The sequence below is a fragment of the Leptosomus discolor genome, chromosome 4 (assembly GCF_034619465.1).
Source record: "Leptosomus discolor isolate bLepDis1 chromosome 4, bLepDis1.hap2, whole genome shotgun sequence".
Lineage (NCBI taxonomy): Eukaryota > Metazoa > Chordata > Aves > Leptosomiformes > Leptosomidae > Leptosomus > Leptosomus discolor.
In genome coordinates, this window is record NC_141394.1 from 38890266 (window position 1) to 39118501 (window position 228236).

The 228236-nt window shown below is 39.5% G+C and overlaps 4 protein-coding genes across 6 annotated transcripts; 3 read left to right on the plus strand and 1 right to left on the minus strand.

Annotated features, from left to right (window-relative positions):
• Positions 1 to 13886: 13886 nt before the first annotated feature.
• MFAP3L (microfibril associated protein 3 like) lies at positions 13887 to 20108 on the plus strand. 2 transcript variants are annotated; one of them, XM_086464397.1, is made up of 2 exons: positions 13887 to 14169; positions 19243 to 20108. In XM_086464397.1, the coding sequence occupies exons 1-2, from the start codon at positions 13887 to 13889 to the stop codon at positions 20106 to 20108; spliced, it is 1149 nt and encodes a 382-aa protein (XP_086320523.1). The 2 variants fall into 2 exon arrangements, with proteins under 2 accessions (XP_086320523.1, XP_086320524.1); XM_086464398.1 differs by having other exon boundaries at positions 19246 to 20108.
• A 65597-nt stretch (positions 20109 to 85705) lies between these two features.
• On the plus strand, positions 85706 to 94059 carry HPF1 (histone PARylation factor 1). The gene is made up of 8 exons (XM_086464488.1): positions 85706 to 85762; positions 86920 to 87079; positions 88641 to 88827; positions 89330 to 89428; positions 90476 to 90626; positions 91333 to 91420; positions 92036 to 92208; positions 93928 to 94059. The coding sequence occupies exons 1-8, from the start codon at positions 85706 to 85708 to the stop codon at positions 94057 to 94059; spliced, it is 1047 nt and encodes a 348-aa protein (XP_086320614.1).
• Positions 94060 to 95681: 1622 nt separating this feature from the next.
• CLCN3 (Cl-/H+ antiporter 3) lies at positions 95682 to 163908 on the minus strand. Of its 2 annotated transcripts, XM_086464781.1 has the most exons (14): positions 163848 to 163908; positions 150472 to 150647; positions 122756 to 122913; positions 120316 to 120415; positions 117795 to 117982; positions 117003 to 117125; positions 115460 to 115666; positions 112480 to 112560; positions 110676 to 111221; positions 106428 to 106614; positions 104636 to 105034; positions 102751 to 102967; positions 100357 to 100432; positions 95682 to 98675 (listed from the first exon to the last, which is right to left on the minus strand). In XM_086464781.1, exons 2-14 carry the CDS (start codon positions 150629 to 150631, stop codon positions 98517 to 98519), a joined length of 2601 nt encoding a protein of 866 aa, XP_086320907.1. In that variant the 5' UTR covers positions 150632 to 150647; positions 163848 to 163908; the 3' UTR covers positions 95682 to 98516. The 2 variants fall into 2 exon arrangements, with proteins under 2 accessions (XP_086320907.1, XP_009960173.1); XM_009961871.2 differs by lacking the exons at positions 100357 to 100432; positions 150472 to 150647; positions 163848 to 163908 and adding an exon at positions 135500 to 135581 and having other exon boundaries at positions 98558 to 98675.
• Positions 163909 to 166397: 2489 nt separating this feature from the next.
• NEK1 (NIMA related kinase 1) lies at positions 166398 to 214691 on the plus strand. Its single transcript, XM_086464908.1, has 35 exons — positions 166398 to 166413; positions 167402 to 167550; positions 167627 to 167723; positions 169749 to 169846; positions 171350 to 171433; positions 171871 to 171938; positions 172060 to 172146; positions 173249 to 173303; positions 174552 to 174752; positions 177846 to 177906; positions 179037 to 179194; positions 181252 to 181311; positions 181565 to 181624; positions 181771 to 181818; positions 181911 to 181985; positions 185057 to 185235; positions 185318 to 185449; positions 188821 to 188923; positions 191998 to 192081; positions 192622 to 192705; positions 195715 to 195792; positions 196567 to 196662; positions 197189 to 197362; positions 198877 to 198942; positions 199033 to 199267; positions 200345 to 200497; positions 201144 to 201329; positions 201916 to 202039; positions 202251 to 202333; positions 203301 to 203518; positions 206689 to 206843; positions 207690 to 207901; positions 210623 to 210756; positions 211036 to 211168; positions 213198 to 214691. The coding sequence occupies exons 2-35, from the start codon at positions 167434 to 167436 to the stop codon at positions 213209 to 213211; spliced, it is 3912 nt and encodes a 1303-aa protein (XP_086321034.1). The 5' UTR covers positions 166398 to 166413; positions 167402 to 167433; the 3' UTR covers positions 213212 to 214691.
• The last annotated feature ends 13545 nt before the right edge of the window (positions 214692 to 228236 follow it).

Here is a 228236-nt window from a genome sequence, read left to right on the forward strand (position 1 = left end):
ACATGCACTCAGAAAGTAGAAGAGTGTTACCTGAATTAAAGGAGTTTGTGAGATTGGGGACTCAGTTACCTAACTGCTTCATCATTAACTTAAATCATTAAATTAAAGCCACTTGATGGTGTTCAAAACAGTACTTAAACATGGGAAGAAGGAAAACAGATGCACTGTAAGTGGGGCCAAGCTATCACAAATAACAAGTCAGTGGCAAACAAGGTCCTACGACCAATACAGCTTCTCCCATCAAGAAAATGCTTTCCTGGGTGACTGGATGAGCAAGAAGTACACTCCTTGACCTATTCCCTCAGTTGGCACATGCCTCCGGCCAAGCCTGAAAACATCGGATGCATCTTCCCCACTGCCTTCCAGTTTTTCCATACTGGAGACCCTGAACACGAGAAGCCCTGGCTGTTGGCAGCCCTGGTCTCACCAGTGCCTGCACCACTCCTGAGCACTGGTTGCATGCATGTTCGACCACTGCAGCCACCCCTGCTCTTCTTGCATGCAAGGTAGTGGGTACTGGTGCCTAGGACCTTGGTATAACTAGTCCAGCTCCCTGGAGTGGGTCTTCCTCTCTGTTTCTGAACCCCCTGTTGATGTTCCTCTTCAGTTTTCCCTATGCAGGCTGGAGACCTGTTTTGATGTATACCACAGCGTGCCTCTCCCTGCAATGAGATGCAGTCCCAACCCATGTTCTTCTGTCAGTTTCAACAAATGCTCTCTCATCTGATTACTCCTCCTAGGAGCAGAGGAGCTCCAGTTACTACTGCCCTGGAAGCAATCAGAAGAGGGTCCAAGCCTGGCTATAGGAGGATTACAAACATTTGGAAACATAGACCTCCATGGTTTGACCCACTGGCCTTGGTGCTCAGTTGAAGGTGGCCCTTCATCTTCCTTTTCTGACGGCACAAGATCAAGGAGGAGTTACAGGAGACTGGCGCAGGACAGCACCGGCACACAGCAAGTCCCTGCCAGACTCCTGCCTGCAGCTGCCCACATACATCCCAATCCATTTTTAGCGGCCGCACAGCATGCACAGGTAGCACCAACCACATTCAAGCAGTTTTGCTCAAGCTAAAAGGCAGCTTTACCCTCTTGTGGCAGAGCACTTGGGATATCTACGGAGTCAGTCAGCTTCCCGCAGGCTGGGACCTCCTCGGACTGGGCTTAAACCGCAGCTGGGTGCTCTAATCCCACGACGAACATGGCCCTGCGGGGAAACCACGCGTGCCATCTCTCTGAAGCACAGCATTTTGATGTTCAAGACTATCCGAACAGGTTGGCTTTGCCCCCTTTCCCGCAGCCCTTGCTCCCGCAGCCCTGTCCCCGAGAAGGGATGCGATGGCAGGCGTGCGCCGCCCGGCACGGGGGAGCGCTTCCGCCGCACCACGGGATCCGCAGGGGCAGAGGAGACTCGCAGGGGCGGCGGAGCGACACCGCCGTCAATCCCGACCCCCTCCCGCCCCTCAGCGGCCCCGCAGCCGCCCGCTCGTTTCGCACTCCGCCGGCTCGCCTCCAGCCGCCGCACGGCCCCCACCGGCCCTGCAGCGGCAACGGCGCCCCGGCTCCGGCCTCGCCCCGGCGGCCCCGGGCGCTGCCGTCCCCCGCGCCCCCCGGGGCCGCCCCCCGGCCCGGCCCCGAGCATGCTCAGTGCCGCCCTGACCTACTTTTCCCCTGCCGGAGCCGGTAGCGGCGGCCGTGGAGCGGCGGGCAGCGCTGCGGCACGGCGCGGCACGGCACGGCGCGGCACGGCACTGCGGCAGCGCCGCGCTCCGCCCGCCCCGGCCCCGGCAGTGCTGCACGGGGCGCGCTGAGGGGCACGGCGGCGGCGGGCGCTGCCGCGGGGCGGCGGCGGCAGCAGCGTGCGAGCGGGAGCAGCCGGCGGGCAGGTGAGCGGGCGCGGCGAGGGCCGCGGGCCGCGGTTCCCCCTGCGGACGGGCGGGCGGCGGTCCCGGGGAGGCGCTGCCCGCCGCCTCGGCCGGCCTCGCCGCGCCGACGGCACCTGCCGCGGCTGCCGGCGACCTGCGCGCCGGCCCCTGTGCCGCCGTGGCCGCGGAGCTCCGCGGTGAGACCGGGAGCGGGCGCGCTGCCCCGCCGCCGGCGGTCCCGGGGGAGCTTCGAGGGTCGGAGCAGGGGGAGGGTGGCCGTGACCGGGGGGGAGCACGGCGAGCCTGGCAAGCCCGGCGCTGTGCTTCTCCCGCGGCGGCGGCGCCCGTCGGCGCCCGGGCAGCCTGCCGTGGAGAGCTGTGTCTGCTTGCGGAACGGGAGCGAAGTAACGCTGTGTTCGGCGTGAAAGTTCAAGAGATTAATTCAAATCAGCGCCGGGGCTTGCAGGAAAATGTGCTTTTTAGGCGAAAAAGCTGCTGAGCCCCAAGGTTTTACTGGAGACCTTCAGCTCCTGCGCTGCCGCTGGAGCCTTGGTCGGATGCTCGCTGCTGTCCCGGGCTGGGCAGAAGGAAGGGAGGTGTTAATTCGGTGCAGAGACCTCTTCAATGGAGCTGACTTAATAGGAGACCTTAAGCTGTGCTGCTTTAAATTTAAAATAAAGGCTGCCTCCTGATATTTTGCTTTAATTACCCTTTTACTTCACAGGATGGTCTCATGAGATAAAACGCAATTTCAGAAGTGCCCTGAGGGAACAACAATCTAAAACTTCAGAGCGGTCTTGCACTAACTATCAAATACTGTTTCTTAACGGGGCGGATTCGAACAGCATAGGGCGAGGGAGCTGAAGAGAACAGAGAGCACTACTGAGCAGACACTTTTCTAGTGCATTTATCTTGAGAGTCTTGCAAGAGACGACACTTCCTAACAGCCCTCTTTCAGTTGTTAAGTTGAAGTATCTCAAATGGAGCTTCCCTGATGACCCTGCTCCGGAAATAAAAGTACCAACTGTGTAAGCGATGCTAAATACTAAATGCGACCTCATTTGGTACGTATTTGGCTGAAAGACTGTAAAGCTAGTTCAAAGGGAAAAGCACAAAGGAGTTAAAAGGGGGGAAATGTAGTATTTTAGTTGTTCAGAGCCATTACGAAGAGAGTCTTCCTTCGCTGCAGTAGGACAATACGGCAGAATCTCTTTTCAATGGAGGTGATGTTTGCATGGCAGGACTCTCTTGTCTGGCTCAGCTGTACAGTTAGCAACAGCACCATTGATATGCCAGCGGTTGGTGTAGTAGGAATCCTTTTTTATTCAAAAGCCTTCTCATTTAGACTGCAGTATATCAACGTCAGTTGATGTTGAGTGCAGCTTAAACAGCTGGAGTGCACGTTGTACACCCGTTTTTCTGAAGATTTTGAAGTTCTCAGAGGTCTAGATGAAGAGCAGAACATCTACTAAAAAAAAAGACTTTCTTCCTAAATAGTGATATGTGCTGTTTGTCCAAGACGTGTTTTCCATCCAGAAAGCTTAGAGATAAAATCAGTTGCTCTTGAAACATTAACCCATGGTGAGAGTGTGGCAGTGAATTTTGAAGTGAACTACATTGTACAACTCCAGTTGCCTCCCTGCCCTGTCCCCCTTGCCTCCCTGCAATTAGACGAGTCCTGCTCTAATATGGAGGAGGAGGATGGAGTCAAGAAAGGAACCCCTTTAAAGCGTACTCATCACTTTAACCAGGGGAATTAAAAAAAACAAAACAAAACAAAAACAACCAACCAACAGAAATATGCAAAACAACCCCCATACAGTTTAGGAAAGGGTCGTGTTTGTGACACAATGATGTAGGTGCTAGGGGATGAGTTAAATTGAACAAAATCAATCTCCGTTTCAGTTCTTGCCTAAAAGGTTTGGAATCTGGGGACTGGCATTTCGTTTATGGGTTAAACTTCTTGCCAGTGTAAAAGGCACCACTGAGATATGGATGCAGCTTGTAACAGGGAGAGTGAGCTTTGCCAGCAGGGTCTTCTTTCTCTGTCAGCAAGTTGCATCTTTACTAGAAGTTTTTGCAGGCACAAACGCCTGTTTGAGATATCCTGGACCATATTAATATGTCACCAGAAGACTGTGGTGTAAGACCAAGCTCCTGGATACTTCCTGGAATTTTTTCATTCGTGCAATTCTGAGCTGCTGTCCATCCATGCAGACTTGTGCCTTTGCAAACCTCTCTTTGTAGTCTGTATTTTGTTACTTAGTTCTGTTAATTAGAACAGTGACATTTTCTATCCACGTACAGACCCATCTTAGAAACATCATTTCCAAGACAATGGAGATGCTATTACTTTTCACCAATTCCTGTAACTAAAATAATTTGTAGCAGCATTTTAGAGCATCGTATCTTCTGTCTGCCAGGAAGGCTGTGAAGGACAGACAGAACTTGTACCTATTTGTGTCAGGACAGAGAAATTCAAACAGATCTAGTGATTTTGATTTAGCCATCTAAGAAGTTTTGGTAGTGGATTCTCTTACTTCAGAGTAAAAATAATTACCATGAGTAGTACCTGTTTACCAGAAATAAGAAACTGTGCACAGATGTGTGTGAATATCTTACTTTGGAAGAGGGGGCACCACATGTGGAGGAATTACATTAAGAATAACCTACCTAGCCCAAACTTTTAATTCACATGGTTCTGCCACTCTGAGAGTTTTATACCAAGAAAAGTTTTCTACTGATACTTTTAAGTCATGCAGGGCCAGGGCACATATATGGCACTGAAACTGCACTGCTCTGTGTGCGGTCCCTAGTCATATGTGCATGACTCTGTGGTACAGAGTCCTACTGACAGTACAGGATGCTGAGAAAGTTATGTTCCTTTAATGTTACAGTTTTCGATCCATCATAGAAATAACTGGCACAAAAATCTGAAATTATAGAGGTTCTTTAGTAAACTCTTGAGGGCTTCCAGCTAAATTATTGCATATACATGGCCTTATATGCTTGGAAAGGGCTGAACACGTTTGTGTACCAGCAAGACTTAAGTTGTTGTGTGCTGCAGGGCAAACTCCTTTGAATCCCATCCGCTGTCCCCTTTGTTACTTGTGGAGGAAATAGGCACAGGCACTTTTAACCTGAAATGATTCTTTTCTATTGCAATCAGTCATGAATGGTTAGATTCCTTTAAATTCCCCCTCTGACAAGGTTAATCCTGTCCTAATCACAGCATCCACGTGTAACCTCTTTGCCCTGTATCCTGGAAACCAATAAATGTGAGAGCCAGTCGTTAAAAATTGTATCCATCTTGCAGTTCTGTCGGGATAGAGAAGAATTAGTCATACTCAAATCTGTCTTCTCCTATTTTTTTTTCTTTTATGTGCCAATTAAAATGGGAGCCTTTTGTTAAAGTAGTATAATGAAAACTGTATCAGTGCATTGAAAACATTGACTTACACAAAGCACATACAAAATTACAAAATTTAGAATTTAAATAGTATAAGTCTTTAGCCCTGCAAAGCCCTTTGTATCTTTATTTGAACAAAACATACTTTTTAATTTTATGTCTTGTTTGAACGTCCTACATCTGCAATTTTTCATCTTCACTTGGAAAAAGAAAACAATTAGATGTGCTTAAGGATGGTGAGCTTTGGCAAACATAGCTCAGAAGAGGAAGTGGAGGAAAGTGAATCGGGCTGCATTCTGCACTGCTATGTTCTTAGCAGGGTCACATAAGCCATGCCAAGAGCATATGTGATCTGTTGTACTTGCTGACTTCAGTTATTTAAACAGTTGGCAGAACAATGCTTACAGAGTGATGGTATAAATAAAAGATAAGAGGTGAGTAAAGAAAATGAAAGATATGTAGAACTTGGTGGGGCCGGGCAGTGCGCAGATGTATGTGGAAGCGTGGGAGAGATTCTCTGTGCATCTCCTTTGTTCCTCCTTTTTCAACAAAGGGAACTTTTAAGCATTGATCCATCTGCAATTACTGCAACAGCAAAACAGCAGCTATGCTGAAAGCTCACAAGGAGTTAACCAAATGTCTCTTAAAGCCATACAGATGTTTCTGGAATAATATCTTTGTATACAAAACTGTATTGAGTGGTAGTTGTCCAGTCTCCAAATAAATACAAATGCTGACTAAATCTAGATAATCTACATAAACAAAGTATTCATTTGTAAGATTAAAAAATCTGTAAAGAATGTATACCAAGTCAGACATAAGCTGGGCCTTAAAAAGTCTCTATTACCAATCGTGTTGAATCTGCTTTATGATCTGGGTAGCCCGCAACTCAGTAGGACATTTCCACCACAGTACTTGTCTTGATTAAAACCAGCAAGTTTCTCCACTAAATATAAAACTTTGCTTTTACTGCAGTCATTAAAATACCTCCAAGAAAGAACTCTTAAATTGCTCAGTCCATATCAAAATGCATGTATGAACTCCAACTTATTTAGTGAAAAGGTAAGTATCCAAGTTGCCTGAGTGTTTTTGTTACTTCAGTGTATTTCACAAAAAGTTGATTTGATACAGCAGAGGTGCTGGGATTACAGGAGCTGTGACACCAAAAAGGAACTTTTCAGCGTTTGGCATTCTTGAGGTACTTCTAAATAATCTCTCCAATAATTACCTACCAACAGCCTTCATCTATTCATTTTTAGGTTAATGGACTAGGGTCTCTGAGTGTTCGTGAACATGAGGGGACTGCACATCAGACCGTTAAAGACATGGTTAAATCAATAGGTCTATTCAAATATTTGAAGTGAAGGGGGTCTTAAAGTCTCTAGGACACCATACACATGCTAGTTTTGCAATATTGAGACATGAAGTAGGATAAAGAGTAACAAAACTGAGGAGACATTTACAGTAAAAATATTCTAAAACATTTACACACTTATAAAGGCAACATGAAGAACTCCTCATTGTACCATTGCTGAATAGAAATGCTATGTGCTTCTTTCCCTACACCAAAAGTCCGGATATAGCATTAATTTTCAATCACACACCTAAAATGTGGAATCACCTTCCTTCTTGGTGCTTTCTTGGTGCAGTTTACTGATATACTATGGAATGCTGAAGCTAAGATTACTGCATCTTACAGTCATTAGCTTTACTCTGTTACCCCCTACAGTGTTGGATGTGTTCAGAACAAAATAACTTCAGAAGGTATTCATTACAAATTTTACTCCCATTTCTGCCATTAATGGTAGAATATGCTATGGCCCTTGATTTTTCCATTTTCTTTCTTTTGTTATTTATAATTTGTCATCTTACAAAACAAATTGAAAAATGTTTACCTGTAATAGCTTACCAGTGCCTGCAAAACATGTAATTAATTATAGGCTTCTTTATTATAATTTCTTTTAGACAGGAGTACTAGAAAAGGGCTCCAAGTTGCCATACTGACAGCCATTCTTGTTCACTGCCCAGGGCCATACACTCAGAGGACAATGAATACACAGAAGAGAGTTAAGTCTCCACATTCTGCATAAACCATCATAATCTGTGAACCTGTGCAGGTAAATTATGTGCAGTCTCTCTTGAATCTTCCTAAATTCCCAGCCCTTATTTTATCTTATGTCAAGAAAGTGTAGTCTAGTCATTGTTAATCAAAAAACTTCCTTCTCATTCCTCCCACTGCACCATCTTCCATCTCAGTTTCACTGAAATTTGTCTCAATTGTAGTGTTTTGAGAAGAGCTGTCTTCTTTACACCATTCAGTATTGTGCATATTGTCAATAACATCTCTTACTCATCTACCCTCTGAAGTCAGTAGTCTGAAAAGGTTATCTTTGTCTTTGAGTCCGACTTATTTCTGCTTTATTCTCTTTCAAGATTAGATTCACCACAACTGACAACTCTTTAGCATCAAGAAGCCAGATCTATCAGCAGATAATAACCCATGAATTTGAGAGTCTTGACTATCTACATGTGGACATGTGGGAAAACCCCCGACATTCACTATTGCAGACACCCCAAATAAGTGCTATTTCATGAGTTACCTAGGCTGGAAATAAATCCTCTCTATATGGTAAGGGGGACTTATGTTTGTACTTAGTTATCATGTAAGTACAATGGAGAAGGCCAAACATATTTTTTTCAGCCTATGGTCAACACTTACAGCCTGTCTTGTTGTTTTAAAATACTGCTGCTCAAAAGGATTATCAAGGGGATCATGAAGGCAATTCCCCAGCATCCCATGTAGAAATTTTTTTACGTTGACTTCTCCAATGCAACTCTTGCATTTGTGTTTCTTGAGTATTAGAGTTTCTTTAGGTCAGGAGGGGATCCAACACCCTGCTTAAAGCAGGCCCAGTGTAGACCAGTTTGCTCAGACGAAGATTCCAGAGCCCCTCTGGGCAGCTGTTGCAGGGCTTGACTGACTTCATGCTTTAAAATTTCTTCATAAATAATCATAATTTCTGTTGTTGCAGCTTGTGTGCCTTGTCCTTTCGCTGCACACCTCTGAGAGGAGCCTGGGTCTATCTTCTCTGTACCCTCCCATCAGGTGGCTGAAGGCAGCAAATGTGACACCAAAATGGCTGAGCACATGTGGCTGGGGCAGTAGCACGCAGCCCTGATGAGAAGTTTCTAAAAGATTCCCAGGCAGCTGAAAGCAGCTGAAGAGACTGAAACACGCACATAGTTGGGAGCTGCTGCCCAGTTGGGAAGCCCCAGTCTAGATGTGCAGAAGGAAGCTCTTCATCTTACAAATATCACCAGTGTGCCACCTATTCAACATAGCCAGGGAAACGGAAAACCGTGAAGTTATGAAGGACTGAAATCCACCCAAAGAGAATGGACAGAGCAGGTTTTTTCAGAATCAAACCTTAGTATTTTACTGACTAGAAAAATAAGTCAGAAAGTTTCTGGTAGTTGTAAATGAGTGACATTTCTTTTCATCTGCCTGACTGGAACCTAATAGCTTAAGCTTTTCAGTAGGCGGTTCTCGCTCCTAAGCCTATGAACTGGCAGTGAGCTTCTCACCTTCTGTGTGGCTTAAGTTCCTTCACTTGCATTCCTGTTCCAGTAAAATCTGTTAACTTTTACTTTTACCCACTCTGAAGAGACATTGCCCTTGGAAACTAGGAGAGGTAGTAAGTAGTTTTTAAATAGTAAAGAATTAGCTTTAATTTCGTTTTGTAGCATCATGCTTGACACTTATTTATAGACAAACAAGAACTAGAATGAAAATAATTTCATTTTCTTGAACACATACAAGCGAAGCAAGATACCATTGTGATGTTAAAGCTATAGGAACATAATCTATGCGTTATACAATACACTGGCTTCTTGTGCTTCACTTCTGAATTGAATAACCTCACAGTTAATAGGATTACACATTATTCCAAGAACAAGAACAGGCCAGTCTTACAGAAGTGAGCAAGCCAGGAAAAGGTACGCATCGCTGCCCTCCTTTTCTGTTCTTTTGTGCTCTGTCATCATGTTGTTCTGCTCAAATGCAGTACTTGCAAACGTGGCCCCTCACCCACAGTTGTTTTCTTTGGTGGCAGTAATACTGGGAAGCAAACTCATCTGTGACATGAGAAAATAAATGGTCAATCAGAACATGTCTCTGAGTGGTTAATATTCCCACCCAGTCTGAGCTGTGTCTTCTCTTTAGACTGATGCTTGATTTTGGACAGAGAAGTTTTAAGCTCAGTTTTGGTCCCTGTTTCACATAGTTAGGAGTAATACCACCACCGTAAGCTGTGCTTGTTCTGGAGCACATTCCAGGGAACTTCTCTGGGTAGAAATGCATAGTGAGCATGCTAGAGCTGGCTATCATGTCACTTAGAAGAAAAGCCTGTTGTAGTTCCCTCATGTGGCTCAAGTCTTGTGCAATTTTCCTTGGAAATTCTTCCCATGAGCAGTAAATCTGTTACTTTCAGATGTTCAGTTTATACCATTTAGGTTCAGGAAGAAAAATCCAAAACTATTTAATGTAAGGACCACTGGCCATCATCTTTCACTAGTAAATGTTGCTACAGATACAATACGGCAGGGTAAGTTATCTCTATAAATGTTCTAGGTTCTGGAGGAGAGTTTGGGGATTCTTCTGATTCCATCTGGCGAAGTAAGCCTGTCCCTGACTACAACTTTGGATGGAAAAGGTAGCTTAGAATAGCTGAGGGTGTTCTTTTTCCTTTTCATTCATCACAATCTTAAAATTTAAAAAAAAAAAAAAAAAAAAAAAAAGTGTATGTAACCATATTAAATATATTATGAACTTTTACTTTTTATAAGTTTTTTACAGGTAGCTCACGTGCTTTGGGGATGGGAGAAAGGAACGCTTACATTGTTTCCATGACCAGAAGTTTAACTTTTTGTTTATAGTGACCATTTTGTGGCAAAAATGCTCCCAGAGACTCAGTCTGTTCCTACAGAGCAATACTCCATGTTGCAGATGTCTTCCTTCATTAGTGTCCTGAGTTACTCTCAGTCTTGAGGAGTTATTACAGGAGTCTTTGTTTTAGTCTAGTCAGTCCAGCTTTCTCTGACTTTGGTCAGACTAAAAGGTTACAATTTTGGCTGCCTTCATCAGGTTTATCATGGGCCACAGATAATTACTGCTTCTCATGGCCAAGATCCAGAGTGACAGCACTGTACCAACTTCTGCAATGTTCTGGATTCTCTCTTCTTCGCCAGAAGTGGGCAGACATCGCTGGCAGTCCTGTTTTGGTCTCCTTAGCCTTCTCCCCATTTAGTTGTGTGATTGAATCATAACCCATTACATCACTTACATTTAACAAAGCAGCTGGCTCCCACATCTGTTTTCCCTGATATCCTCCAGCTGCTGTTGTGCCTACAGCAAAGCAGTGGGACAGAAACTCTCAGGAAATCTCCCTTTGCACCAGAGTCTGGTCTGAGCACATTTTCTCTGCTTCTTCCTGCTTTCCTAACTTGAATTCATCATTTTAGGTCCTGCCCAACACTGGGTCCTGGACATTCAGATCCCTGCATGGCCACCCTTTAACTTTCTTGTGCTAGGTAATGATAAGAAAACCTTTGGTTTCTTCCATTTTTCGGTCCCCACTAACAGTGCAGAGGATGCACACCAAAGAAAAGATTCCCTATCACTTCCCAGTTGCCCTGGGAATATTTGTCTAAACTTGCATCTTAAAACACTGTTCTTCAGAGGGATCTCTTCCTTACTCCTCGAATATACTCAACCATCCATCAAGAGCACTTCCCTGGATGGCACGTGAAAGCAGCAGCCACCAATTCCAAACATTCTGCTTTAAACCTGCTGCCTGGTTATCCCTCACACTACCCATCAAACTGTATTTATTTCAAACAGAAATACATCTGCAGAGGTATTTAGTGTTTTCTTAATATTCTTCATTCCAGGAACATATATGGGGGGAAAGTACATTCCCAGGAGTGGCATGAGTAGGTATGAATGTCTTAAATTATTTGGATCTATTTCTTAAAATTTACTGCAGCTGTTTATGATTCAATTCTGTGCCAGAGTGAGGGAGTCGCTGTTATTTTCAGACTAGTAATTGGCCGTTTGACCATGTTAAGAAGCAGTCACATTTGTCATCGCTACACAAAGGTATGCTTTTTTGCTTTCATATGCTCTGTGTTAAACACAGGTAAACATACAGAATAGGCCCGCCTTACATTGTTACTGCCATCACACACTTTCCAAACAACCATCCACAGCATCCCTGCTCTGTAGGGATTCAGTGGGCCACCACCTGCCTTGAGCTTCCAAATACACAGCGGGTTCTTCCTTACAGGTTTTCTATTCACCCATTGGGGTGATGCTATTTCATTTCCTTCTGGAATGCAAGTTTCTTTCCATGCTGAACACCTTTTTTTGATTGCTACTGATTTTTCTGCCATCAAAAAATACGGTAGGCTCAAATACAATAATAACAAGCCATAAGCAGTAATTAGCAACACAAAGCATAATCAATTTATGTTGTTCTTTTGCCCTTTCCATTGTCTTAATCCAGCCTGTCTTTGTTCCTGCTCCCTTGCCAGGAACTGTGACGTGTCTTTTGGCTTTTCATTATGGCGCAATGCAGATCTATAACACTGTACAGAAACATTTTATAGAGTGAATATATGTAACCATAAAGAATGGCTGTTTTCAAGGTTGATGGAGTAGTAGAAATGAGATGTAAATAGTTACTGAAGTGAATAGGCAGAATTGAAGGATTTTTTCCAAAGTGCAGATTCAGACAGCTGTACCTATACAGAACTTCAGAAGCACAGGCTCTACACGCTTTGCATAATTGGAAATGGATTTCTGAAGTAATTGTTTATATAGCTTTATATGACAAATGAGATTTGCGTATTAATTTAAAATTAAAAATTATTCTGGCTCTTCAAGACAAATATTTCCACATTCAATAATTAGAAAAACAGACTAAAAATGAGGGCAGGCTTGCGGTTGTGACAGGCATCCACACCATGCATGCAGCTTATTAGATAAACCATAAAAAACCTCATAAAACCAATAGTTTGTAATTTTTAGTAATGATTTGTCCTGCAAAATGGAGGAAACTATTTTGCTCTTTTAATAACAGTTGTATCTGTTTGTATAAAATCAAATTCACTGCTTTACAGAGAACAGGGTATGGAGAAGGAAAAAAACCTGGTTTCTTTCCTTTTTTAATAAAGAAAAGAGGGAAAAGGATTGTTTGTTTGTTTTTATTTTAGTGTTTCCTTTATATGTGGAACTGACCTAACCTTGTCAGCAGTCATTTTCTATGCTGAGGTAGAGGAGTTACCATGCTGTCAATTAGATCTTTAATAAAATGTAAATGGTTTTGCAAGTGAAATGTTCCTTTGGGAAAAGTTTGTTAGATTGTTACCTATATTTGCATTCCCGGTAGATTCTTCTAGTAAGTTTCACTAAGTTTCAGTTATTTACCTTAGAAACACATGAGTAAAACCAATGTAGTTAGATAGTCTGATGTGATTTTAACATCATTTGTGGCCCTTAGACTCTGAAATTTTCAGAGGTGCTCATTTTGAGGCCAGTGTTGTGCCCTCAGTCAGTACTGAATGCTAGTTGTGTTCACTGGGGGCATAATGAGGCCAATATAGAGCACATTTGTAAATTTGTAAACCCCCCTCCTCTGTCTACAAACTGAAATCACTGTTTAAGAAAGGGCTCATTGTAGATGATTAGTTGAGGGAAAATATTGTGGTGAGAGTGTGCAGAAAGTATATGGACAAAATGCTTCATGCTACATAAGGAATGGAAGAGTCCCAACTTCATTTGTATCTCAGAGAAACCTTACCCATAATTATGTCACTAGCGAGTATTTTTCTTCCTGAATCTGCTCTAAAAATGACACTGAAATGACTTTATCAAGTATTAAACATCCTCTTTTCAGAATATTCTTCCATACTATGTTTTATCTCAGAAAACTTAATTAATTACTAAGGATTCCATCATCAGCTCCGAAAAACTTTCCTGGAGCTGTTCTTTCTTACATAATGTTCCACGATTCACCTAAGACCATGCACGTGACGGAGTTGTGGCGTTGAACTGGTAGTGACAGCTTTAACGTGCTATACCTTTGTTTTTACTGTTGATTTTGCAAATGTTAAAAAAAAAAAAAAAAAAGAAAAATCTGTAGAACTTTTGGCATAAAACTGTAGCTGCTGCTGTAGCTAAATTGCTGCTAAGTGTTCAGGTGATGAAAGCCTTCTCCCACGCCTGCCACTCTGAACAACTCTATTGTCAGGAAAATGTATGCTTCTTTTTCCAGTAAGAATAAGGACTGTGATAACATTAGCATTTAGACAAGAGACTGAGCTGATGACTGTGAAATGCATTAATGGATGTGTCACTATTTTAAAAGAGCACATCTAATGGATTGTTTATCTATGCCATCTCATTGTACTTATTTATTTATTTTATAGGATATTTTAAACATAAAATTGCACAGATCAAAGTAGAACTCTCCTGTGACCTCCTCACCTCAAGGGCCTGCGTTCATCAGAACCAATCCCAGTTCCCAGCCAGTTGCCTATCCCACTGAAGGAAAATGAACATACTGAACGGCCACCGCTTTTTGTACTTTCTGCCTACCACACGCCTTGTCATCTTATTAGCAGCTTTGACCACTGCTGAGGATGTGACTAACAGCACTTTCAACCGCACTGACATGAACATGGGATCTGTGCCTGTGGTGATCTCCCGCATCAACCATATTATAGTCAAAGAGGGGAGTAGTGCCTTGATCGACTGCAATGTCCAAGGTAGTCCTAGTCCACATTACAGATGGTACAATTCCAACGGCCGTCTGCTCCAACAGGAGGAGAATAAAGGTAAGATCTTAGTATTCTCACTGATGCAGCCTGTCCAGAGGCACTGCTGATTTCAGCAGGTTGACTAATAACCTGAATTTAATGGCCTGACTGTGGTATTTTCCTGTGTGAAAATATGTGAAAGCCCAGTGGCAGCCATAAATTTGTTGTGCACACCTTGGAAGAAAACAATAACATTTTTTAATGTGTTATTATAGCAACACATAGCAAGAAGCTGAAACACTTAACAGAAGATGTAGACAGGCTTCTTTTCATTGGAAAACTTCGGGTTTGAGCCTGTTTCCCATTCTGTCCTCTTTTGTTCTTCTCTGGCACCAAAAAAAGACTAAAAGACTATTTTCCAGCTCAAGGGAGGTTTCTCTTGACATATGAGAATAGTTTGTTGGCATGAATTCAACACAGCCCACTCCCTGATACACCTGCCATCTCTACGCATAGTGCTATGGGAGTGTGAGAAACAGGGCATGTCCTGAATGACCAACAGAAAAACCTATATAGGGCAGCAGTCAGAAGGACAAGCCAAGTTTGAGCCTTCCTGGCTTTAGTTAAGACTCTTCAGTTGCATTTGCCAGAGACCTTAATTACACAAGCTTGTTTTCCTTAAATGGAAGGTTTGGGTGATAATCCTCATTATACTTCTAAGGAAAGTTTTGTGGGGGATGGAAGGTGTTTTGCTCGTGTAATCCTTCCATACTGACTGCTTTATTCACAGCATGATGAAATAAACTCTTAGTTATTCATACTAAATGCAAGGTAGCTTGCCTAACTAATAGCTGACCTGAGGGAGAACTCTGCCACGATGGGAGTAATGATTGACACAGCTGGATATGCAACAGCATAGTGTATCTGTAAAAGCTTGCCGCATAACTGGTTATGTTTTACATTACAGCATTTTATCATTTTCTGAGTAAAGATAGAGAAAGGAACTACTTGAGCTAGTAAGCAGACTTTCAGATATAATTTGTACAGTCACTGCAACTTTCTGTGTGATTAGTGTGCTAGACTGTTTTACTAAGGCTCACTAACAGGAATTTTCCCCTTTAGTTAGGCATCTAACTTTAGGTCTTTGTGTAGTCAACTGAGAGAGGTAGCTACTAACACAAATATTTAAGTAGGTGAGCAAATCAGTAAAAATTGCAGATGTAGTATTAAGACAACAGCACTTAAGACTTTCAACTGTGCATTTCCTCCTTTACGAAACTGTCTTCCTGTAAGACGTTTCCTAGCACAGGTCCTTTCTTTGCTATGTATATAGTTGAGTATGGCATTGAATTGTTATCAAAACCCAGCAATGATACCTTTTCTAATCATTGTTTTCTCATTAGGTTTATACTGTGCCAGGATCCACTGGCACAGACCCAGTCATTGAGTCACAGTTCAATGCCAATATGTCATTTATAACAGCTGGAGCCAGGTTACATCAGCAAGGCATCTTGTCATTTTGCAATCAGTAAAAATCTACTTAGCCAACATTGCAAGTCAGAGAAATACTGAGCAGCCAATACTCTGTATTTTTTCTTATTCTAGAAGTAGAGGAAGAAGTGTCATCTGTTACAGATGCTGTCATTTCCTCTGTAAGAGAGTTTTCCTCTCAATTTGCCCAAGTTTAGTAGATAGTGGTGATTTTTTTATGTGAAGGTCTGCTCTAGACTAAGCTTTTTATTTATTCTATATTTTTTAATTTCAGGTGAAGTGATTCAGCTGTTTTCAAGAATTAAGCTAGGGCGAAAAATAGTGTTTCATGTAAGTTAAAAATCCAAAGAGGATAAAAAGATGTAATTAAAAACTGTCCATCCAGGAACTGAGGCAGGGATCTTGAGGGAATATTTTCTACGTAGGCTTCTACTGGAGATAATGTGAAAACCAACTCGGATAAACCATGTTTTATTAGAGTAACTTTCAGAATGGTAAAAGCCTATAACTACTCTGAATTAAAGGCTTTTTTTGACTAATAAGTTTCAGAGTTGCCCACAGATTCTTCCTTGAAAGAAAGAAAAAAACAGAATAATCTTTTTCACAACAAAAGAACTTCCATGAAAAGGATAAAAAAAGTGTAGAAGAAAGGTGTCCACCAACCTGTGGCAGGACTGCAATCCTTGCCATGTGATTTCCATGCATTGCACACAGGTTTTGCACCGTTTTAGTCTTCTAGTTACAGATACTGTGTCTTTGCTCAGCTGCCTTAATAGACTGAAATTGCAGCTGGTTAGTTAGGTTTAAGGAAAAACAACTTTCTGATAGTAAAGATAGGTGAACACCTGAAATTGCTTGCTGTGGAAGGTTATTGAAACTCGATTACTGCCTTCAGCAGATGCCTGTCAGGAATGGCTTGCGATTGTGTTACAGAGATCGAAAACAGTTGAGTCTGCCTCTGAGCTGCAGTATGTATTAGATGATCTTGTTGGCTTACGTCAGCCTATGTCATTGTTTCAAAAGGAAATCTGTATGACATCTCCCTGTATGAAGTGTTCAGAAGGCACAGAGGCACTCCTACACTTTCTGGCTGTTCTGTCCACCACAGGAACCCTCTTCCAGGGGTGGGTTTACATGAAGGAAAGAATTGAGATCAGGCTTTCCTATTGGAATTGAATCATGGTTTTTATAGCAAAGTTACAATTTAATATGTTGTATCACACCGAATAAAGCAGAAAATGTACATTCTCAACTCTTAAATGGTAGTGGTATTTGATGAAATATGAAGCTTACGTGAGGAACTAAAAATCTAATTAATATCTGTCACGGTTTGAGGCTGGGCCGGCCACTAACGAATGACAGACGCTCTTTACTAACCCCTCTCCCCTCCCAAAAGGGAAAAGGAGAGAGAACAAGAGAGAGAGACTTTACGGTTTGGAAAAGAAAACTAAAACAGCTTTAATGGAACAATAACAATAAAAGATAATAATAAGAATAAGGAAAAAAAATGAAATATATACAGTATGTACAAATATATACAAAACCAATACCGAACCCAACTCCCCCCCACCCTGATGACAATACGTCACCACCACACCGCAGGGCTGGCACTGGGGCAGTCCCAGGCTGGACTCGGCAGCAGACAGGGATGGGATGCAGGAGCTGGACACAGGCACTGGATTCAGGGATGCACGGATCAGTCCTCCTCAGATGTCGGCCATCGAAGAAGAGCGAAGGGGAGCGAAAGGGCGAGACCCTCGTGATCTCTCAGCTTTATACTGAATATGACGTCTATGGGATGGAATACTCTGTTGGTCAGGTTTGGGTCACCTGTCCAGTTCACTCCTCCCTGTAGGTGCGACCCTTTTCACTCCTGGCACCCCAACACGGAGTACAAGATTTAGCAGTGACCTTGGTCGCCATAAGAACAAGTCTAAGCAAGGGCCTCTCTGCATACCATTCCTTGGTACGAACTATAAACATCAGGCCTTATCACTGCCAGGAGCAGTCACTGTCTGGAAAAACATGCTGCTGTTTCAGAAAGTGCTGGTAGTTAGAGGAGACTTAACTGAAAAGTTAAAGCACTAAAACAGAATTAGTTCTGATTTAGCCCAAACCAGGACAATTACCAATATATAATGGCAAACAAAGTAACTAGCTGAATCTTGAAATCACTTTAGCAGTGGTAGGAGGACTGGATTTTAACATGTTGTTTCAAACTCAGTTTAATAGCTAAATTGTTCTGCTGTGCCAGGTTGTGAAACATACATGTACAATTGTGGACAGCAAGTTAGCCATGAACCAGGCATGTGCCAAGAAGGCCAGTGGTATCTTGGGGTGCATTAAGAAGAGTGTGGCCAGTAGGTTGAGGGAGATTCTCCTCCCTGTCTACTCTGCCCTGAGTGCTGTGTCCAGTTCTGGGCCCCCCAGTTCGACAGGAACTACTGGAGAGAGTCCAGCAGAGAGCTAGGAAGATGATGAGGGGACTGGAGCATCTCTCTTGTGAAGAAAGGTTGAGAGACCTGGGGCTCTTTAGCCTGGAGAAGAGACGACTGAGAGGGGACCTTATCAACACTTTCAAATATCTAAAGGGCGGGTGTCAAGAGGATGGGGCCAGGCTCTTTTGAGTGGTGCCCAGTGACAGGACAAGGGGCAGTGGGCACACGCTGGAGCACAGGAGGTTCCACCTGAACATAAGGAAAAACTTCTTTACACTGAGGGTGACAGAGCACTGGAACAGGCTGCCCAGGGGGGTTGTGGAGTCTCCTTCGCTGGAGATATTCAAAACCCACGTGGATGCAGTCCTGTGCAACCTGCTGTAGGTGAACCTGCTTTAGCAGTGGGGTTGGACTAGATGATCTCTAGAGGTCCCTTCCAACCTCCACCATGCTGTGATTCTGTGGTTCTGTTATTACATGTAGCAACCAAAGATACCAATTGCATTACACTGATAGGAATGACTTTTAAAAGTAAAAGAAGTTCCATCATGGTGCATAGAAGTTCATACTGGCAAATAAGGCATTCTCTTAATTGGTCATGGTTCTCTTTCCCATCTATCTTACTCATCCTGTCCTATTTCCCTTTTTTTAAAATCATACTTCAGAATTAGATTCTGAACACCTCAGAGGGTAGATAGTGTAGTGTATGATGTCTGAAATTTTAGCGGTTTTTAAATTTTACATTAACAGAATTATATGAGATACCGTAACAAAGCACCAAATGTAACCCAATTGTAAGAAAATGCATTGTCAGGGAAGAAAACAAGGAGGGCTTAGTAGGTTTTTCCGCTTTACAATCCCATTGTTATTGTTCTTTGAGGAAGTGTGGCATGTGTTTGGGAGGCTCTCTGGGGTAAGTAGTCATATCTTTGTAACTTAACTGACCATAAGATTTTGATGGATGTCACGCATATTAGCATTTTTTTATGAGTCTGTTTTAGGGCATGATCCAATTATTCACAGTTGATGCCAGGGATTTGATAGTTACACAGCTAGGATCTCAGGGACAGACAGGCCTTTGTGATGGTAAATTCTGTGACTTCTTATGAACATTATTTCCTTGTTCCAAAATCTGAAGCCAGTTTGACAAAGCTGATGTTTAAGACTATGCTGATCGTGTGCACAAAATACTTCTAACTAAATTACTCTGTCTCCTTTCCAGCAGGAAAATGGTGGTTTCTTGACAATGGGCTACTAAACATTACCAGCGTGTCTTTTGAAGACAGAGGTAAATACACGTGTGTCGCATCTAATACATATGGCAGTGTTAACAATACTGTGACGCTGAGGGTTGTTTTTACCTCTGGAGATATGGGAATCTATTACATGATTGTCTGCCTTGTAGCTTTTACTATTGTTATGATACTGAACATTACTCGCTTATGTATGATGAGCAGTCATCTGAAGAAAACAGAGAAAGCAATCAATGAATTTTTCAGAACAGAAGGGGCAGAGAAACTCCAGAAAGCCTTTGAGATTGCAAAGCGTATCCCAATTATCACTTCAGCCAAAACGCTCGAGCTTGCCAAAGTAACACAGTTTAAGACCATGGAATTTGCTCGCTATATTGAAGAGCTTGCTAGGAGCGTACCTTTGCCACCCCTCATCATGAACTGCAGGACTATAATGGAAGAAATTATGGAGGTTGTTGGTCTGGAGGAGCAAGGACAGAATTTTGTACGGCAGACAGCAGAAGGCCAGGAAACCACTGAAACAGATGAGCTGTATATGATCCCGAATGCTTTGAAGCGCAGTGACTCTCCCACAGCTGACTCTGATGCATCGTCACTGCATGAGCCACCTCAACAGATTGCAATAAAAGTGTCGGTTCACCCATTGTCCAGAAAGGACTGCATGGATGGTCAGTCACAAGAAAGCATGCAGTTGGACACCAAGGAAGAAGACACTCCTCAAACACCAGCACTTCCTGCAGAGCCCCCTCCTGAGCCTTCTGCTGAACTCAGTTCTGATGACATAGCATTGGCAAATGACAAAAATACATGCATTATATATGAAAGCCATGTATGATAGTTACTCCTGAATCTATGCATCACAGGAAAATCAGGTGGAGCTCTTTTAAAAATACATATTGTACTTGCCGCTAAGCCTTACCTGGAGACTATCATAGCAAAAGCATGTATGTGGATTATTTGGCACTTTCTTCTCAGTTTGACTTTAGTTTACCATGATGTATGGCAGAGTAATTGCTATTACATTAATATTAATTGCTCTTCTTGATTAGGAGTATTTCCAAGAAACATTTACCTCAGCATTTTCTAGGTTGGAGTCACCTGTAGTGGCCTCCTGGAAGTCATTGGTAGTCTTTGATGTAGGACACTTGAACTTAGTAAACATAAAACTGTTTCATTTTCCTCCTTCACTCTCATTATTTCCATTTATTGCATTTTTGCAAATACTATCTTGTGAATTTGAAATATTGCCCAAAAGGCAGCACTCCAGTGGCCAAATAAAATCGTAACAGATCCCATTTACAAAGCCTGTTTGCTCAGCTGCATTGTGATTTAGAGGGCTATTAAAGAAAATTTAAATGTTTCCATTTCATTTGAGACCACACTGCTTAGCACTTGGGAAATAGTTTTCCCTTTTCCATGGAATGGAGATGCCAACAATTGTTTTTTTCACATTGAGAAAAAAGTTTGAGATATATTTTACAGATGGGAAAGCCCATAAACGTCTTACAGAAAGTTGCAGCCCAACAGCTCTGCAAGTTTATTTTGCATGTATTTGGCCATTTTTTTACTTTGCCAGAAATTTAGATGGAAAACAGCTGCAAACATGCCAGAGGTCTTGTTTTGTAGTAATTTGGTAGAAGTATGCACTACCTTACCAGAAGATATGCAGGTTCCTTAACAGTCCTGCAAATGGCAGTAATCAGCTGATGACAAGGCTGAAATGGCAGAAGACCCTTTTATTTGGATTCTCAATTTTGTGCAGATTCATATTCTGAACACCAAGCCTAAATTAATCTATAAGCATAAGTTTGAGAGTGTTTTATCCAAACTAAAAAAAATAAATTATAATCAAGTGTCCTGTGAAATTACGATGACGATCACACAAACTGTTTACTATGTTATCATTGCTTTGGTACTTTAAGAACATCCTACCTATGTAGGATGTTCACTACTTGAGTACGTGTAACTCTACCCCAGTAAAGCTTTAATGATCGCAGCGATGATGGCATTAAAAAAGACCAGGAAATGCCAGGAGTGGAAGGGAAGTGATAATTTCTATTGCAGATGGACAATAAAAAGGACCTTCTCTGGAATGAGTCTGGAAAGAAAGCATGCACAAGGAGGAGTTTGTGTAGGATTAATAGTATATTACTTAATTACCTGACACATTTAATTTGGAACAAATGAACAAATTATCACCGCATAGTTTTTAAGAAGGACTGTAGCATAAGTATAGATAGTCAATCTGGAATCAAGTATGTTGCAGAAAAAAAATCAGTTAGGTCCATGGGGAGATGATGCGTGGATGGCTCTTTGGACATTTTACTGAAGTAGGCATATCTACATAAGGTGTCCATTGGAGGCAATAAGGTGTATTAACTGCACGGGTAATCGAGACCAAACAAAGTCAGTGTTGCAGCTATCTAAAAACCCCCCTTGATAATGAACTGAGGTTTTAAGTGCAGAGCTTCACTAGCAGTGTGATACAGGAACACCTCATGACTTAGGCAGGTGATACAGAGAAGGCTCCATATTTACCTTTCTATGGTTATTAAAAAAAAAAACGTGTTTAATAACGGACATCAGATTTCGCAAACAACTTGTGAAAATTAGAGCATTTAGTTACCTAGCATTTGTTTGTGCTCACCAGTGGCAGGCATCTATACAAAATGCACTTGCACATACCCAAAGGAAACATGCAAAGGCAAAGTCCCTTTAGGAATGTGGCTGGAAATATTTTAGTTCCAGTGAAGCAATATAAATCTAGAACACAGGGTCAATTAAGAGAATACCATAAAGAAAGAACCTCACTTCTGACCAGTGTGATTGAAAATACTACTGATGCAAACTGTTAACTTCTTGTCTGAGTCCAAAGGACATTTCTGTTTAGTGTTCACATCATTTTTTTAAGTTACTTAATTTGCTTCTGGTATGAAAGAAGGACAAGGGCAGAAACAAAAGCAGGAACTTGCACTAAATTCTTTTAATTCACCTTAACCTCCTGAAAATAGGCATCATGATTTTTGTGCCTGTCCAGCATTTACAAGCAATGCTTATGCATTCTAAAGTTACCTGCCTGGTGCCCAACTAAGATTGCATAGATGAGCAAGGATGTTCTCTTTGAAAGCATAAAAATAACTTTTAAATTACATTTTAAAATTAAAAAAAAGTTTCAAAATTATTCATTAAACTACAGTATTTTAATTGCTTTTTAATTATGAACTTTTTACAGTAGAGACCAGACCCCTTCATGTATTCATATGGTGATTGGTACCAGGCAGTTCTGATCCTGACTGCTGCCCCCAGGCTGTCCTCCAGCCTGTTTATTATTTATTTATTGAGAAGCATTTGAGAGCAAACAATCCCCATGCTTTTCTTCAGTATCTCTGTGTAAACTTCACTGAAGATGCAGATTATCTTTTTCCCAAAGGTTGCCCACAAAGAGCACGTATTTGAAGTACACACAAACATACATTGCAAACCGCATACAAGCAACAGTTACCTGGATTAGGTGCACGTAACAGGTGTAGTGCTGAGTTCCTGCTGTTGCAAGGTCCAAGGGAACCTTGACTCTGCTGGAGCTGGACTCACTCAGAACTGAGTGTTCACAGCCAGGGCTGCTCCAGCCAGTCTGCTGTGAATTCTTTGGACATTTAGCTTTGTGGTATTACCAGAATAAAGGCAGAACAGCACTGTATGTGGAGAAAATACAGATTGTAATGGTTCCAATTCATGTATTTTTTTTGTTTTTCACGTATGCTGCTCAGTATTTTATGCATCCCTTATATAACGCCTGTAAGCCTAAAGCTTTTTACATGCTTTCAGGCACTTCCTTTGTAGGAGATAGCTGGGAAGGAAGATGCAGACCCATCGTTTCTGTTCAGACTTTCTGGCTGTGCTATTATGAAGTAGACTATTCTGCCTTGCAGTACTTCGTAGGGAATGGCTATTTTATGGTGCAAGAACACAATTAACAAATATGTTAAAAACAAAAAAAACATTGACATTTGCATTGTTACGTATTTTCATGCACCTTAAGCACTTCAGGGACATTAGAGTGATCTGTTCCCATCATTGGACTATGCACAGCTTTTGTTACATTGTTCTATTTATTATGTCATCAAACACTAGTGGTTCTTAAAACACACAGAATCTGGAAAATCCAGTCCAACTGAATCTGCATTCTAAAAGCATAAGGAACAAAGCCAAGCTTAGAAAGGAAAAGAGATTTGCAGAATATATGTACACCATTTTAAAATATTTTTGCCAAAACTTCATGAAAGGTGACTAGATTTCTGCAGCACAAGAAATCAGTGTTGGATTTGAATTTTACACTTGCTATTCTTTTTTCACTAAATGTAAGACCATATTAATCAGACCACTTCAACATAGTACTCACTATCTACTTAACATTTTCTTTTTGAGCAGAATATGTTTACTGATGATCTTTTTTTGTTCTCTTGGGTATGCTTGTGATGAAACCTACTCTTCAGTCATTTTTTTGAGATTGTAATTTAAAAAATTTAAAAGAACCCATAGATCAGCTTTTTTATGTGGGTTTATTGGTGTTAGGTAAGGCACAGCAGTTCACTCCTGTGCTTAAAAATTACTGTATAATATTAAGACTTGCAGAATGGCATATACGGGCAGATGTTGATTTTTTTTAAAATCAGTGCCTGTTCAATGTACATACTATGTCAGTTCCTCGATTTGCAGTTACCTTTTGACAAAAGTACTGTAACGTATAACCAGGGCTTTCTGATGTTCAGTTTGATTCAGACCATCTAATTCTGGAAAGTGTTAACAGAGTTGAATTTTAAAAGTTCTCATGGAATATTTTGGCAGCATGCTATTTTAAGAGTTGGCCTCTTAAGTATGCCATACTTAGTGGGACAACTGAAGGCTTCTTAGATGCGAAGGAAACGCTTGCACTAAAGTATCTTAAGTTGTATTTCATTTATTATTAAATCCTTTTTGATTTTATAAAAAATGTAAGACAAATATGAATGTGTTATTTTAAGAAGCAGTTACTGTATTTTGATTTAAATAATTGTTATGATTTTATAGTTCACAGCCGTAAACCACAAAGAGACCAGTTCATGCTGAAGTGGCAAAATGAAATGTGATCCAGCTTGTAAATTGATCATTGTTTCAATAAAGAATTTGCACAGAGTATGCTGAGTTTGTACACACTCAACAAGATGATCGTTTCCTAGTAAGAATATGCCATGGGTCCAGTTCAAGCAGAAGTGAACTATGTCTTTCATTGTACATCTGCTAATATCCCAGAACCTTTGATCAGGAGAAACAGTTATTTACCTAGAAAGGAAGTTCTAGTAAAGCTTTGAAAGGGAACTGTTGTGGTTGTTCAGAATATAGACCCAGTTGTTAATTGGTGGTGTTGTGGTGTTGTCAATAGCCTAGGTTGCTCAGGTACATAGCATCTTCTCTTGGAAGCATGGCAACACTTCCTTATGTAATCCAAAGGACTTCTTTGTCTGCTGTTTCCTCTCTGAGCCATGTCATAGGGCCTTGCAAAAAGTCTTGTTGCTGTTTCAGAGTTGGGGCCAATGAAGTGAATGTCTCTTCTCCCAGAAGCACCTTAGTACCAAGACAAAACAGAAGTGTGGGTTGCAATACATGCCCCCATTCCTTCATCCACCCTAAAAGGATGAGGTAAAACGGCTTTCCTGTGCCACAGCAGTTGGACTATATCACTCCCTAATAGCCTCGAGCAGAACTTGGTTGAAGCAGTCACTGTAATACCTTGTCCTGCCTCTGCTGGTGCTACACAGCTAGGAGCCAGTGGCAGTCACTGACAAAGATGGAGCTGGGGAGACTTGCCCTTTCACACATGAAAGATTTGCTCTTGCCAGCTACCTGTTCTAGGCTAAAAAGCAGCCAATAGCAGGAAAACAATAGCTATTTTATGTTTTAACTCTGCTGTTCGAAAGAGTGCTCCGATTTTGAAAAATATTTTCAGAAGCATTTTTATTCAACAGTTTCCGTTGAGTTAATGGGGCTGAGACATCCACAATTTATCTACAAATACCTATGAAAAATAGTGAAGGGGTCACAAACTGATCATAAAAGTGGAATGCATATGGCCAGAGCCATTGTCTCAGCATGGGAGCCTGTCTTGCAACTGGGCCATTTTGATATGTTTTGACTTTTTTTTTAATATAGAACAGCACCACTTCAGGATGCTCCCATTACCCTCCAGCATGCTGAACTCCTCCAACAGCTTTGTCGGAGCATTTTTCGGGAAGGCAGGGTACCACCAAGCATTTGGTCCCAGTGAGCTGTGCTCCTGAACGCTGTGAAACAGGCTGCCCCCAGCCCCAGTGCTTCTTATGATGAAAAGATGTTTATCATATGGAGGAGACTGCCTTACATCAGTACTATGGAGGCACTTCAAAACTAAAAGCTGCTGGTGGGTAGCATCTCCACAGAGACGAAGATGGGGACAGTGGAGGGCATCTGCTCTCTTACTAAGACTGGAGCCAGGGAAAGCTGTGCATAGCCCAGGGCTGGTACCCCAGATATTTGTAGTGTCGCACACCACTTTCCCACAGGACTGGATATTTTCTAGCCCACATCCTGCACTAGTGCCTGGAATAACCAGCTAAGAGACTTGAGAATCAGTTCCTTTTCAGTGTCCATTTCTTCCATCTCTTCTTCTACCCATTTTACCTTCCTGTGCTTTTCTCTGTCCCCACCAGCTCCACAATGCTACTTCTCAAATTAGAACAGAGTGAAGTTAGTGGCCGGGGCAAGTGTTTCTGCACTCCAGGCACCTCTGTTCCAAACTGACCTTTCATAAATCCCAAAATGGATTTTTTTTCCCCAGCTGTACCAGGCTCTAATGCTATGTACTATATTTAACTCTCTGGCTCCCAGGCCCAAAATGAGTCATTATACTCTTACAGTAAAGGCTGACTCGTGAATCTATGGTATCATGTATAAGTCCGTAAATTGGTCAAAGACAGTAATATAAACTGAAGCTACATTACCAATTTCCTATTAAAAATCAGAATGTATGGCAGCAAACAATAAATGCAGCAGACTTAGGACACTCAAGTTATGTAACAAGAAGCTATTTCATACCACAACAAGATGAGGCAAGAAAGAGAAAAATTAACAGCAAGGCCTTGTATAGCATGGAGAATACATGTAAAACCTTGCTTATGATCGTAAAAATTTAGCATCAGTATCAAATCAATTTGCCATTCTATAGCCACTTTCTATTTTGAGAACAGATTACTGTTATATCTATTCTAACACGACCTTTCCTATGTGGGCAAGCACCTCACACATGGAAATAGTACAAGAGTTATCAGAAGGAGCCTTGTCTCCTTCATCTACCATTTTTGAAATTATTTTCAGGATTATTTAGCTATGCATCAAAGACCAACCACAGACTGCCACCCTGCCCTGTTGTGGACCCACAGAGTTTGGGAGCTCCCGTTCGAGATGCACAAACTGGTCTTTCTGAAATATCTGTCTTCTCTTGCATAGGTTTTGATTACACTGCCCAATAAACCACTTAGTAAACAGCTCAGGCCGAGTCATTCTCAACTGATAATTACAGAGAAGCAAAATAAATGCCACCACCACTTCCCTCTTTCTGAAGCCTCTTATGGCTTCTGCCTGAAGATTAGCCCTGACAGACTGATAGCTCCTGAGTTGTTTGGCTATACTTTAACTCCTTCCTTCTGGTGGCCACTACCTTAGTCAGAAAGCAGGATTCAAACAAAATATCAGCCAGAACAAGAAGCTGCATTCTAAGGAGACAAGCATGGATCCTGCCTGTTTGAAATGCTCCGTTATCCTTCTCCCTAATACATGCAGAGTAAACAGCCTCAGGAAAAGGTGGTAAAAAATAGAAATTTAAGAAAATTAAAATGGAAAGTTTTTCTCCTCACTCAAACCCCCAGGGGTTATTTATCTTCAAAGTATATTAAATTATAACTCATTTAATCATGTGTTCATTTGTTTTTAAACATACTCGAGTGGAGAAAAAGGAGATTCCTTAAAACAATGACATTTTCACTACCAACCCCAAATTAAATTATCACAAAAATGTGAAACATACTGCTCAGCCCTTCTCTCAGGATACCTTTTATCAGGGAAGAGATTTCTAGTCCTTTTTATGGTTCTGCTTAGGTGAGTGCAGCTTCCTTAAGGGATTGGTGGAAGTGCATTTCTTTTCTGCTGTCGTCTTCTTGATTAAATATTCTCTACCCTATGTGTTCTATTCTTTGTGTATACAAATCAATATTCCACTGAAGATTTATCTTCTTGCTTCCCTTCCCCATTCTATTTTGATACCTTTTTTTTGTGTTTTGTTCTACTGCTTGGATTTTGTTTTGTTTGCCCTAGAATTCCTCACATTTTAAAATAATTAAGAGAATCCTAATGTATTTTCAGTTGCCTGTTTGGAGGCAGGATCACTCACACTCATCTGTATAATTCAATTTAATTATGCAGATGTACAGTTAACTACTCTCAGGTTGGTGCAGGATGAACTAATCAACAGGCTGCAGCAGGGTTTTTTTTGAAGAACAGCATCAACAGAACAGGTAAAGCCATAATTCCCAAGATACAAGTAAAATAAGTGTCCTCAGTCATATATGGGTCTATGGGTGCGTTATGTTCTTATGTTTGTTCATTTCAGAAAAGACATATATGATACATCTCTGCCTTAAATAATGTGTTTCTTTTTGCTTAGACTCCCATCATGGATGGAATAGCACATCTGCACCATCCCTACACTTGTACATCAGCTATCCATTATCTGGATTGGTTTATCTTATTCATTGGACAGCTTGCCAAGTGCAGGGGCCTCTCTACCTCTCTAAATTAGATATTTTTGAAGAGACTGCAGACAGCTTGGTGACACTATGTAAATGACATTAATTTCAAATGCATTGATAAATGCTTTTTCACATTTTTTTAAACTGAGATGCTGTATTTCTACGTAGGTTGATATTTACCTGTTAATGGAGTCTGCTCTTCTGTATTCTTTTAACCAGAAACTCGTTTTTCTAAGTGTGCAGTAAAATGACAGTAATCTGCTGCTGAATAAAACTGCTTTTTGCAACTACAGTTTCTACATTTCATAATCCCTGTGTAATCTCTGTTAAGCATAGAGCTCATTCTTTAATATATACACCACAAATGAGGTGAAAGTCTCCAAATCTTTGTTATTCATGTAGCCTGCTTCAGACTACTAGTTATTTTATTAGAACATATAATAGACCTACCCTGACACTCTAACACGTCTTGCGGTTTCCAGAAATAACCCCAGAGCATTAGCCAAATGTTATACAATACAGCACCACTGAGAACTGCATTCCTACTCTACATCAATTTCAGAAAAAAACCAAAAAAAACAAAAAAAAACCAAAACAAAACAAAAAACAACTCACAGGGAGAAAACATCCCTTCTCAGCAGGGAACCAGGGACTGAAAGCCTGTGAAGTAGTTAAAGTTTCACATGTTTTTCAGGAAAAAAAAAAAAACCAACACGTAGGTAATTATTTAGGATCTTGCTTGTAAAATTAAAGCAGGAGCTAAAATATCACCAAAGATGGAGCTTACTGCAGCATGGAAGCTCATCACTCCCAGTAGGTAGCTGTCAGTTGTCAGAGAGTAGCTAAAGACACTTCTTAGGATAACTCATGATATCATAAGGAAGCAATCATTATTTCATATCATGCAAACTGGTAATGTCCAGGAGACTATGGATGTTGGTGTAAAATGCAGTCCCCAAACTGTTCAGGTGATGGCACTGCATCTGCAACTCAAGCCTGTTGCCTGACTAGAGAAGGGCACTGGGAGCACCACCAAAGCCTCTGTGTTGGGATGGAGTCAGACCCTTTCACGAGAACCCAGTCCCTTCCTTTCGGCTTTATATTGTGACCAAAGTACCCCTCTTCTTTGTTTGCTCCAGCACTACCTCATAGTTCTTCAAGAAAGACTAAACTTGGACTCTTCAGTGAGGCAACTGCTGAAGACCATGCAAATGCACGGAGGAATGAGTAGCTCAGCTGTACTGGCAGATGTGAGCTTGCCTTTGCACCATACCAGATAAAGACTCTCCCAGAGGCCTGCCAGCATTCAAGTGGAAAAGGGCTATGATGCTGCGAATCCGGACAAGCCAGGAGCAGATGGGAACAGGCAGGCGGGAGTGAGCTGGAGGCAGACTGGGCCAGTCAAATAGACATGGAATTAAGATGACAGTCCCACACTTACTACTGAAAAACCCCTCCAGCAAAATCAGCTCCCTGCTCCTACCACCTTTCTCCAAATAACTATATCACCTGTCCTCAGCTCAGCAACTACTCCTTGTCCTTCTGCCTATTCAGGCTGGGATCAGCCAGTTTTTGCTTCTTATTGAGCAGCTACAAGGTTGCCTAATCCTAATAGAGATTTGTTCTGGCTCTTCTTGCTCTGTCTTCCCCCATTACTAACTCAAAAGAAGGCATGGGATTCACTTGCCAGCACAAGTAAAAAGCTGGTCCTCAGAGACCTACAGACCAACTATTCTGTTCTGAAGGAGGATATGCAGAAGCTAGGCACATCAAGATGAGTTGATAGATTTAAAGCCTCTGCCTGGTTAAGCTCTGAATATTTATTCAACTTCTCATTCTGTAATGGCAGGATGCTGGCCAGATTGAACCAAGTACAACTTGAACTATTGCTGGTTTTTAAAGGAGAGTTTCATTTGATTTTTTGTTTAACCTGTGAAAATTGAGCAGTGAAGGGTTAAGAGAACATGGATTCCAGACTTAATCACAACACTTTCTTCTCACAATGATATAAATTGTATTCTGCGTCTATTTGCAATTTGCAGAACAAACACAGGTTATCCTAGAAAAATCAATTGTTTTCTCAATGATGGTGGTTGTCCTCAGCTTCCCTCCAGGTAACAGAATAAAAGGTTTTAAAGCACTGTCAATTAGCAGAATTGATAGCAAATGCCTTTGGTCAGGTACCTCGTTTGGAAAGCAACTACTCTGGGTGTTCCCTGTTTGTAAATGAGGTCTGGTGCCTTTATATTGACTTATCATATGATGGATTGTAAAAGGCCAGTTTTACTGGGGCAGAACTACACAATCTTTCACAAGTCTGGCCTACTGCTGTACATTTTTTGTTTTCTCTTAAGAGTATGTATAGGATATAATATGTACTAGAAAACTTTAATCGTCTACCCATATGATTAAAGAGATTTTATTCAAATACAGAATCAGAAAAAAATAAGTCTCCCTTCGTATTTTTTCTTTCAAAAGTTATCATCGATAACTCTATCATTTGCGCCGTGTTGTAGCCACAAACACTGAGACAGATGCTGATAACTTTGCTCACTTCAGCCTAGACCACACCACTTCATTAGAGTGCTGAGAATTTGCTGGCTTCAGAGAGGCCAGAGCATGTATTCTCAAGGGACTGAAAGGAAAATGTTCCACAAATGCCAAGCTAGAACTTGGCACCATGGTCACTTGGCAAATGAATGGCACTGTACATAATAAACAAGCAGAGAGAGGGAGCTTAAATTATAAATACCCTCTTGAGAAAAGATAGAAAACAGTTCCTAGGAACAGTGAACAAAAGCTGTCAGAAAACTAAGATCATTGATTTTTGTCACAAATGACTTATGATTATGGCTATGTGGTTGGAACGGGAATGGAAGATTCTGCAGTACAAAGCACTGCATTCTGTAATCTTGTGTGAGATTTCATTTACACACATCATATAAAGCACAGTTTCACATCTGTTAGATCTGTTGGGCTCAAATATTGTATTTTACACTTTAATCCAATTATCTTCCTGTTTCACTACATTTTTAGATTACAATGCATCATCAATTAACTAATTCTTTTTCTATTTCTGTGTATGTCTGTGTAGAAGAAAATATGGTTTAGAATAGCCCATTAATTTGCCATTCAAATGAATGATCTGCTTCAAATCGAAACTGACCAAGCTGCAATTTTATTTCCACACCTCTCATATTTTAGTTATGCAACACATAAACATTAAAAATAAGAAAATACATGGGACGGAGCTTAGGCTGCCAACTGGCTACCTGACAAAAGAACACATTAAGCAAGGTAGCAGGATCTCTGATCCAGCAGATGAACAAGCTGTATTCTGCCTTCTGCATATTAACACTGTTCAGGTCTGAAGGGAATCTGCTGTGACCCACATGCACGTTAGTGCTACACTGCGCAGCACTCAGGATATTCACCAATCTGCTACCACACCCCATACCACTGGTATCTTTCACAGTCACCACCCATTACCAGTTCAGGGTTTCACAAAGCACTCTTATTAGAGCTTTCTAAACCTTACTCTGCACTGAAACAGGAGTCAGCCTCCTCAGAGACCAAAATACAGCCTTGTTCTTTACCTCAGAAGAGCTTTAGTCCACATCCAGTCTCATTCTCTTAAAATACAACCAAAGATTAACAGAAGGTGGAAAATGAACCTTCAAGCTCATGAAATAAGCACCTTCAGTTTTAAGTACTAACAGAAAACCACCAGTGTGCAAAGTCACATTCTACTCTCTTCTCTTTTCCAGGTCTTTTGCAGCTTTCCTTGATTTTCTGATTTGTGGGCCTGAACTACACCCTCCACCACAGGAATCTGAGTCTAAGTTTGTGTTCTGCTTTTTCTTGCACTTACTTGCCGCTTGAAAGAAATCCAGTTGTGCAGTTAGGCCCAGATCCAGAAAAACACATAAGCATGTGATTTATATGTATGAATAGTACCATTGTGAAGCATGCAAGCTCTTTCCCAATATTTGCCATCAGTCTTTTCTACGCTATTGCTTCTTTGTTCCTCATTACTGCATGGGGCTTTTCTGTTTATTCCAAGATTTTCCTATTAATTCAAAATGTGGTACAGGCTATGTATGTGATCATCCCCAGGACTGAGAGGAGAGGGCTCTCAGAAGAACTGAGACATAAAACACATATACAACTGTGTTTAAAATGAGGTAGCATAAAGTTCTCAGCACTGCTTTTCATCTCAATCAATTCACATGTATCAGAACAACTGTTGGCTAGCTTGCATTTTCAGCTTGAACTTTTAGGAAGATCATCCTGGTAGCTCATTTAGTTAGGGAAATATCACTGCAGAAGAAGTAGCAAAAGTTTATGAGTTACAGTATAGTTGGGATGTTAAGCGCTAAATACTCTAAACTACTTAAAAATAAATAGTGTGGATTCATGATACTGTGACCTATTAATATTCTCTCACCTATAAGCAGTGGTGTATATTTAGAGGAGAGATAATAACATGTTTCAAACAGTCCCATAAGCAAAATAAACATTTAGAGATCGGTATTAACAGAGACCGATCATTAACGTGAATCCTCCTGGAAACAAATTCATATAATCAAGTAATTTCAGTTATCCTACTTTGGGCTTAGGAATTTCTGTTGGGGATTCCCACATACTGAACCAGACATTTAGAACTGCTGATGGGATATTTACTCGAAAATGCCAGACATGAACTCTTTGCAGATGTGTCTGACACAGTGCAATTTCACACTGAATGATCTGAGTCCTATGGTCAGTATTGCAGAAATACCAATGCTGGTCAAACACTCTTCATCATTAACTTTCATAAACTCTAATGGGAGTCAACAGCGTGTCTCAGGGAGGTGTTCAAAATCTTGCAGAGTCAAAGTCCTGATAGAGCCATCATATAGCAGACACCTCAGCTTTCTGAGATTAAAATCAGGAAAGAAAGTTGAAAGTTGAGAGCAATTTAAAAAAAATCTGTATTGAATTAGTGACATGTAACACATGCAACATGCAAAACATCAGTCTGGTTCTCAGAGAAAGGGATAATGGTTTTGGTGAGAAATTTTTCCTCAGCAGTGCATACAGGGTCAAGGACAACACAGTTGATCTTACTATAAAAGTACATTCAAAGCTGTTGTCCTAGTAAAACTACTTTCTAGTTAATCCAAACCTGACAAAGCAAAAAGCCCTTTAATTCAATATTCTTGGGGTGTTTTAGAAAAAGAGACTATAAGCTTTCGTGTTAAATCTCATTCTAGTTGAATCTTAAATCAGCCGATGTGATAGTGCTGACAATTTACTAAATGTTTCCAGGCAACAGAAAGAAAATAGCAAAAAGTAAACAATTCAAATATGCTAAAGAAGAACAAACTGATATAAAAATAAAACCTACTCCTGTATGGAGCTCCTCACTTCTAAGCAACGTTAATTCCTTTTATGTTTCATGCATAATGAGGAAGTAGTGTCTCACAAAACAAGGGGCAGTGTTTTCCAGAGTTTTAAAGCCATGTTATTTTCACAAAGGATCCTTTTGTTTCTTTTCAACACTTCAGCAGACAATTGCTTCTAATTTCAGTCAGCCCATGAAAACCACCACAGAGTCTCCAAAGTCTTCATAAAGTCAGAGGCAGACTCTGACGGTCTTCCTGTGCTATATGTACCTCTGTCATGTGTGTTGGGGGTTAAGTGTTTCCCTATAGCCACTCCTGTGCAGCCTGCATACTAGGGCACGGAGTTTGTATTTTGTGCCTTGTGGTACTTACATTTTCTACTGCTCCAGCAAACTAGAGGTGCTGAAATTGCAGTTTGTGCCAGCCAAGAGCAGTTGCTGACTGTAATGAACTCCCCTTGGGCCAGACAGAGTCAAGAGTGCTCTCCAGTATTTTTCTGATTGTCAGTGAGCTCTGCCATCACCTCTAACCCATCACCTGAAAACCCTTCTTCCTCTCTAGACCCCACTAATCATAGAATCATAGAATGGTTTGGGTTGGAAGGGACCTCAAAGATCATCTAGTTGCATGCTCTCCACCTGGATGGGGCAACTGCTGCCTTTTTGATACACTGCAGAACACACAGGCACTTTCTCCAATGCCACTGATGCCCTGGTTTATAAGTGTGATAGCTTTAGAGGCATCGCAGTTCTGGGTGTGAAATGTCTTCTTTTTACCCAGCTACTTCAAAATCACTCTTACCACAAAACAAGTCAAACTCTCACGTAAGTGCATCTTTCTACCTACACCCTTCATTCATGGCGCAGTTGAATAGTTGCAGATTTTCCTGACAAAAGGTTCCCTCTTTCAGTGACACACGCATCTCAGGTGAGTAACAATCACTAAAGAGTGTCTTATCATGCTGCAGAATGATACCTCCTATAGTCCCTTCCCATTTAAAATCCTGCCAGGGGTCATAAAACACATTTTTTTTCCTCCTTATCCATTATGTCAGCTGACCCTTTCCATTTTGTTAAAATAAGCACCGTTTCACTCCCTTGGAGTTTAAAAATACCTCTTTGCTAGACGAGGTATCAGTTCGTGTGCTTGACTGGCTCATTAACAGCTTGTATTGGGTTGGCATGGCAAGGTTTTGGTAGTGGGGGGGCTACAGAGGTGGCTTCTGTGAGAAGCTACCAGAAGCTTCCCCTGTGTCCGATACAGCCAATGCCAGCCGACTCCAAGACAGACCCGCCACTGGCCAAGGCCGAGCCCATCAGCGATGGTGGATGTGCCTCTGTGATAATGTGTTTAAGAAATGGAAAAAAGTTGCTACGCAACAGCAGCCAGAGAGAGGAGTGAGAATATGTGAGAGCAACAACCCTGCAGACACCAAGGTCAGTGAAGAAGGAGGGGGAGGAGATGCTCCAGGTGCTGGAGTAGCAATTCCCCTGCAGCCTGTGGTAAAAACCATGGTGAGGCAGGCTGTCCCCCTGCAGCCCATGGAGGTCCATGGTGGAGCAGATATCTGCCTGCAACCCATGGAGGACCCCACACCAGAGCAGTCAAATGCACCTAAAGGAGGCTGTGACCCCGCGGGAAGCCAGTGCTGGAACAGGCTCCTGGCAGGACCTGTGGCCCCATGGAGAGAGGAGCCCACACTGGAGCAAGTTTGCTGACAGGACTTGTGACCCTGTTGGGGACACATGCTGGAGCAGTCTGTTCCTGAAGGACTGCACCCCATGGAAGAGACCCATGCAGGATCAGTTCATGAAGAACTGTAGCCCCTGGGAAGGACTCACATTGCAGAATGGAGGACTGTCTCCCATGGGAAGCACTCCATGCTGGAGCAGGGAAAAAAGTGTGAGGAGGAAGGAGCAGCAGAAACATGTGATGAACTGACTGAAACCCCCATTCTCCATCCCCCTGTGCCACTCGGGGGGAGGAGGTAGAAAAAAAACAGGAGTGAAGTTGAGCCCAGGAAGATGGAGGGGTGGGGGGAAGGTGTTTTAAGATTTATTTTTATTTCTCACTACCCTTCTGATTCGATTGGTAATAAATTAAATTAATTTTCCCAAGTCGAGTCTGTTTTGTCCGTGATGGTAATTGCTGAGTGACCTCCCTGTCCTTATCTCCACTTGTGAGCCTGTCGCTATATTTTCTCTCCCCTGTCAAGCTGAAAGGGGGAGTGATAGAGGAGCTTTGGTGGGCACCTGTCTTCCAGTCGGGGTCAACCTACCACACAGCTCTTTCTGTCAATAAAGGGTAAAATTCTTCCCTTGTCCCTTTTGATACTCACTGCACATGTTTCTCTTCAAAGCATTTCCCACCTGAACTTTATGGTCCATATTGTAAATTTGTATTGAAAAAAAAATGTGGCTCATTACTAGCCATTATAATAATATCACCCTTTGGGCTAACAGTTGGGTAATGATCTTGCTCATCTTCCTTCTTCAAAGTATCCTGTAAACTGACTACACTACTAAGACAGGAACACATTCTTCAGGAAGCTGCTTTTAAATTTCACTTCCTTTCCCAAACTGCTATGCTCTTACTCAACTTAATGCACTTTGAAAAGGAGTTAAGCTAAAAATGAGAGTCGTGCTAATTATGGAATAAGAATACCCACATACAGATTTACTGAGGAATAGCTGTTCTTGAATAACAGCATTAACCAAGTCTGGGACATATTTTTAAGGTTTTATTTACGATTATGACAAGTAGCGCGTAGGGATTTTAAAATATTTTTTTGCTTTGTTTTCCTTTCCAATTTTTTTTAAACTTAAAAATGCTGTGGGACAAAACTTGCTTCAGATAAATTGTTCAGAAAGTGCATGAGTATTTGTATCTCCAAGTTCAACACTAAATCTCAGGAAAAGATACCCATTACAATGCAACTAGGAACCCAGAATAATTTTCCACATTCCTAAGAGCAGAAAAAGTGATATAATTTTATTAATATCAGGAAGTATTAGTTCAGCACACAATGGGAACTACATGCTGGTCCCTCATGTTAGCTTGGTGACTCAGGCACCACGGCAGGATTTCCCTCCATCTAAAAATTCTTTAATTGGAGTGGATTATATGAGGCATCTGTTCCCTCTTCTTTGGACTCAGTACAGCCCTCCATGGAAAGACACAAATGTTTTGGGAAACAGACAATGGAAAATCTTTTTGACAAAGTACAAAAGTAAACTTTAAACAGTAGTGGGCCTTGCTCCCTCTTCCCCTGGCCCTTCAGAAAACCTGTGTGCTTGTCTACAGAACAGAATTACATCGTTACAGCACATTGTATAGCTATTGTTTCTGGAAAAACAGGAAAGATATTTAAAGACAGATAACTTAAATTGTGTATCCTTTGTACCCCTGTATATGTGCAGAGTAGGATAGCGTAGAGAGCAGGACAGGCATCTCAGAAAGCAGTAAGGAGCACTAAAACAATTTGAACATACATTTAGTGTCTGCTTATTAGAAATTTTTATTAAATGTCCAAAGTCTTAACTTCCACACATTCATACTCCAGTGATGAACTAACTAAACCTAAGGAGGAAAAGCTACACACGCAAGTGGACATGCACACACATACACCCAGCCCCCCATATATATAAGCACAGAAGAGGGGAATAGGTCTGAGGGAGGGTGATACAAACCTACTGTAAGAGCTGCCTTTCATTACCTACGACACGCTGCAGTGCTGACCTTGCTAGCAACTGATGCAGCAGCCAACTTACCAGCTCAGGAATCACTGAATCGTTATTTTGCCAACGAGTCTGAAGTGTTTTAAGGAGAGGTAAAATGCTGCTGTTCTCTTGGGCTCAGAAGAGTCAAGAATTCACATACACACACACATTACGAGGCCACCCAACAGAGACTACGAAATCATCTCCTTGAGATGATCAGAGGTGTATTAAAGATAGCTGGTAGCTTAGTGTACTAAAATATGGAAATGTATGCATTCCAGTTAAATCTTGCCTTAAAAGTTGACAATAAAAAGGGAGGTGAGTCTTGTAAGACATTTGTGGACTGATTTGCTCCACATTAGTTTTGTTCTGAAGCTAGCAATACTGTCTGGAAACAGTATTAAAATTATTTCAGAAAGAAATTATATAGTACTCTCCAAGATTTATTGGAAGCTGCTATAACCACAAAGTACAGAAGAAATATACATAATATTCAGAGTCCTGAAGTCATAATCCTAAGGATAAATCCTGCAAGTTCCTGAGAAAGCCTAATTTTAGCCAGCTTTCCAACAAAAAGAGAAAAACAGAGAGCAAAATAGAAGACATAATAACAGATCCATGGAGTTTTACATCACAACTATTACAAGTACATAGAGGGATTAGATTGCATGGGATTTTAAGCAGGAGAGGATCTCCACAATATTGTTCTCCTCAAGCCTCATTAGAAATTAATGATGCCTCAAGCAGAATTAACTCTTGCAAATTTCTTTCTACTGCTGCTGACATGACTATGGCAACATCATGGCTTCTGCCCAGCATGTGCTATTAGGGGAGAGGCACCAGTTCCCCAGGGACATCTTACTGATCTGCACGTCACTCATTTAACCACATATCTGGAATTCCCAGACTTTAACATTCCCACAGAGTGCTCCATCTTCCCTAAAGCTCTGAGAGGACAGCAAATGTCAGCTGAGCCTCCTGAAAAATCCTGCTTTGTTTCTCTTCCTGTGGGATGTTGTCTTTGTGTTCACCTTTAATTGAGCCTAGATTCATTCTGTCAACAAAATATTAGGTTTATCAGAATAAATGGGTGAGAAAACTTTGAAGAATTAATGAAAGCGCTCAACCTTTTCTAATTATACACTGCATCAAACTTTTATGAGAGAAACCGTACAAAAATGCTTTGCTTTGAGTGTATGCTCAGAGTAGCTAATTTAGTTTGATCAGTTGAACTGATCAAGCAAACAAAAGTTTAACCCACCAAAGTAAAAATATTCATGCAAGGGTGGAATCCCACATCAGTCTCTGTGCAGAACAAAAACAAACACAAAAGCTCATTGCTGGCTCCAAGAGGTAATAAAGAACATGCTGCTGAACTGTAAAAAGCCACCCTAATTCTAAAGCAAAAGGTTGTTCTACGGCACTACTTCCAAGCATACATGTTTGTCTTTTTCTCATTTTATTTATCTGCCTTTGATACATCAACTGATGCTAAATTTTATTTATATGACTATTTCTGCAGCTCCAACTCAAGTGCTGTACAGTACAAATATGTATATAAACATTAGCTCCATTTCAGAAAGCAAAGAACTTGAGGGCTAAACAGACAAGGCAAGAAAATTTGCAGGGAAAAAGAAGACTCAGACCACTCATTTCACATCGTGCCATTGAAGCACGAGACTATCATCTTACACTGGTAAATGGCAGCAATGTTTTGGCACTGAGATACATAGGGGTAAGGCTGTATTTTACATGGTGTACACAGAGGGACATAGAACATTCACAGCAGAAGGTGGGACCAAGCACCAGCCTGCTGCGCACCATTCAGAGATGCTAACACTCTTTGTTTACCAGCACAAAATACTTCTGTACAGCACAAACACACACCTTATATATACATAGTATGGAATATAACATACTATTTATAACATAGTGTATATAGCGTTTACAGTGTAAAATACATATCATACTTACATCAAAAAAAGCCCAACAGCCTCAGAGCCAGTGGCTTTGATGCCTGCTTGGTATTTAGTAGAAAAACAGTATGTGACTCTGCCCAGTAATTTGCAAGTGTCAACACCTGCTGGCTGACTTTTGAGAAAAGAGATAATTTGCTGTTGCTGACGTGTGACAGATGCTGATAGGTCGGTGGTTGGGCTGCCACCCCTCCAGATCTGTGATTTCGCCTTTTGAGAAACAGGAAGTGTGTGCACTAAAAGAGAATGTGGGCTAAGCTGACCTGACCTCCATCCTCAAATCCGGTACTTAGAGAAATGGCTTTGGAGTCAAGGGGTGTCCTGCTTCACCAGCAGCCATTGTCATGCTGGGCAGATTCTTTCACAAGTTTCCCTATTTGGTAGCTACTAGAGCAAGACAGCGCTTGCAAGTGTATAAGAGACTAGATCTGGATGGAAAACAGAACTTTGCCTAACAAAAGATGGTGATACTTCAAGTTGGGAAGAAGCCCTTCAACATTTTCAAAATTCTGCACAAGGACAATTTTTTTGTAAGGGAATAAAAACGAGACAAAATTAATTTCTGCTCCATCAGAATCTTTTGATTCATTTTAGTTTGTTTTTTTTTTATAAAAGCTAAAAAAGCAATTGCAATAGGTACATCATTCCAAATAAAACAACAAAAAAACCTAACAAAACTCATTATTCTAAATATGCCAAAACTTAGTCAAACGCTTTTTTCTGTTCGCCTTTTTTTTTTCAAAATTAACATGGGCAAAACTTATCTTTCAAAGCCCTTCAAAGACAGTATCATCCCTGACATCTTGCCAACCTGCTCTAATAAAAATATCTCGTTATGCAATTCTTTGAGAATCACAAATAGGAGGTGATATATACACTTAGTGAATAATAATAATTGCTATTACAAAGAATATATTTTATATTTTTATGAGCTAAGCTATATATTCATAGCTGTAAAACAAGAGCTCCAGCAAAACTAGGCTGACCTCTCTTGTGTAACGTGATTGACAGAATGAGCTGGTTACACTAAACGCTCCATTAAGTCCTGCCTGATTCAAGATCTTTCATGACATGTTATCTTGAGTTTTCTCTGTGATTCCTACTGAGTATTTCTGTGGAAAACATTCATTGGTTGTTAGCTCCAATGTATATATTGCAGCAATAATTTTAAGGGATATATACTGAAGCTTCAACTAGTATTTTGGAATAACTTACATTCCTAGAGATCCCAGATCAAAGGTGGATACATTTCTAAAAAGATATACAAATTCTCAAAGGGAAATGTGGTAGTCAGTGAAGAAATTATTTAAAGAGGACCTTTAGCTGTAGTATGCAGAAACTCAGCCTTGATGGTCATACTATGTTTTTCTTCATTAATATTCTATCTTTTACTCACCTATCACGATGGAAATGGCTTAAAATGAAACGAGATGCTTCCTTATTGCAAACTGGGTGGTATTAGGCACAGTCTGAATTTAGTTTTGTTGCAGCATGCGTAATTCTGCTGAGGGCAAACAAATGATGCCACTTTGCTGCAAACTTCAACTAGCTTTAGCAGCTTCTCTGTATGGTTTAAAGCTGCTGGCCATGCGATAGCTAAGAAAGCAAGCTGTTTTCTTGTTCTGTGCCCTGAAGAAAAGGGCTTTGCCTGATTTGCCTTTGTGGCATATACTGCTTCACGCTTCACAGTTATTGTCTCCTGCAGCAGCTGTGACTGCAGATAGATGCTAACCTGGCTCAGGAAGAAAGGCACTACTTTACCAGCTGATAAAGTATAAATGTCTACAACTTCATGACCATTTCAGACATTTCCAACGCTGCCTGAACACACAAGCACTCAGTTTGAATGTCATAAGCTCTATCAGACTGAGGTACAGAGCACTGAACTGGAATTCAGAAAACTTGAAATTTGTAACTAGTTCAGCGAATAGACTGAACTTCTCCGCATTTTGAGCCATCACCCATAAAACAGGAAAAAGATGATCTATCAATGACAAGTGTCATGTAAAAGCAGATACATTATTATTATCATAGCTACTACTGATATGCTTTTGCAGTTCTTCTACTAACCGGAGTTAGGTCCAAGCAGCAAAGTTTGGATACTAATACTCAATTTGCAGGTCAAATTTTGCTTGCCTAATGTCATGTCTTAAAACATCCTCAGCACAGGCGTAATGTGTGCAAGGTAACAAACACACCATTCCTTTTCTTTCAAGGCTGGTAACATTTTCTTTTACGATTAAAACATTAGTTATTTTTTTAGCATTTTTATTGGATTTGCTCTTTGGAAATCACCTGTGAATTCAGAGCAAGGGTAGGAAACTCCAGCCCAAAGGAAAAAATTCTGAGAAGTTATGAGTTCCTAAAATAGAAACACAGAAAGACAAGACTCAGGGGTTTTTTCTTTGCTAGTCAAATAGCCATGGCAAAACACAGGAGGTACATCACCCTGTGACCTCTATGACTGTATATAATTCAGTGCCTTTATCTACTAGATTTTCTCCTATAGCTGAAGCACATAGTATCCAGGGACAAACAAATGTCATCTTGACACACAGAAAGCACCTCAGATACTAATACAGGTTCTGTCTGCATAAAGACAGCAAAAGTTTATCCCAATTTCACATGCTAATATAATTAGAATGGGCAAATTTTGAAAAAAGATAAATCCATCAAATACAAGAGTTTTTATTAAATCCAGATGGTACAACAGCATTAGCAGTGGACACCCTTGATTCAATCACAGGGAAAAAAAAAAAAAGATGCAATTTTGCTCTATATCCAAGTTTTATAGTTTTAACAGAGTCAGTAAAACCTATTTTTATATACATAAAATAATTACATAAATAAGTGTTATTTAAGGACATTTGTACACTTTTAACATTTCTGTGACTGCAGTCCAGTCCTGAAGAACTTGCCAATACCAGGAATCAGGATTTAGAAGAGAACAAAATGTACTTCACAGATAAATTAGTCGCAAAAGCAGATTAACTTGTTCTGAGGAGGGTTTTAGTATGTGCCCTTTGAAAATTAAATGCCCCACCATTTACAGTTGCAGTGAGTCAACAATGAGAACTGGGCAAGGCAGACTCCTCAGAGAGAAAAATGACTCACCAGAATCTGCTTAGACTGAACTCCCTGGTCCTGACCTCCTTACAATAAGAAAAAACAGTATGGGAGACATGGGGGTGGTCAGATGAAGAAATATTTGCCCCAGTGGGGCCACTTTTTCCTAGCCCTTTATCATTTGCCTTAGTTGGTAACTTCTTCTTCCTATGTCGAATTGTAAGATGAGGAAATCTGATCTCACTAAAAGAGCAGGTACTTACAGGGGATGGAATGGGCCCAAGACCCTACAGGGGAGGATAGTAATGATTCAAATGCAAGGAAAGAAAATACAGATAAAATGAAGGGAAAAGTTCACTGACAAAATTAGCAATTACTTGATGGTCTTAGAGATGGCCTAACTTAGAGAGAACAGAGTTTCATATGTGGCCACTATTTGTAATTATCAATGTTTTATTCTGTACGTGATCCCTGTTTCCCCGAAAGGCCAGAACCCCCTTTGCCATGATGCAGTCACAGAAGGGCAAGGCTGGTCCTATGTTTCTGTCCCCAGCTCAGCAGAGATTACATGCAAAAGCTAATTCAGCTGTGATGTGTCTTTCCAGAGACACGCCTGGGGACAAGAGCCCTTCAAAGAGGTTATCAAAGCACTCAAACACAAGGAAGGAGTCCTTAGTGTGGACTTAGCAGAATCACAGAGTAGGACTGGTGATAGAATAATATGAAGGGGACCATTATCATACCCTAGTCTGTGGAGCAATGTAGTAATCTCTATAAAAGGTATACCCAAAAACATCTGCTCGAGAAGGAGCTCTGGCACTGTTGGGTGGGGAGCTTGCTGGAGGGACTGATGCCCAGGTGGGTCCTTGGCTAAGAGTTGTGTCAAACAGAGCCGAGAAGTCTTTGATGTGCCACAGCTGTCAGTGAGTCAGCACAGGGGCCACCTACAGCAGAAAGAAAAGGTTCACTCCTTCGCAGAATAATCTCACAGGGCAAACTTGACCATCCCCATCCCAAGTGGACTTAACGAGTCACCAGGAAAAGGGTGCACACTCTACACTATTTATGCCAAGAATTGTTTTTCACACTTTTTATAAGGCTTCTATCCTACTCTCTGTACATAAAGAACCAGCTGTTGGATTTAATTTGTTTTATTTGAAACAGCAGAGGGTAAATGAGTGTCTCACAATGGGACATGGAGCCTTCCTCATCATCTTGTTTTTTAAATAGTTTAGTCTTGGTCTAGTCTCATCCATTACAAATACTTCCCCCAAATATTTCTTTCCAGGGACTCTATCTGTGGGACTATGCTGCTTCTTGACAGGAATGATCTGACAGTAACCAGAAGTGGAATTAATTCTTCCATTGTATAAAAGGGAATCACAGCAATTTTATCATTCACTTCAGTGGCAGAATATTAGTGAGGGGTTTCCACAGGCTCCTGAAATCATGTTCTGCAATAAAATCCATTTTAATTTAATATGATCCCTGCCATCTTGAGAAATACTGCACATTTCAAGCTGCCACTCAGCCCTAGCTAAAAGCCACCACTGGCCTTTCAATGCACCTGTTTTTTATATACACCAAATTTTTTTTTTTCGGTGGTCTGGAATTTTTGTGTTTTTTTTTTCCCTGAAGCGGTCAAAAATTACTTATATGTTGCTTGCTAGGTCAATAGGCAGTTTTTTTCATTGTCAGCATTAACTATACTACTTGAATTTCTTGTTGTTTAACAGCATCCCAACTGATTAAAAAAGGAGAAAAGAGAACACTGAGTGTCTCTGCAAGAGACTGCCCGCCCTGTGTGAAATTAATGACAGATCTGCTGAATCTCAATAATTCTCTAAAAAGGTTCACACAGACAGTGCCTGAGGAGAGCAGAGGTCTGAAATGAAAAATATTTCTCAGCTTTTAGACTAGTTAATCCAGCATTTCTCCACTTGTTCAGAGATCACTTTGTTCAGAGGTCACTTGTGCCGCTTTTTTAAGTCACAGTTAAAAATTGTGTTATGTCTCAGCAAACATTTGAGTAGAAACTGAGCCAACTACAAAACTATAAACAAAATACTTTTTTTTAAATTTATTCCCCAGAAATATATGTGGCTTTACAATCCATGTGTATGTATCACCATTAAAATGTGCGTAAATATATCAAAGAATGCAGATATGACACCTGGATTAACCTACACATTATATTAACCCATTCTCACTCAGTGCAAGCTCGTAACAGTTTTATACACAACTACCAACAAGATTTGGCAGAAAGCAGTATTTTCAGGAGATGATTTGAAATGTTATGACTTTGGTGTTACATCTAGGAAGTTTTCAACAATGATCCAGACATTTCTAGTAGACATTGTTGTGATTAAAATTGATTTCTTATTTGTACCACCACAATAACTAGGAAGCCTAAAAAGGGTCAGCCCATCTCCTATGCAAAGAACTGTGCAAACTCTGCACAGGAAGTCCTCAAAGAATCAACAACCAAAACAATAATTAACAAGCTGGAACCTGAGCCAAAATCAGACCTGGCAGACAAACAAATTCACATGGGCAGTACACTTTAAACATAAGAATTAAGTTGTCAGAAAACCAGATGCACTTAGAAAAGTTCTGCAACATGAATTGATTTGGTATTGGGCAGGTACTCAAAGAAGGACTTCTGGTATCTTCTTCACGACTTTCGAATTTTCTCAGTCTTCTGAAACTAATGAGTAAACCACAGCCATTTTGCATTGCTGCCATACAAGAAATCACAGCAAGTTTCATGCTTTTATTGCTCTCCAATGTGTTGCCCTAATAACTTACATGAAATGTTTAACTTATTGCACACCTCTGGTGAACTTTTTCCCTTCTAACTGCCAACATTAAAAAATAATTATGAAGGGCATTAATTTAAAAGTACATGAATCCACATTACTCTTCCATTTGTATAGGTGGTTATTAAATATTTGAGTTATTATCACAGAATCATAGAATCATTTAGGTTGGAAAAGACCCTTAAGATCATCAAGTCCAACCGTTGTACAACTTTTTTACTTTACATCACAGGAAACAAGTCACAGGAAACAAAAAGGCATGGGGAATATGGGTATGGTGATAATGGTTAAAGGTTATGTTTGAATTTATTACTGTGGAAAAAAATTGCTATTCTATGAGCAGTTAAAAACAAGACAATGTCATTACTACAAAGAAAAGATTAATTTAGAAAAACTGGACAGAGATAATTTCAGCATTTTTTTTTCTAAGCTATTATGCAGCACATAAATTGTCTTGATTTTATTTGGTATCCATACATAACATCCAACTGATTCAAGACTGATTATGTTCTCATTTGCACTGATTTGCTCTATTTACAGCAATGAAATTATTTGTATTTTGCATCAGTGTAAGAGAAAAAAGAAACAGTCCTTTGTTTAACTGAGTATAAATTATTTGATTTGATTTAGTAAGATACTGTGCTTTTTTGAACAATTGATATCAACAATTTTCATCAATGAGATTATTGCAAAGAAAAAAACCTGAAAAAGTACTGAAATTTTGAAAGATGCCACATACTCTCATTTATGAATTTCATTTTGATAGTAGCATTTTTCTTTAAATACTGTAAAATGTGAATTAGAGATAAAGCCACTGCCAGTAATCACTTGCAACTAATATTAGAAGTTCTGGAAAGTAGCTCCAAGCTCTTTATCAGCCTTTTTTTTCCTCTCACCACTACAGAAGTACACTGTTTTCTAAAGCCAATCTTCTCTGCAGACACTGTCATTCTGACAATGTAACATAATTCCAGAAAATTAGCATTTAATTTTCAGTCCTACTTTTCCAGAAACTCTGTATTTGTCATTCTTTGAACAACCAGAAACTGGAACTTGTCACATTAGGATGAAACCTGTATTGAATCACAAAGCCCTTCTGAACACTTCAAAGGTCAAATTTTAACTTCAGTTAAAATGAGACATAGAATAACTAAAACCAAAGTAAAAACACAAATTGAAGTAAAGGACATATTTCCAGGCATCTGAGTACCACCTTTAAGTAGATCAGCATTCAAATAATATTTAACTGAACTGGCAATGAGCAAACAAACAAATTCATCAAGATGATCCCATGCAAATGAATGATAAAAAAGCCAAAACCCTCGCCTTTGATGAGGTAGATAAATATCGTTTGTAACTTTTGAAATCCAGGAGACTCTTGGTCTGCTTTGTCCCCATCTCTCCACATGCTAAATAATGGACATAGGGGATGCTTTTAGGCAAATTTGTGAAACTAACTGTACCAAATCAGCTACTGACTTGGAAGCTGAGAAGAAAAATAAAACACCTCAGCCCCAAGTACTTATCAATTTTTCTCTAGAGAAACAAACAAGGAAGCCTATAAACAGTGCTGACACCTTGGAAAGGCTATTCTTCCTTACTGCTACATGTAAATAAGCTTACATATAAATGGATGAAATGGAAATCTGAAGCATCTAATAAAAAAAAATCAACTCAAAATAATTTGACTTTTGATAAAAACATCTGAATTTCTGATAGAGTTTCTTGACCAAATTGTTGAATTCACACATGGTTTTGCTTAATCTAAATTGACATTATTTTCAAGTGAATAAAATATTCAACTGACATATTTTACCATCAGCCAACAATTTAAGCTGAACATGCTAAAAACCAGCTGGCCCATCACATTTCTTTCAGAGAATATGCTGTTTACCCAAATGCCAACTCTCCTTGTTTACACACCCTCATTCTCATTCTTCCTCCAGGAACAAGCTCTCTTGTACTTGTTAAGTCCAACCCAGAAGATGACTAGGGAGCAGAAAGGAGGGGTTCAGGCATTTCTTCTGGTGGCATAGATTTGGTCAATCTGTCTCTGTCTCCTCTCCTCCCTCCCAGGCTCACTATTCCTTTGCTGGCAGACAAAAATCAAGTTTTCCACCCCTTGTCCAGACTGGTCCATTGCTATACATACCTGCCAGAAGTTAATGCACCCTCATATCTACGTAGTAGTTGATCTGCTTGTCAACGCGTCTTTAAACTGGTGCTATTAAAGTGGAGGTGAAAAACAGGAGGGGAAATGGTTTATCTCTGATGGATATACCAGTTCAGAGTCAAGGGGTAGAGGTGAGAAGCCCAGGAGAGCATAGTATGTTGAAGTTGGGAGTTCTTTCATTTTAAAAGAAAATGTGTAAAAGATTCCTATGGGGAAAGGGAAAACTACTTTGTTCCCTTCATGAAAAACAAAGGTTCATAGAATAAAATTAACCCTTTTAATTATAAAACTATTTTATTTAAAACAGTCAAGTATTTTTTAACATTCAAGTCCACTCTGCTTTAAAAAAGGTGCTTGTTTCGAGTTGCGAGCTCAGCATCTTAACTAGCCTCAGAAAAGGACAAAGGGCAGACCCTAGACCTGTTGTTTCAAGCCGAGTGCTGTGGGACACATAATGTGGCACCAGTCTTCATCACTATGAGACTTAACACCAGTCATGCACACCATGAAACGTAGTGGGGAACACAGCTCTTCAAACAGACAAAGCTTAAAGGCCAAGTTACAGTCATCATTTCCATGTATGCAGCACAAGAGAGAGCTCCAACCAGAGAAAGCATTTATGCACCATTTGAGATTCTCCTGAAATAGCACTGGGAAAAGCTCCAGGGAAGCCAATGAAATTACACAAGGGATTCATCTGTTTGACAAGCACCATCTCTGCATGGTTTAACATAGCAAACAGAAAGACACCCTCAATAAAAGTAAAATCTATTTCCAAACAGAACTGTAAAAAGGAAAATATTACCAGTCCCTCAAAAAAAGATCATGAAATCTCAAACCTTGCAGATTTTTGATAGTTTTAATCATCTTGGGATGTCAGGGCACTTATGTTCACATTTTCAAGCTTTTCTTCACAGCTATTATAGCTAGGAGCTTTCTTTAATTGAAGACTAACACCCCCAGGCTGTATATAAACCAAGCAGATTTTACAGACTAGAACCTCAGCAGTGACCCCAGGATGCCTGCCTAATCCACACAGCTGGGTTTACTTCCACTGAAAACTGAAGCAGAGCGGAGAAAGCATGGGCAATAAGGTCTCATCCCAGCATGGAGCTAGGGCAGGCACAGGGTTCCTGCACAGGTCCCAGAATTAGTTCTTCTTAATAGAAGAATTGTTGCTTCTGATAACAAATCAATTATAATCTCAATCTCAAATCTGATAATTTAAGGAAAACACATCAAATGACATAAAACTATGGTTTAAGATACAAACTGGCAACATTCAAAAGTACTATTTTTGTACAACATGTTCACAAAGTACTGACTGTGCTATATATCTGTAATGTGGAGCACTGTCTGGGAAAGTTACAGCCTTCCACAAAATTTCAGCAGGTAATTCCGAATCTACCACCTATTATAAACAACAGAATTTGATCAGTTTACTAAACACCACTAACAAGGGTGAACAAAAAAGGAAGTGATAGATCATTAGGCTGTATCAATTTAAGTCCACATTCAGTTCTATACTTAGGCATAACTCCAGTCAGCTCCAGTGAAGAACATAAGAGATGGACTATGTTAGGAGATACAGTGAAGCAGTCTGAAGAACTAACAGTTCTTCTCTATTAAAACTTTTACTGAAATTATCTTTGTAACTGTCAGTTATTGTAGTATTGCAGTGAAAAACAAGATGTTATAAAAGAAAAAAAGCATCTCTCACTCTTTTTCCTTAGAGTATAGTTGTATGCTTTTATTCTTCATTTGGTAACCCATACCTGATATTGTTAAGTTCTATGCATCATTAAGAAAGCTGTTTATGAAAATGGTATTGTATAGCTTTCTGTTTTGGTAGAAAACAAGAGTTATTTGAAAGACATGGAAATTTTATTCAAACAATATTTCAGTTATTGGTAACTGAAGTGTTACATGAATGTGTCCAGCTTCTGCAACACCTCAATAAAATGGCCAGTTAAAATGTTACAGGTTACGCTCACTTCATCTTTGAAACAGACTTGACAATTATATTTGCAAATACTAACCAACCTCCTGAATCACCAACACTGTAAAATCCCACTTCCTAATACAGGCTCATATTCAGTGCTGATATTTCTTTTTGCTTTCAAGATAAATCAAAATCTAATGAAAATATGGAAACTATTTTGACAAAAAGGAAATCTATTACTGCTCCTCTTGAAATACTCTAAAACTCCAGCTTCTTGTCCTAAGGGTATGAATGAGGTAGCTGGTATCACTAAAAGGGCTGCCACAACTCACCATTACTGATCAGAATAATTTGCAAATGTCCAAAAAGAGCTGCATCAAATAATCCTTATCTGAATTCAACACAACTGCAATGATAAAAATACAAGATAAATAAAAAAGAAACACAAGAAAAGGAAATTAAAGGAAGAATATAAATGTTTTTCTTCATTTTGTTGTAAGCATTCTTCCTAAAATTACTGCTGATGTCCCACACTTCCTTTATGTGAAACTACATCACTGCAGCATGTGTTGTAGCTCTGATCTAGTCTGGATCAGCAACAGCACCACTGTGGCTCAACACCACCATATTTGCTTTTATCATACTGAGTAAAGGCAACTCAACTACCTGTCTCTTCCTTTGAACTTAGATTTCTGCTCTCACTCTACAGAAGAAAAATGTATTGACTGAATATTTTTCATAGAGATCTTTTTAACTATATATGATACCAAGCATTGAAGTTAAAGAAGTTAAGTATATGAAAGGCATGTTATGTTTTGAGTGAAGGGCAGGGAGATTTGTGTCAGTCTAATTTCTGTGGTCATTTAGTCCTATGTCTGTTATGCCTGAAAAACACCTGACATCTGAACATACAAGTTTTACCTATAGAGAGCTGCACTGTGTCAAGCAAAGAAAGTTACTGATAATGGCTTTTATTTGAGGGTTTTAGCTGGCTGTTTAGATACACCAGGGAAGATGTTGACTATCAGGGTCAAAGCAGTGGTATAATTCAAAATTCAGTAGGAATTTTAGCAGCGAAAGGGGAGCTTGAGCGTGGCAGACATTTCTCAGTAACATTTTGTACTGGATTGTGCCTAAGTATAGCAGACTTCATTTCCAGCTAGACAGCACTGTTGTAACGCAACTGAGAAATGATAAAGATGTGTGAATAATTGACGGCAGATTAAGACAAAGTCTTTTAGCTACCCACTGAAAATACTCACTTGCAGATGGGGACAAACTCCTAGTTTGTTGAAGGATCACAAAAACTATTGTACAAAAGCATAATATCATTATTTTCCTTTACTGAATATCCTAGACTGTGTGCAGTTTGTTAGTCTAATACCTTTGCCTCTATCCTTAGTCCTGCATTTATGTAAATCTACTTTCTTAAAATAAGTTATTCATAGCTCCCATTAATGTGAGAGCAGAATAAAGTTCCACTTTACATGTAAACACAGGTGAACATGCATCTGAATACAGTGCTATGCTGTGCATCACAATATCACTACAGTTGTTCAGAACCAAATTGTATTAGTCCTTTCCCCATCGCGCCAAAGGCAAAAAGACACATAAAGGAAATAATATTGCAATGCTCCTGCTAATAAGACAGCAACGGATGCATACTGAAGTAGGAACAACATGCTTCACCTTTGTGGTGGTGTGCCAGTAACACATCAGCTGTGCTATGGAACAAATTTTACAAAATGCAAACATTAGCACAGAAAAAAAAAAACAAACCCAAAAAAAGAAATGCCTGATATTCAGGAAAACAACAATGTGAATGAAATGTTCCATGTACCAAGCGTTAAATGCCCAGCCCAGCTCTCTCTGAAGTCAACAGGAAAATTCTCGTAACTAAATGTTATGAAACAGGGCACAACTGTGATAAAGCTACTTTTAAGGCACAGCCTTCTTTCTGACTTTGATCCTCACTGAAAGAGAATAAAACACTGTACAAAAATGAAAAATCCTGTACGAAATCAGTTCAGACAACATTAAACTGTATCCATAGACATCAAATAGCTGATACCAATTTCATCATACTTTGTCAACCTCCATGGTAGGCAGTTAGGACTGATACGTAAATACTTGCTTAAACATCTTTATTTCAGAACACTGCTTCTATAAAAATGCTTTGGTGGCCAAAAAAATATCTATTCTAAGCAGGTTACCTTTACTGCTTTTTTATTTTCTACTTTTCTTTTCTGCAAAACTGGCAGTTCTTCAGACTCCATGCTGTTGCCTCTCATATTCTCATCATTTATTGAAAATCTGCCTGAAGGCTGAATTCACAAGCATGGCAGTAGCACTATTTATTTACCAGCCTCTTTTATGCTGCTATTAGAATTGCAGCACTAGCACAATCTAAACTATTTATATAGTGAATCGAGAATCCTACCTCTTCCAAATAAAATGTGAGACTGAAAGCAGTTAGTACAAATGGCTCATGACCCACTGGGAGGATGTGACTAATGTGTGGCTGTACTACTGCCCGTTGCTGGATAGAATTAAAACAGACCCAGAAACTGCTAGTTATACTCATCATGCAATCTGATTTCTCAATGTAAATATTTCTGGGAATTTTATTTATTTATTTGTTTTAGGGATATTTTTTCCCCCAGGTTATTCTATTTCTGCATACAATAATACACAGTACATTATTTGTGCTTGCCCTGGAAAGAAGTCCCAAAAGGCTCTAAAGTCCATCAGTGAACAGCTGATCAGGAGTGCTGACATTACTGCGTTAAAGGCACTAAGCACTACCCTCCTGCAGAAAATTTCAGTTAGCTGGGACTATAATGAATTATTTACATCCTGCTTTCTATTTTACAATTCAGCTAACCCCAGGGTGAAATAAAACTCCACCCACACAAGCAAAATCCTCCAACCCTCTTTTTTTCCCCTTTTATCTTTCCTGTTATTTGGACTGCTCATAACCTAGGAAAGTTTTCATACAACATCTATAATTTCCCCTATTATCCCTATTCTCCTGTATTCTACTCTAAACTAATATGCAATTTGAAATTTCCAGGCAATTTGAAATTTCCAGGCAACTTGGATGATTTTCTTTCCTTTCATATCCTACTGACCTTCCCTGCATTTTTTTATTCAGCTAAGTCCATGGTGTCATTTCACAGCTTCAAGCTGGGTCCAAGTAGCCTCCCAATTCCTAGTTAATAGGGTTTTTTTCTTCCCATTAAAAGAAATGTGACACTGTCTGAATATTTCTTTTAGCTATGTTTCTGTAACAGCTTTATTATACCTTGGCTATTGCACTTCCCTTTCCTCTTTCACTGCTTTTCATCAATGAGCCCAAGTTACAATTTCTGATGCAATCCACATAAGCTTTGGTAGATATGGCAAACACCTGCCAGACATTCGAGCAATTAGACCTTTGCTTGTTGTTAAAATCATGGGTAGAAACAGGCTGCCTGGATAGCAACTGTAACTAATCTAAACTGGATAAATATCTCTGCACTGAAACGCCATTTTTCATTCTGTCAGAGACATGCAAAACATGGCTTCACTTATGAGTCTTATATTGTGTTCAAAATCTGCTTAGTTCAATTCTTTTGAATACCTGATTTCAGCACTGACACCTAAGAAACAAAAAGAAAGCTCAAAATCTGCCATCTTTACAAAGCCTAAATAAGTATTTCAAATTTGTCTTAATGCCTTTCAGATGGTCTGTCTTCAAGGCAGTGCAGATGGCTGCCAGCAGGGCAATTTTTTAATCCTGATTCAGATCAAGGGTAAAACTTCTTCACAGTTTGCAAGGTTGAACATTGTGGGCTTTTAGTTTATATTCAGCCTTTCCCTGAAGAGTATCTGCATACACTATTGTCTAGCAAATTGCTGCAAGCAGATTATTACATATGTCACATTGCAAAACTTTTAAAATAACAACCTTCTCCAAACAGCCTTTGGGCTTTTTAGGTAGTAAGAGACAATGGAAGGCATTTATAGAATTCTAACAGCAATAGATCAAATGTTAAAGATGAATTGATTTATTAAGCAACACCTCTTCTGTTTTCATGATATCACATCATCATCTTCTCATCACTTTTTCCTTATGCACTTCTTCTTTTCATTGCTGACCAGTATTTGCATTTCAAACACAAATTAATGTATGCACAGCAATGGCAAAATGGTGTAAATAGAAGGAAAGGTTATTCCTGGGAAAAGCCTGGGTACAGAATAAAATTGCTCTGAAAAATACATTTTGTCTTACTGCAATGGTTTGATTTTCTTGTCAAGAGTTTTCTAGGTTATGAGCTTAAGAAAAGTGTAACTTAAATGCACAAAAATAAATCACCCAGACCAGGTTATATGCATCTCTCTGGCACATACACAGTACAGATACATATTACAATGTTTAATGGCAGAGTTTGAAAAAGAATATTAATTATGTGCTAGAGTTATTCACATAGTTTAAAAAGCTACACAGTTTGTGTTTTTTACAAGTAAAAGCTCTGGTTGTCTTTGGAAGGCGAAACAAATATATAATATTTTAAATGCAGCAAATTGCTTTGGGAAAAAAAAAAGTATTTCTCATCTTGGATCTGTGTTCAGTAAACAAATATTCTATCTATAGCTGAAATAAATACATCATAAAATATTCTAGTAGGACAGCTGAAGCAGCAAGCCACTACTCTGCTCTGTTGTTCAGTTTAGATACTCCTTAGATTACATGTTCAAAAGTCATTGTTCAGGAGCTGCACTTAGAAAAATCCATTCATACTAAGAGTATTTAAGGCAAATACTGTCCATGTGCCATTTACACCATTATTTCTGTTTATAAGTGCATAGACAATTGTTTTTTCTCTTTTATGAAGTGTGAAAGAATCAGTCACTTGTGTTATATTCACCATAAGTGTTAAAAGAACCAGAAAGTGACAGCTTATAGTAATGTACTCCATATCCTGCTACTCAAAAGAGCAAGTTTTACAGTCAGGTTCCATTTGTTCTCCCAATAACCAAAGACAAACCCAAATCCAAAACAAAATACAACTAGGTTATGATTCATTCCATATGCTTGTATAAAACCATCACTGTTGCTCATTTTTTTTGTTTGTTTTTTATATACTGCCCAAGCTACAAATTGTAGCTATTTTTTTCCCTTTAGGCTCACTAGTCTACTGCAAAATAGAGGACATTAAAAAAGAGAGTGGCTCTAGCCCTACTAAAGAGATTTGTGATTATCATAAAATTTTACTTCCAGTTTCATTGACCAAATTGAATTATTCCCGAAGTCAAACCGTATTTTCCCTTCAGTGCATACTGTCCATCCTTCAAGATAATCCTGGTGAGAGTTTTAGGCACTGAAGCTTACCCTGAGTGGGTACATTTTAAGGCAATGTATTGATAACCATCTTTGTTTTTTGTGATGACTGGCTGTAGAAACATTTGGCACACTAACAAAGAATATTTATTAGCATTTTTGAACTATGTTACCTACCTCCTCATTATTTCCTTCAGAGGATTAATTTCTATCCAGATCAGCTAAGTTAAGTTTTAAGAGTTTTTCTCATTTAAAATCTGCAGTCAGAAACCTGTCTGACAGCTTTCATGAGCCTACTTTTACAAATTCAAAACCAAGGAAACACACTTCTGTAAGCAGAGGCTAGGACATTGCTAGAAACTAACAATTTGGACTCAAGTATGAGTCTGGCAGTCATCAAATTATTCAAATATTAAGAAACATCCAGGTGCCAGGCACTAGAAAACCACTGAACTGAGACAGAAGGAACAAAGAGAGGTAGACTCAGAAAAAGGGGTATGGAAGAAAAAGCAAATTCGTAGTTCAAAAACAATAAGTCATCAAACCTAAACAGTGTATCTGAGAGTGCAGATGCCATTTATATATATAAAATGACTGAATTACTAAAGGGAATATGCAACATTGCACTAAAAAAACAAATCTGCAAGGTGACAAAATGTCATATCATGCCAAGTTACTTAAGTTTGTAATGTCCAGAGAAGACTGTAGGAAAGTACAGAAAGACCTAAACAAGAGCATTATGATAGCATAATTGAGTATCTAATATGTACACTGAAGAGCATATACATTTAAGAGAAAAATATAAACCACCTGTAGGGTTTAACTATATCCAAAGAGATCTGCATGTTATTTCAGAAAGCCAGATAAACTGCATTAAAACATAGAAAAAAACCCCACCAAATCCTACCAGTACTACAGACAATACCTTTCTATGAATAAACAGTACAGTCTTGCCTGGTGTATTCTGTGCAGCATTGGACACCTACTCTGTAAAAATATGTATCAGAATCAGAAACATTTGGTTATCGACACAGAAAGATGAAGGGATGCTGTAAGGATTTGTACTTTACATCTGGAAGAGGAATACTAAGTGATATCAAGTATATAATGTATATTGTGAGAGGAACACTGAGCAACTATTGTCTCTGCATTGTGACAGGAGAATAAGGACATATAAAATCAAACAAAAAGAAAGTAAATTCTCAACTGATGAACTGTATTTTCACACAGACAGAAATAAAAGCAAGGAACTCGGAGGCTGTCAGGTATCGACCAACATGCAAAAGTTAGACTGAAAATTTGCACTCCACTGAAGGTATCAAGTGGTAGCATAAGACTGATAAAGATCATGGAAAGGACATTAGACTGGCTACATTACAGACTTGACCAATCTCTAAATAGAGATCAGAAGTCTCAATACAGGAGAATTCTGCCAAGCTTTTACACCTTTCTTTGAAGGACTAGGTACTGTGAATTTGTTTGATAAAGAGCTAACTGACATTGGGCCTAAATCTGAACAACTCTTGTATTCATTAGTGCAAAACTCAACTTGAGTAACTCTCTGAAGTCCATAGAGTACATCCATGGACTTGCAGTTTGATCCATGCACAGGCAGATTAAAAAAAAGTGGCAGATCAAGATATAGTCCCCAAGCAAAGTATATTGGAATTTAGAAGTTTCAGTCTGAAGAAAGATCTGTTTTAGGTGTACCACCAAACCTAAAGTCTACAGGGTGAACTTAATCAGCATTAGATATTCTTTACTACAAACAAAGACAGTTGTCTGGTGACAAGGCTAATCATACCTTTTGTCTCAATACTCTTGCTGAAACCAATACAGTTTTATTCCTGCAAAGACTGAAGGATCAAGTCTTCAATAATTAAGTATAAATATGACTGTGAGAGCACCTACATTAACAGAAGGGGCTGTGAAGTGTAGGGGATTCTTTTACATTGCAGCTGGCACCAGGCTCTTGGAGGATTATAAGGGTCAAACTGAAAAGACTGTGTCTTTCCCTCCTGGAACTAGTCCATTCCTCCAGCAGCATTGTTTGAAGAATTATCACCCTCTGTTCTTCAGATGATTTGTGTTTTGGTTTGGGATTACCTAAAGGATTAGAAAGAAGACTCATCGAAAAGACTTCAGAAGCACTGAAACTTAGCACGTTACTTTCATTCCCTGATGAAATTGATTGTAGCCATCAATTTACAGTCACATCTATCGTGATATGCTTGTGCACCTCCTTCCAGCTGGCTCCTTGTTTAGCTTGTTTCCTCAGTGGTTTTAGTGTTAATTAACAGAGCACTGTGAAGTTCTACGGCCTGTGAATTAATTTGGTTTCTTCCCAGGTCCTCCATCAGCCAGAGCCACCTCTCTTTCAAAAGGAAGTAGAGATAGTAAACCAAAGACCTTCAGTGCTCAAATGAAAAAATCTGAAAGAATAAAATATCATCTTCCTGCCAGCAGGCCAGAACTGGCAGCTGTAAACAGTAAGTCAGCACACATGTGAGCCTACGCTCACACAATAGAAGGGCAGTCTGTATTAGTGAGGAAACCTACCTCAGCTTCAAACTCTCCAAGGATTGCTCCAAAGTAAAACCTTATTTTAAATATTAAAAACTAACTTCTTGACGCTATCTTTCAAAACAACACTGCCTTTACCCAGTACAGCCTGGAAAGAGCATGAAATAGCTTCTACAGCAGCCTCAGAAGGGAAAAAAAAATTAAAAACAACTTCAGCAGAAAAAAGAAAGCAGCAGAGAAAGTAGACAGGGAGAAAAGGAGCTGAACCACCTACAGATACTGGGCTCTCATACCACTATTAAACAAAGACAATTAGTGCAAGTCACTGAACCACCAAGTCTTGCAGCTTTTTTATGGTGGTGCTACTAGTCTATGTTGGAGTCAATCTTGAATTTCAGTGATGAAAGCAAGAGGCAGATCCACCATGAGTAGGCCTTCAAGTATCTCCATTACTCTGGACTTGGAAAACCAACCACACCTCTACTTAATCACCTAATGGTATTTCATTCTTTACTTCATGCATCACATTTCACTCTTTCCTTTTAATCACCTTTTCAAAGGGCTAAGATTCTTGAGTGTCATCACATAGCCTGCTAGAGTCATTGCTCTAGGTGTGTACAGGTTATTAGGTATGTGCAGTCCAGCTGCCTATTGCAGAGTGTGAGGCCCAAAAGGTGTCCTAAATGCCAAAAGTCTTGAGCTTTGATAAAAGAAGCCTTCACTGTAAGACGCCTCACGTGTCTTTTCCATTGTGGTTCTGATATTTTCTTCTGCATAAAATACAATCACCTGTTCTAATCACCAGGGCAGTGAGAGGCATTACTATTTACTTTTGGTTTGCAGTCTTCTTAGAACTGCTAAGGGTCAATTCATTTCGATATAAATAGAGCTGTCTTTTACCAATTATTATTTCATTGTTGTGTTTTAAATATCAAGTATACAGAAGCCATTTCTAGCTCCAGTGTAAATAAATTAAACCAACAGAAGAGGGAAGACCCATATTCAAGGGTCTAACCCGGTTCCTGTCCTAATTTAAGTGGGAGAGAAGGGCAGAGAAGCTGCTGATTAAAGGAAGATGCTATCAGGCAACTTATATTCTCCACTCAAATAATCGTGATTCAAGTTAATGGAGGCATGTGGATGAGAGCTTGAAAGCGCAGCCACAAAGCTGAGCTGCAATCACTAATCAGTAAGGGGAAAGACCAGAAGAAAAGGGAAAAGCAGAGGGCAAAGTGCTTAGTGTTGGCTCTGTTCAAAAGGAAACCTCCTGACCCAAGTTGGTGTCTGTATTAGTTTTAGAACTGCTCAATGAAGGATAAAGCAGCCACAACAGAAGGCCAGGCATAGATTTACAAGACACAGTAAGTTCTCCTCATTAGAGGTAGTGTCTTTCCTTTCAATGTTACATCTAGAATTTTCTTATTGTTACCTGGGAGAGAAGGTACACTTTTTCTTGGGGAGCTTTTAACACATGAATTATATACTCCAACATACAAACAGAGCCAGAATAATTCAGTGATGCGTAATTAACAAAGCATTCATGAAGCCACATTGACAAAGACATTTTGTCTGTAATCAAAACCTAAAGTTTAACAACAGTCTATTTTCTCCTTTGTCATCAAAAGTTGAAGGGTGATGTTCCCATTTTGGTATGAAGTCCAGTTTTAAAAAATTCTTTTTAAATGTATTTTGATTTTGTGAAATATGTTCTCAGTACAACAGATACTAAATGCATAGACGTTATTATGGTTTTTATTAAGCACATGTTTCAGGAGTGAAAGGAAAAGGGAACCTGACTGCAGAGCAGTAAGATGCACTCATGTAGAAATTGCTTTGTTCATGTGTTTTATCTTCCCACCTCAGGGAAGGAAATATTTGTCAAAATGGCTGCCATCATACCTCCCATCTGCATCCTGCTTTGATCCTCTAGAGACATGACTGCCAGCTATTCACAGCCTTTCTAGCAGAGAAAATAGCGTTGGGATATGATCCCACAGTTCCACATAAGTTAGATTTGTATCATTCAACTGATGTGCCAGTACCAGGCTAAGCAACCAGCTATCTGGATGAGTTGATCTTATTCACAGTACTGTGAAGATCAAACTAAAAGCTTTGCGAGAAGTAATGAACAGATGCATTACATGAAACTACTTTTATTACTTTTGCAAAAATAGCTATAAAGTCATTTAAAATCAGACTCCATTAGAACTGAGAAATATACAAGAACTCATTCAAAAAACAGTGAAATGTTATTTTTAAAATTATTGATTTTCACATGTACTATAGCTTCCCTTATTTGAATATTTTGTTAATGTGGATAACAAATTATTCATCTTATTTGGGATTGCTGATGTTGAAAAACTACCTAATGAAACTCAAATAAAATCTTTCTAGAAAACTGAAATAGAATTAGATTAATTATGAATATTCAGCTATCAGATGTCAGATTTATTTTGTATTATTCTTAACACCCACTTTCTGTCATTGCTGCTTTTGCTACTTTTTTCTACATCTACCCATGACTCATTGTTGCTTGCAAATCTGAAGCACTGAATTTTAGACAATGTTTGTCTTCTGGGAATCAGTCACAAATGACTATAAAACTTGACAATCTTTTAAGCCAAAAATGTCACCTCCCTTCAGAGATGTTGAGCCTTATTCTTCACCCTCTTGTCTTCCTGTTATTCCATTTATTTCTGCAGAGGCAGCCTCAATTCACATCAGCCTCAATGAAGAATCGATTCTATAATTTCAAGACTTAGCAAAGAACACACATAGCTAGGAGCAATGGATTCAAACTACTTATTTGTGCTGTAGTAATGATATATTGTCAGTAAGTGCTATTTTAAGGGAGTTTGCTCCTCCTGCTGTAGAAATTAGTAAATCTCAGACTAAAGGGATAACATAAAGAACAGTATTACTCAGTTCTACTATTTTAAAAGTAAAAGCAAACTTTTAAGAACGGGTTAAATACGTGTGGTGACTGCTCCAACTATTGTGTATTTGTCTTGTAAATAATTTTAAGACGGTTTTCCATGTTGTTTTCTTTCCCCTGCTTTGAAATTGAGCCAGTGTTTTCCTGTTTTGCTGTGGTAACCAGCAAAAAACCTGCTGGGATATCACAGCTATTGTGGAGCTCTGCCAAACAAATGAGCCCACACAGAATGGCACAGATCAGTGCTGTCATATGAAATGATCCTGATGGTTTTAAAGAAGGTAGATTTTTACCACATTGCACAAAACAAATTGTACATGTGGTTTCTTTGACTGTATATATGGTGGTCAGGCTGGGTGCATAACTATGTCAAGAAGAAAGAGAACTCCAGGAAAACCAAGCCCAGAACATAACTTTATCTTAGTTCTTGTTCATACTAGCACATCACAGATTATCCTGGCTGGTATAATACATCCTGATTTTTCTCAAGAATCATAGAATCATTAGGTTGGAATAGACCTCCTGAGATCATCAAGAAAGCACCAGTGTCTTCACAATTTTACTTAGCAACTTAAATAATAACAATGCTCTGAGACTATAAGAAAACAGACAGGTTTTGTTTCAAAAGGATTAGCTTATAAAAAAGTAAACCTTGAGGGCTGTGGAAGACAATAGAGGAAAAAGTACAACTTTGGAGGGACTGAGGGAATGGCATCAAAGCACATCTGTTGAGGTGTGGGTCTTCCACTGCCCCAGATAACTACTGATGTGAAGATAACAATGTCAAAGTGGTAATAGAGGAAGAGAGAACAGAGGGAGATAGACAGGTAGACACATAAGAACAGGGACAAGGGAATATGGGGAAAAGTAACAGTGGGTGTAGGAAGGAACATGTAAACAGGCAAAAGAGCTCAATGCAGGCAAAATTACAGACAACAGCAATGAAATGTAATTAATAAGGGTTAAAGCAAAATTCAGAAAGAAAGGAGGCTCTTTAGGAAGGAGAGACTGGGAAGGCAATGAGAGGGATTTGCCCTTTATGTGAGAGAGTAGTGGGAATGCATGGAGCTCAGCCTAGGGATGGACAGGAGCCAGCTCACAATTCAGGTTAGGATCAGTGGGCAGACCATCATGGGCAACATTGCAGTGGGTGTCTACTATAGACTTCCTCTTCAAGAAGAAGTAATGAGAGGTTCTTAATGCCACTGGTTGTTAGCCCATGTGAAAATGTATGAGCTCTTCAGAGGCACTGTGTGTGTAGTCTTGCAACCAGAATACGTTGAAACTTCCATTTTAGTCACCAGTAATCACTACATTAAAGTTATAAAAGAGATGGCTACCCAATCTACAAATATGCCTTTTTTTGGCTCAGTAGCCAGGCACACTGAAGGCAAACTCAGACCTGCTCCAACTATCTTTGCAGCCTAATGGGAATCTTTCCACTGACTCCAGCAAGAGCTGAATAATAAATATTGCACCAAAGACGTGCAAGACAGGCTCATTGTGCAATATATTCATAGCAGTGACATTTTACTGAGCTGCAATGAGCCATGAGTCATGTACTGCTAGATGTAATAGTCTGAAGACAAAAAATGTTATACACATAATAAGGAGGGGGAGGAGGGATATGAATGTCGTGCAGAGTAACTAAAAGTTAGATTTCTCCAAAAGCCACAGAAACAAAATTATCCAGCCACAAGTGTATTCAAGGGTCTGACAGCAGTGAAATTTTAAAGACTCAGTAAATCAGGAACGCAGGAATTGCGCACCCAGCCATCTGGGGTAGTTAGTTCACGCGATATCTAACTATTCTGAAGTGAAGAAATGATGGCCTGATAAAGGTCTCTTGTTTTGCAATAGCTTGGAATATTACCCATAAATTTGCTAAAAGCAGTCCCAAACAGGTTCAATATTCTAATGCACATGATCAAGTACAGCTCTGTAACAACTCCTTAACTGCAGACTCATGCATATAACCATTCAATATAATCATTTTAGTGACCAGAATCCAACTAAGGCTGACTCTGCCTCACATTTCTTTTTAATATTTCAGGGACTGACTGAACCATAAGCACCCCTTTGTCAACTGGAACAGGAACATAATCTAAGTTTTCCTAACTCTTTCAGTAAACAGTTATAGCAGTGTATAGTGAGGGCTGGCTGCTCCCTAAGGGATGGGAAGGTGGGAGACGAGCATGGGGCCCAGCCAGCATGGCAGGCATCTTGCCAGCCAGGGCCCAGCCCCACGGTACCCAGGCAACGTGAACAGGGTAGGACAGACTCAGAGATGGCAGCCAAGATCAACCAAGAGTCCAGATCACCAAAAAAATTCACAGTGATGAGGCAGGGCTGAGGTCAAGCCAGGAAATCAGCCTTCAGGTTAGGGTTTCGATCACCACAGCCCATGGCCAGGCAGGACAGGGCTGTGGCTGAGCTGGAGACCAGCAGTCCCCTGACGTGGCTCAGGTGGGGGCCGAAGGCCCTGGGCTGAGCTGAAATCAGGCTCCTGGGCCCATGGGTGTAGGCAGAGGCCCAGTGTGAGGCTGGTCAGGACCATTAAGGTCTAGCAGTGCCCTGATAAGTCTATGTTTCTTCATCACCAGCAACCGATTCAAAGATTCAAGACACAGTTAAAATTTGCATGTAATGAGCATAGATTAACATCTGCTGGACACTTCTAGTCAAAGGGTGAAGAATAGTAATGATCACACTAGGGAACAATAAACAGAATCACTAGTATCAATTCAGTGTTCATTTAGCAATGACAGATTTGGGACCAGCTTTGTGACTATCATTAACTAGGAAGGAAGCTGACATGCAATTCACGTTTTATAAAGGCTGGGTTTTTGTGTTGTTTTTTTTTTGCCTATGTATTATAAAACATCACGACCCACTACATATGATAGAATTGCAGGTTTTACAATAACTGCCTCTGTTACATCCATAAAGGTAATCTTAAATCTGCACGTTTATATTTCACTGCTTCTGTTGCTGAACATATAAATGCTCCCTGTTGAAATCAATGATGATCCCTGTAATTCCCCTTTGTTAGAGTTAGGTTTTCAGTTTTTCATTCCTCAATATTTTACTGAAAATCAACAGATAAAATAGGCAACTCTTACTACATTGACATCTGGCTCGAGGTTTCATTATAATATTGTTAAAATATTAGACAGATGGATTAACCGAGACCAAACATTACCCCATATAAATTAACCTTACAAATATAATGAAAGCCCTCTTTCACACATGCTACTATAAAGCCTTTGTTAATAAGAATTCCTCTTCTTGGATATTCAAAATGAAGTATTGTTCATTGCCATATGGCTTATATTAAATACAAGGAAACAAACAAAAACACAGTAAGTCTTTGACATTTTAATGACTGTGGATCAGCTACTCCTACCAGAAGCTGCTCTAGTGGCTAATTTCACTCCCTGGTAAAAGCATTAACTTTGTTTCTATCCTTTTTTTTTTTTTTTTCTAACTTTGTGGCTAATTTTGTGTTCAAAACTTGGAAAAAAGTTATACAGATTAACAGAGACCTTAAAGATCTCATCTGAGATGAGGGTCCCTTTGGCATTGCATAATTAGAATGTAAAAGAAAGCTCTTGAATAAGATTGATTACACAAGACAGAAAGAGAGAAATGCTGAAAGTGAAATCATAGTCCCTCTATTTTAAGACAGAGGCTTTTCTCCTATGGGGGAAAAGGATCTTACAGGATCCATGCTGGTGGTCTGGCTGGCTCTGAGAGCTGGTCAATAAAATTTCTCACAAGCACCAACTTCCCATCAATCTCAGCTTTTAGAATCCAAGTTACTGAACAGTGCCAGCTCCTACTGCTACCAGGAGCATTTGTAGGTTTGCAGTAGTTCATAGGATCCTCTCTCAATCTCCACTTGAAAAGCAGAGATTTACTACTGAATACAGGTGAGACAGAAAAGATCTTTCCAGTACAGTGTTGTGTTAGATGTAAATGATACATCTTTTGAAGGAGAGACATGGTGATCAGACTTAGGAAGCATCATCTGATTAAACCACACAGAATGGGAACAGAGTAATTCATGTAAGTCATACGAAAGTAAGTCAAGTGAAAGACTGATGCATACGATAAGAACAGAGACACCACTGCATTGCTGCCTGCCATGTCAGAGTACTACCTTTTTCTCAAAGAGATGTCCTGTCAAATGAGGACAAAACCACAAAACAGTGTTATTATCTAATTACGAACATTCTCCTGACATCAGGCCAACACAGCTGAACCTTCACTTGTAGGCAGTCCCATATTATGTGAAGGGAAGATAATAAACCCTCATGCACGGATGGACTGAGCTTGAGTATCATAAGGCTTATGGCAGCATATCACAGACAGGTGAAATAGAGTAACTTTAAAACATTTCTTACACTACAGCCTGTGGTGGGTTGACCCTGGCCAAAATGCCAGGTGCCCACAAAAGCCACTCTATCACTCCCCCTCCTTAACTGGACAGGAGAGAGGAGAGGAAAAAAAATAACAACAGGCTTGTGGGGTTGAGATAAGGACAGGGAGATCACTCAGCATTTACCGTCACGGGCAAAACAGACTCAACTGAAAGGAAATGTGATTTATTACCAATTAACTCAGAGAGGAGTAATGAGAAATAAAACCAAATCTTAAAACACCTTCCCCCCACCCCTCCCTCCTTTCCCGGGCGTAACCTTGATCCCGATTTTCCTCCTTCCTCCCCCCCAGCGGCACAGGGGGAAAACAGGGAATGGGGGTGGGGTCAGTTCATCACACTGTTGTTTTCTGCCGCTTCTTCCTCCTCAGGGGGAGGACTCCTCACACGTTTCCCCTGCTCCAATGTGGGGTCCCCCTCACGGGAGAAAGTCCTCCATGACTTCTCCAGCGTGAGTCTTCCCACGGGTTCAGTCCTTCACAAACTGCTCCAACGTGAGTCTCCTCCATGGTGTACAGTCCTTCAGGAACCAACTACTCCAGCATGAGCCCCCCTCACGGGGTCTCTAGCAGCAAACCTGCTCCAGCGTGGGCTTCTGTCTCTCCACAGGCCACAGGTCCTGCCAGGAGCCTGCTCCGGTGCGGGCTTCCCACGGGGTCACAGCTTCCTTCAGGTATCCACCTACTCCAGCGTGGGGGCCCTCCACGGGGTGTAGGCAGTCATCTGCTCCACCGCCCGTGGGCTGCAGGGGGACAGCCTGCCTCACCATGGTCTTCACCACAGGCCGCAGGGGAATCGCTGCTCCGGCGCCTGGAGCACCTCCTCCCCCTCCTTCTGCACTGACCTTGGTGTCTGCAGGATGTTTCTCTCCCATACTCTCACTCCTCTCACTCGCTGCAATTCCTGCTGCGCAACAACTTTTTCACTCTCTTAAATACGTTATCACAGAGGTGAAAAACTCTGTCGCTGATTGGCTCGGCCTTGGCCAGCGGCGGGTCCGTCTTAAAGCCGGCTGGCATTGGCTGCACCTGACATAGGGGAAACTTCTGGCAGCTTCGTACAGAAGCCACCCCTGTAACCCCCCTGCTACCAAAACCTTGCCATGCAGACCCGTTACACAGCCCTATTAAAAGAAGACATTTTTAAGGCTCTAGTGATCCCACATAAATATTTGGAAAGAGGACAGATTCCAAGAGAGAAAATACCCTACCTTCAATAATTCAAAGCCATACAAGCAGAATGATTTTCCTAAACAACGGTGTTAAGAAAACAAGGTGTAGATGCTATGTGAATTTGATGGTGATGAAGGCAGCTGCACAGACATATGACTGGGGATGCTAAAAGCAGCCAACATACCAACAATTCTAACAGGGAAGTCTCCACTCATTGTCCGCAGTACCCATACATTCACTCTGATAAATACACATAGAGAGAAAAGGATCTATTAGCTGCCTCCCTACTCTCTACTGAAAGATGATTTTGACAGTTTTTTTTCCATTAAAACCTTACATTATTTTAAATAAAACCAAGGGAAATTGAAAAAATTACATCTGGACTTTAGAAAGATATTGAAAAGAGAAGCATACATCTCCAAAGGAACACAATTACTTTCAGGTGCTGACTTGCTCTGCAAGGAATATTAGTTAGACGTGATGGAGGAAATGAGCACAAGAAATGTGAGCTAGGTAACAAACAGGCTACATGGAACACAGTGATTTGTACTGAAAGTGGAACTACTCAGATGGGGGGCAATTCTTAAAGTAGGCCTTCAGGGATCCATTTTAGGATGAGTGTTGTCTTAATATGTTCATTGATGACCTGGGCACAAAAAAAATAATGTATTAATTAATGTTTCCTGATGTTGCAAACTGGGAAGCAGCACCAGTCTGGGTGAAGACCAGAATATTATACGCAAAGCTGTATGTCCTTGAGGACCGAGAGAATAGAAACTGGATTAAATTTTAATACCACAAATTACAGTGTATGCACTTGAGGGCTGCTATGAAATATAGACAACTGGAAGCAATATAGGAAAAGGATGGACATCACAGGATACCAAATACCCCTTTGACTCAGCTGTGGAAAAAGGCAACTCAAATCCCATGAGGCGTGAGGAAAACTATTTCCAGCAATGAAAAGGAAGCATAAATGACATTGTATAAAGCACTTTTGATGTCGCAGCACCAATGCAGTCTACACTTCCAATCAGCTATGTTGTCCTAGGTTACAGTGTAAAATGTGCCAAAAGGAAAAAAAAAGTATTCTATTACCATCTTCAGGAGCTGTTGAGACCAGGTGGGGCGGTGCTCCCTGCCTCCCCCCTCTGGACTATCTCCTGTTAATGGGAACAACAATGCCTTATCGCCTGACCCATCGATAACTCGCTCCTGGGCTATCTCTTGTTAATGGCCCATCAAGGAACTGCCTCACGACTCCCCATCCCATTGTGAGATGCTCCGCCCGGGGGGAAGGAGCCAAGCAGTCCATGCCAAATAAAAACTGAGATTTCAAACACCCTAGCAGCCTTCTTCCACTGGATTCCCAGAGGAGTTTTTCCCCCCACTGGAGTTCCAGAGGACAAGAGCTACCTACCTACCACTGGACCTTCGGAGGAAGACCAGACTCTTTTACCTGATTTCTGCTTCCACAGAACTGCATCCATCGCTTCAGGAGGACTGCAGCCAGCATCTTATCGGACTGCTACTGCCACCCTAACAGGGTGTCAGGTTGTATTCCTGACTCTGTCAGTGTAAACCAGTGGGTTGTTTGTTTTTCCCCTGCCTTGTGTTATTTATATATATATATATATTAGTAAAGAACTGTTATTCCTATTCCCCATATCTTTGCCTAAAGGCCCGTTAATTTCAAAATTCTAATAATTTGGAGGGAAGGGGGTTGCACTTTCCATTTCAAGGGAGGCTCCTGCCTTCCTCCACAGACACCTGTCTTTCAAACCAAGACATATGTTCAGAAAAGATACATTCAAACTGGATCAGATACAGAGAAGTCTTCCAGGATAATCAAAGGAACAGAAAGTTTCCCGTCTTCTGAGGGAAGACTTAAAGAGACTGGCCCACTTACCCTGGGAAAAAGAAAATTAAGTCAATTATGACAGCACATCAGAAAGCAGAATACCAGCAAGAAGATCAGTCTAGGCTAAACAATACTGGCACAAGAACAAATGGATTCATACCGGCCACAAATAAATTTAGGCCAGATTTAGGAAGAGGCTTCTAGTTTAATCAGTAAAATGAGTTTTTGGAAGAGCCTTCCAACAAGAGTTGTAGGTGCTAGAAATACAACTCACTTCAAAATGCATGTTAAACTGTTCGTGAAAGGGACTCTAATATGTTCTATGATATGATTTCTGAAAACAAAACATCTGGAGGTTGCACTTAGTGACCAAGAGATCATTTCAGTCCTTTTCTATATTCACCTATTACTATCCAACATTTAACACCACATATGCATACTCTTACACTTTACAGAAGAAATTATGGACTATGCTTGGCATCATAGCAGGTGTAGCCACGAAGTGGAGATGTGCTGCTCCTATAATTTCACTTGACAGTGAAGAGAATGAGGAGAAGGAGTAAAAATACCTTTGCTCAGCTTCTCACTGACATTTGACACTTGGGTTTTCCCCCACCCAGAAATCCAAGCCTATTTCAAATCACCTTATTGAATAAACACACTTACATTTAGTCAATTACTATTTTCTGTAGTTAGGTCATACAAAACAAAAATACAGGAACAGTTCTCATTTGTGGCAGGAGTGGAAGATATAGGCATTGCTTAGGTATCTATACTTGTTTGGAAAAAGCAAATAGCATCTGCTATCACCTAAATTACTTTGTATATTTTCTTCTTTATAACATAGTTTGTGACTAACTATGTCAAATGTTTCAAAATACCTGATATAAAACAAAATAATAGAGCGCAATCCTGCAGCACTTCTTTCAGACTCTACCAGTCTCCTTCTAATCTTCATGCAAATAAGTGATTTACCCTAATAGTAACTGTGGAAGATCAGCTCTTTGAAGCTTTAAAAGTTTTGCAACATTTCAGTAATTTAGAAAATAGTACCTATGCAGCTGTAACGTAAATGTCACAAAGCATAAACACAGAAAGATACCCATGAAGAATATACCTACAAAAAACATCTATGCAAAATGTTGTTCTATTAGTGTATTACCTTGTGTATTATAAACAAGACAAAAGAAATTTCATTAATCTGCTTTCAAATTAAGCATGTTATTGGAGGAGAGAAAGTGGTTATTTTAGATCAATCATAGAATCACAGAATGGTTCGGGTTGGAAGGGACTTTAAAGATCATCTAGTTCCAGCCCCCCTGCCATGGGTGGGTAGACCAGGTTGCTCAAAGCCCCATCTAACCTGGCCTTGAACACTTAGAGGGAGGGGGCAGCCACAGCTTCTCTGGGCAACCTGTGCCAGTGTCTCACCACCCTCACAGTAAGGAATTTCTTCCTAATATCTAATCTAAATCTCCCCTCTTTCAGTTTGAAACCATTACCCCTCATCATACCACTACACTCCCTGATCAAGAGTCCCTCCCCACCTTTCCTGTAGGCCCCCTTGAAGTACTGGAAGGCTGCTAGAAGGTCTCCCTGGAGCCTTCTCTTCTCCAGGCTGAACAACCCCAACTCTCTCAGCCTGTCCTCATAGGGGAGGTGCTCCAGCCCCCTGATCATCTTCACGGCATCAAGCGTATTTGTGTCCAGATTCTCTGGAATCAGATACCTTGAGAGTCTATGTTAGTATTGCCCATCTCAGCACTGGTCTCATTTAAAGCAAAATTAAATCAGAAATACTATCCTGACTATTATAACAATCTGGCAGGTGGAATTAGGTAGTGTTAGAATGATGTCTGTGTAAATTCAACATCAGCAAAATAATTTATTTCTTTGAAAATTGTCATCTTGCCAATGGATGAGAAAGAGATACTAAAGTGTTATTAACAAAGAGAAAAATATGAGTCTATGATAGCAGGGGAAGTCAGAAGGTGTGGCTTCCTAAGGGACCCTAGCAAAAAAAGAGTTGGAAAATTGGTGGCAGAGTTTTGAAGAAAAGAAATTTTAAGAAAAAATAAAAGAAAAACTTGATACAAAACAGTTCACCTAACATTGCAGTACTGAAGGAAGACTTTTGCAGCTGCTTAAGCAGATCAGTCTTTTACACAATGGTTTAAAATGCTTTTCATAGCATTGTTATTAAAAAGGCTCTTTCCTTAAAAAATAAGTTTATTTGAAAAGTTAATTGAATAATACAGATTTTCCATTCAAGCAAAATTGAAAGACAACTTCAGCTCTTCTTTGATGGAAAGTAATAATTTGCCCCTTGTTCCTCCTGGACAGGATGCAGTGCACATGTAGGCCTGAGTATTTCATGCAGTGAAGTAACTATCCAAGGAGACTGGTGATCAAGGCCTACGGATTCATAGGAGCAGAGGCTTTTGAAGACATGAGAGTCATGCACTGAAGCTGCTTGAATAACATCCTTCTACAGAGTGGAGAAGTGGTATTGCAATTATAGCAAAAAGACCACTCAGATAACAAAGCAGCCTTTAAACACAATTATCCATTCTAACACCCAACCTTTTCATATTCAGGACTAAATACTGTATTGAACTGCTATTTTTAGGGCTCTGATGAGAGTAATAAGGCATCCCCTCACTCACAAAACTCTGTTTTGTCCTCCAAGGGACATGTATTTGAACAAGGATAGCACAAACCAGACTCTAAATTGATACTGAGTTATGGGCCAAATAGCAGGAGTCGAATCCATCTGTAGGTGAAGTAAAGTCTTACATTTCCATTTGGTTCTGTAAATACATAGGTGTCTTACAGATACTTTACATACCCGGTTAGACTACCTGTGCTCTTCAGAGAGACAAATACACCCATACATGGGCCCCTCTTCTCAAAAGACAGACAACTTGGCCGAGTTTGTGGTTATAGAGTTACCTTACACCCAACCTTCACACAGGTTGTTTCATGGATCAGTTTTCTTCTGCAGAAAAATTATTTAGGGAAGTAAACACAGACCCTCACCTCACTCTTCCCCAGAAAAACTGTGCAAAACTGATCCTCCACTCTAGCATTTTCTGTTTGCACATCATTTTTTCACTAGGTTAATATCTGCTTAAAGAAATGATATTTAGGGAGTCTCACAGAGTACTGGCCACTTGACTGGATCCACTGATGTGCCTCATGCATGCACATATTTGACCAAAATTGCATAATAAGCATTAGTTTTGCAGACCAAAAAGGGGAGTCCATCCTTTTAAAAGCCTCTATATACCTATATTTTTAGTATTCTTGCTTCCAGAAGGAAGGACAGATTTACCACGGGTCACATAAAGGAGCTACGGTTCCTCCTCACCCCCATTTGCTCTGCACAGACTGATGTGCTCTCCATGACATATGACAGGGGCTGCGTTGTGCTGTTCAACAGCACCCTTATTCACATCCTGCCTGCATCCAGCCATGATGTATAGCAGTACTGTGTGAACAGATTGCTTTCATGACAGTTTTGAAACTCAGAATGAGCCAGTTTGAATTGCAATTTTATTTTTAACCATCCTACAAGTGACATCTACAATCTAAGACACAACTGTCTCCAACATGGTGACAATGGAAATAAGCGGACAGTTCTGAATGGTTACCTTATATACCTTTAAAGGGCAAGCCATTACCCTGGAGAGAGACAGAGTCACAGTATCGAGTTAACAGACAACTGGCCATTTCTTTTTTAGTCCCCATCTTCTTTCTGTTGTGGCAACTACATAAAAATGTGATGAATTTAGGAAACCACTCCAAAAACTACATCAAGGACACATGTGCAGCTTGAATTCTGGATTCCTGGATAACCAGAACAGTACGACTTGGAGGACTCCATAAGTTTTCCAATCACCTATTTCACAAAAGTACTTGAAGTACTTTTTAAACATTTCCAACCACAATCACATGATTATTTTAGCCCTTTGCACTTACACTGTGAAATACTGAAATTAAACAAGACTAATTACGCATATTCTTTTTATACAGGATGATATTTATCTCAAGTGTAATTGGCACTTTGGTTATGTGTACATTGTGTAATGCAGTGTAGTACAGAGTTACCCAAGCTAACAGGAAAGAACATGTTTGTGATAATTATAGCAAGAGTGTAGAGAATGTGGAAGGGAGGAGAACTTGGAGCAAAACTAGCTTCTGGAAACAAAAGCTTCTTTAGCTTCCGCACTTGGGCTCCTCCAAATGGCTTTAGAATATTTTTACCAGTGAATAAATCAAAGTGTCATGCAGCAACTGTCTCTGATAAATAAGCAAAAATGTTTATATCTCATTATTGGATCCTACTAGAGCAGCTTTCCTTTAATCAACCAATTCCATACTCCTTTGCTAGACAGAAGCCCAAGTCTTCCAGAATAAATGGCCACCTGATTACACATTCTCTAGGGCCTTATTGCTCTGCCCGGATAGTAATTATCCCATCAAGGTTTCCATGACAACTTTCTTTGCTGATGATGGACCCTCAAGTAAAGCCATTCATCTAAAGTGACAGGACAGATTTTGGTTTGAAGCTAGATGCAATGAACTTTCACTTTCTATCTTACTCTATCTACTCTGACAGGATACTCACGAGAGACTCCCAGCTTCTTCAGCCACATGTTATATTCTCCACTGGATTTAGGCTCTCGCAAAGCATGATCCACTTTTCACTTGCGGAACAGTTTAGTGAAATCCAAAGCTACTGTTGGGCCTGAATAGGAGAGAGGAAATAAATGAATCAGATGGAAATAAGATTACATGCACTGACTGACTACATGCGTGTAAGAAGTGCCAGATATCATGTCATTTACCCACTTTTTCAAAAACACTCATTCAACAGCTGTGCCGCATCCCATTAGAGGCAATATCATAGAGGCAGAAAGAAAAAAAACATCCTGGGGAAGGATTTCTGAGAAACCCAAGGAGTTAGCAATTAGCTACAAATTGCTTATTTAATTAATGAAGAATAAAGTGATGACACTAATTAAACTTGTGGTAATAGACTGATTTAAGAATTGCTGATAAGTACTATTATTAGTCAGAAATGCTGCCATATCATACAGTATTTCATTTGCTTTAGAAAAGATGCAAGTGTAAGAAGTTAATACTCTTTCTGATTTATAGAAATTTCACTGTTTGCCTCCTATTACTGTTAGCAGCCATGTGGTTAAATCATCATGCTTTATTTTAAAGAAAAAAACAGTGATTTTTTTTTAATTATTTCAATTCTTAATGTCTCTCACAGCAAAACTCCATTTTGTGGACACTTTGGGTTTTGTCTCCTACTACAAATCCCACTTGATTATCAATATCATTGTAACGGGTCTGCGTGGCAGGGTTTTGGTAGCAGGGGGGCTACAGGGGTGGCTTCTGTACGAAGCTGCTAGAAGTTTCCCCTATGTCAGATGCAGCCAATGCCAGCCGGCTTTAAGATGGACCTGCCGCTGGCCAAGGCCAAGCCCATCAGCGACAGCGTTTTTCACCTCTGTGATAACGTATTTAAGAGAAAAAGTTGTTGCGCAGCAGGAATTGCAGCGAGTGAGAGGAGTGAGAGTATGGGAGAGAAACATCCTGCAGACACCAAGGTCAGTGCAGAAGGAGGGGGAGGAGGTGCTCCAGGCGCCGGAGCAGCGATTCCCCTGCGGCCTGTGGTGAAGACCATGGTGAGGCAGGCTGTCCCCCTGCAGCCCACGGGCGGTGGAGCAGATGACTGCCTACACCCCGTGGAGGGCCCCCACGCCGGAGTAGGTGGATACCTGAAGGAAGCTGTGACCCCGTGGGAAGCCTGCACCGGAGCAGGCTCCTGGCAGGAGCTGTGGCCCGTGGAGAGACAGAAGCCCACGCTGGAGCAGGTTTGCTGCTAGAGACCCCGTGAGGGGGGCTCATGCTGGAGTAGTTGGTTCCTGAAGGACTGTACACCATGGAGGAGACTCACGTTGGAGCAGTTTGTGAAGGACTGAACCCGTGGGAAGACTCACGCTGGAGAAGTCATGGAGGACTTTCTCCCGTGAGGGGGACCCCACATTGGAGCAGGGGAAACGTGTGAGGAGTCCTCCCCCTGAGGAGGAAGAAGCGGCAGAAAACAACAGTGTGATGAACTGACCCCACCCCCATTCCCTGTTTTCCCCCTGTGCCGCTGGGGGGGAGGAGGGAGGAAAATCGGGATCAAGGTTACGCCCGGGAAAGGAGGGAGGGGTGGGGGGGAAGGTGTTTTAAGATTTGGTTTTATTTCTCATTACTCCTCTCTGAGTTAATTGGTAATAAATCACATTTCCTTTCAGTTGAGTCTGTTTTGCCCGTGACGGTAAATGCTGAGTGATCTCCCTGTCCTTATCTCAACCCCACAAGCCTGTTGTTATTTTTTTTCCTCTCCTCTCTCCTGTCCAGTTAAGGAGGGGCAGTGATAGAGTGGCTTTTGTGGGCACCTGGCATTTTGGCCAGGGTCAACCCACCACAATCATACTATACATATAGTTGCTAATATGATGAGTGTGCAGTCAACTGTAGGGTGAAGATAGCAACTGTCCATTGTTGTGCTTTATAGCTGTTTTCAAGTGTATGTACACACCATAATAACTGTGTAATAATCCTGCCTACTTCAAATTACATTTCTATTGTCTTGATTTACTCATTCTGGATTTTTAATTATTTTCACCCCACCAAATAAAGTAAATTTGAAAACTATTTTACATAGATTGTTCAACTTGCATCAGCTACCATAAAGTCCGTAGCAGCTGGGACACCCTCAGTGCAAGGGTGGGGACTAGAGAACGAGAATCTTCCAAAAACTTTATGAGGAAGATGAGTTTCAAGGGGGTACTTTGCTCTACCTCCAACTCCCATCTAAACTTCTATGTCCTCCTTGATTTTGACTTACTTAGGAAATAACACACTGCAGTCTTCTCAGCCCCATCACTCTCCTTTGGATTCTTGGTTATCAGCCCAATGGATATTTTCATCAGAATTTGACCAATAACAGTAAATACTGTTGTCCTAGTAAAAAAACTGTAGAGTATTAAGAGGACTAATCCACGAATTTTTCTTAGGAAACCAGCCTCATTGGACCAGTTCTCCTCTCTGAAAGAAAAAAACATTCTTGACCTTTTCTTTAACAAGGTATAGGCAGCAAATGCTTTTCTGTGGGGTTTCCGAGATGTTATTCCACCATTATATATAACCATAGTGTTTGACAAAAATCATAGCCTGTTTCATTCAATGGCTTAATGCTAGTTGGTCAGCTGAAAGTCACAGGGGTCTCTACACAACAGAACAATGGGTCTTGCTAGAACCTCCTACAAGTATCTACATTCTTTCTCAGACAATTAAAATAATTACTGATCATAACACGACACTAACATACAGTAAAGTATATAATACAACATCTTAAAATATGCTAGAATTAACTATCACTAGTCAATGCATCCTTCTGGGATGTCTTATGACATTGCATGGACCTGAATATTGGCTCTGGAATATCTACACAGCTGACTATTTCTGGATGTGTCAGTAACACCTTTGGAATAACTTCTTGTTTATGTGTACTTAAGTCCCTCTACTTAACTTCTCCTGTTGCTCAAAGCCCTTAATAACTTTCTATCCTATATGCACAATACATTTATGCATACTTTTTGCAGTTCACATTTTTCCATGGACTTTTGAAGTCATTGGTTTGAACCTATTTAAGGTATGAATTACACTATATAGTTTACCATTCCAGAGGACACTCCTTACTTGTCTGATCACAGCACTGTTTTTTTATTATGGTCAGGGAAGTAAGTTCATAGAAGTCTTTCAGTAAAATACTACGGGAAGCTAGCAGAAAACAATCTCAGCATTTTGAATTCTGTTAGGAGGCACCATGCTTCAGAACTAAGTTGTTCTGTTCAGATATCACAGTGATCAAAAAGTAACGAAAAATAACCATGTTTCAATGTTTTGAAAATTGTAAAAACTGTCCTCGTAAAATGCTGACCTCTGTGAGAACTACATTTGATGATGAAATAAAGAGAAGAGATGAAGTCAATGACTTTGCAAGGATTTTTTTATTAATTTTGCTATATACTGCAGTTCGGTTTTATTTTAAAATTCATGCATATTATATTGCTGGAACTATGAACTGTGCTGCAAAACCCATAATGAGATGAGTTTGCTCACAGAGGTCCGATTGTGAAAGGTGTATTGAACCTACAGTTCAGAGCTCTGAGAACCTTGCAGAAGGTATCAGAGATCCAAACTTTTCTAGCAAAAAATGAATTTGATTTTACGACGTTTGAGGTTTTAGCTTAAATTCCATGTTGTAGGCTACATCAGCACCATGAGGGCTTTATACATGACCAATGATAGAAACTGAGCACCTAATAAATACCAATTTGAAAAAATTAGTAACGCTTAAAAGGTGTATTTAGGGGCTTAAATGGATAGATGGACACTCTGAAGACACTGAGACTTTAAACAGTTTCCATTAAAAAGAAGTGGGTTTTAGAATGTATTTGTAATATACAAGATTAATTTCTTTACTATTAATGCACCATGGTCCAATTATAGTGAAAGCATGACTAGCAGTGGTTCAACAAAAGTTTCTGCAAGCCCTACTTGCAATATCCATCTGTTTGCCACTTTTCAATACTTTCTTTTCCCTTAATTAGTTCCCTCTAGCTACACAGAATTATTTGAATGATAGAATCAATATAAGTATTGCCATTCTTTTAAGCCAGCCTTGACACTGTAACAAAAACAGTCCTGCTAAACGATCCAAAGTCTTAAACCTCCTTTTTCCAGTTACATTTGCTGAAAACTGGAACCAGAAATGTAGGGGTTAAATGGCCAGTGAACAGGTACAGCTGAGACCCTGCAGCCCATCCACCAATGATGATACCTTGGGAAGAGCATATCTACATAAGGGAACAAGCCTGTTAGTAAGAAGTCATGTAGCTTTTCCCATAAAGTCACAGATTTTGGTAGTACTTTGGAATTTTTTTTGCCCTGCAATGGTAAGAATTTTCATTTAGAGTTGTTTGTTCTTTTAATCTGCTGGGATGTGTAATTTAATAAGAGGTCTTATTCCCTTCTGCTCTGAGAGCAGGAGAAGAATGGAGAGCTTGTCTAACAATACCTGGTGTACTTATCTTTCTGCTGAGAAAGCAAAAACTGCTGATCCAGTAGAGGTACTGGCAAGGTTGTGTTGAGATGAAGTGCTGCTCTAACTTCTCTATGAAGTATGGAGAAAAAAAAATACTTAAACTGTGAGAGAGCCGAGTGGTAAGAATGGGGTTACCTGGCTAAACTGTAGCAATTTGGCTCTATGTAGAACACAAAGGTGTCTTGTGCACTGAAGCTATTTTGTATATAGCGTTCTTAAGCTTAGAAAATATTTAAAAAAACAGAAAAGGCTAATTATTAAATAGTTTTCTTGGTGTAAAGAGAGAACAAGAAGCAAAAGGAGCGAAGAGAGCTGCTGCCCTGTAATTTTTCACCAATGCAACTTTGTGGTTGTTTTGCTGTTCATCGCAAGGGTGGAGCTGATAATAAGACAGTTGTTGGCCTCTAAGCTGGAAAACTGGTCTCTCTGGATGTGGAGACTTGTATGTACATAGTACCCAGATGAGGTTCTTCATGATCTTGGCTTGCTGTGTGTGTGATAGTGTTGGTCTGGGGTTTGGGATTTTTTGGTTCATCTGGGACTTTTTAAATGCTTTTTCTTCTTTTGGGATGTTGTACAGTTTTCTTGGGGGGGAGCGGGTGTATTTTCTTTAAAGCCATCTTGGCTAGCTGGTACTAGTAACTGTTAACTCCAGAGGCCCTAGGAAGGGTACCACATCAGCTCTCAAGGCAGAGGCAAAGCCTGTGTAAATTTTGTCAATATATTATGAAAAAAATGCTTAAAGCTTGTTTTATGTTGGCAATTAAGTTGGTGGCTTACAAAATTGGCGTACTACTATGGGCGGGTGATGAAACGCAGTTTCAGTATACTCGTGAATATCCCTAATCCCTACGAGCTGTGCATGTTTGTGGCTTATGAAAAGCAGTACATCCCAACATGGACAAGGCTTAACTTTACAATATCTCAACAGGAAACAGTGATGATGCTTAAGAAAAAATCCTGTTGTGAAAGAAGCAGTCGCTATCTTTTGGGGCTATTAACCTATTTCTGTGTTTCAGTGTTGATACTACAGCTGTCTAAATTACTTACATATATTTTATCTATTTGTACAAAAAGTTGTGGGCCCTAGAGATTTGAATTTACACAAGAAATATGTTGGCTTCTTGAAGCTGACGAAGCACATCAGTCTCTTCTTGTGGTGCGAAGGCCAGGTCTTTTAGACAAACTGTATTTGCAGCTTCCCAGTGGAGTTTGTAGTAACTGGGTTACCGCACCAAGGGCAGATTCAGCCCTGATGTGAAAGGGTCAGCAAGCCCAAGACTTCAGCAGGTCTGCATCAAGGGGGAATGCCAGGCTTCACCTTCTCCCACCACCATCCTTACGAGAAGAGGGTTGTTTCCTGATCCTGGGCGTAAGCCTGCCTTAGATGGTGCCATTGTCTTTGAATATGCTATAACCATAGGGGAGGGCTTTAGACATATTTCCCTGCTCTTGCACTTGTTTACAGCAGCTTGTAGTATCAAGACAGATGAACGGGAAATGGGATCACAGAAAACACAGTTGGATATATGGTCAGTGCTACTGATGCTGTGCAATGGCACAGCATAGCTGTCACAGGTGAGCATCATTCTCAACTGGTTCCAGAAACAGCAGAGCTGTGTCAGCACAGTGCTGCACCTGAATTAATTAGTCACGCTTATAGACAGAAAGCTAACTTATTTGGGAACAGGCTGTGCTAATGCAACACAGCTCTAGGCACTGAAGCTGTTAGCTGGGAATGGCACAGTGCGAATACACCAGGTTTTGTGTTACTAGCTAGGAGATGTCTACAGCAGAAGCCTACTGCACTGTTGCACTAGAAGCCATATGGAGTGAAAACATGAGCGGGTCTGAGGGAAGAGCCTTAAATATAAACACAAGTCCAAAGTCAATGTTATACTTTAGTGCTGTCTCTAAGATTTATGCCAAACCCAGCTTTTGTTCCTTTTGATGTTTTGTGGTTGCCAGGGTGCCCAGAATAATGCAAGAAGAAATGTTTCTTACAGAAGCTGCTAAATATAACTGGATTGTTCACCCTAAACTACACACCAAATCCACAGATTTAGGGACTCTCACAGCAGTAAAGACAACATAAGTTATTATTTGAGTGGTTCATCTGAAAATGTAAACTACTGCCTCTCAGGATGTCAAAATACAAAAATGCATATACCCTGTTCCTAAAGGACTCTTGCCAGTCAGTCGGTTGTAGCCAGCAATTCTGGGTCTCTAAAGACCAGATAATAGGAACATGATCAATTTGTCCAACTTTAGACCCTGAAGAAAAAGGAGAGAAGGAATTTTACTGAGTTGCTTGCCTCCTCCTGACTCACTCTAGCCTAAGCCAAAATGACTCAGTGCCACTATTTTCCACCCCCTCACCCCATTATCAGTTAGGGGAGGTAACCAAGGCATATGTACTAAATGAAATGTTAACATCATCAGTCAACACTTAGTGAATACATATTGTTTCATTATTTGTATTGATTATCATCCTAACACCTGGTGACAGCAGAATATGAATTGCTCTGTATGTTAGGAAACTGTCCCATGAAACCAGGGTTCTGACACTGAAGACTGGGAGGTAGTGCATATAAATATAAGTAAATATGAAAGACATGACAGCCTTAGAAGTTACTAATGGTAAAGCAACATATGCAGGGGTTGTCTTGGTGGTAAGCATGTTTATCAAGTGAGTCTTCTTTCATATTAAAAATGTAAAGCCTCACAATGGGGTTTCTACTAAGAAGCCATCAATTAAAATAACTTGCTGTTAGACTACTTTTATGTATCAGACCAAAATTTTTTTTTTTCATTTATTGCTTCCAGTGGCACCCATCTGACTTCATACGTTTCGTCTTCCTTACCTGTATGCTGTATTTTGTACATATGCAGGGAAGGGTTTAAAGTGAAAAGTTACAGATGAAGCACAATACCCATAAATGACAAAAGAATATAACTGGGAAAATGAATCTTGTACCTAGACTGCCTGGTTCAGAAAACTATCCTACTAGAAATAAAATTGGATTAGATTTACTAACTCAAAGGTTCTACTTTGTTGGAAGAAACACTTTTTTGCATAGCTCTTCACATTAGCAGCCCCTTACAGGAGTAGATTGCAACAAGACTCTTAACTTCTGAACTGCACCCCTCTGCTGCTTTGTACATAGCTGTTCAAGCTATGAAACAGCATATAGCTTCCAAGTAAACAAGGTAACTTAATTATGTCTATGGCTATCTGTAAACCTTAACTGTAGGTATGGCAATGGTCCTGCATGAATTGTATTTCTGTACAACCACAGGACTAACAAGTAATTTAAACACAGAACAGCAAAGATATAGGGGTCAGTGTTCCAAGCACTAATTTATGCAATCAGAATGGCTTCCCTAGATTCAAAATAGAGCATAAAGAAAGACTTCGGCTTGAAATAAAATACTATTGCCACCTTAAAATCATAGTCTGCTGCTAGCTGCCCAATCTAAATAAACAGTGGTTCAAAATACTGGATTACAGCAATACCAAGCTGTGAGTTTACATTCTTGTAAAGAGCAGTTACTGTAAGGCTCACTGAATTGATGCCAAAATAGTATTAATCACTATACTAAAATGTATATCTGACTTCAAGTCCTTCACAGCAGGACTACTGTGTATCTTCACCCACATTCTATTTTAAACAATCACAATACAAAGCAGCCTGAAGCCTCCAGGATTTCTCAGGAAATATATATCAGTATCTTGATGAGTTTTCTTCCAGTGACATGACTTTTTTTTCCTCCTCCTCACACTCTGTTTTCTTCCTTCACTCATCCTGATGTACACAGCCCACCTAGCAGAATTGCAAAGGGAGCTGGCAGGGATCCAGGACAACCTGTCAGCACAGGCAGCAGTAAGGTGGTGACTCAGCAGAGACACTGTGTGTCTTTGCAGTCTGCTGCAGCACTGCTCACTCGTAACCTTCCTGGGAGCACATCTTGTCTTTGACGCTGAATGTGCCCACAGTTCCTGCTCATCCTTATTTTGATGGAAGGGAGGACATGTCCTCCTCTGAACCTAAAAACATGAAGCTGCCCTACAGAAGCTAATAATCCAAGGAACAGAGGCTCTGTGTGATCTGAGGATTGTTTGAGGCTTAACCTGAGAAAGCAGCTGGCAATTTTGTAGAGCGATTCATTAAGAAACAGACCTTCACTTAAACTGCAGTGTTAAAACTATTCAAAATAGCATAATTTCACTGCATTCTGTACACCCCCAACATGACAGCTGACGCACAAAAATCCAACATACACTGGGATTATTTAGAATAAGATTAAATTATCTGGTGTTCAGAAACAAGCTGCCTATTTTTAAAGGAGTTCTATTGAATGGTACAAAAGGACATCAACGTGGCCAATCACACATTAAGATACTTATTTCTTTTGGTCTCCGTTCTTGCAACTGCTTTTTTAATGACACGAATTTAAATGGCTCCCTCTTGTGGCAAGAAAAATGCAGTATCATGTTCTCTGGCAAAAATTAGTCCTTGAACAGAAATGAGCGTTTGTATATATTTATACTGCATAGTCTAGTCATCAGTATGTTGTGGTGACTGACGAGGAGACTGCACACACCTATCCACTGTTGCTTAGGTACTCTTAAAATTACCTAAAAAAGTACCTAAGCATGAAGGGTGGGGAAAAATAGATTATGCATTGCATTCCATCTAACTTGCTAATGCAGACTAGACTATATTGTGTCTCACGGAGATCTCTCTCCTTAAATATAAATCTCTGGAACATCTCAGCACAGAATATCTAGGTAGCACAGCTTAATTTATTTCTGACATTTTTCACAGGTGAGGAAATCTGAACCTTGTAAGGGGTGGGAGGAAAGCAATCAACTCTGGAAGAAAGCTATGATCATAAATGAGTGAGTGAATGGCAATGAGGAAGCATAAACTGGATTTCAACTACCCTGCAAGTCTTCCTTCCTTCTTTCTAGTATCTACGACCTGACAAACCTTTTGCCTAGGCTTTTAACTCATGAAGGCTTTCTTCACAATAAGTAATAGCTATAAAACTCTGAAATTAAGAACTGAGATTTCGTCATAGGATGGGGCATACTTTGGTAACTTTGCATATTAAGCAATAATCTTGGAAATGGACACAGGAGAGGAAAAAATCCTCATAAGACACACTAAGGTCTTGGTGACCTTAAGGGGCAAATTAAATGTATACACAGGAAGTATCTACCACAGCTCTTGAGTAAGCAGGTCTGGAAAGCTTTGTTTCAAGACAACAGACTCCAGTTCTGTGGTTTCTCACAAAATCCGTTACTGCATAGTTACGAATTAAAAAAAAAAAAAGGCTCCTTGCAGAGTAGGAGTAATCATACAGATGGCTTTGAAGCTCGATAAAGCTACTTTGCAGATTAATCTCTTGGGATCATCTCCATTTATGCTGACTCAGAAGTCTGATAGTACAGACACAGAAGGCTATGCTCACTAGTTTGAAGGAGGGGGCTTTAAAATACTGCAACGTAAATTCTGCTTTAGTTGCTTATCCTTCTTTGTAAAAAGTCTTCCATGTTACAGCCTTACAGGTTGTCAACAGAATGAATGACAATATGACCACCAATATCAAATTATATATGCTTTTCAAATCTAGGGCTTGAGAAGTGAGAACAATTATTTGGAGGTACACACACACAGATGGAGTCACCACTTGTTCACAGAGATGAAAAAACTACTATGGTGCACTAAATAATCATTCAGTATCTTATAGTTTCTTTTTTAAGGGCTTGTACAGTGGCAGCCCACAATCTATTTCCACACTTAGAGAAGAACTGATAAGGACAGACTTAACTGAAGAGTAACTGAAAGGGTTTATCAAACCTAAAGCGTGTGCTTAAGCTCAAAACTGCTATTCTGAAAATATCGTATCGGCTGCCACCTGAGACTAGATACATCTAACTTCAAAATACCCCTTTTATCTACTCAGCCATGCAGTTAAGTCTTCTGAACATAACCACCGTCATGGTCTTAAGCTATCTGCCTCATACTTCAAGCCTGATGGGATGGGATGAGGCAACTGGGCATTTCATTACCTAACTCTCTTGAGGTTTTCATTCCAAATTGTTTAGAAGACAAGTATAAAAGGATTATGAGTTGTACTATACACATATATATATACATACATAAAAAATATTTTTAAAAGCCTATTTTCTCTTAAATACAGCCAAACACTGCTACATATAATCTAGTGACTGGGGTACCTGCCTGGAAATTATGACTCTGTTCCTCAGATGGAGAGGATTTAGTTTCTTCCCTCCTGGATTCTGTGTTTTTTCTCTCCTTGGGTATTGTCAAACTGCAGGCTATTTCAGAAGAGAGGTGCTCTCAGAGACTTGAATAGCTTGTTTGAAGAATAAAAAAAAAAAAAAAAAATCACTTCGTCAATAGAGCTCACAAGAGCTGTATCTTCAGTGAAATGGTAAAGGCCCTCCAAGTCAGGCTTTTGAGACCGAGCACTAATATTACCAATAAGCCAATGCAGGAGTGTTTTTCTAGTTAACTTGCATTTCTTCCAGCATAGCTTTGCTTTGTGAGATACTGGCATATCTAAAATGGGGCCACGGCAAGTTTATTTTGTGCTTCTACTACTTCTCTCTCAATGGTACAATGCAAAATATTGTAAGAAGCCAAAGTCAATCTCTTAAGTTTTCAAAGTTTTCCACCTGTAAAAAGGTTCTGTTTTCTTCTTGACCCAAAATAAAGGTAGAAGCTTTCATGCTGACTTCATTTACTTGTTTTGAGTAGAAGGAAATGTGGCAGGAATACACACGTGAGACTCTAGGCTAAGTCACGAGGCACTCCTGGGCTATCCTTCCCATGTCACTTTTGCATTCACCTTAGTAAAATTGTAATTGTGGAACTGAAAATGGTTAAGTGAAGAGTTTCTTTCATTAAACACCAAGAGGAGAACAGGAGAGCATGATAAACATCTGCAAAGCTACAGGTTTGGAGGTGAGGTTAATTCCTTAATTAACCTCACCTTGCAGCAGGGAAGAAGCTTATCCTGAAAGAGTAATGGGTGACAGAACTTAGCATTTGTTAGCTGAAATTGGAAATCCTGGTGCCTTTTGTGTCACTGAATCAACTTGCTGCATGAGGTTGGAATTTGGTAAGCTAAGCTAGGATAGATAACAGATACTTGTGATGGGGTGAGGGAGGTAGGCTTTTGTTCTAAAGTCACCTAGAATACTTTCCACCAAGCTACTGAGGAAAATGTCATTCCTTCAGTTGCCGTTTTGTCTAGCCTCTACTACGATTAAGGTTCGGTATACTAGAAATTACAGTGTGAGACTAATATTAGAAAGCATTTCTGAAAGAAACCTCAGGGCAGTACTCTTCATACTTTTCAGGAAGAAAATTAGGTTTGTGGTTTCTCAGTGAGCTTTTGTACCTCGTTTCTTCCTAACCTCAGGTGATGTAATATAATCCATCCCTCAAACAAGGTTTGGATTTGAAATTTAATATTCCTTCCTTATGTGTGCAGGATTTTAGCAAGGAAACAATTTAATATGTATGTTGATTTAAACAACAGTTTTTCCAGCTGAAGGAGGAGACTTTGTCACTGATTGACCTGCATCTACATGGTATTAGCCATGGTTTCTATGAAGTGCCCAGCTGTCTTTGCAGACAGGAAACATCATTAGTCAGGATCAAGTTTCCTGGGGTGTTGAGTGTAACTCTTAATAGTGAATGTTTTAAACAGACTTAAAATTATCAAACTGCTATACTAGTTGCATAACTGTCAACGTCATAGGTGGTTGAAAGGCACTGCAGCTTATTCCTAGATGTAAGCTAATAACCTATACCACAACAAATATTTACAACTTTAATGGACTGCAAGATAAAAGCCACCACTGGATTTCTGCCATATATGCATCTTTGCTGAACACACACTGCACACCAGAAAGAATTCCTGTAGCTAAACTACATTATGTTTCTTTAAATAAACCCACAGCAATCTGACTTGCTGAAACAAAACAGCGAAGGTTTATATATAACCAGCTTCCCACCACCTCCTTCTGTGCTACTGGTTTTCTAGAGCGCTTTCTACGCAAAGTATTTCAGCAATATACTTAAAGGACTGAATGTTGCATAATATAATAATGTACTTTTCTAAACTGAGGAATGTGTCCCACTTGCTGCATGTTACACACTGCTGACTTGATTCTTTCACTGGAAGAGAAATTATGCGATGACACTTACATTCCTGGCAGCTGTCAAATGCTAAAGCAGATGCTTAGGGGACTGGGCTCCTTTTCCTTTTTCTGTGTACTGAAAACTATCACTTCCTCTGTCTCTTAAGTGTTTAGTTCTGAAGGGAAAACTACATTTGATCCAGGTAACTTCCCACACACACTCTGTCTCATCCCAATACACTGCCCTAATGCATATTACAGGAATTTGGATGTACGTGTAACCGGGGTAAAAAAAAAAAGTCAGCTTCGAATGTGTATATAGGCAGTCCTGAGGTGAGCTAACCTACCATCGGGGAAACAGCCAGGGTTAACTGCGTTCGTCCTCTACCCCCTCTAGACGCCGGCGGGCCTGCTCCAACCTTCAGGCCGCGGCGGGGCCCCTCCTCCTGCCCCCCTCCACCGCTCCTTCCCTGGCCAGCCAGCTGCCACCAGGCTGGCTCCACAGCCCAGGCGTAGGTGTAAAACTGGGCACGACCCTCGCAAAAGCGCCCCTCCGCCTCGCAGCAAGGCGGCTACGGGGAATGAGCGGCGCCGGGCGCCCCCGCCGCCGGCCCCTCGGCCTGGGGTCCCGGCCCCTCGGCGGGCGGGGGCTGGTAGCGGGGCCCCTCCTTTCTCCCTGAGGCAGCCGCTAACCTGCTCCCTCCTGGCCTTCTCGGGGAGAGTGTCCCCCCGCCCCTCCTATCGGCGGCCATACCGCCACCCCGCCGCGGCCCTTAAAAGCCCGCCGCCGGCCGTTGCGCGACAGCGGGAGGGAGGGCGTGGCCAGTTGGGCGCGCGCCGCCGCCTGCGCACGCGTGGAGGCGCAGAGCACGACCTCGGAAGCGGCGGGGAGGGCGGGTGCGATGCAGCCGGCGGGAGCATGACAGGTGGCGGGAAGCGGAGGCCGCGCGGGGCGGCGGGCCCGGCCGGCGAGCAGGTGGCCGTCAGCGGGCGGGCGCGGGGCGAGGCGAGGCGGGGCGGGGTGGGTGTGGGGGGGGCCGCCGGTCTGCAGCGGGCCCCGGCCTGAAGGACCAGCAGCCGCGGCCTGAGGCACCCTCGCGCCGGGGGCCGAGCTCCGAGGGCCTGAATCGGCGCGAACGCCTTGTCGTAGCGCCAGGCCTCCGCCTCGCACCCCTCGCTGCGGTCTGAGGAAAGCCCCAGCGCCCCTCATTCTGCGGCCCGGGAGCCGCTGTCTAGCCTGGCTCCTCGCGGGTGCCCGCCGCCATTCAGGTGTGCTGCAACCAGCAGCCACCGCCGCAGCCACCTCCTCCGCCTGCCCGTCTGCGGCTGGGAACGGCCTTCGTGGTACGGTTGAGTCCCTGGGGGGGGCCCGCTTCAGAGGTGAATGTCTGCCTCCTTGTGCTGGCCTCACAAGAGAAAAGGAACCTTGCCTTTTGTATTTATTTATTTTTGTTATTATTCTTCAAAGCCGGGGGTTAATAATTCCTACCAGTTCTTGGAGCCTTAGGTGGGAATGAAGTAGCTGAGGTTACCGCTTTAGTGGCATGCGTGCTTGAATGGGCCACTTCCTAGCCTGTTTCGGTTCACGTTACATCGTTTTTTAAAACAGCTTAACTTTAAGCCGCTTTTAAAATGCTATGCTGTAAACTGCACCAGCTCAGATGTTGAATAGCGGAGCAGTTCAGACTTGGAGGATTTTTGTTGTGTCATTTAACCAGACAGGACAAAATGGGTATCTCTGCTTCCAGCTCTCTGTAAAGCACATGAGTTTCTTGGATGCAAGCTGCTGTGTGATTGGAAATGGTCATTTTAAAATAATGTAGAACTTAGATTAAACTTTGGGATTGCTTAGTGCTTTGCTTGATTAACTAATAAAAGTGCTTCTGTTGGTTATATTGACCCATTAATATCAAAGTAGCACTTTGCTATTTAATACATGTTCAGCACGTGTCTCAGATAATGCACCTTTAAGGGACTCTGTCCAAAATGGATGTTCTAATAAGTATATATGCTGGCTTAACGGTCTTAATCATTGTTCCTTCGTCAATACAGAAGCTTTTATAAAATCCTTCAGTAGAACTGACAGAAAGCGACTAAATGAACTCTGGTGTTTTGGTTCCTTTTTATATGTAGTGTGAAAGAAATGGAGATGTCAAGAAGAGAAGGTCAGGTCAGGCAGATATCCCTGATGGTCTTCGTCAAGAAGCAGAAACATGCTATCGGCTTAGACTGCCTGAAGACTTCTACCAGTTTTGGAAGTTTTGTGAGGAACTAGATCCTGAGAAACCAAGTGGTGGGTTTTTAAAATATTTTTTGCCTTTTCTAACTTTTGCTCTCAAAAACAGCCTTAAGGCAGACAAACTGGAGGTGGTCATATGCATTCTAATGCTGCTTCAGTTTTTGGTTAAGATTCAGGATATTTACGTAAGTGTAAACAAGAATACTGGAGATAATCACAAAGAGGTTGGTACACTTCAAGGTGTTTGAAATACAGTTACTTAAATCGTGTAATACGAAGGGACTAAACACTGTCTAAGTCTGCCTTTCTTGCAAGTACATTTAAAATGTTTAGTATGGAACTGAAGTTTCCTCATATCAATCCAGGTTTAACTTCCCCAGATTTATTATATAACAGTGCTCCAGAAATGACAGTTTCTTTTAGAATCATAGAATCCCAGAATAGTTTGGGCCGGAAGGGACCTTTAGAGGCCTTCTAGTCCAACCCCCCCACAGTGAGCAGGGACATCAAGTTGCTCAGAGCCCAGTCCAGCCTCACCTTGAATGTTTCCAGGGATGGGGCTTCTACCACTTCTCTGCGCAGCCTGTGCCAGTGTTGTCCTCTTCACCACCCTCATTTTAAAAAATTTCTTCGTATATCTAGTCTGAATCTACCTTCTTTTAGTTTACAAACATTACCCCTTGTCCTGTCACAGCAGGCCCTGCTGAAAAGAATGCCCCCACCTTTCCTGTGGGCCCCCTTTAAGTACTGGAAGGCCGCTCGAAAGTCCCCCCAGAGCCTTCTCTTCTCCAGGCTGAACAACCCCAACTCTCTCAGCCTGTCCTCATAGGGGAGGTGCTCCAGACCCTGATCATCTTCATGGCCCTCCCCTTGACTCACTCAAGCAGGTTCATGTCTTTCTTATGCTGGGGGTCCCAGAACTGGACACAGTATTCCCAGTGGGGTCTCACCAGAGTGGAGCAGAGGGGTAGAGTACCCACCTCGACCTGCTGGCCACACTTCCTTTGATGCAGCCCAGGATGCAATTGGCTTCCTGGGCTATGAGCGCACATTGCTGGCTCATACTCAGTTTTTCATCCACCAGCACCCCCAAGTCCTTTTCTGCAGGGCTGCTCTCAATCCACTCATCCCCCAGCCTGTGTTCATACTGGGGATTGCCCTGACCCAGTCGCAGGACCTTGCACTTGGCCATGTCGAACCTCATGATGTTCACGCAGGCCCACTTCTCGAGCTTGTTCCAGGTCCCTCTGGATAGCCTCCCTTCCCTCCAGCCAGCGTGTCAACCGCACACACAGCTTGGTGTCATTGGCAAACTTGCTGCGGGTGCATTTAGTCCCACTGTCTGCGTCACTGATGAAGATATTAAACAGCACTGGTCCCAGTACTGACCCCAAGGGACACCGAACATTGAACTGTTGACGGCTACTGCTTGCGAGGTACTAACCTAACTCTTGAATGAAAGCTGGCTGAATAAAAGAATGTCTTGGCTTTCCTTGTCTGGTAAACAGTGACTGTTTGGATTTATGGAAGCTTTTCATGCCCGAGTGACACAGGAACTTCTTCATTTAGGTCTGCTCCCACCAGGAGGTAAACCAGCTCATGCTTTGCTTTTCAGATGCACTTGCGTCAAGTGTTGGACTTACGCTGGTTGGACCATATGATATTCTTGCTGGAAAACACAAAAAAGCAAAATCAACAGATCTGGACTTCAATCTTCATTGGAGGTTCTTCTATGATCCCCCAGAATTCCAGACTATACTTGTCGGGGATACCAAAACACAGTATCACATGGGATACTTCAGGTATTTCATTTAATATATGCTCTTGCTGGACTACAATTATGTGTGACTTTTTCTCCTCTTTTTTTCCATGAGGCAGGGTTTGAAAGTTGTGTGCTATCACCAAACAAGAATCTTACTCTTCTGTAGTAGAATATTAATACACGGGTTGAGATCTTTTATTTAAAAAGATCACAGATATTTGAGTTGAAGATTAGATTTAAATATTTTTTAAACTACCTCCCCCAACCCTCCAGGGCACCTTCATTTACTAATCTTTAACTTTTGCTATGATACTTAGGAAAAAAAAAAAAGTCAAGCCTTATGAAACAAAGGAACGTGTATTCTCTGTATGTGTGTTGATACAAGCTCCTTTGAAAGCCCTGCTGTAACGTTTTAGAGCTTTGTATCTAAGGTCGTTTCCTGCTAAGTTTCTGAAGGAGGTGGCACCATGGTGAGAAGAAAAATTAATTTTGCTTTGAAATAGGAGAAACTTGACTATTTGTGTGTACTTTTTCATAAATAGGGATGTGCCAGATGAGCTTCCAGTGTGGGTTGGTGCCAATGAAGCTAAGAAGGGCTGTGTGATTTCACAAGTTGGTGATAATGTCTTTGCCGCAGTCAAGTAAGATTCATAATTACTTTTATTTATAAAGAGTGGAGTAGAAGATAAACTATTAATTGGGAGATGTGCTGTGGAATAATGCACCTAACTCACTACGTATCTTTCTCTGTCAAGAAGCCCTCACTTATTTTCTGCTCCTGCTAGGAAGTTTTAAGGTACTCTCAGAAGCCTTAATAGGCTTCTTGACAGTGTTTTCCTTTTACAGGTAAAGTAGGCAAGTGTTAATTATTTTGTTCTTTAAATATATTGGCAGGGATAGGCTCTATAAGAGAAAAAAGTGCCCACTGGGTGTGTTAAAATACTCTGTAGGTAAAGAATGGGTATCTCAAACAGCAGTGAAAGAAATCTGAGTATCGTACGAAATGAGTACATCTAGCTCTTGTTCTGGGCTATGTAAAAATACACTGGGTTTGTATGTAATGACTAACTACAAGACGTACCATTTGTCACCTGGGACAGGATAACATTGGTGTGGATATGTAATTCTGTATGATTCATGAGGCTTTACGTGGTCCTGCATCATGAATGCAAACAACAGATTTCATCCCCTGTTAGTTAGAAAGGCCTCCAAGGACAGACACGTGTCAGTAAGTGAAAGCGTCCTGAAGGAACGCTGCTGCAGAAGAACCCTTGTGCAGTGCCAAGTTAAACGAGGGCATTTGTTTTGAAAGCACCATGATGAAACTCATAAATATGTATTTATGTGCATGACTGGGATGACAAATAGTGTATAGAGCACTGAGGCAGCAAACTGAACTCCTAAGATAGAAAGATGAGCAGCTACTGAGTGCAGGAGAACCTTCAGCACCTGCAGGCTGCATGAACTATATTGTAATGCAAATAAAGATAGGAAAGGCTGAAATACTGTCCGTGCCAAACTTCTTTTCTTTCTTCTTGCTAAGAGGCTTGCATTCCTGAATCTGTGTGTATAAATAAACCCATGACGGCTGATCTTCATTACAAGATTGGGAGGTTTAGTGATTAGAAGGCTGTTCGTTGGTTTGTTCTCTGTTAAGCGCTTTTACAACATGTTTCTTCTGTTTGCAGATTATTTTTGTCAAAAAAACTTCAGGAAGTGACTGATAAAAAGAAAAATGCTATTTTGAAAGACATAGATGAAAAACTAACAAGAACAGCAAAAGAACTGGGTTATTCTCTGGAACAGAAAACCATGAAGATGAAACAGAGAGATAAGAAAGTATGACTTTCATGATCCACTGGAGAAAACTAAGTTCTGTTAAACTTTTTTTCATTTACTTTCCTGTTTCTTTTATTTTTTGTCTTTCCTCCTTCTAGTCGGTAAGGATGCTTCATTTAGGAATTTCCAGAGCTCATCAGCGCTCTCTATAAAACTTCAGGACAGGGGAGATTAATATAAGTGTGTTCCAAATAACAGGATTAAATCAAAACACTTGTGTAGATTAAATCAAAATACTCATGTAAACCATAGCTTGGCATTCCACTAAAGAAAAAACAAGGGAAATAGTCTAAAAACTAAAACAAATGGGGAGCGTGGAGAGAACTGCTTCAAAGTGAAGACCGATGTAATCAGTTGGGTTGGATCTACTGGAAACAGGACAAATGAAGGATGATACAAATTGGTAATAGAGGTTTTTCACATCCCTATCAGAAGTGATTATGGTAGGAGGTGACTAAACAAAAGTCGTGCAGTGCTGCACAAGTGACCGCAAGGATTCCTAGATTTCAGAACTTGACTGAAACCGAGTTTCCAGCTATTTTAAACTACTGTATAATTTGAAACTAAGCTGATGTCCTGGAGCCTGGATACTGTATTAGGTTTGACCACCAGCGTTGACGTGTTAATGTCATTGGTGAGGTGAGTGGGTTTATGTCACAGTGTTGATTTGCAGTCCTGTGAGTGACTTTCCGGTCTCTCTGTTCAGGTGGTGACCAAAGCCTTTCATGGAGCAGGCCTCGTTGTTCCTGTAGACAAAAATGATGTCGGATACAGGGAACTTCCCGAAACAAATGGTAAATATCTTGTTTACTGTATTCTTATGCTTTATTTAGGTAAACAACCTCCAGTCGCACAGCTACTCCACAAAAACCAAACTGCATTCATAATTCCTGCTTGGAGAATATGAGCGGTAGGAGTAAAAGGCAGAAGTCTTAACCGTAGCACTTGAGCTCAAAAGTATTTGCTTTAAATGAGCCAGATGAGAATCAATGAAACGTGTTAAATCTGAAATAATAATTCCTGAGGCAGTAGTTTAGATGACCTTCTCTTCTGTGTTGGCACAGCCATGCAGGAGATAGGCCCAGAAAACCGATCTACGTCCAGGGGTCTGTGGGTGCATTTCTTATTGCCGCTCTTCCACCAGTGCTGTTGTAACCAGGATCAGTTCCCTGATGCAAGTTCAGCACACACGTGCTTGCCTCTGGGTGGGGAACTGAGACAGACGGACGTGGGGTGAGAATGAGCAGCAAAGGAAAGAGGGAAGCTTTTTCACCAGCAGCTCAGGGTGTGCCCACTTAGTCTTCCTGTTAAGCATGACACACAGGTATGGTTTTGCCACAAACGACTTCTGTGCAATATGAAATGTCTTCATTCAAACATCTAAATATTTCTGCTTTTGTTTTTTGCAGCTAATCTTAAGAAAATATGTAAGGCCATTGTTGATGCTCCTACTGATGATGAGAGACTGAAGGCCTTTGCACCCATTCAAGAAATGCTGACCTTTGTTCAGTTTGCTAATGATGAATGCGACTACGGAATGGGGTATGAGCTGGGTATGGACCTGTTCTGCTATGGATCACACGTGAGTACTGCAACAATCATCCTTCACAAAATTATGCAGGGACCAGGAGTTGTTCTGAGTTGTAGATCCTTATTCCCAACTGTATTGCATAATTATCCCTAGAAATCCTGAAAGTCTACAAGAATATTCTGAATTCGTGAAGTCACGCTTATGACACCATTCCACGTTGAATTTGAAATTGCTTGTGTGAAAGCACAACCCTGTGATCCAGAAACATTTAAGCAGCATTTAGCTGTTGAGGTTTGATGTGCGTAAGACAATGAATTGTCATTAGACTCCTAAAAATGCCGAGCGTACAGTCCAGATACACTGAATAGCTACAGCCACCCAACGCCAGCTGCTTAGATGGGGTGCAAGCACCCAACTGGATCAAGAAACAGACTGATGTTCATAGTAACCCCAGCTGAAAAAGCTTGATCCTGGGTCAGCAGCCTGCCGACGCAGGGTGACAGACCCCACCAGGTGTCCCTGCTTCTGTGTTAACAAGGAGTATCATAAATACGGTGATGGACTTACTAGCGCCTAATCACATAAAACATTCTACTTCCCGCTTTTTGTTCTGTATTAGCCACTGCCCCACTGATGAAAAGGGTCACGGCTGGAGTAGATCTATGGCTAGGAAATGGCAGACAAAGTAGCTTCAGCATCAGTGTGGTATGAATGGGTGGTGATAGAAAACCCATGCCAAGTAGCTGCTTTTAGTAAATCCGGTGTTAGGTAAGGAGTGCTCCAGGTCATCATGTAGAAAGATAAAAATCTTGCAATACTAAATGTAGGCCCAGAAAAGTTGTGCTAAACATGAGTTAAAATATTTAGCCACTGAAATGAAGGAAAATTCCCCACTCTGTCCACGCACTGTTGAATTACTGATGTGTTTCTTAGCTGTCTGGCCATGCTCTTGTGACTTCCCAGCAGTGTCTGAGAAAGGGTTGTGTTTTGCTCTGGCACCCTGCTCATTTAGGACCCTTCCTCCAGTGACTGCTGCTGCAGCTGCTCAGTTCCTCCCTACATCTACCTGGAATGGCTGTGAAGGAAAAGTTACTTCCAGTTGGCCAAGTAGGTGGAGGCAAACCCCCATCTTTCTCTCTTTGTGCTTCTTGGCACATGAGATTAACCAGTGACAAACTCCTGCAATGACAAATCATGTCTGTACAATACTGAGACGTGTCCCAGTGTCTGTCTTGTGCAGCAGTCTGAAAAAGCTGTCATTTTGCAGCTGTTTTCTAAAAATAAAAACCTTGCTTTGTTTTCTAGTTTAGTAAACAGAAAGGAAAAACAGTGGCTTCACACCTACATACAGCGGGGGCTTTGGTCCTGGTGTTTGTGCCTGTCTGCGGGCCCTGGGAGCTGCTCTCTCCTGGCTGTCCCCGGGAGAGACACTGGTGTGGGGGCAAGGGCTTCAACCTCTTCCCCTTCATGGGAGAGGTACGGTGGGCTTACGCGTGCCGAGCCGTCACAGGTGCTACTTTTATACGTCCGAAGCACTGAAGCGGTTACTGCGAGTGCCACGGCGGACCCCCCAGCTGTGGGGTGCGAGGGGCGGACGCGTGCGGGCCCTAACGGCAGCTCGCCCTCTTGCACGGCGGTCAGCAGGCGCCGGTCTCTGGGGCGGCAGCGCAGGTGCCCCGCCCGGCCGGGCTGGGGCGGCGGGGGAGCCGTGAGCGGGGCGAAGCCGGGCGGCGCCAACACCGCCCTCCTTGTGTTCCCTCTCGCCCACAGTACTTCCACAAGACGGTGGGGCAGCTGCTGCCGCTGGCCTACACCCTGCTGCAGAGGAGCCGCTTCGCCGAGATCATCGAGTCGCACCTGGCCCGCCGGCGGCAGGAGGGGCTGGACCAGCTGGCGCCCTGAGCCGGGCGGGCCTCGGGGCGGCTGTCGTGCGCGCGCTCGCGCCTTCGCCGTTGCTCCGTGCCTGGCCGCGCCGCCCGCGAAGCCGTTCCCCGCCCGGCGGGGCTGCCGTCATGGCGGTGTCACCTGCCGCTGCTGCGGCGGGCGGGGCTAAGCTTGGCCGCCCGCGCCGGCGGGAGCGGGGCCGCGGTGCTTGGCCCGGCCCGAGGCGGGCCAGGCCGGGGGAATACAGCCGCCCCCAGCGGCTCGCTGACACCCGCCGCGCCCCGCTCCCTCCTCGCCCTTGGCCGTGTTACCGGCACTGGCCCTCCTCCTGCCTGTGCCAACGGGGAGCAAACGGGGTTAAAACCCAGCAAACCGACGGTACGGTCCACGGCCGGTGAGCCAGCCCCAGCCACCCCTTCTGTTCACTGATCTCCCCTTCTAAAAACAGCCTCGGTCTGATTTTGTACAAGATGCAAATTAATTGTTTTCAAGTTCACTGGCCCACTGTGCTCTTTTCTGACTGCTCCGCTGGGGTTTTGTTCTTGGGCAGCCGCTTGAAGGAACGGTGCAGAAAAGCCCCGGACAAGTCCCGTTCGCCCCTGCTCAACAGGCCTGCCGGCACACCTCGGTTTAGCTTCTCTCGCAGGGGTTCACGTCACCACTCCAACTTCTGTTAATGCCCTGTAACTCATACCAGTAAAAAAATACTCACCTTGTGCATTGTTACTTAAATAGGAAAAATCTGCAAAAATGTATTTTCCAGTCTTACCTATTAATTTCTAATTGAGAAGGAAAACTGTTACATCAACTGAAAAAATACTGAAGTGCTGTACCTCATTAAATTGGGAGAGGCTTTTTAGCAGGGCCTTTTGCAATAGGACAAGGGGTAATGCTTGTAAACTAAAAGAGGGCAGATTTAGACTAGAGGCAAGGAAGAAATTTTTTACAATGAGGGTGATGAGACGGTGGCACAGGCTGCCCAGAGAGATGGTAGAAGCCCCATCCCTGGAAACACTCAAGGTCAGGCTGGACGGGGCTCTGAGCAACCTGATGTAGCTACAGATGTCCCTGCTGACTGCAGGGGGGCTGAAGCAGGTGACCCTGAAAGGTCCCTTCCAGCCTAAACCATTCTGTGACGGTAGGAACATACATCAACAGATTGTCCAACTTCCCTTTTTTTCTTTTTAAAACCAGAGGTACTAAAAACATACTGTGTAGAAACTACATAATTTGAATTTTAGATAGTTAAAAATGAATGATGCTTTCACTATTTTAAAGCAGAAAGCCAACTTACTCTATAATTAAAACGTTTCAAAATGTCTGTTTTGGAAAAAATACCAACTTAATACTGATCTGTTTGAGTTCATTTGGCTACTGATCTAGCCAAACACAAGGCAATACAAGGACTGCATCTCCTCCTAAAATTCATTCTTTTCTTTGTTACCTGCTTACTAGTTTTGTATGCAAAACTCCTAGCTGTTCATTTTCTTTCAGGGAAAATACATACAAAAATCAACACAAATAGTGTTTGTGAAAACAAAGAGAAGACATGACAGAACAGTAAATGGTCATACAGAAGTTTTTAATGTTTGATTAAATCATCACAGTAATCAGAATTTTTACTGTAATGATATGCAGCTCTACCACACTATTATAAATAAAAACATTAAGATCAATATTAAATACAGCTCTAGGCAACATCACAGATTAACAAATAATGCATTCTTCATGAACCAGTAACTGAATGGTTTAAAAAATAAAAAAAAAAAAGCTGACACTTTCCCCCTCCCATCCACCACATTTTGTTTCAAATTAGTAACTTGAGTAAGGCGCTGGAAATTTCACGTTAGAAAACTTCTGTTGCACAGCACAGGCACACGTACTTCATTATCAGAACCTCTACGTAGGTTTACCAGAAGACATTTTAAATGTCCACAGAGAAAGCTTAGCAGGTGCGAGCAGCAAACAGATGCAAAATTTATGTGCAGCACTCGGGATCCATGCTGAAATTGTAAAACACAGCAGGGGTGTGAACTGTATTTTAATTCAGACATACAGTCTATGCCATTAGGAGCAAGTTAATACAGTACACACAGCAGTGTTTTATGAGAACAGCAGACATGGCAGAGGTTTCATACTGATTTAAAGCAATTTTTATGTGTGTAGTGTGTTTATATTCTTCCACCGTAGAAAAAAATTAAACAGAAATCGGCATCACAGACCGCTCCCAGAGCTGACTTCTATAAATGGGCCCAATCCTGCTCTTTGTGGAGTTTCTTCAGCCTCACACAACAGAGCAAATTCTGAACCACTAGCACTGACTGCTGTGGAAGAATACCGCTAGTTACTGCAGCGCGCTTGAGCCCACACAGCCTGGCTCCCTCTTTCAGTTCCAAACCCGTTTTTAACGCAGTGGCTGATGACCACGAGCCAAATGGCACATTCGCTTTCTATGGTTCCAGTTGCTGCAAGAGATGAGATGATGAGATGGAGATGGCAGTTTTAGACTCGGAAAAAAAATCGGTAAAAATTCAGCAGAGCACTTAAGCACAGGCATTAAATTTCGGTTCAGTATGTTACTGTACTCAAGATAAAAATCCTACCGAGTACTTTGCAAATAAAGACGTTTGAGGTAACTGTGATGAATGCCTCAGAGATACCATACCTATGATTATGACTTCAGACTTTTAGCATTTATGTATTTGCAGTCTCATGCGCATAACTGTTGAAAGAAGGAAATTTTATCTAACCCTGTATTATAAAGCATGATTTTTGTCAGCCAGATTCCTCCATTTTTTCCTCCCTACTTTAGACTTATAGCATATGGCCTTATTTCCTCTACTTGTGTTTGGGGTGGTGGTGGCTTGATAAAATGAATATGAAACAAATTAATCTAGTGACCAGAAAGAAAAAAAAGGCGTCAGGGATCTGTCAGTTCACCTGCTAGCCTGTGTGCTGCTGCTGAATTTTAAAGTCCTGCCAAAGTTTCAAGTACTGGATTCGATTCTGCCCTGCTGCTCATCTTCTGTGCCTCATACCATCTACACCTCTATAAACTTGGGGAGAAAAAAAAAAGGGCAAAAGCAATCTAATAATCATAGTTGCTTTCTTCCAGTTATTTTTAAAACCCTGCAGTTTTTTTAAATAAAATTTTAATATTACTGTTCCAGTTGTCTGCTAGTAAAGGAAATCTCAAGGTAATGGCAGTGAAAGTTACATTTGAAAATGATCTTATATGCACACTGGATCACAAAAGAAACAATTTTGTTTAAACTCTTCATCTAGTTGTAAACATTTGCTAATCCTCCCTTACTTGCAGAGGATTATGAATTATTCTATAAAATCACATTAAAAAGGTAATTAGTTATGTGAGATATTAACTGATTCATATTTAATAGATTTTTAATCCATATAAATATAAATAAAGAATGGTAAAACTTTAAGAAAAATAATATACATTTAGTGCAAGTTACGAGTTACATTTCTTCCTACCATGTCAGCAGTGGAACGTCTTTTGTGATGAAGAAAAAATAAAAATGACTGTTCTGAAATTTTACAGGGGGGGAAAAAAGATCTCCAGTGTTGTAGCATGCAATTTTTACCAGATACATGTATACAGAATTGTTCCAGCTCTTAACTAGTAGATTAGCAGTATTTTTCCTTATACTGCACAACATTGGTATATATCATAGTGTCTCCAATAATACAAAAATTGCATAAGACCAGGTCACATTATTGATATTTTCTGCAGCAAAACCAGTATTTTTCTTTGAAACGCTAGTTTCATCTGGTTTTAATCTTTCTCATATCACGACAGTACATGGGTTGAAAGAAGTCTCGCATGGTTCTTGCAAGGTATTACCTGTTCAATCTGTTTTTGTCACGGTGGATCTGTACTGCCCCAAGCATTTAATGATGTACGAACGCACGCGTTTAATGGCACAAGAAAAACCTCCCTTCTTGTGATCGAACCTCAGGAACTCACAGTACATCTCAATATGAGAAACAACTGCTTCAAAAGGGCACACCAATTTTAAAGAGGCTTTGTTACGGCTCAGGAGAGAGAGAAATAAAGCTCTTCTGGAATGTAGAAAGGTGACGTGTAATAATTAATACGTTTCATGAGTTAACACAACAGTTTTCAATGGTGAAAAGGGCAAGACCTTTCAGTCTCCAAAGATAGCTCAATTCAGAACGATCCCTCCAGAAACAGGGACTAGTAACACATCTCTTCAATGCTGAAGCACCAGGCTGGGGCTGGAGAATTGCGCCACCTCGTACGGTTCACCCACTGCACTATCATGGCAGACCTGACGTCTCGGGACGCATCCAGTGCAGGACAGCAGCTCTCCCTTCCCACGCTCCCATCAGCCTTCCTCCTCGCCACATACTCCCCCAGACCAACTCCTGATTTCCAGCAGCACTGTTATGCAAAAACCCAGCTCTCGTCTCTGGTTTTGGAAGTATCCCCCAGACTAAAGTGTTGTGCTATTCAACAAATGAACCTCCTCTTCCATTTCCTCTCTCTCCTCAGCTATGGGTTTCAGTTGAACATTATTGAGGCGGGGTCTTGGTTTGCCGTCTGGGCCATATGACGGAGGATATCTTTTTTTGTTATAATGCCAAGGAGGCGCCTGGAAAGGATAAATGGAAGATCAGTATTAATCCAAGCAGGAAAATAATAAAGCAGAACAAATCTGTAGCCAAGTCCTTTTTGTTGACAGGAGTAGAGCAAAAGTAAACAGCCTGATTTTCTTATTTAAACAAAAACATTTTATTCATCAAAATATTGAGGAACCACCGGTTTGTTAAAAGATAGCAATGCTGAGACACCATATCAGATGGTCTCTGACAGCTGTAGTCCATTTCAATGAAATACAAGTAATGCAAGTAAAGCCCATGACAATTTTTATTTAACTTTTTGTTTCTACAAAAAATGGAATTTTGATTAGCGTATGCCAACAAAAAAGTAACAAAGAGGGACAAAGAAAAAGGAGGTATGAAAAAGAAGTGATATTGATCCCATTTCATAAGGGAGGCATGTTCCAACCTAGCCATCAGGAGTGACGCACCGCTTGATGGCCCAAAAGCCTAAGAGCAAATCAGACTCCCCTCCATTTTTAAATCGCAAGGATCCTTCCAGTCTGACACACTGGCTCAGGCTGAATGTATTCATAGGAGCACACTGTATTGGCCATGAAACTTTTGTAAAATAAACAACAGTTAACCAGGTTTTGGAGTTCACAGCTTTACAAAATAAACTGTGAATAATAAAATTTTCTTTTTCCAATTTAGATACTGTGCTCTTATGACAGGGTCTTCATGGCTTTTAAAATTATAACTGCAAAATATCAAAAAGGGTGAGACTGTCCAAAAGGATAATATCACAGGAGAAGCAAAGAGCAGAATGAATGAGCTGCTGCCCTTGTTATTCTGGTTAGTACATTTTGTTTTCTCTTATTAAAGGACGCATGAAATACTTGTGAAATATTAGCATAAAATGAGAACATAATCAGCATGTTTTGCACATAAGCAGCTAAACTTGGTGGGTATGTTTAGTAGAGATGTAACTAGTGACCTATGTCCAAATTAAGACAAAGTCTACCATCTATCTAAGGTTAGTTCACAACATCATGGTTAAAACAGTATCTAGATTCTGAAGTTGATAGTCGACACAGCAGCGTGCCACTGAGTGGCTTAGGGTATCACTGAACATTTTATAAAGGAATACATTAATTGCTGTAGGTAACAGCAGCAGAATTACAGGACTTTACGTAAAACCACAGGACTTTTCTAAAAATAAGAGTACTTTTAAAAAATTATGTTGATAAAGGGGGATTACAGGGAAGATCTAATCCTGTGATACATTAAAAAACATGCTTGGCTTTGCTTCTCAAAAGACATGATACTTACTTTGCTATTTAACAGCTATTTAAAGCTGTCAAACTGAGAAAAAGAAACTGGCATATACAAAAATCTTGATTTGCATTAGACAGGGACAAAGTATTCCTAGCTGTGTGCTCTCCCACTTGGGGAAATCAGATCAACTAGATGGATCTCTGTGATCTCAAGAACAAAAAGATCAGAAACTCTGTTGTTTACTTTCCTTTAATGTTGTGACTAACAGTATGTCCATATTAACAGCTTAATTTCTACGAAAGGATTTTGCACATATTGTTTTATGGTTTAATACAATTTTTAGCATAAGATGATTTCATTGTTCAGCTGATGTCAGAAAAGCCCTGAACAGTTCACAAGTTTCATGCCTCCTGACTTCTAATGTGTCTAATTATGAGATCTGATATATCTAATCACCAAGGGTTCGACGTGCTGCTTTAGTTGCTCGAGATGCTCTAATATGTTCTTCTTTGTGATGATCCCCAAGACAATCCTGAAACAGATCATGTTATGCTAATAACTGCGTGTGAAATCAAATTAAAAGAAGTTCTAATCATAATGAAAAAGGATTAGAGCAAAACTAAAAACAAAACAAAAAAAAGAGAATGGTTGCATGAAAGCTAATGAGATAATTAAATGAAAAGTGATTTGAAAGTCAGTACCCTTCCCCAGACATTGCCTTTTTCCTTTTTCTCCCAAAACGCTGAACACAACTGCATCTTCAACCACTCCAGAGCAGTACGTACATGTCAGGGAAGCATACTTCATCCCTTCTCCCCAAATTCACATCTCTTCAGGTTTTAGAGGCACTGAAACTAAAATCTACTTTATTTCCTTTGTTTAATAGTTATTTCTCCTCACACATACAGATAATTATTCACATTTTAACAAGCCACAGCAGACAAACAAAGTAATAACTGTGTAAAGTCATAGCAATTGAGGTTTGAAGCTGCACTATAGAGCAGGGCTATCTGGTGACCCTAGAAACAGACAAATTCCTCATTCATGCCAGTATAAATCAACAGCAACTCCTAGAATGGATATTCTGGCACAAATTAGGAAGAGTGAGGCTCAGAGTTTACATATCTCTCTCTGTCATCACCACCAACTTCTGCACAGTTCCTGTTCCGATCTGGATTGGAACCAGTAAGTTGATGCGTGCCTTTATGTGGGAATATTCAATTTACAGGAAATTTGCCAAGATATAGGTAAGTCCTTGATGTCCACGTGGCTATATGCCATGGCTAAATGCCGCTAGTACTAGTATTTACTATCTGATCTTGTTGCAATGGACAGTGTGCTCATGGAATATCACAAGTTTGTAAACTGAAGTAGGACAAATATGACTGTCTGAAAACAGCAAATTATTAAAGCCATGCATACTTGCTGCTTCTTTATCATAAAATAATTTAAAAATTATAGTACAGTTTGACATAGCTTCTCACGATGGAGCTTTCTTTAAGAGTCCATTTCAACATCAATATCAATGTTTGAACACTCAGTCACAATAGAAACTAAGAAAAAAAAATCATCACAGTAAATACTCTTCATTGAAGTTTTATCAGTTCAAATTTCCACCCCCAAACAAGAATAATGGCATGCCTGCACTGACTTCTAAGTGCCAGATCATGCTGTCCTTTCCCCACCAGAGAAAGGTTTTTAAAGTAATTTATGCTTCTGAAAACATCTACTTGCCATTCAATACAGGGATGCATTGCAGAAGAAAAAGCAGGAGAATATTTAAAATAAATTTATTTTAAAATTCTGAAAAACTAAACTAGGAAACCAATGCCATATTTGCCACTTATAGCAGCAGTCCTATTGCCCACAGTAAAACCCGCAAAGTTCCACCCATATTTCAGGTTTCTTGGGTTTTGTCCCACGGACACTTATCCTACGTAACATGGATTAACAGACAATGTTTCGCTCCCCAGGTGCCTTAAAAGACATGCTAAAGAGAAAGCAAGATACTATGGTAGGAGCTGCAATGTTGTGTGTCAAGCGTTTAGCGCAAGAGATAGAGGAAAGCAGAATGTTAAAAGGAACAGCTGCACAGAAAAAGATCATGTAAAAAAAAAAAAAAAGAGTAGTTTAAATAAGAGGCAATTATAATGAACATTTATGTTTCTGTGCCTAGGGCTGATTTATTTAGTGGGTAATCACATGACAACTCCCTATAGTCTCATTTACAAACATCCCAAATCTTAAAATTACTTCTTGAATTATTTTCAAGTGTAGAAACAAAAGTTACAGACTGAAGTTCCAGACCCAGTAGCAGTCATTTAATTATTAATATTCCAAAAACAAAAGCTTGGAGGTAATCGCCATCATTAAACTCCAGGAGAAGAGACAGGGACTGGATCATTTTCTCCCTTACTTTTTATGAATGCAGATATTTGTAGATGTGCAAGAGCTGATACACTGCACAGAACATATATAAGAACATGAAAATACAGGCCTTCGACTGTGCACCACACAAGACTGAACTTCCATGAAGCAAGTTGTGTCTCCTCCACGTGCAAGCTGCACACACAAAACTTGCTGAACGAGAGCTAGTTTTTAACAGAAAATCTTAAAATGACTGAAGTCACCTGCCTGATTACTTGGAATGTAAGGGAGGAGTAAGAATTCAAGAGAGGTGCCACAGCACAGCACCTTCTTATGGAACAGTTAGGGTCCTCAGTTATAGTACCAAACTTAGGGGTTCAAATACCATGATCCTTGAATATATCCTGGTTCAAATACTCTGATCCTGGAAGTGAAAATTACCATATCTAACAAAATGAACAGCATTGCTGCTACTGTACTCACCCGTTGTGTGTTACAAGGCACTGCCTCAGACCCAGCTTCCGGAAAATATCCACCACTATTTCCATTGGTGTGTGGTCTGTCACGGTGAAAGGGCTCATATCAAGTATGCTTCTGAGCTTCAAAGGTCGAGGGCTTTCTGCTGGAAGTGATGGGGTATGCTGGGCAAAACAGACCCTGGAACTGCCAACAATCCCTTCCTGCTTCTTTCTGGCACTTTCTTTAAGAAAAAGAGGGGAGGGGGGGATACAGCAGAGGAAGAAGAATTTACGTTCTTTGAGTAAGATAATCTAGTGCAGATAAACAGATCAATCAACGCCATCAGACTCTGATGTTATTCTCTAGATGCTGATATTCTGCTATAAGCTATTTTGATGTATTTCCATAGCCACTGCTTTATCCCTAAGAAGCGGTTGTGCATAATCACAAAAGCCATCTACCATACAGCTTTAGCCATTCTTTGGCTACTACCTTTCTCACTTCAATAAATAACTTTTATTTACTATAAAGAGGTGGAAAGGCTTAAAAAATAACGTGCAGGAGGCACATAAGACAGCTGCTGAGGAAACCATCAAGGGGAAAGCCAATCTCAAGTGACAGCTCCCCTGTCGTGATTCTAACAGCTGTAATTGTTGTTGGCTTGAAACTCAAGAACTCATTTCTGACCACTCTGAAAATGCTGTCTTCTTGTTTATACCGAATTTATTTAGCTTTCCGTGAACTGCATTCTCTTCCTTTTCATGTCTTCACCACCATGGTGACACCAGCATGCCCCCCTATACTCTGAACTATTTCACACAATGACTCTCTTAAGCCAGCGAAAATCCAGGACTGAGCAACTTGCACCGTGCAATTGCAGCAGCTGAAATGAGCCTTACCTGTGAAAGTTATTATTAGAAGAATTTTCTGCTATTCCACCTTCCAAGTTTTGGACATTCCTATACATCCTACATAGTGTAATACCATGGCATACATAGCATTAAGACCACAGGTAAAAGTTTTACTGAAGTAAACAGTGTTGCGTTCACTAAACATTTTTTTTTTTTTAAAAGTTTCAGGAGACTTTTGTGTCTCTTTCTGAAGCATCTGTTAAAGAGATACTTGTCAATGTACAACCTTATTAATTAAGAAAAAAAAAAGTAGTTTAAGATGCAACTTCATCACTGATTTCATGCACAAATGTTATAGTTTTGTAACATTTTCTTATGTAACAATAGTTTTTTTCCTTTGGTTATGACAGCATCCTCAAAATCCACAGTTTTCTTGCCAGTGCACAAAGCATTGTCACAAGTATCACACAAGTTCTAATATTCACCCAAAGAAAGCAGGCCTAAAGAGGGCTTGTGTGCTCATATGTCCACGGCCAAATTTCCCATTACACAAACAAACTGAAAACCAGGAATCTAAAATAATTAATATTTTCCTTAACTCTCCATAATACAATCTTATTTGTTATAGCAACAGTAAATAACATACTGTCAGAGAGAAGTATGATATGCATTTAAGTTTAAAAATTACTTGGGCAGTAATTCTCACAGAACCCTGCTATTCTAAAATGAGAATTACTCCATTTTGAAGAAGAATGTCAGTCTAGCGTCACTTGATATACAAGCAAAAGCCTCAAAACAAAAATACTGGCCTAGATGATGTTTTGGCCTACTTCAGTATGACAACTTTTGTTTTTATGTCAGAGACAACGAGATTAACATTTGCTCCATTTTAGAGCCTGCTACTGAAGATAATCATGTACTTCAATAAATAGACAGACAGCCTGAGCGACGTAACTGAACTTGAAATAAGTCTAGAAACGCACAAAGTAAATTCTGTTTTAAGCTATAAAATCATCAAAATTGGCATATATAATCATGCAATACTGGAAGATAGTTACCTATTGCAATAGTTAAATCTCTTCTTAGAGCAAAGCCCACCAGTCTCTGCGATTCTTTTGACATAATAACAGGAAAACCATTATAGCTGGTTTCGTTGATCAAGTTTTCTATGTCTTCAACTGTCATATTATCCTGTGTCAAAACTGCTAAAGGTGGATCACTTCTTCGAGGTCTCATAACGTCAGCAGCGAGTGTTGTGTGAGTAAATTCTTCCTTTGCATCCAAGAAAGGATATCCATTCAGTCGGATGTGTGCCTCATAGATGCCTTCCCTACCAAAGGCATCTCCTACCCACTTACTGGTCATGACTGCAGCCATTAGGGGCACAATGTATTCCAGCCCTCCTGTTAGCTCAAAGACAATAACTACAAGGGACACAGTCATCCTTGTCACACCACCTGCAAGAAAAACAGTAGCCAGTAACACTCTAGTATCAGATAACAATGAATTTAGAATTTCCTGCCTTCCTGTAGAGAACTACAAACAGAGCTTTGCCATTAAAGGTCACCTGACAAACATCAGTCTGTGTAACACAAACAGAAGCAGACAGGAAGAAGAAAGACAAAACTTTTAGAAGTAAAAAAAAAAAAAAAAAGAAAAAAAGAAAAAAAAAGAGCTCTTTAGGGAAAACTAGAAAGCAAGAGAATAAAGGGTTTTGAAAAATATGTGCAGTTATTCCATGTAAACTAAAAATAAAACAATGTATTTCTTCATATCACACCTAGGTTAAAAATACTGTGAAATGCTAGGAAATCCAGTAAGGTAAGAATCTGGAAAAAGAGTGGAACTAATGCAGGAAAGTCACAGGCAGCAATTTAGCAGCTATGTTGTCCAAACGATTAGGAATTTAATGCTGTGGCTGAATCATAAAAGCTAATGAGAATTCTGAGCTGATGAAAAGAAATCTCTTTCTTGGACAACAGGAGAAGACAGGGATAGCATTTCTCTTCCGTTAGTATTCAAGATTTTTTTCTGCCAAGGTTTCTGATGCTGTATCTTCATTCCATAAAAGACTACGATCTTTCTTTCAATGCATTCAAAAGTGATTTGAGTTGAACTATTAAAAACCAAAACATCCTCTCAAAAAAACTGAATTTGTACCACTAGTTTATTTGATTGCTCAAATGCGCTCTTTCTTAAGGAAAAGGTCTACTTTTTGCAGTATCTGTACTAAAAGCTTTTAAGTTTCATTTCTAAGGCAGCAAAGTTACAAGCCAGGACAAGACAAAGCCTCCAAAAAAACCTCTCCTAGTTTAGGTGCCCAACTTAAGCCTCCTTCCATGAAGATGATTTTCAACAGTTTGTAAATCAGACTTGTTAAAAATTCCTCAAAGCTGGACTCCCCAAATCATCAGACACTTCTGAAAGTTTTGTTTGGATTATGAATTTCAAGAACATTTTTTGCAATTCATGTAGATGCAGCAGGTGATCACGTCACCGTCTTGTAATAATTTCAACAGTACTTGACTCTAACACCCTCTACTTCATACATTTCAAGAAACTGATTTTTGTGACTGATGTAATAATGACACCTCTTGATACCAAAAAGAGAAAGCAAACACTACTAAACTCTTCTATTTCTCACAAATTTAAATTTCATGTTATTCCTCAGATCACAAGGATCTGACGGTCTTATGTAGAGATGTGAATGTATTATTCTGAAGAAAGAGAAGTCCATATAAAAAGGTGTTTCAAAACTGCACACATTTATATCTCCTTTCATTTTTTAATAATTATTTTGACAACATACAAGAAATCAGATACTTATTTACTTTGTTATACTCTATTTACCTAAGCAGGCAGCAGCACCAACCATGGCATACAGACCAGGTGTAATACAGTCAGCTCCAACCTCACACCACTCCTTGAAAATGAACCAGTCATGATGGTAGTAAGCCAGCTGCTCCACTGCAATTCCTACAATCCTTCCTGCTATTGCTCCAATTGCCATACTAGGTATGAACAACCCAGATGGAACCTAAAAAAAAAAAAACACCAGAAGAAATGCTGTCACGCTGATGGGAACGTACCTGATGCATCATTTTACAAGTAGGTTTGGGGTTTTTTGTTGTTGTTGTTTGTTTTCCAAAAGAGATGCAAATGCTCAAATTGTCAGGTTAAAACCATATAAATTGACCTTGCATGGTTAGTGAAACTTAAGACAATGCTATTGGTATCTCTGATCAATCTGGTTAGCTGAATCCATTATATGAGAATGCTTGTTTATATTTTACTGTATTAAGAGCAAATCTCTCACCAATACAGGACCACAAACTAGATTCTGAGTGCCAACAGCACAATTCTTACCATATGTGTATCCAATCTGAGCTGTGCTACTAGTACTGAAAAGTCTTCCTTACTATTTCCCACCTTCCTTATTACTTCATGTTCTTCTGCATGAACACTCACTCACTAAACAAGCTTTGCACATAGGACTGCCTTCCAAAACTGCTTCCTAACACTGCTATAAATTATATGGCCCACAGATGATTTTTAAAAGAGGCTTTGCCTACTATATTGCAGTTTCCCTTACAAAGGATTGTATACAGAATGCTAAATACAGTAAGAGAAAAAAAGGCAGGACAACTCCCACTGCAAAAAGTAGGTAACACATTACTGTATAAAAAAGAAGTTCCTACTGTTATTTTATTTATTTAAACTGTTTCTGTTATTAACTAAAACCTGAAAAGGCCACACAGCCTTGTCATACCAACATAACTTAGTAAATATTATTGCAAGTCTTGCTTTTATCAGCAGCTTCATGTGGTGCAACAGTTCATCTGAGAAACTGCTGTTGTGTATCTTTTCTCCTCCTTAGGAAGCTAATCTTTTTTCCAAAAAACATACTGGTGTCTAAATGTCTCATTAAACTGGAAACGCCCACTGCTTCTCCTCACAGCAGTTAGTATCAAAATATTTTCTACTGTGACTGAGGTACAGATCTGATTACAAGTAAGCAGAATTTTTACTTTTTGTCTAAATGCACCTGAACCCATCCTGTCAAAACAACTCCCATTAAACTCTCCTGGTGTAACAGGACACATCATTTAATTTCTTTCCACTGTACACCTGGGAAATTTAAGTATTGTGCAATTACAAACTATGTATTTTGCCATGGAATCCAATAGCTGTTGCAGAAGTGTTTTTCGGAATCTATTTGCATTATTCTTCTTATTATTATACTGCCGATATTTATGATTGCCAAGATGATTTCTAACAGACAAACCATGGACAAACAAACATAGCAAACTTTCTGTTTGAAAGCCAGCAGCACAGATTTTGGGGAAAGAAGTTTAATAATCCTTCATTCCCATCCTGAATTACACAATATTTCAGTGTCGATAAAGGTAACTATTCAATGCTGTCATTTTAGTGTAATAGCCAAATCGTGCGTTTATACACATTTACGCATACACTATGCAGCAGTATATGTGCATATACCACCATTATTTCCCACAATTAACCATGCACCTAAACTCCTTTCTAACTGTTAAAATTCAGTATTTTTTTTTTCCTGAGTGAAATTCTTTCTTGGTGAATGGTTCAATAGCACCCTGAAAAAAAAAATCAGCTATAAAAATAATTGAATAAATCTTTGAAACTGCCTCAGAGTCTAGTCTGCTACAGGAGTATGCCACAGAAATTCCGTCTCCCCATGGAAATCACATCCAAATTGTTTCTGGTCCTTTGTTAACACAACTTTTTTATGCATCTAGCTCCTTCTCTTCTTTCCATCACACGTGGATAATGGTTACAAGTCTAATTACGATTTTACAGCTGCATTCATTTGCAAAAGCCTCTGAATCACAAGTCACAAAGTGAAGAAGAACCTTCACTGAGAAGGAGCAAGGAAGAAGTTAGGTTCTACCTTGTCTCAACTTTCTTCTCCAGTGCATGCCAGCCTAACTCAAGTTACACTACAGAGGAAAAGGTTTGTTCTGTTGCACATGTGTCATCTTTGAAACAAGCAAGGGATCAGGATATGGGTTTCCACTTCAGTCAGGTTCTGAGGCAAAACTCTAATCCCCCCGCACTCGATCACCAGCATTTAGACACAGTAACAAGTCTACTGCTAATAAGCAATATAGCGTACATACAAAAGCCTGAAAGAAAAATAAAAAGAAAGCAAATAAAAACCACAACCCACTGCCATATTAGCTTCCTGGCAATCCTTATTCAGGGCAGTGAAAGCACCAGCCATCACCACACCCCACATGCAGCAGCTCAGTTGGTTTGCTTACCTCACAGGAAAACAGTTCCTGTGGGGGAGACATGTTTGCACATGGCTACAGCTCCAGCAACAGATCTGGATCTTTAAGAATGATTTAAATGACAAAGTAGTGTTTGGTTTGGTTTTTTTTTTTTAAATTTTGAATTTTCTCCTCCTTTCACAGAAATAAAGCTTAAAATGCAAATAAATATAACATTAAGGTGACATCTGGATCTCCAGATCCTGGCTGACATTCTAACCAGGTATATGCTTTAGAGCTTCAGAGACATGTACGTAGCACAGTCCCATCAATGACAGCAGCACGATTCCTTGCTTATTGGCAAAGTAATAAATATATCCTTACAACTTCACAAAAATATTTCCACCAAACTGCAGATGCTGAAGTTCTGAGAAAACGAATCAAAACTCAAAGAAGTGTAACCACTACCATTCTGTCATCTAGTGAATTCTAACACACGAAGTGTAATCCTGTGGTGACAACCCCATGAGAAAGAGCCAGATACACACAAACACATGAATGGTAAAAAATGTTATAATGCTTAGAAGGACAAAGCCCTAGAAACAAGAGAACTACAGTACGTGAATGCAAAACAATACAACAGATTGGAGTGGTCACGTTATAGAACAATGTCTGAAATTTTGACCTATGGAAGACTAGCATTTAAAATACATGCAATGAAATTCTCTCACCCATCAAGCAACATATGGAAAATAACTTCAAATAACAGACTGCAACACCTTCTAAAATATCAACACATGAGAAACACAGCCTGATATTATTCTGTCAGCTAAGAACAACAGAATGGGTGAGGCTGGATGTGACCACTCCAGACTCTCTACTTATGCTCAAGTGGGGTCAACTATAGCAGGTTGCTCAGGACTGTATCCAGTCAGGTTTTGAGTTGTCTCCAACACTGGAGACTCCACAAGTTCTCTGGATAACCTATTCCAGCATTCAACCACCCTCACGGTAACCAAGTGTTTCCTTATGCATGCAGTTAGACAGAACGCCAACGTAGACTAAAAAGATAAAGCCAGTTCAAACTCAAATCCTGCTCAGTGAACATTCTGGGACACGTTTGTGTTAAGACACATTTGATAATTATGTAGTTGTAAAAAACTATGAAGGGAGCCTGACAAGATAGAAAATTATGAAGGTATGACAGTTATATGTCATTCAGAAAACAGCTTGGAGAGAATCTGAAGAGAGCTCCAAAACAGATTTATGAAATGACCAGGGAAAAACAAAAGTTATGCTGCTTTGTAATGGAGAAGAGATTCCCATTACAGTCACATGAACAAATCCTGCTTTCTAATCATGACATCCAACAGTGGAGATTTCGGGAAAGAAATCATCATTGGCTCCTTTTGATAGTCTGCAGTAAATACATTTCTGTGATAAATGAGGAGAGGGAATCAAAAACACCCCTAACAAGTTGTTCAAGAGGTACAGTCTTTTCTTCTTCCATGTAACAGGACTAGGGAATCTGAGTGGTCAGGTTTGAACTCAGCTCTGGGAAATTTTAGAATCATCGTTATTGCTGAATTGCCCATACAAACAGCCATCCATCCACACACTTGCTGTTCCCTGTTATATTTAGCACGTTTTATGCAGCTGAACAAAAGGCTAGTTTGAATTTAACTAAACTTAGTATTGTGTTCTGCAAGAACTTGCTTATTAATCAACAGTAAAAGAACTACACATGAAAAATAAATGAACAAAGCTGCTAGCTTTGAGAAATGGAAAATGAGAAAGGCAATAATTAAATAATCACAGCAGATGATATAGCCACTGCATTCACACTTACCTTGATACCAAAGGTGAAGACTGTCATGATTATTTTAAATATGAGTGCTAAACACAACTGCCATATAGCTGAATAGACTCCAGTGCCTGCTGGACGGTCAGGAATATCATCTACTATTTTGCTCGCATTCATATCATTTCTGTAGTCACAGAGGGAGGAGGATTCTAACGGCCCACAGTCTGTGAAGAGCTCTTTAATAAGCTCACTGGTGTTTAGCCTTGTATATGGATTAGGAAATGCAATGGCAGCTGTTATTGCTGCAACAATAATAACCTCCAGGACAGGATACTTCCCAAATTTCGTAGATTTGCGTCGACGACACCATGCGATGTTTGCTCGGATGAAAAAAGCTCCCCAGAGCCCACCAAATACTCCCAGAAGAATAAAAGGAAGCAGTTCAAAAAGGTACCAAGGAGTGTGATACTCCACATAAAAAAGAACTAGGCGGCTATTACCAAAAGGATTGATGGACCTCAAAACAAATGCAGCTACTAAAGCAGCAAAAAATGATCTCCATAAAGTTTTCAGTGGGAAATAGTAACTGACCTGCAAAAGGCAATACATGAGAATTATTAGTGATTCAATTAAAAAATACAGACGTGTTGCACGTGTTACGGTACTGCTGCTCACACGGTATATGCTAAAAAAAAAAAAAGTACTCTTACATTATCAGTATTATACCTATCACTTGGAGCACTAGAGCTCCAGCACATACTACTTTTTTTAAAAGCTCTACAACAATTCATACTTATATCAGTTTTAAAATCAATACTAAAGCAGTACTGAAACCACTGCTGTTTTAAGACTGTTAGGAAATAATGCACAGTAATTATGTTTAAAAGCTTCTCTGTTCCTAAGTACCTCTCTCTAGCATTCATAAGCAGCAGACTGTGTGCTAGGTGCTCTCTCAAATTTCCTGCTAATACTGTTTCATCTCCATTCAACCTACACTGAAAGGTTTCTGGCAGATGTGTTATTTTTGATGAAGTTTGATTAAAACATTTTTTTTAAAAAAAAAAAGAATCGTCAAAACAGAACATGCAATTTCATACTTAAGCCCCACATAGCCTGATTTGAATTTCAAGAGTTTTCTTCTGGGCTTTTTTTGAATTTTTTTGGCAACAAAGGAATTCCTCAAAATACCCTGACACAGCAAAGTTATACATGAGAGACTATTTTGCTTCCTTTTCTCAATTCAGAGATTTTTAGTTTTCTTTAAAAATGCTAACAATCTAAATAACTTTCTTATGTTTTGTGAAGACAACTAATGAAAACTAACTAAATAAGAAACATTTCTTGGAGAAGACAGTTTAGCTGCCTTGGAGGTCAGTTTTACAGCATATTTGCCTTTTTCATAATTAACATATTCAACTGTTTAGTTTCTGAAACTTTAAGAAAAGTAATGTTTAAAACTTGCTTCACAAAACAGGTTTCTAAAGCCTCTTTCAAAATGAAAAGAGCTCAATTTTTTTTTTTTTTTTTTTTTTTTTAGAATACATTCCTGGAGTGAGAAACTGCTGTATCCCTATCTGTATGTTAAAAAAAAAAAAAAAAAAAGTTATTAACTGACTCAGCCCTCCTCCAGAAAAATAGAACTGAGCATAAAGAAAAGCTGACATTCATGCAAATAAAAGAAAGAAATATCTTTAGGAGTTTGCTGGTAACAGGACTCTTGGCTTTGAAATGTGGGTCCAAAAACAGTTTCCTTCTTTGGAAAGACTGCAGCTTAACATAGTCTGAGATTATTCATGCTAAAAGCGAATTTTTTTAAATACCTATCCTTCAGTGCCATCTCCTGACATACCTCCTCCAGACTGAAAAGGACTCCACCAATTGGGGCACCAAAGGCTACAGATACTCCTGCTGCTGAGGCAGCTGACAACACCTGGAAAAGAAGAACGGTGAGGGGTTTTTTTTTTGCATACGCTTTAAACATGAAGGCAGAATCTCATTGCAGTTATCCGTTTCTTCTGTGTTTCTATCGAGGACACACAGACTTGCTCACAGAAAGGCATCAGGTAAGTGTATCAGAATGCTCAGAAGATGTGGCCACAGCAGCCACCAACCAGGTACTAGCCATGACGAAGGCAAGGATGCTGCTCAAAGCCTCCCCAGTGAAGCATCCAAAGGAGCCTGGGCTTCAGTATGAAACTGCTGATAATCTCATTTTCAAGAAATTGTAGTAAGCTTTCTCTTTGCTTAAGTAGGCAATTCCACCGTGCCATAAGTTGAGCAAGTGTGGCAGAAGACCAGCTTGGCTGAACAGGGAACTCCTCGTGGAGCTCAAGAGGAAAAAGAAATTGTACGATCTCTGAAAGCAAGGTCAGGCTTTGCAGGAACCACAGAGCTGTGGTTCGGATATGCAGGAAGACACAAAAGGCCAAAGCCCAATTAGAATCAAACCTAGCCAGTGTTGTGTCAGATAACAAGAAAGGCTTTTTGAAGTGCATGAATAGCAAGAGAAGGTCTAAAGAAAACATTGGACCAATACTTGTTGGACCGATACTTGTTGAAGGTGGTCATCTGACTAATAGGAACAAGGAAAAAGGGGAGGCATTCAATGCATTCTTTGCCTCAGTCTTTAAGAATACTGATAGATCTTGGGCCGCCCAGTCTCCTGAGTCAGAGGACCACAAGTGTAGGAACAGTGACTTTCCATTTGTGGACACTGAAATCGTAAGTGACCAGCTGTATTAGCTGAATGATACAAGTCCATGGGGTCTGATGGGATTCATCCCAGAGTACGGAAGAAGCTAGCAGATGTTATGGCATGACCCCTCTCATGATCTGCCAAAGGTCCTGGAAGTCTGGGGAGGTTCCTGCTGACTGGAAGCTAACCAATGTTAATCTACAAAATGCGCCTGAGGGAAGATCCAGGGAACTACAGACCTGTTAGCCTGATCTCAGCTCCTGGAGAAATGACAGAGAAGATTATACTGGGTGCTACTGAAAGACATTTAAAGAATAAGGCAGTCATCAGGCACACTCAACCTGGGGTCACAAACGGAAAGTCCTGTTTAGCTGATCTGATGTCCTTCTAAAATAAGCTCACCCACGTAGTGGATGAAGGGAAGGCAGCGGATGTAGTTTCTCTGGATTTTAGTAAGGCTTTTGATAGTGCTCCTCACAGCAGCCTTCTGGACAAGCTGTCCAACAACTCGTGGCATGAGCAGGTTCACAGTGCGCTGGGTGAAGAACTGGCTGAATGGCTCCAAGGGTTGTATGAATGGGGCTACATCTGGCTGGTGACTGGCCACCAGCACTGTTCCTCAGGGTTCAATTCTAGGGCCAGTCCCGTTCAATATAATTATTTATCAACAATCTGGACACACGAGTTGAATGCACCATTAGCAAGTTTGCTGTTGATACCAAACTGGGAGGTGCTGTTGACGCTCCTGAGGGACAAGAGGCCTTGCAGAGGGATCTAGATAGATTGGAGTATTGGGCTACAAGTAATGGGATGAAATTTAACAAGTCCAAATGCCGGATTCTGCACCTGGGACAGAGCAACGCCACGCACAAGTATGAGCTGGGAGTGGCTGTAGAGCAGCCCTGCAGAAAGGGATCTGGGGGTGCTGGTCGGCAGCAGGCTCAGTGTGAGTCAGCAGTGTGCCCTGGCAGCCCAGAGGGCAAACCCCATCCTGGGGTGCACCAAACACAGCAGAACCAGCTGGCCAAAGGAGCTGATTATCCCGCTGTATTCAGCGTTGGTGCGGCCTCACCTCGAGTGCTGTGTGCAGTTCTGGGCACCTCAATTTAAGAAGGATGCGAAGGTCCTCGAATGTGTCCAGAGGAGGCCTCCCAGCCAGAGCAGGTGGACAGGCCCTGAAGGAAGCTGCAGCCCATGGAGGGCCCTGGCCAGAACAGCCTCCTGGCAGGAGACATAGCCTGTGCAGAGCAGCTCACATAGGAGCAAGTTTTCTCGCAAGAACTGCAGCCTGTGGGGGATCTAGGCTGCGGCAGTCTGTTCCTGAAGGACCCTGTGGAAAGGACCCATGCTGAAGTAGTTTGTGAAGGACTGTCTCCCAGGGGTGGGACCCAAGACTGAAGCAGGGGAAGAGCATGAAGAGGAAGAAGCGGCAGAGACAGTGTTACAGACTGACTGCAGCCCCCGTTCCCCATCCTCTTGTGCTGCTTTGGGATAGAAGAGTCAGGAGTGATGCTGAACCTGAAAAGAAAACAGAGTGGGGGCAAGGTGTTCCTACTTTTGTTTCTATTTCTCACTATCCTACTTATTAACTGGCAATAAACTAATCTTTCTCAAGTCTAGTCTGTTTTGGCTGTGATGAGTGCTGTCCCTGTCCTTATCTTGACCTAGGAACTTTTAATTTTATTTTGTCCTGCTGTCTTGCTGAGGAGGAGGGGTGAGAGAGAAGCTTGGTGGCACCAAGGCTAACACTCTCACTAACAACAACAAACTGAAACAGAGCAGAAACACTGTTGTCACCAACCCTTTTCCAGGAATATTTTGTTCAAGGGTTCGAAAGCCCTCTGCTGTCCTCACAACTCAAGACACTCACCAATTACCAACATGTAAAGCCAAGAACAGAAAGAATTTAAGTAAAATCAAATGGTCTCTGAGGTGGAAGAAACACAAACTCACTCTGACATAGAAACAATCTACCTTGGAGAATGATAGGGATAATACATTTTTCTTAACACAATAAATAACTATTGATAACCCAGGTGTAAAGTCCAAGAGAACAAATAACCATCTTTTAAACAAAACAGAGTAAATGCATGGATATTCAATACATTCTAGAAATGTTTTTACAAGAACTTACCTCTCTTTTTTTAGCTTCATTTGTGCTGTACTTTGGAAAGAGGTAGGAAAAAATATTCCCACAGCAGCAGGCAACATGTACCAAGGGACCCTCTTTTCCTAAACTCAAACCTGATGCGACAGCCAAGACTAAAGTAATTGTTTTTATCATCAAAGTCCACTTCCCCAAGTAACCTCTGATGATGAAGCCACTCAAAATAGTTTTTATCTGGAAGAAAGAAAAAATACTATCTGTTAGTGCACTCTGCTATTCTGCTTTCTTCAGAAATAGTTAATTTTACCATTTTAGCTGCATAACTTCAAAAGCAGCCTTTTAAAATTACTAATTTTACTACACTTTAAAACATGTATTGTTCAGATTGATACACTGAGTCCATTTGGTTGCCAGAGGCTTTCTATTTGCAGCTTACTCTAAAACACTAGACAATAACATACAACAAGGTTATCAATTGCATTTAGTAGAAAATTAATCTGCACTAGCTTCTAACACTGCATTCACTGGTTTGTGATATAAATTATCAAGTGAAAGTCAGATAACTCCCAAAGGAAAAATAAACCTGCAAAAACTATACTCAAGGTCATCTATTGTAGCAGTATCACATTTGCACCAATTTTACCCCTCGCTGTTTTCCACTTATGTCTTACCATTTCTACATAAAAATTTTAACAGTAGATTCTTTGATGTAAGGATGGAAGAGATCAGCCCTTTTCCACTAGAAAAGATGTGCCACTTGCCTAAGATGCCAGATTATCAGCCTGAAAAATATGCCCATATATAGGAAATAATATAGTTATCACAGGGAAGGACAAAATGTCTATAAAGAGGATGTACACAAAACACTGGGCAGCTGTGTCTAGAAAGTAACGATTAGCTGAATTTGAAAACTAATTTGGGGTGAAATCTCTTCTGGAATAATGGCACAAAACTACTCCATCTTATTCAGAGGCAGGATTTGTCTTTCAGCTTCTACAATACACATACATAAAAAAAACCTGACAGAATGACTGGAGAAGTGAGACTGACCAGACTGTGATCTTTGTGTTTTTCCCTTCCATTCTGGGTACAGTAGCAGTCAGCAATGTAAGAACAAAGAGGTTTTGAAGATATTAAACATTTTACTTTGTGACTGTCTGATTTGTTTGTGCTAGTTAAGGTGATTAAAGCCAGTGCAACAAAAGATCAATCGCTGTATCAAAGTACCCGTATTCTATCAATGAACCACTGCCCTCTTATCACCGTAGGAAGGGCAGGGATTGTGGAGGGAGGTTTGGAAATCACTCTCTTCAACTAAGTGCTTCCTTAAAAAGTAGTCCAGCCAGACGCATGCAGCAAAATCTACAAATTCAGGACATTATCTGAAATGTGGGGTATTTCTCTCAGCAACAATTAGCACAATTACGTTATTTCAATTTGAATACTTGTATTAATGTATTTCATAAAAGTCACAGGGCGCACCCTCTTTGCTTCCCCCAACCCTGTAAGGCAGCAGGAATTTTCACATTAATATGAAACATCTATAATGTATATATTAGTTAGACCTTACCTCAGGTATCCCTGAGCCACAGGCATAAGGAGCAAATACCTTCACCAGAGAAACTGCTAAGAAGGCAAAACTCAACGCCCAGAAAATGTACATTATGTAGTTCATTATATATGAACCTGGACCCTAAAAACAAAAATAAAAGGCAGAACATAAATTTGATTAAGGAGCAAAATCATTACTTAAAATAACCCAGAAGTACTCTTGCTGCAAGTACAATTATGCACACATTTTGAGGAACAGTAATTCATACCAAGCGAAGAAAGAGAGAGTTTTTATTTGAAAAGCATAAAGCCATGACACCTGCACATCAGCAAAGACTGGGTTATACAAGGTAGAAAGTGCTCTAACACTTCATCTTAAAAAGAAAAAATAAACACAGTGCAGGTATTTTTTTAACAGCTATTAGCTGCTGAAATCTACTGAATACTAAGTAAATCTTTATTTAAAAAATGTTGTGGTAGAAAAAATAAAACCCATCTTTTTTAGTTATCAGAGAACACCACAAATTTCATTTTTATTTTTTATGTATAGCTATGATCAAGAATAGAAATTCTCATCAACAGTTCTACACCCTCATAACTTCCTTACACCTGCAACATGCCGAGCCCCCTCACAGTACATGAAACACGTATTTATTACACTACAGACTATTAATCAATTCAAATGCTGAAAAATGGAGCAGACAGTACAACCCAAACCTGTGTTTAGTACCCCAACCTTAAAACCGTTACTGTCTTTCCATGTTCAGTTGAGATGCTGAGCAAGACCATCAGAGAATGGGTATATACTTACTTCTGCTTGCCCAATTATTAGTTCTGCCCATGTTTTCCACTGTGGACATTTATCTCTCTCTTCAAACGTGGACTCGTTTGAATCCCAACAACACTGTTCATGGTTAAACCACAAAGCACTAAGGCAGATGCCTTCCTTTAAGTCAGTCATCCAGTCAGCAGCGATGTCAATCAATCCCGCCAATGCCCCTGTTGTAGAAACAGTTTTGAATTAATTTTCTGACAAATAGGAATTACGCACACAGTTAAAATGAAGAAATGTGCTGGTATTAATTGATGTAAATTGAAATTACAGAAAATCTAAAGAAACATACATTTAAAATACTGGTGATCCCCAGGAATATATTCTACTTGCAATATGGTAATGAAGAGACTAGTACCAAATTTCCCAAGTTGAATGCATCTTTTTTTTTTCCTATTAGTTACATAGTTTCCTGTTAGCCAGAGTTCCAGCATTCCACTGAAACAAAGGAATTAATAATCAAGAGGACTGATACATTCTCGTAATGAAAAAACCAGACCTCCTGCAAAAGTACCTTGCCATGCCTCAGAGAACTCATGAACTATTCTACGACGTATTACACAGAACAGCAGATTTGGAGAAATAATTCTTACCTTACCTTAAAACAACAGTTTTAGAACAACATAAAAAAAATACCAAATAAACCATAATATTCATGTGATCCACATAGAAAGTTACTTAAATTCTGTAACACGGTGAGAACACCATGTAAAATTAATATAAATATAAAATAACGTAAAATTCCTGCTGCAGGTAATGAACAGTATAGATACTACGCAGTTCACAAAGTCAAAGCTTAAGAGGGATTCTGTGTGGTAATTTCACGCAGAAAACTTGCTGAAGAGTCCTTAAAAATTAGACATTACTTAGGAAAGTGCTTCAAAGGATTTAAAAAATAAAAAAGTAATTTTAAACCCCCCCTTTATTTTACAAAAACAAAACAGTTTTTCATGGTAGCAGTATACTGAAAAACTACTTCTAAAGTCACTATTTTTGTGAATATGTACAACTTAATTAGTTATAATTTACTATTTTTAAGGTATTAATCACTACAAGAAGCAGCTATCCAGAGACAGCCACAATTCACTTGTGTAAATTTACTTGTAGTAGAGAATTACCTCCAATTTACTAATTTATATTTACTAATCTTGACAGACCCTCAGTTTGAGATCCTGGGCCAACCAAAGTCAAAGTCAGAAGTAGTATTTCAGTAGAACAAAATTTCAACCGAATTAAAGTACATAAACATAAGATCTCCCCATGACTGAAATCAAGGTTATACCATTTAAGGTTCACCAGGCACATACAACAAGGAATTGAAACTGAAAAACCCAGGAATGATCAAGGACAGAATTTGCTCGCTTTGTTGCTCAGAAACATAGTAAAGCAATTTTAATACATAGCAGCTTGGGGGTGGAAACACAACACTGCACATTCCCAACAATTTATCACAAGCAATTTCCAGTAACTACACATTCTCAGTTTGTACATTCAGAGGTATATAAACACTCTATGAATTTTGCATATATATTTATTTATATGCAATTTGTAAAAGTGATTACATAGATTCTAAGTAGTAATTATACAGTCACCCATGCCTTTTTAACAGGTATAGCTATACTCTGCAACTAATCCAATTTTCCTAGCATTTAATCTAAGATCTCTGGTTTAAATACTTTTTTTTGGAAAAATTGGGCACAAAGTTTATGACTTCTCACTCCTGCACATTTTGGTCACTCCAAACTAGGCTGACAGAAAGCAGCACTGCATGACAGTGGGGCCACAAACTATCAGGTGACTTTAGCTGTAAAACTCATCTTAAAAATGAAGCGAAGGCCAACAAACCCTACCTGTCAAAGCTAGTAATTTCTGTGTAACAACCTCTACAAAGGCACGACAAACATATAGCTAGACTTTGCTCATGTATAAACATGTGCTTTACAAGGAAGTATGTTTACCAAAACTACACATATACCACAGGTACTTTTTAGCCCATATGGAATAAGCTAATGGGTTCAGCAAAGTTCCTAGCAAAAAACCCAAAAACAACAACAAAAAAAAAACTACCAAAAAACACCCCCATACACCAACCAAAACCCCCCAAACAAATTCATAACAGAAAAATCATCTAGCACAATCAATTAATGCACTTTCACAAGAAAGTCAACTGGAAAAAAGCAATATTTAACAGAAAGAGAAAACACCAATCTCAATCACAGGAATCAAGAACATTGACAGTTTAGTAGGTGGAAGTTCAACAACTCTGAGAAACTCTCACTAAATTCAGTGAAGATTTTGTTTTCCATTTGATTAGTAAACCCTTCCCTCAAAACACTCAAGTCTGTAAATCAAGATAGTCAACCTTTTCCTTCCCTCATGGAATTATGGTAGTAACCTGAACCAGCTCTTATCCAGACCGGTGGATGACACACAAATGAAAAGCACAGTAACCATACTCGCTGACAAATGCAAGAAAGAAATCCTCTAGTTTTTAATTTACCTGATGCCAAACCAGTTAGCGTGACTACCAGCCATCCTGACCATGCATCGTACAAACTTTTTGTCATCTCCCATGCTGATTCTTTCTTCTTGCTGTTAATCTGCAAAGAGAAATCGTTATGTGTACTCGTGTATGTGTTTCTGTAATATGAATAGGAGAAAAAAAAACCTGCATGATGCAAGCTGCAGGCAAATATACCCCCTCTCTAAACTACAAGCGTCCTCCATGTATTTAGTGCTTTACGTAGATGTATCAGCTTCGTTATTCAGACATCAAAAAATTGACAGAGGAAAGTAAATTTGCTTAATTTAAAGAACTAAAGCCCAGGAAATGCATTATTAAGATAAATTATTACTCTCTATCATATGCACCTAAAATATGCAGTTGTAAAATTATTTCTCTCCTAAATCTTAAATTATTTTTATTGAACCTCAAACAGACTGTTAGTGTTCTATAAGCTATTTCATACAATTAAAATTCCTAAACGTGTTTCAAATATAAACATCTTTCTTTTATCTTTAAATTAAAAACCACACAAAAATAAAACAAACCCAAAAACTGGATAACTACCTTATAGTACTTCTAGACAACTATTACGATTACAAGTTACTGCACTGAAAAAAACAGTAATTCTTATTTTAGCCTTATTTACTTTACTTTTTTACACTTAGCTGAAATTTGTGCATTACTTTTTTTTTACGATTAAACCTTCATTATGTAATTGGATCGTATTCTTATGACTTTTTGATACTGTAAAAGGAGGGAGAAAGCAAGTGCAATGAACAGGAGAGGAAAAAAAAAACAACCAACAAACCAAGAAAGAACAATACTAGACAAGGAAATCTAGAAAACAATGCCACCCCTAAAGCAAATAAACATATTTTCTAGTTTCCTCTACATTTGTGAGATTCTCAAATTTTTTTTTAATTAAAAAAGTTGTCCCTACACTAGCATGACTTTCAAAACCACCATGAACTAGTACTCATTCCTTCTTTCTACACCTTGATTACATGTCCAGATAGCCTCCTATCATTCAGGGCTTATTTATAAATTTCACAGGAGTTCTGTGACTATAAACAGTGAACTGTCTTGTCTGACTTTTCTGGTCTCTGACATCAAAATAACAGCCGTGAGACTTCACCCTAGGTAACCTCCTTCCAGGTGTGATCTGGCTTGCCAGGCTTTGGTCAGGCCCAGCATTCTACCCAATGGCATATCCACTGGACACTAACATACACATCTGCAGTGTACAGATGGCGTTGTGTTAATTACTGCTTAGACATCAGATTATGGAAAATATTATACGGAGAACACCTTCTTACTTTTCATTAAAAGCATTCAAACAAAGCAATGTTCTCAGATCCATTGTGCAGGATCTCTTTTCCTTAAAAAAGCACTAGACAGTGCAATTGTGTGTGTTTTGTTTTTTAAACTACTGTAAGGGTTTTTTTCCCAAGCCATGTCAAAGTGAATCGGCATATACATCCTACATTTGCTTCCAGAAATTTAAAAATGGTGTTTCCAAAGAAAGCAGAATAACGCTACAGTGTTGTACGTGAAGAAACCTCTCCCCTGACCCCTCCATACAATTACAATTCATTTTTAACTATTCATTTTGATGAGTTAAAAATATTTAAGTAGAAATCACATCTCCCAGTCTGTTCCATTTTTAAAGTTAATGTAAGCATCCCAAAAGTTTGGCAGTAAGGCTCTAAACAGCATATTTCCTCCTAAAATGCTATTAAACAAGTCCATTACATGAACGACAGTATCTAGCATGTTACTGACTAATACAACTTGAGCCCATTTCATGAAAGAACTCGTTGCAGAGCACACTGGTAAGGATGAATGGCCTGAACTTTGAAAATCTTCTGAAGAAATCAATAGAGAAGAGAAAAGCAAGATCTGAGATGGCAGAGTGGAAAGGGCTTTTAACATACATATTGAGACTGCTTTTTTGTTAAGCACATATACACCAATACAAGCAGTTTAGATGTGAGAATTTTCACTTTCCATAATCCAACCAACTGCAGCACTACAGAGCAGTAGCACTGATACACTTGTGTCAGTGTAAACACAATATATATCAGTGCTCACTTTGCTGTACAAGTACCACCACAGGCAGTATTGCACTATTACAAATAACTCTACACTGGAAAATAGCCTTAAATATACTAGTGTGCAAAAAAGGCAGTACTGTAAAAATGTCATTTGGGTGATGGGAAACTATTCCCACTCTATTAATTACTGTTCCCTTTCCAAGTTATAATACTGTCGTAGGACTGCAGGTATGAATGAAACAGTGCTTTTTTAAATAGCATTCGAGTAGTTCTAGCTGATGTAACTACTTAACAAATTTAAAGTATACACATAACATCAGATCTTAATTCCAACATCCAACAAAAAATACTGTCCAAGTATTGTTATTTATCTCAAGTACCCGTCTATGCCTTTCTCTGTCTTTGCACTTCTCTCGAACCCAGTCAATGGTATGGAAGTCATCGTATGTTCCTACTCCAGGAATTGGTTCATCCAGAAGATCCAGTAAATGTGTTGAACTGTTGATGCTTCCTCCATTTGTCATTGTATAATGAGTTCCTGTGGCAGAGGAAAGACACGAATGAATTAATTCTGCAATAAAGTTATTCTAATGTACATAACACTACAGCATATAAAATGTCTGAGCAAGTAATTAAGACACTTCCCATAATACGCATATTTTACTTCATTTAGGTCTTTCAATGTTGCTTGTCATTACTGTTTTCTGTCACTCATCTGCAGGTTAAAAATGCACGTCAGTGACTTTGTATTTCCATTGGCTAAATATGAATGTACTAGTCAAACTGTTGCTCTGTTTTGTGTGCAGACTCCACAGAAACTTCAACAGAACAAAGTGGAAAAAATCAGCAGCTTTGACACACATTTATTCTGAAGTTTATTTCAGTTTATGAAGTAACAGAGGAAAATCTGAGTGTAAGAAAACAAAACCAGATGATTGAAGTCCACAGCACTTCCGTAAGTTGCCAGTTGTTTTTAAATAGACACACTGTTGATTACCAATCTGTCCTACATGTCTAAACCAAACCTAAAATACATTATCAACAGACTACTGGTGCAGCTAAAAGGTAACACAAAGCCAAGCAAATACTCTTCTTTTTTTTAAAAAAAAAAAAAAAAAAAAAAAATTATTTATTTCATGTAACTCACAGAACAGCCCTCGGTCATGAAAAGCTAGAAACACTGTATAAAGAAAATGTCTTCTAGTTTGTCATCACTAGCTAGCTCCTTCACAAATAGCTTGCACAGCAACATCCTCAACAGTATTTCCTTCAGTGACCAGAATAAGAGGATCAAGAGGAGTACTGAGAATGTTTCCTTCCTCACAAGTGATCAAGAAAGTTGAGGGGTTTTTGGTTGGTTGGTTGGTTGGTTTGGGGTTTTTTTAAGCTTTCAAATATAATCAATTCTCTAATATCTTGGCTTTTTTTGAGTTCCTGCAGTGTATTTACAGACCCCCAGCACAATTCTGCTGGTAGCTGTCTAAATACAGCATAGCCACCATTTGCCAACCCAGCACAAACTGCTTCTGCAACAGTGGGTGCTATAAAGGGAACACTTATAATGAGGTTAATATAGACAATGATTTAAAGAGTGATTACTCCCATTTGTTTGACCAAGAACAAAATTAATTGGCCTACAGCATATGGCACACCACAATAATCTCTGTTCTTAAAGATGCAGGCCCAAGTTGGCCAAGGCTTCTGTCAGTTCAGACAGACAGAACTAGGACTCATTTCACTAGGCTGACACTGGGATGGTCAGGCAGGTGGGATGTATCTTGAGTTGGGTTTTCTTAGTGTTTTGTTTTGGTTTTTAATTGCAGGCTCAGCTTCTTAGTGCTGTCAGTAGAAGTTTCCAGCTTATCAAAACCAAAAATAAAAGGTCTTCAACGGGCCTATCTGTAAACTTCCAAATGCTACGAATGTCGAGTTCACCAGCCCCAGTTCTCACCAACAACTGACAGTTAGATTTATAGATAGGTAAAATGTGCCTTTTCCCTTTAAATTTGTCAAGTCTGAGATTTAGCAGAAGCAGCGTGACACCTGGCTTCTACTCAGATCCAAAGGTGTGCCTCAGCCATCTATTTCTTGGGAGGTCTCATTTATGCCTGCTATATAATGCAGTGTTTATTTGGACATATTCTTAGTGGTGAAAGACAACACACAAGAAAATAATACAAAAATCCTATTAAGAAAAAATGCAATCTAAAATTTTCAAGACACACAAACTATTATTCATTACGTATACACACTACATATAGAAAAGCTTAAAATTTTGTAAAAAGATTAGGGTTTTTTTAAAACCTTAAGTCAAAGAAGAGAATGCAAATGCAGGAGATAACCCCTCAACGATGCCAATACCATTCACTCACACCAGCCTGGCTGCCATCTTTCCTCATACTGTTTTTTTCCCACCAGTCTGTGTCATATTAAATTCCCCCTCATCTATTCACCACAGCTAAGCCCTGTAAATCTCTTCCCAAAGCTGCTGCTAGTCTCTAAGGCAGATGTAAAGCAGCATTACCTATGCTTCCATTAATAAAAGGCTAACGACAACAAACTAAGTAAGATTCTCTAATAGAGGTGATTGTGAAAACCTTGCTTTAGGATAAAGGATTCAATTTTCTTGCCATTTCTAATTCTAGATAAACTAGAAAGGAAGTCTAAGATACAAGTCTGGCTAGCTGAAAGGGCAAGCCCATCTTGTGGAAGAGGTAGTAACAAAATTCACACTGTAATGACTAGTTTTGCTCTCAAAATTAGAAGAATAACAGACTACATTATGAAAATGTTATTTTTACATTAAATTAACCTCCTTCGCAAAGCAAGGAGACATAAATTAAATTCAGCTAAAGTTTAATTATTAATCTCCTACAAAGTTACATGACCGAGCAGTTTCCTGAACCTGAGTGATCACAGTAGGACAAAAGCTTGCTTTTAGCCTACAGGAGTTTTACGCCCTGCTATATCTGAAGCAGTATCAAGCTATAAGGAGCACACAATCCTATGCAATACAAGGCAAAGGAGAGTTGAGAGTTATAAATGTATCACAAACAGGTGATTTAATGCATATCACAAGGTGCTGACTTGGAATTCTCTCCAGGGAAATGATCGGGGATGTCACCATACTGACCCCAAACCAAACCTGAGTAGACTACAAAGAACGGTCACTGCCTGGATACAATAAAAATCCCACTGAAACTGCATCAGGTTCCTACTTCGCCAGCACTTGTTGGCACACCAAACAGTGGAATATAAATGATTACTGTATGATGGGGAGGAGACACAGAACAAGACGAGAAGCTGAGAGGCGGTATTGCTGAATACAGAGCTGCCGTGAATGCCTGACACAGCCGAATAGCCGTAATCTTGTACCAAGTGAGGAATAGGCAGCAGTGACACCCCGCCATAGTGTGTGGTAGAAAGGCTGCCCTATAGATGACTATGAAGCGGACAACTGTAAAAAATCTGACGCTCTGTAGCTAAGACACCTAAGCCTGACAGCAGTGGGAGAGGACATTCTCCAGCTAGTATTATGATCTATGTAGCATATAACTATTCTAAAGGACAATTTAGAGCAATATACCTTTACCAATACTCAGTACTTTTCCAAAGTTCCACTTCCCTTCCTTCTCTACCATTTCACAGCTATGACAATGATTCTCAGCAGCATAAACACATGCAAATTCTCATAATTTATTGCCAGTTTTATCGAAGTGTTATTAAATTTATTTTCAACTCAACAGATTTTGTTAAAATCCTTACCATAAGACAGATTTTTCATCACAACATTCTAACCTTCTAACCAGGAAATCATCATTACCCTGATAAATTGTAGCATTTAGCAAAGGTAGCCTTCTGGACATTCTCAACGCTCAGAAGGTATTTCTCCTTCCTTTCTCCCCCTTTTCCCCAGTCCTCGAGTTTCAACACTCCTTCTCAGGCTACAAGTCAATGCAAGCACTTTTCATCAAAATACAAGCAGCCTTAGAACCTTACAACCGCAACAAGCACTTAGCGCACACGGTATAGAGTCACAGCCTCTAGCTATGATGAGACAACACCTCCATTTTCTGTACATGCGCACCCGAGCCATTCTGCAGCTGTAAAGAAAGCCAAGCCTTCTTTTTGTTAGGTGTGAGTTTGCTTAAAGTTTTATTAGACTGGGAAGCAGATGGTAAAAGTGGCAGGCAGAACTTTTATTATTACTGTAACTCCAGACTAACCCATGTTACTGCAGGGAGGCAAACAGTAATATACTGATCCTCCCGAAGGCTCAGTACAACTCACAGGAATCCTTACAAAGCAAATTCAACACAATCCTTCCACACTTCACAAAACTAAGGTAGCTAGCATCCCTTTATTAGTGCACTCCAACAGTATCTTTAACAATCCTGTGTTTTCAACACATAACTAGCAAGCTGCTGCAATCACAGACTGCAAGCTTGAAGATAGTAAGCTTCTAAACAACAAAAACAACATGCTGCTTCAGAGAAAGGAGATTGTCCCTTTTAGCTGATTCAGTCACCGTAGGTCTTGCCTGAACTACCTTCTAGGAAGGCAGCTGACTTTTGTTATCCTTCCATGCATGTAATTCCAAGCCTTCAGCACAATCTTTTCTCAGCAATCAGCTCTGGTAGTGCTGAAGAACTGCTTCAAATGAAGTTGTTAACCCAAAAAAAAACCCAAGAAAAAACCTAATAAAGAATATTGCATCATGTTGAAAGAAAAACGCTGTAACAAGCATCAAGTTTAACAGTAAAACACCGTACTTTGGGACACCTGACCAGAATAAGGTACAGTAAAAACAATCAAAAAATGCTACATGGACAAAACTGGAGTAAGAGAAGTGGATTCTAACACCATAAAAAAAGCTCTCATCTCTGAAGAAGTGGAGGGTTCCTTTTTTTTTTTTAACTGAGAATTAAAAAAATAAAATCCAAAATAACTTGAGATGACACTATGCCTGACAGAAAAAGTAGCCTTTACCATACTGCTCTCCTTCATTTCCCTCTGAACACAAAGTTATACTGCATGTCTGTTAGCTCCCAAAACTGAGCCAGCCTCCTGCTCTGCTTAGCTAGTCCCTCCTGACGTAAAGCAGGAACAAAGAAATTACAGAACTAAAATTTTGCTATACTCACACAAGTTCTTTTACACATTACAGATTCCTCCTTGCCTTGTGTCCCCCCTGAAGGAAGGAATATCTCTTCTCTCGTATTCTATATCTGTGCCTCATATGAGCAGTCTTCAATCTTGATTGATGTTGGAACCATGACAAACGTGACAAAAAGCTGATTTATGTGGATTACACACAGCATTTTTCAGGTGCCATGCACAGCGTTTTCAGAGGCTGCCTATAGTAGTGATCCCTTGTCCTTTTGTAACTCAGTAGATTTCTTTCAAAATTGAAAGCAACCCTGGGCAACATGCAGCTGATGAAAGTAATGGTTTTTTAAAGAAAAATGCCTGGTTAGTTTTTAGCTAATTCATTTAAAAAGAAAAAGATCATGTCAGCAAGGACCAATACCTTTCAAATACAAGCAAACCATTACTGACTATTCACTATGGCACAGTTCAAAAATTTTCACAATAAATCATTTTAAAACATTAAAAAAAAAAAAAATCAAACCATGAGTGGCCGACATTCATATGCTGTTCCATTTTTCACTTCACAGGTCTCTCAGAACGAGTCTCCAGTGAAGGAACCCAGAAGATCACAAAGATCTTCAGGGTCCTGCTATCCTGTCCCTGGTATGAAGAAATGAAGAGCTAGTGGATCTGCATTCTCATTTCTTGGTGTTCTCTCTTCTGGGGAGGCAGTGGGTTCCAGTTTCCACACACACTGACTTAAAAATCCCACTGAAAGTATATTGAAAAGTCCTTGAATTAAAGAAATGAGGGAGCTAGTGCTTCACAGTTACCTAAAGACAGTTTCACACAAGAAAGGGGTTTTGCAACATACTTGATGCTCCCAATTCCTGCATAACTGTTCAATGACCCTTCCGACTCTTTCCTTGTGTGCAGTGTTCCTTCTTTTCTCATAAAAATAATGAGAGGAGAAACATCAAGATTTAAGACAAATAGTGCACCCTGGGTAATCAAATGGTGCACGATACATTTTTATGCGGGTCTCCACCATGTGACGATCTGAACAATTACCCAGTATCATCTAGAGAACAAATCCACACAACTACAGCCTCCATAGAGAATAAGGTACAGAGCTAAGACATGAACAGGCTCAAGAGGGTGGCTAGCAGTTAACAAAGGACCGTAATTTTAAGATAAAGTTTAAGAGCCCTTCCATATGCTATACAGCACATGATATACATCTTAGGAATGCACACTACAAAATACACCGCTCTGTCTCAAACTTAGCATTTATCAACTTACTCTATTTTATGAAATGAGACATATCTCTCGGGACATAATTACACAATAAGGTTGATCTAACACACTGCTGCCACCCAAATATGCGATCTTGCTCCCCCTATTTCTCCCTCCCATTCTTGGTCACACACTCCCACTCTCACCCTTGGATCAGCTCTGTCACCCTTGGATCCGACTGCACAGTAAACCAAGCAAACATGCTAATTCGTGTAAGCAGACAAAATAAAAATCTACCATTATACAGAACTGGAACCAAGCTTCTGCACTATCAAACAAGAAACTGAGCCAGTGCAATAGCAATAACTGGGAGATGAGCAAGTTCACCCCCTTCCACAGCAACAAACCATCAGACTAGTTATACTGAAATATATAAATGCACCCTTGGGGTCTTGTTAGATTTTAATCATATCTTTCTGCTGGAAACAATTCAAAACTTCTATATAAATATTAATATCCAGACAGTATACAGTAATATCTATTTCACAGAGCTCAAAACTCCCAAAGGTGGCTATGTTTAGAAATATTTCAGAGTCCTGAACACAACCATAAATAAACAATGTCAATATTGGAGTCAATGGCAGAGCAGTAATAGGACCCAATTTCTCAAAGCTATTTCTCCACGAGCTACATAATTGCTAACTCTTACAGCAAGAATACCCTAATTCGCTGCTGCTCACACCCCCTTTTTTTCTAGGCAGTGCACAACTACACAGTATTCCCCTCCTCAGCAGCCGTCCTTCTGGCTGACAGCAGCACGACAAGTTTCATTTGTGCTACTCTGAGCAGCGTGAAAGGAAGGGGAAAAAAAAAAAAATGCACCTCTGTGAGTGAAAATGAAGCTAATCAGTTTACACCAAAGGCTGGAATAAGCTCTCCCTGACATGACCATCCAAACCTGCTGAGTGTTACAATCAGCAGGGGCTGTAGCTTTCTGGATGCCAGATACTAATCCAAGGCTTTGATTCATCCGTGTGTCCTTGGGTATTAGGTGGCAAGGGGAATGGAGGTGGGGAACCACCCTGAACGCACCGCACATCATTAAGGATCATTTACATGTGTAACAGAGAAGATTTGTGTATGCAAGATACATGTTAGTGTCTCAGCTTCTTTCTGTCTCCATATTCAGACCTCAAAATATAAGGCTTTACATTAAAAAAAACAAAACACAAAAAACCAAACCACCAAGAAACAGTCAGTGTATTTAAATTTGTCTGCAACCACTCAAGAAGAGTCATTAAGCACTTTTGTCTTTTCCTGACTAGAAGCAATTTTTAGATTTCAGAATCAAAACCAGCACACCATGCCAGAGCGCTATCATTTGCTGCTGTTGATGATTAATGATTTTATTAACGACTTAAAGTCTTTATAATCAAGTAATACGTTCCCCTTTTGGTTTAACTATGAATTTTCAGCCTGTGTCTTCAGCTGGCTCTTCTAAACTGCATCAAAGGCTTACAAGCACAAATCAGTCTCTGTGTTACAATCAAAACGCATACAAAAATGTCAAAACTATATATACACAAACTGAAAAAAAAACAGCTGGAAAATATCTGATAGGTGGGAAACAGGAAGACTCACAACAAGCTTTGAAGTACTGGGAAGAGAAATAAAATGCTTTAGAAAGTACTGAGTGATAATCCCCTCCTCTCCATTTCTTCTGCTAAAATAAATAAATAAAAATAAATAAATAAATATCTGGGTTTAGAAATAACATTTAAAAAAAGTAGGAGTTAAATGAAAGTTGAATAGTAGCAGCTCAGAGTTAAACCAAGCCTTTTGAAAGCTTGCATCCACTGTAGATGCACAGGAAAACCTGAGAAGGCGGCAAAGTACAGGTCAAGTATTGCTCAATGTATATAGCATAATTAAAAAAAAGAATATTAATAGCTTTGGCTTTTTACTTTAGGTGGAAGAAACACTTCTGTTTCTATGAGGCAGCAGAAACAATGACTTTATTATCACAGATATATTTTCTTGTAGTCTTAAAGGCAGAATGGACAATATTCATTTAGTTATGTCTATAATGCATAGGGACTTCAGATATGCAAATGAAGAGTTACGGGGATCTCCACCCTACTAAATTTAACACATTTAAGATGAACAGTGCAGGAAGGAGATGAGAAAAACAAAAGGTATAAAGATTATATATAAGTTAGATAAAGCAAAACTTGTAAAAGGGAAGTAACCTATCATCTAACAATGGCCAAGGCAGTAAGAGTCAGAACAACAGAAATTTAGATAATTGGATTTCTAAGCACCACTGCTGCTGCATGTACGTAAGAGCTAATTACTTGTATGTCGTTTCACAGGGCAAAGACAGGATGCAACAAAACTAATAATTCCACTAACATGATTATCCCATTCAGGCCCAATGAGGGCATAATCCTGGTTTGTTCATTAGCTTTCTAAGATCTCAGATAATAGTACATCTTAAAATCATTTCCAAAATTGGGAAATGCATGCCTAATAGAGAACCTTACCAGTCACACTGCACACACAGAAAGGTAACTTGCAACTACCTACAAAGAACTGTAGTTATATCTCATGGTACTTTATTCATTAATCACCAAAGTCAATTATGCTAAACTCACAATTGAAAATATTTATTCCCTTTTTATACTAGGAACCTTAAAACAAAGTGCACCAGAAATTCTGTGTCGTAACCATGCTGAGTTTCTCCAAGTGATGCTTCTTCTCAAAGCACTCAATGTTAGACAACTATAATCACCTTTTCTGTCATGAACCTGTAATTAGTCTAAAAATTAATTTTATTACTCTTCTTCTGCTACCAATAAAATTTCAGGGTCAATCTCTAGCTCTGAGCATGTGTACACAACTTTCACACCCATTTACTTCAAAGGTCACAGTGACAGCTTCCTCGTTTAATGGCTTTTGATTTATTACTAATTCTCAAACATAGAGGCCCATAAGCGGAAACACAGCCTAAAATACAAAAGTATAACTTTCACCATCTAGAGGATCTGAGCTGGCTCAGTATGCATCTGACTCAAACTCTTCCCAGGATATTATTAAATATCCTCTGCCTCATTGCTTATGATAACAGGTGAAGCTGGGAGGGGTGTGGGGGGGTGGAGAGGTTTCCCCAATGTTAACATTAATAGCACAGTCTAAGACACAGGAGTTGCATGTACATGTAGTGGTGACTGGTGCACAATAAATGAAATTGTGAGTTATTTTGTCTCAAAAAGCCCTAGGTTTTCTAAAACTAAGTCATCAGTAAATTTGGTGTGCTCTTTATATACATCATTTTCGTATCTCCTGACTACCGACTCAGTTGCAGATTATTAGTGGAACAGCATTTCATTAATTTTGCTTGAGGACTGCCAAAATCTAAGATGTGCCTCTGTATATGTAACAAATCAAAGGGAGTTAACGACATTCATGCTTGCTGAAGCTCATTTTTGCTACTGGCCACTATACATAGTACTGCTACTGCTCAGATTTCAAATTTTTAAAGAATGGTAAAATAAATGCTTACTCAGCGAAAAAAGGGGGAAGGGGAATCAAAGTGTGGGAGCATGTCTGTGAATCTCTGGAAGACAAGCAAGATACTGATAATTTGGAATTTCAAGAGTCCACCTTGCAAAAACAAATCCAAAGGCAAAGAATTCAGCAACACAAGTAATTTATTTATACAACATATATTCCAGCATATCATTTATTATACAAAAAATTCTTATGAAAAAGTGTACATGTTACTTATGATATATGCAATCCTAAACCAGGACTTTAAAACCCTTTCTGAGGAGACAAGTAGTACTTTTATCTTTTTTTAGTTACCAGAAAAGAGAGTTAGAAGTGAACTGTGTTGCTGCAGTTTTATTTCAGTATATCAGGGAAGGTTAAGGAGGTCTGAAGCAATGCATTTAAGTACCACATAAAAAGAAGTCTGAGGACAAAGCAAGTTAAAGGAACTCCTGATAAGAAGTATTCAATAATAGCTGTATTTTTTTCAAAAAGATAATGGAGAGTAATCAACATTAAAAGATAAACACAATTAATAAATACGTATTTTAAAATCTTTCCATTTGATGTTTCACAGCGTATCTGCACTGAAAAAAATCAAAACATCATCTTAATGCAAACCAATGGGTCAGGCTTTTAATAATAACGTATTTGAATACTTTGTATTTCATCTCACTGAACGTTAATAAAGGTCATTAATTAAACCCCAAAGACCCCTAATGATTTAAACAGTCATTTCATAATTGCTGAGGTACAGTCACTTTAAATGAGCCACTGCAGTCAATTAGTGCAACAAATGCTTTGATGTTACAAAGCAGTTTTGCATGACGTGAACGTTACTCTGCAGGACAGAGGAGCTGTCAGGATGTGAATAAGGGAAAAAAATTCCACAGGCTTTAACGATTAGGCTTGTTTTCTCAAAATATATTTACCTATTTTCTCTTAAGCTTGTTATTACAATGCTCTGAAACCTACAGAAGAGGGAAAAAAATCTTGGTAGTTTCTAGACTCAGAGATAATACAGAAGTGTCAAGAATTTACTTTAAATTTCTTGGTTTGTCTGTTAGAATTTTAAGCCTTATTTTGACAGCAATAGGACAATAATGGACTACTGTGGTATTGTAAATCAGCAGGAAATAGCGACAAATTTTGATTAAACCTACGGAACAAACCCATCTGAATACTCAATTTTCTTATGACTCATATGCACTTGACAAATTAAGATTTGCAAGAGCTTACAGTAACACTGTTGGGGTTCTGTTGGGTTTTTTTAATCTAAACTCACTACAGCAAACCCAAGAAGCACCAGTAACACCGGTTTTGAAACACAGTATTAGAATATAGGAACTACAAGCCCTAACGGAATTCAGTAAAACTGCAAAAGCAACAAGTCACAACTGGGAATTCGCTTGTTGGCTCCTGGCAGTGTCACCACACTAGGAACACCCAGTTAAACCCTTGACTGTTTCCATTACAGTGTTTGTAAACTGTTTGTTTAATAACAATATTCCAATGTGCCAGACACCATTTTGCACTGCAAATACCTTCTTGTATTGTAAAATCAACTAAAGTCTGGTAATTTCCAGGAGTATACAGCTGATCACATTTCAAGGTCTAAGTATAATTTGCAAAGTTTGAAAGTGTAATATTAGAGCTGTTTTGCAGTTTTCATCTTTAAATCTGTCTACAAATCTAAACTCACAGAACAGTTGAGGTTGGACCTCTGGAGGTCATCTTGTCCAATCCCTCTGCTCAACAAGGGCCACCTACAGCCAGTTTCCCAGGACCATGTCCAGACAGCTTTTGAGTACCTCCAAGGAAGGAGATTTCACAACCTCTCTGGGCAACCTGTTCCAGTGCTCAGTCATCCTCACAGTAAAAACCAACTGTTTCCTGATGTTCAGAGGGAACCTCCCATGTTTCAGTTTACGCCCGTTGCCTCTGGTCCTGTCACTGGGCACCACTAAAAAGAGCCTGGCCCTGTCTTCCTGCACACTCCCTTCAGGTATTTATATACATTAAAAAGATCTCCAACTGACACCTTGCAAATTCTAAGAAAATTCCATCCTCAGTTTCTCAGAAGTAATTCTAAAATCTCACTTAGAGAACTGTCCAGCACTTGCTATATAAGAATGTGCTTGTCTTACAATAAGCCATATTGGAACTTGTTGATATTCTCAACATGTTTTGAAAAACATTCTAAGAACCACAATAAGATGACAAGTAACCTTTTATGTAAACTATTAAAATACAGATAAAAATGCTAGATGAACGTAAAAAAAAGTGTGACCTGATTTATATTTGTAGAAATAAGAGTTTACAAGGAAAGGTAAAACCATAAATTGTCATGGAGAGAAAAAAAAATTCATCTTATGTAAATTGTATCCTTATTCTCAGCCTACCTCCACGCTAATGCCATCAGCAGCAGCCATAAATGTTGATAACTTTCTAATTTTAGAATTAAAACCACTTATATCCACAGCATTTGAAGGCATAACTTTTATTTATTGGTACTACGACTTCCCTCAGCACAAAACCAAATCTTTATAGAACGTATTCTGCTTTAAATTTGCAGTAAGAAACAAAAGGAAAGCTCAAAAGAGGATTTTTTCCCCTAACACTAATAACACACTTTTCTTTTTAAACCTGCTTCCTTGCAAGCAACAGTGTAAGGAATCTACCGCAAAGCTCCAGTTTCTTAAGAGCTCTTCAATATTGGCTTAAGTAAGACAGGACAATCGCACAGCTTTCCCTTCAGACATCAAAGATGTCAACAAAGAGTCAAATCTAGAAGCACGTACAGAAACTTCAAAGCTAGACAAACACTTCCTATTCAAGTTAGTGAAAGGCATTAAAACCGCCGATTTAATCACTCTTGCCAGTTTGGTCACGGTCAGTCACAACCACAATTTGGGGTGTTTTTGTGCCCAAGAGATGGTTTTACTGATTAAAAAAAAAAAAAAAGAGAGAGAGAGAAGAGCGCGCTAGAAAGGGAAGGCTGCCACATATCGAAGATGGAGTCACAAGCCGATGAGATGCGAAGCAGGACTAATCTGCCCACAGAGAAAACAATCACTGACAGCGCAGGAACCAGCCAGAACGGAATCCTCCCCCCACAAGAGGCAGCGGGCTGGCGACACAAAGCAGTGCGGTAACTACCCAGCCTTCACACCTCCGCTTCAAACCCCAACAGCAGCCCCACGCACCCAGCTACGCGGACGAGTAAGTCACACGCAAGCCCGCCGTACCTCGTTTATGCAACTCCCGGAGCGGAATGCCGTCCCCTCCCCCGCCATCGTAGGGCAGATACGGATCCGCAGATACATCCATGGACGTGCCGAACCCCGCAGCCCGCTCGCCGGCTGAGGAGGGCCGCGGCACTTCTCACCCGCGGGCAGCCGCGGGGGACGCTGCCATGTTGGCCACGACCCGGCCTGCGCGCCGCCCCTCGCCGCCGCCGCCTTGGCGCAGGAGCCGGGTTCGGCCCCGCCGCTGATGTCAGCGCGGGGCGGCCGCAGCCGCTGCCAGTGGCTGCGCGGGCGGCGGGCGCGGCCCCGCCACCTGCGCCCGGCGCCCCCCCCGCCCCGCCCGGCGGGAGGGCGCCCATCGCCGCGGTCTCCTCCACCCGCGCAAGCGGAGGCGGCCACGTCCGCCCTCGCCGGGAGGGAACGGGCCCGCTGGCGCGGACGGGAGGGGTCACCGGGCGGGTGCGCGGGGCTCCCGCCTCCTCCGCTGCCCCCGGCCCGGGGACCGGCAGGCCGAGGGGAGGCCGCCCGAACCGCCTGCCTCCTCGGCAAGCGAACGGTGGGGTTAGCAGCTCGGTTAAGGCGACAAACCCGCCAAGCTAGGTGCTGGCACTTCGGTCACCCGCCGGGGCCGCGCCGGCGGAGACTGGTCAAACGGCTGCAGCCGCGTTTGTCTGGAAGGGAAAACTCATGGACTGCCCCCGGTGGGGGAGAAGCCTGTCCCCCAGTACCCGTACTCACTCTTTCCGAACACCAAAATGAGTGCCACCGAGGAAGAACAATGCAACCTGCCAAAAGCCCACCGCTCCGCTCCCGGGGGGGGGATTGTGTGTGTCAGCCCACCCCTCTACCACCGCCACCCCCGGCGTCCTAGGACTGCCAGTTCGACGGCAGCGAACGTCAGACTCGAACAGGGCTAATCAAAATCATTAAAGCAAGAATTTAATTACGTATCTAACTAAAATGGGCTGGTGCCTCCAATTTTTTCCTGACGATTCTCCCGGTATCCCATCTGTGTAACACCCGTGCTCAGAAAGCTCGGGCCCTGGGCGGGGGGAGCAAACGCGGCCAACGCAGGTCGCTGCCGAGGCTTGCATGACTCCACGCATTGACAAAACGCTCCGGGCCCCTTAATTCACAGGCTCAAAATAGGCAACAACCCACGTGAACGCTAACCGCGGCGTTCATGGGATACACCGCCGAGCAGGGGCTGCGGCAGCGCGGGGAAAACCCAAGCACCTCAACGAACCGGTACCTAAACACAGGAAATCTTAAACTGACTACATAATTGCTTGCATTTGAAACAAATGTTATTACATAGTGTATCCTTATATTAATTCATGTTTACTGTACGATCTTGGACCGGTCCTATCTTGCAATTACCGATTATTAAACTATTTTACATGAGATTTATATAGTTAATTCAGTTGTAATCAGACACATATAAGTGGCTACTGTTTTTCCATTTCTTTCCCTCTAGCAGGTAATATAATATTATTGTTCCCTGATCTATCAGTAAAATATGTCATACATTAACTATGCTATCACTTAAGCTGCAGGGATTCATTTTTGTCAAACTATGCAAAAGAAAAAAAAAAGCTCTCAAGAGCTGAAAACGGATACACACATCCTTGGACATACTGCCTCAGCAGAACACTTCAATATATCTCATACATATGTGCATGCACACACACAAACACGCACGATTTACATGACTGAGGGGTTCCAGTGAAATTACTGACACTATTCACACTTAAAGTTTAGAATACTGCCTGCAGCATGCAGCCCCAGCTTCAGTTTCATTCACACAGGACACAAGAAAAGGAATTAATTTTATTAATTAAATTATCTAATTAAATTAATGAAATTTATTAATTACTTTTCACCTCTGTAACTGCGACAGACAACTATCTCAGTTTTCAAATGCATTAGTTTCTTAAATAGATTTCCAACTATGTTCTTAAGGAAGTTATTTCTTCTATAAGCCAATGCCAATGTTACAAGCTGTGTCCTGTAAGTGTTCTTTTTGAGCAGAGTAGGACATTAAAAAATACCAAATTTACTTCACAAACCTGTCAATATATTAAATCTTAAAAATATGGCTCCAATACAAATGTTGAAAAAATGGTGGCACCTCTATATATGGAAAAACAAATGAGAATAAAAGAAAAAAAATAATATGAGCACACAGCGAAATATATTTTAAAACCTTAAAGACTATCTTATCTCTTAAGACAAAGGGAACCCTTGAGCCACAGATACTCAGTTCTAAAACACTGGTGTATTCTACTGAGCTAAACAAACATCTCCATTTGCTGTCATCTATACAAGGAAATGCTTTGTGCAGAGTGGTCTCCTATAATCCCAGGAGGAAGAAATACAACAACAATTTTTGTAACCTGAAGTATTATTACAGAATTAACTGTTTAAGTGCATTTATTATATGTCTATTATAGAAGACAACACTATAAATTCAACTCCATATTTGAAAGAATATGAAATAAAGGATATAAATGACTTGTATTAACACAGTCTGGAAGAACACTACTAGTTTAAGACTTTGATGTGGTTACCAAAGGCCTGGAATTTCTTAGAATTGATAATAAAAATCGGTCACAGCAAAGAAATATCTAACTTCTTGGCCTAAACTTGTTCACTGGACTAAGGCACATGCAAAATTTCTACACACATCTAAAATTCAGTCTGAGTTGGAAAAGACAAAGGGTGTAACTAGTTGGAGGGCATGTCTGATAAACTTTATATATGAGGGGAAAATGACAAGAACTCTGCAGTGTAAAACAGATACAGCTTGGTACTTGCTACATAACATTTCAAGAGTCCACCTAATATCAAGTTGCAACAGCTCTTCCAAGGTCACTACCCATGGACTGGCTGCCAAATACAGTCCTTTGTCTAGACTTAAAAAGCAGAACAGTCATTTTCCCTTCTCAATTACCAGTGGCTTGCGTTCTCATTGTTCATAACCATTATCACTGTATGTATTCCCTTTCCTACAATATACCATGAAAGGTAGTTTTTGGTTTTTGTTTGGTTGTTGGGGTTTTTTTTTTCCCCAAACAAGAAAGACAGATACTATGCATGCTAACCTGACCTAGTTAAGCCACTCTTTTTTTTTTAATATCTAAAAGTCTATACAATTTAATCTTTCCACATTACTTTCTACCTGGTCTTAAATAGTGTCCAACTTTAACTGTCTGACAATTTTATATTCGAAGGAGTACATCAGTTATTTCTTCTGTGAAGTTCAGCAAATGCCAAAATTACAGTCAGTGAAACGGTGTCTCTAGTTTACTAAGTATTTCGAGTACTATGGAGTACACAACATTACGAACACTTGTTGTAAGGCCTCAACTTAGTTTTACAATAGCTTTACTTTGATTGACTAAGAACGCCTTAAAATGGCCAATTTAGTACATAGAATAACCCATATGTAAACAGCAGGTTTGTACAGCAGCTTCCTTCCAAGGAGATTTCCTCACAGTAATTATAGACTAAGGCCTTAATCCCAGAAATCCTCCATGCCCAAATAACTTCACTGATCTGAGTGCTCCCATTGTTCTCAACAGGCACATACAGTTGTTAACCATCACTCAGATGCATCTGTCTTTGCAGAAGAGGGATTTAAGTCCGTTGTTCCAGAAATATCACAATGCATCTGGTGACACACCTTTAAAGCATACTAAGAGTAAAGAAAGATACCTTAATCCTCCCTCCACAACTCATTTTTTCCTTTTTAGGGGGACAGAAGAAATACATTCAAGATAAAGTATCTGAAAATATAAGAACAAGTCAGAGGTTAGACAAACCAGATACACCCAGGGAAAAGGTGTTTTGAGGTGACAGAATAAGGCCAGTGAGAAGAAGGGAAGTATCATAGAGGTATGACAGCCTGCTTACCCAAGGTTGGAGGGAGGACCTTAATTCTGAAGCACTACTCCACCATTTCATATTAAAAAGTAAGCTAGGTTTAAGGAAGACAGCCAAGCACCTTGTTACATATAAACCAAACATATTCTTTCCTTTCCCTCAATTAATTGGTTTATTTTGGTGATAAGATTACATAATATCATTGCACCAGGCAATGAAAATTAAAATTGTCTCTTTTACAAAATTCCATATGTAAGACTGGGGATGCTGAACAATTCCATTAAAGTAACAAGAGATGCCAAAAATGTGTCTGACAATTACAAATGTTAGTGTGGCTGATGCAAAAGATCTTGGTGGCTCTTAACTGGCATTTTCTTCCCTATTATTATTCAAAACTAAAGCTTTTCCTTCAGCAGAGCTAGCTAGAAGATAATGTTCTCTTGAAAAATGCTACATAATAGAGCACTCCTCAAAACAGCTACCATCTCCAACCATTCTAAAAGTAATTTAACTTGTATGCGCTGCCAGTTGAAGGCTGGGCATGAAAGCATCCATTTATAACAGGGTGCCCAAAGTACACACAAAATGCCTCAAAACCTACTGTATCCCATTCCTTTTCCTTCCATTCCTTTTCTTTCCAGCTTTACTCTCTTGCCTTTTTTTTTCCCAATTTCTTCTTTCAATTACCCTTTTCCCAACCCATGCAGCCAAATTAAGACCAGGTCTAATCCCTCTACCAGCTTGACTTCTCTTACTTAATTTGTCTCAGTTTACTGATCTTGCAGTGCCTTCATTCTGACTTTGTTCATCCTGCATAAAATCATACAACTTTCTCATCTGGGTCAAAAAGAGCCAGCAATGGGAGCACTAAAGACAATAAAAGAAAGATAAACACCCTTCTCTCAGTTCTGGCACCCAGACAGGGTCCAGGATAAAATAACTCAAAGAAGCAATCACAGAAAAAGAATAATAAATAACAAAAAAGTTAAGTTATACATAGCTTCAAACTAATACACAGTAAAAAAACCCCCAGAAATTAAGAAAATCTGAAATTACAGAGTCCCAAACTTCATTCATTCATTAGCATTATACAGAACTCTGTCCTTATCACAGTGGTGTTAGCAAAAGGCTGCCAGCTCTGTATCAAGCTATATACAGAAGACTCCATCAAGCTGTTTCTATTGCCACCTCATCAAAAGCCTCAATAAGGCAAACAGATGATAGGAAAAATTTTAGACCAAATATAATGTAAAAGCAGAAGAAAACAAATTTATAAACACATGCTGTTGAGTAGTTCAAGGCAGATGGGGTTTAAACAAAGGAGGAGTCAAAAAACCCCAGAGGAAAGTGCTTAGCAGTAGTACACAATAAGATTTTCCCTGTTTGCATTGTACTGTACAGAAAAAAAACGGCTTCTTAACCACATTTTTTCACAATTGTTTGTTCCCCACAAATTAGTTACTTAATTTTGTTCACAATCATTTCACCCACAAAGAACACCTTATTCCAGGATCTAACCTAGTAAGTTTACTTCTTCACTGGCCAACCACAGGTTCTTGAATTACGGTTCTGCAGTATTGCGTAACTTCCAATGGTGCTTTTACTCCATGTCCAGACACGGAAGATGGTAACTGAAGTCAAACCCAACCAGCAAACAGAATGCAGCAGAACAGGTCATATAGCTGCAAGCACGTTGTGTAATCAATGCTGAGACTGACTTCCCCCGCGGGTATCTGAACCTTCACTGCAAATCAGTGAAATGCAAGTAAAGGCTCCCTACTGCTGTGCAAAACTTAAGGGCAGGAAAAGAAAGAAATTGACAGGAAAAAAAGGGAAAATAATGAAATCATGATGCAACATTAATGCTCAAGACCAAAAATAAACTGGAAAAAAAAGCCAAGTGTTTGGTCTCTAAAGACTGATTTGATATCTCAGTGCAAAACACGGAAGGGAAGACTACTACAAGACTCAGTTCTCTTTTCACTTCTTTCCGGGGTTGTCCATCACACGCTTCTTGACCTATAACCCAATGATGCTGGAATAAAATCCTTGACATCAACAGCTGTGAGAGGTGGGTTGGTTTTTTTCTTTTATTTATCTTTTTTTTTTTTTAATTGGTCAGCTCTACACTGACATTAAATACACCTACTTTCACTGTACTAATCATGCAAGGAGGACTTGGGAAAAAAGGGGGCTACTTTCTGCAAACAAGTTTCTTTCTCTGATTCTTTAAGAGCCTCTTAACTACTTTTTACCTTTTCTCTGTTCTTTTTCTTTACAGGATAGGCTTTTACTAAGAAAAAGTCCTGCTGTATTTTCACCTTTACATACGTGTCCTTTCCTCACACTCCAATCTGCTAAAACTGTAATTACAACTCATCAACAAGAAGATTTGGCATCCTTAGTAGGAAGCAATCCTGGCTTACTTAGCAGCTTTCCTGAAGTTTACTTCTTCCTTTTCTAGGACTAGCCAAAATTCTGCTACTGAGATCATTCTGGTTTTCCTCTCACCTAAATGCATATAAGGAAATAGGTTTTATCTGCTAGATTGCCCTTACTCTGTTTTAGGGTTGTTTATTTTTGGCCACTACTTCCAACTTACTGTTCAAAGTATGCATTGGGGATAGAACTACAGCACCAACATGTATTCCTCCCTAGATACGCCATATATATTGAGCTTAATTTCTGTCTTCAAGAATATCACATCTTCTCCATAGATATATAAGCTGTGTGAGCATAGCCCCAACAGCAATTTTGTATGTTGTTAATACTTAATACTATACTATGTCAGGCATCTTTGAATTCCATGAAACCACGAGCCAAATACTTCGGAGTGGTCAGAATAAGACTGGCTACTCTATTTCCATGACATGCTCATCTTCAAAATGCTGTGTGAAGTTCTGATCTCTCCTTTAAGTTACAGATATTAGAAAATGTTCAGAAAGGGGCACTAAAAAGGATTCAAAGCATGAGACAGCTGCAAGGTCCAACTGAGCAAACCACAAATCCTTACCCTGGGAAAGGTAACTGAGGAAAGAAACAAGTAAGCAGCAATGGAAGTAAGATTTTCACCATCTGTCCTAATAAAAGATCCCTTAAGATAGTTACTGTTTTAGACGATCAAGACCACCACAAACGACAAGGGCAAGGACAAGAAATTTTTGTTAATGAGTATACATTGTATATAGGTATAGCAAAACATAAGCCATAAACACCTCACACTAGTGATTAATAAATGCACCTGCTCACTGACTTGCTGTAGTTAAATCACTGCTCTGATGCAGTTCTTTTTGGTGGGAAACTTGGGATTTTAACCCATGATTCTTTCCTCTCTCAGAAGTGGGCAAGGGACTACCACCTTTCACAGCAATGGCACCATGCTATAGGCCTTATCAGAGTATGTGTATCTGGCAAGACAAATAAGTCACCTAGTTTCAGTTCACCCTGCCCTAGTTTCACATCAAACCTTTTTGTATCAACAGCAGTTTCATTTCAACAGGTTAAAAACCCTATGTAACAGTGGAAAAAGCCTTTTCACAGCTGCAACTATCAACAGCAAAAAAAAAGAGCTTAAGCATTTCTGCTGTACAAAGGTGAGTGACAAGGAAGTCCATGTGTCAGTCCATGCTAACACATAGGCTGGTGTTAGCCTTGGCAAGGCTCTGGCAATTAGAGCTGTTCTCAGCAGTATTTATACCTGTATTTAGGTTCAAAATAAAGAAAATAAGGTGGTTCTTCACACACAGTGTAGCTAAGCCATTAGAGCTTGCCAAAGGATAGTGTGGGTGCTAAAAAATTGCTTCAGGAAAAAGTTAATGGAAGAAAAATGCACTGATAAAGACTAAAACTCTAAAAACCGCCACTCAGTCAGGAGAGGTCGTCAGCCATACAAAACTGTTGTACAAGTACTGAGGTGCCTATCAGTTGCTCACCTGGCTCTTACCCCATCTTAAGCACCGACTTTTGACCCCTGTCAGAGACAGGATGCTGAGTCAGGTGGATTTGTGGTTTGACCCAGTACAGCTGTTCTTGTGTTTCAGGGACATCATGATACCCTCTTCCAGATTAACATTTCTGTTCAATCCAAGCAGATGAAAAGCTTTCACTTTAAAATGTATTTATTAGCTGGTAAGCAAGAATATTCTCAAGGGCTAGAAAGCAAGAGTGCAGCCTGACATCAATTTGGTTAAAATCGTATCTGCCTCCTGTGGCTCACCTGAAAGAACAAATCAAAGGTAAAATGAATAAATGAAACATTATTAAAGCTGTAGAGAAAATTGTTTATTTAGTACCTAAAGACTTTATGATCATATTAGACTTAATTATTTTATTGGATGCTTCAGACTCTTCTTTCTACGTACATGCCATCACATTTCCTCTGCTTTTGTTCCTTCATCTTACACTATTCATAGCGTATGTCTGGGAGAAGGACATACTTAAATAACACTACACCAGGCTGTCAAGTCAGTAGTAACTGCCTCAGCAGCATCTGTTACCAAAGCCAGTGTTCTTTTAAGCACTTTGGCAGAGCTGCAGAAAGAAACCAACAAAATTATATCAGAAAGATGGAAAGAATGAATTACTAGTATTATGATTCATCTTCTTCCAGAGTATCAGGCTGGAAATGGATATGCTTGTGTGTTTTGGAAGACGATGAAACCTAAGTTTGTAAATACAACCTTGGCAGAAAAGACTGAGACCATTTAAGTACTGTTGGTAGGGTTAAGTTCTAAAACCAACACAATTGTCATATCCTATAAACAAGTCTTCAAAGAACTGACCGTGGCATTTGTGAGAAATTGAAATGGTCAATATTTGTTTTTAAACAGAAAACAATAAACTAATTGGTTACTAAAACTCTACATACACCCTGCCATAAATTCTGTCCCTCAGAAAGTCTAATGCCACACCAATCTAATTACAATCTGAAGGCCCAGACTAACACTATAATATCATTACAGGCTGTTCAACTAAAACAATAAAGGGAATTTTCATTCTGGAGAATAATTATGTTACTAAAAAAAAAAACCAACAAAGAAAAAGATCAGAGTTCAGGAAAATCACTATCATGATAATCACGCAAGATGTGAAAGATACTCCAAACACCTGCAACTTACTCATTCAATAATGACATTCAATAACTATGATAAAACATTTTTTCCCCTTAACCTAAGAATCTTTCAGACATTTTTTGTTTTGTTTTGTTTTCTGCCAGGGATTTTGAAATCCTTGAAAGAACTTTGTTAATTAGCCAACTTATCCATGTAAACATAATGTATAACAACTTGTGTTCCAGACAGAGGGACAAAATTAATTTCACGCATTACTGATTAAAAAAGTAAAAGAAAACATGGTTCTATATTGTCAGATACCCTGTGTTCAGCTGCATTAGTAATATGGAACACAGGCAAAATGTCTGCAGCTCTAACTACAATCTAACAGAAAAAAAAAAAAAGTAAATGATAACCAGTTACTGACAATTCAACTATTCAAAATAAAATAGCTGTGCCTCATGCTTGCCTTGTGATCAGAGCAAGTCATGCTATCTCATGCTTCGATTTGTATGGCAACATTTGAGAGCGAATATGTTTCTTACTTAAGAAGAACAACGAGCTCTTTAATGCAAATATTGCTTAACTGGGGAAATAGGTTGTATGTAACTTATGAAAGAGATATGTCAAACCGTCATAACAACTGCTCAGTCAAGTCAGTTTTATACCACATATACGGGAAACACAAACAACGCCAATGGTGCAAAACGCCTTTGAAGACCCTTCTTCAGATCAGCTGTGGACAACAGGAAGTATCTGTTAATGCAATTTCCACACATAAAGAATATAATAGGAACTTAAGTTCTTTATGCGGGACATAAGTGATTTTATTCTTTTCTTCATAAACTGTGATAGCTAAATAGAAACAAGCTTACACGTGAAAGGACATTCATGTGTCATTCAAAAAGATAACTATGTCTAGACCTTGCTTGAACAATTAACCTCTGATGTGGTACAAATTTCTTGATTATATAGAACTACCTGCACTTGCTGAAAATTACATTCTGTTCCTCAAATAATGCCATAATATTAGTTCACTATATCATATTTTTAATGTTGGTATTTAGGGGGCTGAAAATGGATTTGGTCTCTCACTTTAGGCAAAGGACTCCAACTCATGAGTAAGGACAGTTTAGGACAGATGCAATGTTTTACACCGTGACCTGTTGGCATGCTCTTTTTTTTTTACTGGTGCTGCTATCACTGCAAGGAGATAGTAGCGGCTGTAGCAGCAGGTTTTGAATTACCAGTTTACGGGTTGTCATATTAAGGTTAACTATTGCCAATTTTATACTAACACCATATGCCAGACTGTAAACTGTCTCCACACTGAAGTCATAATAGAAGCAACTAAGCTCCTTCAACGGAAGGAGGAATCACTATAGCTATTGAAAAGAACACCAAGCTCATCCAGGACTCAGACTCCCACAGACAGATCAAAGTACATTGAGATGTAAACACCAGTGAGATCATTTGTTTGCAAACCATTTTTACTGCAAGTAAGGTTTAATCATCTGATTTCAGACAGTGCCTTGAACAATTTGCAGTCTGACAGCATTACAAAAAACCACCTCCTGCTGAGCTTGCCCTACACTTAAATAAAAAAAATAGCGAAAACTGCTGCAGTCCTCTCTTACATAATAAAAACAGCCTTCAATTCTGAGCAAAATTATGGAGACCTCTCAGTTTTACCTCAATAGCTGGCTAACCCTGAGTCACAAAAGGAAGAAGTTTAAACTTTTGAAGACTTCTTACACCCTTCAAGCACAGGCAGTAGCCAAGAATTGTCTGTCTCTCAAACTTTAGATACAGGCAAGGCAAGCCTACGCTAAGAGAAAAAGAATGGATTAGACATTTCACCTTCTCATTCATATTCTCCAGTTAAAATATTAATCTGATAATATATTTCAATTCTGCAGATTTCACTTCTGTTTAGAAGTCATGGGAAACAATGAACTATCCTAGTCGTAGGATAACAATTTTCTAGAAACTAAATCGCATAGATCTCCTCCTATAAAATTTAAACCAGTAAATATTAGCTTATATGACTTAACTATTAAAGAACTGATAGCTTCTCAATGGTAAGTACAATGTGTTTAAACTGACCTAGCAAGAAGCAGGGCAAACAGTCTAAAAATAAAAAATAGGTAAGGTATGATGAAAACTATCTCCACAGATTGCACTCATGGAAGTACACTGCATGTACAAGCATTGGTAAGACATCCTCCTTACAGAGAGGCAGATACTTCTGCTATCAGTATCATGTCACCATACTTCTCACTAGACAGCAATTCAACAAGGAAAAACTGACTTCAGTGCTATGAAGAGATTAGTTTCGATAAGCAACAAAAGCAAGTTTTGACCAAAGCTGACAGGCAGTATCCCTTCTAGGCAGGACTTTGGTGCAAACCATACAAGCCTTCGCAGGCATAGTAATTTAATTATTTAGCATGTTAAAACACACTATGCTTGAAGAATTTACAATTTCATGATACCTACTTGATCTCCGTAATGCTGCCATTAAAAGTCTGAAATTTATGCAAAGAAAACAGCTACTGGAAAACATAACAGACATAAACTATAGATACATATATATAATTATGATATAATTATTATATATATTTATATATTTATTTAGTATATAATACTACATATTCATAATTTCTGTATTCTTCTCAGATGCCACAGTGAAGGATAGGTAACATACGTGCTTTCAGATGGTATTAAGAGAAACAAGACTGTTGTACAGCATTGTTTTTAACATAATGGTGAATCTGACATGGAGCTACCCAAAACCATTCAAATTTTAAATCAGAGGTGACATTAAAAACGCAAATCTCTATCAACTAAATATTAAAGATACCTAAAAGTCTAGGTGATAAGACTTTCTGAAGACAGGTTCCAGTTAACTTTCACTTGTTTAGTCCCATATAATATAAAAGATTTTCCCACATTGGACAAGTCATATATATCATTAGTATTCATTCCCAATATCACCCAATTTGCACATGCTTTCAACAGAAGGCATATTCACCATTGAACAACAGCCTCAATGGCTTTGTAAGCCTCAGTTAAGTGCTCAAGTACAAGTGGTAATGTGAATGGCAGTACTGTGCAGGCTTTATAGAATTGCTGTCCTGACAGCCAAGACTTACCAAACTTACTGAAATGAGCAGACTTCTGTTAACCTACTGCCCCCTGAATAAGGGGGAAGACTACAATTACTTTAGAAATTCCATCTTTTTAGCTTTTTATCTGCATAATTTATGTTTAGTTCATGGTTCAATTTTCATTAGCCAAAAAAAGAAGGAAAAAAAGAGATAAGTTTCTTAATCCTTCATTTTCTCTTCATTGTATGGTCTTGATTTTTTAAAATCTGCAATTCTATAATTTATGACATAAACTGTAAAGTTATGATGAACACTATCATCCATGGCAACTTATCCAGACTGCTTAAGTTCGTGTCTGTGCTTATCTGTACTTCTGTACTCCAAGCTTACATTCTGCAGCTATGCAGCTTTCAATTTAACTACAGTATTTTTTAAGTACAGATACTTATTGCCATTTTGTTCACGTTGCTAAGAAACCAGGCTCATAAATTCTTCCAGCCCTACAGACATAACACACAAACTATATGTTTAAACAGGGCTTCTGATTTCGACAGGATTCACCAGCTAAAGCACAGAGCTAGATCTAATGCTTCTGCATTTGCATCATGCTCTGGAGGGCCTGCAGTGTTGAGAAGCATGGGATCTTCCAGTTACTGGGACGGTCCTGCCCTTCCTCAGGAGGTAGGACAGACTCTGTATGGTGAATTAATCTGTACATACACTCAACAGAACAGAAATATGAAAGGCTAAAGGTATTTAAATAATAATAACTGAAACAAACAAACAAAACAAAGATTTCATGCTAAGTGAGTAACAGGACTACAAGAAGGGCACACGCAGTCCAGCAGGAAAGTGACTGTTTGGTCTTGCCAATGAGATTTGTTGAATTAAAAACACACAAGAAAAATCAGCTTACACATCTGGATACCGAAGCAATGAGAAACACAGATGTTCACCTCCTGCATGTAGGTTTATTTAAAACTGTTTTGGAAGTATGTTCTTACCACCTTGAAAAGAAAAGAAGTTCTTCTCCCTGAGGGTGGTGAGACACTGGAACAGGTTGCCTAAGGAAGCTGTAGCTGCCCCCTCCTTGTCAGTGTTCAAGTCCAGGTTGGATGGGGCTTTGAGCAACCTCGTCTAGTGGGAGGTGTCCCTGCCCATGGCAGGGGAGTTGGAACTAGGTGATCTTTGAGGTCACTTCCAACCCAAACCATTCTGTCAATCTATGATTTACACCAGATTCTGATCAACTGCTAAGATATTTGCTATGATTTACTACACAAGAAAACATTTTTCCATGCATAGACACATACACATCACCACTCACTTAAATAAACTAATAGTGCTTATTACTATTGCTGCCTTTTACTGAGTGACCGGAATTGGGGCAAGCAGATATGTCACTCCAGGAAAGAAAATACATTAATATTTATGTTCTAGTGCACATTCTAATACTTCAGCATTACAATGAGACATGAGCTGCTTGCATGTGCAGCAATTAGCATTGCTTTTGACAGTGCAAACAAAACAACCACCCCATCTGTTTGGACTGCATTTATGGATCTAATTTCACAATAAGTAAGGGGCAGAACACTGCCTCTGAAACTATTTTACTGCAAACTTATTTCTCCTTAAAGCTTGAAGTAATGGAGAGGATTTATACAAAAAATAACCAGAGTAGCTTCAGACTTTCAGTACAAATTGCAAATATGATGTTAGACAAGCAAGGCACTCGAAGTGCTAGATATTAAGAACAAAATACTACACATGGAAGCCAGTTGTTCACTTTATTTCCTAACTATAAAGTGCTTGACTTCATCATGTTAGTGTTCTCTAAGTAATTTGGCAGAAGCAGTTTTTATGTAGATTGAAGATGTCCTGGCTCTTGATACCTGTATTGGTATACAAGCTAAGTAACTGCACATTCAAGACATGAGGTAGAAGGAATATAGGTGAGAAGTGTGCTTACAATGATACGACACAACTATCTAGATGTGCCAACATCCAATTGCTAAGTGTGGCAAATGGAAAATGCATGAAGGAAGAGAGTCTGCAGTGAAGGAAGACAACTGAATGTTAACAGGGAGGAAAGGGTGGTAAAAAAGAAAACTCAAGAGGCTAAGTTTGATTTTAAACAAAATAAGAGGAAGTGACAAGAGTATATATTTAACTAAGTTTACTATCTCAAACAGAAATTACTTTCTTTCCCTCCTTCTGTTCCCCTCTGACCATTGCTAAGAGAATGTTGACGCTTTCACCCCATTAGTTTAAAGCCTTGTTAATTTAAAAAAAAAAAAAAAAAAAAAAAAGAGAGAAAGGAAGAGCTTCCCAGTTCTTTCTTCTTTGTATTACTGCAGTGCTTTTATCAGTGCTCACGGTAGAAAGTTTTCTTGCAACTTTTCACCTAGTCAAAAGTTCAACTTGTATGGTGTTTTCTGTTGCTTCTAAAAACACCTCTAATTACAAGGTTTTTGCCTCTGTTTTACAGATCTGAAGCGGAATCAAGCAGAAGCAGATTTATCTGATTAAAACAGATAGTTAATTTCTGCCCCAAAGAAATTTTTAAGACAGTGAGTCTTCCAAAATCCTGCTGCAGCAAAGAGAGACTAGGTAGCTGCAGAACAGCTATCCTTTCCCTACTTGACAGCAAGTTTATCATTTGCCAGAAGCAAGTTAATATCTGCCTCGTATCAGAAGTCATCCCATACAATGTAAGGCAAGCACATGTAAAAACATTCAGCCACATTCAGGTTTAAGGCATCCCTCTGAAAGACAGATTAGCTAAAGAGAAACATTAGTTAGTGACAAAAAAGGGACAGTTTTCTTTTTTTTTTTAAAAAAACCCCAACAAACAAACAACAAAACACCAAAACCCCCAGAAATACAACCCAGAGAACTTTTTAAACCAAGATTAACATTAACTTACCAATCGACGCATCACCATCCAAAAGGTTGTCATCTTCAGAGGTCTGAAAGTCCATAATTACACCCGCTCCATCTAAAAGCTCCTCATCACTGCTTGCACTAGTTATACTGTTGTAACTGTTTCGATAGTAGCCTCTATGAAACAGCTGCTCAGACTCCATTTAGCTGCGTTATAACCTATATAAAGAAAGTCAGTTATTTTCTATTTGAATATGCACAAAATACTGAGATGTCTCTATCAAATAAAACAAGTGTATTTTATGCTTTGGGGAAAAAATATTAAAGGTCACAACACTACAAGTTACAAAAAATGTAGCAGTAATACAGAACATTTCATACATAGAAAATTTAAAAAAAATATTTAGTGATTTTTAATCGGATGATGTTTCCTCATCCCATTCCTTGGCCTCTCCTTAGTTCAACGTTATCATGAAAGTATTTCACTTTCAGTACAGGTGGTTGGAATGTGCATTGCACCATGGAGCTGGTGCAAAATCCAGCCAAGCTAAGGTTAAAAAAATTAATTTCTCCAGTCGTGGTATCTTTGTACTGTGTCTGCTTGGAGTGAAACAGACAACAGACTAAAGTTGTAGCCCCTTGAACACAACTGTTCACATTCTTTTGCACAGAAGACTGAAAATATAAAAGTGGAAAACAGTTCAAAATCTTCATGTCCATGTAAAGCTTTCAAAACTCTCTAACTATATGCCTTTTCCCGGTTGTTATTTTATTTTTAAACCCAACGAGGTGTCAGTAACACACGCTTCTGCACATTCAGTGTAACATTACACATTAGGCTTTCACAGCCTCAGGCCAAGTCCTCCTTTGCCTTGTAGAGCTAAATCCACAGAAATAACTTGATGATTGGGATGGGAAGGAGGACAAGATGTGATCACACCTTGATTTCATGCTCTTCCTTATCCAAAGAAAGTCTTATGTTTGTCATTTCTCAAACATCACTCCTTATTAACATACAACAGCCCAACAATTGTTTTTTCAGTAGTAAGAAACCTCTCATTCCCTCCAAGCAAAGGAGATGCCCCCCGACCCAGCTCTGAATTTCTTCTTTACACCCTGTTTCCTCTGCTTATCCACAAATTCTGTAACCATCCACTGTAACTGCTACAGTGCTGCATGTACTGTAAATATCCAGCCAGTTGGCAGCAATAAAAACAGATGACAGGACTTCCAATTCAGATCCCGCTCCTCTACCTAGCTGTTGAGCCTTGTGAAGTATAGCCAAACTGGTTGGGCAATATCAAAAGTTACTTGTGGAGGTCAGACAGACATCTTTCCCGTATTGGCAAATGGCTCAGCATTGTAAGGAAGTTATCTAGAAGATGGGGGGGAAATGAAGCAAGAAGGTTTGCTGGGTAACTGCAGATGTAACTCTCAGCTGGGTGATAACACGAGATAAAGTTCTGTACAGATAAACATGAATTGCTTCACAGGGCCAGGGGGCAGCAGAACCAATCCCAACTTACCTTATAAAGCGATGGGCTCTGACCCGACCACGTCTGTTCACAAATGTACTAATAGAGTTACAAGAAAGAGCTCAGCATGCGCTAGCAGTCCCCAAATTAATTTGACACAAGAATTATCAGTCAGAAAGAACTTCATTAAACCCCCACATAAATCCACAGCTTGTCTACGACGGAGTACAAAATAGCTTTCCTTCTACACGGCAACAAAATGGCTCAGGACTCTAGAGTCTGGAAAAGATGTGATGTAGAAGATGACACAACAGATGTCAGCAGAATCACAAGTGGCATGAAGAAAGTGAAGAGCATCACTTGTTTTTTCAGTAGTCCCTAGATGCCATAATTAAAGAGGTGAGGTGACAAGCAGAGAAAAAATGGCTGATTCTTCACTCAGCATGCAGTGAAGTGGTGGAATTCTTTGTCACTTTGCAGAAGTATGCAATGGTTCACAAAGCAGCCTGACAAATTCACAGAAATTAAAAAAAAACCCCACACATCAAAAGCTATTAAAGACACCACCTCTGGTAGAAATGCTTGAGGCTAGGAGAGCATTCTGGAGCCGTGCATATGCTTACTCTGTTCTTATACCCTTCCCTAGAGTTCTTCTATTGGGGAAAACAGATCCCTTTGGCTTTACTCATTCTCATTTCCTTAAAAAAATATTTAGAATATTTACAATTTAAAACATACTCTCTCTTCAAATAAATTTATTCCATTTATCTTTATGTGAAAATTCTTCTTATCTTCTACCATTTTACAGTCATTGAGAAAAGTTTCTTAGTGGACAGCCAAAAAAATTTCACACTGCATATTATGAAGCTTATCTTATTTGAAAACAGAGTTGCTTATACCTGGCAACAATGGAAGCATCTCCAGTTTTTCCCCAGATAGATCAGATCACAATTTATACTTTATTCAGAAGCTATACTTGAAATTGTTCAACAGATATTAACTTTTCATACACAGTAATTTTTGGCATTCCCAATAAAATGGTACCTACAAAGAAGATGCCAAAAAAAAAGTTGGATGATAAGCACTCTAACTATTTCATTATTATTAGGGTCACAGAAAGTCCTGTTAATATTACTCTCCCAGTACCACTTGAGTACTATCATAAATGAAAGCCACACAGCACAGATGAAATCTGAAACTGGGAATTCCCAGAGGTGTTTCCACCCACTGCACCATCTGCCACCTTCCTCCACCTGCTTCATTCAACAAAATTATATTCTAGACTTTGATCTGCCAATTGGCCTCCTGCTTGAGTGAAATCTTTGTCGCTTTTAAATTAATCTGATTTTCCTAAATTCTGATTAGGTTTGCAACAGGACAGAAAACTCTCCTCCCTTCTCCATAAAAGTAGCACTAAAAGATGAATAGCACAAAACACAAACCCCTCCCTCTAGCACACTAACTTTTAGTCTACTGTGTTCTCTTCCTGCTGTACATCTGACATTTTAATAGTAGATTTTTTCACTTACATAGCAATCCTTATTACAAAGGAGAAAACAATTAACAAGCAAGAGAAAGACCACTGTTCAGTTAGCAAACACAAAAAGTTGTTTGTAAATGTATCAAAAAACCCAAAGAGGTAGCAAATCTAGACCCGAAAAGTACTACTACTTCGGTGAAGAGAAATAACTCTCCCTTTGAATGTCTTTTAAATCACTTTAGATAAACGTCAGAGCAGTGGATTACAGATATTAAATCTTCCAATAGTTCAGAAAATGCTTTCAGCCTGGGCTACAATGGAAGGGAAAGTTTCATCAGTTAGTCAGTAACCGACAAACAAAACCAACAGTCTCTCCAGAGACAGATGAAGCATACTGCAAAGACTCCCTGCATCATCCCTCCACAAATGTGATTCCCCATGCCAACTCCTCTAGGACATACAATTACATGATAGGCATGATACCATAGGCCTTCTCTTCTTGTTTTGAAACACTGCATGTCTCCTGTTGCAGAAGTATATTGCCGACAGACCTCTCCAACAATCAAGCAAAAGCTGTAACACCAAACCCATCCATTCTGAGAACCCTAACCAAGATTCCTAACAACCGTACATTAATTCTCTGCATTCTCGGAGAGTCAAGTACCCCAACTGCTTTGCATCTGACACTGTGCTACAGACACTGCCTTACAGCAGCACGCAGCAACGGCAGGAATGCAGAAAACTATGACTGTGAGAATGTTAACTGTTCAATAAGCTTCACGTAAGACTAAAATTTCACTTCTTGAGAGCACATCAGTCACTAATTTGTCCACCACTACCTGTATTAATGGGGGGGAGGACAGGTTAGGTCAACATACAACAGATTTCCTTGTGTGACTTTTAAGAAAAGGGTTTGCTTAAACTAGGATACAAAGTTAGGGATGCACTATCTTGAGCTGTGTTAAACACACAAGACAACTTAAAAGTGTATGTGACCTTAAAATATTGTTATCAGGTAAGAGACCTGCCTCACTTGAGTGATGTGGATAGATGGAAACAGGTTGATGGGAACAGCAAAAATAAAGAAAAGGAAGAGCCAGGACAACGTTTGTTCTATGTCTACAACATCCAGAAGAGAAGCAGTATCGTGCCTAACCCAGTCTGGTCCAGATTATCCTATGTGGATACTGGAAGAGCGCATTCATACAAGAGAGGCTGCACAAATGCTTATGGAGTTGTGAAGACTAACCAGTCAACTTGCCATTTTATAATATCAGATTCCCTGCCCTATCCAAATGGGCACTAAATGGCAAGGGAGGCAAGACAGAAGTTAGTCAAGAGAAATTGCAAATGGGGAAAAAAGGTACTGGCTGAATGCTAGACAAACCCAATATTCTGAAAAAGCAAACAAAAAATCTTACACTAGATTCCCAACAACAACTAGTTACAGTAAATATTTAAGTAATAAACCTTTCTTTCAACCTAGACTACTGTAAAAATCCAAGAAACATTACAAATGATTAATGAGAACATCAAAGACACATGTAACCCATTTCTATGAAGCACCATAGTTTTGACCCAGAGTCCAGTCATCTCAGAAAGCAGATTCAAAAATGCTTCAGATCATCTTTTAAAAAAAACAAAACCAACAAAACAAAAACCAACAAAACCTGAAGTAATGCAGTGTAAGAATAAAGAAAAAGAAATTATAAGTGATATTCAGGAACAGAGAAGGAATTTGACTCAACTCACAGAAAGGTTGCAACTAATCATGCTTCCATTACTAAGGTATTTCCATGGTGTCCTGACCCATCAAAACTCTTCTACAAAGCAGATTAACAAAAAAAACCCTGACACTAAAAAAAAAATAAACACACACCCCCCCAAACAACAACAACAACAACACACCACCAAAAAACCCAAACAAAACCAAATAAGAGGCAGCTAAAGCAGGATATCTTACCTCCTATGACTAGGAAGAGAGAAGAAAGTAGTAAGCACTCAGGTACATTGAATTGTGAAAGATCTAACTAAATACACTGTGGGCACGAATTACATCGGTAAAGGAGAACAGCACAGAAACAGCTACATTAATAATGGAAAAAGCATAAGGCTATTGCAGATTTCTGTACAATTTAGTACCTCAGGCACTTTTTTGTTCTCAAACACCAGACATCCTGCTTATCTTTCAAGCCCTACATATAAAAGGTCAAGCAGAGTCAGCTGAGGGAACCACTTCCAGTGCAGGGAAGTGTCTCTGCAGAAGACATCGTAGGACCGTAAGGAGCCTGATTTACAGGACACTTGTTGCCAGGCAATCTGTAAATCTTGGGTATGTGCTCTATTGTCCCATAAAAACACTTCTCTCTCTCAAATGGAAGGCAGGAAACAAAGGCATCTTAAGTTTGTTATTTCCCCAGGAGGGGGTTGGAGTGAAAACTTAAAACTCTTCCAGATTACAAGTCCACGTTAAATAGTTGAAAGGGGGAAAAAAAAAAAAAAAGTTGCTAACAGAAGAGCTCTTTCCCAAACGAAGAAGAATCTTGATAAACCCCCAAATCAGTGTAATGTTTTTCTGTTCAGTATTAAGAACTAAGAGCTAAAAAGCAGTCATCTGCCCCCTAACTCACACACACCTTCCTGCAAACCCTACTCAAGGACAGTACCTAGTGAAAAAAGCTACGCAGCCATAGAACAGAAGCAGATGAAACTAAAATTAAGAATACAATCTTAACATATAATAATGTGTTCTACAGTAGAGGAAATGCAGTGACAGCAACAGAGGAGTCATTTGCTGATTTTTTATTTTTTTTTAAATGATAGGGTTTTAAAAATTTTAACTGGCAAGAACCTTCAAAAGTGATTATTTGTTACAAAGTAGTCAGGAATTCTATATGTGTCATCTCATTAAAAAAAATATCCAACTGCCATACAATTTAAGAACAGGTAAAAACATTCCCTACAACCACACTTAAATTAAAATTTTAACATATATCCCACGTATATATGTCAGAACAACAGCCCAAAACATGGAAGCAGTCAGACCAGCTTTGAACACTTAATTCCAAACCTCCCATATTAATTTAAAAGAGTATGCTGTCAGCTTTTTTATGTTTTAAATAAGCCTGCCCTTCAGAAAGAAATTTTGAGCTCAGAAATGACAGGCTTTTTACCACAGTTTTAAAACAAAGGCCACCTTGTGCCCAGTTCTTTCATCCTTAGCCTCACCAGCGTCAAAATCACATTCCCATTTTCATTGCCTCGGCGTAGCTAGCCTCCCTTTATTTATTTTGCCTGTCACATGAAGATAGTTAAACCAGATGAGAACATCACTCATCTTCCAAACTTCAGGTTTGGCAAACGGGTGAATGAATTGTGAGGCATTTCTCAGTGTAATTTTTAGATCACTAGCAGACTATTTCTTCATAGAAAGGCTCAAAAAAATCTCAGACAAAACACAGAAGGGAAGATGAGCAACACAGCACCTTTCCTGAACTTTCTCAAGTCAGCTTAGACCACAAAAGAATACTCAAGAATCCAAATTGTTAAAAATTAGGGAATGCACACGGTAACCTTACAAAAATAAATACACAGAAGATCATTCTCTGTAGCACTGAAAAAACCCATCTGAAACTAACTTAACGATCTCCTGAACAGTACTGCTCCTATTGCAGCCATTTAGTGAGAAAGGATCTTGGTCAATTTTTAGGTCATACTGAGAAAAACAAAGTCACAAAAGGAGCACTGCCACTTAACTGAAGCTACTTGAGCTAAAAGAAAAAAAAAAAAAAACAAAAACAAAACAACTATTTGAGTTTATGCAGTAGATACTCTTGGAATAGAAGAAAAAAAGTCAATTTCCCAAAATATACATGTATAAAACTTAGTCGAGTTCCAATCACAGCTACCTCCAAAATAAAACTAATGTTCAAGGATGAGAAACATACTTGAGTATTGTTTGAACAAGAAAAGTAAGGACAAGCACAGAAACACATAGACAAAACTACATGAGAAGATAATACTCGAAAAGCGTGAAGACAATCTTAGCTTTAAAACTATAACACGACTCAGATCTACGTTCTAGATTCTACAGAATCTTTCCACTCTTAGTTATAAAAGCCTAATATAACATTAACAGCCGGAAAAGCTTTTTCACTGTTATGATACATACCAATACAGACTATCACCATTACATCTGATCTTCACAAAAGCAGAATCAGTAATAAATACCCATTTTTGAGAGCACTTTTTATGTTCTTAGCTTTAAAAAAACCCAAACAACAAACTGTAAACTGCCAGCCTACTTACAGGATGAATGCTGAACTCATGCCTTTAGTCATATGATTTCAACCATTAAGGGCACTGACTTCAGTTTGTATAAAGTATTCAAAAACACTTCATCCCCACTCTCTAAAATGTCCTAACCATTAAGGCTATGGCTAGCCATAGTTGTGACAACTGAGGACTTGTGCCACCTGGAACAAAGATACCAGCCTGCCTGATGGAAGGGATTGCTTCTTTCACATTCACCAAGTTACTAATGAGAATACTCTTTAATTGCTTCAACCAAAACTGGGTGGACTAGCTGAAAACTTAGATTTAAATTAACTAACCTAACCTAATTTACTGATACATCAGAAACAACTCTGCAATCAGAGTTGAAGAGTAGTCTCCCACACTGGCCCGGTAATAAGCAGCTACATGAGTGGTAAGATATTTAAGGTTTTGGGTTGGTTTTTTTTTAATGATTAAGAACATAATCCCTTAGCATGAACCTGAACTAAATATAAAAGCAAATGTAACTCAAAAGCTTAAGCTTCACAGGCAAGTACTGATCCTTAGCCAAGTCATGGTAAACAACTGTGTCCATGGCTGCCACTTCGGTGCAAGCCTAGAAGACACATCAGATATAGTATTAGTTTCTAAACTAACAGGTCAGGACCTACAGCTGCAAATATTCTGTCCAGGAAAGAAAAGATTGGGAGTCCCCTTACAGAAAAAAAAAAAAACAAACATAAAAATCTTTGTTCCTTCTGTGATCATATTTAGATGAGAATAACACTGAAACTTGTTAAAGACAACTGAAAGGTAAAACCCATACTCCTCTTTCAAAGGGCAGAAACTATGACTGTAGGTTCCATTGAGTTAACGTAACTTTTGTCTGTTGAGTGTTTGGCCATGATGCTTATTTTCTGTTTGATAAAAAGACGCAACAATAGCGTGCAACCCTATCTTTGCAGTTTTTAAAGGATTTTGCTCCTTTTGAATGTGGAGTTGCATTGCCGTCATCTAAGGGATATACAAACAATGGAGTAGAGCTTTTACACACCACCAGAACGACCAGAAGCCTTGTTTTTTATACTTTTCTTTATCTTTTCAGAGAAATGCACTGAACAGTCATTAGCTATGTGCACAGATCTGTAAGTTCAGGGTCACACCTGAGTTAGCTGTCTTTCAGATAATTTTGTTCAAGTTCAATGCATTTGGATCTGAATGACCCAAAAGTACTCAAGGGGAAAAAAAGAAAGCACTCAAGTAACAGACCATCATAGAAGAGGCTCTGTGAGCCAAGACAAAGAGCATATAAGAGCACTGACTCCAGCAGAAAGAGAACACATTAGAAGTATTCTTTCTTGACAAGCAAAATTATAATTCAGGGGTCAAACTGGAATCTGAAAAAGCACCAGTACCCCCAGTTTAACTCTAAGTATCTTTTCAGTAACAACAGCTACCACAGATTTTTAAGGTCTTTGTAGTGAATTCAAATTTCTTCATAAACACACAAAAGCCCATGAGATCAAGAAATAAATCCAACAGCATCCTCCAAACACAGCACAGACATAGGACCACTGATGTGAAATCACATGGGGACATCTGGCAGTTTCCGTTTACTTACCCTCCCTACTACTGATTTGCAAATTTCAAAGTGAAGAAAATACCAGCTAATGAGGAACCCATCCGCTGTACTCTGGTTAGAAATGACAACTCTTTGGTCATCAAGAAATCAAAAAGGCTGGGGGGCTCTACTTGGTGTGTCTAACAGACAGATAAATTGACAGATGCACTATGTAGAGCTATTCAAACTTCAAGGCTAGGAGCCCTGACAAAAGGCTTGCTCTTTTTCTTGCTTTGGATCCTCTCAAGTAGCAACATTAAAGTTGCCAGGTGAGGAAGGACTGAAATCATCTGAAGTAAACACCTGGATCTGGCTCATGGCTAACCTTCTTGGCTCTAACTAGACAGAAGCCCCCACATTTTTGTAAATATAGTTCACTGATACTGAAGTACTCACTAAATCAACTGCATTAACAGTTCTGAATGCACAGCAAGTTGCTCTCACTTGAATATTCTTCTCTCCAGCTGTAAAACTTAGTTGGCTGGCTGGCAAATACGACTTCTAAAGTTATGCACACTTTGTCAGGGCCTACAAATGGTAGCAAATTTTCTGACAGGAGAGTCTGGAGGGAAATTACTACTGTTAAATAGCAGTATCAAGTTGAAACCAAGAATCAAGGTGGATATTTTATGAGAAAAAAAAAAGGAAGTGGCTTTGTAGGAGTTTTTTAATTCTGAAAATTACAGAAAAAAGAATCAGCAATACTTTACTAGAAGGCTTCTAGCTAACGAAGTACACAAGACAGTCAATTACCTTCAATGTGTTACAGAATCACAGAGATGAGAGCAGTTCACTGGGTTCATAGGTCAAATTTATTAAAAATAATCCATCCCCTATCCAAAGAACCAAAAGTTTTGCTTTTTTTTTTAAAAAAAAAAATTTGTTAGAGGAATAAACATTGAGATTTTAATAATTGAGTTAATAACATGAACACTCAGTGCACAGGTTGTTAGGTCTTCTCAAGTGTTCTGCAGTCATATAAGCCTTGTTCAGTAATTTACAAGAATTTTCATGTCTCAGCACAAAACAGAGGAAAACAGGTAATTTTGTAAGACTGAAAATTGTAAATGTTTCCACATTCTTGTAGCGTTCTATATAAGAATAAAAGTTTCCTGCAAGACAAGCAGCAAAAAATAAAATATTTTTTTTTAAATCTTCAATTTCTTTCCCAGAGATACCCCCTTTGAAATGTTGTAGATTTACTTTTCAGAATCAGAAAATTTTTGTGTTTGGAAGCATATGGAGAACTGCACTTTTTTTTTCCCCCCAACACATACACAAGAGACAAATTAATAATGGAAACATCAGGGGAAAAGCTGCAGTAGATCAAGAACTGCAGATAACACATCAAAACCAAGAAATCTGGCAGAGAACACTGATTTGGAGATATGAGTAGAAGGAACTCAAACACAATCTTATCTTTCAGGAAAACGAGTACTTGAATTTTAACTGGCAGGGTATCAAAATATTAAGCCACCTCAGTAGCTCTAGCTGTAATTTAAATATAATACTGAAATGAAATCATATTTTTACTATTTCAATTAGGAAATGTTTCTTCATTCTTCTGTGTTGCAGTGTGAACACACAAACTGCACATTTGACTATTTCCTCTTTTCATGAACTTTTCAGAGAAATTCATCAACATACACCAAACCAAAGAGAAAAGTAACACAAAAGGTTATTTTTATCAAAGTGTCAGTGCTTTAGGACTGAACTTAACTCACTTTTTCATTTACTGTTCCTCCTTACCCTCCCAAAGTAAGCAGAGTCTAATCCTGTAACTAGAAAGCATAAGCAAAATGCTTAGCAAACAAAAAAGCTGAAGGTCTAGGAAGTTCAAGGGAAAATAACTGATTAGATTCTCTGCAAGTAATTTAAAAAAAAACCCAAAACAACACTGGTTCCCACTATGAAGTTAAGAATTACCTTTTTTTCCATTCATTTCCAGGAGTACATATCCAAGACTACTTACTACATAATACAAACAAATCAGGATACTGAAGATGTAAACGCAGGGAGCACAGAATTTGGAACTTGCTCTCAGAGCATGCAGGTATAAAGTTGAAATCTTAGTTTGGGGAAAATGAGCAGGGAGGGTGTGTAAACAGTTCCACGCACAAGGTCACTGTGACTGATGACCGCCTTCAGAGATTACTGGGTTACTGCTGCTGCCAAGGAGGTGCCCAAACAGGAAGTTTAGGAACAGGCAACCTGGAGTCTGAGAGTTACGAAATGAACTCCTCAAGCAACTTGAACTGGCACTATCATTTCTGGCACAAATCTCTTCAGTAGTAGAGCTTCTATTCCACTGTTTTATTATGACCAAGCTAAAAATACCCCTACTGCCAAATTATTGTAAGACTTTACCCTGAAAACTTGATCTGCACAGTAACACCTATCCACATTCATACGAAGTCACTTAAACAAGGGGAAGAAAGAAAATTCTGAGTGTTCCTAGAATGCCTTTTGGCAATGGTTGTGAACTTGGAACAGTTGTCCCAGCTTTAGTGCTCACATTCAGAGTGCAACTCTGCTGTTCAAATACCAAGACAAGACACACACACATGAGCCCCCAAAGCAAAGTGGGAGGGAAAAAAAGAGCCGAAGCTTCTATTCAGTGAACAGGAGAACATATATTATGCAGCTAGACCTGGCTGTTCATAGAATGACCAGCATACCGCGGTTCTCGCATGCAGGTTACTGAAACACCAGTTTGTGACAAATGTTAGGTGCAGAAGAGAGCACCAGAGGAAGTACAGAGAGAGTTGCGAGAGAAAAATGCCGGTAAAGATTTGGGCAAAGAAAGCCTTGGGACTCACAGAATAAGGAAAATGTATTTCTAGAAATATTGCAATATGCATTGTGCATGACTATTGTCAGGCAAAGAATTTTTAGGACTGACATACCAATACTAAACAGAAGTGAACAAGAAACAAGCTCTGTTTTTCTGGGCACTATATATCTTTTATTTTCACAGGTGTTGCAGACAGATGCAAAGTCATTTTGTTTTGAGTCGTGAGTTTCAAGCTAGCTGCAGTTTTCCCACAGCAGAATTGCTTCCCATTTTGACAACTCAGAGTGCTGAGCAGCAAGTTTACATCTGCTTGCCAACCAAAAAGACAAGACGTCAAATTTAAAGCAGCCAGCGTAAGACTTTTATCTTAGAAAAAATTAGTGACAGTTGGTGAGTTGCCTAGAGGCTTATTTTATTTCACAAAGGTACATTTCTTATAATGCACAAATGTGGGGTTTTTTAATTTTACACTACAGGATATTAACGTTTCCTTAAATATAGGAATATTATTAGTAACTATCTGCTTTCAAATCTGTCATGTCAACACATCCTTCATTCAACTAGCTGCTTTTGCAAAGAAGCATCTATGTCGCCAAGGGATACAGAACACAAAACCCTTCACAGGTCCATCAAGAAGAAAGGCATCTGAAAACAAAAAGCACCAAACATCTGACACTTAATCATGAACTTAATTTCTTTCACAAACTCTGCACCATAAACTTCAGAGGTCCAACAACCTCAAAAAGGAGGTGCAAGTTCTATAACCCAAATGTTTACCATTTTGGGACACCTTTCCAAAAACATTTTAAAGTGTCTATTCTAACACAATTTAGCACCAGAAACATTCTTAATTTGCCTTTAAGGCCTTGTTTCACCTAGTTTAGCACTTTAAAGCGTGACACAGCAAATTTACTATTCAACACTGAACATATTTTACTATCAGCAGACAATTTTTCACTGTCACACTTTCCGCTGATCATTTTGGATTAGAATTGATACACACTTGTTTTACAGCCAGATCCACGTTTTGGCTAGGGAAGGGAAGGATTTTGGATAAATAGGGAAGATAACATGAAAGAATGCAGTCAATCTTCGGTTTTAACCGCACTGACCTGCACCCTCCTCATCTAATTAAGAGGCTCCAAGAAAAGCCCATTATCTCTGTGTCTCGTGTAACAGCAGCCTTACTAACTGAACCCGCGAGCCAATATGAAGTGAGCTACTCAAACAGAGCAACACTTCTGGCACTGTTTACGTGGGCAGGAGACTCCGGATCCCCTCGGTGGCAGAGCCCCTCAGTTTCCGCAGGCGAATGGGAGCTGCCACAGAGGAACGCCGGTACCGGGTGGCGAGAGACTACACGCTGTGCGAACACGCAGGGTGCTCCCCGTCGCCCCGGCCCTTCCCGTTCCGCGAGAGGAGAACAGAGAGGTTGCGGGTTCCACCAGGAACCACCATTTCTGCCCCATCCCGCCTCCCGGCCACAGGACGAGGCGGCCTCGCCGACGCGGGCACAGTAGCCGCTTCGCGGGCGGGCCGTGCGGCGGGGGCTACCTTCTCTTCTCATTGTCCCGCCCAAACACCGTCGGGCTAGAGCCGCCAACCTCGACCCCGCTCGCTCCGACGCCAACGGGCAGGACCGAGCGGCTCGGCCACAGCACCGCGACTGTCCCGTAGCGCGGCCCTCCATCGAGGGGAGAGGAGGGAGAGAGGGCGACCAGGCCCGGCCCGGCCCGGCCCGGCCGGGCCCGGCCCCGCCCCACCCCACCCCTACCTGTCCGGGTGGCGCCGCCTGCTGCTTCCCGGGGAGGAGCTGGCTCATCCTCCCGCGGCGACGGGGCGGGGTCACGGAGACGCCGCGGACACCGGCTCGGCCCCCGGCCCAACGGTCGCTCCGCCAGCCAGCCCCGCCCCCTCGGCCTGGGGGCGGAGCTTCCTGCCACGCACGCGCGCCAGCGTCACGGCCGCGACTTCCGGTTCCCCTGGTCCGCCGTCGACACGGGTCCGGCCCCTCTCCCTCTCCCGCGGAGGGGTGTGGCTTCTCGGCGGCCCCTCAGGGGAGCAGCCATGAGGCGCGTGCCCGTGGGGGCGGCCAGCAGCCTGCGCTCCGCCGGCCCGCGCCGCGTTCGGGTGTCCGTCCGTGTCTCGCGCCGGAGGCGCGTCTTAACGCGAGTAGGCGGCCCTTTCCTGTGAGGGCGGGCTGCGGGCCCGGGCTACAGGTCGCCGCTGCGCAGAGAGGGCAGTGGCGGGGGGGCAGGAACCACCCGTGCCTTAGAGCGGGCGGAAAGCGGCGTCCCAGGTAAAGGGGGCGGCTCGGTACGTGGCAGCGCCGAGCGGCTTCTGGCTAAACCGAGGCGCGCCTGCACTTGAGGGTCCCGAGAGCGGGAAGGTGTGGGTTATCTGCCTATGGAACGCCGGTCGGGCCGGGCGCTGCCAGCCTGCGGCGGGCCCGAGGCGTGTCGGACACGCCGAGGCCGGTGACGAGCTCGCTGAGCGTGCATCGGCACAGCGGAGGCTCCATCAGAACGCGGCAGCAGGCTCGGGGCGGTTGTTCCAGGGAAAAGCTATACAGTATCCCCGGGTGCGTTTACAGAAGGGGCCAACGACACCGAACGGCGCTTTGCGGTGCGCGGGCAGGGCGGTGGCCCGAGAGACCTAGGGGGGGCGGGGGAGCGCTACGAGCCACAAGCCTCTCCCGTACGCGCTCCGCACCTTCTGGCCACGGAGCAGAGGGCCCGTGGGTGCCACCCGGGAACCCGCGGCCCCAGGCAGCACGACCCTCCCGGGCGGTGCCGGGCGCTGCCCCACTGGGACGCGCCTCGCCCTACAAATCCCGCCCCGGGGAAGCCCCGCCACGTACCGCCGGTACCAGGCTGCGCGGCCCTGGGGGTCATGGCTGCCTCATGAAAGGTGTATTCTTCTTCCCCCCCGCCCCCCCAAAAAACGCAGATACCCATCGCGAGCCGCTGGCGCCCCTGCGAGCCTGCGCCCCCGGCCGTCACGTGGCTCCCGGCTGTGCGTTACCACGGTGAAGCACCGCTCACGCGGGAAGGGTGGCCAGGCGAACCCGCTGCCCCGCCTTGCTACAGCTCGCCCAATGGGAGCTGAGCTGCGGAGCGTGCCCGCCAATAGGGGTCGAAGGGGTGGATCCGCGGTGGGCGTGAGGGCCGGTCGCGTCGGCATGAGGCCCGGTCGAGCGGCCGTGGCAGCGGCGGGCGTAGCGGGGAGGTATGCCGGGGCGGGGGGAGGCGGGTGTGGCCGGTGGCGGGACCGGACCGGACCGGACCGGTGGCGGGTTGCCTCTCTCGGCCGCTCTGGGGCGAGTGGCGTCCCCGGCGCTGCTTCTCGCCCTGGCGCCGCCTCTCGCCCTGGCGCCGGTCGTGCTCCTAGCTGTGCGGGGTTGGTGGGCTGGCAGGGCCCGGCTGAGGAGCGCAGCCCGGCCCGGCGCCTGGCCTGGGGCCTCATCTACCGCCGGGCTGGAGCCGACGGGCACTACGCGGAGCCGCTTTATGTCCGCCTGGCTGCGGCCTGGCCTTGTCGGGTTTGTCGCCTCACTTGCTCGGCGCCCGCACGTCGGTCGGGGCTGTCTCGGAGCTGTGACATGCGCCCCGGCGCACAAGCTGCTTTCGTGCACTGCTTGCCCAGGGCTTGAAAAGCCAGCGCTCCGTCGGCGCTGATGTCCTTTCTCAAGACGCTTGTTTCCCATACCACGGGTAAAAATAAACCATCTAACTTGTACAAAATTATATCACCTCTTTGGCTGAACTGTACCTTCTCACAGGCTGCTTATTGATCATTTATATTTGCACAGAGTGTGCAGTAGGAGCCTAATGCAGCTGGTTTAGCTGTAGTACAGCATAGGTTGTTTCATAAACAGAGCAGAGGTAGGAGAGAACTTTGTAAAGCCATGTAATGCTAAAATTGAGTCCTACTTGCTATGTTTTACCATTGCCCAGAAGAAAATACTGATGTTAATACTGGGTCTTTCTTTTTTTAGAAGTGCAACTTCACACAAAACTATCTGTGCTTCAAGGCAAAAAACCCCCAAACAAACCAAAACAAACCCCACCTAGACATTGCAGGCCTGTCATTTTCACTTTTTTCATTCCTGGTAGTTATCCTTAGTCCTGGCTGTTTTCCCATGCCCTGTTTTGCAGAAAAGATTGCTTCAGTTCTCTTGTGTTTTGTCTTGCTAGACTAATCAAGCTTATTCATTTAGTCTGCTTTTATGGTATGGGTCCTTCAACTTCCTGAGACTCTGTAGAAGCATCTGTGTCTGGTGGATGGTAATTCTGTGACAAGAAAATGATCCCAAATCAGGGAGAAGAGCCTTACCTGAGGTGTGTGTGAAGTATGGATCTAAGCTACTGGGGTCTCCTGCAGGAAGGGTACAGGAGAGCACAAATGCTGTTAGTGCTCTCGAGTGAGCCTTGGATGCAGAAAAGTGTAGGAACTTTTTGTTCCAGCTTATGGAAGTTCTTTCCACTGTAGAAAAGATGATCTTTTAGTCCACCATGAATTTATTTTGACATTGATCACTTTGGTCTTTGTTTTGCCAGTTCTCTTTGCTGTTCTGACATTTCTTTGTATTGCCATACATTCCACATGCAGCTCACTAGTGTCTTATTTTTACCGAAGTGTTTCTCGTGTAGAACCTTAAACACCATCAACATTCAGCTGAGTAGTCTGTTTAATCTCAAAGGGTAGTCTAAGTGGTCAGATGGCACAATAAGAATACTGATTTGCATCATTTTGTGGTGTATTTTTCGTATGCAACATGGAAAAATAAGTTTTCAGTCAGAATTAAGGTCATACCTTTTTATATTGAATAATGGTTCTAAACTTGATGGAGGTCTCTTGAATTTTTGGCTTTATTATAGTGACTAACTTCCAAAATACTGGACTTGATGCTTCTTAAGAAACAGCATGTAGGGATTTTTTGGTCCCTACTATTGTAGTTTTTCCAGTTAAAGTTGAATGGAAGATTGTTAACCAGGTGCCATGGCTCTATACGTTTGTGTGCTAGCTGAATCAGAACTTATGGCACTGACTGCTTGCTTTATTTAAAGATAAAACACATCCTTTTTTAATTCTGCCTGTCAAGATAAAAGATTAAACTGGTTTTAGCAATGCAGCCCCTTTTCTATGGCAAATGAGCCAACTATACCAAAATAGAATTGAGACTAAGAGTAGATGATTTACAGGAAAGCTACAGAGTGTGCGATGCAACTGAAGAGACAAATGAATTGACATTTTGAGTAAAAAAAAAAATAAAAGTACCATGACTAAGTATGGCTAACGAAATATGTTTTGTGTTCTTTTGCCTAGTACTCGCGTAAGGATGCCTTAAGAAGATAACAATGGATAAATACATTAAAGTGCGGAAGATTGGAGAAGGATCCTTTGGGAAGGCAATTCTTGTCAAAGCTAAAGAAAATGGCCAACAGTATGTTATTAAAGAAATAAACATCTCTAAGGTGAGTGATTATTAGTAATTACCGATCCATTCTTTTAGTACTTCTGTTCTCAAAAATCATTATTTTCCTTCTGAAGATGACGAATAAGGAGAGAGAAGAATCAAGGAGAGAAGTTGCTGTATTGGCTAACATGAAACATCCAAATATTGTCCTGTATAGGGAGTCGTTTGAAGGTAAGATTAATTAATGCAGTAAAACCTGAAGTGATGATAGGGAGTGTCTGTGCACTACTTATTGCATTAGTTTAAAAGTCAGTATGTTTTCTCTCCTTAATCACTCTTTTTCATACTTTTATTACTTACTTCAGTTCTTTTGGGTTCTATTTTTTTTAATTCCCCTGCACATTTAAAAATAATAGTAATAAAAAGAAAAGTGCAACAATTAAACAGAAATGTTCATGTGTCTGTCTTACATGCATCAGTTTCGGTTGATGTTTAAATGAAAGGGTGGTATACTCTTGTTTCTCCAGAATGTAAGTCTCTTTGAATACTTGTGTATACCCTAAGGACTTGAATGCTTGTGTATGTTAAATGTGAGTATGGTGGAAACTGGATATTTATAATCTAGGAAGAGGAATTTTATCTCAGAGTCTGTCACCTTAGAATGCAGTCTTCAGTATCATTACTTTCAGAGCTGGACAAATAGATGGGACTGTTTACTTCATCAAGCTGTGAAGGAAGGAGAAATATAATTCCAGATTGTTTTCACAGTGAATGTCTTGGGGAAATAAGCAGAACAGATAGACTCTTGGAATCTTTTTATCATATAGGTTAAAATACTATTAAAATCCCTAAATATTGTTTGAGATAGTGTTTAGGGACCCTGTTCTCATTTCCTTCCTTTCTGCAGACTCATATGTCTTTTGGTTGGGGGGCTTTTATTTTTTCTATTCATTAAATAAGAATTTTGTGCCATAGTCATACTGCACAGCCATGGCCTTCTAGTTTATAAATCCATGCTTCTGTCTTCACTGTAATAGAGGCCTGTTCTTTCAAGACTGCTCTTTTTCTTCTCGCAAGGTAGATCCTGTAATCCGTGGTTCACAAGACTTGATGTTGCACCCTTATTGCTAAAGCACATTGACTTTGAATATACTGGTTTGGTTTATAAAAGAGAATTATTTCAGCAACAGGTCTGCCAGAAATCTGGACTCCTGGGATCACCTTTTAAAATAATACCAGTGATAAAGCCTAGCCAAGATACATACAGCTGTAAGCACAAAAGAAAAATCCTGGGTTTGATGTTTTGAAAGACAGATTTCAGAAGCATTCTGCAGGAGTGACGTTTATGCGACTTAGATGATTTAATTAATTTTGTCTCTGTTTAGTTTTTTGAGTGCTATGACTAACTCTTTCATGAAATCAGACTTTTTCTTTTAAGCAGCATGTGATTGATTTTATGCATATATTCAGCTCTTCTCTAAATCATGCTTAATACGTGAGTAGTGTGGTTACTGTGTGTTTGGTAACTTGCAATTTGCTTCTGCCTAATCTCTTTTTTCATCAGTAACTGTAAAAGATTGCATTGGGGAACAGAACTGTAACTTTGTACGAAATTCGTATTACATATGTTCATAACTTGTAGTGGAAACTTGCACAGAATTTTTTGAAGTTCCCACATTTCATTCAAAAATGAGAAAATAATTGTTTCCGTCTGTCATTGCCTGTTGGAAGTTTTATTACTGTTTTTCAGTCTCTGAAATGAACTGTATGTCTTGCACTTAGTGAGTAGTACCCTATCCAGGTAAAACTCCAAGGAAGAATTAGAGAAAGAGGGGCAACTACCTAAATTAGAATTTAAGATCTCTGTTTTTTTGGGTAGGGGATCTAAAGGATGTTTGAAAGCAGGTTGAAGAATGGGTTTATATTACATCCTTAAAGTGACACCTTTAATTTCATAGTGGTTTTCTACCCCATTTTGAGGCATTGGTTCAGCAGATGTCATTTTTTTTTCTCCGTATCAGAACAGTCTGATGTTAGCAGCTATGGGAAATTTCTGTTGTGAAACTCAAAATAATAAAAGCATTTTTGCTTTAAGTTTGAAAAAAGGACTGATAAATGGTATGTGAAGCTGCATGTGAAAAGGTTGCTTTTTTGTTGCTTTTTCTGTGGCTGCAGTGAAGATATTTGGAAAGTTACGTTAAAGATGAGGTGGGTTTTTTTTTTCTATTTAAAAATAGTTTGTGTTTTATTTTACAGAAAATGGCTGTCTCTACATAGTGATGGATTACTGTGAAGGTGGAGACCTATTTAAAAAAATAAATGCCCAGAAGGGAATCTTATTCTCTGAAGATCAGGTAACAGCAAACTGTTGCTATAGTGTTTTGTTGCATGATACTTTTTCATGAGTTTCAAATTATTTTAGTTCAGTGTGGTAGATATGGTTGCTTAATCTAAAAGGAGGATCTCAAATTGTGATTCCTGTTGCCAGTCACAATGCAATAGTATCTTAAAAAAAAAAAGAAAGTCTAACTGGAAATCCTAGATATGTTTTGTCTGTACATGTAAGATGCTTTAAAAAAAGTTGGGTCTTTTGCAAAGTAAAGCGAATCTGAGAAATGAAAAATACTGAAGGACAACATGAGTATTTTTAAACATTTGAAATGATTTTATTTTTTAAAGGTAAAATGGCACAGGATTTTTGTGTTGTAATACTGATTTTCATTTCAGAACTATAAAATAACATACTTCTAAAGTATAATAATATGAAATAAGGCCATATGAAGTTGACATAATTCAAAAGTTTATTTTTCCATTAGAAAAAAATTTAATATTGTATTGGGAGTATACCATCAGATTTCTTTTTCCGGGATACTGGTTATAAAGTCATTTGTGCTATGTGAGGCTTTGGAATAAATGAGAGGATTTTATGTACAGATTTCATTAAATGAAGTGAAAAGAGATTATGTAGGATTCAGTGTTTTGGTTAGAACTAACATATGTTTCCTTGTTTATAAATTGTTTCTATGGTTTTGTGTCTGCACCCAGTAGGATCTCAAGGTTGGAAAGACTTAGTAGTACGTTAGGGTCTATTGATGGTATTTAGAATCGGGTAATCGTGAAACATTTTGGTTATAATTTATGAAACTTTTCATTTTTCTAACTTGGGCTCACTTTTACAAGAAGAACTTAAAGTGGAAAAGTGAAAATTACACCTTGCATTATACTGTAGTTTTGACATGTATGTACTTCTAAGTTGAGAATGTGAAACTGCTAATCACATGGAAAAGTTCTTGCTGTTAGTCACTTTTTATACTGTGGTTTTTACAAATTTACCAAAAAAGAGGGGGGTTGTTGGCTTGCTTATAATCTTCTAGGTATATGTTGTTTGTTGCTTTTCTCATTGAAATCTTTTCTCATTGAATACCTAAAATTACTGTATGATAAAATAAGTGTTTCTGTAAACATCAGGATGGCTTTCTAGGACTCTTGGTTGATTACTGCAAGAAGACATCTATTGGTTACAGCGCAAGTACAATCTTTAAGATGGAAGCTCCATGTCTTAAACATTTTAGCCAATCAAAAATTCATATTGCATACTTTTGTTAGGCTCATACGTAATGAAACCAGTAGTCTCAGGCTTAATATCTAATTTGGGTAATAGGCATCTTTCATGAAAAAGTGTGCATTATAGTGACAGTACTGTTATGGTTTTAATCTGTGGTATAAATGAAGATAGGTTTGAGGGAACAGGGTAAAATCTTGACTTACAAAACTGATTTGATAATATCTTCAAATATGTAACTGGGGAAGCTTCCAAATAAATAATGATGCTGATGTTGCATTTTTTTTATACATAGATTCTGGATTGGTTTGTACAAATCTGTTTAGCACTAAAACATGTACATGATAGAAAAATCTTGCATCGGGACATAAAGTCACAGGTATGTAGGTAACTATTTTTTAGCTGAATTTACTTCCAAAGTGATTGCATTCACATTTTGCTAGTATAAGTTGGCAAATTATGGAAAATAGTCTTTTTACATAAACACTTTAATACTGGAAAGACTTTTTTCTTCGGAATTGTCTGGAAGAGGTTTATATGATATTTGTACAAACAGATGAGGCTTGAAGCTACTGGAGTATTACTCATATGTTTATGTGTGGGGACAGAAAAGGTTATGTTTTAGAATGTGTAGTAGTGTTTTCTTTAATTTTGATGAAGGAAGACTAGCATAAGTGGTCAATAACACTACTGATAGTGACTTCAAAGTGATTGAATGGTAGAAAACTTTATTCTTCCCAAAACATATTGAGAACAAAAAGTGTGCAATTGTATGAATGTTTTAATTAACAGACTTCTTAAAATTTCTATATCAAGAATATATTTTTAACCAAAGATGGAACAATACAGCTGGGAGATTTTGGGATCGCCAGAGTTCTTAACAGGTAACTCCTATTTGATGCTGTTTTCTCTGACTTAATCTAAACTGCTTTGATCTAGGAAAACGCAATCTGTGTACTTCATGTGAGGTTAACTAGTTAAGATTCACTCTTTATTTTTCCTTAGTACTGCAGAGTTGGCTCGCACTTGCATAGGAACGCCATACTATTTGTCACCTGAAATATGTCAGAACAAACCTTACAACAATAAAAGGTTAGTACCTTTAGCATTTTATGAAAAATTTTTGGTAAGGAGAAGAAAGTGAGTTCTTTTAGATATCTAAAGCTCTTCTGTTCACATGACTGTGAACTGCTGTTAGTTCATCTCCTACCCAAGAAGGTACCGAGTCTCCTTGTACAAGTGAGGCCTTAGTAGGTCTGTGCAGTACAAAGCAACGTGATGCAGAGATGACTTAACTTAATGCTCTGAGTTCGAGATCTGGCCGTATTCTTAATTATGGCTCTCCTTTTGCCTATCTGCCCACTAGTTGTACTGCCTTAGTTTGTGCAATACAAATGTGAAATTGCATTAAGGATGAAATCACAAGACAATAATTGGATTCTCTAAGCACATGCATAGATAGATGGCTCAGCTTGCTTCAGATAGCAAAGTCATACAGATACTTCGCTTATATGTTTGCTCTCCTGGCAGTAGGCTGTTATCTGGTAACAGCATCCCTAATCTAATTAAAATGGTCATTATCAAGTTAGTCTTATACTATATACTATACAAGCTGCTGTACCCGTTGCTGTGAGTGCCTTACACTAATTTCAATTGGTTTTTTTAAAGATAAAAATTACTACAATTATGTGTCCCTTAGTTTCTTCTACATGGGTTTTATTATCCCATAGTATTCTAACCAAATTCTGTAATCCTGTAATGAGTGAGGGTAAGGTAGATCCATGTTAAACAGAGTAAATTGACTTTGAGAATTGTATTTGCTGAATTGGGTGGTGAGTTTTGTTTGGTTTGTTGTTTGTTTAATTCAAAGACCTCAGGCAAATGTATATGTTTAAAGAAAAAAAGCGCCTCTGTCCATATTTTGTCTAATTTCTGTGATTGGAGTGGTTCAGATGAAAAAGTCTAAATAAAATTTGGAGCCCAAATAACCTCATCTGTTTTTCAGATTGGCCTTGGTTTTGGTTGTTGAATCTTTTTTTTGTTCAGGGTTTTGGGGGCGGGGGAGATGGACATACAAGGGAGCTTGTACATACTTGAAATACAACCTTTTACTTTTCAAAGATTTCACAGATACAAGTTACTTTGCAATGTTACACCAAGAGCTAACTTTTAAGATATGTTCTCTTTGATTTAGTGATATCTGGGCCCTTGGTTGTGTTCTCTATGAAATGTGCACACTTAAACATGCGGTGAGTAGAAATTTCTTGTGTCTTTAAAAGAATAGAGATTTCAAACAGGAATTTTTCCTGGTGGTACACAGATGTATTTCAGTTGCTGAAAGGCTTTCATGGTGACTGTTTAGAATTACCTTCAATATTCTCATCTCCTCTTCCTATACTGACCAACATTTTCCATCTGTGTTTTGGTTCATGCCACTCTCCAGAAATCTTAGCACAGTGTGTTTTGTTTTCAGTGTAGGTTTTTAATGAACTGTGTTAGCTGAAAAACTTGTTAGGTGTTGTAACAAACAATACTGTGAATAGTGTTCCTTTCTTTCAAAAAACTTGACATTTTTGTCGTCAGCTTTTGTTCAGATGGATTAATACATTGCTGTTTAGAACAGGAATAGTTCTTAGAAAAAACTCCCAGGGTGCCTTCCCCCCCCCCCCCCCCCCCCTTTGCCTTTTTATGTGTGTGTGTGTGTGTTGTTTTGAAGAATACATCTGTATCATCCATTTTTCAGTAAGAAAAGAAGAAAATACATTTTCTTCTGTCTTGTTTGTTGGGTTTTTTTTTAATAGCTATTTTTATTAAAAGAAAAAAGGTTATAACAACATAAAAATTGGGAAAAAAATTCAAGGAATAAGGATTTACTTTCATCTCAGGCTTTTGTAATTTCTTATTACTTCATTTTTTCTGCTGACAATGTTGCCTTTCTGAGAGTTGATGGCAATAGGTTGTTTTCTGTGAGGTGGGTGATATGTACTGTTTTCTTTTTATTGTACAAAGGAATTGAAATGGTGTGCTCTGTTTCCTGAGCTAAGCTGAAGCCTAAGCATTCCTTTTAGTTTTACACTGAATGAGTGTGAATGCTTCACGTTCTTTTATTTGAAATTTGTCTTCACTAAAAAGAGTGGAAGGCATGTGTGCTTCAAAGTGTTTGGGAGAGTAGATCAAGCAGATAGTGATGTAATTATTTTATCCTTAATTATATACCATCAGTCTAGATCTGGAAGGAAATAATTATTAGCAAAATTATATCTCTATAGTATGAAATATCTGTATTATGATGTATTTATAATCCAAGTGCTTGGCAGCAGATTATTTTAAACTGCTGATGTAAACTGTTGATGGCCTTGAAAATTGGTTTTGGTATGTTGAGGCAAGGGAAGATGTGTTGGTTTTTTTTGTTTTCCTTTTCATCTTTATATGCAGCTGTGCATGTGGACAGGCTGTAAGTAATACGTAGTAACTGTTTTCTTTCTTGCATGATACAGTTTGAAGCTGGTAACATGAAGAACTTGGTACTGAAGATAATCTCTGGACCTTTTCCTCCCATTTCTATGCATTACTCCTATGACCTACGTAACCTGCTGACACAGTTATTTAAAAGGAATCCTAGGAATAGACCATCAGTAAACTCCATATTGGAGAAAAACTTTATAGCCAAACGGGTTGAAAAATTTCTCACACCACAGGTATGGAGTTAGTTTTAATACTAATTTTGCTAAAAACATCATAGGACTGTTCTTTTTCTTTATTCTAATGTTAATATACAACAGGAGAAATTTGAGCAATGGTATTCCCTAGAGCTTTCATAGGGACAAGCTTTCATAGGGACACTTTCAGTTGAGGAAAAAAAAGAGTTTTACTATGAACTGTAAAGAAAAATCCGAAATTACTGAATTTGAAGAATTTGGTAGTTTCCACAGACAAGTTTAAATTGGCATTTTCTTAAGTGCATTGTTTTGTGCGGTTTTCTGTATAGTTAGGAATTATGAGTGAGGTGTTGATTTGTTTAGATACACATTTTTTCATAAATGGTGCTGTCAATGAATATCAATTAAGTGTATCACGTGTATATAACCTTGAAGAAGTTGCTCACTACTCTGTTTAGAATCTTTTGATATCATTTGACATCTATTCATGTCCTTTTAATATAAATCTGATCAAAAGAGATCAAGATTAACAAGAGAATAATAGTACTGATATGAGGTAAATAACTGTAGACAAAGAAAGGACAGGGAGGAATTGAATGCAAAAGGAGACCTCACTAAGTATAAAGAATTCTAATGGGTTCTAATCTGTAACTAAAGAAATTTTATGAGAAGGCTATATATAATTGAAATTTCGATTGTATATGAAAGAGACGTTCAACTAATAATAGTTCAGATTGAAGTCCTAATGAAAGGTAAGATTCAGAAGTCTTTACAGGTAAGTTTGTTCTAACTTTTACAACAGTAGTAGTTTGATCTGGTTTTATTTCCAGTAGCTAGAATGGATATGAAATTTTTATTTGGAGTTAGTCAGGAATAGTATAATTACTAAGAGACTATGGCCAGATGATAATACTAATTTCTCCTAGATTGAGTATGAATACTTGCACACAATTTTTCTGACTGAATCACTAACATGTTTGATTTAGAGATGCTACTTAATCTTAAAAGAAACAAAAAACCTCCACACCCAGGAAGGACGTTTTGCGAAATGTATCAATCACTGGTATGTTCATGGTCAGCCAGAGGTGGTCATTCTGTGACACAGCTGGAACACCTGTTTTCTTTTGTTTTGAACCATGGCTAATGCTGTTGTCCCCTGCTTTCTTTAGTCTGACCTCAAGAGAACTTCTATAGCTGACATCTTCAACATGTTGCAACTGTTGCTGAAATCCTGCTCTTAAATGACAGTAAATCAGTTTTGTATAAATTCCTTAATTTTCATAGTTACTAAGTTACGGTAAAGAGTGCATCTAACTAATCAACTAAATGATTAAATACATCAACTAAAAAAAAAAGGGGGGAGCTTTTTGAAAGTACTGAGGAGTCATGTTTCTTTTCTCTCAGTGGCTGTGTTATCATGGGAAAATCACACTTCAGTTGTTACAGTTTACCACCCAAATAAAAGCTTCAAGATCACTGAAACACCATTAGCAGGAGACCGTTATCATGTGTGACTTCTTGCTTACAGAATCTTTTGGTGACAGCCTGTACAGGTTGAAAAGTTTCTCTGCCATCATATGCACAGTACTGAGTTTGCACTTCGGTTCTTGGGTTTTTTTCTGTTTTCACTCCTCAGCATCCATTGTAACTGATTGGTAGACTCTAAGAAAATCAAAATAATCTGTATAGTTCAAGATTCTACAAAGACTATTCCTTAAAACATTGTGGTTTAGCTACTATTCAGTTTAACATTGCTGTCAGTCGTTGTCAGAACATGAAGTAACACATTCCTGGCATGCTCTAGAAAGGTGGTCTGTAGTATGGTGGTTATCTGGCTGCAAGTAGCTCTTCTGTTGTGAAATATACTTTTGCAGTTCCCATCCTTCGAATATTCTGTAGGTAGCACCAGTTGTGGCACTCGGATTGAGCAGGTTGTTGGAAAATGAGAACATGGTGCTGGCTCAGCTAAAAGTCAGTCTCACTCCATATCCTGTGGGCAGTCAACACTGGCCATAAGCAGTGTCTGGTGAGGCGTATAGGAGCATGGCAAGCCTGCATGACAGTACCCTATAGTACTCGTCCAACCTTCATCTTTTTTTGTCTCAATTGCATCAGCTCAGAAACTATCTTCTTCGGTATTTAGTTGTCCTCAATAGATTTCTCATCCATGAACTTACCTCATTTCTCCTTGAACCTGTGTGTTTATGACCAGTAAGAAATTTCACAGGTCTACTACTTGTTGCAGAAAGCATCAACTTTGTTTATTTTAAACCTTCCTCCTTGTACCCACTTGTACCCCACTTCCTATATTATCATTTGCTGCCCTTGTGTGTTTCTCTACAAAATCGCTTGGGGTATTCTAGACCTGTCACATTACATCTCGATCATCTTTTTATAGGCTGAAGAGCAAGCTTATGTTCTTTGTACTGAAGCTTTTCAACACTTTTAATTATCCTTGCTGCTCTTCTTTGAACCTTTTTCCTTTCTACTACATATTTTTTGAAGTTGGGTTCAGAATTCGAGATGATGGCCTGTTAATGTTTGAGTGTTCCTTGTCTAGACTCCAATTTTTTTACTCCAGTAAGGCTCTTTTCCACATACTATTATGCTAATTTGGTATTCCTGACAGCACACCAAATACTTTTTTCCGGGATATCCACATATGTAGTCATCTTTGCATCTTGAAAAGGATAGAGAAACTTAAAAACTGCAAACATTTTTAAAGGATTGGGGTTTTACAAACAAGCTCTTTGAGAAATTGAAGTAAAATTTGGCAACTCTACAGAAATCTAAAATGAACTATGCATAAAACTATGTTGACGCTTACATTAACTTTCCTCTGGATTCCTAGCTAGTTCGTAAACGAGGTGGCATGTGCCACCTAGAAGTCAGACTAAATTGCTTTTTTGAAATTATTTTAGTAGTTGTGCCAAAAGTGTTTGAAAATACTGAATCCAGCTTCATATTAATGTTAGTGATACTAAGTTGAGTATATAAATTTGAGTATTCATTTAAATTTAAGTTACCATAAATTAGTTAGATGCTTACAGGGAGTGGCACACCTCTCTGAAAAATAGTTCTTTCTAGCTTCACACTCAAATCTTGTTGGCTAACTGTTCAACTTTTTGTTAGCTTATTGCAGAAGAATTCAATCACAAAATCTTCCAGAAGTTTGGACCGCATGCTGCACCAGGTAAGTAAGTGCTTTTGCTTTCAGCTCTGGCAAGATAGTGTATGTAGCTTTGTTCTTTTATTGGTTTTATTGGTCTGTTCTTATAGCTGATTCTAGGAGTTTCAGGAAAAAAAAGGGGAGCTGGATGTATGTAGAGTACACGTGATGTAATACAAACCATGGTCCTGTAATATTTTAGGTGTACTTTTTCCTCTTGCAGTATGCTGTGCTTCCAAATTTAAGGAGACAGTGAAGACTGCAAAAACTGGAAATAATTTATATGTTGTTATTGTATGATTTTATTTTTCTCCCTTACTAATGACAAATGGGTAATAGAAATACTATTTCTTGTGAAAAATGTGGGAGATTTCATTAGAGATCCCAGGATTACACCCTGACTTCAGCTCAGAGCAGCAGAATTTCTGCTACTGGTAGCAAATTAGATAGTGGTTCATTTTGTCAAGGTATTCTTACCTTACTTCATTTTCCTGCATTAGTTTACCCTTTCTTTCCTGGATTTTCTTCCCTTTATTTTATTTTCTTGTAATTACTTGAAGCTGTGGCAAGTGCTCTGCTGTCTTTTGATAGTTTTGTGTGAGTGCTTCACTGCTGTCCTGCTATTCTGTAGTAAAAGAGCCCTGCTAACACAGAATCAAATCCACAATATCAGCATATTTTCAGGAATTCTACAGGGAAGACTATAGCCCTGAAGGCCATTGAAGTACTTAAAGAATTCATCTTCTGCTGATGTTAGTGTTGCAGATTGTAGTCCAGTGTCAGTAGTGGAGGGAAGCCTGTCTCTCCATTCCGTTGGGAGCACTTTTCCCTGTGACCATAGCAAGTGGATAATAAAGTATGGCAGCTGAAACAAGCTTCAGTTCTCCAGTTTGAAGTATTGAGAGTGAAAAGCTCAGGGATTGTGTTCTGCTGTATCTTATCAAGCATGAAATGTAGATGAGCTGTTTTGGACAACTGAGAATACTGCACTTATGTGTCAGCTCATGTGAATGAAATGTTAGCTGTTCACGCATTTTCCTCCAGCTTTGCTGTTCCAAGACATTGGGAAAGGGAAATATGATACACTGGCCAGCCTGGATAGCTGAGAACAGTTTGGGTTTTGGTTGTTTGTTTTGTTTTTTTTTTCTTTTTAGCTAAAAGACCAGCTCAAGAACAAATACTGACTTCAGTTGCACCAGCTCAGAAAATTACCAAGCCTGCTGCAAAATATGGAGTGCCTTTAGGGATCAGGAAGCCTTGTGATGCACCTAAAAAGCCTAATGAGAAGAAGCCATTGGCTAAATCTAGACAGGTAAGAAGCTAAGTTGCTTACATTGGAGTGTTTTGCTCATACCTTATTTAAATGCTATGAAAACACTGTGCATTCCTTTTCAAAATGTCTTTTTTATGTGGATACATGCACCTGCAGAGAAAGTAGTAGTAGTTTGAATGCTTAGCTTGCTTCATTATTGATTTTGTTTGTTTGTTTAGTTGATTTTAATATAATGATTTTTGGAGACTGCTACCTTAGATTTGGTTTCTAATTCCACTGCTGAATTAGATGTGCTTTGCATGTTTTCAATTCCTTTGTTGGTGTTGACCACTCTTAAAAATGTTGGAAGTCTGCCAGGTATACCAAGATCATTGACACTGGAAAGAATTTTTGCATCTTTCTTCCTTGTTCAAAAATAATCTCAAATTTTCAAAACATAGAAAACTTTTTTAGTGGTTTTCTAAAGTGTTGTCAGCCAGAGAAATTGTGTAATTGAAAGAGGAGTTTCACAAACTTAATTCAATGAGCTAATGAGAAATAGTCTTCTGTATACCTTCATACAGTACTTTTCATCTTTCTTCCAGTCATCTTCTCTGTACTCCTTACTACATAAAACTTTTTTTCTCTCTCTTTATTCCTTTAATTACTGCATGGCCAGGAGATGTTTATGATACAGCTAGTTTTGAGCTACATGCATGTGCCAAACAACTAGGAACCAAGAAGTTCCCACTTCAGCAAGAGAACTAATTCAGATTTTCTTCTGAATAAGTAATATTTTTGTTGTTGTTGTTGTGGGGGTTTTGTGGGTTTGTTTTTTTTTTTATTTCCTTCTCTCCAGTGCACTTTGGAGAACCTAATACTGAGATTTCTATCCATCTGTCAAATTTGATAGGTGGATAGAAAATTATCGTGGAAAAATTATCCTTGAAGTTCAAAAGCTATCGGAGGTTTAGGGAAAGGCTCATTGATCACACAAACCTTGTTGGCTTGTGATACACAGTTTGAAAAAGAGAGCAAGAAGAAAAGAACTCACAGACTTCTTGTGTGTCCTTATGAGACCATGCGGTTTTTATGTTTTAAGGCTTGGTTGCGCAACCATCTGCTAGTCTACTGCTCTTTATAATCAATATCACCAGCCAGCGCTGGTACAACTTGTATAGAGACTCAAAGTGCCAGGGTAGAGACTGAGGAAATATCTTCTTGCTACATGTAAGGAGTCAGTAGTGCTGCAATTTTGAGACACATTCTTTGTGTGGATTGTACCTAGTGACAAGGGGGAAGATGTAGGCTAGAAACAACGGCTGTAGTTTAATACAAATTTTCTTCTCTTTGCCATTGTTCCAGAGTGGTCTGAGCTTTCAGCTTTCAACTGGCTCTTCGAAGGAGCATGTAACAGTCATCTCCTTTGTTTAGTGATACTATGTTAGCTTAGTTGAACTACATTAACTTAAGCCTCTAAAGGCTTCTGTCTTCTGAAATACTTGATTTTAAAATACTCATTTGATAGGATTTTAAGTCGTCAAAAGAAAATATTATGAAGCTGTCTGTTCTAGTACAGTCAGGAAAAAAATGCTTTAAAACTAACCGTCACGTTTTTGAGAAGGTTAGAGTAAGCATCATGGTTTATTATGTATAGCTGCTCCTTTACCAGTTATTCAGTAGTGGCTGCGTTCTCCCCTTCCTCGGGGAACACCTTGGTTAGAGTTACCCAAGCGGAAGAGCCTAAAGATAACCTAATAAATCTGTTCTCCAAATAAAAGAGAATCTTAATATCTAGGGACCCTCAAAGACTTATAATAGGAAAATATTGTAATGCAGAATAATACTGCCAGAGAAGAAAAATTAAGACAAAACAGATTTAAAAATTACTGCCTTCAGCTTTCAAGACAGAGCTTTGAGTAGAGGATGAACAAGTACCGTAGCATTTACACCTAGGTCCTAGCAGTGTTTTTCATTTAAAACCTCCTGAGTAATTATTTTAAGCCCTATTTTGCACATACTAAGTTGTGAGTTTAAGATTTATTTCTTTTTTAAATTAGAATTTTTTCTCATTCTGGCATTGTGCTGTCTAATTTGAAGTTTCACCTTTTATCCAGGCCTTTCCAAGTCCAATGAAGAAAATGAATCCAGGAGAAGAAAGGAGGAAAATGTTTGAGGTATCATTAAATCATCTGTTAATTTTCAAAATAAGCAAAAGCTAAGTCCAGAGCAAGAATGACAAAATAAAACCTTCAAACCTTTCCTCCTTATCTCTTTTCCCAAACACTATGTAACAGTGAATTTTTTTAAAATTTTTCTTTTAATCTTTGTGGACATACACCAGCAATTGGAGCACTTAACCTATCTTGAGAGAGACTTGACAGAATAATGGCTCAGTAATAAATACCAAATTATATGCTTATTTTTCAGGAACCTTCAAAAAAGAAAAGGTTAGAATTGCCTGAAAAAGAAAAACGCCAGAGAGATCAGGTAGACAAGATTCTTGAGACTTTCTGTTTCCACCCATAGTAATTTTAATTAAATATCTTGAGGTGTGGTGTGTTTTATGCTGCTTAAGATTATGGAGCAGTTCAATTTCCCAGTTACTAAACGTGTTTAATCCTTGCACATTGCAGATCAGTTTACTGAAGGCAGATGAAATGAGAAGATTGGAAAAAGAAAGGGTAAAATATGTTTAAAATGTGTTAATAGTGAAGTTCAATTTTTACTTAGAGATTCCTTGAATTATGTTTTCCTGTATTGTTTTCTCCTTCAGATGGAACGAATAAACAGAGCCAGGGAACAAGGATGGAGGAATGTGCTTGGTTCAGGTGGATGTGGTGATGTTAAGGTTGGCAGCAGATGCAGAAATGTGGTGTAGTCTGTTCTCCCCACCTTTGGTTATCTGGCATGATCTTCTCTTTTCGAAAGATCTGCTCTTGGAGGTCAACTCTTAGGACTGCCCATTATTAATTTAAGAGAAACTGTATAACAGACTCTCTTTACTGGCTTTTTGGAGATCATGTGCAATTTTAATTTTTAATATTTACTGAATTTCTAAATCTCTTCTCTTTCTGCCAGTAATGGTTTTCATGCACCACTTTCTTTTTTCCACTCCTGGTTTTGCTGTTTCTTCTGTGCCGAACCTATGCATGAACAGCTTCTTTCACATTCAAGTTTGTTCTTGAATTTTTTTGTTGAAATCTTTTTCCGGGTTCTCGTAATATGATAATGGACCTCTTCCCCAGTATTAAACACCTGCTTCTAAGCATTCTTTGTTATTTAGCAACATAAATGTTTGTATATATTGATAAGTTGTTAAGGAGGTGGGTAAAAGATCCTGAGTAAATCTAATTAGTTTTTTTCTGAAAGCTGTAAACTCTTTAGCCATTCACTTCTTACAAAATTTAATTACATAGTTTAATCTGATTCCTATGAAAATCTATTTTTGCCTGGTTTTGTGTTGCATAGTTTCATGAAAAAAACCATAACTGTTCGGGAAAGTAGTCTCATGAAGTTAGGTGAATGTAAAGGTTTGTGTACTTTCATCAGACAGAGCCAGTGCAAGAATTTAAGTATTGGTGTGATGTAAATCTGTCTGACAATAGCAAATGTCTAAAACACAGCTATTTGTTGTGATGGTAGTGAGTCTTACAAAAATACTTAGCCTAAACATGTTTAGTTGGGTTTTTGTAAAAAAACTCTGACTGAGCAGTAGGGTCAAAATGAATAGAGGTTTTATTTTCTGTTCCTTGTACAAGAACACAAGGAATACACAAGCACTTGACCAGGCTTCAGTAGCTGCTTATTAAGTGTATTATTTCAAAATAGATGTTGTCTTTGGAGGTGTGCCACACACCATGTAAGTAAAGCTTAAATATAAAAGCAAACTTAAGCATATCAGACTTTAAAGACTGACAGGTACTGATTTAATGAAAAAAAAATCAAACAAAATAATTTGGTTTCTATGCTGTCCTCTCTCTTTCTCAAGGTGAAACTGGCAGGCATCAATACAAGCTTCCATACAAGACAACATATCAGTGTCGTCACGTTTGGATGAGTGCTACTTATGTTCCTGAAAACAGTCATGTTTCTGATTAACTTGGAGAGTTTTGCTCCAAGGTCCTTAGACGCTGCAAACCTATAAAGTGTTCTGTTGTAGCTACAGCTGCATTGCCATGAGTATTCTCAGTCATCTAGGGAAACGGGTTCAGTGGCTGTGTATATTTTCACTAAGTGTCACTGGTGTAAAATGTCATGGTACACATGCTTTAAAATTCATTGAAATGTCTTCTCCAAATTGGATAGTTTAGCGCAAATCTTAACTGCAGGCTGCTAGGTTATCATCACTCCAAGTTTCCATATACTGTTAGAGTATTCTTGATTTAATTACCCTTTTCCCTTGTTGAACATTAAAACAGTGTGTCCAGCAACTCCCTGACAATGCTGTCAAATAGCATTGTTCGTTTTCCTATAAAGGAAGCCATACAGCCTCTTAAGAAGGCACAGCAGGGTCATGCACCCCATGATTTTCTCCTCCTGTAGTCTTTTTGGGTTGGTTGCTGACATCTGTTTCTGGGGGAAAGTACGGAAAGAGGTGGCAAGGATTTGGCTTTGGGTTTGTGGTTCTAGCAGGGGCTGTAACTGTTCTGCAGACTGTTGATGAGCAGCTGCTTCATAGCATCTGCCTAGAAATTGATCATACTATTTCTTTAGATAATCCTTTTGAAAACTGAGCTCTAACAACGATAGGTGAAATCTTGAATAGTGTCTAAAGCAAGACTTTTCCTTCTATTTATAGAAACTATAGTCTTGTATGGCAAGTTATTTTTATTCACATGAACAGCATACCTGTATATTTATTTGAATGCCTGGATAGATCTTTCAGTTAATATTCTATCATATGAATTATGGGGAGCTGTTGATGGGAGTTGAGCAGCTGAAGCTCAGAATGTGAGCTAAACTACATTGTCAAATATAATTTCAAGAACTTCTAAGTAGGCAATTTTAAACCTGTCACATCTGCACTCACGTATTTTAATTTGTTTAAAGTATGTAAGACCAGTCTGGAAGGAACATTGATGTTATTGTTAAAACAAATTCCATAGATGCACTACCATAAGATATTTGACTGCTTCCCCAGATGTAAAGGGAACATTTTTATGCATGTGCTGACAACCTTAACCTTATTTTGCCAATTTCGCATTTTCTGCATCCATCCTTGGCTACTACTGTACACAGCTGCTTGCAACATTTTTTTAATTATTATTTTCACATGAAGGTTCTGTAGGAATTCTAATTCTTCGAGAATAACTGAGCTAATTCCCATAAAGTAGTAGCTTGTGGTAGATGTTGCCCTGATTTGAGCTTTAGTAGGGGAGCGTCTCAATTCTGGTGATGAAACCAATTTGTAGGTTGGTAACAATAGGAATTCTTAGATAAATCTGCACTTAATACCATTCAGCAACCTTAGAAGTGTGCTTAACTGTTTCCATCTTCATGAAAAAAATGGATATTTGTCTACAAATTGTGCATTAGTACTTCAGTTAGTACTGAATCACTTTTAGCTTTTGTGCTAAAACTTTGATTTTTTTGCCATGTAGAACACCTGTCTTCAATTGCACTTCAATGGATTTGTTACCAATAACTTACAAAATGTGTGACAGATGTCTCATGTATAGCTAGACTATTATCAGAGGGAGGTAAAATACTGTTATTCTGGAGTGCTAATAGAAAAATAAGGTTTTAATTTATCTATCTTGTAGTTCGTTAAACTAGGTGCATGCCAGGAATAAAACTAGGACCAATTCAGAATTGTTGCAGGACATATTAATGCATTTATTCTGCTGAAGAGGTGAAAATTGGAAGGGCTTGTTAAAAAACAGTATTTGAGATTTCCGCCCTACCCCTTCTGATTTCCAGGCACCATATTATGGCGGTGGAGGTGGTGGTGGTCCTTTTCCTGTGTCTTCCAGAGGACAGTACGAACACTATCATGCCATTTTTGACCAGATGCAACAGCAAAAGGAAAACATTAGAGTAGCTGAAGAGAGGGAAGCCAAAGTGAGGGCAAAAGTACAAGGCCGAGAAGTTGTTGAAAGGTATGGCTACCTTCCGTTAGAAGTTGCATGTGGTCTGCTTTAGATGAAAGTAATGAAAGTTACTGTACATATTTATCTACAGAGGAATTTCACCTGGAATACGTCCAGGAGTTCCTAAGGGGCCTGCAGGTCATCACCATTTGCCTGATGCTGGTGCAGTTAGGAAAAAAATGAAAAGATTGAAGGAAGTGTCTAAACAAGCCAATGCAAACAGGTTGGACTATGATAATCCATAAATCTGTCCCTACATGTTAGATTCTTGTTCTGTGTCTTGTTTCATGTAGTAGTTGAACATCCCTCAAAATCGCTTTTATCCATTGGTAATGTGCCGTCTGTCTGTGTGTTAGTCCCTCACAGACCACAATTCTTTTAGAACCAATGGAAACCTTGGCTTCCCCAGTAGTGGAAAAAATGTATTACTAACAACTGTAGCTAAACTAGATTTCAGCCAAAATTCTTGGCTTAAGGCAGTGGCAGGTAACATTATAAGCCTTCTCCTTTGCTTTTTTCATAGTTCCACTTTTTGTGTTACCTGCCAAGAAGTTTTCTTCTCCTGTCATCTCACTCTGACTGCCTTCTCTACATTTAAGTGTTTGACTTTCTAGCATAGGAGAGTGTCTGGAATGCTCCCAGAATTGTTTGCTCCTGTTTATTGAAAACAGGAAAACTTCCAGAAGCTTTCTTTGTCGTGATGAGAATGCCAGGTGTTACAATGATGTGCAGCTTCTAATTCAGTGATGCTTATTCTTTTTCAATTACTATAAACTGAGTATTTTATATATAAAAGGATTATAAACAAGTAATGATTTTTTTTTTTTAATGATTTCACTCTTTCAGGTAGCTTCTTCAAAACTTCTTTGCTCTCGTTCAAATCTGTTACTATTGCCCAAAGAACTGTGTCCACGCTTGTGAGCCGTAAATGGGAAAATATCTTTTTTCCAGGCATTTTGTATATGAGCATTTCTAACTAACTTTCCTAGAGGGACAAATTTTCTCATGCATTATCTAAACTTCTGCAGATCCAATGATGTATCCCATGGAGGAAGAAATAAATGGAGTTAATGTGAGGAAAATGAAGTGGCCAAAGAAAACATTTATTCTTCTAAACTAATTTTATTCAGTGCTATCTTTTAATAGAATATATTTTGCCTTTGTAGATTTTTTTCTATTTTAAAATTTGCAGTAATAACATAACACGTTTAACACTGGTATTACAATTTTGAAAGCTACAAGGTGTATTTTATTTTCTTTATAGTAATTTGGGCTGTTGTGGGCTGGTTAAAATATCTCCTGGTACAACCGAGTACTAGAAGGTGTATTTTTCCAGCTGCTGTAGATGCGTATTTCCATCCTCTCCTATTTATTCTCGGGGCTTTGCACAAAGGGCCACAGACCCTAAAGCTTGCCTAGATTAGGAAGCATTGCCTCACACATTTGACAATGTTAAATGATACTTGGCTACGCCTGGGAAACTGTTATAAATGTGTTAAAATTGAGAAGAATTATATAGAAGGCTGAAAATCATGAATAACGTGGAGAGCATGAAGAGAAACTGGTTCAGTAGTTCTCAAATACATGAACTTGGAAGCACTCAATGAAAATACTGTGCAGAAGTTTCAAAATAGGCAGAGAAATTTTTTTTCTATTTATATATTGGATTACCTCCAGTCTTAAGTTGAGGTGCTGCTTCTTAGCATTTAAAATGTGGTAATTTAAATTTAAAATTTGTACTTTATTATCTAGAAACAATTTTATTATCATAGCTAGTCTAGCAGTATTTCTCTCCTGCACTTTATTCTTTCAGCTGGAGGTGAGATATAAAGATAAGTGTTCAGGATGTTTAACTCAAACAAAGAATTTAAATAATTGCAACTTTCTTAAAGATGGGTAATATAGAGCATCTATTAAAGAAGTTGAGAAATACTCAAGTTGCAGTCTTTCTGATTACACCACCACAACTAACATAAAGCTAGGTATATTCAGCATCAACAATCTTTAAAAATTGTCTCTTGGACAGAATGCAGCCCAGAAGAAATCTAGTGTAAATGTTTCAGCAAAACGAGTCACTCAGCTTTACAGTAGGGAAAACCATTTTCATAAAATTTAGTTGGAATAAGTTTTTCTTGTGAATTTGGTTTGAGACAAATAGGTTTGGCCTTTTTTTGCTTGGGAAGCACATCTCCAACACTATAAGCTAAGCTTCAGCTCTATGACACAGATTTGGACATTGAGCTCATACATAATGAACAGTTACAGTAAAAATCTTGGTAGTGAGTCAAATATGTGTATACGAAGATTATTAAGTGTTTGTTTCTTTACCAGCAACGCCTACATGGATTGTCTTGCCTTTTCAAAGCAGCTACAGCATTTGTTTTGTTGTATCAAAGTAGTTTTATCTCCATCTTCCTCTTAATGAATTGTAGCATATGGAAATACTTAATTTCCTTGTTGCTGGGGGGGTGGGGGTGGTGTGTGTGTGGAGAAGAAACAGGATGCAAGGATGTTTAATTAGTGTGCTAATTTGTTTATTAATTACTAGCAATAGCTCCTGTATTGCAAAATGATTCTTTCTTTAACTGTCTCAGCCTGGTGAGTTATTGCTATCAGCTTACTCCAGTTTCGTCCTGCCTGTTGCTGGACACCCAATGCTCCTCAGTCAAACAAGGCTAGGAGAACCTTGGAAAGGGGATTGCCTCATCATTCTGCCATTTGTTAGAATATTTTACACCATTTCTCAGTGTTTTAGGTTGTTTGGTTGTTTGGGTTTTTTTAGTAGAAACCTTCCTCTGAGTCCACTTCTAACCGATTCATCAGAAACTGATTCCTTTACAAAACGATTGCACGTATGTATTAGGAGACTTGCCAGATGCTCAGTTATGGTAACTTGAACACAGCCTTCTTGTCTGCCCAAGCAGGTCCCTGACCTGGGATGGAACATGTGGAAAAAACCCCATCTTGTTCTGGCTAATTCTAAGGTAGAAAAAGTCCTTCACAGTCCCTTTAAAAACAAAAATTCCCCAAGATCTCCCAAAAGGAGTTGCCAGAACACTCTGAGAAAACTGGCACTGAACTAATTGCCTAAGCAGTAGAAGCTTTTAGTCCAAACGTAGGTCAGTCTTGAAAGACTGCTGCAGTATTGACTTTACTGACTGGCTCATGTGGCAAGTTCTTGCTCATCTCTGAAGGGAAACCTTGAAAGAGTCTTCTGTTTTCACAAACGATAACAATAATGAAACAAGCTGAGACATTTTCAGAAATGATTGCACTAAGATTGTGTTTTGACATTCATTTTTGTTTTGATGACCAGGATCTGGAAGAACAACATGGTGTTTTGGTTTTGGTGGGGGTTTTTTTTGTTGGTTTTGTTTTTGTTTTAAATTGTTCTTTTAACTTAGTTGGGCCTATTTTCCTCCATTTTGTGGAAGTCTGACTTGTATTTTGGCTGATAAAAGGCATTTTTTTGAAGATGCCTTACTCATAGAAAGTTACTTTTTTGTGTGTGTCCTAGACAGAATAAATGCAGGGGGAGGTTTTTAGTGTCATATTTCAGAAACTTTCATCTTGCTATGTGTTACAATTACTCAGGCAAAAAGGGTGGATAGCTGCAGATAGAGCAAAGCAAGTTGAAGAATTCTGGCAACGAAAGAGAGAAGCCATGGAAAATAAAGCTCGAGCTGAGGGACACATGGTATGGAATCTGGTCTTCCTATGTATATTACTGTTTCAGCATGCTTTATGAATCTTTGAAGTAGGATCATAACCACGAAATGCTGCCTAAATATTTTCCTTCACTGTTTAAAAGAAAAAAAAAAAGAAAATGGGAGGTAGGTTTTTTGCATTTTGTTATTGATTTTATTAAAATTGTGCAATACAGTTCTTGTGACTTTATTAACAAAGGAAAGTATTTTCATAGCATGTGTCTAACTTGATATTGTGAATGTTAGAACATTCATTTGCAACTTTTTCTGTTCATAGCTTTAAAGTTTTGGTTAAAATTAAACTGTACGTTGTGTTATTCGGTAGCTCAAACGTAAAATTAAATTTGATTAAACTGATACAGCTAATGATCAGATACAGTAGTGTGTTTTACAAAAACACATTCTGCTTATTGGGGAGGTATTGGAAAGAAATCTATCTCTGTCAAGGTTGATGTTTCTAAAAGCTTTACTCTTTAGACTTTAACTAGTGGACCCCTGACATTCTGTGATTCTGTGTGACAGTGTCACAAAGTGTTCTTTGTTCTTTATGCTTGCAGTTCTAAATTCAGTATTGCTTTAGGAAGTTTGTTTTGCAGTAAAGAGATCTTGGAAATTACTTATTTGCACTAGGATTTTGTGTGGTTGAACTATGTGTTTTCATAACCTGGAGAGTTTTGCTTTTTGAGTGCTTCTCCACACCATTTCTGTACATCCGAGTCACAATATCACTATCAGCTGCTGAAACTCAAACTGACCGTGCTGGCATTGCAGTGAGATGAGACCAAGTGCAGATTACAGAAGCATCTCCTGAGTTATATCCTAATATCAGATCATGACTTATAGCCAGGTCTTTGTTTCAGGGCTTATTTCACTTACAATAAGCAATTCTTAGATACTTTGATTCACTGCTTCGATGGTGAAGTATTCTTATGTTAGTATATATGTTTTAAAGTATGAATCTTCCACTTTAAAAGTATGGTTCTATTTTTTAAAACCTCCAAGACCAGTAAATAATTTTGAAAAAAATGAACAATTCTTGTTAAGACTGCCTCTTCTTAGACAAGTCCTTAGTAGTACCTGCTTCTATTTTGTTCTTGACTTCGTTGGCATTAGTATAAATGTATGGGATCAGTTAATGCTGGATACCCAAGTATTCAGGTTGATGTTTCTCAGGTTTCTCTAATGTATTCAACTGAGCCCAAATGTTTTATCCTTGACCGGCTGCCGTAATAAAACAAGGAGGTTACTGAACAGTTGTAAAAGTAACTTCCAGATGTTTAAGTCTTAGTAACTCGAAGCCAGGGCTCCAAATTAATGTACTGTCATTTGCCATTGATAGCAGAAGTTCTCAGCAGCTTCCTTCTATTTGTGCATGAAAATAATTTGACTAGCTGGCAGTAGTTCTTCATATAGGGATGGGACTGTTGTCCAGGCCATGATGTTCTGACAGGGGAAATCAGTAAGAATCATCAACTAATACCCAGCTCTCTGTCATATAAAGACTTGTTAAGTTGAATGACTTGCACTAATTTACCCAGCTTCTGTTAAATATAGTTGCTGTCAATATTAATTTTCAAGTGACAGCCTAAAGTTTGACTCAGTAGTTGAATTGATGATACTTGCAGTCATCTCTTCTTTAAGGCAACTGCTGACCTAATTTGATACTTCACTGTAGCTGTGTGACATTGCAAAATGTTGAGTCCTTTTCTTTGAAAATTTTGATGCAGGCAGTTGAGTAAAAGTTGACAATCTACAGAAAGAAATAAATTCTCAAAAATCTTGCTTCCAGTTTCTTTGTTGTTTAAGAGCAGTGATAGAAATCTCCATCAGTTTGATGAAAATACCTAAATTCACTCGAATGCTAGAATGAAGAACAATGAGATGACTTGAATAGTGCCAGTTGGCTTTTGTAAAGCTCAGGAACATTAAAATTTTTAAATAGAACCAAATATTTTCTGAAATGGTGAACATAGAAAGTACTCCTTTCCATTTTATATGACTTAAGCTGAAACCAGAATTCATGGAGTCCTCATGAATGTGTGCTACTTCTTATCCAAAGGATGGTTCCTTTAATTTGTTCTTTGACCTCCCATTCACTAAACCACAGAAGTGCAGAAATGTGCTGTTTCCTTGAGTTACAGATGTTTTGCTCAATCTGGAAGAGCATTTGGCCAAAATACTTGGATTCAATCCTCCTTATCAAGAACTTAACTGGAGTATTTATTTACTGATGATTCTCTACACTAAGCCTGAGAAAGCTCAAGTTGTAGTCTTTTATAAGGCAGAAGGTCTGTGTAACTGTCACGTGTATGTTTACTGTCTTTATTGTATGTTGAGTTAACAAATCAAGGTATGTTTAACCTTTTCAGCAGAGGCTTATGGTATATCATGAACAAAATAATTTAAATATTTTGGATTTTAATCCAAGTAGGAAACCTGGAGTTAAATGATTCTCGTACTGTTTTGTGTTGGACTTCCTTAAAGGTTGAGTCCTTTTAGTGACAGGACACTGAGTACATCATGGTACCCAAGACTATATGCTGTGAATGCATGTGTATTAGGCATTTAACACAGCTCGTTAGATGTAATGTGTATATTTGAGTATTTTGTTAGGTTTTTGAGTTTGCTACTTGTATATTTTTAAAAGGTCATCATTGTGGAAAAAAGCTTAAATCTAAGAATGTACAAATATTCCACTTTTATTTTACGCTTGGCTGAACAGTGGCAGAAATGCCAACTTTGTGCTACCATTTATATATAATCCAGCTGTAGAAAATCTTGTGCCCATCAGAATTTAGGCTTTCTAGCATAGCAGGAGAAGATCAGAATGACAGGGAGAAGGCAACTGTATTCTTAAAGCTCTAGTCTCTCTCTTTGGCTGCTCAGCATTTTTAGTTATGACTGTCACATGTTTTGGGTAAGTAAAAAGGAGTTATTGGTTAACTTCAGAACAACTGCAGATCGTTGATGGATTTAGTTTCTTGTACGTGAGCAGTTATTGGATAAAGCAGATAATTTTACCACCCCAGCCACCTTAAATTTGATACCATTAAATGGCAAACAGGGTACACTGCAAAACGTGGCAGATATCTATGGAGGCAGGCCCATTTCTGCAAGAGGAAGGAAATCCAGAAACAAGGAGGAAGAGGTATGCTTCCCGCATGCTTGCCACTTTGCTCATCACACAAATAGCACTATTTTGACCTTGACTTGCCTAGTTTCCCTGCATGGTTCATCTGCGTAAAAAAATAAAAGGACTTTATAAATTCCTAGGAAATAATTTGCTGTATGAAGTTCTAGAGTTTGGCTATGTTTGTTGTTGTTGTTTGAGTTGGTTTTTTTTTTTAAATAATCAAAATAATAGTTGTGTAGGTCAGTCTGTCTCAGAGAGGTTCTTGAACGTGCATACACGTAGGTATGACTCTGTATATCTAAATCCTGTTGTGATAAATATAACCATTCCTAGCCGTCAGTGATGTAAGATGTAATGATAGCTTAATACTGAGAAACATGCATTCCAATTTTCTTTATTTTCATTAAATGAGAGGTTTTATGGAGATTAGTAAATGCTAATATGGTGATAGTAATAGTGTGGGGTGTTTTTTTTGTGGAACCTTACGTGTTTTAAGTTAACCATAGTAAACTCAATTTCAGTGTGACTGAAACCTATTTCCTTTCTTTGCCTTAGGAATATTTGGCAAGATTAAGACAGATCCGGCTACAAAACTTTAACGAACGTCAACAGATCAGAGCAAAACTTCGTGGAGAGAAGGTTGGTTTGAAAAATAGTCTTAAATACTTATGGAAATTGGCTGCAGGATGTATTCTTTTATCCCTGCAGGAAGAGTTTTCTCATAGGCAGTTTTATATGTAGACATATATTTTTGACATTTAGTTCTGTTCCACAGTTAGTGTACTTCCATCTCTTCTTCCAGAATGTGCAAAATCTGTTTTGTTATTTCAGTGCTGGGGGTGGAGTTTCAGTGCCTATAAACTAACAACATTTTAAAAACAGCACAATGTAAGGTGGCATCTGAATTTGACACATGAATTTCTCGTCGAGCACTAGCTTATTTATATTTGTTTGGTTATAGCAACTTCTCTGGAATTCACTTTTTGACGGTGCTCCCACAGAATACATATGAAGCAATTTTTTTAATACATTCTGGAGGTGCATATTGAAGTTAGAAGTGCCTGGCATAAGCTCAATTTAATCAATACACTTTTTTTTCAAACATTGCGTTTCCAAAATATGTTTGCGATACAACAAAACCAGGGTAATATGTTCATAAAGTAGATTCAGAATGAGCACTTCTTAAGGTGTCAGATGAATAATCCAAGGCACCCTTGGAAGCAATCCATTAAAGCACTTAAGTTTAGCGCTTAGCTGAAGAGGCAATCTAGTAAATAAGGTCCAGAGTTTGTTTCCATCTTTTCATTTACCTGCTGTGTGATTTTGTACTTCTGTCTGTTCTTCCCCTTCCTGTCTGTTTGTCTTGATGGAGTGTTTGGGTTTCCTCAAGTGATGACCTGCTTACATATTCACCTTGTGCTTTGTGATTTAAAACTAGAGAAATGTTCCTGCCCTGCCCAATCCCCCTTGAAGCACCCATATTAAGTGCTTTCATGCATCTTAGGTATAGTGTGTGGACATAAAAGGCAAAAGCATGCCCAGTACTGCTCAGTTTCTTTGGACTCCCATCCCAGCTAAACAGTTCCACATTGCCGTAGGTTTGGGGTTGTTTGGGTTTTTTTAATGCTAAAATACTCTATTTATTCCTGTATTAGTGACTTCTTTTGAGTTGTTTTCTTTGTTTTCCTTAACCTTGATTGTATCTCACTGGTGAGACGCAAACCCACCAAACTCACCTTGATTGAGGTGCAAAACTTCTTCAGTGCGTTGAAGAGGAATCCATGCCTCTTTAAATCTAAAATGAATGATCCAGGGCAAAAGTTACATATATTCCTACCTGAGCAGACTATGCAAACCGTGTAAGGTGTGCTAGTGGCTAAGTCTGACATGGGACCAACATAGGCCGTTCTCCTAAGTTTGTCTTAAAGAGCACAAGGGAAATGAAGATCTTGTGAGTCTATGAAGTTACCGTAGAGGCTGGTCAATGAAGTTTGTCCCTAGCACTGGCTCACATAAAATGCTAAGCTGATGCACCATAAGCCCATGCTATCTTAATTGCATTTGGTGCTAATTTCACTCATAACTCTGTTTCCTCTGCTGTTTTGAACCAGCTTAAAACTGCTGCAGTGGGACTGGTCATCTCTATACACACCCCTACAAAATCTTACTGTGTCTCCTGAGTACCCTTAAAAGTGCTAAAATGCTACCAGTATAGATCCATTGCTGTACTGCACCGCGTCTTTCAGTTTTTTCACTGAGCAGGTGCAACACTTCCTCTCAAAATTAGGAGCACCCACACTCTACCTGCAGTACGGTTAACTGCAGAAGTAAAGGTACTCTCCAGAAACCTTTTCTCTGGAGGCCAAGGCTGCTTATGTTAGTAAAATCAAACAAAATTACTGTTACTATGACCATGACATTAATTCTCTGTGTGCGTTATTAGGCATATCAGGAAAGTAAATTCCATTCCCAGTGACTGTACCTTACCTGGGGTAGTGTTGTGTGCCCCAGAAGGTATGCTACCTACAAAGGAATAGAGAATAGATTAATATCTTTCCAGGAAGTAGGCCTAAACTAATTTTCAGAATTCAGAGACCAAGTTTAAGAGTTTGTTTTTCTTGCTGACCTGCAGATGCAAACTTAGCATGAAGGCTGACTTCTAGAGGAACACCATCTCAGACCAAATCTTGTCACAGATATGTTTATTTCCTTATATTGATTAACGATTTTATATCTATCACTACCGCATAGTATACTGTACTGCATAGTATCCCCTTTTATATACAGTAGATGAATATATGTATTCATTCCTTTGCCTATGAAGAGTGCCAAATTATTTTTCTGAAGTTTTTCTGTCTCCAGTGTTCTTTCCAGTCATCTTTTTTTTCTTGTTAGCTGACTGAAGCCAAGGTGGACATGACCTTAGCTTTTTTTATTTTCACTTAAAAATTAACTAAAATTCTTGCTTGTGTCTAGCCAAATTATTTCTAATAATACCCTTTTTCTTATACTGCAAGAAGCCTACTAAATAGACCTTCTAAATAAAAGGCCTGCAGAAGTTGGTCATGACCAATAAAGAACTCCTGTTGGAGCCTTTTTGCATAGCTCTGTCAGTCTGTTCTGTAAGTAAGAGTATGCAGAGGCCATGGAAAGAAGTGAGAGAGATTGAAAACAGGTATCAGAGGTGAACCTTATATATTGTTATTTGTTACCATTTCCCCCCTCACCCATTCCACCTTCTTTGGAGCACATACAGTGGAAGAAACTGGAATTCTGGAGCATAGGACCTTTCTTGTATACCTCACCTGCAGAACATGCAACAGCAGATGAGAGCCCAGCATTGTTAGGTCACTTCCCTTGCAACAGTAAGCACATTACTTTCTTCCTGGCTTGTAAAAAACCCCCAAAAAAACGTGAAACAAAACACTGCTGCCCCCGCCTCCACCCAAACAAATAAAAGAACACACCCCCACAAATCTCAAAGATTAAGGTCTGTCCAAGTAGACATTACATTTGAGTGAGGAGTTACCTAGTGAAATTATGGCCCGTGTTAGTCATACACTCAGTATAAATGATCTGAGTCTTCACATCGCTCAGCTTTTAAATACGTGAATTAATGATAATTCTCTGAGGCCTCTTGCTTTGCAGAATGAAGCTGCCGGTTCCGATGGACAAGAATCAAGCGAGGAAGCAGAACTGAAACGCAAAAAGTTAGAGGTGCAGAAGGTAATTGTGGGGAGGGAGGAAACGGAACTTCCTTAGTTTGTTCATACATCCACTACAGGAGGTTTTTATTTTAACTGTATTGAGCTAACAACTGTTCAACTGTTTTATCTCAGTAATTTTGAAATATGTTGTGACATAGCATAGCAAGTCAAGGATTTTTCCTGTCCCTGCCTCTGAAATTTATCTCTAGGTTAGCTTTAGTCCTAAAGGCAATTTGGTATAACTAAAATTGCATTTTGATACTGAAAGGGAAAGGGAAGATGTACTGTAAACAATAACAACGTTATTTTAGTTAAAAGAATAAAGGCAGGCAAAACTCCTTACGTGTGCTGACATGGGCTGCATGTGGATTGGAAGGCGAGCTATACGCCTCTGATGAAGTACATTTAAAGAAAATGTGTTTCACAGAAATCCACTGTTTGATTGGAACTTTATTCCATGTGGTGTTCTTATATCAATAATTATCTCTACCATACAATACATAGAAAGTGTTACTCTATTCTATGATTTTTTTTTTCCCCATCAGCTGCAAAGAGCAATGTAAAAACAAGCTAAACTTATGCCTAACGTTAAAACTAGAGGTGAAAGAGCAACTGAAGCTTATTATGTTTATGTTGAGTAAGTTTAAACTGAATATTTAATGTTTTGTGATTAATACATTTGGCTTCAAAACTAATTTTAAGTAGACATGCTAATTTTACATTACTCTCTTTAAGATTACTATGTACACTAAAAATATAAGTTAGTCTTTTTTTGCTCGTTTGTTTAATATAGGCCCAAGCAAATGCTCGAGCTGCAGTTCTGAAAGAACAGTTAGAGCGCAAGAGAAAGGAAGCATATGAAAGAGAGAAAAGAGCCTGGGAAGAACATGTAAGAAAGTAAATCTGTTACATGCAGTCAAAGTATGTGGTGCCGTATCTTTGTATTACTAAAATCCTCTACTGTGATTTTTCAGGCTTAGATAATTAGTCTTCTGAAACTGAGGAGAGCATCTGTCTGTCAGTATTCCGTCATTAGAAGCTTAATCTTAGGTATATTTGAATGAAGAATTTGGTTCAAGAATTTAAGAACATCAAACCTAAGAATCATTAGGATCACCTTAAGTATTTTATTAATGATCTGTAACTTACCAAAGTGTAGTTAATCTTCTTTTGCTTATGTGTGCTGTGGAATGGCAAGTCCAACTAGTGATGTATTGCTACAAAAAGCAGGATGTTGTGAAGCTGATAAACTGTCAATCGTCCACGTGTGCAGTAGTCAGTTGTCTTTTGTATGAAAACGTGTAGTGGTGTCCTTTTCTAAGGAACACATGAGCCTATTTGATGACACTGTGTTTAATGTGCAAAGTCTTCAGGTTAATTTGTTGATTTAAATTTTTTTAATTGAATCTATGCAGCTGATAGCGAAAGGGGTAAAGAATCCTAATGTGCCTTTTCCTGTGGGAGCTACAGAACACAGTCCTGTGCATGGACTACAAGAGCTCGGAGCAGCTCTTCCTAAGCCACAAATTCCAGTGAAGCCTGGTACACCAGTCATCTCCATGACTTCTGCTTTGAAGGAAGTGGGTGTGGTAGGTACTTTCGCTAAGAGGGTAAAATTAATGGGAAAAAAAAAAAATTTGAAAAATAATTTTTAGAAGAATGTGTAGATTAGGTAGAAAAAATCGTTAAGGATACCTGTTGCTTCTAATTAGGGGAGAAAGGAAAAAAAAAAAAAAAAGAAAAAATGTGAAAAGAAACCAAAACTTGGAAGCTGTTAAAATACATCTGTACACTGAAACTCAAATGCCGTCAGTTTTGGATAAAATGGCTTATGATGAACCCTAGGCTGCAATTTCAGTTTTGATCAAGGCAGTCACGATTAGTGGAAGAAGACATCAACTAACCAGCATTCTCATTAGCCTCTTGAGGAGGGGAGCTAAGGAGTTTGTAACCTGGTGGAAGGGAGAAAGTAAATTTTGAATGATAGGACTATTTTATATTAATTCTTGTTTTCAGTGAGTTTGAAACTATGTGCTGAATATAACAGAGAATATAAAGTTTAAGAGACTTGAATCTGATAGTGTCATCTGTTCTTGTTGTCTAAAACAGTATTAGAGGCTTCCTAGTTTCTGTTTTCTGTGATCTTGGGTCCTGATACTGTAAATGCTTACATGTTTACCTCAACTACCACCATTTGATTTAAGTAACAATTGTGAAACTGAACATATAAATGAATCGCTGTACAATTTGAGTTTTTAACACAATCTGTGTTAATTGGAATGCTAACTTCCGTGGTTTTACTTAAACTATTTCTAGATTTCAGTGTAGTGTGGGATTATATACTGTGTACAACCCTGAAGGCTATGAGAATAGGGAATATAGTGAAACTTAGTGCTAAATAGTGTGTATAAAATGTAGTACACTGAAAGATGTCGGTTGATAGCTGGAAAAATAAACCAATTGTGTTTTGACAGATACTCTAAATCATTAGCACATTTTTTCCATGTGGATAGCTTGTCTTACAGTAATGCAAGACGGTGACTAAAACGGGCTAAGAATTAGCACACAGAGCAATTGGAATTGGAGAAGACCAGCCTTGTACACAAAGATTATAAGTTCTACATTTTTGCCTTCAGTTTTTAGTTTGGTTATCTTACATATCACTAAAGTTGTCTCTTCTCCCTTCTGCTTTTCTTTACAAGTCCTCCTTGACTCTGTCCTTACCACTTTTTTTATTCTCTTCTAGAATTACTCATTTCTAGCATTGGAATTTGGTGGCATTTTGCTGTAGAGGCCATATCTAGCTTTATCTTATACATTTCGTGCTCTGAACTTTTAGTTGTCTGCTTAAACTGAGTCTGATTAATTTGCTCACCACTTTCAGATAGTGAACAGTTCAAAGACAGAAGCTGCCCTTGAAATTCTGTCTTTGGAAATCTCCAGAAAAACAGAAGTATCATACGTTCTGTTTCAGTCTGTCTGCAGTTATCAGTGAAAAGGTTTTAGAGGTGATTTTTCGCTATTAACGTCTATTAATGTTCTCAAGATTTATTTTTTCTGACATATTTTTCTACATTGTATTTCATGCTTCTTCGACTTAAAGGATGAAAGTGTAACTGCTATCCAGGAAGCTGAGGAGGAAAAAAAAAAGCCAGATGTTGCAATGCAAGTATGTCGATTTGTATTCGGTTCCATTTAGTTTTCTTTTCCTTTTAAGAAAGGTACTACTTGAAGTGATATATGTTGGCCCTTATTTCAGAATAAACGAGAAATACTGCGAAGATTAAATCAAAATCTTAAAGCCCAAGAAGATGAGAAAGGAAAAAAGGAGTGTGAAAATATCTCGGAATCAGCTGGGTCTGAAGATGATAAGGAGCAACAAGAAGGAGACCTTCCACTTCTAGGAGATCGCAAAAAATGGGAATCTGGGGCATCTGAATTGATAGTTCCTCTAGCTCAGTTATCAATGGAAGATTCTCTCTCTGGAACAGACCGTAAGTACTTTTTTTGTCACTGTGATATTAGTGAATCAGTTTACCACCTGTAGTGTCTGTTTTTATAAAGCAAGTACTCTTTATTATTATCATCTTGTTACCAGTTGCATGTCGTCTGCCTCAAAAAAGCAGGTGGTTGTGTATTCCCTTGGATAAGGATAAGGCACAGGCTGAGTAACTAAATGGCCTGCAGAAGATTCAACAAATAACTTCCTAATTTTAACAAATAGTTAATTAATTAAATGCATGGGTACTTTCTTTGAGCTTTGTTTGTGTCTTTTAAAAAGGCACTAATTTAACAGAAGGAATAAAAAGCACTTAAGATATACAGAAGTTATACTTAGATATTCAAAATCCTTTTATGTTATCACTAGAACAATAAAAACTGAGGGTTTTCTCAATTTATGTCTGTTACTTCTATTGTGCCCTTCTTAGCTTTTTTCTTTTTTTAAATCAAGCCTGTCTTCAAATTTTCTATCTGCCTTCTCTGGTCTTCTGGGTGGAAGACCTTTTTCCTGGTTTCAGTGTGTCTTATTAAGGGTCTGCTTAACATTGTAGAAATAAATAATCATTGGGAATGTGACAGACTTCATAGCATAGTAGTGTTACACAACTAGGATGTTAAAAGATCAAGAAACTTCTTTTGCTCCATTCTTCTTTGTTGCTTTATATCCCCTGTTTTCCTTGGAGAAATGACAGAAACAAATGTCAACGTATAGCAGGACAAGAGACTTTTTAGTTTCCCATTTCAGGTAAAGTTAAGACCATCTCATGCCAGTTTTAAACATTTCCCGCACTGCTTTCTTTTGGAGTGTCTGAATTGCTGAAAAGATCTCCTGCTGCTATGAAGTTGCAGATGTTAACAGGCATTGAATAACTCCTGTTACTAAATAGCACTGGCAGAAGAAAAGCTATAGACTTTTGAGCACAGGCTTTAGGCTGTCTGACTTGGGGTGAGGTGACATGAGTTCTGGATTTGTAGTTTTTAATTTTGTGGAGGTTGCTTCTTTGTTTATTATATAGAAAGTGAATAAAAGTTTCTAATTTCTAAAAGTTTCTACGTTTGTGTCCCAACAGGTCAAACTCTGGGGGAAGTAATTAGGTTAGATCTTGGTGAACCCCACAGGAAAGTCTGGGGCAAAAGCCCTACTGATTCAGTCCTGAAAATCCTAGGAGAAGCAGAGTTGCAGCTGCAGACTGACTTACTTGAGGAACTAGATGTAAGAAATGGTAAGCACAGCCGGTAATTATCTGCACTGCAACAGACGACCAGTTTGTCTACCAAGAGCAATTTTGTAGTCATAGAAGCGTATTCTATCCTCACTCTTGCTTTCCACTTGTGAGTGTTGCCTCCGTCCTAAATGTCAGCACAAACTGATACTGGAAGACACTAAAACATTTCAAACTCAGTGAAGCGGTAAGAAAGTAAGAAGGATTTGCTGAAAGGGAAGGATCTTCATTTTGTTGAAAAGTCTTGGACTTTGCTTATTGATAGAAAAAAGTCTAGTTTTTAAGAGGATGTCATTAACTGAATACTGTATTAGCTAGGTCTTATAACCTTCTTATTAGCATATGACTTACCATACCAGTGGATTTTTTTTCTGGTCAACTCCTGCTTTTTGCCCTTTCCAAGGACAAAAGGAGTTACGTTTATTCCTAGTATAAACGTGTATTAATGATAATGTAGCAAGTAAAATTAAAATTTTCGTATTTCTAGCTTTTCCCTTCATAATAATTGTAATAAAAGCATGCAGACTTTTCTATTCTGTTTTCTTTTAAAGAAACAAAGATTCTCAATGTACCTTGTAGCCACATTACAGTTTATTATCAAACTGTGTCAAAGCACTGTTCAAATGATAGAATAATTTTGTGTTAGGTACTGCAGAACTTCTTGAAGGAGATCATCAGTCATCATCAGAGGAGAAGGAAGAGAAAGTTTTTCCTACTGTTGGAGCTCAGTCTTCAGTACCAGTTGGTATCACAGAGTCTGACATGACTATACCGAAAGAATCTCAAAGACCTGGACTTACCCAGGTGCCGAGCAAACCTGTTATGCTGGATGGTAAGTAATTTCATTAGTAATTGTAATTACAGTCTGTTTTCCAATTCCATGAGGGAAGTAATGACCCTGAATATTTTAATATCTTCCCTTAAGTAATGTGCAGTTTCTTATTGACACCTTTTAGGTAGGACCAAGTGCTTTCTATGCCTGTGTTGTAATTTGATTCACTAACGTATTTTGTAAATTTCCAGAAACCTTTTTTTTGTGCTTATAGAAAACTCTTTAGAATACAAGTGGGATTCTAAAGCGTTTCATATTTTTTGTTGTTGTTGAGGTTTTTTGTTTGTTTCTCCCCATCAGTTGTGCTGGACTCTTTTCCCCTGTATGATACCAGCACCCTGCTGACATCTGGGGGAATGTTACTGAGGTTTTTAGAAGGCATAGTTCCTTGGAACTCTAAGACACTTTTCTTGTATCAGAAACAAACTTTTAGTTCTGGAGTATAAAACTTCAGTTGCTTCTGCAAAATGCAGAAAATTATTAAAGCTGAAGGATTTAAGTATAATCTTAAGACATATAGTCTCTCTTGTCTTTTTGTTTCTTTTGGGTGAATTTTTAATGAGGTATATGACTTTATTAATTCTAGAGCCTGATGATTTGGAAGCAGAGATGTTGGAAGAAACAGAAGATGATAAAAAGCACCAGAGTAAGGAGAGTAAGGAATTTCCCATCACTGTTAATGAAGTGTGGGTAAAAGAGAAAGAGGATAGGTAAGTATCTCTCTTCTTCTGATTCCTCTCTCTCTGGTTCAAACAACTAGCTTTAACTAAGTAAGATTAGATAGATCAGTTAAAACGTTAAGCTTAGCTAAAGCTTCATTACTTGTCTGCCATGTTAGTTTTACTGTACTTGGTGACTTTTTCGGTAGACTAATGGCTATTTTTACATGGTGTTTCCCTGGGATGCGGTATTTTATAATAGGGCACAACATGACAGAAGAAATGAGACAACTTCTGAGAAACTAGCGCTTGACGAGATGCAACCACAAAAGGAAGCTCCAGAAGGTTAGTCAAAGTCTCTTGTTTTGTTTATTGTAGCTGGCAGTAAGCAGTACTTGAGCCATCCCTTCTCATTTCTTCACTAATCCTAAAAGAGCAGGTTTTCTGCTTTCATTTTCTTTTTTAGTTCATACTTCTAAAAAGCAAATTTCTGATGGATTAGGAAGACAAATTGTGGGTGGTATTTTTGCCACTTTGGAAGAAAATGTGTAACGACAAAGCTACACTGTATAGGTGAACAGGGCAGTGACCCACACCGATACTTAAAAGGGAGTGTCAGGTTTCTGAATGTTATAGCCTTTGAAAATGACTATTTAAAATGCTATGCAATCTGATTATTTACTTAATAAAAGTGTTGTTTATAGACATTTCAAATTAATATTGAGCTGCAGCTTGGATAAAAAAATGTTTTAAGCAGCTGCTAATGATAGTCTTTTATCTTTATTGCATAGAGGAGTTGCTTGCTCTTGGAGGTCTTTGAATAACTTCAGAAGGTCTGCATATTTTACAGTAGAAGAGAAAATACATCAGCAATACTGTCAAGTATCATTGGTGATACTATTGCATCTATTTATGGGTGGCTTAAGCAAACTGGTTTTTTTTTTCCCCCAGTGTTTAGATTAATTATGTTGAGGTAGCTTTGAAGAAATCTAGTGTAAGGCAGTAAGCAACAGATGAAAATGGATGACATTTCAGGCATGGACTGGATAGCGAGAACAGAACAGGCTATAGCTGAGGGCTGTTACCACAGAATCACAAAATTCTCAAAAGTTAAAATGAGAGAATTTCACATTATAATGTATTTACGAAAATAATCCAAAGATATTTTGGTACTTTTACAGCACTGTGTATTTTCCCCTTTAATAGTACAACAGAAATAAGTGAGTTTTACTGACTTCAGTTACCTTTTGCTTAAGAGCTTGCGGTTTTTAATCTATTTAGGTCTGTAATGGACTTTCTTTTACCACATCAGGAACTTGTTCCAGTGACTCTCTGCAACGTGAACCATTATTCCAGAGGGTAATACAGCCCACAGCTGTACCAGCAGCCTCGCCAGTTCTGTCAGCTCAGTCTTCACTGGAAGAAACTTTTGTGCCTAATTCACGTTCCATATCACCAGCAAAAAATAAAGGCAAAAGTTCATTGTTGATTGGACTGTCTACAGGGCTTTTTGATGCAAACGACCCAAAGGCAAGTTTAAAAAACTAAAAAAGAAATACCTGGTTTTCTGTAGTAGTATTATTCTTATTTTCTTATTGAGGCTGAATGAGGCCAGAACAGATGGCATAACTGTTTTGGCAGGTGTTTGTATTTGTCTAGCCATGTCTGCCCTGCAGTATGACTGCACTGTGCTCATTGTATCGGCAGGACTCGCACAGCAGTGAGATTGGCTGGTTTCACTGTTGAGCGTTCTATGTCCAGGTGTTTGTGGAGGAATGCCACCACTTCTCTGAAACATAACTGAGGGAGTTCATGAGGAAATTCCTAACTTCTCCTATCTGCTTTCTCCATTTTGTGCGGGTTTTCAGACTTATCACTGCCCTGCCATCATAAACACTGAACAGATCAGCAAAGGTATCTTGTCATTTCTGACAAGGAAGTGATTGGTTTTTTTCCTGTAGGATTTAACTAACTAGCACAAGTTCCTGCTGAGAAGCAGGAAGACTGAAGAAGAGTGAATGGAACTAGCTGCTTTCTTGAAGGGGTTTCCTGACCAGCTACACAGGGTTGAGTGGCAGCTAACAGTCTGTGAAATGAGCATAGGATGGTTGGAATGTGGTTTTGCTAGGGATTTAAAATATTTTAAGAACAGTTACAGAACTAATAGATGAAACTGACTTCTTAAATTGCGTACAATACTTGCCTCGTTTCTAAAGGGGAAAGTGCATAAAAAAGCAGCTGCTTTTTGGAGAAACAATGGTGGCAAGGGTTCTCTGGAAACTCGCACGCCTGCATTTACTCAATATGTAGTAAAGGATTTCCGAGGTGGTGGAATGCCAGGTAAGGAAGAATGCTTCATCTTTTGACTCCCAGTGGTTTTTTGTGTGTGCATCAGAGAAGTTGCACTGTTGATGGTTAATTGAATATTGAATAATACCTATTGGTTGATGCATTGCTAGGAAGCATAATATCAGGAATGGTGCTGTTTGTGGAAAAGTAAGGCTTCTTGACAAGCTTGCATCTGTTTTCACAGACCCATATATTCACATAAATGGATTTATGACTTAATTTTGATTCCTCAAGAGTTAGTCTATGATTATGTTCAAGGAGATAAATCACTTGGCACAGATGTGGGTATCTCTAGGTTTGCTTTATTAACAACTCAGAGTTGGGCCAACACCCCAAGTGTGTGGCAACTGAATTCCAAGTCTTTGCAAGTTTTATACCTTTTCTTTATCAATACACAGTCCAAAGTGTTGGTAAATCTTCACTGAAACTTTCAGTTTTTCATATTCATCACTTATTAAGTCCGCTCACAATCCACTTATTCAGCTGGGTTCGTCTTTTCTGGTTCCAATCCTTGGTTTTGGTTTCAGGTCATCTTCGGGTCGTCGTCCACAAAATTATCTTTTCTACTAGTCCTATATGGTTACAATTCTGAGAACTTCTTACATCAAGTACTTAAAGTTATTTAAGACTTAAGCAATAAGTAAAATTCAAACAATCCTAATTCTAATCTTATTTCGCTATGCTCAGCACACCTGTTACTAATTAATCACTGTTATTTTCTTTTCTTTTCCTACATGATCTGCATGACTGGGTTTTAAACCAATCCTGGGAGGGTCTATACAAAGGACAAAGGATAAGAACATTTTCTTGGCCTTTAGAGCAGCTTATTCAACTGTAAAATTTTGCTACAGTTAGCTTTCCTAGTTTATGAAGCTGTTTATCTGGCAGTTGGACAAGGATTCCAGAAAAGCTAACTTGTCAGTAGGGGGAAAATGAACATTCTTTGTACCCTTAACAGATTTAGAAAGTAGTGGATATGCTTTATAACGAAGTTCTTCAGCGTATCAGTATGAACCGCTTCACTATGTCACTTGTTACTGCGTATTTGGCACGTGTTTTGGCTGTGTTTGTCACGGAATTCTTACCAGATGAGGTTGATGTAATAGCAGAGAACTTGGGAAAAGCAACAGATGTGGAGCTGTTACTGCTGCAGTAGGCTTGATGAAAGAGAGTAACAAATTCCCTTTCCTTGCATCAAGAGGACATTCAGTACTTCTTCGCAGTTTCTGCAAATGTAACTTTCTAGAATTTCCCAAATATACCTCTGCTGCAGCTCTTGCCCAGAAACTAAGGAAACCTTTAGCAGGGCAGACGTAGTTGGTGTCCTATCTGTAGGCAGGTCTGTATGCTAACAGAAGTAGGCTAATAGGAAAAGAAGCATTTTTCCAAATACCTAGAAGCTTTCAAATGATGGGATAAAGTCAGTCCTCTAATTGTTCCTTTACTTCGGTAGTAGTGGTCAAAAAGGGTGGTTACTCCTTTGATGGCAGTAATATTCTGGCTGTGTGCTGACAGCTTAATACTTGAGCCAATACATGAGTACGCTGTGCTGGTATTAATTGCAGCTGAGGAACTAATTTTTTCATTAAATTTTAGGGGTTTTTCCTTAGGAGCAAACACTGAACATGCATGTATTCAGAGCTATGCTGAAGGAAGGTGAGGCTTATCGGTAAAACTTCTTAGTGCAGATTAGGTCTTGTTTCTTATTTTATTAATACTGTGGTGAATATTTAGTAATTTTGGGGGGGTTCTCAGACTTCTTAAAAGAGATCTGGTAGGTCACTGAGCAAATAGTTACTTTGTTTCCATGTTGCTTTATTTCCATTGTAACAAATTACTATTGTAATTTGAACTTCTTTATATACTATGGAACTGCCTTGAAATATACCATAAACAAATGTGACTGTTTTCAGTGAACAACCCAGAGAAATCATAAAATGTCATTTTAAAAAATACTCCTTTGTTGGCTACTTAAAATGATTCTGAGCTGTAAGCGATTGACATACATACATTGTAAATGATTGCATATATATTATTTATCTACCACAACATGCCTTTTCTTTAGATAGCCGTTAAGGTAACAAACAAATCAGCACAAAACCTGGATCTGTCTGTCAGTTGATGTTCTTAAAGCTTTCCAATTAGTGTAACCCATAAAGGCAGAAGGAATGCTTTCCTTTTAGGGGAGAGGCAAAATTCAAGGTGTCAAATTGCTGGACACATTATTATTTTGAAATTGACCCTGAAATGAAAAAGGATCCAAAAAAAAAAAAATCTAATTTTAAAGTATTTTGTAACCTCAGTCTGTCTTTAGTATTGTTACCAAACAGGCTGTCTATTAACCTTTGCAGATGTTGAGAACATGTTCGCTCCCAGATCTTTACAAACTGTACAGAACTTTAGTCGATGTTCCCAGCGTAGCAGATGTGCAGCATCAGCATAATCTTGAAACAGATGATACGGAAGATGAGCAAGCCAAAGAAGGACCCTCTGATTCTGAGGATATGTGAGTGTACCAAGTTTATCAAGTATTTCAACAGACATCTTAGATCAAGTATATTTTTGGGTAGACACTAGCAATTATACACAGTATACCAGCATGGGATTTTTACACAAATTTTTAAAATCCTGTATTGAATCACCATTTACTTTGACTCTTGTTCCAGAGAATTGGGAAGCTAATGGGCTGTACTGCTTACAGTAGCTGTGTGAATTTCTTTTCCAAATTCCATCCAAGATGCTATCATGTCTGGCTTCTGCACCTTGCATTACGCTGAAGCAGATCAAAGTTGATGGCTACCGCTCTTCTAGAAATAAAGTTTCTTCATATTTCCTTTCTTCATATTTTCTGGGAATCTCGCTCATTTGTCTTCCCTGTTGTTGTATTGGGATGTCCTTCAGGTTCCCCAGATTCTTTCAGGGGCTTCAAAATCTGACCCTGGCTCTTGACTATTCCCTGCAGCTTGGGTAGTCTGCAAGGACAGAATCATCTGGTGTATCTATTCTGATGAGATCTAGATCTCTTTTTGCTCCAGACATGTTTTTATCTGGATTGGGAATGATGTACTTGCCAGGGTTCTATAATAGTGCACGAATACAAAGATTTTTAAATTATCTTACTAATAAAGTTGAATTGAGGGCAAATCATCATCTTTTTATGAAACAGTCTGGTATCTGTTTAGCTAATCTTTATTCCCTGTGTCTTGCACGATGTAAGTGCCGTAATCATGTTGGACTAAGAACACCAATATTTGGCTTTCCAGTTTATTGGCTTAACAAAAGAAATGAGCTCTTCCTACAGGGTTTGTCTTGTAAAGTATTAATTATACAACTTTATATCACTTTCTTTTAGTATGTTTGGGGAGGCAGATACAGATTTGCAGGAACTCCGGGCCTCGATGGAACAGTTGCTTAGGGAGCAGCCTAGCGAGGAATTCAGTGAGGAGGAGTCATCTACTTTAAAGGCTAATGTCATCGAATGCATAACAAATGGTACAGAGCTGGATGAAGGAGATGAAAATAACCCCAGCAGTGAAAGTGCACTTAATGAAGAATGGCAGTCAGGTATAATTTTTATTTTACCTGTTTTATAAGTTATTTATTGATATTAACAATTCAAACACAGGGTAATGTTTTTGTATTGTATACTTACAATGAAATAAAGTTCTAATTAATAGTTTGTAATCAGAAGTTTAAAACAGATAATATTGAGACTTTCTGAATGTTAAGGTCAACATCTAAGCAACATTCAGTGTTGCAAATTAAATGTTGGTTATTTGTTAGGCAGTGATTATCTCTAGTTTTCTAAGACTTGTCTTCAAGGAAGATCAAAGACTCTGTGCACATCATATGTTTTGAATAATTCATTACTGCAATGTAAGAATGAAAAAGAAAGAGCAGTTGACATGACTGGAGTATCTGGGATCCAGCTTACATTACAATTAAGTAATTTAACAGGCAGTCAAAAGGAACATGAAATTATTAATCTTGTCCTTTAGCCCAAAATAGCTATTAATGCAGACAAACTAAAAATGAGACACAAAAATTTATTACTGCTTTTAGCATTTTGCATTAGCTATACACAGTGGTGTGCTGAAGTCTCACTTCTGGTTTTTAATATCTGCTTCATATAGAAGTATTTTACTACTGCTGGAAAATAAAGTGCATTTAGAAATATAGGTATAAAAATATGTAGAAAATCAATAACTAATCTAAAACATAACTTTTGTGTAATTTTGGTTTAGTGAGGACAATTTAAACAAATTGAAAAGCTGTGAATATACCTGTAAGGTATTATCTACATAATACATTCCAATAAGTATTTAAGGTAAAATAAATGTAGATAATACCATCATCTTTAATTTTTTTGACAGTGCTGATGTTACACACTGATAACATACAATACCATCTGTTTCTATGATTCTGTTGTTGTTGCAAGTGTTACAGTATTAGGTGTCAGTGTCCCCACCTTCTAGATTTATGCTGTTTCATCAGAATTGCTGGTTTCATTGTTGGGGGTGGGAGGAGGGCCTTCAAAACTCAGGGGAACGCACAGAACTTGCAACCAAATCTGTTCAAGATCCAGAAGTTAAATCACAGAATCACAGCACAGTGGGGGTTGGAAGGGACCTCTGGAGATCATGTAGTCCAACCCCCCTGCTAAAGCAGGTTCATCTACAGCAGGTTGCACAGGACTGTGTCCAGGTGGGTTTTGAATATCTCCAGCGAAGGAGACTCCACAACCTCCCTGGGCAGCCTGTTCCAGTAAAGTTTTTCCTCATGTTCAGGTGGAACCGCCTGTGCTCCAGTTTGTGCCCGTTACCCCTTGTCCTGTCACTGGGCACCACTGGAAAGAGCCTGGCCCCGTCCTCTTGATACCCGCCCTTTAGATATTTACAAGCACTGATAAGGTCCCCCCTCAGTCTTCCCCAGGCTAAAGAGCCCCAGGTCTCTCAGCCTTTCCTCACAAGAGAGATGCTCCAGTCCCCTCATCATCTTCCTAGCCCTCCGCTGGACTCTCTCCAGTAGTTTCCAGTCTCTCTTGAACTGGGGAGCCCAGAACTGGGCACAGCACTCCAGATGTGGCCTCACCGGGGCAGAGCAGAGGGCGAGGAGAACCTCCCTCGACCTGCTGGCCACACTCTTCTTAATGCACCCCGGGATACCATTGGCCTACAGGATTAGAAGTCAACTAATGGGGTTTTAACCCATATACCACTTTTCTTTTTATTTCAATGATAATTTCTTATTGATGTGACTGTTGATATCAGGGATGTGGTTAGGTTTATACCTTACATTAGTCATATATAGGAATTGAAAGTAGCAGAATTTTAATACTAACTCACAAAGTCTGTGACCTACCAAGCAATACTGTGTATTTTTTTAAAGACTTGGTATTATAAGCCCTGAAATCCAAAAAGTTGTATATTTTTCCCTGGGTAGATAAGTCCTTTCCAACTCAAATTCTTACTGAAGGTAATATTTTTCTTGGGCAAAAGCAGTTTTCATTTAATAATAGGACTTCACATAGGGATTCTATCTTGTATTTTTAAATAGATCCTTTTTTGGTTAAACTTACCTAATGTTTGACTACTACAAACCTATTTGTAAGGTTTCTGTAGCCTATAAGCAAAATCATCTTGATTTCTCTCACATGTCTTATTGCACCAACTGGCATACTGAATTTGCCACACAAAGGAGATGCACTCATAAAAGAATGAGGAACTTTGTAGGTAAATTAGTACTGGGTTTTTTAGACTTGCTCCATGGAACAAGATCCATCTCAGTGCAGAAACTAAATAACTGATTCTTAATATGCATGTCCTTATTTTTTGCTAGAAGACAGCTGCTTCATTAAGGAGCTCATTTCCCTAGCATGGGTGGGACAGCCACTGAACCCTGCATCTGTTCCATCTCAGAAATACATGGAAAATGGTTGTATGGAACTTGACCTACTAACGTTGCTGTGCTAAATAAAAGTCTGCTTTAAGACCATACGTTGTCTCCTTCAGTATGAATACCCTTATGGCTAACTGTCAGAGTGGGGGTTTAGAGGAGATGACTAGGGGCTACCCATTTGGGATTCAGAATTTCTATGCTGTCAAGAAAGGGCTGTTCCCTTGCAGGTTGCTCAGAACATCTGCCAACACCGTCTAGTGCTCCAGAGCTTACCTGCTTTCACTACATTTAGAGGTCTGTGTGGATATCAAGTTTAGGGGACATAGAAACAACAATAAGAATGTAGGAAAACTGAGGGGGTTTTACTGTTGTTTTCTTTCTTTATAGATAATAGTGATGGAGAGATTGCCGGTGAATTTGAAGAATGTGATAGTATCTTCAGCCATTTGGAAGAGTTGAGATATAACCTGGAGCAGGAAATAGGCTTTGATAAATTCATTGAAGTTTATGAGAAAATAAAGGTTTGTGGAATAACCTCAAGTGGAAAATATTTTTAAAAACAAATGCCTAGGGCTGTTTACTGTGCCAGTAACTAATTGCATTCTGTGACTCGAATCAATGCTTATTTCTTTAGTCTTTTATTCTCTTTTGACACACTGAAATATTAACAGAGAAAATGCCATGCCAGTGGATTAGAGAGGAAAACTTCGGGTTTAACCATGAATTTCATTTAATGTATTTGAACTATTTAATTCTATACCCATTTTAATTTTGGCAACATGGATTGTCCTTTTTCCCAGGCTATACATGAAGATGAAGATGAAAATATTGATATTTGTTCAACCATAGTTCAGACTATTCTTGGAAATGAACACAAACACTTGTATGCCAAAATACTTTACCTAGTAATGGCCGACGGAGCCTACCAAGAAGGTAATCTCACTGTATCCTGGCAATTATGGCTTCTCTTTTTTCTTGATCATATACAATAGGTTCTAATATACTTTAAAAACATATTTGTGCTTTGTTATATTGATTGGCTAAATTGATAAAAATAGTTTTTTTCACAAAGGGTGTTTTATTCCTGCAACAAAACGTGGCAAACTTTGATTAAGCCTGCTGCCCGCTCTGACTTAACAGTGTGTATGTACACAGTCAACTGTAACAACTGTTGTCTTATGAAAGGTGCAGTATGATTGTTTAATTTCTGTGAAACAGCTACGCAGGTTGGGAAGATGGAAGTCTAGAATAAAACTTTCAGAATTAAAAACAATTTTATCTTAAGAATTAATGAATTTTTAGCTAAAATAATAGTGTCCTTTCCAATACTCCACTTTAACAGGTTGCAGTATCACTGCTTTTCTGAAAGAAAATTTCCTGTGTCTCTATCCTATAATTGTAATTTTTGAGAAGAACTTGATGTGGACGTGCCATCCATCTTAGTTTTCAGGTGGTTCAGTAATACATGAAGAGAATTGTCTTCCTTGGGTGCCCTGCCTAGCATAACACTGATGGCTGGCAGACGGACAGTTCCTAGCTCTTCCAGAGTCACCCTATGAAATAAGACACAGGCAACTATCAATGAGAAACGGTTTTGGTTTTCTTTTCCTCTACTGTCAAAAATTTAACTGCAGTTATGTAATTTTAGATTTCTGATGATGGAAGTCTTTACTGGAGAGGAAAAAAAAGAAATCTCAAATGTCAACTGTTTTTCTGGAAATCAGCAGCATTCTATATTGGCTTTAGAAATGTGTGCAATGATCACTATTTAATGCATTTCAATTTTGAAAAAATATTCTAATGCATGTTAACCAATGTCTACTTTCTGCATCTTTTAAATTCTTTTATAAATGTGTTGCAATAGCACAGGATGGCACAGGCTTTCTGTGGGTTTTATATGTACATGCCTGGGGAGAAAAACTCTTAAAAATTAGTTTTAGAAACATAATAATTAAAAAAAAAAAAAATAAGAATTCTAACACCAATTACAGTTTCCCAGTTTTCTTTGCTACTGATACAGAACCACTCGGTAAGAATAACCAGTACCATGTTGTTTTCATGCTGTATTATAGAAGTATGACAGAGAAGTCTCTGAAAAATATTTTTTCAACCACAATTTATTGATTTAATGACAGAATTGGAAAGATACATTGTAGTAGTTGATTTTTCAAGGATCCAAAGGACTGGCAATATAGAACAAGAAGAAAATAGTAACTACAGGGTTACCAATTTCTTTTCCTTGCCACTTGCCTTACGGATATTTTAATACTAGTACTAAAAGGCTTAAATGACAATTCGCTGAAATGTTGGCATACAAATTGTAAGCTGTTGTCTGAGTGAATCCTATTAAAATGAGCTGACTTTCATCTTGCAGACTGCTGATTAACAAGTGGCTGTTTTTAATAGCTTCAGTTCTAATTCTGTATTTTACAAATCTATGGTAACATACAAAAATGTAAAGAAAAAGTAGGTTTTTACATTTCAGACATTTAAAGACATGTAGTAGTTCAGTACTAAAGTACATAAAGAACTATATTTAAAGTAGGTCTTTAGATTTCAGACATTTAAAAAGTCCCATGCTGATAAAGAGGAATAGAGGACAAGTGACAGTCCAGTAGCACGTTTGTGAGCTGCTGTCTCAAAAGTTTTGACTCTTCAAATAAGAAAAGTTAGAAAAGAAATCTCTATTGCTCTTTACTAAGAGGATTGTTCTAACTGAGGCAGGCCACTCAAGATGAAATTTCATCTTAAATTCACTAATCCAGGAAAGCTGACGTGTTGTTCAATATTTGTACACGTAGTGCTTTCAGGGCAGTTTTGGTAACAGTCACCTCATTGGTGACTGACTTGGTGAGTTCTTGCTTACTAAATTGTGGTTTCTAATTTGTTTTGTAACCCCACCTTGATTGTGTGTGTTTGTCGCTCCTTTTCACCCTGTCTCTCCCCCTCCTGCTTTTTACAGATAATGATGAATAAACCTGACTCAGGAAATTCCTTAATGCCGTACTACGTATCGGTGTTTGAAGTCTGCACAGCTGAATAACAAACTGTGGAGAATGTAACATGGGGCAGGAGAAGCAAGACTTCAAAAAAGAATGTTGATTGTATGAAAAAGAGGAGAACCATGCCTTTTAAAACTGAAATACCTATACACTTCTCTTGTGTGTACTTGCATATGTGTCCATTGAATATTAGATGCCCAAAATTTCAAAACAAAACAAAATAAAAAAAAACCAAACCTGTAACCTCTCAAATTCCAAAAGAAATACAGAAAGGAGAATCTGTAGATGTTCTGATACAAAACTGAGACCTGTAATGTAAACCAGAATTTCTGCCGTATCAACGGGTGGCTGGTATTGTTAAGCAATCAGAAGCATTACTTGTGTGTGGAAGTACCCCCTTCTGGCTGTTCACTTACTTACTTCAAATAGCCTCACCTACATAAAGAAATTACCTCATTTTTATTGACCCTCATGGTTGTATTTTACTAGCATCTTAATCTAGTGGTCCAGTTTGAGTATTTCACTTTTTTCTTAATAAAAAAATGACTGTATATCAAAGCTGAAGGCTTCCGTCACCTTTAAACCAGTGTCATCTGAAATATCTTAATGGTGTTTCTAAATCAAGGCAAACTGGTACTTCAGTGATCATTGAAATGTCTGGGGTTATTTGAGATTGTAAAATTCATTTGGAGCTAGAATACTTTTTTCTAATATTTTTCATCCTCTTCCCTTTCCCCTTCCCCAACCCCTTCCCAAAATCACATTTAGCTCTTTTGAATTTTGTAATCTGGTCAATGATAATATAGTATGCCGTTGAATTGAAGAGAGTGGGATTTTTCTAGTTTGTTTTTAAATTCTTATGTTACACTCATGGCTCCAGCAGCCACAGGGGAAAATGAAATACTGCAGACACAAGTGCCGTGTAATACTTCTCTTCTTTTGGCTTCTGTTTTGTAGCTTGATTTCCACGACCCTAAAAGAAAAAACAGGTTTCTTCTGACCCACATTCCCTCGTTCCTCCTGTCAAAGCACTACTATACAGGGCAGACGTTAGGTGTGCCGTTGTTTTCCAGTCATCCCCTCCAGAACAGCTTTATTGGCTTACCCATACGATAAGTCTCTTGTTACAAACCTGATGAGCTGTCAACCTTTCCAACTGCCGTGTTGGAGAAAAATAGATTTATTTTTTTTCAGCTATAGCCAGTCACAATCTAAAACTGTCAAAAGTTACTTTTGCACAAAGTAAAATCAAGTATATATATATATACATATTATTTAGAACTGTCAAAATATGTACATGATTTTTGTATAATTGTTTTATGGTGTTGTTATTAAAGTTTTGCCCGCTGAAAAGTGTTAATTTTTTTTAAACACATTCAATTCTTAAAGGTAGACCAAACTTACTCTGTTTCAGCTGTATCCTGGGAACCTGTGATGAGAATAAAATTAATAATCATAAATGCCTTTAATATTTTTTTATATCCCTATTTACTTGATATTCACCTCTTGCTTCATCTGATGAGAAAGTATGATCATTGTAAACAGAGCTGGTTCTGTCCTATGCTGCTTCTCTTCTCCTTCCCCTTCCTTCCTTTTTTTCTTTTTTTTTTTTTCTTTTAAACTTCCCACAGTAAATTTTTTGGGCTTTTCACTAGGCTTCTCTTCCATTTCACTTTTCACTGCTGAATAATCTATTCAGAGGCATGATCCTCATGAGTTACATCATCCATGACATTTAGCAAATGCACTCCAAAGACTAATAAAGAATCTGCATTATTTTCCTTTTTCAGGTTTGCTTTTCAAATCACACCTTGCCCACCTTTTGGGGGAAGGGAGGACCTAAAACCTTTAGATTTAAAATAATATAGATTAACCATATGGAAAGAATAAAATATACCAACTGGTATATTCTGCGCTCTGTGGTTTTGATTTTTCTCAAGGTGATACAATCCTAGGGAAGTAAAGGGTTGGGGTGTGTTTAATTCTTGTTGAGATCATATTATTGACATTCTTCATTTCTTATGCAGCATGCTGGCTTGCTTCTGGTAAGAACAATGGACATAATCTGCAGACTTCAAGCTTTATGGACCTAGAGCATTTTATCAATTAATGACTTAAAAAATATGCACAGATTGTGCACAGCTTTTCAAAAATAATGTTCAGACCTGCCAACCACTACTGGCTATCCTTGAAATCCCTCAAGAACTAATTTAAAATTGACAGAGTAAATACGTTTGTCTGCTAAAGAAATACTTTTTTGTTCTGAAATTTTAAATCCCTAATTAATGTATACTATAACAACATCAAGAACAGTGTGACTTCAGGATGATTTATTGGTCTGTGTGTAATAACAGTGAAATTAGTTGAGCATTTGGCTTGTATTCCTATTACATTCACTATAAAGAATTCTCTGTTGTAATTCTAGTAGCAAATTGAGATACATAAGGGTGGTTTGGGCATAAAACATACTCTCTAAGCTATTTCACGTTATGTCCCTGTCCTCAGTCTTTCTTCTTGATCCCTGAGGCCAACTGTAGTCCAGATGAGGAATCTTTAAAAAAAAAAAAAAAAAAAAAACAAACCACCAAACAGCCCACAGACAAACCCCCAAACCCATACATAGTGCCTCTGATGTGCTGCCCTGCAGACATGACTAGTCCTTGACACGGGCATCTCCTGGCTGACTGTGCTCTCTAGCTGCAGGTACACCTCAGCTTTTCTGACCTTCAACGAAAGGAGTAAAACCCCAGCAGTGAGGCAGAACTAGAGCGAACGTGGGCTTGTGGCCTGCGGCAGGAGGATTGAGGCTTGACAGCTGCCTGGCTTTCTTTTGAGCAATCCTACTCCAAGCATTGGCGCCTAAAATCTTTTGCAAAGAACAGAGCCTGAAGAGGCTTTTGCACTTCAGTTTGCTGAACTTTGAGCATGTATGTGAAGTTACTACTAGAAGTTACTTCAGAAAAAATTCTTACCTGGTTGAGCGACATGAACCAAAGCAGATCACTGCCATTTCTGCAGTCTGGTAAGCAAATGGCTGATCGAAACAGAGTTCCAGTGTAGCCCATTCCTGACAAGGTTCTCTGTGCTTGAGGCCTCTACATCACTTACCAATAATTCTTATTTCAGCTTTTAGTGCTTCTGTCTCCCTCCTGCTCTGATTTGTGCGTAAATGCTGCACGTTTATGCAGAGGCACGCTCTCTGCTGGCCCTTTTGTTCTAAAGCTTTAGGGCCTTGTCTAAATCTGTGGAAAGCTTACCCCAGGTTGTTGCAAGGCCTCTTTTCTCACCTGTGTTTGCAGGGGAAGCCCCACCCTCTCACACCTGAGGCCGGCCGCAGCTCCGAGTTGAACCGCGGGCCCTCAAGCCCAGCGCTCACAGCACGCGGCCCAGGGCCGGTGTGCCGCTCCGCCACCGCCGGGTGGCAGCACAGCGGCGGGACCGCCGCCCGCCGCCAGCACCGGGGGGCCCAGGCCGCGGCCCGGGCCCGGGGCGAGCAGCGCCCCGCCGTCTCACACGGCTCCGCGGCGCTGCAGCGGGTTCAGGCTCCGCTTGGCGAGAGGTGAGGCTTCCCGGTGCCCTGGGCAGGGTCCTGAGCTGCAGATGGCGGGTCTGCATCGGCACGGAAACTCTCAGGTTCCTATGATTTGTACGTACTTCCTTGTGCAAGGCCGTGTTCTGAAAACCCCACACACAAACGCAGATCTTCGTTTGTTGACGAAACGTTGTCATTCACAAATAATTTACAAATTAAAACTGTAGAGAAATACACAGAACTCAGCTGGGTAACGCACCTTTCGGTGGAGCACGGCTTCTCAGTGTGAATCCATCCTTACCCTCCCTTTCCCGGGGGATGGGGGGGCAGCACCGTATGTCCAGTTTCCCCAAATGAGTAGATGCAAATTTAAATAAACCAAAATATGACACCTTTAGCACAGTTATGATGTTGTGTATGGTTGGATGCTGTATCAATCTTCTCCTCAGCCAGAGGGTGGGGTAGAAGCATGCCCCTGACTAAATCACTGCTTTGACTTTTATCGCTCCACCAAAAGCACCTCATCAAGGCTCGGATGAAGTTAGGCTCTACTTAATTTTATTAACTGTGATAAACCAAAGACAAATACAGAAATTTAATTTTTCAATCCCTTTACACATTTTTCTTCTCAAATAATCGTGCGCTTTCTCAAATCTCATTTTAACACTTGTTCAATCATGAGCCCTGCAGACTAAAATTTAACATAAACCAGAAACCAGTGGTTACCATTCCCGGAACATTTCTGTTTGCCATTTTTATCATAGCAGTTTAGATGGAGCAATTTGCAGAGTTTAAGTACCAGTTTTAAAATCCATAGAGCTGCTTCCTTCCAATGAAATTTGTGCATTAATGCAATACACACTTCAAATGCATTTCCAAGTTGATATGTTTTCCAGCTGAGCTGATGAGTTCATCAAGTCAAATAGTAGCACTTTGAACGGCTGGCTTGCGCAAGACTCTTAAAAACACTTCTTCAGCAACTAAAACCTTAATTGAACTGCTTCCATAAACATATACTCATTTGTAGTTACTTGTGAGACACATATACAGGAGCTCAGCTGCTCCTGCTAAATTGCTTGCCATGAGCACCTCTGATCTGGTGCAATCCTCCCGATTTTATTTCCAAGACATTTTTAAAACAAGGTGGGCTTTAGCCAATTCCATTAACTCTCTTTTTAAGGACACAGTTTAAAAACTTGCAGAGCCAAAGACCTGGAGAAGTTTTTTTCGCATTAGCTGCACAACAAAAGCCAAAACCAGGCAGGCTGCAGAGCAGGTGGTGTTTCCTTAGCTTCAGGATGGCTGTGACAGTTCTTTCACAAGTCACCCCTGAGGTTGACGGCATCAAGTGTGAGGCTGGGCCATTGCGTGAGTCACTTCTGCTTGGCTGATGGATGCTCCCTTAGGGACTACAGTCAGCCGGAAGAAAACACAGGTCAGTTTTACACAGGGCAGTGGCTCCAGCCGATGCAGACATGCTCTGAGGATAATGGAACCATTAGCAGGTCCTTGACAAACCCTAATTTTTGCTGTATCCTGCAGACAGTCCTGACAGTAATCTCTTCTCTAGGGGAAGGGATGAAGTATGCATTTTTGCTGTACCCTCAATATAGGATAAAACTTCCCCAGATTCAAATTTTAGGCAAAAACTCTGTGATTCTAGCTCTCTCAATAGAAATTTAAATCTCGAGCGATACTTCAGGGATGCTCTTTTTTCCTTCTATCACCTTCCCCATCAGCAGTCGAGAATTCTCATTGCTGTTTGTTTTATTGCTGCTAGAACTATTTCAAATGCTGTCAGGCTAGTTTTGCAAAAGTAAGGTACATAGCCTTTTTCTGCAGAAGTGATTGATTTGACAGGGATATAGAAATGACAGCAAACCTGAGATGCTGTTCATGATGAGTGAGAGATCTGCCTATTGTGGAACTACATCAACACGAGCACTGCTTACAGGGTCAGTCAGTCTCCTTTTTATAAACTGCTGTAGCTGTTGTACTGCCTCTAAACTCTGTTTCTTCCTCTGTAATGAGCTGTAACAACTCTTGATAAAGATGTCTAAAAGACAGTAATAAAATGCATCTAATTTGCGATTATTGTGGTGCTTTCCCACTGACGTTAGTTTTGATAACTTACACGGCAGTTTGGAGTAGTTTCGTCTTCCTCTTCAGACTTCATAAGAGGAAATCAGAAGATTATGGCAGTAGAGCTTTTTGATAAAGTAAATTTGGACTTAACACTGGACTAATACAAATATTCTAAGAAATATTAGTATATTTTATTCTTCATGCTTGATAGTTTTAAACCCTTATTTAGTAGATCTGTATTTTACTGATAGTAAACATAAATGGAGAATTATTTCTCTAATGTGGTTTTTAGCTATTAATAATGTAGGATTTGTTTCAGTGTTGAAAAGCCTGATTGCACTGAACTGTATATCCTGTTCCACCGTGGACTTTAGTACATCAGTTAACGATCACAGTGCCCCGAGTAACTTTGCTCACTGTATTCCCTGAATTCACTGCAGTGCCTCCTTCCCTCAGATGACCACTACTGCTTTCCCTACATCCGGCAATCTCATTTGTCCAGGAAGAGACTCCAGCAAGCTCTGACTTTAATAGACAGTGGGGTTAAGCATGGCCAGCTGGGAAAGGGAGTGCAGCTCAATCCTGGCCTGTGACCTTTGTTAACCGTGCAGTGATACTACAGTAACTACTCTGCTCAGGTCAGTAATGGATGGGTAAATACCAGTATCTATCCATACATACAACAGTGGAGCATGGATTAACACAGTCATAAGGCCTCCCTCCTCCCTAAAACTTAAATAAAGCGTGAGTCAAATCCCACTGTGATCTGTTAAGATGCTCCTCTTCCCAGCTGCCTGTGCTCTCCCTCTGCTGATGATGATCAGGACCAGCAGAACGAAACGCGCGCCCACCCTCACACTTCGGCACAAAGCATAGCATCGTTGATTAAACTGCTGGGAAGATGGGTTTGAGCCAAGTCACCAGACTCTGAGCTGCAGTTGGTGAAGACACAAAGACATCTTCCATTCTGCTTATTCTGCCACAGTGAAAGCAATCTCCATCAGAAGGATGGGGTATAACAGATGGAGCTGTAACTTAAACCACTTTGTAACAGTTCCTAAAGCTCATCTGTCAAGGATGGTGCAAGACTGCTTGTGCAGTGTTAGTAAAAGAAATACATGTATGAACTGCAATGTGAAATAGACCTGCTGAGGAGCAAAAGCTGTGTAGTATATAACGTTTATCTTGCATTAATCAAGTCTCAATGTACTTATGTCACGCTATTTTCATTTTCGCTTGCTGGCAAAACTCCCCACAGATGTTTTATTCCACCTTACAGCAGTTACAAATGTGATAAACGTGTAACTGAAGTTGTTAGAAAAAAATCGATAATTAAATTGTCAAATTGCCTGTTTTATCATATGATAAACCATGGGGGTTTGTTAGAGGGATCACACTAACCCATAGTATGAAACAGGTCAGGTCCCTTCTACAGTCACTAGCTTTAACAAAGCTGTCTTTGAAACCTCATTCAGGTATTTTCAGCTTAAATTCAGAAGCCTTGCATACAAGGCCTGTAAGATGGGGGGGTGTCTCTCCTGCCCCTCTGTTCTGCATTTCTGTCATAGTGGTGTCTGAAAAATATGCTGCTCGCAGTTACACTGATGTTCATGGAAACTGCAGGTACCTCATTTCTGGAAATCAAACCCTGATACTTTTCAGCCTTAGGGAACTGTATTTCCTTGCCATAACATAACATTCAGAGGTCAGAAGGCTTTGTGATCCTTGGACAGAACACTGTGTAGAATATTAGAATGAACTGGGAAAAAAAAATGTGCTGAAAGCATCTGGGAGTTTTTTGTGCATACTAGACAATATATTCTATACTCACTTTCTATGACTAAGTTTACTGTTACCGAGGCCTAGAATTAGCCAAATAAAACAGCAGGGAAGCCTTCTCTCTCGTTCTTGCCTCCATTTCTCACTAACGTTTTTACATTCACTCACTCCCTCTTCTAATAGAAGCTGGGGGAAAAGTGCCGACTACAGCACTAATGACACGAAGAAAAACACTGAAGGAAGCAGCAGGGAGGCCAAGGTTTCAACCACTCTGCCTCCCTTGCCCAGGAAAATTTCAGTGACCTCTTGACACCTCCCATGGGAAAGTTTAAATTGACCAGAGTATTTGCCAAGTAAATACAAAAAATGGCATTAAAATAGTATTGTTTCTGACTTAATCCTCCTAAAGTCAATGAAAGTGACTTAATGTTCCCACAGCAGCTATAACGCACTAACCTCATTCTAGATGGCAGTGTATGTGGATATGTATCAGGATTGATTAAACACCACTTCCATGCACTCACTAGTATTCACTTGGGAAGCTGAAAAGAAAAATAACAAAAATTAAGTTACAGCTTGTTCCTGGAATATCCTGGTAGTTTGGTCAAAACTACTATGTTTCATGTTATGCAACACTACCTAGAGTCAAAATATTGTTAATTTGTCCTGTGAAAACAAAAGGGGAAGGCATTTCAAGTTCGTTATACCCTGATTGTTTATCCTGCCATGATTTTGCTGGGTCAGTTACTCCAGAATGATCGTTGTGACTCTTGGAAAATATTCTGGCTTTATTATCTGCCAGTTGCCCATTTTTCCTCTGAAATCTGATGATGAGGAATGGAGGGATATTAGAGTACACTGCATCTCAAGTGTCTCCGTACAATTCTCCCCATACCTTGATAATGCATCTGCTACCCAGCAACACTGCTGGTCATTACTAACTCTGATCCTGCTCGTTAACAGTATTCCAGGAGACAGGGCACTAAACTGGAGATCTGTGGTTTAGTTCTGAGAATTGTCCCTTTGCCTCTCCCCAGCAAACGATTTAATTTATCCTGCACAGCTAACCGCATCTATGCTAGTCATTATCTCCCCCAGTTGTCTTGCCTTCTCTTATCTATCCAGTCTTTTTCGTTATTAGTTGCAAAGTCTTCAAAGTATGAGGTAACTCCGCCTTCCCGCTCCCCATCCCTGTCATACAGAAAAGGAACAGCATGATAAATACCATAAATAAGAACACTTCCAGAATGCCACACCAGAAAAATGCTCACTGACTAATGTGAACTAGCACATAGGAAAAAGACCTAGCGCAGCCATTTGCCAGCAACCGTTTCGGGCACAGCTGCCTTAGCTACATTTAAGGACTATGACACGGATTAACAATACGTCCTTTTTTTAGTGTAGGTGTGACCTTAGAGAAAAATGGCGGTAGAACTGCATTAGCAGTTTGCAGTGATGCTCGCGAACAGGTTTTTGGCACACTTGGCCATCGTCAGTGCCCTAGTCACATCCACACGCAGAGAGTTGCTGTTTGCATTTTCTGGGACATGTGGAAAAACATTACTTGAAAATGAGTTTTGACTATAGCTCATAAAAAAGTGTACATTAAAGACATATTTAAGGGCTGATTCTTAGCTAAAGGCATGGAATCCAGCTGCCTGTTTACTTTGGCCCTGAGAGTCAGTTTGATATGATTTACATTTTCAGAGCTGGCTTCACAAAGAAAGAGCTAGAGGGTTGGTTTTGAGCCTTTTTTTTTTTTTTTGGTGAGTGTTAGTGAGTAAATATTTTACAGCCCGAATTCCTAGTTCCACAAAATCAGTGACTCCAGGCTGTGGGACGATATAAGTAAGTACAAAGGCTGGAATTTATTGCTAGTAATGATCTATGAGATAAATTTTCAACTAAACCAGTGCAGAGAGGTCTCTTGCCAGATGTGTGGGAGTGAAAGTGACACAAATCTACAAAAAACGCCAAACTTTGCCAATCCCAGAGTGATTATATAGCCTTGTAGTGCTAGCAGCCTCAGAGAACGCATTTTGTGTCTCACTGTCTTCATCAACTTAAAAGCCAAGTCCCAAGCTTTATAAAAGAAATCCAAAGTAGTGCCATGAATACTCCATAAATTTATCTCACTTCCTTAATCTTTTTTCAAACAAGCAAAGTTTGGAGATTTTTTCCTACATTCCTCAGTTTGTAAAGAACTGTGGTAGCAAAATTATAGTGATTCTGCAAAAAGTCGCTGAGGAACTTGTCCCTTTATTCCCTAACTTTCACCCCAATGCAATTCAAAACTTTCCTTCAAAGTCAAGCCACACTGGAAATCCTTGCTTTTTGCTTCCAAGATACAACAGACAAAAACAACAGTACATGGATGCTACATGGATCATGTCCACCTTTCAGACAACACAGGAAGCCTAATTTGTGCTAATGGGAATGCAGCTTTCCTTGTAGCTGAGGCTACATTCCAAAAAGGGATGCTTCAGTCAAAGAAAATGCTTTACTTTGGTGTAAGGACACTGCTTTGACTACTTTGGGATGGAAATGTTAGTGCACTTTAAATGCCATAATGCATTTCAAGTTTTTATATCCTAGTACACGAACTCTTACAAAACCTGTGTCATCACTCATGTCTGTTTGATACCACAGCAGAGCTGTTGAAGTGTGGCAGAGATGTTTGAAAAGTAAACATGCTGATAATTCTATTTGCCTGTCAGATAGCTCTGCCCAGCAGGCAGTTTTAGTAGGAAAATACTATTTTAAGGAAATACATCTCTCTGAAAAAAACCCTAGCTGAGCATGCTTTTAAGAACTAACACGACAACTTCTCTTTTTTTTTTTTGGCAAACTATCAAACTGTTGCAGCACTCAAAATTCTAAAATGGCTTAGTTTAGCATTTAAACAAGCTAGCAAATTCTTCTTGTAGATTTTGCTCTAAAACCACATGAGTTTCATATGGAAAGATGTCACATATTTATCCTGGAGCATCTTACCAGCCCCTGCTCCTAAGCCCGGGAGTGTGGCACAGCTATATTCAGACCCTATTCTGGGACAAAATCCAAACTGACTTGCTGCAGAGGAAATCTAGGTGAAGGGAGTACGGTGCTTTTCAACAGATTTCCTGATTTGGACAGTTGGAGGAACTGCAGGACTTGCCATAAAACACAGGCAAACCACAGCACAGACTGATCAGTGCTGTTACTATACATTTCTTATGCTTTAATGACCACAAAAGCACAAGTGGTTTTTAAGAGTTGTTCCTCTGTAAATGTACTTCCAGTAACTGCTCTTAGAATAAGACACTTAGAATAAGGTGTTTGTTAAAGCCTGCAGAAATTTCTGAGTTTTCATTATGTTGTCATACAGTTGCCCGAAAGAGAAATAACATCCCTTAAGTCACCTGTCGTCGACCATATGCTCTGAGTGGACTTGAAAATTTCTCATCTAGAAAGACTGAAGGGGGTGCTTAGTATGTTCTGAAGATGTATTTGGTGTGAAAATGTGAAGAGGTCTGAGGTTACAGCCTGCTACTTTTCAGAGGATGCTCTTCTGAGGATAGGACCCTGAGGCTCCGGCCAAGGATGTTTGATCTAGGAGGGTTCATTTGAATGCAGGATCCCTCCAGGTAAAATAGCATAGTGCTGTGAATTCTTCCCTATTCATGGAACTTACTGACTAGCTTTGACTGTCTCAGGATTTTGGAGAGTGAAGCTGTAGTGCATTTCTAAAAATACAAAACACAACAAAAGACAGAATCTACGAATTGTAGACTGGCCATGATGGATACAGGTTTCTCCCAATGCCCACAACCTCCCTCTCTCTGCACAGTCCATGTGCAAAAGTGCCTCTGACTCTCCTCAGAAGTTCTACCTCCTCCTATCTAATACCGGATTTTTTTGTTCAGATAGTATCCATGCCAACTCTCCAGACATCCAGCTTCTTTCAGATACTCTGGTAATGAGGTGTGGTAATGAAGACTAAGTAAACTTTTATGAATGTTGAATACCCTTTACGATATTACACTTTTGCTTATTTAAAAAGAAAAAAAATAAATGTTTGGGCCTCGCAACTCATCTCATATGTTTGTGTTTTGAAAGCCCCAAACATTTGTCACAGCGCTTCTCAAAGATAAAACTGAAATTATGTCCCTCCAGCCCACTATTGCTCAAAGCGGTTGGTTACAGCCCTGTCCCATTTCACTCTACAGTTAGCAACACACTAATTCTACTTAAACATTTTATGATTATTGGTTTACTGTTCATATGAAACAGCTTTGCCCTGTGACTTGTATGTAGCCTTTGCAAGTGGGGAAAATATTAAGAGCTTTTTAATAGCTTAAAATTTGCTAACAATACAGCAAACTATCGAAATGGCACCCAAGTATTCCGAAAAGTCTAGGGCAGTCAATAATTCTAAAACTACATCTTGAATCACTTACGAATCTTTGGGAAAGCAGATCTAAATAGGATTGGAAAGTACCTAGAAAAGGATTGAGCAGAGAACCTGGCATGCTCTGTCCCCACAGGAATCTCCCCTGTGGACACAGCACTAATTCTAGAGAGTCAAAGGCACATCAGGACCTACTCTGCAGCCTCACAGATGAGGTCTGCAGCTTATCATCTCCATGCAAGGAAGGAAAAAGATAATTTGATTTTAGAATAAACTTATTAAGAATGGACTCTTACATTTCTGTACCTTCTAAAATATTTACAGCTGTGCCATCTAGTTTGATTTCTTTAAATAAACATTCTCCTTTGCTTTTTCTTTAAGATTGTTTGTAGTAAGGGCAATTGCAAGCTCACTGGTTAATGAGATGCAGGCACTATGTTCACATCAGTGTAATGATCATTTCAATCAAGTTCTCGACCACCTACACACACCAACAACTTACTGCATTTCTTCAAGGCACAGCAATGGATGCTGCAGCTAGGCTGTGTGGATCATTAGCACCCATAACCCCAGTAAGTATTTTCCCGTGACTAGTCTGCTGGAAATGTCTTAGGGTAACAAAGAACTCACCTAAACACTGAGAATTTGTAACATGTTTATTCTTTAATGCCACAGCCACTTTTTTCTGTTGCATAGTCCCTCACTGCAACACAAACTAAGTTATAACAAAAGCAGCAGTATGTGCAAAGGCGCGATCCCAGCTTCATGCTGTCAGAGAGAGATAGTTCACAGCATTAATACACAAATTATACTTTCCCCAAGAAAACAGGGAACTAAAAGGTAATCAAAAGTCAAATGTCATCTCTGTCTTGCCAGGCTTGAGACACAGCCAGGCAACTTTTGTCCATAGCCCAAGCTAGATGTCTAGAATATAGAATAAAGATGTAAAACTAGAAGCCAAAATGTACTGAAAGCACAGCAACCCATTTCTCCTGCCTCCTCACAAATACAAGAGCGGCAGAGATCTTTCTGCCAGGATGCAGAAGCCTTAGAGCTACATTTGTATTACAGTCACTGATCTAGTTATGACTAGCTCACAATATGGAAAGTGCAGCAGGGGCAGCACAAAACTCATGTTTGCCAGCAAACTGACTGGATCCGTATCAACCACGCTGAGCTCCACGCTGCTAGAATTGCTCTAGCAGTAACCGAGTTAGGCAATTTAAAACTAACACTAACTGCAGCAGAGACATCATCTTTTTTTTAAAAAAAAAAAAAATCCAAAAAAAAAATCCCAAACCTGCCCCAAACCAAACCACAATTCCCTCAACTCTCCAAAATACAAAACTACAAAAAAAAAAAAAATCCCCAACTCTTTAGTGAAAAAGGAACAGTCATGGAAGAACATCCTGGCTCATTTTTGCTAGAGACGGAGGAAGGCCGGCCACGCTCCACTATGGGCTGTACTTGCCAATATACAGCCAGCAGTATCAGCACAGCCATCGGTCGTAAACTCTTACTAAACTAATGCCAGTGGGAATTTTGCGTGGCCTTTGAAAGGAAATTGCCACTGCATCTCCAGGGATCATTTTACAAGGAAATAAGATTAACCTTTTTGGTCTGTGCTCCAGTTCTGTATTACATGGGAAAGTTGGGCTAACGGGGACATTACAAATGGGAAAACAACATCCTTTCTGACCAAAAATAGCTATAAAAATAGTTTAGTACAAAGAATGTATCTTAAAACAAAAAGAGGCTTATTCTTCTCAGTAGAAATAATCTTAAATTCATTCCTGAATCCACAAATTAAAAAAAAAATAAAATCAGACTATGACTGCCACAAGACACTATTTTCTTTCTGATAGGACGTAACACACTGTTCCATGACTCTTACTATCTTTGAGTCTTTTGTAGTAATCCAAAGAATTTAAGGACGGAAGTCACAAATAAATTAAATATGCCTTCATATGTTTATTCTCACAGGCCAGGGTTTCTCTGCTCGGCACTCACTCAGTTTTGTTCTGTGAATCTAAACATACAGACCGCCAACATGACGTTCTCACGTATGCGGGTTACCCTCCCATCAGGGTCACAGTCTTCAGGGACAATCTGTAGTATCAGAATGGAGATCGGACCTGGTTCTGTTCCTCAGTGCACTAGTGTATTTTAGTGCATTTAATGCTTTTGCTCTTCCGTGCATTAGTTTCCAAATGTCTGTATGTTCCAGAAGATTTGCATGCTAACAAGTGGGATTCTTTTCTGAAATATCTTGTACCACTTCTTAGTGACATTTCCTAAGGAAATAGATGTAAATGATTACAGAGCCTCTCCTCCCAATTACTAGTAATTCACTGGCAAAACCTGAGAGAGTATTTGTCAAGATATTAACATTCTACAGGTTTTATGGAAAACAGTGGTTGTATCCAGAGAAGATCTAAAATTTAATGTCCCTACAGAAAGGGTGCGGCAAAGGTCAAGTTATCCCTTCTTGTTAGCCTGCCAACTTATCGATTAGCCAGAGTTGCTCAAAGCCAGGCACAGCATACTCTGCCTCGCATTTTAAAGACAGAGGAAAAACTAAGGATACTTGGAAATGTGACAGAAACAGGAATTCCTGCAGTAGGGTTTAGGGGGGAATAAGAAGTACAATTGTTTTGGTGGAGAGGGCCAAAGACATGGAACGAGGCCTGTAGGCTGGCTGGCCCGCAGAAGGAGAAGGTGGTATCGGCCAAAGGGAAGGAAGAGCACAGAGGATACAGTGGGTTTATTGCACCAAGGATGCTGGGCTCAGAACACAGAAAAAAATAAAGAAACCAGGTGTTACCAGCCCTCCTACTGACATTTTGTCTTTTCTGTCCTTCCTATCGCCTTTGCTCCTTCTTTTACCCAATAGTTTCCAGATAAAGAGAAACAGCACATGCTGGAGGAAAAAAAAAAAAAAAAAAAAAAGTTTGTGCCTGAAAACAAACCTCAGAAGTAAATTTATTACACCAAAAATGTGCAAAATGTGTTTTCACAAATATAAACAAACATTAATAAACATCATAATAACAGAAATCCAGGAATTTGAGTAACTGGAGGGCCTTTTCCTTCAAATCTGTGTTTTTACTGGTTATCTGCCCTGTGCAATCTCTCCTTTGCATTAATTAGTTTGCAAAAGTTGTGCAACAAACTAATGAACTGTACATAAGAATGGAATGGTTCCAAGAAGGG

Excerpts from the sequence above, each read along its gene's own strand:
- MFAP3L (XM_086464397.1), top strand. The coding sequence starts at position 13,887 with ATGAACATACTGAACGGCCACCGCTTTTTGTACTTTCTGCCTACCACA. Across the intron at positions 14,170-19,242 it reads CCAACAGGAGGAGAATAAAG|CAGGAAAATGGTGGTTTCTT; the intron begins GTAAGATCTTAG and ends TCTCCTTTCCAG.
- CLCN3 (XM_086464781.1), bottom strand. The coding sequence starts at position 150,631 with ATGGAGTCTGAGCAGCTGTTTCATAGAGGCTACTATCGAAACAGTTAC. Across the intron at positions 111,222-112,479 it reads TCCTTTTCAGTCTGGAGGAG|GTCAGTTACTATTTCCCACT; the intron begins GTATGTCAGGAG and ends TGCCTTTTGCAG. Across the intron at positions 102,968-104,635 it reads AGATTTAACTATTGCAATAG|AAAGTGCCAGAAAGAAGCAG; the intron begins GTAACTATCTTC and ends TTTTTCTTAAAG.
- HPF1 (XM_086464488.1), top strand. The coding sequence starts at position 85,706 with ATGACAGGTGGCGGGAAGCGGAGGCCGCGCGGGGCGGCGGGCCCGGCC. Across the intron at positions 90,627-91,332 it reads TGAAACAGAGAGATAAGAAA|GTGGTGACCAAAGCCTTTCA; the intron begins GTATGACTTTCA and ends CTCTCTGTTCAG. Across the intron at positions 92,209-93,927 it reads TGTTCTGCTATGGATCACAC|TACTTCCACAAGACGGTGGG; the intron begins GTGAGTACTGCA and ends TCTCGCCCACAG.
- NEK1 (XM_086464908.1), top strand. The coding sequence starts at position 167,434 with ATGGATAAATACATTAAAGTGCGGAAGATTGGAGAAGGATCCTTTGGG. Across the intron at positions 185,236-185,317 it reads GGCCGAGAAGTTGTTGAAAG|AGGAATTTCACCTGGAATAC; the intron begins GTATGGCTACCT and ends ATTTATCTACAG. Across the intron at positions 201,330-201,915 it reads CAAACCTGTTATGCTGGATG|AGCCTGATGATTTGGAAGCA; the intron begins GTAAGTAATTTC and ends TATTAATTCTAG.